This window comes from Narcine bancroftii, chromosome 5 (assembly GCF_036971445.1).
Source record: "Narcine bancroftii isolate sNarBan1 chromosome 5, sNarBan1.hap1, whole genome shotgun sequence".
Lineage (NCBI taxonomy): Eukaryota > Metazoa > Chordata > Chondrichthyes > Torpediniformes > Narcinidae > Narcine > Narcine bancroftii.
The window spans coordinates 222570217-222801386 of record NC_091473.1 but is presented as its reverse complement, the minus strand read 5'-3'; the positions used below and the strand labels follow the sequence as shown (position 1 = coordinate 222801386).

The window sequence follows — 231170 nt, the reverse complement described above, 5'->3', positions numbered from 1 at the left end:
TGTGGATTTATGTATTGTTCCGTGAGTTTGAATGTGCAAGTGTGAGATGATAGTTGTATGTCGGGTTGAGTATGCGTAAATGGCTATGACTCAGTGGATATGCAAGGATGGACATGAGCAGGTGGGATACATATATATAGAGTTAACCATTCAGGTTCATATCTCCAGCATGGAGACACAAGACTTGCAAATACTGGAATCTGAAGCAAAATAAATGTTGGATGACCTCAGCAGGCTGAGCAGCATCTGTTGGTTGGGGGTGGGAGTGGAAGGGAATTGTTAAGATTTGGGTCAAAACACTTCATCAAGGCATCGTGGAGAGTGGAGATAGCCAAAATGAGGAGAGGGGTGGGAGGGGTGAGACAAACCCAGCAGGGGAGTGATGAACTAAAGCAAACATTTGAAGGCACCCTTCTCCACTCCCTGGTAGACCAATCCCTTTCCACCCTCACTCCCCTTCTTACTGGCCATTTCTCCAATCCACAATCAGGCTTGATAAAAGGTTTCAACCCAAAGCATTGCTCATTCCTTTTCCCTCCACTGGTGCTGCTGACCCGACTGAGATCCTCCAGCAAACTGTTTTTTTGCCTTAACATCTACACCGAGTCATCACACCATAGGGATTTACAATTCAAACTATTTGTCATGCATTAAATCATATTAGAAATAGGATTATGTTGGATTAAAGAAAACATCATGCATAATTATTGGGAACCAGCAAGATAAATGCGTTCCATTTTATTTTTAGCAGACATTCCCACCAAGGTCTGAAGCAGACATTCCCACCAAGACTGCCACATCTTCTCATAGGTCTGCACATGACAAGGGCTTCCAAGTGGCTCAATGGAGTTGTTGGTAGATGTATTTGTCGGTTCAGTGTAAATGATCCCCTCAACAAACTCTTTTCCAGGCTTAAATTAATGTAGACGGCAGCACTGTTCATGTTGTGGTTAGCGCAACGCTGTTACAGCGCCAGCGATCGGGACCGGGGTTTGAATCCCGCACTGCCTGTAAGGAGTTTGTACGTTCTCCCCGTGTCTGCGTGGGTTTTCCCTGGGGGCTCTGGTTTCCTCCCACCCTACACAAATGTACTGGGAGTTGTAGATTAATTGGGTGTATTTGGGCAGTACAGCCTTGTCGGCCAAAAGGGCCTGTACTGTGCTGTATGTCTAAATTTAAATTTAAGTTTTTAAAAATTTAAATTTGTCTCCAGTGCTTTACTAAATCGTTTATGTTTATCTACCATTACTGTGAGGAGTCAAACCATAAATAGGGTTTTGTTTCCCCTCCCTACAGTTTCATTTCACCTCCTATTCTGTGGGTTGCATTTCTGCCCATTATCCTCTGTGAAATCAAGCTCCATGAGAAAATAAGGATGTGAGACCCAGAAATTGTTGTTTGAACTTGGTTTTATGCTTTCATTTAAATACAGGAAACATTGCATCGCTGCTCTGGCTGCAAAAATGAATGGTGCCTCAGCACACATTGGGTTTAAAAAACCCTGGGGAATTAGAGGGTGAAAATACTACTGCAGAGCCAAAATGGTATTTTTGTGCAGATTGTTCAATACAGTTATTCCTGGTGTTCAGTATTTTAATGAATGTACATGCACTTAAATTCAGTGATTCAATTTCCCCTGAATAAAAAATGTGCTACCTCATCGTTGAGAAAGCAGTTAAAATCACCTCACAGACCCTGATAACAAGAAGGCTGCATCAAAATAGTAGGAAATAGGTAAAAGGAGAGCAGACTTCTTAATCTGGCAATATATAGCAAATATATTAGTTTGAAAAGACAACCAATACAATCAAACATAATCAGTTCATTCACAATAGGGTTCAATATATTTCTGATTACTTAGAGGATCAAAATATATGTGAATAGGGCTGGAAATACAGTAGCATTTATCTTCTGTGATGAACATACAGCAGGTTCTGCGGACCTACAAGTACTAATATTTATGTTAGATATTTTCCACCTTATCACCTGAGCCTATGCTTTTATTAATACTAATTAATGCTGAAGATATTGAAGAGCTTGCATTTACCTTCACATGGATGCTTTCAAATAAGCCATAATCACTTGCTCATAGTGGGACAGAGGAAAGTTATCTGGTTCATGCAGGTCCATGCCAGTTCCCAACACAGCAGTTCCATCAGTTCAATTCCCCTTTCCTCTTCTCCTGTATCTTTGCAATTTGATTTCTTTGACAAATGGGTGGACCCAGAAAATGGCTACAAGGTGCACACTAAAGACCTGCTGCACTGTCAATGCTGAAGCATAGGAACTGAGGAGAGAAATGGGTAAAAAGAGAAATGGGAAATGAGGAAAGGAAGATGGGGGCAATGGGAAGAGATAGGAGGAGGGGAGCAAGGATTGAGTTAAAATGGAAGTGGAGGAGCTATGGAGGGAATGATAGAAGGGAGGAGGTGCAATAGAGAGGTATGGAGAGTGAAGTGAGGATGAAGTGAATGAGAAAGGTCAGATGATAGAGGAAGGGAAAATATGGGGGATGGGGTATGAATGAGAATGAAGGAATAAATGGGTTGGGGAAGATTGAATGGGATGATGGGGAAGAGAGGCTAGGTTTGAATAATTGGGAGAGTGAGGATGGGGAGTAAAAATATGATGATATGAAGAAGGAAATGACGGTGGTGTGGTCTCAGCTGAATCAAGGCAGTTGGAGATGTGGATTGTAGGAGCAGGCGAAGCAGGGATATATGGTAGAATGTGCACATAGAGGGTACAGCATAAGGAAGGGTGATAATTGGGGAAAGATCAGGAAGGTGATTGGAGGAAAGAAAGGATGGAAAACTGGTGAAAATGGGGGGTGGGGACACAAGAAGGGGTTTCAAAAAGGACGATTGGGATGTAACTGGGGGGGGGGGGGGTGGGCAGTGAGAGTGAGAGGAGGGGTTGATGCGTCCAGGCCTGAGCCCATTGCAATAAAGCACAAAAGAGAATGGAGGCTCTCCGTGCGGATGGATATTGAGAGGGTGAGTATGGTCAGGCCTGAGAACCAGGCAGGTCAATGTTCACCATGAAAACTGGTGAAAGAAGAGGGACTCAGGCCAGGGTCCGGACCTGAACTCTAAACATATCCAGATGCCAGGCCAAGATGGCATTGGGGCTTGGACCTAGTCCTGGAATAAGCCAAGACCCAGTGTTGGAAGAGGGTGAGGTGACCAGGTTGGAGCCCTTTCAAGCTGCCATGCAAAATGTGATTAACCAGGCGATTTAATGAGTTGACCCCCCCCTGCAGTTTAAAAGGTTTTTCCAGCACCTTTGCCCCATTAATCGCACCCTGATCCAGGAGCTGGAGTTTAAAAGGTCCTGCTGGTGAGGCTCCAGATTTAGCACTGGTAGGCTGGGGATGGGCCGGGCGTCAACTCAATGCAGGGGCATGGTCAGGCCTGCCAGTCGGCTCAGGCCCGCCATTCACCGCAGGAGGTGAGGTCATGCCTGCCACTCAGCGCAGGGGGCGAGGTCTCTCCCGTCGCTCGGCGTGGGGTCTGGCCGCCAGTCAGCACAGGAGGGCATGATCAAGCTCGCCATTCACCGCAGGTGATGTGGTGAGGGGGCGGGGTCTCTCCCGTCGCTCGGCGTGGGGTCTGGCCACCAGTCAGCACAGGAGGGCATGATCAAGCTCACCATTCACCGCAGGTGATGTGGTGAGGGGGCGTGGTCAGGCCTGCCATTCAGCGCACCAGGCACGGTCCTGCCGGTCACAGTGCAAGGGGGCGGGGCTAGACCCGCCAGTCAAGCGCAGGAGGGCGTGGTCGGACGCCACTTAACGCAAGGGGCGGGGTCACACATGCGGTTCAATGAAAGCGCGCGTGGTCCTGCCAGTCACAGTCAGAGGGGCGTGGTCGGACCCGCCACTAATCGCAGGGGTTGTGGGCGTGAGCTGGTGTCCTGGCCGAGCGTCGACTTCCGGAATCGCGGCTGGCTGCTGGCGGTGAGCGCGAGGGCACACGATGCATGAGCTGAGCGTGCAAACGGAGATCATCGTGGATCACCTGTTCGAGCAGGACCCCGAGAGCCTGCTGGAGACGGACAGCGGCGGCTCCTCTCCTCCGGCCTGCCGGCAAGGTGAGTGGCTTCCGCGTCCCAAACCATTGGGAGAGAGGGCCTTTGTGCGTCTGGGAGCAGGTGAAAGGGAGGGGGCTGTTGTGAGGTAGGACCTGGGTTTGTGAAGGGAAACAGGAGAGTAGCAGGCATTACAGATTGAGTCTCTCCCCGGTGGGTAATGGGGGATGGAGCATGAGCCTGGATGGCCTCCGTCTAGAAGTTGGTTTAATCCTCCTTCGGGACAGAGGGGCAACTGGAGAGAATGGATCTCACTGTCCCAAAGTTTATAGAAGGACTGCTCGGCCACTTGCAGCCACGCAGGGTCTGGCCTACCAGTCATTACCATCACGTTTAAACTGGCCGCCAGTGTTGATTTAGGTGGACGCCCTGGCATTTCTGAATATCAAAACCTTTTGAATCTCATCCTTTCAAATATCTACTGCAACTTTTTCCTATGTGTATTTCACCCGCAGTGTTCAAGTCTCGTGTACAACTAGATGAAACAGCATTTATCCAGGCACATAACGATACACAGCATGTATACACAGCAAGACCTACAGCTAAATATTATTTAACTGGCTATGGGATCCAGTTCATCTCACAGTCTGTGGGAAGAAGCTATCTCACAGCCTGGCAGCCCTGATGTTGATGATCCTGTAGTAGTAAGACAAAGATACTGTTTGATGGAAACTGTCCTCAATAATTATTTGAACCCCATGTGAGCAATGCTACTGCTGAATGTCAACAGTACAGGAAAGTGATCTTCTTGGCTGTTTTAATGATACTCTGTATTGACTTCTGGTCTGATGCTTTGCCACCTATCGTTACCACAAAATAATGCAGCCAGATGGAATACTCTCCATTGAGCTCCTGTATAATGTTGTCCAGATGGGGACCAGTAACCTTGCCATCTTCAACCATCTTGGGAGATGAAGATGCTGCTGCTGTGCCTTTCTGACTAATTTTTAAATTTAGATGTGCAGCACGGAAATGGGCCCTTCTAGCCCATGAACCCATGCCATTCAATTACACCCAATTGACCTCCAATCTTGGTAAGTTTTGAAGGGTGGGAGGAAACCATGCAGGCACAGGGAGAATACAAACACCTGAAAGACAGTGCTGTATTCGAACCTCAGTTGCTGGCACTGTAACAGCATTGTGCTAACTGCTAAGCTAATGGTGAGGAAGTGTTTTGGATTCGGGATAGGTCATCCTTTGCACACCAAGGTCCTTTACACTCTGTGATGGAGCCATTGATATGTAGTGGAGAGTGGTTGACTTTTATCCTCCTGAAGTCCACAATCATCTCCCTTGTCCAATTAAGACTTGCGTGTTGTTCTCACGCCATTGATAAGCCTGGTAACCTCCTCTCTATATTTACTGGGTTGCAGGATACAGGTCATCAATCTCACACCGTGTGGGAAGAAGCCATTTCACAGCCTAGCTTACTAGCTAACTCCTCTATGTTTCCCATAATGCTAACTACTGTTGTATCATCTGCAAACTTGATGGTTCTATTTGAAGTGAATCTGGCACCTCACTTGGGAGTTACCAGCATGAACAGTAGTGGACTGAGCACACACCCCTGAAGTGCACCAGTGCTCAGTGTGATAGGACTTGAGATCTTGCTGCGCTAGATCCTCTTGATCCTCCTCCGCTAAAGCCATGAAGGATGCATGTTTTTCAGGGGAATTGAAGTTTTCTTTGATGTCAGGTTGCAGACAAACACAGAATATGGGGGGGAAGAACATTCTCCTTGCAATTCACACCAGAACCTAACTTTGTATCAAAAGAAAAGCTAGATACAAGGTCCCTAATGGAAATTATGAATATAAATTGTGAATAGTTGAAGCCCCAGCACTGATCTCTGGCAAGAAATTAGTCATAGCCTTCCAACCTAAAATGATTAATTTCCCACGCCTGTCTTCTGTTAACTAATCTCAATCCATGCTACACTTTACCCTTTTTATGATGTTTTGGCATTTCCCAATTCCTCAGAATCTCCACACCCTCAGATTCAGAGTACATAGATGACATCACATACAATCCTGAGAATCTTTTTTCCTATGGGTACGGCAGAATTACCAATAATTGGTAGTGCAAAAAATAAACTGTGCACAGTGTAAGACATGTAAACAAACTACAATACAGAGAGAACAAAAAGAAAGTTGATAAAGTGCACAAGTAAGAGTTCTTAAATGAATTTCTGATAGTTTGTCATTGAGGAGCCTGATGGAAGAGGGGTAGCAGCTATTTCTGAACCTGGTGGTGCCTAAAACTGCACATCCACTGATTCCTTCTAACCTTTTCTGCTTATTACAACTCCAGAGGAGGTAATGGATTTGTCGCCCATATGTAACTCCTAACCATTACTGTGATTCATACGAGTACTATGTGATTAAAAACACAATCAAGAAGCATGAGGAAATGGACTCTGAAGTAGAAAGTAGAACCAACAGACTAATAAATAACCTCTGGATTACCATCTTGGACAAATGTAAATTGGTATGGGATTAACAGATAATAGATCTGAAAATGTTTATTAAAGACCTATCTGTGGGGGGAAAAAAGTTACAATTCATGGCACCAAACTTGGGAAGGAGGAAACTGTTCCACTGATCGCTTAAAGCTTGCTGCAACCAGTTGCCTAACAAATTGAATAACCAAGGTTGTGTGGAGTGTTTGGAAATGGTGGGGTGGGAAGGCTATTTTTAAAATTTAGACATGCAGCATGGTAACAGGTCATTTCTCTCCACGTTATACCCAATTAACCACCCCCGGTATGCTTCGAACAGTGGGAAAACCCATGCAGACATGGTGAGAACGTACAAACTTCATCCTGATCACTGGTGCTGTAAATGTGTTGCGGTAACTGCTATGCCAGTCATGCTGTCCTACACGGCTTGGATGAAACCAATTAATGTTCAGGCCAGTTGAAATCCCCAGTTATATTACCTTAATATTTTGTATTTCTCAGAAAACGGTCTACAGTATTTGTTCTTTTCTCTTCCTCTTAAAGCTATATATTTTTTTAAAATTTACAACATGATAGAAGCCAATTCCAGCTATTAAAACCCCTGCTGTCCAATTACATCCAATTAACCTACAATTCCATACATTTCTCCCCATACAGTTTATGGGGAGAAAGTACAACCTTCTTATAGGCAGTGATGGATTTGAACCCAGGTTGCTGGTGTTTTAATAGCATTGCACTAACCATTATACTACTTCCTGTTTCACCCTCATTGGTCTTGTTTCAAAACACTGCAACCAACCATATTAATTGGTTGATCCTGCTCATCTGAAGCCATGTTTCACTATAACTACTCTGTGCTGCTCATTGATATTTTTGGTTCTCTTTGTTCATTGTCTTTATCCCTAGACTCTTTGCAATGAGATATGAACAATAAAGCTCTACTTTTTTTTAAAAAAAAAGCTTTCCCAGTCTTCAATTTTTCCAAATTTGAACTCCGTTATCAACATTATTAGTGTCAATGTTAACAGTATAACCATTGACTACAATTTACAATTCTCCATTTTGTACAGTTCTCTGCACAGTTCATCTCCCTCCCTCCCCACATTTAATACTTAACTAGCCACGTTAAACACAACATTCAAGACACTCACAACAAAGGTATAAGACGTATATCACGATTTTGTGGGTTTTCACGACACGGTGGCCATTGCTCAGACTACCTGTTCTCAACAGGTCCCATGCTCTGCAGAATTTGTCCTGCTGTTTTTAATATTTTTTTATTTTTCACACTGAACCATATCAACCAAAATACATACAAACATTTCCCTCTTAACACAGTGGCATTTTTCCCCCTACTTTCCTTCCCCCCCTTCTCACCCCTTTCCAAAACCATTCAACATGTACAATAAAACCATTAAACAATGTCATCACGCAATGAAAAATAATCAAGAAAAATGTGTCATCTACTTTTACACACTGGATCAAGTCATTTTATCATCTTTTAGGGGGTGGAGGTCCGAGGCAAGCCCTCTGTTATGTTCCATGTACGGTTCCCAAATTTGTTCAAATATTGAATACATTTATTAATTTCCATGTACCATTGCTGTATTCTCAGGCTCTCTTCTGATTTCCAAGTTGACATTATACATTTTTTTGCTACAGCTAAGGCTATCATAATAAATCTTTTTTGTGCTTCATCCAGTTTGAGGCCTAATTCCTACTACTTGTATTACTTAGAAGAAAGATCTCTGGATTTTTTGGTATGTTGCTCTTTGTGATTTTATTTAATACCTAATTTAGATCTTCCCAAAACTTTTTCACTTTCTCACATGCCCAAATTGCATGTACTGTTGTTCCCATTTGCTTTTTACAGCAAAAACATCTATCTGATAATGTTGGATCCCATTTTGTTAACTTATGGGGCATGATATATAACCTGTGTAACCAATTATCATGCGTAACTTTGTGTTTATTATATTCTTCATAGTTCCAGAACATAACTTTTCCCATGTTTCATTTTTTTTATCTTTGTTCACATCTTTTTCCCACTTTTGTTTGGGTTTATGGCTTATTTCATCATTTTCCTTCTCTTGCAGCTTGATGTACATGTTTGTTATAAATCTTTTAATTATCATTGTGTCTGTAATCACATATTCAAAGCTGCTTCCTTCTGGTAATCTGAAGCTGTTTCCCAATTTATCCTTTAAGTAGGCTTTCAGTTGATGATTTGCAAACATTGTACCATGAGTTATTCCATATTTGTACTTCATTTGTTCAAATGTTAATAAATTATTTCCCAAAAAACAATTTTCTATTCTTTTAATTCCTTTTCTCTCCCATTCTCTAAAGGAAAGGTTATCTATTATAAAAGGGTTTAACAGATTTTGCATCAATAATAATTTTGGTATTTTATAATTTGGTTTTTTTTCCTTTCTAAGTGAATTTTCCTCCGTATATTGAGTAAATGATGCAATACTGGTGAGCTTTTATACCGTACTAGCTTTTCATCCCACTTATAAAGGTATATGTTATGGTACCTTCTCCCTTATTTTATTTAGCTCTATCTTAGTCCAATCTGGTTTTTTTTTCTTTGTCTGATAAAAATCTGATAAGTACCTTAATTGTGCTGCTCTATAATAATTTTTAAAGTTTGGTAACTGCAAACCACCTTGGTTGTACCTCTCTGTCAATTTATCTAACGCTATCCTCGGTTTACACCTTTCCATAAAAATTTCCTTATTATTCTCTTTAGTTCATTAAAGAATTTCTCTGTTAAGGGAATTTGCAATGATTGAATTAAGTATTGTATCCTTGAAGACATTCATTTTAATGCAATTTACCTTCCCTATCAACATTAGTGGTAATTCTTTCCAATGTTCTAATTCTTCCTGCAATTTCTTTATTAGTGGCTGATAATTTAATTTGTACAAGTGGCTTAAATTATTATCTAACCTAATACCTAGGTATCAGGTTGCTTGTGTTTGCCATTTAAATGGTGATTCTTTTTTAAATTCTGTATAATTTGCATTACTCATTGGATTCACTTCACTTTTATTTGCGTTTATCTTGTACCCTAATATTTCTCTAGTGTAGTTCTTTTATTGATATTTCTGGTTCTATTAAGTATACACTAATGTCATCTGCAAATAAACTGATTTTATACTCCTCCTTTATTTTTATCCCTTTTATTTTATTTTCTGTTCTTATCAGTTCTGCCAATGGTTCTATTGCTAAAGCGAACAGTGAGGGAGATAGTGGACATCCCTGCCTAGTTGACCTACTTAATTTAAATTGGTTCAATACATATCCATTTACTGTTACCTTCGCCAATGGTCCATTATATAATGCTTTAATCCAATTAATATATTTTTCTGGTAGATTGAACCTCTGTCATATTTTGAATAAATAATTCCATTCTACCCTGTCAAAGGCTTTTTCTGCGTCTAAAGCTACAGCTACTGTTGCCTTCTTATTTCCTTGAACTGCATGAATTAGATTAATAAATTTACAGACATTATCCGCTGTTCGTCTTTTCTTAATAAATCCAGTTTGATCTTGTTTTACTATTTTTTTGGTACACAGTCAGCCAATCTGTTTGCTAATAATTTTGCTATTATAATCTGAATTAAGTAGAGATATTGGTCTATATGATGCTGGTGTTAGTGGATCCTTCCCCGTCTTTGGTACTGCCATCTTGAGTACTTCAATGTTAGGGATGAAGTCGCTCCAATGAATGTTGAGGATGGAGCAGAGACAACGCTGGTGGAAGCGTTCTAGGAGTCGTAGGTGATGCCGGTAGAGGACCCATGATTCGGAGCCGAACGGGTGTGTGGGTATGACAACGGCTCTGTATACGCTAATCTTTGAGGTTTTTCAGTTGGTTGTTTTTCCAGACTCTTTTGTGTAGTCTTCCAAAGGCGCTATTTGCCTTGGCGAGTCTGTTGTCTATCTCGTTGTCGATCCTTGCATCCGATGAAATGGTGCAGCCGAGATAGGTAAACTGATTGACCGTTTTGAGTTTTGTGTGCCTGATGGAGATGTGGGGGATCTGGTAGTCATGGTGGGGAGCTGGCTGATGGAGGACCTCAGTTTTCTTCAGGCTGACTTCCAGGCCAAACATTTTGGCAGTTTCCGCAAAACAGGACGTCAAGCGCTGAAGAGCTGGCTCTGAATGGGCAACTAAAGTGGCATCATCTGCAAAGAGTAGTTCACGGACAAGCTGCTCTTGTGTCTTGGTGTGAGCTTGCAGGTGCCTCAGATTGAAGAGACTGCCATCCGTGCGGTACCGGATGTAAATAGCGTCTTCATTGTTGAGGTCTTTCATGGCTTGGTTCAGCATCATGCTGAAGCAGATTGAAAAGAGGGTTGGTGCGAGAATGCAGCCTTGCTTCACGCCATTGTTAATGGAGAAGGATTCAGAGAGCTCATTGCTGAATCTGACCCAACCTTGTTGGTTTTCGTGCAGTTGGATAACCATGTTGAGGAACTTTGGGGGGCATCCGAGGCGCTCTATATAAACTTTTGATCCTCTTCATTAGGTGCATATATATTGAGCAAATTCCAAAATTATGAATATATCTGACACTTTATCATTACATACCTCCCTGCTGGAGCTAGACCTCTAGCTTTTGAATTATATGATGCTGTCGCTACGTGCCTTACCCAGTCTCTCTTTAATTTATTATGTTCCACTTCAGTTAGATGCGTTTCCTGCACCAATGCTTTGTCTATTCTTTTTTCAGTAAATTTAATAGCCTCTTCCATTTAATTTGGTTATGTATTCCATTGATATTTACAGTCATATAAATCAACATGGCCATCTCATATCCTGTTTACACCTCATTTCCACTTCCTCACCACCACCATCCCCCATTTCCCCATTTTCATCTCTGTTTTCCCTTTTTAAACTCAATGTATGACAACACATTTAAAACATAAAATACTTCAACAATTCCCACATCCAATATCCCCATAGCTGCAAATGTTTCCCCCCCCCACCTGAGCTGCCCCTTATCCCTTGCTGGGCAACCACAACTCCCTTCTCCATTTGGATTGCGAACCCGCTCGCAGGCGTCAATTGATTTCGCAGTGACGGTTATTTTCTCCCATCCAACCCCCCCCCCCCCGAAAAGACTTTTTTAACACCACTCACCTCTTTTTTTTCCCCACTTACTTCCTTTCTTCCCTTTTCTTTCCCTTCTTTAGTTCTTACATATACATTATTTTTACATCTTTATATGTATTTTATCATCGTTCTTCGTTCTTGTTACATCTCTTCATCTCTCTTTCTGTCCTGCAGGTGTTCTGCAAATTCTTGTGCTTCCTCCGGATCCGAGAACAGTCTGTTTTGCTCCCCAGGGATAAATATTTTAAGCACAGCTGGATGTCTTAACATAAATTTATAACCTTTTTTCCATAGGATCAATTTTGCTATATTAAACTCCTTTCTCTTTTAAGAGTTCAAAACTTGTGTCTGGGTAAAAAAATATTTTTTGATGCTTGTATTCCAATGGTTTATTGTCTTCTCTAATTTTATTCCTTGCCCACTCCAGTATATTTCTCTTGTCGTATATTTCAAAAATTTTACTAAATCGGGTCTTGGTTTTTGATGTGTCTGTGGTTTTGGAGATCGTGTTCTCTGTGCCCTTTCTATTTCCATTCCTTCCTGTATTTCTGTCATTCCCAGGACCTTTGGGATCCATTCTTTTATAAATTCCTTCATGTCTGTGCCTTCTTCATCTTCCTTTAGGCCCACTATTTTTGTTGTTTCGCCTACTATAATTTTCCAACATATCAATTTTCTGAGATAACAACTCTTGTGACTTTAACTTTTTTATCACTTTCTTCCAATTTTCTTCTGTCATTTACTTCCATTTCTACAGCCATTTCTTGTTCTTCCACATTTTCTAATCTTGTCCCTATTTCTGTCATGACCAGCTCCATTCTACTCACTCTTCTGTACTTTTCATTTCACTAAATTCTAATGTCAAGCATTCTTTTAATGCTCATTTGTTCTTGTAAAAAAAAAAAAACTTTATCTATATTCTGTCCATCTGTTTTACCTTCTATTTATCTGTGCAGATCTTGGTCTTCTTCCTCTTCTGTGTCTGCACCTGTGTTTGTGTCTTCTTCTCTTCCTTGTTTCTGTGTCTCTTCTGACTTTCCTGATGAGTTGCTTGTCTCACTTTGCTGGGCTTCATCTTGCTTGGCTTCTTGCTGTTGGACCTCTTCTTCTGGGATACTCATCTGTTGGGCCTCCTCCTGCTGCTGCTCTTCTTTCCTATCACTCCCTTTCCTGTCGCTTCCAGCTGGGAGTCCTTGTGTCGGGCATCCCTCAGCTGGTCATGTTGTGTTTGCCTGCTCCTCAGCTGAGCCCCCCTCCTGTCGGTGTTTTCCTTCTCCTTAGTAAGCTCACTGTGCATGCACAACTCCTCGCACATGCACAGTTGCGCACATTTGTTTGGCTCAAAGAGCCATTTTTGCAGTCCAGCGATCGGGGGAGGTTCACGGCTCTGCAGGGTCGTTACCAACCTCGGAGAACGGGCTCTCTTCTCCACGACGGCTTCTTGTTTCTTCATGCAGGTAAGGGCTTCTTTTCTTTTACAGCGTCTTCTTTTTTTTCCCCGTTTTTACTTTTTTCTTCTTGAGTGCCATTTTCTTTCTTTTCTCTACAACTTTATCTTTTATTTGTTATGTTTTGTATTTCTTGAACTTTGTATTTTATTCACATTATTTCTTCTTTTCTGGACCGGCCATTACTCCATCACGTGACTCCTCCTGTCCTGCTATTCCAGAAAGAAGAAATGCCTTTTGCATGGTCCACGTGAAACAGTACAGCCTAAGAACAGACCCCTTGGTCCATGTCTCCATGAACCTGAAGTCCAAATTAAACTATTACTTTGCTGCTTGTACTACATAGATATGCCTCCATCCCCTTCATATTCACGTATCTATCTAGAAACTTCTTAAATTCTACAATTGTATCTGCTAGCATTACGACTCCTGACAGCCCATTTCAGGTACCTATTGTGCAGGAAGGAAAAATTCATTGGGTTCAAAGAACAATGAGTGGATACAGGAAGGAACTTTAATAAAACATATAAGGTGATCACACGCTAGTACTCTCAATCACAAAACATTATAATCAGACACATCGGACTTGACACTACTGATACTAAGCAACTACTTACACTTGTGCAAACAGTACAACCTAGTCACATCGGACAACACTATCAGTACTGGCAAGGATTACAATATGCTACCCGCTGTTCCTTGTCTAACGTGGGTGCAGCTCCAATGCTATCTAACAGCCCTGATCCCTGTGTAGTGCACATCTTACCAACGTTAAATTAGAAAATCTCAGCGGTCATGCTGTTAGATTTAATGCTGGCCAAGATAAATATGATGTGATCCTCAAGTTTGTATTTAGCCTTGCCCTGACAATGGATGAGACCAAGGACAGGTATGTCATTGTAGGAATTGTTGGGGGGGGGGGGGGGGTGTGTGAGAGAGTTGAAATGTTTGGCTACAGGAAGCTCAAATTTAGACCCACGCACAGTGAGGTGTTCAGAAGAGCGGCACCCGATCTGTGTTTGGCCTCACTGATTATAGAGGATGCCACACCAAGTACACAGTTCAGTAGATTAGATTGGACGGTATACACATACAGATCTGCCTCACCTTGGAGGTATGTTTGTGGCCCTGGATGGAAGGGAGGGGGGAGATGTCGAGACTGGTTTGGCACTTTCTTTGGGGTGGAAAGGTGGGAGAGAGGGGAGCAGACTAAGAAGTCTTGGAGAGACATCCCTGCGAAAGGTGGATGGCAGTGGAAAGAGGACATGTGGCTTGGTAGTGGGATCATGCTGGTAAATAATGTGGTAAATTGGATCAGCAAGTTTACAGATGAGACAGAGACTGAAGGTGCAGCAGACAGCGAGGAAGGCCTGTAAAGGGTCGTAAAGAGAGCTTTTGCTACATTGGCCTTCATAACTCAAAGTATTGAAAATAGGAGTTGGAATGTTATGGTAAAATTTTATAAAACATTGGTGAGGCCAAATTTGGAATATTATGTGCAGTTTTGGTCACCGAACTACAGGAAAGATGTCAATAAAATTGAAAGAGTGCAGAGAAGATTTACCGATAAGGATGTTGCCAGGACTTGAGGTGAATTCCAGAGAAATGTTAAACTAGTTAGGATATAATTCCCTTTAGTGTAGAAGAATCAGGGGAGATTTAACAGAGGTGTACAAAATTATGTGGGATAAAGAGTCAATGCAAGTAGACTTTTTCCACTGAGGTTGGGTGAGATACAATCCAGAGGACATGGGCTAAGGATGAAAGGGGAGACGTTTGGGGGAAATTACTTCAGAGTGGTGACACTCTGTTAGCTGAAGTGGTGAAGGTGGGCTCAATTTTAATATTTCGGGATAATTACATGGATGGAATGGGTATGGATGGATATAGACTAGATGCAGGTGAGTGAGACCAAACAGAAGACAGTGAAAGAGGAAGTCAATAGTTGACTTTGGTCAGTATGGAGATAGAGAGTTGAATGGCTGAAGTTGGAGGAAGTAGTGGAGGATAATGTGGCAAATGCAGAGGCTGGTAGGGTGGAAAATGAGAATGAAAGGGATTCAGTCCTGACTTTCTCTCCACTAATTTAACTCTTTCCCCCCCCCCATTCATATAGCGACATGTCTGTTTTTGATGTTGTTTTTTATTGCAGCGTGGGCGCCAGAACGAATGTTAGTGGGGGCACGGATTCACGTTCATAAACTTGCTCAGCGGGGGTGGTGCTGTTACAATCATCTGCTCCTCTGATGTAGATGCCGAAAACGCTGCTTTTATGGCGTCAAACGTCATTAGCCGGTAGTGACACGACGCATGCTAGTGACACTGGAGGTGGTGGGGGAGGGTCTGATGGTGGGCAATGACTGCGACCACTGTGCCTGTGGATGCCACCACCCCCTCCTCCCCTTTTGGCACCAACCTTGCTCTATTATCAGACCGAAGCAAGTCGTATTCATTCTGAACTGCTTTAAGCCTAATGGCATGAACACTGATTTTTCTAATTTTGGGTAACTTCCATTTCCATCTCATTCCACTGCTACCATCTCTTCTTTACTTATTTATTTTCTATCTGTCTCTCTTTCCCCACCTCTTCCTGATTTCTTACTTTACCTGTCTTTCCACCTCTCACACCTACCCTCTCGACCCTCATTTTTCTACCCCAAATTCTTTCTCCCTTTGTATATCTAATTTTACGCATTTACATTTGTCTTGCTAAAAGGGTCAGACCCAAAATGTTGACTGACCATTCTACCCTGCAGAATTCTGACCTACAGAATTCTAGCAATTATTCATCTATGTCTTTTGTTTTTCTTACATCCAGGTAATAAACCTGAACTGTTCCATTTATACTGTAGTCTGCTTTCTCTACTTGTAGTATCAGTAGGAATACTGAAAGTAATATCATGTTTTCCTGTTCTCTTTCCATTCCCCCATTCATCTACCTCAAGGACATATTGTTCTTTTCTCCCTATTTATACTTCATAATCTTTGACTTTATTTTTCCAACATCCTCCTCCATTGTGCAACTTTTCCAAGTCATCCATCACTTTGGCAACTGCGGTAGGGGTAGGAACATAGCATTCTGGAATTATATGTATGGCTGCAGAAATACCTATCTGTCTGCCCATCCAGGGTCAAAGAATCCTACAGTGTAGGAACAGGCCATTCAACTCTCTATCTCCACACTGACCAAAGTCAACTATTGACTTTCTCTTTCACTGTCTTCTGTTTCCAGAAGCCTAAGTAAACCACAAATGGCTATCAATAGGGATGATCTAATTGCCATTACAATTAATGGCTTCAAGGGTGGGAACTGAATATTTGAGGACATTTGAGGTTTTGAAAGGATTAGGGTAATTAATAAAAATAATCTTGGTTCAGGAGATAATGAAGTAGCAAAGAGGGAAAAAATAATTGTCTTTGATCTCTAATCTGTACAGAGCTCAGTGGTTGGTAGAATATTTAACTAAGTAATAATTGTGGCTTGCAATAATGTAATGTGATAATTGTACACAGCATGCATCTTGCCATATTGTCTCATCAAATTGTAACAATGCTCTTGATGGTATAATCATATTATGCATTTCAAACAGTGGACTCAACCAGGGAACAGGCTTCTTTAGATCTGGTCATGTGTAACAAGGCAGGATTAATTTCTCAAGGGATCCAAATGAGACACAAACCGGATAAACTAGTGCAAGATAATTAGTGCTGACTGGAAAGATATTTACTTACATTTGAAGGAAAAGTTGACTAAAATGGTTTGGAATTTTGGGTTCAAGGGTGTGACAGGAGATGAGCCATGGAAAATGTAAACAAATATTTCATAATTATGTACAAAGAAGAAATAAGAAACCTTTGGAGGGGGTGGGGGAATGATCTCTGCCCAAATAAAGAGGTTAGGCAAAAGAATGAAGGAAAGTCTATAAAGATTAAGTGCTGAAGGTCAGAGCTTTAGTGAATGAACCAACATGAATGATAAACCTATTTGACTTGTCCTGGACAATCTACCTGTGGCAGTAGCGTCTGTTCCAGATGACATTGCTAGAGGTAAGTGTAATGCAGTCACCATGGGACTTGTGCCATCATTGTGGCACTGCAATACTGAACAAAATGGTTTCAGAACTGACCTGACAACTTCAGACTTTTGCTGTGAATCGTCAGCAGGAGTTGGTGTACATCACGGCAATGTATAACTTCAGGTTACCATCAAGGCAAAGGGGATCGACTATAATGTGCAGAAGGGCATTATGAGAACAGTTCCAGGCAAACAGTAGTGCCAGCATGTAACATTGGGCCTCAATGTGCTCAACTGAAAAAAAATCAGCAGGCAAGAACTCAGCAATTGGATAACCAATGGATCAAAGCTCTGCAATCCAGTCAGAGGTAAACATGAAAAGTAATGGGGGGTTTAATTAGAAAAAAAAGGATGAGATTCCAAAAACACCCCATCCTCAGCAATGGCAGAGTTCAGGATGTAACTGATAAAGGAAGAAGGGTGTGCATTTTATTTAGCCCACTGAACAATAACTTAGTCTAGTATGGGTTTCCTCAAGACCACTCAGACCCAGATCTCCTCATGGCCTTGATCAAAACATGCATCAAGGAACTGAATTCAAAAGGTGCAATAAAAGTGACTGCTCTCCACATCAAGACAGCATTGACTAAATGTGGCATCCAGGAACCTAAGTTTTTTAAATCAGTCAAGGAGAAGGCATTCCACTCCAGCACTTGGAACCTCACCTGGCCAGTCACCTCAACCCTAGGATGTAATGGAAGGAGTTCCCCAAGTCAGTGACCTGGACCCAACCTTTTTTAATTGTTTCATAAATGGCCTCCTTCATCTGAAGGTGAGAACTGAGCAGTGTTCATTTCAATTCATAAGTTCTTAGCAAGAGAAAAGGACTATGCCTTTATGCAGCACAACTTGGACTCCATTCAAGCATGGATTGTTTGTGGCAAGTACTGTTCATGTTAGAAAACTTCCAGGCCATCTCCAGTAAGTTTAACAATATATGCTTGACAGTCAGCAGTTATCATCAACAAGATACAGTTACCTTTGAACAGAAACTTCGAACATGCACTTGTAGCGACACATATACCAAGTCTCCAGATATACCAGAACCTTGAGCAAGGCAAGATTCATTATTCCCTGAAAGGCAATAGGCTGAAAGGTGACCTTAGAAAAACCATGAGGGGCATGGATAAAATGAATGCTCATGAGATTTTTTTCCCCAGTGGAGATGATTCCAGAGCTAGAGGGTATGCATTTAAGATGAGAGATTTAAGTGGGACTTGAGGAGCAACTTTTTCATTAGGGATCCTTATCTGGAACAAGCTGTTGGAGGAAAACTGAGAACTGTACAGTATAGGTTCTTCAGCCCACAATGTTGAGCTGTCTTATATAAACTTGCTCAATAAACTAAACCTTCCCAGCTTCACATCTATAACCCTCTATTTTCTTGCATCTATGTGTTCTGTTGAGTCTTTATTTATTATTTTTATTAAGAGTTTTAAATGTCCCTATTTACCAGCTTCCATTGGCTTCCAAGCACCCACTACTCTCTGTTACCCCTAACATCTCTCCTAAACTCGCCACCCCTCACCTTGTACAGATTTCCTCTGGTGTTTGCTATTTGCCCCAAGAAAAAGGTGGGGCAGGTCGGACACATCATCCTATCTATAACTCTGATAATCTTGTAGACCTCCATCAAGTCACTTTTCATCCTCTGCTCCAATGAGAAAAGCTCTAGCTCTGTCAACCATGTCTCATTAGACATGTTCTTCAATCCAGGAAGCATACTGGTAAATATCCTCTTTACCTTCTCCATAGCTTCCACATCCTTCCTGTAATGAGGTGAGCAGAAATGAGCACAATATTGTGGTCTAATCAGAGTTTTATAGAGATAAGCCTTCTTAACTACCTTATCAACCTGTGAGATCTATGGGATTGGACCTTAAGGTGCCTCTGTTCTTCACACTGTTAATTCTGCCATGTACTCTGCATTCAAGTTTGACCTTCTAAAATGCATCACTCCATGCTTATCTGGATTGAACGCCATCTGCTACTTTTCTGCCCAACTCTGCATCCTGACTACATCCTGTTGTACCTATGTCAACCTTCTAAACTATCCACACACCTCCAACCTATGTGTCATTTGCAAACTTAATTGCCCATCCTATACTGCTTCATCTATCATTTATAAAAACTCCAAAGAACAAGGGTCCCAGAACAGATCCCTGCAGAACTCTACTAGCCACTGACCTCCAGGCAGAAGACATTCCATCTTCTACTACCCTCTATTTCCTGCAGGCAAGCCAATTCTGAATCCACATGGTTAAGGTTCTGTGGATCCCATGCCTCATGACTTTCTGAATGAGTCTGCCATGGGGGACTTGGTCAGATGCTTTATTTAAAATCTATATTTATTATCTACTGTCCATCAATTTATTTTATCACTTCCTCAAAAAACTCAACCCCTGAAGACTGTACTTCTCCAAAAGCTCATAATTCATGTTCTTAAGGATCCTCTCCAATAATTTTCTCACCACTGATTCAAGACTCACTGGTCTATAATTCTCAGTATTCTCCCTATTACCTTTTGAAACAAGGGGACATTTGCCATTCTCCGATCCTCTGATACCTCCCCTGTGGTCACAGCAATCTCTTCCCTCACTTCCTGTAGTAATCTTGGGTATATCTCGTCCAGTCCTGAACTTAGCAATCTGAATGTTTTTAAGAGGATCCAAGCACTTCCTCTTCCTTACCTCATCATTGTCCAGCACACCAGCTTGTTTTATACTATCCTTGCAGTGACCAAGGTGAACACTGAAGCTAAATCATTTTGGACCTCTGTGACCTCCTCTGGATCCAGGCATGTTGCCTCCATTTTTCTCATCATCCTTCTATTCTTCACATATGCATAGAACATCTTGGGGTTATCCTTGATCCTACTTTCTGTGCTCCCTTTGAGCCCTCCTAAATCCTTTCGTAAGTTCCTTCCTGACTACCATATAATTCTCATGAGCCCTTCCCATCTTTGGCTTCCTAGCCTTGTGCATGCTTCCTTCTTCCTCTTAACTAGCTGTCTCACCTTTTTTGTCAACCATGCTTCCTTTATTCTACCCTCTTTTCCCTGTCTCTGTGGGACAAACCTATCCAGAACCTCACGCAAGTAGTTCCTAAATATCACCCGCGTTGCTTTTGTGCTTTTCTCAATTTACTCTTTCTAGTTCTTGCCTAATCTCATCATAATTAACCCTTCCCCAATTAATTCTGATCTATTCTGATCCTTATCCATAGAGCTGCAAAAATTCAGAGTTGTGGACACTCTCACCAAAAAGCTTCCCTGCTAGGAGCTCTGTCAGGTTCATTACCCAGTACTGGCTCCAGTATGATCTCTGCTTTAGTTTGGCTTATCCACAAACTGTTATGAATTACTGACACACCTGACAAATTCTGTCCCATCTATCCCTCTTGCAGAAAGGAGATGCAGTCAATATTTAGAAAGTTGAAGTCTCCCATAACAACAACCCGGTTATACTGCACCGTTCCAAAATCTTCCAACTTATCTGCTCCTCAGTATCCCAAGGATGTTTGGGGGCATTTAGACAATTCCCAATACAGTAAATACTCTCTTCCTGTTTCTAACTTACACTCACACTTACTCAGTATACAATCCATCTACAGTCTTTCTGCAATGGTGATACTATCCTCCCAACCCACTTTTACCTCCCATCGTAACCCTTTTAAAACTTCTAAACCTCGATACTTGCATTAGCCAATCTTGTCCTTGCATCAGCCATATCTCTAATAGCAATAACATAGTAATTCCATGCACTAATCCCTGCAATAAAATCATCTCCCTTATTCCTAAAACTTCTTGCACTGAAATAAACACATTTCAAGCCTCCAACTGACTACATTTATGCTTTCCCCACTGCCTGTTCTTCCTCACAAACTAACTCCACATTACATCAACCTTTCCATCCTCTGCCCTCTCATTCTGCTTCCCATGCCCCTGCCAAACTAGTTTAAACCCTTCCAACAGCAAACCTACCCGGCAGGATACTGCTTCCCCCTCCAGTTTGGCTGCAACCTGTCTTTTTTTTTTCTCCAGGTCATGTCTTCCCCAGAAAAGATCCCAATGATCCACAAATATGAAGCCCTGCACCAACTCTTCAGTCACACATTAATTTGCCACAACTTCCTATTCCTGCCTACACTGGAGCACGGCACTGAACCTAGGACCTGGGAGGCAACATACCATCCAGGAGTCTCGATCTTGAGAACAGAGCCTCCTAATTGTTTCCCTGACTATTGAATCCCAAATTACTATAGCTCTCCTCTTTCCCTACCTTCCTTTCTGAGCCAAATGGCCAGAATCTGTGCCAGAGACCTGACCACTATGACGTCCCTGGTAGATTGTCCACCCCAACAGTATCCAAAACCACATACTTATTGTTGAGGAGAAAGGCCACAGAGGTACTCTGCATTAATTGCCTATTCTCCTTCCCTCTCAACAGTCAACAAGCTACCTTCCCCATGCCTCTTGGTGTGACTGTCTCAACAATAAGTATATGGTTTTGGATACTGTTGGGGTGGTCATTGTTGGTACAGGATGGTTGGTGAGAACTTGAGGTATTGTCCTGAATAGAGTTGAATTTCATGTGCAGCTGTAACAGTCGACTAGTTCTCACCAACCATCCACAACATTTCTTACCCCACCATTAGAGCACAGTGGCTGCAATATCTTAAATGTATTCTGCAATTATTTGTCTAGGTTTCTCCAGCACCCACCACCCAAGGTTCCCTTCCCAAGTCAACATCCTCACCTCGGAAATAGTTCACACCCTAGCTTTCCTCCCTTTCTCCTCCAACAGAATTTATCAGAGGGACTTTAGCAGGTGCAGTAGGTTGGCCAAGTGCCATTTTCTAGGGGGAAACCAGATTGGGCAATAAATCTAGCTTGGCAAGTAACAAAACCTTTGAAAGTGTATATATTTTTAAATCACTACTGTCAGACTGTATGCTCTCAAAACAGTACTGAAGGACTGCAGATCTAATCTAAAATTTTTTGATCCTTTGTGTCATTCTCATAAACCAATAAAATAAAACTAGTAAATTTTAAAACCACATGGTCCGTGAGAGAGAAAAAAATTAAGTTCATAAGTGGATGGCACATTGAATGAGGGCTGGAAACTGCCAACAAAGATGTGTTTACTTGTTGCTTTTATCCTCCAGATTGTTTCTAAACTCAGTAGATGCTTTATATCCTCCTGTGCCAGAGTGAGGCCAAACGCAAACCAGAGGAACAGCATCTTACATTCTCCCTGGGTAGTCTACAACCCAACAGCAACATTAAATTTATGAATTCCAGGTAACCTAAATGCCTTTTTCTTTCCTTTTGATCCACTTGGATCCTCTCACATGCACCTTGTTTCCACTCCACCCCCCAGTCACTGTTATCCAGTTTCATCACCCTTAACCCATGATCCCCAATCTCCTTATCTGATTCCACTCATCACCTTCCTTTCTTATCAGATCCCATTGTCCCTATTATCCCCCATACAAAAAGTCTGAAAGCATTTCGCTTCTTCTTGAACCAAAGACCTGACCAGTCTCCCTCTACCACCACACTTCTCTGTCTGGCAGAACTTGTCCTATCTCTAAATAACTTCTTCAACTCATCCCACTTCCTCCAATTTAAAAGAGTAGCCAAGGGTACCTGTATGAGTACCAGTTACGTGGAGCAATCCATGCTGCAAGCCACATAGGCAAGACCCCCATCCCCCCCAAACTCTTCCTCTGGTATATAGAGAACTACATCAGGGCTGCCTCGTACACCTGCGACGAGCATGTCAACTTCATCCATTTTGTGTCCAACTTCCACCCCCATCTCAAACTCATTTGGTCCATCTCCTATAACGCTGTACCCGTCCTGGATCTCTCTGTCTCCATCTATGCAGTCAGGCTTTCCACTGACATATGCTACAAACCCTCCAACTCGCACAATTACCTTGTCTAAATTCCTCGCACCCTGCCCCTGCAAGGATTCCTTCCCCTTCTCTCAATTTCTCTGCCTCTGCTACATCTGTTCCCAAGATGAGGTCTTCAATGCCAGATCATCAGAGATGTTCTCCTTCAAAGAACGTGGCTTCCCCTCTACCTCCATCAACTCAGCCCTCACCTGCATCTCCTCCATTTCCCACTCATCTGCCCTGGCCCCCTTTGCCCCCGGACACAACAAATGTAGAATTCCCCTCATCCTCACCTATCACCCCACCAGCCTCTGCATCCAACACATCATCCGCCAGAATTTCCGGCACTTACTACAGGATCCCACCAGCAGACACCTTTTTCCCTCTCGACCTTCCACCGGGAAGGTCCCCCATGCACTCATCCCTCCCCACCCATCGTACCCCTGGCACCTTCCCCTGTGCCCACAGGAGATGCAACTCTTGACCTCACCAGCTCCCTCACCACAGTCTGGGCCCCAAACTGGCCTTTCACATGAAGCAACACTTCACTTGTACATCCAGAGGACTTATTTACTGCATCCAGTGCACCCTTTGTGGCATTCTCTACATTGGAGAGACTGGTTGCAGACTGGGAGATTGCTTCGCTCAGCACCTCTGCTCTGTTTGCAACCACAGCGACCTCCCAGTGGCCAACCATTTCAATTCCGGGATGACACACCCATGCTCACTTGTCTGTCCATGGCCTTGTGCACTATCCCACCCTGGCCATCTGCATACTGGATGAACAACACCTTATTTTCTGTCTAGGCACCCTCCAGCCAGATGACAAGATCCATGATTTTACTGCTATTAAATCTGCTTGTCTTTTCTTTCCCCCTCCCCTCTTTTCCTGTCTTTCCAGTTCTTTCACCCACATAACCCTGCCATTCCCCCTCCCCTCATTGCTGCTATCCCCTCCCTCCTTTCTCCACCTATCATCTCCTGCCTTGCCACACCCACACCCCCCCCCCCCACCTTCAACTCTTTTGTTTGGATGCTTGCTAGTACTTTCTCATTCTTTGGTGAAGGGCTTAAGCCCGAAACGTCAGTTATGTATCTTTGCCCTTACTACATAAAGGACGCTGTTTGACCTGCTGAGTTTCTCCAGCATTGTATTTTTATATTATCAGATTCCATAATTTGCAACCCTCCTCCTCCCAGCCTTCCCTCTCCAAGACAAACTGCCCATCAACCCTTCCTCACCTAGATCCTCTTCCTCTCATCTTTCCCCTTACTGTCTCTGTTTCACGCACTCAGCCCTGATGAGGGGTCACCCCCCCCCCAAATCATCCACCATCCCTTTACCTCCATGCTGTTGCCTATCTTGCTTCAGCAGATTCCAGCATCTGCAGTCTCTTGTCTGAATGCTTTACAAGTTTGGCTGATAACTCGGTGTCTGATGCAAGGGCCCTTCTTTCAGAATTGTAGGTATTAGAAACATGAGGGTATGTTGCAGATCTTTGAATCCCAATGCTTTGAAGGTCCCCTTTTGAAAGGATGTATTCCCTCTGACCACCTTGTGATTTTCCTTTCACTCTGCTTCTGACATCGAGTGAGCCTAGTTATGGTTGTGTTATCTTCAGAATCCATTTTAATGAGTCAGTATATTGAATGAAATTGCCAATCAAGGGGCTGCTCCATCTCCCTTCCAAATGGGTCGTTTGATTGCTTTGCAAACTTTGGTGATTTTTATCTAGAACCTGGTTCTCTCCTGTGCTGACAGATCCATTCATTTCTATAACCCATTCCTTGTTATTTGCCCTCTCATTTTGGTGTCAGCAATTATAGTTTGATGCATCAGAAAGGATTTGGGGGTGAAAAATGAGCAGTAATGAACAGGATTCGATTAGCAGACTAAAGGTGACTTTACACAACATTTATGAGATGGGTACAAAATTTTCTAAAGTGTCCTTTTAGAAAACGAGAATGGGTTTGGACAACAAACCTTTTATGAAAAGATGGTTAGAATCAGAAACTGATTTGAATATTGTGTGTATATATACTGTTAATATTGGAATAATAATTTAATCTTGTAAGAAGAAAAACAAATCGTGGGATTGACACTCAGGCAATTTGCATACAGGAACCTTGTCTGTCAGGGAATAATGCTCCCTGTAAACAGTAAATCTTTTTTCCAAAAAATGTATTTTATTCACAACAAATTGTTAATAAAGGAAAATCATTCAAACTCTCTTCCCACCCTCAGTTTCATATCCACACATTTTCATCACTGTACATTGTTACATTCATTTCTATTTACACCATTGCCACCTTGTGGCGTCCTGACTGTTAATCCAGCACCGTTAGGACTTTGGTGAAGTCCATCAAATTTTCCAGACTATTTGATTTTGGCCCCCATTAGTAATCCAACACACTTAATTCTGAGAGACTGTCGATTCTGGAATCTGGAGCAAAATACTATCTGATGGAGTAACTCTGTAGCTTGAGCAGCATTTAGGGTTGTAACCTTTCGTGATGATGTCATTTTTTTTGGATAGCATGCAACACAGAGGCATAATTTTTCCAGTGAACTAGGCCATGTTTCCAAGGGAGCATGGGAAGCAGCCAGGATAGCTGGATTAGGGTTGAAAACCCACCATTAGGGTTTCTGAAGAATTGCCCATTGAGTTATTGGAGTACTTGCAAGTATAAGACCAGGTACAGTGATGAGATCAGTAAGGACTGCTTCATTGAAGTAGTCATCCTTTCCTTGGGTGAACGGAGTTTTGAAATCTTGCAGAACAATTGCTTTATCGTTTCCCCTCTATCCAAATCGTCTGCCACCCTGAATAATATTGCCCACTTGTATTTAAATTTGTCTTGGTTCCCAGAATACACAAGTACCCTTCTCAATATGTCTTTAATTGACAAGAATCAGTCTAGGAAGAGAAAAATTATCCCTTGTGTAAAAACCAGTAAAACACTACTCCAGAGTTTCCAGGATCCTATGGAAAATGTTTCGAAACATTTTTTCAATCAGTTAATGTATTCACATAGTTTTAACAGTGGTTCTCAACCACCCACCCCCTTTCCACTCACCTATCACTTTGCCATCGGTGCTCTGTGATTAGTAAGGGGTTGCTTAAGGTGGCATGTGGGTGGAAAGAAAAAGGTTTGAAAACCACTGTTTTAAATGTACATAATTGACTCATTATGTGCACTGTTTCATAAACTTCAAAGGAAATGGGCCAATGACAATTTTTCTTTTTTTTTTTATTTTTCACACCATAAATCACAATAGCCATGATATACACTTTTTCTTTTCCACACATTTACAGTGACTTTTTCTCCCTCCCCCCTCCCTCCTCCCAAGCCACCCCCCCCACCCCCCCCCTCTCATCCATTTTAGGTATACAATCTAGGTTGCATTAATTCAGTTAGACAATGTTGTCATTCAACAAAAATACACCAGAAATTCTACTGAGTCCATTCTTTTCTTTTCTTCTCCTTCCATCAACTTAGGTAATGTTTGTTCCCGGTAGGTTTTCGCTATTGTATTTAATGTAAGGCTCCCATACTTGTTCGAATATTTCAATATTATTTCTTAAACTATATGTTATTTTTTCTAATGGAATACATTTATTCATTTCTATATACCATTGTTGTATTTTCAAATTATCTTCCAATTTCCAGGTTGACATAATACATTTTTTTGCTACGGCTAGGGCTATCTTGACAAATCTTTTTTGTGCATCTTCCAAGTCAATTCCAAATTCTTTATTTTTTGTTACTAAGGAGAAAGATCTCTGGATTCTTTGGTATATTGTTTTCTGTTATTTTATTTAATATCTGATTGAGATCATCCCAAAATTTTTCTACTCTCTCACATGTCCAGATTGCATGAATTGTTGTTCCCCTTTCTTTTTTACATCGAAAACATCTATCAGATACTGTTGGGTCCCATTTATTTAACTTTTGCGGTGTAATGTATAGTCTGTGTAACCAATTATATTGTATCATACGCAGCCTCGTATTTATTGTATTTCTCATCGTTCCAGAGCATAACTTCTCCCATGTTTCCTTTTTTATCTTTATATTTAAATCTTGTTCCCATTTTTGTTTAGTTTTACCATTTGTTTCCTCATTCTCCTTTTCTTGCAGTTTAATATACATATTTTTTATAAATCTTTTGATTAACATTGTATCTGTAATCACATATTCAAGGTTACTTCCCTCTGGTAAACTCAAGTTGCTTCCTAATTTATCTTTCAAGTAGGATCTCAGTTGGTAATATGCCAGCGCTGTATCTCCAGTTATATTGTACTTATCTCTCATTTGTTCAAAGGATAAGAATCTACTTCCTGAAAAACAATTTTCTATTCTTTTAATCCCTTTTTTTTCCCATTTTCTAAAGGCAAGGTTGTCTATTGTAAAAGGGAGTAGCTTATTTTGCGTCAATATTAGTTTTGGTATTTGGTAATTTATTTTATTTCTTTCTACATGAATCTTCTTCCATATATTGAGGAGATGGTGTAATACTGGAGAAGTTCTATGTTGTACCAATTTTTCGTCCCATTTATATAATATGTGTTCAGGTATCTTTTCCCCTATTTTATCTAATTCTAGTCTCGTCCAGTCTGGTTTTTCCCTTGTTTGATAAAAATCTGATAGGTACCTTAATTGTGCGGCTCTATAATAATTTTTGAAGTTTGGCAATTGTAAGCCTCCTTGTTTATACCATTCTGTTAATTTATCTAGTGCTATCCTCGGTTTCCCCCCTCTCCATAAAAATCTCCTTATTATTTTCTTTAACTCTTTGAAGAATTTTTCTGTCAGTTGTATTGGCAATGCCTGAAATAAGTATAGTATCCTTGGAAAAATGTTAATTTTAATACAGTTTATCCTTCCTATTAGTGTTAGTGGTAGCTCTTTCCAATGCTCTAAATCGTCCTGTAATTTTTTCATTAGTGGATTGTAATTGAGTTTATATAATTGGTCTAGATTTTTGTTTATTTGCACACCTAGGTATCTTATTGCCTGCGTTTGCCATCTGAATGGGGATTCCTCCTTAAATTTTGAGAAATCCGCGTTATTCATAGGCATTGCTTCACTTTTATTTACGTTTATCTTGTATCCCGACACTTCTCCATATTCCTTCAATTTCTTATATAGTTCTTTTATTGATAGTTCTGGTTCTGTTAAGTACACTATCACATCATCCGCAAACAGACTGATTTTATATTCCCTGTCTTTTATTTTTATTCCTTTTATATTATTATCTCTTCTTATCGATTCTGCTAGTGGTTCTATAGCTAGCGCAAACAATAATGGTGATAGTGGGCATCCCTGCCGCGTTGACCTGCTTAAGTTAAATTGCTTTGATACATGTCCATTTACTGTCACTTTCGCTAACGGTCCCTTATATAATGCTTTAATCCAATTAATAAACTTCTCTGGTAAACTGAATTTTTGCAATACTTTGAACAAGTAATTCCATTCTACTCTGTCGAAGGCCTTCTCTGCGTCTAAAGCAACTGCTACTGCCGGTGCTTTATTTGCTTCTACTGCATGAATTAAGTTAATAAATTTACAAATATTGTCTGTTGTGCGTCTTTTTTTGATAAATCCAGTTTGGTCTAAATTTACCATTTTCGGTACCTGTTCTGCTAATCTGTTCGCTAATAGTTTAGCTATTATCTTATAATCTGTGTTAAGTAAAGATATTGGTCTATATGACGCTGGTGAGAGTGGATCTTTCCCTTGTTTTAGTATCACTGTAATTATTGCTGTTTTACATGAATCTGGTAAGTTTTGTGTCTCGTCAATCTGGTTGATTACATCCAGGAGGGGCGGTATTATTAGGTCTTTAAATGTTTTGTAGAATTCTATTGGGAGTCCATCCTCTCCTGGTGTCTTATTATTTGGTAAATTTTTTATTATCTCTTGTATTTCTACTGTTCCAAATGGTTCTGTTAATTTATTTTGTTCCTCTATTTGTAGTTTTGGTAGTTCAATTTTAGTCAAAAATTCATCTATTTTCCCTTCTTTCCCTTCGTTTTCGGTTCGGTATAATTGTTCATAGAATTCTCTGAAGTTTTCCTTAATTTCTTTTGGATTATATGTAATTTGTTTGTCTTTTTTCCTTGTTGCCAATACCATTTTCTTAGTTTGCTCTGTCTTAAGCTGCCATGCTAAGATTTTGTGTGTTTTTTCACCTAGTTCATAATATTTCTGTTTTGTCTTCATTATATTCTTCTCCACCTTATATGTTTGTAATGTTTCATATTTTATTTTTTTATCCGCCAATTCTCTTCTTTTGGTTGTATCTTCCTTTATTGCTAATTTTTTTTCTATGTTTATTATTTCCCTTTCCAACTGCTCTGTTTCCTGATTATAGTCCTTCTTCATCTTGGTTGCATAACTTATTATTTGCCCTCTAATGAATGCTTTCATTGCGTCCCATAGTATAAACTTATCTTCCACTGATTCCGTATTTACTTCAAAGTACATTTTTAATTGTTTTTCAATAAATTCTCTAAAATCCTGTCTTTTAAGTAGCATGGGGTTTAATCTCCATCTATACATTCTTGGAGGGATGTCCTCTAGCTCTATTGCCAATAACAGGGGTGAGTGGTCCGATAATAGTCTAGCTTTATATTCCGTTTTCCTAACTCTCCCTTGAATGTGGGCTGATAACAGGAATAGGTCTATCCTTGAGTATGTTTTATGTCTAGTCGAGTAGTATGAGTATTCCTTTTCTTTTGGGTTTTGTTTCCTCCATATGTCCACAAGTTTCATTTCTTGCATTGATTTAATTATAAATTTGGTTACTTTGTTCTTCCTGTTAATTTTTTTCCCCGTTTTATCCATATTTGGATCCAAATTCAGATTGAAATCCCCTCCTATTAGTATGTTCCCTTGCGTATTAGCTACCTTCAAAAAGATATCTTGCATAAACTTTTGATCTTCTTCGTTAGGTGAATATATATTAAGTAGATTCCAAAGCTCTGAATATATCTGACATTTTATCATATCATATCTCCCTGCTGGATCTATTATTTCCTCTTCTATTTTAAATGGCACATTTTTGCTAATTAATATAGCCACTCCTCTTGCTTTTGAATTATACGATGCTGCTGTTACATGTCCTACCCAATCTCTCTTTAATTTCTTGTGCTCCAATTCAGTTAAGTGTGTTTCTTGGACAAATGCTATATCTATTTTTTCCTTTTTCAGTAAATTTAGTAGTTTCTTCCTTTTAATTTGGTTATGTATTCCATTAATATTTAGAGTCATATAGTTCAGCGTAGCCATTTTATATTTTGTTTATCTTCTCTTTCCGTTTTTCCATCATTACCTTTCCTCCTTTTCCATTTCTGTTTTCTTATTTTCAACTCTTTACCAGACAACATTCCTACAACATCCAACATTTTCCTTATTCTCCTATTTCTATCTTCTTTATCCCCAATCTCCCCTTCCCCTCCTGAGTTGCCCTTTATCCCTTGTCGGACAACCACATCTCCCCTCTCCATTTGGATTTGCGAATCCACTCGCAAGCGTCAACTGATTTTGCAGTGACCGCTCTTTTCCCCCACCCAGCCCCCCCCAGAAAAGATTTCGCTTTTTATATGTCACAAAGGTCACTCTTTTAATTCCCTCCTTATTCTCTCTATTCCATTACCTTCCCTTATTAATTCTTGTATATACTCTCTATGTTTTCCTCTAATTACAGATACTTTCACATATGCCCATTGTCTCTATTCACTCTTATACCTCTTTACCCGCATACATATCAATCGTGGTCATTTTTACCCTCCTTACCCGTCTTCATCCCTCAGTCTATTTTTGTCTTTACCCACATACATATCAATCGTGATAATTTTTGCTCTCATTACCCGTCTTCATCCCTCAGTCTATTGTTGTAATTGTTCTGCAAATTTTCGTGCTTCTTCTGGATCCGAGAATAGTCTGTTTTGTTGTCCTGGAATAAATATTTTCAATACCGCAGGATGCTTCAGTGTAAATTTATATCCTTTCTTCCATAAAATCGCTTTTGCTGTATTGAACTCTTTTCTCTTCTTTAGGAGTTCAAAGCTTATATCTGGATAAATGAAGATTTTTTTGCCCTTTATACTCCAATGGTTTGTTGCCCTCTCTTACTTTTTCCATTGTCTTCTCCAGTACCTTTTCTCTTGTAGTATATCTTAGGAATTTTACTACAATAGATCTTGGTTTTTGTTGTGGTTGTGGTTTAGGGGCCAATGCTCTATGTGCCCTTTCTATTTCCATTTCTTGCTGTAGTTCTGGACATCCTAGGGCCTTAGGGATCCATTCTTTTATAAACTCCCTCATATTCTTGCCTTCTTCATCTTCCTTAAGGCCCACTATCTTTATGTTATTTCTTCTGTTATAATTTTCCATTATATCTATTTTTTGGGCTAGTAATTCTTGTGTCTTTAGTTTTTTTATTAGATTCCTCCAATTTCTTTTTTAAGTCTTCTACCTCCATTTCTGCTGCTATTGCCCGTTCTTCCATCTTGTCCATTTTTTTCCCCATTTCTGTTAAGGTCATATCCATTTTATTTATTTTCTTTTCTGTGTTGTTTATTCTTTTTCTTCAATCATTGAATTCCTGTGTTTGCCATTCTTTAAATGACTCCATGTATCCTCTAACAAGAGCAAGTATATCCTTTACCTTGCCTTTCCCTTTATCTATTTCACTGTATTCTTCCTCTTCTTCTTCCTCTCGGTTGGCCATCTGTTGTTTCTTTGCTGCCCTTTCCTCCTCTTCTTTCTTGTTTCCATTGTCTTCTGTGGTCTCTTCTTGCTGCAGGTGTTCTGCAGCTGTCGTTGCCGGCTGTGGAGATCGACTCCCCAGCTGGTCCCCCCTCCCGTCGGTGTGTTTTTTTTTCATGCGCGGTTGCGCACTTTTACTCGGCTCTGTGAGCCATTGTTGTAGTTCTTTTTCTACCGACCTGAGGTAGTGGGGTCTTCTCTCCACAGCGGGCCTCTTCGGACAGGTAAGGCCTTCACCTTTTTCCTCCGTTGTCTTCTCTTCCTCTCTTCTTTCCGTTGATTTTGATTTTTCTCCTTTTGTCTCCATCTTCTTTCCACCTTTATACTCACTTTTCTTTAACTTGTATTTCTGTGCCTTTGTATTTTCTCTTGTTTTTCCCGACTTTTCTGGAGAGGGCTGGAGTTCACCGTCCGGCCACTACTCCATCACGTGACTCTCCTCAATGACAATTTTTCTCAAGCAAAATATTTCAGTAACCATTGGGTCTAGAGCAGTGGTTCTCAACCTTCCCACTCACATCTCACCTTAGACAATCCCTTACTAATCACAGAGCACTGATGGCATAGGGATTACTTAAAGTGGTATGTGAGTGGAAAGAAAAGGGTTGAGAACCACTGGTTTAAATGTCACCAGTAATAAAGCAAATAAAATGCTCGGAAGAGGTAATATCCTGCCAAAAATGACAAAATTAATTAATTTCCTAATGACCACAAGAAATCTGTGCAAAAATGCTCTAATCTGGGTTAATACACTTTTATCACAAAGTTATGGAGTTGAATAAGCACACTTTTAACCCATTATTCTTCAAATACAGGTTAACATCCTGTTGAAGCTTTCTAGCTTGCATACAACACTACAGCTCAGTACAGGCCTTTCGGCCCTTGATGTTGTGCTGACCCCTAATGTTTCAGCCTCCACCACCATCCTTCATAAAACTTATTTTCCAATCCAGGTAACATCCTGGTATATCTCTTCTGCGCCCTCTCCATAGTTTCCATATCCTTCCTACAATGACCAGAACTGAACACAATATTCTAAGGGTGGTCTCACCAGAGATTTGTAGAGTTGCTAAGTGACCTCTACTTTTGAACTCAATCCCCCTATTAATGAATCCCAGCATTCCATAGGCCTTCTTAACTATCCTATCAACCTGTGCGGCGACATTAAGGTATGTGTAGATTTGGACCCCAAGGTCCCTCTGTTCATGCAGCCTCTTAAGTAACTGACCATTAACCCTATACTCACCCTTTTGGTTTGTCCTTCCAAAATTCATCACCTCACACTTATCGGGATTGAACTCCATCTGCCACTTTTCCACTCAACTCTGCATCCTGTCTATATGCTTTTGTAACCTTTGACAACCTTCAGCTCCATCCACAACTCCTCCAACTTTTGATTCATCTGAAAACTTACTGATCCATCCTTCCACCTCTTCACCTGGTCATTTATAAAAATTTTAAGAACCGATCCATGTGGAACTCCACTAGTTACTGACCTCCAGACAGATTACTTTCTTCCCACTACCACTGTCTGCTTTCTACCTGCAAGCCAATTTTTTTATCCACGCATCCAAGGTTCCATGGATCCCATGTCTCAAGACTTTCTGAATGAGTTTGTCTTGTCAAATGCCTTACTAAAAATCCATGTAGACCACATCTACTGCCTTGCCCTCATCAATTTCTTTTGTTAGCTTCTCAAAAAAACACAATTAGGCTCATGAGGCATGGCCTTCCCTTCAAAAAACCATGCTGTCTATCTTTGAGAAGACTGTTCTTGGATCCTATCCTTAAGAATCTTCTCCAGTAGTTTGCACACCACTGACGTAAGAATTCCTAGGATTTTCCTGATTACTTTTTTAAACAAGAGGACTACATTTGCAGTTCTCCAGCACTCTCCTGTGGCCAAAGAGTCCTCTAAGATCATAGCTCTGCTTCGGCTATCTCTTCCCACAGCAACCTGGGGTGTATCACATCTAGCTTTGGGGATTTATTAATCTTAAATGTTTTTTAAGAAGATTCAACACTTCCTTAACCTCAACACTGTCCAGCACACAAGCCTATTCTGACTTCATCCTGATCAAGGTCCTTTTCTCTTGTGAATACTGAAGCAAAGTATTCATTTTGGACCTCCCCAACCTCTTCTGCCTCCAGGCAAATGTTGCCTCCTTTATTGGCTCCATTCTTGTTATTATTCTGTTCACATATGTGTGGAATGCCTTTGGATTCTCCTTAATTCAGATGCCAAGGCCTTCTCATGCTCCCCTTCAAGCTCTCCAAAGTCCTTTCTTTATCTCCCTCCTGGCTACCATATGCTTCTCATGAGCTTTTCCTGCTTCCTATATCTAATGTATGCTTCTTTCTTCCTCTTGACTAGCTTCCTCACCTGTTTCGTCAACCATGGTTCCCTTTTCCTACCATCTTTTCTTTGTCCAAATGGGACAAACCTATCCTGAACCCAGCACGTGGACCCTAAATTTCCTCCACATTAGTTCACTGGTTTCTCCCTTAAACATCTGTTTCCAGTTTACTCTTACTAATTCCTACCTCATCCCATCGTAACTGAGCACTTTACCATTTTGTCTGCTTTTATCCTTTACCATAGTTATATTAAAGCTCGGGGAATTGTGGTCACTCTCACCAAAATGTTTCCCCACCAAGATGTCCGCCACCTGACCAGGTTCATTACCCAGAATTAGATCCAGTATGGCCTCTCCTCTCATCGGCTGGCACGCATACTGTGTCAGGAATCCTTCTTGGACACACCTGACAAATTCAGCCCCATCTATCCCTTGCAATAAGGAGGTGCCAGTCAATATTAAGGAAATTGAAATCACCTATAACCACAACCCTGCATTTCCTGCACCATTCAAAATCTACCTGCTCCTCAGTCTCCCAAGGGTTATTTGGGGATCTATAAGACTACTCCCTTCCTATTTCTGACTTTCACCCGGACTGACTAGGTGGATAATTCCTCCACAGCCTCCTCCCTTTCTATAGCCGTAATACTAGCCCTGACCAGTAATGCCCCCCCCCCTTCCACCTGTCCTCTCTTACCTTCCACCCTATTCCTTTTAAAACACAAACCCCAGTACCTGTATCAGCCAATCCTGCTCTTCCTCCAGCCAAGTCTCCGGAACAGTCACAACATCATAGTTCCAGATACTAATCCATGCTCTAATTTTATCCCCTTGATTCCTAATACTCCTAGCATTGAAATACATATTTCAAACCCTCTAACTAGCTACATTTTTTTTTGTTCCCTGCCTGTCCTTCCTCATGAACTCAAAACACATAGCTCCACCCCCATTCCCTTCCTGGCCAAACTAGTTTAAACCTTCCCCAGCAGTTCTAGCAAATTGGTCACCAGGGTATTGGTCCCTTTTCAGTTCAGGTGGAGCCTGTCCTTTTTGTACAGAAGAGATCCCAATGATCCACAAATCTGAACTCCTAAACCAACTCTTCAGCCATGCATACATCTGCCACAACTTTCTAGTATCCTCTCTGGTGCATGGCACAGGCGGCAAACGCGAGATTATCACCCTTGAGGTCCTGCTATTTAAACTTCTTGCCTAACTCTCTATATTCCCTCTTTTTTAATATTTTTTTTTATTTTTCACACTGTGAACCATATCAACCAAAATATATACAAACGTTTCTCATTAAATATACACAGTGGCATTTTCCCCCTTCCCACCCACCTCCAAAACCAATAAATACTCAACATATACAATGCAATAAAACCATTAATGTCAGCACACAATGAAAAATAAACCAGAAAAATGAGTCCTCTACTTTTACACAAAGGATCAAGTCGTTTTGTCTTATCATTTTAGGGGGTGGAGGTCTGAGGCAAGCCCTCTCTGTTCCATGTATAGTTCCCAAATTTGTTCAAATAATGTCACTTTATTTTTTAAATTGTTATTTTTTCCAATGGAATACATTTATTCATTTCCATGTACCATTGCTGTATTCTCAGGCTCTCTTCCATTTTCCAAGTTGACATTATACATTTTTTTGCTACTGCTAAGGCTATCATAATAAATCTTTTTTGTGCTTTATCCAATTTGAGGCCTAATTCCTTACTACTTGTATTACTTAAAAGAAAGATCTCTGGATTTTTTGGTATGTTATTTTTTGTTATATTCACTCTTCTTGACCTCATCACTACTTCTATCATTCACGACATCTGGCTGCTCACCCTCCCCCCTCCCCCCTCCAGAATGCTGTGAACTCAATCAAAGACATCCTTGACCCTAGCACCTGCGAGGCAATATACCACTCGGAAGCCTCAATCTCATTCACGGAACTTTCTATCCATTTGTCTAACCAACGAGTCCCCGATCACCATAGCTTCCCTTCTGAGCTGAGGGGCCAGCCTCTGTGCCAGAGGCATGTCCACCACAACTTGTCTATAGTAGATCATTTCTTTCCCCCCCCTCCCCATACACTAAACAGTATACTTATTGTTGAGGGGAAAGGCCACGGGGGTGCTCTGAGCTGCTGCCTTATTCCCCTTCCATCTCCTAACGGTCACCCAGTTGCCTGCTTCCTGACTTTTGAGAGTGACCCTGAAGCTCCTCTATCGAAGTTGGATCCAAGGAGGTTGTGGAATTGATGTCACCAGTAATGCAGGCATTTATAATGATCCTTTCCCCTATCATTGCAGGTAGCACATGAAACTAGGTTGCAGTCTGACTAGAGATGCTATGAAAATAAACTCCATGGGGTAGATAACGTAAAGCCATTTCATTACTCCTCTTGGAAAATTGACTGTCATTGGGTCACACACAAGTTGGGTACTGATCCAAAATACAATGTAAAACTCTCTTCCTTTACCATGCTTAAACATGCTTAAAATCAATCCTACTGAGGTGAAAATTTGAGAATTTGTTAGTTTCCGGATTCTTTTCCAATTCATATCGATTTTTTTTTTTTGCCTTTTAGATGATGAGATCATCAAGGTAGCTCAATGTCTTCGCAAGGTCGGAGATGAATACAATGAAATTATTCAGCAACAAATGAAGAAACTTCAGCCCAAGTTTAATGACCTAGTGAAGGATCAGGTATATAGAGTTTTATTAAAACTACATATGGAACCTTAATAGAGGCAGAACATTTCATGTGTTTTGCTTGATCTAAAGTAAGCAGGCCAGTAACTCGGGCCTCAAATTAATGGTGGAATTATTTCACAAGAACTCCTCAACATTAACAAGATGATGGTTATCACTTTTCCTATGATGAAATAATATAGACCAACTTTTTTTTTTAAAAAATGACCATGACAGACCTCTCAGTGGGGGAAGCATTTCAGTAATCGGGAGAACTCCAAGAGCTTTGGCGTAGCTATGGACAAGGATAAAAGCAGACAAAATAGTAAAGTGTTTAATTGAGCAAGGGATAATATTGATGGATGAGACAGGAGCTATGGAGAGTAAATTGGAAACACATGTTCATAGGCGAAAGCACAGTAGTAATGTGGACAATATTTTGGGACCACTTGAGTGGGGTTCAGGATAGGTTTGTCCCACTGAGACAGGAAAAAGATGGTAGGAAAGGGGAACTGTGATTGGCAAAACCATTGATTCAGCTAGTTAAGAGGAAGAAGAAAGCAAACATTAGATTTAGAGAGCAAAACCAGGAGGGGCTCATGATAATTATATGATCACCAGGAAGGAACTTGGGAAAGGACGAGAAAACTTGAAGGGCCATAGAAGGCCTTGGCAAGTAGGATTAAGGAGAACCCCAAGGTGCTCTGTGCATATGTGAAGTATAGAAGGATGAGAGTGAAGGTAGGGCTACTTAAAGATAAAGGAGGAAAATTATCTTGATTCCAGGTGAGGTCAGAATAGAAGTTTGTGTGTTGTACCATGTTAAGATTAGGAAAGAGGAAGTGTTGAATCGTCTTAAAAACATCATGATTGATAAGTTCCCTGGGCCGGATGTTGCTGTGGGAAGGAAGGGAAGAGATGGTTGAGATGTTGGAATCTTTGCATCCTCTTTGGCCACAGGGGAGGTGCCGGAGGATTGGAGGGTGGCAAACAGGGTTGCCTTGTTTTTAAAAAGGTAATTAGGAGAATCCTGGGAATTGTAGACCAGTGAGATTTGCATGTTTGTGGTGTGAAATCTATTGGAGAGGATTCTAAAGCACAGGATTTGGAGAAGTACATTCTTCTCAGGGTTAGTCAACATGGCTTAGTAAGGGGGAAGATGGTGCCTCACGAGCCTAATTGGTTTTTTTTCAGGAGGTAACAAATGAAATTGATAGGCCAGTAGATTGATAAATATGGAGACATTTGACAAGATCCCCCATGAGAGACTCATTCAGAAAGTCATGGGATCCTTGGAACATTTGCTGTGCAGATTCAGAATTGGCTTTCCTGTAGAAACCAGAGTGTAGGAGTGGATGGAAAGTGTTCTGCCTGGATGGAGGTCAGTGACTAGTGGAGTTCTGCAGGGATCTGTTCTGGGATCCATGCTCTTTGTGAATGAAAATAAATGACCTAAATGAAGAAGCAAAAGGATGGGTCAATAAGTTTTCAGACGATACAAAGGTTGGAGGAGTTGTAGATAGTGTTGAAGGTTGTCATAGGTTATAAAAGGAAATAGACAGGATGCAGAGTTGGGGAGAAAAGTGGCAGATTGGGTTCAATCTGGAGGTGATATATTTTTGAAGGTTGATAACCGGGTTAATGATCAAATGCTTAGCAGTGTGGTAGAACAGAGGGACCTTGCATCTCTCAAGATTGTTATGCAGGTTGATAGGATGGTGAAGAAAGCCTGTGGGATGCTGGGCTTAAAGCATGGTATTGAGTTCAGGAGCCAAGAGGTCAAGTTGCAACTCTACAAATCTTTGAGACCACACTCTGAATATTGTGTTTTGTTCTGGTCACCTCATTACAAGAAGAATGTGGAAGCTATGGAGAGGGAGCCAAGGAGATTTACCAGGATGTTGTCTAGATTGGAAAATAAGGTTTATGAGGCAAGATTTAGCAGATTTGGGGCTAATGAGAGGTGACAATAGAAATCTACAGGATTCTGAGAGAAACATCATCTTTTTCCCAGGTCAGGAGTAGCAAACACCAGAGTATATCCGTACAAAGTGAAGGGAAGAAATTTTAGGGGACACATCAGAGGCAAGTTTTTTTTTAAAATGAGAGTTGTGTGTAGATGGGTACCATGCCAAGGTACCATGCCTTGCCAGGGGTGGTGGTGGAGGCTGAAACATTAGTAGCATTTAAGATACTCTTAGGCACATGGGTGAAAGAAAAATAGAAGCTTATGAGGTAAGAAGGATTCTGTATTTTTTTTGGTAGGGATAGGTCGACACAGCATTGAGGGCTGAAGGGCCTGTACTGTGCTAAAATGTTCTATGTTTTTATTTGTCAGTTGCAAAATTTCTATTATTACTTGTGTAAATAATCTGAAAGGAGTAACTTGATGTTGAAATATACAATCCAAGAATGTGATAGTTAATGCAGGGCATAGAGAAAAGTATGGTTAAAGTAGAATAGCTGGTGAAAGATAGAGGAATTGATCTCAATAAAGAGCGTGCAATTAACTGGGCAGAGATGCCATTTTTGCTGGTAATTTTAAAAAAGTTGTCATGTTCTTCCAAGGTTGACCATGTGTTTTCGGGGATGGTGGCTGAGCTGACTAATAACCCTGAACTGCAGATACATTTGCAACAGTTGGGTCATGAGATGCACCTTCTGAGAGCTGCAGTTGCTCTGGGAATTAATATTTCTAAGGAAATGCCTGACCTGCTACCAACAATCAAAACTGCGTTGACAAGCTTTATCAATAAGAATTTGTTGACCTGGATTCAAAGTTCAGGAGGATGGGTAAGTACTGTATATAACACTACCAATAGTAATAAGGAAGAAGTTTCACTAGAATATAGTACTTTTTTCATTTAGACTTTTACCTGAATACAACTTTGATATCATCTTTGGCTTAAATGTTTAAATCTATTCCAGAAATTAGCACATAATCTGAGTTTGCACCTTAGTCTTTTAAATGAGGTGTTAAACCCAGATCTCCTCACCGGGCAATAAAAGTCCCATAGAACTATTCTAGTGAAAACAAGAGCATTCTCTTGGTGTCCTAAGTGTTTATCCATTGGGCAATCAATATCTGTGCTGTATATTATCTTTTCATTGTCTTCAGTTGGTTCTCGTGCACAGACTGCTGTATTACGATAAGACCTGTCTGTAATTCAGGCTATACTAAATGGAACTTGTTCAATTGCAAACTGATCATTCTGATTGTTTTATAGGCCACGTGCACTGGGACAGATTGTCTGATTTAAATTTTCATTGGACAAAATTGAAAGCTCACCTACATTACTGAACTATATACTCTGTACCTTCTTGATTAGGCACGAGTTCTATTATTGTTGATTAGTATTGGCAGGGTGTTCTATCTGTTTAAATCACCTGGTCTCTGTTTATGGTACATTAGGTAATCCAAAATAAAATTAACTTGAATTGTCTCCAATGAAACAGGAGAAAACCTGACCGCTATTGTAGTCATTTCAAATGGTTTTCCATTTGCCACCTCCTGGAAAGAGTGGGGGGAATCAACTCAACAATCCTACTCCTTTAGCTGAATAGGTTATCAATGTTTGCTTCACCTTAAGAGTGGTTGCATGGGTTAGATATTTGGAGACAATGCATCTGTCTTTGAAGATGTTTATTCCTAAAAATGAAGATATCTACACTTTTCACTTCAGTGCTGTTCTTGTGGACAGGGATGTGGTCTCTGCCCCCTCCTGAAATCAGTGATCATCTTCATATTAACAACAATGAGAGGTTATCTTGGTACCATGACACTGGACTTGCAATCTCCTTCCAGTATTTTGTCTTGTCATTGGATGCCTGGCTTTCTGCTATGATGTAGCCAGATAATTTGAAGATGGGAGTTGGAATGGAATTTATTTGTAGGTTGTGGGTATATACTCAGAGGAAGAAGAGGGCTGAGTGTGCATCCTTGAAGAGTGCAACCGTGGAGATGTTAACCGTCTTGAAGTCAATGTTCCATTTTCAACCAAAAAAGCTACACCTAAATGGGGGAGAAAAAAAACTAAAAAGTAATGGATTTCTTTCACCATCACCCCTAGAATACAATTTCCAACTCCTTGCCAAGACGAGAAAGTTGCCTGAAAAGATTCGAGTAGGAATTCTGGAGGGGATAAGAATCCACTTGAGAGAGGTGTTTCCTGACTTTGTTCCTGAGACTTGCCTTTTAATTGTTAGATTGTGTCTCGTTCAGTCAATTCTCCTTGGTGGAATCACCCATCAATATAATTGCAATGAAGATCTCTGGAACTGAGTGATGGGATTGTCCAAATAAAATCACACAACTTGATGGGTGGCCAGTGGTAGTAAACTATCATTTTTTTTTTTCTTTTAGGATAAGCTCTTATGATGTGTGGCCAGAGAACGGAAGAAAGTGCAAGATTGGCTTAAAAATAAGAAAACCCATTCCAAACACAACTTGATATGGAGCTGGAGCCACACTCTACATCCTACGAGCCTTCTAATACATGTGTTTCTCAGAGTAACATGATTGCCAATTGTTTAACCAATTTTCTTAAAGTCCTTCATACACTGGTAAGGAGTAGATAGACCAAATACGATTTCCAGTTAAGAGTGGTGCTTCCTTTCCCTTTCTAAAGCCATAATTATCTGATGTACGAAGGAGTATGAATAAAGCAAATCAAGACATCTGCCAAACTAATTACTGACAATAGGAAGATACCTTGTTTTTAGTTTCTATTAACATGGAGCTGTGGGGCAGATCATTTTTGCACATTGATATATGAACCAGTTTTCAACAGGTTTTCAAATTTCTAATAGCTGCTTTTAAGGACATTTGGAGTTGGTTAATTATAAAAAATTGTTTACAGACTCTGGTTACTTCCAGATAGCAGATGATTGGAAAAGCCCACAAATCCTTTGTTTATTTTCATCAAAATCAGTATCTATCCAAACATTTTTTGACCGCACTTCAAAGGACCAGGCCACTAAAACTGGCAGCAGTGATTGGATTAAATCTGTTTTCAGAAACAGTTTAATCACTAATTCAAAAAAAAACTATAGATCCTGGGAATAATCAGCATTATTTAAGTGACATCTATGGAATGAGGACCCAGCAAATTTTTTAAATTCTAATCAACTGCTGGGTACCCAGTACAGACTTTAGCCTTGTGGAGAGCAGCAGCTGTAGCTTTCTTACATCATTCAACAGCCTGGTTTTCTGATCCATAAATGGACTTGAGGAATTAATTATCAACTTGTCTAAAATGGGAACAAAATCTGCATAATTATTAATTGCCTTCAAATTTTTGCACTCCCAAATTAACATTCTCTTCATGTTACTTTAAATCGCAATGTGCACTTGCAGGTCAGCAAGAAGCCCTTTGTGGTGTGGATTTAAAAGGACAGTATTGACCAGCCTTGTAATTGTAAATTGGGTCTTGAGTGTTAATGTCATATCTCACTAAATCTTGATATCACAGGCTCCTGTATTGACAGATATTTTGTTTTGGATGGATTAAGAATCTGCAATCTGGTGCACTTTTTATTTTTTACAGTGTTCTTGTCACAATTCAGAAATGTTCTGTTTTCTGTACAAATGAAAAGAGGATTGTTGAAAAAGTATAGTTGTACTGTGTTTCAAGAATTTTACATACATTTCCGGACAACTATTTACTGAGCATCAACCCAATACAATCATGTTTTAAACAAGTTGAACAGATCTATGATTATTGTAAACAATATTTAGATGATCATTGTTTAAACTGAAAACTTGGCTTTAATAAAATGTAGCTGGATTGCACTTGTGAAAATTGATGCTTTAAAATTAACTGGTTTTCAATTGTGGTGGCACAGTTAACGTAGTGGTCAGTGCCATGCTGTTACAGATTGAGACTGGGGTTCGAATCCCACACTGTCTATTTGTTTATTATCCCCAGGTTTCCTCCTGCTATTTAAAATGTACCAGGAGTATAGGTCATTTGGGTGTAATTGGGTGGTGCAGGCTCGTGGACCGAAATTGCCTGTTACCATGTCTACTGTTATTTTATTTCAGTCAGGGTTCACAATGTAGGCATTCAGTTTGTATGATTTATTCATGTTTGGGATGCAAATGCCCTTTCAGGTGGTGGTGAGTAGGTGGTCTAGAGTCACTGTTGCCTGCAGATTGGGAAACAAAATGCTGTTTGGGTGGGATGATGGGAGGGGATGATGGCAACGCTGGTGTGAACCCAGAAGTGGGGGGGGGGGGGGGGGGCGGAGACACAGTGCTGCTCCACAGGGTCCTACTGCCAGCTCTAATACTGACTGCTCTGTACAGGCTTTAAATGGCATGTTAAAGGAGCCCATTGTGGTTTTGTTTTAAATCCTGCAACCATAGGGGCTGTGCTGGGCAGTGGTTCATTAAGGGTTGCAGACTGAAAAAGGGCACCAGAAATAAGGAGAATTCCCCCCCTCCCCCCATGCTAAAGGAGATTAGGAGATTCTCCCGTAAGATGGTGACCATGGCAGTGGACAGGGAGGAACTCGGCAGCTGAAGGACCCACACAGGCTGGTTGGATTGACTCATGGGATCCAGGTTTCAAAAGTGGGATGCAAATTGGTGCTAAGGTCCTCTGGCACTGAAGGTTTGGATCTGGAGCTGAGGCTTTCAAAGATTGGAACTGGAGTCTTCCTCTCTTTCTATCCCACTCTCCTCTTGATAGGAGTGCCAGGCAATGTTCATGGCAACTCTTTGCCTGACCTCAGACAAAATTTGAAGTGTCTCATGTATATTACATTGAAATGTATTTTGATTCCACAATGGTGAAGAAACAGAAGAAATTCCTGAAATGAGGTGTGGATTTGAGGGAAATTGCAAGTGTACCCATTCTCCCTCTGTCTTTGTAGAGAATTCCTGAAGTGCCATTGAAGTCTTGGTGAGTTATTGCAGCTTATTTTGAAACTGTTATATACATACTAGATTGTCAGTGGTGGATCGGGTAAAGAACTAGTTAGGTTGCACTCAAACAGTATTTTTTTTAATATATAGTATTTGTCATTTACATGACAGATGCCCTATGACCAGTAAATTCATCACAGAATACCTAACCTGCCCTGTCTGCTCAACCAGTGTTTTTGTTTGTGATTTAGTGCATTAATTGATTCCCCACAGTTCCTCCTCTATTCAAACTTGTGGATAGATTATATATTCTCTCATGGATTAGTTGGTCTTAATAATATAGCTGCATTTACAGGATGGCAATATGAAAAGATTTCAATAAGGGTAGAAAGACAATGCGCTTGAAAGGGTTAGTATTTACATTAAAATTGCATGATGAATGCTGGGAAAATATTGAGATGTAATATAAAAATATCACCAGTGTCAAGGCAGAGAATGTAAGATAGTTGTCCCCATCTTTTCAGATTTCAATACATTTCCATGGGGGCAGAAGGTATTGAACAATGATAGCTAAAACCAGGTAGGTCCCACAGTTTTCTTGGGCACAAATACAAGCGAGTTTGTAAAGACATACTGCAGCAAATAAACCTGAAGTTGTTCCAAAAGATCAGCTGCCTAGTGTGAAAGGAACAATAACCAGGTGAGGAAATAAGATGGAGCCTTGGCTGCAGTGAAGATTCTTCACAGGTAATAAATGAAAATCTACAATGTTTTCTACGTCTTTACAAAGCTCAAAAGTCAGGCACTGTTTTATTTCTTAGCAGCTATTTTTCCCTCACAGGTACAAATTACTTTTAAAACAATAAGAAGAGAGACTTCCCTAAGGGTGTGTAATTGGCTTCATTAATGCGCAGGACTGAAGTCTGATTATATAAATGCGGTTGCAGTGTAGGATGAATAAACACTGTAAATCCAATGAGGACTATCTTCACACGGTCATGCTGTCGTTAAGATTGTAAGATTTGAACCTATCGTTTATTCTCTTTTCAGATCCTAGTACATGGCATCAGCCCAATTACACTTTAAAAGATTGAGCACTGGCAGTGACAGAATGACACATGGACATTAAACAGTCACACTTTCACAGTTTAAAGCAGTAAGCACAGGCCTTTCCTGCCCTTTTGACTGAATTGACAAACAAGAAATTCTCATTGGTTCCAACTCTTTCATTTAATCTTCATTCTGGGCTGCAGAACTACTTTTCTGTGCAAACAACTGCTTACTTGTTGAAGGATTTACATTTAAGTCCAACTATTGCACTTGGTGACAAATGGCACAACTCAGGGCAAAGATGAAGTGCTGCTGAGATACTGGTCTCCTTGGATGCTCCACTTGTTCTGGGTTAGTTCTTCACTTCTCCCGCAACACACACACACCAGCATCACAGCGTTGAGTTCCCATTGAAGTGACTATATCCCAATTGTCAATAACAGGGTCATAGTACTCGATACTACTCAGCAAAGAGTTCCCATCGTACCTGTCAATAATAAACCAGACGACTGAAAAATCCATTTGGAATGAGTATTTTCTTCACATGAAAGCAATTATCCAACTGGAACCATGAGTGGACACTGCATGGGGAGCACAGCCCAAACCATAGAGGCAAGCAGCAGAGAAATGGCCCTTTGGCCCACCACATCTATGCCTGCCTCCTTACCCACGTACACTAATCTCATTTTAATACAATACACAAATGTGCTGGAGAAACTCAAAAGGTCATGCAGCATCTAGAGGAAGTAAAAGGTAACCAAACATTTTGTTGAGGTTGAGCAAAAAGCAGAAAGGTGCCTGAAAACAAAAGTGGGAGAAGATGGGAGTTATATAACGGTTTACAGTGCGGAAACAGGCCATGTCGGCCCTTCGAGTCCATACCGGTTCACTCTCAATGTGGGGAAACGGAGAAGAGACATGGGGGAAGAGAAACAAATCTTTAATTGTGTTCGCAGCGCAGCACCGAGAACCCTAGATAAGTCGGGTTATTTGTCCCTTGATGGGAGTGGGCTTTATCCTAGGTAAAGCCAATCTTATTCTTTCTCTTTTCTTACTTACTCTTGTTTCTCAGGGTGTGGGAGGGTTCCTCTTATCTTGCTCTTCCTTTCTATTTATCTTTTTCTCCCTTTGATTCAACATGGACACGTGTAGTAGTATTGTAATTTTTCTTTTTTTATAATAATTGAATCAAGACTTTTTTCTCACTTTCTTTAATGTCGACCTGCTGATCGATATTTGTATTGTTTTAATATTATTGATACTTTCCTTTTTGATTATTCGTTCTGAATGGATGTTGATTGAAAATTCTCAAAATTAAATCACAAAAAAAAGAAGATAGAGAAGTCACCCTCCATCTGTTTGGAGGATGCTGAGACGGAATATTAGGTGGTATTCCTTCAATTTGTGGCAGTGCTTGAGGCCATGGACAGACAGGTCAGTGTGGAATTAAAATAGTTGGCCACTGGGAGGTTCCTGTTATTGCAGTAGACAGAATGAAGGTGCTCAACCAAACGATTCCAGTCTCTGATGCAGAAGATTTTATTCCATTTTAATAGATTTGAATTGTATACTTCTATGCCTTGTGTATCTAAATGCCTGTCTCTGTATTTGACTCCACCACCTCTTCAGGCTGCAAGTTCCAGATATCAACCCATATAATTACTGTCCCCTGAAATCCTTTTAAAATTCCTTTCTTTCATATGTACTTTAATAACACATTTAACAAGGTTCATAATGTTAGGCTGACTGCATGGAATCGCTGGTGAGTTATTGGTTTGGATATGAAATTTGCTGGTTGCTCACAGAAGAGAGGGTAATTGTGGAAGGTTATTATTCAAATTGGAGGCCTGTGACCAGATGCATAAATGGATGAAAAAAGTAGGTGGATGGGTCAGTAGGTATGCAGATGATACAAAGATTGGTGGAGTTGTAGAAGGCTATCACATAATACAACAGGATTAGGATCATAAGAAGCAGGAATAGGCCATCTGGCTTGTAAAACCAGTTCCACCATGAAATGACATCAATGATCTGATTATAGCCTCCTCTCCACCTAACTACCTTTTCCCCATATCCCTTAATTCTTCCCCTATGTAAAAATCTATCCAATCTTGTCTTAAATATATTTACTGAGTTACCTTCCACTGCTTCAATGGACAGTGAATTCCATTTCCCCTCTGGAAAAGCAGTTCCTCATCTTCATCCTAAATCTACTACCCTGAATCTTGAGGTTCTGTCCCCTAGTTCTAGTCTCCCCCACCAATGGAAACAACTTACCTACCTCTATCTTAGCTTTGCCTTTCATAATTTTATACATTTCTATAAGATCCCCTCTCATCTAAATCCCAGCAAGTTCAGTCGCAGACAACTTAATCTCTCCTCACAGGCTAACCCCCTCATCTCTGGAATCAACCTGGTGAACCTCCTCTGCACCACCTCCAAAGCCACCTACTGCACACAGTAGTCCAGATGTGGCCTCACTAGTACCTTGAGCAGATGCAGCATAACCTCCCTGCTCCTAAATTTGATCCCTCTTGCAATGCTGGCCAACATTCCAAATGCCTTCTTGATAGCCTGCTGCACCTGCAAACCAACATTTTCCAATTCATGCACAAACTTTCCCACATTCTTCTGCACAGCAGTGTGCTGCAATCACTTGCCATTTAAATAATTAATAATCAGATCTACCATTTTTCTTTCCAAAGTAGATAACTGCACATTTACCAACATTGTACTCTGTCTGCCAGACCTTTACCCATTCACTTATCTATATTTCTGCAGACTCCATATCCTCTGCACAATTTGCTTTTCCACCCAATTTAGTGTCCTCAGCAAACTTAGATACAATATACCCTGTACATTGTGAACATTTGTGGGCTCAGCACTGACCCCAGCAGTACCCCTTTCACTGCTGAATACCAACCAAAAAACACCTCTGTATCCCAACTCCATTATGCATCAGTTACAGATATGAGCAGAAAAATGCCAGATGAAGTTTAATCCTGATTGTGTGAGATGTTGTAATTTGGGGATAAAATGGAAGGGAATTTATACAGTTAATGGTAGGTCTCTTAAAAGTATTGATGTGCAGAGGGATATGGGGCTCAAGGTCCAGAGTACATTGAAAGTAGTCATGTAGTAAAGGCATCTGGTATGTTTGGCTTCAGTGGGCATGGCATTGAATACAAAAATAAGTACCAGAAGGTAATCTTGCAGCTATACAAAACTTTGGTTAGGCCTCACTTGCAATACTGTGGGCAGTTCTGGTTGCCCTGTTACAGGATGAATATGGAGGGTATGAAAAAGGCACAGTAAATGTTTACCAGAATGTTGCCTGGCTTAGAGGATATGAGATGTGGGAACAGGACCAGACAAACTGGGTTTTTTTTCTGGAGTGTAAGAGACTGAGGGCTGAACTGATAGAGGTTTATAAAATAATGAGTACGAGCTGGTGCCTGGTTTAAATGAGTGCTATGTGAAAGTTGCACCATCTTGTTTAGACTTTGACATACCCAGCAATGGCATATAACCTCCCTCGAAGGACTGCTGCTCCCACGTAGCATCGAGGTGTTGTCATGTTAGTTATCATTACCCACGAGTCTGTACGAATGTTATAAGCTTCCACTGATGCAAGATGGGCTGTTCCATCAAAGCCACCAACCACATAAATATGATCATTCAGTAGAGCCACTCCAGCTCCTAAGTGAGAGTGGACAGAAGAGGCAAAATGCATTTAAAACTTCTGTTTAACAATAAACGTCTTTGCACAGGTGCATTTGATAAAAGGAACACAACTCAGAAGAGGCTTGGAAGGCTAAAAGTGCAATCTATTGAATCTCTTGCTTAAAAGTGCAGCAAAATTGATCATCGATCCTTCCTATAGTCAATTTACAAAAGCTTGATCATCTGCCATCGGCTATTGTGGAATTCATTACATCCCCTTCAATCCAATCAATCTGATGGATCCTGGTTAACTCATTCCCTTACAAGATATCCAACCACTGTGACTGGCAGTGACAGCTGACATCAAAAACCTTGGCAAACTTTAACAGATGTGTACTGGAAAGTGCACTAAGCAGCTGCATCACAGCCTCGCACAGGGGCACCAATATCTCTGAGCAGAAGCCTTGCAAAAGGTAGTGGACTCAGTCCAGTACACCACAGGCAAAATTCTCCCCACCATCAAGAAAATCTAAATGGAACACTGCTGTCAGAGAAGCAGCGATCATCAAAGATCCACACCACCCAGGACAATCTCTGTTCTCGGTGCTGGTATCAGGAAAGAGGTTGACTCCTAAACAACAAACTCAATCAAGGACTCTTATTTTGCACATTATTATTGAAGATTTATTTCCGGTTTTACTCAGTTTGTTTCCACTTTTATCTTGTTTGCGTTTCTCTCTTTTGGATACGTCTCTTTTCTTGGGTTCAGTTTTTTTGCACTAGCATTAAGTAGAAATTCTGCCTGGCCCCCAAGAAAAAAGAATTTCAGGGTTGTATGTGATGTCATGCATATACTCTGACAATAAATCTGAACTTTGATCATCTTGTATTCCAACAAGTTATACTTCTACATATTTCCAGTTCCAATAAAAAGTTAAAAAAAATTAACTCTCTCTCGACTGGTGATTCCTGATCTACTGAGCATTTCCTTCAACCTCACCTGACTTCACGACTAACCCGGCCAAGCTTTGGTACTCCTCCAAGTCCATAAATATTAAGGCTCTCCACAATTCCCAAACCAATAACCTCTACTTCCATGAAGGAGAAGAGCAACAGGTACAAAGGAACACCCGCATCACCACTCTGATTCCATTCCGCTACCCCTCCTCTGCTTGCTGAAATCTAAATCCTGGACATCCCTACCCAAAGACGTTGTCTGAGTTTCAGAGTACCTTCTCCAGAACGACTGCAACATTTTGTGGTGGTGTCTTACCTCCTGCTCAAGACGAGTTCGATATATTAGCAATACCCACAAGCAGCTGTATGCAGAGCCAATAATTTGCTGTCTCAATCTGACCCCCAACATTTAACCTGGTTAAATGACGCAGGCTATTTAGTGGAAGGTGAAATAATCACCCCGATACTTATCACACCAGCAACAGAAGGAAACTCTGATTCAGAGATACAAGTAGGACGATGATAATTCATTAATAAAAATAGAAGATGCTGGAAACACTCATTTGGCTCTTTCACCTGAAATGTTAACTCTTTCTTTTTCCACAGGTGCTGCCCTGATGTGCTAAGTATTTTGATTTTGGATTTGCAGATTTCTGATTTTTCATTTGCAGTATTTTTTTTTTGGAAACCAGGACATAGGTTATGGGTTATAAGCAAATATTTATGTAACAAGTTTCATCTGAGTCAAAACGAGGTCTTCACCTAACAATCCAACAGACATCTGGAAAGGTAATCAGAAAGAATTACCACTTCCTTCTTGCAAATCAAAAATGGAAAGCAGTGACATCTTCCCTCCCCAAGCACCAAAAGCTAGCTGCTTCTTGCAAACTTACCTCGCACATGAACAGTGCCACGCCACTGCTACTGGCTGTTAAGGTAATGTTAAAGGGCATGGGTGCAACTTTTCTGAAGACTGAAATGTATGTCAGCATTTGTGTGCACTGGGTGTGGGATTCTAAAAATTTGTTTAAAAGGGCTCTTGCACAGTGCCAGGCTTCTGTACACAATTCTAAGAAAAATGTTCCTGACAGATTTAAAACTTACCAGGTGGTTAGCAAAATGAATGATTCACATTCTGGACCCTCTGTGTATCTGAAGCATTAAAGCACAGTTGGCGCACTCCAATAAAGTGCAGGAGGATACCACTTCTGCAAACTCTCATGAATGGACTCGTGAAGCCACTTCAGTATAACTTGAGAAGGTCTTGTAAGTTGGCTGCCACAGGGAACCTGACTTGCTGAGACTCCTTTGAATTTATTTACTCAACTCTTGTGAATCCACTCTATGGCAGTAACCCTCGTCAATGATCTCCTTGAAACATGTCCCATTCCTGCTGCCCCACTCAACCCTGTTCAACTACTAACCTCCTGTTAGGCCTGGATCAGACCAACCGTCAGCTCCAGTGCTGTACAAATTCAAAATTCTGCATTGACTTCCAACATCCCATCTACCCACCTTCGTCCCTTGAACCAACTTTCCTCACCTCTGGCTTCCAAACCTCATCTCATGCCATCTAAAAAAAAATCCTTCCCTGACGTCTTTACTTACATTGTCCCTTCTCTCAATCCTCAACACTTTCTGTTTCACAACTACCCACTCCCCTTCCCTCCTTCTAAGTTCGTGCTAGCTCTGAACAACTCTCCTGAGTCATGCAAAGGAAAGCTTTTGTACCATAGAGGTGCTGATTCAGTCGTGCATGACCTCGTGCATTAATGAGTTTCCAGCATACTCACTGCTTTGTTACAGATCTTTGCAAATCAATCATTTAATCATTACTTCATATCTGCACGTTGAGGATAATAAGATGAAAATTCATTCAAAGACCCTCAGGAGAGAACAATTTTTTTTTAAAAGATCAACTAACCTGAGCGTTTGGTAGCCATTGGTGTGACATGTGTCCAGTGTCCAGTGTGTGGGTCATATCTCTCCACAGAACTCAAGATGTTAATTCCATCATAGCCTCCTGGAACAAAATCATGCACTTTTAAAAAAAATTCTAATTTAATTTAGAGATACAGCTTGGCAGCAGACTCTTCTGGTCCACAAGCCAGTGCCACCCAAATACACTCCGACCAATTAACCTACTAATCCTGTACATCTTTGGGTAGAAGCTAGAACGTACAAACTCCTTACCAATGACAGGAGATTCAAACCAGGTTGCTGGCCCTGTAATAGCATTGCGCTAAGCTAACTGCCATCCCTGTATTGTAACAGTGTTGGAACAACTCATCTCTCACTTTATATATTGACCACATTTCCAATAAAATACATAATCAATCAGAACAAAGGCAGTTAATAGAAAAAAAGCAACTGGAAATGTAGCATTTCAAGGAAAATGGAACCTAATGATTTTTCAGGTGTGCACAAGTCTAATCATGAGTGAACCTAAAAACAAGACAATGCAACTAGAATCAGGGAGTTAAAAGAGAGAAAGTCCTGCATGACAAACCTCAGGGCTTGTGAAGCTAAAATTCCTGTTTAATGTAGCATGTATTCCAGTCCACTTTGTATAGAATGAAGGCATCGCTGGCAAAGTCAGCATTTTAAGTCTATTCACAGCTACTCTTGAGAAGGTGCAAGCAAGCCCCCCCCCCCCCCCCCACCTTTGAAGTGCTAGTTCTGTAGGGAGATCATATCTCTTGGGAACACCAACAGGGTCTCAAATCAGGAAGGTGATCGGAAGCAGAAAGGAAGCAGAAGGTGTTCCCATGGATCTGCTGCCCTTACCCTCATTGGTAGAGGTGGTTTGGTAGGTGCTGTTAAAAGAGATTTGGCAAGAAAAAGGAGTATATTTTAAATAATGCTCATTGCAGCCAGAGTTCCCTGGTTACTGTTTAGAGTAATGGATGGAATACAACTTCTCATGTTGTTGGACAATCCATATAAGAGGGGATGAAAATTCTGACGTATGTGGAGATGATGAAAAAGGTGGTTTGATATGCAATGAGGCAGTTCCCTGGTTTCTGCCCTGCTCAGTATTTAAGTGGTTTGCCCATCTGACCTTCTGAACTAAATGGTAATGGCACTAAAATTTAGCATCAGTGAGCAGCTCATTGGTGAAGTAGAATTGTCAAATACACTTTCCACCTGTTTGCTCTTCTGGGCTCCTTTTGCTTAAGATTTGTCTGAACTATAAACTGCAAGGATTCAGGGTTAACAAGAGATGGCTAAGAGATAGGATTTTATGCTGGGATATTACTGGTATTAATAATTTAATTTTGTATTTGTTTTGAGGACTGAGGGGTCAAATCCCACTCCAAAGGCCTGAGCATTAAATCTTGACTGATGTTTCATTACAGAACACAGATGCTACATGGGACATCGAACCAAGGTCCCACTTGCCTAGCCAGGTATACAAGAAAGATCCAATGATATGATTTCAAAGGGCAGGGAAGTTCCCCAATGACTTGATCAATACTTATTCTTCAGTCAGTAGCAAAAACCAATATCTGTATATAAATTGAGGTCCCACGCGCACACAATGCTGCTGTATTCCTGTGTTACTATGGGTGACTACACTTCAACATTTCATTATACGTTAAAAACACCCACCTTTGAGATATTCTGATTGCTGTGAAAGGTTCGGATTCAGTATTTAAAATAGAGGAAGGATGATGAAGTTGAAGTTGGAAGCAGAGACGTTTAGACTAGATTCAGATTTAAGACAGGACTGGGAGATAATGTTAATGCAGAGTGCTTCATATAATTCACAATTGTTCAGTAAATAAAAATGCCGTAACATTTGGGATAATTTAAACAATGGTTGGATGCAACAATTAAGAGGTATCAAGATCTCCACAAGGATAAACTAAGATAACCTGAACATCTATCTACTGAAGTGGAACTTACTACAAGCAGAATTGTACAAGTAGGGTTCCCATCAATAGCTTTATGGTGATGGTGTTCGGCCAGGTGCTAAGTTGAATCCTTAATCGATTGGTTCAATAACAATTAGACACCAATGCCTTGCCTGATCTCTTTCCACTGACCATATATCTCCATTTCCAATTTCTGTCCTACAAATAAACTCAAGCCTCAACTTCATTCAATCAACTGCTGCCAGTATCCACCCTTCCCTCACCTTAACATGGCATGGACTTGCTCCATCTCTTCCTGTTACTATGTCTGGAGACAGACCTGCAATCACTGGCCACTATATTTATTTTAACACTTTCATACATTCGACATGCTGTTAGATTATCATTCCATTTTCTGTCTATCTATCTCATCTGGACATATCTACATTTCCTTTCTCTTCTTACAACTGAGTATCTTGCTCCACCTCTGTCAACTAGATCAACGGGGGCCATACAGTGCCCTGGGAACTCCCTGGGAACCACAGCACATTTAAGAGTGGGGAGGCGGGGGAAAAATATTTTTTTTTTATGTAGTCGGTGGGAGAGAAGTACAGAAGAAACCAACTAAGTGTATCTGCTGAAGAAGCCCCATAAACTTTGAGCAAAGTCCTAAGGGAGCCATTGCCAAAAACAAGGTTAAGAATGGCTGAACTAGACTATCAATTATGTTCATTCCTGTACTCCTGCTTTCACTCTTTTTCCTCTCTGAAATGGCTCTTCTAGTTCTCAACTTCCATGTCTTCTCACCCTTGGTAGAAAGTCAACACTGAACACATTTGCCCCTCCTGGGTTGGACTCAGCCTGGGCAGGGGACCAGACTTGGCCTTAGTAATCTGCTCCAGCTAAAACAAATAGGGAAAATAATTCCCACAATCCACACCCTGCACAACACACTGTAATGAGGACATTATTTAATGAATTGCATGGCAACACTCAGGTTTTACAATCACACGTGGCTAATCAGAACATTTTAATTCTCTTTAATAAACAATCCAAATTATTGACACTGTAATGTAGCTAAATATTGGGATAATTTGGTAAAGTTAGAGTAGGTTACATATATACACACATTTTAAAATGGATCTTATTTGAAATGCTGAAGAATTTATATTCAGTAACATTACAGAAACTATGGAGAATGCTATGCACATTTCAAACGTAGCTGCTAATTGAAATGATGCCATCAATGTTGAACATTTTTACAAGGCTTCTGACTTTCTGCAAAGGGTAGAGTTAAGACGACAAATGGGAGCAAAAGATTAACTCCTATAGTTTGCTGGAGAAGGTGGGGGTTTTGGTTTTGCAAGTGAGAGAGTCACATGGGCTTCCAAGCAGTTGGAAGATGAGAGAGAGAGAGAGATTGAACAGGCAGAGCTGAAGCAAGCCTGAAAAGCTTGTTGGAACTGAAACAGAAAGCTCCAGAGCGGCGGATGGCTGGAAGTGCTATCTGTCTGATGTTTCTCTTGGAATAAGGGGACAGAAAGGAACTCTGTGGTATCCTCAAAGAAAGAGGTTATCACCTGGAGAACCCTGATGGGGCAAGTTTCATCAGCAAGACATTGAGGTGACTAATGGTGGTACCTCAGTTGTGGAAATCCTGGAACAACAAATCTCTCTCTGCAAACCTCAAAAGAACCTTCCTGAACGGTAAACATTTACCTTTCGAGCACCAAAGCCTGGTGAACTTTATACATATTAAATTCTGTGCACAGTATAAGAATTGCCTGCAACCAGTGAACTTGGAAGAATGAGACGTGAGACTGAATTGTGAACCAACTTAAATTTACACACACATCATACACGTGCACTTAGAATTAGAAGGGGATTAATTTGGGTTAGTTAAGTTAATAGAGATAAGTTAAAGTTTGAATCTGTTTTCATGTTTAAAGATAATTAAAAACAACTTTTGTTTAAGTAATCATTTGTCATGCTGAATATCTATTGCTGCTGTGTTTTGGGGTCCTTTGGGCTCATAACAACACTCAATAAAAATACAGCCCAGTACAGCAACTTACCAAGACAGTAGATTACTCCATTGGCTACCACAAGACCAGCCCCTTCTCTTGCCGTCTGCATGTCCCCTAGCATGCTCCACTGATCAATGTTTGGGTCATACCGCTCCATGCTAGTGTGTCGCCTACTCCCATCAAAGCCTCCAGCCACGTAGATCATGTCTGACAACAGAAGCATCACAGACAACGGTCAGCAAAGCAGGAGGGAAACATTCCACTGTCTGTGTTGAATGAGGTACTGTTGGACTTCCACACACCAAGGAGGTTGCCAAATAGTTTGCGCACCAGTGCACCTCATTCACTGGATCTGATTGAAGAAGAGTGACAAAGAAGATGATTCATGAGAACCTAAGATCAGTTAACAAAATGACCAGTTTGTAAATGTTGGTGTGCTCCTTCATCAGGTGCAGGATATAGGTTTTACCAGGACAGGAACGGGTCAATCACCCAGTTCAGCATCTAGTTTACAGAATTTTGTTTTAAACAAGGAAAGAAACTGAACCAAAAATATTGAACAGATTCAGTTCTTTATCTTAGCTAAGCTTGAATAGTTTGGAGAATAAGATTAATTACATATTCTAATTCTCATGGAAACCTAATATAATGCAAATCACATTCCTCTGCTCAGTGTGTTTAATCAAATGCAAAGCCACTGAAACTGGGAAGTGGAATTCAACTGCAATAAATATTCCTCCGCATACACATCCCATCTCAGAATCTTCTCTCTCAATAACTTTGCACATGTTCTGTGAGTCTCTTTAAGAGACTGTGTCATTGAACATTTATCAGAGCTTCCGGGGCAACAGTGAACCTCACCTCCAAGTGTTGTGGCTCCAGCTAGACCTCGGCGCACATTCATTGGGGCAACCGAGTACCAGACGCCATCCTCGTCAGATGTGTAGTCCAGGCATTCTACTGAGCTAAGTCGAGATCGGCCATCATATCCTCCAATCACATAGATCCGATCATTCAATGACACTGTGGCCACATACCTGCGTTTCCGGGTGATGCTCTGTGGAGAAACAAGCGGATAAGGTGAAGCAGGAGCAAAACAATGAAATAGGCAATAGGTTGGCAAGCCCAGTTGATAGAACAGTCAGAGATTTTCACCTTGTACCTTTCTTCACAAGTCAAATGTTTGAATGGCTATTCACCCACCCCCCCCCCCCCCCCACCTCCACAAATATGGGCTGAGCCTGCTGCTTTTTCATCTTGCTTCAGATTTTCAGCATTACTACTTTTTAAATATTAAGAGTTTGCATGGTCACATAAGATGACCAATATAAATTTCTGCTCAAAATACAAGCAAAGGCAGCAAAAGGATTGTGAACAATACAGTTCAGCATGTTGGCTGAGAACTGGACATCAATAAAGAATGAAGGCCAAAACACTGGAATTATTTAAACCAGCTATTCTCAACCTTTTTTTTGGCTCTGGCCCCCTTAGGACTCTGCTCAGAGTTTAGGGTCCCCATCCTTATGAAGCCATACAGACTACATAAAAAAAGTTATGTGAGGCGAAAAGAAAACAAAGCTTTTACTTAAATGTGCTGCCCCACCCCCTCTCCCCACTGAAAATGGCTAATTTCAACAATAACTAAATTTGACCAAGGATGGCCTCAATATCCATCTAATGTACTAGAACATACTGCGCCAGGAAACACATTAGTGGGGTTCCCACCAATGGCTCCAAAACTTTATTCAGTGAGGAGATTAGCAGCCAGGAACATAGAAGGTAGGCACAGGAGTAGGCTAAAAATGGCCCATCGAGCCTGCTCCGCCATTCAATACGATCATGGCTGATCTAATTGTCCCCTAGCATGTTAGATTGTCCCCTAGGTGTTAGACTGGACTTGCACACAATCTAGACTGGGCAAAGACAGCAAGTTTTCTTCCTTAGAGGATATTAATTCATCAATGGGGGGGGGTTTCTTAACTTTTTAAAAAATTCTTTATGTATCAATTAATAACAAATGGACTTTTACCAGAAAATCTGGGATTTATTATCAATGCCAAATTTCTCCTGAGCTACAGAAACATTTGAATCAAGCACATTGGTGGGTCTAAAAAGAGGCAAAAACCTGAAAGGGTGAGGATTATACATTTCATTCCCAGAAGGACTTAATAACCATTTAAAAGTTTCCCAGTAATTATTCCTTTTTCATTTTTAATTTTTTATTTTATTTTTCATACTGTGAACCATATCAATCAAAATACATACAAACATTTCCCTCTTAAATATACACAGTGGCATTTTCTCCCCTTTTTCCCCCCTACCTTCCCTCCCCCCTTCCCACCACCCTCCAAACCCATTCAACATATACAATACAATAAAACCATTAAACAATGTCATCACACAATGAAAATAAACAAGAAAAATGTGTCATCTACTTTTACACACTGGATCAAGTCATTTTGTCTTCTTATCATTTTAGGGGATGGAGGTCCGAGGCAAGCCTTCTCTGTTATGTTCCATGTACGGTTCCCAAATTTGTTCAAATATTGTGACTTTATTTTTTAAATTGTTATTTTTTTTTCCAATAGAATACATTTATTCATTTCCATGTACCATTGCTGTACTCTCAGGCTCTCTTCTGATTTCCAAGTTGACATTATACATTTTTTTGCTACAGCTAAGGCTATCATAATAAATCTTTTTTGTGCTTCATCCAGTTTGAGGCCTAATTCTTTACTTCTTATATTACTTAGAAGAAAGATCTCTGGATTTTTTGGTATGCTGTTTTTTATGATTTTATTTAATACCTGATTTAGATCTTCCCAAAACTTTTTCACGTTCTCACATGCTCAAATTGCATGTAATGTTGTTCCCATTTCCTTCTGACAGCGAAAACATCTATCTGATACTGTAGGATCCCATTCTTTTAATTTTTGAGGAGTGATATATACCCTGTGTAACCAATTATACTGTATCAATAGACAATAGACAATAGGAGCTGGAGTAGGCCCTTCGGCCCGTCGAGCCAGCACCGCCATTTTACAGATCATGGCTGATCACTACCATCAGTACCCCTTTCCAGCCTTATCCCCATAACCCTTAACTCCTTTGCCCACTAGAGTCTTATCTAACTCTCTTTTGAACATAATCAGCGAATCTGCCTCTACCACCCTCTGTGGCAGAGCATTCCACAGATTCACACTTCTCTGGGTAAAAAAATGTTTTCTCATCTCTGTCCTAAAGGGCCTACCCTGTATTCTTAAACTATGCCCTCTAGTCCTCGTCTCCCCCATCATTGGGAACAAGTAATCCGACTTCACCCTGTATATCCCCCTGATAATTTTGTATACCTCAATCATGTCCCCCTTCATCCTTCTAAACTCCATCGGATACAAGTCCAGTTTTTCTAGCCTTTCAGCATATGTCAACCCCGCCATCCCTGGAACTAACCTTGTAAATCTGCGCTGCACACCCTCTATAGATAGTATGTCCTTCCTCAAAATTGGAGACCAGAACTGGACACAATACTCCAGGTGGGGTCTCACCAAGGCCCTGTACAACTGCAGAAGGGCGTCTCTGTGTAATGTGTAACCTTGTGTTTATTATATTCTTCATAGTTCCAGAGCATAACTTTTCCCATGTTTCATTTTTTATCTTTATGTTTAAATCTTTTTCCCACTTTTGTTTGGGTTTATGGCTTATTTCATCATTTTCCTTCTCTTGCAGCTTGATGTACATGTTTGTTATAAATCTTTTTATTATAATTGTGGCTGTAATCACATATTCAAAGCTGCTTCCTTCTGGTAATCTGAAGCTGTTTCCCAATTTATCCTTTAAGTAGGCTTTCAGTTGATGGTATGCAAACATTGTACCATGAGTTATTCCATATTTGTACTTCATTTGTTCAAATGTTAATAAATTATTTCCCAAAAAACAATTTTCTATTCTTTTAATTCCTTTTCTCTCCCATTCTCTAAAGGAAAGGTTATCTATTGTAAAAGGGATTAGCTGATTTTGCATCAATAATAATTTTGGTATTTGGTCATTTGTTTTTTTCCTTTCTAAGTGAATCTTCTTCCATATATTGAGTAAATGATGCAATACTGGTGAGCTTTTATAACGCACCAGATTTTCATCTCTCTTATAAAGTATATATTCCGGTACCTTCTCCCTTATTTTATTTAGCTCTATCTTAGTCCAATCTGGTTTTTCCCTTGTCTGATAAAAATCTGATAAGTACCTTAATTGTGCTGCTCTATAATAATTTTTAAAGTTGGGTAACTGCAAACCACCTTGGTTGTACCTCTCTGTTAATTTATCTAACATTATCCTCGGTTTCCCCCCTTTCCATAAAAATTTCCTTATTATTCTCATTAGTTAATTAAAGAATTTCTCTGTTAAGGGAATTGGTAAAGATTGAAATAAGTATTGTATCCTTGGGAAGACATTCATTTTAATGGAATTTATCCTCCCTATCAACATTGGTGGTAATTCTTTCCAATGTTCTAAGTCTTCCTGCAATTTCTTTATTAGTGGCTCATACTCCTTTATACTCCTTTTATGCTCCTCCTTTATTTTTATCCCATTTATTTTATTTTCTGTTCTTATCAGTTCTGCCAATGGTTCTATTGCTAAAGTGAACAGTGAGGGAGATAGTGGACATCCCTGCCTAGTTGACCTACTTAATTTAAATTGGTTTGATACATATCCATTTACTGTTACCTTCGCCAATGGTCCATTATATAATGCTTTAATCCAATTAATATATTTTTCTGGTAGATTGAACCTCTGTAGTACTTTGAATAATTAATTCCATTCTACCCTGTCAAAGGCTTTTTCTGGATCTAAAGCTACAGCTACTGTTGGCTTCTTATTTCCTTGAAATGCATGAATTAGATTAATACATTTACAGGTATTATCCGCTGTTCGTCTTTTCTTAATAAATCCAGTTTGATCTTGTTTTACTATTTTTGGTGCACAGTCAGCCAATCTGTTTGCTAATAATTTTGCTATTATCTTATAATCTGAATTAAGTAGAGATAATGGTCTATATGACGCTGGTGTTAGTGGATCCTTCCCCGTCTTTGGTATTACTGTAATTATTGCTGACTTACATGAATCTGGCAAGTTTTGTGTTTCTTCTATCTGGTTCATTACTTCCAGGAGAGGAGGAATTAATAACTCTTTAAATGTTTTATAGAATTCTATTGGGAATCCATCCTCTCCAGGCGTTTTATTATTCGGCATCTTTTTTTAATATATCCTGTACTTCCTCTATTTCAAATGGTTTTATCAGTTTATTTTGTTCCTCTTCTTGCAATTTCGGCAGTTGAATTTTAGCTAAAAACTCTTCATTTTATCATCTTTTCCCTCGTTCTCAGTTTGGTATAATTGTTCATAAAATTCCTTAAAGTTCTCATTAATCTCCATTGAATTATATGTAATTTGTTTCTCGTTTTTCCTTGATGCCAATACAGTTCTTTTAGTTTGTTCTGTTTTAAGTTGCCAGGCCAATATTTTGTGTGTTTTTTCTCCTAGTTCGTAATACTTTTGCTTTATTTTCATTATGTTCTTCTCCACCTTATACGTTTGTAATGTTTCATATTTTATTTTTTTGTCCGCCAATTCTCTTTTTTGTTATATCGTCCCTTGTTGCTAGTTATTTTTCTGTATTTACTATCTCCCTTTCCAACTGTTCTTTTTCCCAATTGTAGTCCTTTTTCATCTTAGTTACATAACTTATTATCTGCCTTCATTGCATCCCATAATATAAATTTGTCTTTCACTGATTCTGTATTTATTTCAAAGTACATTTTAATTTGGCGTTCAATAAATTATCTAAATTCCTGCCTTTTAAGTAGCAGGAGGTTAACCTCCATCTATATGTTCTTGGTGGGATGTCCTCCAGTTCTATTGCTAAATAATAGGGGTGAATGATCAGATAGCAATCTAGCTTTATATTCAGTTTTCCTAACTCTCCCTTGAATATGGGCCGACAACAAAAACATATCAATCCTTGAGAATGTTTTATGCCTACTGAAATAATGAGTATTCCTTCTCCCTTGGGTGCTGCCTCCTCCATATATTCATAAGTTTCATTTCCTGCATTGACTTAACCATAAATTTGACCACTTTATTACTTTTGCTAGTCTTTTGTCCAGTTTTATCCAACATTGGATCCAAATTAAGGTTAAAATCCCCTATCAATATATTCCCCTGCGTATCTACAATCTTCAAAAGCTTTTGATCCTCTTCATTAGGTGCATATATATTGATGAAATTCCAAAATTCTGAATATATCTGAATTAGATGCGTTTCCTGCACAAATGCTATGTCTATTTTTTCTTTTTTCAGCAAATTTAATAGCCTTTTTCGTTTAATTTGGTTATGTATTCCATTAATATTTATAGTCATATAGTTCAACATATCCTGTTTACACCTCATTTCCGCTTCCTCACCACCATCATCCCCCTTTTCCCCATTTTCATCTTTCAGTTTTCCCTTTTTGAACTCAATGTATGACAACACATTTAAAACATAAAATACTTCAACAACTCCCACATCTAATATTCCCTTAACACCAAATGTTCCCCCCGCCTCTCTCTCTGAGTTGCCCCTTATCCCTTGCCGGGCAACCAAAACTCCCCTCTCCATTTGGATTGCAAACCTGCTCATAAGCGTCAACTGATTTTGCAGTGACTGTTATTCTCTCCCACCCAACCCCCCCAGAAAAGACTATTTTCTTCACATATAACAAAGCTCACCCTCTTTTTTTTCCCCCTTACTTCCTTTCTTTCCCTTCTTTAGTTCTTACATATACATTATTTTTACATCTTTATATGTATTTTATCATCGTTCGTTCTTGTCACATCTCTTCATCTCTCCTTCTGTCCTGCAGGCGTTCTGCAAATTCTTGTGGTTCCTCCAGATCTGAGAACAGTCTATTTTGCTCCCCAGGGACACCGTGAGCAGGAAAGGGCTTTGGCAAATACTAGAGCGCATCGGATGTCCCCCAAAGTTCCTCAACATGATTATCCAACTGCACGAAAACCAACAAGGTCGGGTCAGATACAGCAATGAGCTCTCTGAACCCTTCTCCATTAACAATGGCGTGAAGCAAGGCTGTGTTCTCGCACCAACCCTCTTTTCAATCTTCTTCAGCATGATGCTGAACCAAGCCATGAAAGACCCCAACAATGAAGACGCTGTTTACATCCGGTACCGCACGGATGGCAGTCTCTTCAATCTGAGGCGCCTGCAAGCTCACACCAAGACACAAGAGAAACTTGTCCGTGAACTACTCTTTGCAGATGATGCCGCTTTAGTTGCCCATTCAGAGCCAGCTCTTCAGCGCTTGACGTCCTGCTTTGCGGAAACTGCCAAAATGTTTGGCCTGGAAGTCAGCCTGAAGAAAACTGAGGTCCTCCATCAGCCAGCTCCCCACCATGACTACCAGCCCCCCCACATCTCCATCGGGCACACAAAACTCAAAACGGTCAACCAGTTTACCTATCTCGGCTGCACCATTTCATCAGATGCAAGGATCGACAATGAGATAGACAACAGACTCGCCAAGGCAAATAGCGCCTTTGGAAGACTACACAAAAGAGTCTGGAAAAACAACCAACTGAAAAACCTCACAAAGATAAGCGTATACAGAGCCGTTGTCATACCCACACTCCTGTTCGGCTCCGAATCATGGGTCCTCTACCGGCACCACCTACGGCTCCTAGAACGCTTCCACCAGCGTTGTCTCCGCTCCATCCTCAACATCCATTGGAGCGCTCACACCCCTAACGTCGAGGTACTCGAGATGGCAGAGGTCGACAGCATCGAGTCCACGCTGCTGAAGATCCAGCTGCGCTGGATGGGTCACGTCTCCAGAATGGAGGACCATCGCCTTCCCAAGATCGTATTATATGGCGAGCTCTCCACTGGCCACCGTGACAGAGGTGCACCAAAGAAAAGGTACAAGGACTGCCTAAAGAAATCTCTTGGTGCCTGCCACATTGACCACCGCCAGTGGGCTGATAACGCCTCAAACCGTGCATCTTGGCGCCTCACAGTTTGGCGGGCAGCAGCCTCCTTTGAAGAAGACCGCAGAGCCCACCTCACTGACAAAAGGCAAAGGAGGAAAAACCCAACACCCAACCCCAACCAACCAATTTTCCCTTGCAACCGCTGCAATCGTGTCTGCCTGTCCCGCATCGGACTGGTCAGCCACAAACGAGCCTGCAGCTGACGTGGACTTTTTACCCCCTCCATAAATCTTCGTCCGCGAAGCCAAGCCAAAGAAAGAAAAGATAAATATTTTAAGCACAGCTGGATATCTTAACATAAATTTATAACCTTTTTTCCATAGGATCGATTTTGCTGTATTAAACTCCTTCCTCTTCTTTAAGAGTTCAAAACTTATGTCTGGGTAAAAAAATATTTTTTGACCCTTGTATTCCAATGGTTTTTTATCTTCTCTAATTTTTAATCTTTGCCCTCTCCAGTATATTTTCTCATCATATATCTCAAAAATTTTACTAAAATGGATCTTGGTTTTTGCTGTGTCTGTGGTTTCGGAGCTAGTATTCTGTGTGCCCTTTCTACTTCCATTCCTTCCTGTATTTCTGTCATTCCCAGGTCCTTTGGGATCCATTCTTTTATAAATTCTTTAATATTTGTGCCTTCTTCATCTTCCTTCAGGCCCATTATCTTTATGTTGTTTCGCCTACTATAATTTTCCAATATATCAATTTTCTGAGCTAACTCTTGTGTCTCTAACTTTTTGTCACTTTCTTCCAATTTTCTTCTTGTCATTCACTTCCATTTCTACAGCCGTTTCTCATTCTTCCACATTTTCTAATCTTTTCTCTATTTCTGTCATGACCAGCTCTATTCTACTCACTTTTTCTTCTGTAGTTTTAATTTTTCTTTTCATTTCACTAAATTCTAATGTCAACCATTTTTTTAATGATCTTATTTGTGTTTGAAAAATTTTTTAATCTATATTCTGTCCATCTATTTTACATTGTATTTCTCTGTGCAGATCTTGGTCTTCTTCTTCTGTGTTTGTATCATCTTCTTCTCTTCCTTGTATCTGTGTCTCTTCTGACTTTCCTGATGAGCTCCTTGCCTCACTTTGCTGGGCTTCTTCTTGCTTGGCTTCTTGCTGTTGGTCCTCTTCTTCTGGGCTAGTAATCTGTTGGGCCTCCTGTTGCTGCTCTTCTTTCCTATCACTCCCTTTCCCGTCACTTTCCTCTGAGCCCTGGTGTCGGGCATCCCTCAGCTGGTTGCGCTGTGTTTGCTCGCACCTCAGCTGGGCCCCCTTCCCATCAGTGTTCTCTTTTTCCTTAATGAGCGCACTGCGCTCTTTTGTTTGGTTCAGAGAGCCATTTTTGCAGTCCAGCGGTCAGGGGGTCGCGACTCTGCGGGGTCGTCACCAACTTTGAAGAACGGGCTCTCTTCTCCACGATGGCTCCCTGTTTCTTCATGCAGGTAAGGCCTTCTCCTTTCTCTTCCAGTGTCTTTTTTTTTCCCCCCGTTGTTTTTTTTTACTTTTTCCTTCTTGGGTGCCATTTTCTTTCTTTTCTCTACAACTTTATCTTTTATTTGCTATGTTTTGTGTTTCTTGAACTTTGTATTTTCTTCACTTTATTTCTTCTTTTCTGGAGAAGGCTGGTATTCTCCTACCGGCCACTACTCCATCACATGACTCCTCCCCCCAGTAATTATTACTGATATCACCTTTTTAATTTATTGAATTTAAATTCCTGATATATACCAGGCAGAATTCCAGTTTGTATCCTTGGATCAATGGTCCATATTTCTGAATAGTAATCCAATAACTTAACCAATCCAATAACATAACCACTATGTAACTGTTCTTACATTCTATTATAGGTCCCATGAACACACGTCTGCACTGGAATACTGCCAGGGAGAGATGGTTTCTTCTAATAGCCCACTCAGCAAACTCCGAGAGATGCACTGTGGCGGCCCTTCACAGCTCTCCCACAGGGCCTCACAAAATGAAGGGCAAATGCGACGATCCAGCAGGCTGCTCGCTGCGCTGCCCTCCAATTGGCCACAACCAAAAGAGCTTAACTGGCCTATCAGAGAAAGCGGATCACAAACACACCAATCAGCGCTGAGAGGGCTTTGACCACACCCCTCGGCTTGAGAATAAAAGCAGGGCTGTGAGCCCAATAAACCTCAGTGTTAACTACACTCAACTGGGTTTGTGTCGTTTTTTCTGAGCTAACCTGCATGCATCTATAACCTCTCCTGTGCTATAGGCTCCGCAGAGCCATAGCTTGTAGCAGTTTGCTACAATACCACATTTAATATAAAACCACTTAGCAAACATATCAAAATATTTCAAAAAATCCAAATACATGTAGCATTTTATTAAAAAAAGTAAAAAAAATACAAAAGACCCCCCACCCCCCCACAAACTAAAAAGGACAAGAAAACCACAGCAGGAGTACTTCACTTTCTGATACTTTTAAACATATAAATATTTATAGAGAAAGGGTATGTTCGAGGTTCATTTAAATTTTAATACCAACAGCTTGTAAATATGGGCTCCATATTTCACAAAATGTATGACATACAATTCTTAAACTTAAACGTACCGCACGGTAACAGACCCTTCCGGCCCATGAGCCCTTGTCGCCCAAATACCCCAATTAATCTACTGTACACTTTTGAGAGGTGGTGGGAAAATGGAGGAAACCCATGCTATGCAGACACACGGGGAAAATGTACAAACTCCTTACAGACAGCACCGGATTCGAACTCGGGTCACTGGCACTGTAATAGCGTTGCGCTAACCGCTATGTTAACCATGGCACCCACAGCAGATGCACAATTAAGCAGGATACAGTTTGAAATAACTACTCACAGACAGGAAACTCCACTCTTGAGACTTAGGATTGTATTTCTCCACGACATCAATCGGAGACTGCTGGCTTCCAAACCCACCAATCACTAATAAAACTTCATTGGCTCCTACAGAAATATATGAACAGTCAGAATATTTTTAAAAATGAACTTTTCACTCACTTTAAAAAAAACTATGTATTTTTTTACCCTTTTGTTACATCAAGCTTGAATGATAGTAGACTGGTGATGAGTTGTTGAAAAATTCCTAGGTTCTGCAGGAGAGAGCATGCAACTAAAATCAGAAATCCCAGCAAAAGGAAATGACTGGCTTTTTTTTTTATTCCATACTTCCAAACATACTACTTTTGGAATGATAAGAATACTACTTTTGAGAAACACAATTACGCACGAGTTGATACTGTTCACAGATAACTTGGAAGGGAATATTTAAGTGGTAGCCAAAAACAAAATTCAACCTGGACAAATAAAAAACTCCCATACACAGCCTCCAAGATTTTGTCTTCTATGTTTGAAACAGATTGCACACAAGTGAAAAAGTACAGAAATAACAGGAAAATATATCTACATATTACATTTATACAGGCTTACACTAAACCCTTGGGTTGAGAAATTGGATCACTTTGCAAGATGGATCCAGTTGGAAAAATCCAATACTTGTGAAACTAACTGGGCCAGCTCTTTCACCTGTTCGTAGACCTACGGTTTGCCCAGTGCTGGACGGAAAGTTAATGACCAATCATGCATGTTTCGTGCATACCAGCGTAATTTGGAGAACAAAGTTCCAGATAATGACCAGCATGGAACAGTTGGAGCTGCTACTTCACAGTTCCTGCAATCCGGGTTTGTTCCTGAATTGGGTTTATATTCTCCCTGTAACCAGGTGTGTTTTCCTTGACGACATTGACAAGAATACGACAGAGAGAATAAAGCAACAAGGAAATAAGAGGAAGAATCGGGCTGATTCAATGGCTCTTGAAAAATTAGCATAGACTCATATGCCATTTGTGTATCGTCATTGGTAGGCTTCATTCTCAGAGTTAGGTGCTCGACAAACCTCCAGGCAAAATGCACTGATTCGGAGGAGCTCCACTCTGCATACGGTTCAAAATGGTGGATATTTGCATTGTAGGCTGTAAGAAATGCACATCACAATATATTGATCAGACTGGTGCGTAATGGTTGGAGAATGTTTCGTGCCCAAGAAGTCCACTCATTCAGCGAAGAGATATTCTTCATCGATCTCCAAGATGTCAATTTAAGCCAATGAATAATCCGACTGATCATTTCAAGATACACAAAGGGGAAGAGCTTTAGTATCCAGCAGAACTACAGCTTCTCACTTTGTGCACTGTTGCAAGACATGATCACAGTAGCATCATACAACCTTGCTCAAGCAATCACTTCTAAACCATTTCAATCTATTCCTGCAGTTTTCAATCTCACAGATGAAGGCAGATGTTTTATCTCACATTCAAGGGTTTCTATTCTTCAGCCCCTCTTCTTGAGACTACTGTTATACATATGTCAACTGTTAATCCAAAGATAGGAATTAATGACAGGTTAGGGGTCATTCTCAAAATAGCATGACAGCTATAACATTGGTATTATATTTTTGCAATTATTGCCATGAGAATCTTTTTTTTGATAAAGCATCCTTCACTGTCTGTTGACAATCAATGCTTCCCTCAAACATACTGCCTAGAGCTTTAGAAGAAGAGGCTTTGCAGGGTATGCAACAATGACAGAAGCTCCCACACAAGCGTGACTTAGAGAAAAATGTTGTCCGACAAGAGAATGCATTCAAATGCAGTTATAAATAATTTTCAAAGGGCAAGCAAAGTGAAATGAAATTATAATAATTGGAACATTACATTTGCCTATCATGTTCAACAATTCAGTGTTGTTGTCCACATTCCTTGGGGCCACATTGCAGTGCCCCCTTTAAGATTGCAGTCTGGCCCCTGGATGGCTGTTTCCTTTCCAGATGCTTTTGATAGTCTATGAGAAGCTTTCTGTGAATGGGCAGGCTTTGGATTGCTCCCATCCAGCTGAAGGAGAAGTCTAGGATGGAGAGGTACATTGTACAAATGAGTGCATTGTTTGAAAGGATGCGCTGGGAGGCAGATTGCAACCCTCATGTCCTGTACCCAGATAACTTTCAGAATATAGATTAGAGTCCAGTGATTCTCAACCCTTTTCATATACCACTCATATACCACTTTAAGTAATCCCTATGTCATAGGTGCTCTATGATTAGAAGGGAAAGAAAAAGTTTGAAAACCACTGTTTTAATCGTACCTAATTGACTCGTTATGTGCACGGTTTCACAACTCCATAGGAAATGGGCCAATGACAATTTTTTTCAAGCAAAATATTTCAGTAACAATTGGGCCTAGAGCAATGATTCTCAACCTTCCCTTCCCACCCACATATCACCTTAAGCAATTCCTTATTAATTACAAAGCACTGATGGCATAAGGATTACTTAAAGTGGTATGTGAGTGGAAAGGAAAAGATTGAGAGCCAATGGGTTACACAATGGTTCATCCAGGCCATGCTCCCATCATTTCCTCTTCCAGAGTCCCGAAATGTCAAGACCCTGCTATCTACATTCCTCTCCTCAGAACCAGGTCTCTGGACCTTCCAAGCAGGACTCTGGATGAATCAGAGTTTTGGAGGTGGATAAGTGTTTGCATGCATCTGTTCCAGCAGGAGAAAGATGGGTTCACTGTGCCCTTCACTGCTTGAGAAGGGCCCCAATCTGCTGAGGCATGGTAACTCTGCTCATGCAATCTGCTCACCTGCAGCATTTCTATCCACAAAGTTCATCAGCTGCTAAAGGTGGAGGACCTCTTTCCCCATCGAGGACTGGAAACCTGTGCCTACTGCTCGTGTTTATCTGCTGACTCATGGCAGCTTGCTGAGTGTCAGCCATCTGGTCATGAGAAGCTTCTCTCTGTGTGAGGGCAATCAAGCTGCCCCCTGGTGGCCTATCACTGATATGCAGGTTCAATGCTTCAAAAATCCTTTTATTGTCAAGTAATAATACATTAAAAATCTAATAAACATGATATGCTTTAACTTTTATCTGCCATAAGGCAAACAAAGAGTGGCCAGGAGCATTGCCCATAGCCCCTAATAAAAAGAGAAAGAGAAGCAAAAGAGAGTCCCCTCAGAGTCAGTTACTGACCGCGGATTCACCTCTGGCAGCCGGATAGCCTCCAGTTCAATCCATTCACAACCTGAGCTACAGACCCAAACCAAAAAAAAATGGGCAGGAATCAGATCACACCCCGGTTGTCAGCCTTCACAGGAGTTACGAGCCAAGTGGATTGTTATCAAGTCCTTGCATGGCCTCAAGTGGGGAGGACGTGGTGTCACGGCTACAAAACAATCTCCTGAGAGAAGCAGGAGATGAACTCCTCCATGTTCCTTGCCAGCTCCATTAGGTCTGCATCCACATTGGCCTTTTGCTCTTCCTGGCAGGCAAACCAATTGTGGTCCTCAACATTGCGGATGCATGGATACTCTCTCAGATGAGAATGCAGATCAGATCCTAATGCCTAGTGTCAGACTGCAGCCCACTAGTGCCCAACGAATCTCTACATCACATCTCTTGAACCATTTTGTTCATGCCCCCCACCGCCCCCCCCCCCCCCCACCCCCACTGCCGCAGTCAGACTCTGCGGTGGTACGATGGAGTGTCAATTCCAATGCACTGTGGTCATCGTTAGATTCTTTTCCTCCCTTCTGCTCCTCCATCTGTTGCACTTCCTCCTGCCATATCCTACTCTATGGTCTCTTCAAACAGTTCACCTCTTTTCAATGCCTGCTAAGACAAAATAGAAGGAAGCAAAAAGAATCTGATGGAGGAATTCAGCAGTCAGGCAGCACCTGAAAGGGCAAAGGAATCGATGTTTCAAGTTGAGGCCCTGTATCAGGACTGAGTGTCGAAACAGAAGATAGCCTGTATAAAGAGGATATGGGAAGAGGTGAGGTAAGAACCAGTACATGAGAGGTGAAGCAAGGTGGGGTGAAGATTGATGGGCAAATGGGACCAAGTGGGGGAGAACTCATACATGCGGCTGTTCTTCACTGACTACAGCTCACCCTTCAAAACCAACATTCCCATCAGTGCTGGTCAACAAGCTCCAAACCCTGGGCCTCTGCACCACACTCTGCAACTGGATCTTTGACTTCCTCATCGGAAGACCACAGCCAATAGGATTTGGAAGCAACATCTTCTCCTCACTGACGATCAACACAGGTGCACCTCAAGGATGCGTGCTTAGCCACTGCTCGACTTGCAATCCATCCATGACTGTGTTCCTAATGTTTTTACCCATGACCGTGTGGCCAGGCACAATTTAAATGCCGTCTACAAATTTTCCTGATGACACCAGGATCATTAGGAGAATCATAGATGGCAATGAGATAGCACACAGGAAGGAGACAGATCAGCTAGTTGAGGGATGCCACGACAACAACCTTGCACTCAACGATAGCAAAATTAAGGAACTTATTGTGGACTTCAGGAAAAAGAAGATGAACCAATCCTCATCAAGGAGTCAGCAGTGGAAAGGGTTAAGTGCTTCGAGTTCCTGGGTGTCAATATCACTGAGGATCTATCCTAGACCCCAATGTCAATCCAATCATGAAGAAGGCTCATCAGCCACAATATTTCGTGAGGAGATTTAGTATGTTACCAAAGACTCACAAAAATTTCTACAGATGTACTGTGTAGAGAAATTCTGTCTGGTTCCATCACTGACTGATATGGAAGTGCCAATGCACAGGTCTGGAAAAAATTCCAGAGAGTTACATAACAGGCACCAGATTTCACTCCATTGAGGACAGCTACAAGAGGCAGTTTCTTAAGAAAGCAGACTCTATCCTCAAGGACCCCACCTCCCAGGCCATGCCCTCTTCACACTACAATAATCAGGAAAGAGGTTCAGGAGCCGAAAGACAAGCACCCAGAGGCACAAGAACAGCTTCCTCTCTGCCGTCAGAATTCTGAATGGACAACGAACCACAGACTATCTCACTTTATCCTATTTTCTTGCATTATTTATTTACTTTTGAAATGTGATTTTCAGCAATATTTGCACTGTAATGATGCCATAAAACTAATTTTGAGACATGTTCATGACAATAAATTCTGATTCCGAAGAGGCCTTGGAAGACAAGGGTAGAGACAGGAAGAAACAGATGGAATGAGGAGTGGTGGGGAGAGGAACTGGTAATGGTGGAGAGAGTGATAAGCAGGGACACAAAGGCTGCCAAAGCTGGAACCTAATATGCAAATACGATGCTGGGAATCATTAGGGGAAAGGGGAAATGGAACTTGATGGGGGGAGGAAATTTAGATTTAGACATTCAGCACAGTAACAGGCCCTTTTGGCTCACTAGCCCATGCCGCCCAATTACATCCAATTGATCTACAACTTTCAGGACATTTTGAACGGTGGGAGGAAACCGGAGCACCCAGAGGAAACCCACACAGACATGGGGAGAAAAGTTCAAACTCCTTACAGACAGCGTGGGTTGCACTGTAACACCAATGCACTAATTGCTATACTATCCGTGCTGCCCCTAAAGGCAGGTGATCTCTGCCTTTTGCAAAGACCCTTGTCCATGCAGTCATTTTCCCATTGAGCTAAAGACCCCAAGCACATTCTCCCGCCAGTAAAAATGTTTTTGAACCAAATGCCTACACACACTTCGCTGACCAGAATTCGAACCTGGGCCACAGAGGTGAGAGGGCCGAACCCTAACCGCTAGACCTCAAGACATTTAGAGCCTGCTCCTGCCACCTTTCTCTTAGACCAGTTCTGAGAGAACCCTGCCATCAACCTCCTCTCCATCCACCCTCCTTCCTGGCAAGTATCAATAATGAGCACTTGTAAATTGCCGTGCTCCCTCTGTTTGCCCTGCAGCCTGCATCTCCTCCCAGGTCGCAGCAGAATGCTGCTGCTGCCTGGCTGCCAAGCAGAAAATGTGAAGAACATTTTTGACTGCTGAGGAACGTTGTGCATTGCATTGAGTCAAGCCTTGTTGAATTAAACTTTGTCCCATTGGGAGCTGCGTGTGATATTTTTGGCAGCTTCTTCATGATCTACATTATGATGTATTCATTCTTCACCAATTTCATGAAATTTTGAGAACAAAACTTACTATTAACAGTAAACATAACAATGTTTCAGCAAATAAATAAAAAGGAGCCATCCCATTACTAAGCATTGAACGCTTGCAGAGCCTATTTATGGCACTACAGTGCAAGAATTGCATTATGCAAATATTGAAAATTATCAAGCTGGGCACTATTGCCTGAAAGTTTATTGAATACTGCTGTACTGATATAACAGGCTCTTCAGCAGATGAATAAAGCCGAGAAGGCTGAGAACAGATGGATTGGTGAAGTAATGAGATGTTGCAAAGCCATGCAACCGGGAGCTCAGGCTGGCCATTGCAAATGGAGCACACGGTGTCTGTAATGTGGTTGCCTCATCTGCGCTTGGTCTTGCCAGGTTGAGGATGCCACAAGGTGTGCTAAAAACACCATTGTGAATTTACATTCATTTTAACAGATAGCATAATATTGTGCATATGGAAAAGGCATAATACTATGCTATCCATAAAAGCAATGCAAATTCACATTACTTTTAGGCATGACCAAGTATCATAATCTTCAACTGAAATGTTAACTCCATTTCATTTTCCATAGAAACTGTCCTTTCTGCTGTGTTTCCAACATTTTCTGTTCTTAATGGGGCTGCCATTCATAGCACTCAGAAAGGAAAGCACATTCTCCATATAACTGTAAATTAGCATATGTAACAGGGGATGGAGAGGAATCAGCATCAGCTGAATGATGTACAGCATCCTTCAACATGTCAAGAATTCCACTTGTGGAGGCCTGCAGATAGCTAGGGTTTGGAGGAGAGAGATAGTCAGTTGAGTGATGTCACGCCAACAACCTTCAAGTCTACATAAGCCTAACTAAGGAGATGATTGTGCATTTCAGCAGGAAGGTCAGAAGAAATGAACCAATCCTTATTGAGGACTCAGCAGTGGAGAGGGTCAAAATCTTCAAATTCCTGGGAGTCAACATCTCTGAGGATCGGCCCTGGACCCTCCATGTCGATACAATCACGAAGACATGTCACAGCTTACATTGTGAGGAGTTTGAGGAGATTCGGTATGTCACCAGACTCTTGAAAACTTCTACAGGTGTACCATAGAGAGCATTCTGGCTGGTTGTAACAATGTCAGGTACAGAGGTGCCAATGTTCAGGACAAGAAAAGACTTCAAAGGGTTGTTAACTCAGTGTGTGACATCAAGGCCACCAGTCTTCACTCCATCAAAGACATCTACAAGAGGCGATGTCTTAAGAAAGCAGCCTCTATCCTCAAGGACCCCCACCACCCAGGCCATGCCCTCTTCACTCTGTTACTAATGGAAAAACGGTATAGGTCGCTGTGGCACAACCACAGACACTGCCTTACTTTGACTTTTTCCTTGCACTATTTTTATCTATTTTGTAAGGTGATTTTTACAGTGTGACGCTGCTGCAAAACAACGAATTTTGTGACATGTTCATGACAATAAATTCTGAGAGCTTGAGTTCTTGTTGTCAGGGATGCACCTGCAGATGCAAGTATAAACCTTTCCTCTGAGCGCATGGAAATTTACAAGACTTTTCTTGATCATGCCTCAGAAGTGGGGCAGTGGACTGATAACTACAGTAAAACCTCGTTAGAACACAGTAGTTGGGGTCCAAGATTTCATACCGCATTACAGCCGAGTCATGGAACAGATGCATATATGTCACGATTCAGGAAGCAGGAAAACGGAATACTGAGACTCAAACCCTATAATAAGACCTTTAAACTCCACATATTAACATACACATCTTGTAAATGAGTCAAAGGAATCCATTTTTTAGTTTGTGGCTGTTCTCCTGGCATCCTAAAATCAATGTTTGGGGTCCACAGACACCCACGCTATAAGCGATTCAGCTGATTAACGAATCCCGTTCTAACGAGGTTTCACTGTATTAATGCCTTCACTACTGGATTGGCTGTCTTCAAAGATACATCAGCATCATGCTTTCCAGATCGCCAAGATCTTTGGCTAGTGGAGAATGGGATTTGGTAATGCTACACGAAATTTGTTTTTATACAGCCTAGTATTAATCTTCATCCACAAAACTCTACACTGTGAATCACATGCTTAGCATATTTGGAGGGTAGTGAAGCAGTGCAAGTATTAGCAGTATTTCATTGTGACCGAGAGAACTTCACCAGTCAATCCAATAATATTACATTTCATGAAGCAGAATATTGCTCTTATTGAAAGACTTGGCACTTAAAAATGTCACCTGTTCTTTCCTTTCCAAACTTCTGAAAATTGTAAAACCAATTTGATGTAATTATCAATTCATTTTCATTTTTAACATAAAATATATTTTTGTTCAAACTCATTTTTTATCCAATGCCTTTTAAGACCATAGAGTATAATTTGTTTCCTCCTCCCTAAACAGAGGAAGCTGGAACACTTGCTGCAATTGTGATTGTTCTTTAACACTAAGGTTTAACGCAGTTGTATGGTACATCTTCACTGACTCAAACCTTGAACAGCCTCCTAAAGGATTCAGAATGAAAAAGCATGTCCAAAAATCACACATGCATAAATTCTAGTTGTTTCTTTATTTTATCCCAACCCTTACTGCACTTTTCAATCCTTCAGATCTGAGAGGTTTGGAAGTATAGCTTAAACCCTAGTTGACCCTCCCTAGTGGCTTGGCAAACAGACAGCCTATAACAACTCCAAATCTGTACAGAACTCATTGATCCAACTGCAGCAGCAGTAACACAAATTAAAGAAGTGACTGTCAAACTAAAGTTGGAGATAGAAAAAAAGGTGGCCTAACTAAAAAAGTTTTTCTAATAGGAATTTCTCCAATCATTAAATAAGTACATTTTAAATTTTACTTACAGCACAGTAGAAGCCAATTCCGGCCATTTCAGCCTGTGCTTCCATTTACACTCAAATTAACCCAGGGTACAAACCCATCTGTTTTGGATGGTGGAGGAAAACTGGAGCACCACAGACACAGACACTGGGAGAACATACAAACTCCTTAGGGAATGCCAGATTTGAACCTGGTCACTGGCACTGTAATAGCGTTGTGCTAACTGGTAGGCTAACTGATTTTATTTATGAATGGTACATTAATTTTAAGCTATACAATGAAAAGAAGTGTGAGAAACAGAAGTACCTTCACAGAATTTGCTCGAGACAAAAATTGAGAACAAAGAACTTTATTATACTATTACAACAATGCAAAGTTGGGTGCTTCCCCTTACCCTGGGAATACACACAGATACTGAGGCTGACCCAACTTTTATACATTTCATTTCAGTACAGAGATACCTTCCCCCTAACATTCTTCTGCCTCCTGGATTGGTTTAGCATTAGGTAATTCCGCCCACGTGGATTCTAACTTCTTATCAGTTTATCATACTTGGAAGTATGATGTGGTATGATGTGGTAGCGATTAGTGAGACATGGTTGCAGGAGGGATGTGATTGGCAACTGAATATCCCTGGGTTTCTTTGTTTTAGGTGTGATAGAGTCGGAGGGGCAAGAGGAGGTGGGGTTGCATTGCTTGTCAGGGAAAATATTACAGCGGTGCCTAGGAAGGATAGATTAGAGGGCACATCCACGGAGGCTATTTGGGTGGAACTGAGGAGTAGGAAAGGAGAGGTTACACTTGTAGGGGTGTATTATAGACCACCCGGAGGGGACCGAGACCTAGAGGAGCAAATCTGTAGGGAGATAGTAGATATTTGTGATAAGCACAGGGTTGTAATTATGGGAAATTTTAATTTTCCACATATAGATTGGGAAACACATTCTGTGAAAGGACTGGATGGGTTAGAGTTTGTGAAATGTGTGCAAGATAGTTTTTTTACAACAATATGTAGAGGTGCCGACCAGAGAAGGAGCAGTGTTAGATCTACTGTTGGCAAATGGGATGGGTCAAGTGACGGAGGTTAGTGTTGGCGAGCACTTCGGGTCCAGTGATCATAATGCCATCAGCTTCAATGTCATTATGGAAAGAGAGAAATCAGGGCCAAGGATTGAGGTTTTTGATTGGGGAAAAGCTAGATTTGAGGAGATGCGAAAGGACTTGCAGGGTGTGCATTGGGACAATTTGTTTTATGGGCAGGATGTAGTAGAGAGATGGAAGTCTTTTAAAGATCAGATTTTGAGAGTGCAAAAGCTTTATGTTCCTGTTAGGTTAAAAGGAGGGGCAAAAGGTTTGAGAGAGCCGTGGTTTTCAAGGAATATTGGAAACTTGGTTCGAAGAAAAAGGGAGGCGTACATTAGATATAAGAAGCATGGAGTTAAGGAGATGTTTGAAAGATACATTGAATGTAAGAGGAATCTTAAGAGAGGAATTAGGAAAGCTAAAAGAAGGTACGAGAAAACTATGGCAAGCAGGGTGAAAACTAATCCAAAAGAGTTCTACAAATATGTTAATGGTAAGAGGAAAGCTAGAGACAAAATTGGTCCCTTAGAAAATCAGAGCGGAAAACTGTGTGTGGAGCCTAGAGAAATGGGGGAGATATTGAACAGATTCTTTTCTTCGGTATTCAGTAAGGAGAAGGATATTGGGAGATGTGAGATAAAAAAAGCAAACTGGGTAAATATGGGGAATATAGAGATTACAAAAGGTGTAGTTTTAAGGCTTTTGAAGAATATAAAGGTGGATAAGTCTCCGGGACCAGACGGGATCTTCCCCAGGACATTGAGAGAAGTGAAGGAGGAAATAGCAGAGGCTCTGGCGGTAATTTTCCAAATGTCATTAGATATGGGGATAGTGCCGGAGGATTGGCGCATGGCACATGTGGTTCCGTTATTTAAAAAGGGTTCAAGGAGGAAGCCTGGCAACTATCGGCCTGAAAGTTTGACGTCTGTGGGAGGTAAATTAATGGAGAAAATTCTTAGAGATAGTACTTATAAACATCTGGATAGACAGGGTCTGATCAGGAGCACTCAACATGGATTTGTGGGAGGAAGGTCATGTTTGACCAATCTGATTGAATTTTTTGAAGAGGTGACTAGGAATGTGGATGAGGGTAGCGCAGTGGATGTTGTCTATATGGACTTCAGTAAGGCCTTCGATAAGGTACCACATGGAAGGTTAGTTAGGAAGGTGCAGTCTTTAGGTATAAATTTTAAGATAGTCAAATGGATTGAACATTGGCTGAAAGGGAGAGGCCAGAGAGTGGTAGTGGATAATTGTCTGTCAGGTTGGAGGCCGGTGACCAGTGGTGTGCCTCAAGGATCTGTATTGGGCCCATTGTTGTTCGTTATATACATTAATGATCTAGATGATGGGGTGGTGAATTGGATTAGTAAATATGCAGACGATACTAAGATAGGTGGAATAGTGGATAATGAAGAAGGTTTTCAAGGATTGCAGAGGGATTTGGGCTGCTTAAAAAAGTGGGCTGAAAAATGGCAGATGGAATTTAATGCTGATAAGTGTGAGGTGCTTCATTTTGGTAAGAAGAATCAGAATAGGACATACGTGGTAAATGGGAGAGCATTGAGGAATACAGAAGAGCAGAAAGATTTAGGAGTGACGGTACATCGTTCCCTGAAGGTAGAAACTCACGTGAATAGGGTGGTGAAGAAGGCTTTTAGTATGCTGGCCTTTATCAATCATTGCATGGAATATAGGAGTTGGGAGGTGATGTTGAGATTGTATAAGACGTTGGTGCGGCCTAATTTGGAGTTCTGTGTGCAGTTCTGGTCGCCTAATTATAGGAAGGATATAAACAGAGTGGAGAGAGTGCAGAGAAGGTTTACCAGAATGTTACCTGGGTTTAAGCATCTAGAGTATAGGGAGAGATTCGACAGATTAGGTCTTTATTCTTTGGAGCGTAGAAGGTTGAGAGGGGATTTGATAGAAGTATTTAAGATTATGAAAGGGATAGACAGAGTGGATGTGGATAGACTATTTCCGTTAAGAGGAGGAAAGATTAAAACAAGAGGACATGAGTTAAGAATTAAGGGGCAGAGGTTTAGAGGTAACATGAGGGGGAACTTCTTTACTCAGAGAGTGGTAGCCGTGTGGAATGATCTTCCGGGAGAAATAGTGGCGGCGGAGTCAATTGTATTATTTAAGAAAAGGTTGGACAGGTATATGGATGAAAAGAAGATGGAGGGTTATGGGCATTGTGCAGGGAGGTGGGGCTAGAAAGGGGTGTTTGGTTCGGTGCGGACTAGAAGGGCCTAATGGCCTGTTTCCGTGCTGTAATTGTTATGTTATGTTTATGTTATGTGCCTTCCTGCAAACTTGTTAGCCAGGAAATGTCATGTCTTTGTTCTTTACTCATTAATCAATCCCCAAGACTTGCTAAAGCTATCTACTTGCTATCCTGTTTTGAAGATCCTTATTTTATTATACTTTTATAACCCTTCCTCCCATTCCAGCATCCCTTCACCCTGATTTAACCCATAATACTTCATTTCTAATGAGCACTTGCTTGACTCCTCACATTCCAGCATCCCTTCACCTTAAGTTAACCCATAATACTTCATTTCTAATGAGCACTTGCTTGACTCCTCACATTCCAGTATCTCTTACAGAAGGAACATACATAACACCAGCAGTCTGATTAAAACTCAACAACTGATTTGTAATAGAAGCACACTTATAGCTGGATAGCTTTTAAAATACAAAATGTTGGTGATTGCCTCAAATTTTCCACTGACCAGATGTGAGCAATTCCTCATAGTAGTTGCTTCAAACAACATATGCCTTTGAAAAGCAAAGGAGCATGCACACTGAAGGGTTTTAATTATTTCCATAAATTAATAAGTAAACCGAGCAGGAACCTCGGCCTACCAGGCAGGTGCAGCGACCTCAAGGTCCCAGGTAGAACCGGTTATAGCGGCACCCAGCGGTGGGAGGCGCCAGGGAGAGGAGGCACCAGCGGTGGGGAGGTGCTTCCAGCATCGACGTCAATCTGATTTTTTCGATGAATTTAAAAGTATATCTGGCATACAAGTCGACCTCACCCCTTTTTGAGAGATTTTTAGGGTTTAACAACTCAACACAAGCCAAAATATAAGATAATAATTCACTTGTTTTTATTAGGAACTATTTGGTACAGCTTGAATTAGATAGAGGAAAAAAATGATTGTAAAGTTCCTGCCGATAAAGCAACTTGTTAATGGAGCACAAATTCATGTTCCTCATTTCTGAATTCCACCATGAACCTTAATACAGAAAATGCTCAACCTTTTACACTCACCCAATCTTGGTCTGGTTCGGGGGCTTTGCATTTGTGTTCGAATCTCTGGCCTCAAGTGAAATTTCTTGGCTTCGTCCACCAGATCTCTACATTGAAGGCTGCATCGAATCAGGGGCTAGGGAATATAGCATTAAGATGAGCTGATCAAATGACATTAATATTTCAATGTCCTTATCACTTACATGGGCTTCCATTTTATCATGCTGGAACACAAACCAGACACAAAGGGAGTGCAAATTAACAGAAAAATGCAAAATCCTGATCTCATTGTAATGCCTGTTAGAAAAAAAAGAGGCTCAACAATTTCTAGGTACAACACAGGTTCTTCAATGGGGGGGGGGGGAAAGGGAAATAATCACAGATTGCAGTCCATTTAGCTGAACTTTAACTTGATGAACCAGGAAAAGCAGCTCATTGAACTGACAAGAGAAACACAATTCAAACTGATCACACTCATCTAGAATCTAATTTTTAAAGTTCATCTCACAACAGATATCATCCATCATTACTGCAAGGATACTGAAACCAGACGTAAAGGCATGGGATATCCTGAGCTTTGTGTCACTGCAACATACCCCATAGGGGAACACAAAAGATAAATGGCAATGGAAAATCTACAAAACTGAAGATGCTGGAAATCCAAACTACAAAAAAAAATCAAGTGTTGGAAATAGATCAATTCAGATCTGTGGAAAATGAAATCGTGTTAATGTTTCAGGTCAAAGGAGGGAGTCACGTGATGGAGTAGTGGCTGGTCGAGTGGAACCAGCCCTCTCCAGAGAAAAGAAAAAAGTGTGAAAAAGCAGAGCTCAATAAACATAAAATACAGGAAGAGAAAGATAAAGTTACAGAGAAGAGACAGAAAATGGCACCCAAGAGAGAAAAAGTAAGAATAACAGAGACAAAGGAAGAAGGAAAATCACTAGAGAAGAAAGAAGGCCTTACCTGCACGACAGAGCAGAGAGTCACCGTGGAAGGCGAAGAATTTCAAAGGAAAGCAGAAGATAAAATAGAAGGACAAAATTTAGATAAAGCCTTTTTTGAAGAACAAATGAGGTCATTAAAAGAATGGCTATCATTAGAATTTAGTTCAATCAAAAGAAAAATGAAAAGAGCTGAAAACAGAATGCAAAGGTTAGAGTTGGTCATGACTGAAATAGGGAAAAGAGTAGAAAATGTGGAGGAACGAGAAGCTGCTGTAGAAATGGAGATAAATGATTTAAGAGGGAAGTTGGAAGAGAGCGAAAAAAAAATTAAAGAGACAAGATTTATTGTCACAAAAAATTGACGTATTGAAAAACAACAGTAGACAAAACAACATAAAAATAGTGGGCCTGAAAGAAGGCAAAGAAGGGTCAGATATGAAGGAATTTATAAAAGGATGGATCCTGAAAATGCTGGGAACAACAGATTCACATGAAGAAAATGAAATTGAGGGGAGGAGTCACGGGATGGAGTAGTGGCCGGACGGTGAACTCCAGCCCTCTCCAGAAAAGTCGGGAAAAACAAGAGAAAATACAAAGGCACAGAAATAAAAGTTAAAGAAAAGTGAGTACAAAGGTGGAAAGAAGATATTTATTCCAGGACAACAAAACAGACTATTCTCGGATCCAGAAGAAGCACGAAAATTTGCAGAACAATTACAAAAATAGACTGAAGGATGAAGACGGGTAATGAGAGTAAAAATGATCACGATTGATATGTATGTGGGTAAAGACAAAAATAGACTGAGGGATGAAGACGGGTAATGAGAGTAAAAATGATCACGATTGATATGTATGCGGGTAAAGAGGTATAAGAGTGAATAGAGACAATGTGCATACGTGAATGCATCTGTACTTAGAGGAAAATATAGATAGTATAGATAAGAATTAATAAGGGAAGGTAATGGAATAGAGAGAATAAGGAGGGAATTAAAAGAGTGACCTTTGTTACATATGAAAAGTGAAATCTTTTCTGGGGGGGGCTGGGTGAGGGGAAATAGCGGTCACTGCAAAATCAGTTGACGCTTGCGAGTGGATTCGCAAACCCAAATGGAGAGGGGAGATGTGGTTGTCCGACAAGGGATAAAGGACAACTCAGGAGGGGAAGGGGAGATTGGGGATAAAGAAGATATAAATAGGAGAATAAGGAAAATGTTGGATGTTGTAGGAATGTTGTCTTATAAAGAGTTGAAAATAAGAAAACAGAAATGGAAAAGGAGGAAAGGTAATGATGGAAAAACGGAAAGAGAAGATAAACAAAATATAAAATGGTTACGCTGAACTATATGACTTTAAATATTAATGGAATACATAACCAAATTAAAAGGAAGAAACTACTAAATTTACTGAAAAAGGAAAAAATTGATATAGCATTCGTCCAAGAAACACACTTAACTGAATTGGAGCACAAGAAATTGAAGAGAGATTGGGTAGGACATGTAACAGCAGCATCGTATAATTCAAAAGCAAGAGGAGTGGCTATATTAATTAGTAAAAATGTGCCATTTAAAATAGAAGAGGAAATAATAGATCCAGCAGGGAGATATGTTATGATAAAATGTCAGATATATTCGGAGTTTTGGAATCTACTTAATGTATATTCACCTAACGAAGAAGATCAAAAGTTTATGCAAGATATCTTTTTGAAGGTAGCTAATACACAAGGGAACATACTAATAGGAGGGGATTTTAACCTGAATTTGGATCCAAATATGGATAAAACGGGGAAAAAAATTAACAGGAAGAACAAAGTAACCAAATTTATAATTAAATCAATGCAAGAAATGAAACTTTTGGATATATGGAGGAAACAAAACCCAAAAGAAAAGGAATACTCATACTACTCGGCTAGACATAAAACATACTCAAGAATAGACCTATTTTTGTTATCAGCTAGTATGCAGGATACAGTAAGAAAAACAGAATATAAAGCGAAAATGCTATCGGACCATTCACCCTTAATATTGACAGTAAAGCTAGAGGACATCCCTCCAAGAATGTATAGATGGAGATTAAACCCCATGCTACTTAAAAGACAGGATTTTAGAGAATTTATTGAAAAACAATTAAAAATGTATTTTGAAGTAAATACGGAATCAGTGGAAGATAAGTTTATACTATGGGATGCAATGAAAGCATTCATTAGAGGGCAAATAATAAGTTATGTAACAAAGATGAAGAAGGACTATAATCAGGAAACAGAGCAGTTGGAAAGGGAAATAGTAAACATAGAAAAAAAATTAGCAATGAAGGAAGATACAACTAAAAGAAGAGAATTGGCAGATAAAAAAAATAAAATATGAAACATTACAAACATATAAAGTAGAGAAGAATATAATGAAGACAAAACAGAAATATTATGAACTAGGGGAAAAAACGCACAAAATCCTAGCATGGCAGCTTAAAACAGAACAAGCTAAGAAAATGGTATTGGCATCAAGGAAAAAAGACAAACAAATTACATATAATCCAAAAGAAATTAAGGAAAACTTTAGAGAATTCTATGAACAATTATACCGAACTGAAATCGAAGGGAAAGAAGGGAAAATAGATGAATTTTTGACTAAAATTGAACTACCAAAACTACAAATAGAGGAACAAAATAAATTAACAGAACCATTTGGAACAGTAGAAATACAAGAGATAATAAAAAAATTACCAAATAATAAGACACCAGGAGAGGATGGATTTCCAATAGAATTCTACAAAACATTTAAAGACTTATTAATACTGCCCCTCCTGGATTTAATCAACCAGATTGATGAAACACAAAGCTTACCAGATTCATGTAAAACAGCAATAATTACAGTAATACTAAAACAAGGGAAAGATCCACTCTCACCAGCGTCATATAGACCAATATCTTTGCTAAACACAGATTATAAGATAATAGCTAAACTATTAGCAAACAGATTAGCAGAACAGGTACCGAAAATGGTAAATTTAGACCAAACTGGATTTATCAAAAAAAGACGCACAACAGACAATATTTGTAAATTTATTAACTTAATTCATGCAGTAGAAGGAAATAAAGCACCTAGAGTAGCAGTTGCTTTAGACGCAGAGAAGGCCTTCGACAGAGTAGAATGGAATTATTTGTTCAAAGTATTGCAAAAATTCAGTCTACCGGAGAAGTATATGGACATGTATCAAAGCAATTTAACTTAAGCAGGTCAACGCGGCAGGGATGCCCACTATCACCTTTATTGTTTGCGCTAGCTATAGAACCACTAGCAGAATTGATAAGAATAGATAATAATATAAAAGGAATAAAAATAAAAGACAGGGAATATAAAATCAGTCTATTTGCGGATGATGTTATAGTGTACTTAACAGAACCAGAACTATCAATAAAAGAATTATATAAGAAATTGAAGGAATATGGAGAAGTGTCAGGTTACAAGATAAACGTAAATAAAAGTGAAGCAATGCCTATGAATAATGCGGATTTCTCAAAATTTAAGAAGGAATCTCCATTCAGATGGCAAATGCAGGCAATAAGATACCTAGGTGTACAAATAAACAAAAATCTAGGCCAATTATATAAACTCAATTACAATCCACTAATGAAAAAATTACAGGACGACTTAGAGCATTGGAAAGATCTACCACTAACACTGATAGGAAGGATAAACTGTATTAAAATGAACATTTTTCCAAGGATATTATACTTATTTCAGGCATTGCCAATACAACTGACAGAAAAATTCTTCAAAGAGTTAAAGAAAATAATAAGGAAATTTTTATGAAAAGGGGGGAAACCGAGGATAGCACTAGATAAATTAACAGAATGGTATAAACAAGGAGGCTTACAATTGCCAAACTTCAAAAATTATTATAGAGCCGCACAATTAAGATACCTATCAGATTTTTATCAAACAAGGGAAAAACCAGACTGGACGAGATTAGAATTAGATAAAATAGGGGAAAAGATACCTGAACACATATTATATAAATGGGACGAAAAATTGGTACAACATAGAACTTCTCCAGTACTACATCATCTCCTCAAATTTGGAAGAAGATTCATGTAGAAAGAAATAAAACAAATTATCAATTACCAAAACTAATATTGACGCAAAATAAGCTACTCCCTTTTACAATAGATAACCTTTCCTTTAGAGAATGGGAAAAAAAAGGAATTAAAAGAATAGAAAATTGTCTTTCAGGAAGTAGATTCTTATCCTTTGAACAAATGAGAGATAAGTACAATATAACTGGAGATACAGCACTGGCATACTACCAACTGAGATCCTACTTGAAGGATAAATTAGGAAGCAATTTGAGTTTACCAGAGGGAAGTAACCTTGAATATGTGATTACAGATACAATGTTAATCAAAAGATTTATAACAAATATGTATATTAAACTGCAAGAAAAGGAGAATGAGGAAACAAATGGTAAAACTAAACAAAAATGGGAACAAGATTTAAATATAAAGATAAAAAAGGAAACATGGGAGAAATTATGTTCTGGAATGATGAGAAATACAATAAATACGAGGCTATGTATGATACAATATAATTGGTAACACAGACTATACATTACACCGCAAAAGTTAAATAAATGGGACCCAACAGTATCTGATAGATGTTTTCGATGTAAGAAAGAAATGGGAACAACAATTCATGCAATCTGGACATGAGAGAGTAGAAAAATTTAGGGATGATCTCAATCAGATATTAAATAAAATAACAGAAAACAATACACCAAAGAATCCAGAAATCTTTCTCCTAAGTAACATAAAAAACAAAGAATTTGGAATTGATTTGGAGGATGCACAAAAAAGATTTGTTAAGATAGCCCTAGCCGTAGCAAAAAAATGTATTATGTCAACCTGGAAATTGGAAGATAATTTGAAAATACAACAATGGTATATAGAAATGAATAAATGTATTCCATTAGAAAAAATAACATATAGTTTAAGAAATAATATTGAAATATTCGAACAAATATGGGAGCCTTACATCAAATACATTAGCGAAAACCTACCGGGGACAAACATTACCTAAGTTGATGGAAGGAGGAGGAAAGAAAAGAATGGACTCAGTAGAATTTCTGGTGTATTTTTGTTGAATGACAACATTGTCTGACTGGTTTAATGCAACCTAGATTGTATACCTAAAATGGATGAGAGAGGGGGGGTGGGGGGGTGGCCTGGGAGGAGGGAGGGGGGGGAGAAAAAGTCACTGTATATGTGTGAAAAAGAAAAAGTGTATATCATGGCTAATGTGATTTATGGTGTGAAAAATAAAAAATTTGAAAAAAAAAAGAAAATGAAATTGAAAGGGCTCATAGAGCACTAGTACCAAAACTTACACCACATCAAAAAACAAGATCCATATTGGGAAAACTTCTAAGATATATAACAAGAGAAAACATACTGGAGCAGGCAAGAAAGAAGGTTAGAAAAGACAATAAGCCGTTGGACATAAGCTTCAAACTTTTAAAGAAGAGGAAGAAATTCAACATGGCGAAAACAATCTTATGGAAGAAAGGGTATAACTTTATATTAAGACATCCAGCAGTACTCAAAGTATTTATTCCTGGGGAACGGAATAGACTGTTCTCAGACCCAAAGAAAGCCCAAGAATTTCCTGAACATTTGTATGACAGGAGAAATGAGGAGGAGGAGGAGTGACAAGAAAGAAGACCGGCGAGAAAATATACAAAAATATGTAAAAATATAAAGTAAAGATAATGTAGATATAAAGATTTAAAGATGGATAAGAGAAGGGGAAGAAGGGGAAAAAAAAGAGCTTTGTTATATGTATAGGAAAATAGTGTTCTCTGAGGGGGGCAGGGGGGGGGAAGAATAATGGTCACTGCGAAATCGGTTGACGCTTGCGAGTAAGTTCGCAAACCGAATGGAAAGGGGAGTTGTGGTTGCCATCAAGGGACAAGGGGCAATCCAAGGAGAAGTTCATTTGGGGTTAAAGGGTTATTGCTTGTTGGGGTATTTCATGTCTTAAGTGCGTTGTCATATATTGAGATTAAAAGGAAAACTTAAAAAAACAGTAATGGAGAAAAAGGGGATGGAGGTGGTGAAGTGGTGGAAAAGAAGTGAAAATAAAGATATAAGATGGCCACAATGGACTATCTGACTATAAACATAAATGGAATATATAATCAAGTTTTCCCATTGGGAAAAAAAAATCACATATAATTTAAAAGACAAAATTACAATGTTTGAAAAAACCTGGGAACCATATATGGAACATAACAGAAAGAGCAGGCCCCAGACCACCACCACCTAAAATGATAAGAAGATAAACACGATCAGATTTAATATGAATAAGTTGATGATACGTCTTTTTTGTTTGTATTCCTTTTGTATAAAGATATTGTTTTATTGTATTTTATATGTTCAATATTTACTGTTTTTGGAGGGGGTGGGAAGGGGAAATGTCACTGTGAATATTTAAAGAGATGCGTCTGTACAGATATTGGTTGATATGGTTCATAGTACGGTAAATAAAGAATTACCAAGAAAAAATGTTTCAGGTGAAAGACCCTCTGTCAGATTTGGGAAAGGCAGAAAAGATGCCACAGCAATATTAATCAAACTACACTGAACCCCCCTCCACCCAGGGAAGGCTCCAAACCCCCCCCCTCCCCCCAGGGAAGGCTCCAAATGGACCATTTTACCACTTTACACAAAAACATGGTCATATCAGTACACTTTGGTGTACATTCTGAGAGCCACCCCCTCAACACATGGGTGAGAAGGCTGCTGCTTTGGGAGGTTTGACTATTCAGTTAGTCTTGCCAATTGAAGTGCGTTCCCACTGTAAATATATAATACTGCTGAACCACTTGTAAATACTCCCAAATGTTTCAGTGAACTATGCTATTGTAACAATTGAAACCAGATTTAATCACCTGTTACTATCCTTGCGCTAAAAAAAAAACTTGATGTACTTTGAGTTGAAAGAGGTTTTTCCACCAGGTCTCCTTCTTTGCGTCTGTTTGAACTGAATAAAGACCTATGCGTCTCAGCTGGGTTTCCTATCTGGATGGATCACCAACGAATACACAGTGTTCAAAACCAACTTCGTACGTTCTGCTCATTAATGCTCCGTTCTGTGGCAGCAATTATTCGAGCACCAAAAGAGGCCAAGCCTTTCAATTCAGACACAAAGATGTGTGAGATAATCCAAACATATGGTCAATTGGTGTTTATTGTCCAAGCCCTCACTAAATATTTGATTGGAAGGGTTTCTGTGATACTTTCAAAATCTGAACTCAGCTGGGGCTTTTCAAAGACGGCAGAATCGGAATTTATTGTCACGAACAAGTCACAGAATTCATTGTTTTGTGGCAGCATCACAGAGCAAACATTTTTATATAAACCAAATAAATAAATAAAAAATACATGAAAAGTCCAAGTAAGGCCACGTCTTTGATTCATTGACCACTCAGGAATCAGATGGCGGTGGGAAAGAAGCTGTCCTTGTGCTGCTGAGTGCCTGGTGTTGGGCTCTCGTACCTTTTTTTCCCCGCTGGTAACAGAGTAAAGAGGGCATGGTGAGGGTCCTTGAGGATAGAAGCTGCTTTCTTAATATACTGCTTCTTGTAAATATCCTTATTGGAATGACATTTGGTGCCTGTAATGTTGCAGGCTGAGTTAACAAAACTCTGGAGTCTTTTTTTCTAGGTGAGCGTTGGCACCTCCATACCTGACAGTGACGCAACCAGCCAGAATGCTTTCCACAGTACACCTGTAGAAGTTTGAGTCTTCAGTGACATACCAAATCTCCTCAAATACCTCACAAAGTATAGTCGCTGGCACCCACAGAGACCCCAGGACAGATCTTTGGAGATGTTGACACCCAGGAACTTGACGTTCTTGAACCTCTCCACTACTGAGCCCTCGATGAGGACTAGGTCACGTTCTCCTGACTTCCTCCTGAAGTTCACAATCACCTCCTTGGTTTTGCTAATTTTGAGTGTAAGGTTGTTGGTGTGACATCACTCAACAAGCTGATCTATCTCTCTCATGTATGCTTCCTCATTGCCATTTGCGATACTGCCAATATGTGATACGTCCATCTGGAGCCATAACAGATTATGGAATAGCTCTCAGCTCTTCAAATACCACAGAAATGCACAGATGTGAATCTCAAGTGTATAGAAACCATTGAAAAGATTGAAGCAGTTGTGCTTTAATTAACCATCATAACTTAATGGAATTGATTAAATAAAAGAGGGAAAATAAAAGTTTGAAGGATTAATTGTAGCCCTGTGGCAGCTCATAAGGCAGGCGAACCGGCCCCGCTTGTAAGCCATGCAGCAGGGTAGCCGACCAAAATGGCGCAGTCGGGGGTTTCCCTTCCTTCCAGCTCAGAGCTCAGAAACCCGCACTTGGGGACCACGTGATGCCCGGATAACATCAATGCTCTCCAGCGCAGTTCTCAGCCAGGTCCAGGCTGGGAGTATAAATGCAGCCCAGCAGCCTGCAATAAACTAGTCTGCTCTCTGAGCTCAACCCGTCTGGTTGTGTGTGTTATTGCAGGAGCAGTGTAGCTGCCGTAACAATTGGTGACCCCGACTGGTTCAAACATCTTTGAACCCATCATGAGTGAGCCTGGGATCAGTGCTATAACCGTGAAACTGCCTGAATTCTGGGTTCAGGAGCCGGAGACCTGGTTCGTCCACACGGAGGCCCAGTTTCACTTCCGCCAGATTTCGTCCGACATGACCAAATTCTACCATGTGGTTGCTGCCCTGGACCAGGCCACCACCAGAAACATGCTGCACTTTGTTCAGCACCCACCCACCCACCGAGGACAAGTAAGAGACCATCAAGCGAGTGCTTACCGAGTCCCTCAGATTATCCAGACACCAGCATGCTGCTCGGGTGCTGCACCTCGACGCCCTGGGGGACAGGTCCCGGATGGAACTGATGGACGAGATGCTCACGCTCATGGGTGAGCACAGCAACTGCCCACTTTTCGAGCGTATCTTCCTCGAACATATGCCTGGGGTCTCCAGCCGCTGCTGGTTCAGGAGAGCTTCACTGACCTGAGGAAGGTCGCCCAGAAGTCCCAAGAGCTATGGCTCGCACGATTCTCGGAGGGCTCAGTGGTCCAGAAGGTCACAAGGCACGACCATGCCAAGCCCACCCCTAACGCTGTGGTAGAGCACCCAACCCCTGCCAGAGCCCCCAAGAGCTTAACCAAGGCCACAGCATCAGCTTCAGGCCTCTGCTTCTACCACCAGCACTGGGGAGCCAAGGCTCAGAAGTGTTGTCAGCCCTGCTCGTTCCAGGGAAATGACCAGGCTGGCCACTATTAATGGCTGCGGCGGCTGGCTAAGGACACAGCCTTCTCTACCTGCGGGGCTCAGTCAGCGGCCAGTGGTTCCTCATTGACACTGGAGCCCAGATCAGCGTCAAACCAGCCATGGCCATCGAATCCAGGAACCGACCTCGTGGACCTCCCCTCCGTGCGGCCAACGCAACGGCAATCCGGACGTATGGAGACAAGACAGTCCACTTCCAGATCAGCCAACAGAATTTTGCGTGGAGGTTCACCGCCTCATCCCTCCCAACTGCCATTCTGGGTGCAGACTTCCTCCTTGCACACAGGCTTCTGGTGGACATTCGAGGTAGGCACCTGGTGGACACCAGCATCTTCCAGGCCGTTCGCCTCGACGCCTCCCACTCGGAGCAACTGCAGATAGCCACAATCAGCACGCCCAGAGTCGAGTTCCAGCAGATCCTGGATGAGTTCCCGACACTCCTCAAGCCACAGTTCTCCGATGCCTCGCCGAGCCATGGGGTGTTCCACCACATCCCCACCCAGGGCCCGCCAGTTCACACCAAGGCACGCCGGCTCCTGTCTGACAAGCTCCAGGTAGCGAAGGAGGAGTTTTCACACCCGTTGGAGCTGGGGATCATTCGGCAGTCCGACAGCCCGTGGGCTTCACCGCTCCACCCAGTCCCGAAAGCCTCTGGCGGCCGGCGTCCCTCCGGAGACTATCGACAGCTCAACGAGACAACCGTTTCTGACCGTTACCCCATCCCTCACATCCAGGACTTTTGGCCAATCTGCACGGCACAAGGGTCTTCTCCAAGGTTGATCTGGTGCGTGGATATCACCAGATCCTGGTGCACCCTGAGGAAATACCCAAGACGGCAATCATCTCCCCCTTTGGCCTGTTCAAATTCCTGCGCATGCCATTTGGGCTCAAGAATGCCGCTCAAACTGTCCAGCATCTCATGGACTCGGTGGGCAGGGACTTGGATTTCGTCTTAATTTATTTGGATGACATCCTTGTTGCCAGCAAGGACCGGACGCAACACAAGGCCCACCTACATGCCCTTTTCTCCCAGCTGGCCGACTTCGGCCTTACCATCAACCCGGCCAAGTGCCAGTTTGGGAAAGAGTCCATGCAGTTCCTGAGGCATAACATCACAGCCGAAGGAGCCACGCCCGACCACAAACCCCTCACCCAGGCGCTCGCGATGGCAAAGGATCCCTGGTCGGCCTGCCAGCAGCGTCACCTCTCCTTCGTGTTGGAGTTTACCACTGACATTTGGCATGAGTCAGGGAAGGACAATGTGGTTGCCGATGCACTCTCGCAACTGGCCATCTGTGCGCTGACGCCTGGCCTCAACTTCGACCAGCTCGTCCGGGACCAGGAAGTTGATGAGGAGACGAGGGCAACACCGGCCTACTATTCCAAGACCTCCTGACTCTGAGCAGCGAAGGGACCATCCTGTGCTATATCTCTTGGGCACCCCGCGGCCAGTGGTTCCACAGCAGTGGCGCATGCATCCATCCATCAGGTCCGCGGTCCAGATGGTGGCAGAATGGTTCGTATGGCATGGGCTGTGGAAGCAGATCGCGGCTGGGCCAGAACATGCACCTATTGCCAGACGTCCAAGGTGCACAGGAGGGCGCTCATACAGGAGTTCGAGCACATCCGGGAACAGTTCAGCCACATTCACGTGGACATCATCGGGCCCTTACCCGTTTCCCAGGGCAACCGTTACCTGTTTACGGTGGTGGACTGCACCACTCGCTGGCCTGAGGTGATCCCGATGCCAGACGCCTCCACCAATTCCTGCTCCCGAGTCCTGTTGCGTGGTTGGGTCGCCCATTTCGGTGTCCCATCTCACCTCACCAGCGATCAAGGCACCCAGTTCACATATGCACTCTGGGCACAGCTGGCCAACAAATTGGGGATTCAGCTACACCATACCACGGCCTACCACCCGCAGGACAATGGACCGGTCGAACGTTTGCACCACCACCAAGACAAATGAACTGCCTTGGGTGCTCCTGGGCACCCGCTCCACTCCCAAGGAAGATTTGCAGACGTCATCAGCTGAGCTGGTCTAGGGTGCGCCGCTGGCACTACCTGGTGAGTTCGTCAACGCACCTCACAATCTCCAGCGGTTGCCACATCAACTACTTCCTCACCTCAGGAGGACTCCTACAAACCCCCACTGCCACCCAGGCACCTGCCGTTCCTGACGAGCTACTTTCTGCGGAGTTCATTTTCGTTCGGCAGGGCCGAACCGCGGCACCTCTGCAGCGACCGTATGAGGGCCATACAGGGTTATACAGCGTTCTGGCTCGACGTTCACACTGGACTTGGGCGGCAGGCATGAGCTGTTTACCATGGACAGGCTGAAGCCAGCTCACCTTGACCCCACCGAGCCAGTGGTCGTTGCCCAGCCCAAGAAGCGAGGCCACCCGACAAAAAAGGACATTAGCGCCACTTCTGGGGGGGGGGGGGGGAACACGACTGTGTGGCGGCTCACCACAAGGCAGGCGAACCAGCCCCGCTTGTAAGCCATGCGGTGGGGCAGCTGGCCAAAATGGCGCCATCGGGGGTTTCCCTTCTTTCCAGTTCGGGGCTCAGGAACCTGCGCTTGGGGACCACATGACGCCCGGATGACGTCAGCGCCCTCCAGCGCGATTCTCAGCCAGGTCTGGGCTAGAAGTACAAGTTCAGCCCAGCAGCTTGCGATAAACTAGTCTGCTCACGGAGCTCAACCCGTCTGGTTGCGTGTGTTATTGCAGGAGCAGTGTAGCCGCCGTGACAGCCCCGTGGAATCGCTTGCATCACTGCTCACAGGAAATTAAAAGGCAAAAATGGTGGCAAAAGGAAGATTTTTTTTTAAATTGTTTTAGCAGGTAATTTAGTGTAAGTGGGGGTAGATAAAAGGGGAAAAAATGCACTTTCAACATAAGGTCACTAATGTTGCATGCATATTTTTAATTATTCATCATAACTTTGCATGTAGTGTGTTTTTTCCATTGTGTATTCACGCATCTTTTTTTTAAAAAAGATGATCAGTTTTCCTGTCCTTTATACGGCTTTTATTCTTTCACTAAGTTCTAAGACGTTGTCTTTTGTTTAATCCTTTCCGCCAATTCTGACTGAGACTAGACGCAATCTGTGCTAACTTAAAGCAAATATAAAGAAGTGCATGACAACTAATGTGAGTACAACACAATTTTATTGGTTTTGCAAGGACGGTGCTCTGTTACACTAGATGACCTGTTGTGACCTACAGCAGGGTCTTTCTGCAAGAAAGCCCATACACAGACGGACACGAGCCTTTTCGTAGCCTTTTCAGCTTCCCATTCTACAGCCTGTTTGCAACTATCCACATGACCTGTAATCTGCAGACTTCAGCAAAACATCTAGCATGAGTTTCAAGAACAGCGTAGGCTTGGTTCTCTCATCTTGCAGCTGGCACAACTAAAAGAAAACAATGTCTTTAACAGACCCTAGTAGGTAGTTACTCAGAAAATATTCTTTTTAAGCCTTTTCTTGCTGATGAAATTTATAGAAAGGAAAGAAGCAAATAAAGAATATCTGTACAATCTATGTCTGTATATCTGGATTCTCCCTCACCATCACTCACTTATCTTCCATCGCGTAGTGTTGAGGAAGCAAGAAGTCTGCAAAGGGACTTGTCGGACAAGTTGGGAAAATGGCAGAGGTGGCAGATGGATTACAGCAAAGTGCGTGGTCATGCACTTTAGTAGAAGAAATAAAGATATGCAGTGCACTATTATCTAAATGGAGAGAAAATTCAGAACGTGGAGGTCTAACTTTGTGCAGGATTCCCTAAAGGTTAACTTGATTGAGCCAGTAGTAAGGAAAGAAAATGCAATGATAGGACTAGAACATAGAAGCAAATATGCAATACAGAGATTTTATAAGGCATTGGTCAAACCACCTTTGAAGTATTATGAGCAGTTTTAGGCCCCATACCCAAAGAAGGATATGCTGCCGAAGGAGAAATTCCAGAGGGGGTTTATAGGAATGCATCCCAGGGATAAAAGGCAAGTTAGATGGCTTTGGGCCTATACTCGCAGGAGTTTAGTAGATTGTGGGGGATTCTCAGTGAAACATGCTGAATATTGAAAGGACTGGATGGAGTGGATGTTGAGATGTCTCCAGTCGTGAGAGAATCTAGGACCAGAGAACATAGCCTCAGAATAAAAAGATGTCCCTTTAGAACAGAGACAAGGACAAATTTCTTCAGCCAGAGGATGGTGAATCCGAGGAATTTGTTGCTACAAATATCTGTAGAGGCCAAGTTATCTGGTAGATTTAAAGTGGAGGTTGGTAGATTTTTGATTAGTAAGGACATCAACGGTTATGGGGAGTAAGCAGGAAAATGGGGTTGAAAGGAAGAATACATTAGAATGCCACTGCAGACTCAATGGGCAGAATTACCTAATTCTGCTCCACTCTCTTTTGGTCTTATCCTTCCCTACCAAGGGAGTAAGGACAGCAGGACAAATTTCAAAACTGGCCAAAGTGGTAATGACAGCAAAGTTGAAGAGGCAGGCAGGTTCACAGGTTTGCAATATGGATGAGGAAGAAAATTGAAAGAATCATAGTCAGTGGATAGTTATTCCACCTTGCAGGTTAGATGTACAACCCAAGCATTGTACCTTCTACCAAGGAAAAATGCAACAGAATTAGTAGGATTCAAAGTGCATGTCATGTGTCAGATTTGTGACATATTACCCAGCGCCCATGGCAGTGGGCATATGGTTCATACAGATTTTATTAATTTCATTAAGGACATTCACTAAACCTCAATAGGCCTACATTAATTCCCTGCAACTTTATAAAACTGAGGGGAAAGTTTATTCCACACAGAGAGTGGTGGATATATGGAACAAGCTGCCAAAGGAAGTCGTAGAGGCAGCTATAATTACAGCATTTTAAAATTATTTGAACAGGTACTGAGAAAGGAGTAGAATGATAAGGGCTCAACGTGGGCACATTTTTAAATTTTTTAAAAATTATTTACAACACTGTAGAAGGCAATTCTGCCCAATTAAACCCAATTAATCTATAACCGCATATGTTTTTTTGGGATTAGGGTCAACGGGGATTAGTCAGCATTGAAGAGTTGGGCTGCAGGATTGCTTCTGTGCTGTACACCTCCTTAACTTCAGATAATGAAAATCTCTATACTGACAAAGATCTGCATTATATGAAAAACTAACAAAATATTAAAGGAAATATTTTAAAGCCATCCCATTGAAGGATAAAAATGTAATTCATGAAAACCAAAAGAAGTCTCGTGCATCAAAGCTCACTGGTGCTAAAAATACCATTAAGCACTACAACATAACTAACAGTGGCACCCAGTGAAGAATAAATCTATAATGCAAAAGATGGCGACATACGGGCAACAACTAATCACCCGCAGAAAAAGGGGTGGCATGGTTGACATAGCCATGAGCACAGCACCTTTACAGCGCCAGTGATCGGGACTGGGGTTCAAATCCTGCGCTGTCTGCAAGGAGTTGGTACGTTCTCCCTGCGTATGCATGGGTTTTCCCCCACCGAGGGTATACATTAAATTGGGTGTAACTTGGATGGCACAGGCTCGAGGGGCAAAATGGCCTGTTACCATGCTGTATGTCAACATACATAAAGCATAGACAGCTCGTGAAATATGGGAAAAGCTATGCTCCAGAACTATAAGAAATACAACACGAGGTTACGCATGATACAATATAATTGGTTACACAGGCTATATATCAAGTTAAATAAATGGGACCCAACAGTATCAGATAGATGTTTTCGCTGTAAGAAGGAAATGGGAACAACAGAACATGCAATTTGGGCATGTGAGAAACTGGAAAAGTTTTGGGAAGATCCAAATCAAGTATTAAATAAAATCACAAAAAGCAACATACCAAAAAATCCAGAGATCTTTCTTCTAAGTAATATAAGTAAAGAATTAGGCCTCAAACTGGATGAAGCGCAAAAAAGATTTATTATGATAGCCTTAGCTGTCGCAAAAAAATGTATAATGTCAACCTGGAAATCAGAAGAGAGCCTGAGAGTACAGCAATGGTACATGGAAATGAATAAATGTATTCCATTGGAAAAAAAAACCATATAATTTAAAAAAAATAAAGTCACATTATTCGAACAAATTAGGGAACCGTACATGGAACACAACATGGAACACAACAGAGAGGGCTTTCCGCGGAAGGAGAAGACGAAATGAACTGACGCAGTGTGTAAAAGTAGACGACACAATTTTCTTGTTTATTTTCATTGTGTGATGACAATGGGTTTATTGTATTGTATACGTTGAGCGTTTAATGGGTTGGGGGGGTGGGAAGGGATGGGGGAAAAAGGGGAGGAAATGACACTGTGTATATTCAAGAGGGAAATGTTTGTGTGTATTTTGGTTAATATGGTTCATGGTGTGAATAATAAAAAATTATTTAAAAAAAGCATAGACAGCTCCAGTGAATTAAATGAAATAAGCAGGTGAAAATAATTAAATTTGCAGGGCTGCAAGCAGACAGGCATATCAATAAACCAGTAATGAAAGAAGTTATTAATGAGTGGAATTGTATTTAATGACCATGGTAAAGCACACAATTATCCCGCAATCCATTTAAACTCCAAGTAGCACAGTCTATTTGGAAGAAGTACCCACCTCAGCATCAATAACATCTGTGATATATCTTGGCGTGAGCAGTGGCATCCGCACATATTGTAGCAGATCAGGTAGGAATTCTTCTCGTTCCTTCTTGGAGTGTTTTACCCAGTTTAGTACTGCTTCAAATACTGGCTCTTCTGAATCCACCTACAACAGCAGTAGCTTGTCAGCAACCAACCAGCCACTACTTGCACAGCCTTCACTTAAATAACTAGAAGCTTGTCCTTTGGGCCATATTTCCCCCAAAACTACATACAGTGGAGGAGGTGGCAAGGTTAATGGTCGCGAAGCTCAAAGTTAGTTTTTCTTTATGTTAAAGAATACATCACAAAACTGCACCAGTGTGAAATTGAAATTAGCGGTAAATGTGATTTTCAATGCATTGCAGTAAATGTGGTTGTTTAGTTTTAATGGTGGATCTTCAATAGTAGCCTGTAGCAAGTCAGAAAAAAAAGTTAACAAAACTAATTCCCTTGATACATCGATGGTGGTGTGGTTACTTATAGAGACTGTAGCTCCAACCAGTGGTAACAGTGTCCAACTCCAAAAGTGATACATTTTTACAGTACAATGTTAAAAATACAGAGAATATCCAGCACAGAATGACACATGAAAGTCTGCAGACTCTGTAATTATAGTTAAAAACAAGAAAATGGTGGAGGAACTCAGCACGTCTCGCAGTGTCCATGGGCGGTAAAGACAATATAAACAACATTTTGAGCCCGAACCCTTCAAGGTACGAGCATATCACTCAGGCAAGTGCCTGAGTTAAAAGGCTGGGGTGAAGGAAAGAAAAGGGGAAGAATCACAGACCAACAGACAAAAGGTGATAATTAGATATGGATGCCGAGGACAGGAGAAGAAAGGGGAGAAAATTGATTGAGGGAAGTAGGGGGTTGGCTCTGTGAGTGCAGAGTTGGGGGAAAGGTTAGAACCCCCCCACAGCATGAACCATAGAAAATTACAGCACAGCAACATGCCCCTTCACCCCTTCTAGTCTGTGCCAAACCATTTTTTTTTGCCTAGTCCCACTGACCTGCACACAATCCATAGCCCTCTATGCCTCCCATCCATGTACCTGTCCAAATTCCTCTTAATTGTTAAAATTGAGCCTCTATTCACTACTTCAACTGGCAGCTTGTTCCACACACTCACTATTCTGTGTGAAGACGTTCCTCTTATGTTCCCCATAAACTTTTCACCCTTACATTTTTTCTCTCTATCCACCGCCTCATAATGATAAATACCTCCATCAAATCTCCTCATTCTTCTACAATCCAGAGAATAAACTCCTAACCAGTTCAACCTTTCCCTGTAACTCAGTTTCTGAAGACCTGGCAACATCCTGGTAAATCTCTGCACTCTCTCTCTCTTATTGATATATTTCCTGTAGTTTGCTGAGCAAAATTGCAGACAATGTTCCAAATTTGGCCTCATCAATGTCTTAGACAACTTTACCATTACATCCTGACTCTTATATTGAATACTTTTAGTTATGAAAGCCAATATGCCAAAAGCTCTCTTTACCACCCTACCTACGTCACTTTCAGGGAACTATGTATCTGTATTCCCAAATCCCTCTGTTCTACCACACTCCTCAGTGCCCTAACCATTTACCATGCATGTCCTTTCTTGGTTTGTCCTTCCAAAGTGCAACACTTCACACTTGCCTGCATAAATTTCCATCTGCCATTTTCAGCCCATTTTTCCAGCTGGTCCAGCTTTGAAAACCTTCTTTGCCGTCCACAACCCCTCCAATCTTAGTGTCATCTGCCAACTTGCTTATCCAATTTACATTATCATCCAGATCATTGATTATAGATGACAAACAACAATGGTGGGATTAAAACTGGTGCCTGTCATTCCAAGTGTCACTTAACCATTCTTATCCCATCAAACATCCTGGAATCTCTCAAGGATGTGTTTGCTTTAAATACAAAGTACTCACCTGAATCTCATCACACCTAATGAGTTTTTCCACTTCCTCCTTATTTAGCAGCATGAATTCCTCATGTTGGACGACTTCTGGAAAGTTCTTCTGGCTGAAAACCTCTGCAGCTTGCATCAGATCTACACAGCTATGAGTTTCAGCAAACTCTTGGATTCCCAAGCAGTTGGATGGGTCTAACTGACTCTCCAAGAATTCACAGCAAGCTTGCTTCACACCTGGAGAAAAGCACACAAAATACAATAAATGCACAAAGGAAATGGTCGTATTTGTTTGTGCTGGTAGTTGGCATCACTGTAAATGCATACAGCAGGTGAATAATTCTCTTTAGATATATTCAGAGTCCCAAGTGTCAGCCTTGCCTTATGCTAATACCCTCATCTCAGAGAATGAGAATTGCAGGTAATGGCTCAGAGGTAGCCACTCCAGTGTTGTTCTGTCTGAGGTGCTGTCATTTACACGAGATATCAAACTGAAGTCCTGTCCATATTCTCAACTGGATGTACAAGGTGTCCTGATTTTATCACCATTCTAAAGCATCTTACTTGGTTATTTCTTTCACTGCTATATACAGGACTGATCTGTGTGTTTTCCCCACAGTGCAAGAGTACCTATACTTTAGAAGTATTTCTTCGGTGTCGTGACATATTAAGTAAATCCAGAATTAGGAGAACCGCTATAGGCTCTTACTCTTGAATAACTATTGTGTTGCAGTGAAATGTTTTCCCTAACTGGCAACACAAATGTTTGCTGCTTCCAGTATTTCACAGGCCATGAGTAATCTCTGGAGAGCAGTTATACAAGTGGTTTCACACTGTTCAAGCTTTGAACTTCACCAAGAGTGGCAAAACTGAGAAGGAAGTTCACCTTTCAGCTGGAGGAGACAGGCTGCAGGAAGCAGTTCTTGAACATTCTCCACAGTGACATGAACCGTTTCTGTATATACAAAATCCAATAGAATTTCCATGGTGGAGGCTGTCAGACCCTGGATATCAACGTCAGGTTTACTCTTCTCTGAAAGCTGCAAGGAGATGAGTGATGGCTCAATCAATCATCAACGATTGTAATCATTTTCTCAGTCTCAGCAGCATAAAATTCCTACAGATATAAACCACTATGCACACCTGATACTGATGAGACAGACTGGGTTCACACTGCAGGCTGGGTTCCACAGACATTCACCCAACCCTGAAAGGTCACACACACTGTCTGCCAAAACCCAAAATGTTAACTGCATTTCTTGGTCTATAGACACTGGTGAATATTTCTAACATTTTACGTTGCAATGCAGGTTTACACCATCTGCCATATCTTGCAGTCAGCTGGCAAATCTGCACTTGTTGTCTGAGCGATATAGGCTTTTTTTCTGGGCCTCTGGCGATGGTTTGGATATAATTAGAAGCTTATTAGTCCACTTCAGTGTGTAATTAGGAGTTATCCATATTGCTGTGGGACGAATCAGACCAAGGACAGAAAAAGGTTTCCTTCCCAAATATTGTTATTTAGTTAGAGACACGAGAGAAATGCAGGTGCTGTGATCTTGAGCTAAAGGAACTCAATGGTTCAGGCAATTAATTATTTGGTGGGTTTACAGCCATCCAACATATTCAAGTCACTTTTACTATTGTCAGATGTTTCAAACAAATTTAAAATATACAAATTAGTGAAATTTAAATAAGCATTCTCTGGATTATTACCTGGAGAACTGTTTAATTAGACTTTATAAGAAGACTTTGCAGGAGCTCTGAAACATGTGTCATACTCCATTAACTGATCACTTGTGCCCCCCCTCCCCCTTCACTGGATTATTAATCCATGCATTTGGATTCCTAATTCAGCAATTTAAACATTCCGCTATTGTATGCTATAAAATGATCACGCAATACCAATTTAGGACACAAATAAGAGACAAAACCTTGCCTCTGGGAGCCAAATTGATAAGAGTCACTTAACATCTTCCATCGAGTCCTCACGTAGTCACCCTCCTCTTTCAGTTAAGTATGAGACAGCAGTTTGCAATCAAAGGCAGATTAACACGTTACCTAATTCTCACCAGAAAAATAATAATGTTTAGGTGAAGAATAAAGGCTAAGGGATAGATTTGTGTTGGAGGATGAAAAAAATCTCATCAGCATTGGAAGAAACCTGATGTGTTCTGATTTCTAGAAGAAAAATAAATGATTCTGCACTGCCTTAACTCTTGTGCAGGCATGTATTGTAATCCCAGAAAAGATTCAGCAATACATGATGGAACAGGGTTAAACACTTCTACAATTGATGTTTTAAATTGGTTGATAATAGTGGCTACAAAATAAGATGCACAATTTAAAGAAAATCATTAATCAAAATAACCTGAGGGACAGCCTTAAATTTAGAATGTTTTTCAACCAATTCTCACTGCAAATACACATCCCAGCATTATTTCTATAAGATACTTCAATTATATTTTCACATTCTATAATCAGCAACTTTTAAGCGCAAGCATCATATAAACTGCTATTTCAATTCACTCTAGTTTTCAATAAAACTATCCTGTCTTGCAAGTTGGGTGGTCATTCCAAAGGAGGACACGGTCACAGGTTACCATATAAAACAACAAATGCAAACACACTGTGTGTTATATATAGTAACCTATGACCATGTCCTCCTTTGGTATGGCCACCCAACTTGCAACGGCCAGGTGGTTTGAATTAAAAGGGTAAATTGTTCCCTTTTTTATTTAGACTATCTATCTACATACAAATTAAGAAACAGGTAATAATGGATGTGATACTGACCCAAATGTTAATTCCTCCAGAAGGAGAATTCAATAGAAAGAGATATAATTTAAAAATTAGAAACACAAAATCATTTCATCCCAAGCCTTGAGTCAGTTTCTGTGTGATCGGTATTTTAACTCCATTTATCTGCCTTGGTTTCTCATTCTGCTAAACTCTTATCTAATACAATCAATCAAAAAAATTAAGTGACTTAGCATTCACAATTTTATTTTGAGGAAGTGAAATCCCAAGGTCCATTTCAGTAAAGAGGCAGGCGATCTGGATATGAAGTCAAGCACCATGTTACTTAAAGGGTACCGAAAACCATCAAGAAGAGTAGAAAGATGGAAAACATTACTAAAATGTTGCAGAAACAGGAAACTTAAGAAACAGGTCTTAAGAAGCTGCTGAATCACAGACTATTGCACTATTTTTGGGATAACTATTTGAAGTTAAAGAAGATTGGTTTTGAATCTGTAATAAACCAATAGACTAATTTGGCTTCTTGTGGTCAGTCACCAGGATTACAAGTTCATTGTCTATCCCAGCTGTCTTGCTGAAGGAAACAAAAAGTTACAGTCTAAGGCAGGCAATAGAGAGTCTCATTTCCATCAAGTGGTTAATGCTGAATAAACGATCCCAAGTTAAAATGCCATATTGATGAATTTATGGACACCGATGATGGCCACAAGAAGAGTGTGAACCTGCTTCCTGGCCAATAGAACAAAATCCATCAACAGCAAACAACAAACTTACCTCGCTAGTGAACATAGCGCAGAAGTAATCACTGCATGCTGCTAGCACAATACGATGCGCAGGAAAGTCTTTGCTGTCAACTCGTAGTGTAACATCACACAGGGTGTTACTCTTCCTCAAGGAGTTCATTGTGTTAAGAATGGACTTGGCATGAGTGTTGGTCATGATGTCCCGAGGAGCCATGTTGAGCCTGTCCACTTGTAATTCCAGAAAAATTAACTTTAATAACCTATAGCTGGATTTGAATCAAATCAACAATACATTATTACTTGAAGAATACACCTTTGATATTTAATACTTCCTATGCCAAGCTTCTATAGTAAGCATTTTAACTGCAAGTGGTGCTAGTATTACACAAAAATAGAACATGCATCTAATTCTGTCCTCCCATAACAAAGCAAGAACATCTTTATATCTTATCCATTACCTGTATTAAAGTAACTCAACCACCATGCCACACTTGCTACTTTTCTAGCCAAGACAATTAATCAGTCAGTCTGAACTAAACTGGAACACACTCATCTCAGAGTCAGAAGATTGTGGATTTGAACTTTAAAATTTAGAATTGTATTAAGGAAATGCTACATTATTTTTGTCTTTGCTGTACTAATATTTATCAGTCATCTAGTGCAAACGAAAAGGGTAAATTATATTGTCATTGGTCTTTATGTGCTAGCTAAATTTCTGAATGTGAGGCACTTGGGACATGCCAAGTTTGTAAAAAGTGCTAGGCATATAAAAGCTCTCCTTCTTCATTATTGGATTTTCGAGACATCCAATTGCCTCTGCTACACATATACAACGTAATGGAACCAGCTTTGTTTTCGCATCCTCAAATCATTTATTTATAAAATGCCTTAAAACATTGAAATGTCACAAAAAATCCTCATCCATGAAGTTATTTTTGAAGTCTAGAGATTTTTAAATATTTTTTAAAATTTATAAATACAGCATGGTAACAGGCCCTTTCGGCGCATGAGCCTGCACGGCCCAAATGCGACAAATTAGCCTGCTAGCCCATACATCTTTGGAACTTGGGTGCAAACCAGAGAGCCCAGAGAAAACCCACACAAACTCTTTAAAGACAGCCCCAGATTCCAAACGGGGATCACAGGTGGTGTAATAGCGTTCCACTAACCGCTCCGCTAACTGTGCTTAGATATTGATGGGTCTGCATAAAAGTCTGTTAGATTTGATAATGTTTTGCTTCAGTTATAGGAAAGCATTGTTTTGGCAATAAACTGAGCCAAAGGAAAGGATCTGTGCCCAAGTTAAAGTGGTAATATGGAAGTACTTGGAAATGACAAAATTAATGATTATTTTTCATTTTACTAAAAGCTTCTTTTGAATAACATTCCAAATGGAAATGAGGTGGATGTAAAATAACTTCAGTCTGCAATACATCCTGAACAGCATAGATACCAATTTGTTTCAAAGATCACCCACTAAAGTCAAGTGACAGCCAGCCTACTGTACACCAACTAATTGCAGCCTTCCACCCAAAGGAGCCTGCAGATGAGTTGAGTTGAGCTTTTGTTTCCAGTACAAGTTATTGTTGGATAATGGGCAGTATAATAATTACAGATCTGCATTCCATCTCAAGTATTTACTCACAAAACATTCAGCCTCAGTAAAGATCAAGCTAGCATTTAAAAGTGTATGTTTTTTTAAAAGCAGAGCAACTCAAAGTTCACATTTCCAACAAAAACATTAATATTCATGGTTAATTTTTCGTAAGAGTTAAATAATTTACATTAACAAAGTGAAGACACTATCGGGAAGAATGATTTTGAATCTTGCTTGTAAAAGGAGCAAATCAGAAATCTAGGTACGCAGTGCTTAGAACATTCTCCTGTTCAAAATGGATCATTGGAAAATCACAGTACACACCAAGGCTCCCTGGCTAAAACTGATGATAATCATTTTATCACAAGAAGATGGGACTATTCCTCAAAAATGTTTCTTATTTTCCGAAGTGAGCAGGAAAGTAGTATTTTTATGGCATTAACTTCTTCCACACATTTTAAACATTCTTACTGCAGATCATTGTGTTACGTAACTGATAAAACTCCCAGCTCCACTCCTGGTTTACGCACAGTCAGTCTTGCTCCTGAAGCCTGACTCCGTCTTTAACCTCCTTATTTCATTTTACAATCTGGCACTTCCACTGATATCTAATACTAATACTGATTTGAAATAGGCCTCAAACAGGATCATGGGCTCACATTTCTACCTGTTCACCATAACCCTCAACTGCCATATTCATCAAAAGTGTGACTATCCAGCCTTAAATATATTTAAGGATTCAGCCTTCATAGCTTCAATAGTTGACAATTTCATAGGTTCACGCCACAAAAAATATATTCTATTCACTCTCCATCTTTTGCAGCAAACCCCATATTCTCAAACAAAAGGGGAAGAAATTTTTTTAATTTAAATTTATACATACAGCATGGTTACAGGCCCTTCTGGTCCACGAGCCCGTACCACCCAATTGACCTACAACACACCACCCCCCCCCGCTATGTTTTGAATGGTGGGAGGAACCCAGAGCACCCGGAGGAAACCCATACAGACATAGGGAGAACATATATCCACCTTACATACAGCACGGGATTCGAACCCTCGTCTCAGTTGCTGGTGCTAACCGGTCTGCTAACCATGCTGCTCCTTGCAGCATCTCCCCTTATCAAGTTCCATTATTATTTTAAATATTTAGTAAGTTTTCTTCACATTAACCCAAACTTCCACATGTAAAGATCCTACCAGCTCAATCTTTTTAGTCAGAAGCAGGAATGGCCAATTTCACATCAGAATAGCAAAAATTTGTGTTAAAATTGCTGCCTGTGATTCCATTAATCTTAGGAACTGTGTAAACATTTTCAGATTAGCATTCAATGCAAGTTGATTTCCTTTTACACAAGGAGTCCAAAACTGCACAGTGCTCAGGGCATAATCTCACAATTCCCTGTACAATTATTGTAAAACCTCCCTATATTTTTATTCCTTCCCATTGCATTAAAGCCTATATTCAATTAACTATCACAACAACTTCCCCACAGTAAATGCAAAAAATGCATAGCATGCCCCTACATCTCCCCACTCTCCTCCATCTAGGGCCACATACAGACCTTCCAGGTGAGGCTGAGTTTAACACGCACATAGTCCAACCTAATTATCGCTTTTGGAGTACTCGGGACTGTCCTCCACAATAGTGAAACCAAACACCAATTGGGTGATGGCTTTGCCTGAACACCTACATTTTTTGCAGATCTAAACTTGAACCATTTCAATTCACCCAACCATTCCAACACAGATACCATATGTCAGGATGAGGCCAAATGTAAACTTGAGAAACACATCATATTCCTCCCATTTTCCTCCTTTTTAATCTTAGTCTTGATAATGGGCCCCAACTCAAAACATCGATTGACCATTTCTACCCATGGTCTGACCTACTGAATTTCTCCAGCAACCCATTGCTTATTTGTTGTACCTCTGCAATTCACATACAAAGACACCCAGATCGCTCTGCAATGAAGCATTGTGGTAGCTCATTTAACACGCAGGATGTCGTCCCAGAAACAAGCACTAATTCAGCACAAAATGTGATGGCTGTATGATTCCATAAAGAGAGATCCAACACTGAGTGTGCTCTGCTGAGTGAGGAATCCAGAATGAACCCTTTCATCCTCACAGTTTCAGTCTTCTGTAAATCCTACAAAGAATTGCTCCAGAGCTTGGTGTGGACAACTTGCTTATGTAACGAGATTTCAGGTATGATACAATATTTGGAAAGCCACTGATTAATCATGGATAACCAGCATGATCTGTTTAAGGAAAGTTGTGATTGGCTTAATTTTTATTTTTAAAAGATGCTAACAAGGTCAACAACTGTCCTCGATATCCAGCAGTTTAAATGGATTCTGCCAAAACTTTTTAAGGTACCATGTGGCAGACTGAAGACAAGGTTTAAACATATGGTATCCAAGAGAAAGAGGCAAATATAATTCAAAATCAGCTGGAAGGAATGAAAAAAAAGTGGCTTAACCTGATTAATTGTGATAGAGCATGTGTCTCAATTAGATGCCATAGTTTACAAATATAATCAGGAATGCACAATGTAATAAGATTGAGGTTTCCTTTCACAAATAGATAATCCTTACATTCATTTGCAGAGTTAGGATTACGAGAGCATCTGATGCGCCATGGCAGAGGTCGAGTCTACCATCTGCCACCTCCCCTTCTGTTATCCCAGAACCAAGCAAGACTAACTCCTTGGGATGACAGCCATTTCAGACAACTTCACCCATAATCCATTCATACCACCTGGAATATTAATAAAAAGATTAATAACACAAAACAAATTAATTTAGAAAAACAGAATTCTCCCCCATGAGCATTTTCTGAGTTCCAGAAAGGTAACTCCCTCCCTTCTAAACCCAGGCAATAGAACACATTTTAATTCTACATTATAGCAGCAAGCTGCATATCTCAGAACACAACAGAAATTATTGAAGTACTGTGCAACTTTCATTTTAGATTGAGACAGCAAAGCAGTTGCACATTTTTCTTTATCGATTTGGACAATGCAGTAAATAAGTTGTATTCCACTTTTATATCATATCTCATTCAATTCCAGATCTTCATTCAATTTCTTCAGTGCCTTTCCCCAGTTTATTCCTCGGTTTTTCTGGTTCAACTCCACTCCGTTGTTTATACCCTCAGTTTTTCTCTCTCTTTCCCTGCCCATTTTATATCCGATTTTCCTTTCATGCCATTACATGGCAAACTCCTACTTCTTCCTCCCTGGGTTTCTCCCCCACCATCCTTCTAAGCACCTTCCTCTTTTTGACTCCATTCTTTTACTGGGACATTTCTCACCTCTTTACCACAATGATTAATTTAATCCCCCATATAATTACATTTTCTCTATTTCCTGCCTATATTCTGTTTTCACACATTATCACCTCCTAATTTAATCTTTAATTATTGCATCCCCAAGTAACATCCATCTCTTTTCAGTGGAAAATCCCCTCTCCAGGTTACTCTACCTCATTTTGCTTCTTAAAATATTCACATTTCTCTTATTATTCTCCATATTTCTGTCTCTGGATGAATCGCATCTCCAACCAGTTTCCCATAACATTCCTGGATTGGCCCTATCCCCATTTCACTGCCACCTCCCCCACCCCACCCCCCGCCCCCCGGGCAATCTTTCCCCCCCCTACCTAACCCCTGCCCCCAAATCACCTGCTCCTTTCTTCCCCAGGTTAAATTGCATATTTGTCCCAACTCAGGCTCCACGTATTCCCTTCCCAAAATCCCTCCACTGACATTTTCCCCAAACCTTCCTCAGGTTCTACACCCACTCACCTCCATCCTGGAGATTTTTTCCCTCTTCCTTCCTCAGGTTTCTCCCCCACCTATTTCCCCTTGACTCCCCGATTTAATCCTTTCTTTTATCCATTCTCCATCCCTAGTTGTTCCCCCCACCGTCTTCCTCGCTAGGTTTCTCCCTCACCCATCACTTCCAGACCCGTTTCCCCCATTCTCCTTTCCACTCCCCACCCATTCTCCCTCACCCATCCCTACCCATCTCCCCATTCTCCATTCCACTCCCCACCCATTCCCCCTCAACCAACCCTTGCACTCCCCCAATTCTCCCTCTCCCATCACACACTCCCCGATGCTCCCAATTCTCCCTCACCCATCCCACACTCCCTCATCCATTCCTTCTACCCCCAATACTCCCCATTCTCCCTCACCCATCCCTCATCCATCCCTTAAACCCCCAATGCTCCCCCATTCCCCCTCACCCATCCCACCCTCCCCGATGCTCCCCATTCCCCCTCACCCATCCCACCCTCCACGATGCTCCCCATTCTCCCTCACCCATCCCACCCTCCCCGATGCTTCCCATTCTCCCTCACCCATCCTACCCTCCCCGATGCTTCCCATTCCCCCTCACCCATCCCACGCTCCCCATTCTCCCTCACCCATCCCACCCTCCCCAATGCTCCCCATTCTCCCTCACCCATCCCACCCTCCCCGATGCTTCCCATTCTCCCTCACTCATCCCACCCTCCCCCATCCCACACTCCCCATTCCCCCTCACCCATCCCACGCTCCCCATTCTCCCTCACCCATCCCACCCTCCCCGATGCTTCCCATTCTCCCTCACCCATCCCACCCTCCCCGATGCTCCCCATTCTCCCTCTCCCATCCCACCCTCCCCGATGCTTCCCATTCCCCCTCACCCATCCCACACTCCCCATTCTCCCTCACCCATCCCACCCACCCCGATGCTTCCCATTCCCCCTCACCCATCCCACGCTCCCAATTCTCCCTCACCCATCCCACCCTCCCCGATGCTTCCCATTCCCCCTCACCCATCCCACGCTCCCAATTCTCCCTCACCCATCCCACCCACCCCGATGCTTCCCATTCCCCCTCACCCATCCCACCCTCCCCGATGCTCCCCATTCCCCCTCACCCATCCCACCCTCCCCGATGCTCCCCATTCCCCCTCACCCATCCCACCCTCCACGATGCTCCCCATTCTCCCTCACCCATCCCACCCTCCCCGATGCTTCCCATTCTCCCTCACCCATCCTACCCTCCCCGATGCTTCCCATTCCCCCTCACCCATCCCACGCTCCCCATTCTCCCTCACCCATCCCACCCTCCCCAATGCTCCCCATTCTCCCTCACCCATCCCACCCTCCCCGATGCTTCCCATTCTCCCTCACTCATCCCACCCTCCCCCATCCCACACTCCCCATTCCCCCTCACCCATCCCACGCTCCCCATTCTCCCTCACCCATCCCACCCTCCCCGATGCTTCCCATTCTCCCTCACCCATCCCACCCTCCCCGATGCTCCCCATTCTCCCTCTCCCATCCCACCCTCCCCGATGCTTCCCATTCCCCCTCACCCATCCCACACTCCCCATTCTCCCTCACCCATCCCACCCACCCCGATGCTTCCCATTCCCCCTCACCCATCCCACGCTCCCAATTCTCCCTCACCCATCCCACCCTCCCCGATGCTTCCCATTCCCCCTCACCCATCCCACGCTCCCAATTCTCCCTCACCCATCCCACCCACCCCGATGCTTCCCATTCCCCCTCACCCATCCCACGCTCACCATTCTCCCTCACCCATCCCACCCTCCTCGATGCCTCCCGCCCCCTTCCCCATTCTCCTTCCCCTGGGTTTCTCCCTGTACCCACCACTCTCCTGCTCTCACCCCTACCCATCCAATGCAACCGTGATTTTAAGCCGCCCATCCTCCCTCCCCGGTTTCTCTCCCACCCACCTCCACTGCCCTTCCTCCTTGGGGCCTCCCCACCCTCCCTGCCCCCCCTGGCTCCCAGGTACCGCGGTTCACCTGCCGCCGTTGTACAGTGTTTACCCCCAGACTAGGCCCAGACGAGCCACCGAGTCTGTACAATTTACTCTCAGCAAACTATGCCCTTGACCGTCACTGCTTTCCCTCCGCTTTCTCGAGGCCATGGCTTCAGCTGCGATTATTCGCCGCTCCCACCGTTCCAAGCTGACCGACTTACAGTTTACGGCGGCCTCCGCTGAACATTAAAACTACATCTCCCACAATGCATCGCAACGTGGCTTCAGGCCAGGCGCATGTGCACTGAAGCCGGCTGGATTGTGTCGCCTGATGGCGTCACCGTAATTGAGCCTGAGCATCATCCAGATTTAAAGGTCTGGAATTTTTCGTTCATTGTTCCTAATTTATCATCTTCCAGCGTTTGCACTCCCAGCCGAACGCAATTCTCTTGCTCCATCCCCATCTTCATCCTGTACCAATGCCAGCCCCTTTCCTCCTGGAAAGAAGTCAGTCACAATAGAATGGCCGAGCAGACTGGATGGGCCAAATGGCCCAATTCTGCTTCTATCTGTCATGGTCTCCAGCACCTGCATTAACCCTAGCGAGTTTCCACAGAGGTGTGGTGGAAAGTGTGCTGACCAGCTGAATCACGGTCTGGTATGTGGAGTGTTGCTAGTGATGGACTGTGAATTTGAGGTCAGGATAGAAGTTGGCAGCAAAGTGTATGAAGTCAATGAGTTCATCATGGGTGCATGAGGCAGCACCAAAGTAGTTATTGATGTAGCAGAGGAAGGCTTGAGGGACCTTGCCTGTGTAGGCTTGTAGCATGGATTGCGCCATGTAGCCAATAAAAAGGCAAGCAGAGCTGGGGCCCATGAGGGTATCCCTTTGTCTATCCCTTTGACCTGGAGTAAGTGGGATGATCAAAGGAGAGGTTATTGAGCATGAGGACACGTTCTACAGCCAGAAGAGGGTGGTGTGGAGAGGGACTGGTTGGGTCTATTGTCCAGAAAGAAACTAAGGGCTTTGAGTCCTTCAGTTTAGAGGATGGAGGTGTATAGTGATTAGATGTCAATGGTAAACATAAGGCGATAAAGTTCAGAAAACAGGAAATTGTTGGTGATGGAGGTCATGTGAAGTGTACCAGATGTAGGTGGGGAGGGTTTGGACCAGGGGAGACAAAATGGAGTTGAAGTAAGCGGATGCCATTTCGGTTGGGCAGGAGCATACAGTCAGGATGGGTCTGCCAGGCAATTGGATTAGTGAATGGGATTTAACACCATCATCCCGTTAAAACTGATCAGTGAATTCCAAGACATGGGAGTTAACATCCCATTGTGTAATTGGATCATGGATTTCCTCAACTCCAGACCACAATCAATGAAGATTGGTAAGAACAGTTCCTCCACAATCTCAATACCAGAGCATCACAGGACTGTGTTCTTATCCCCTTTCTCTACTCACTTTACACCTACGACTGTGTGGCTCGGTACGAAAGTAACACCATCGACAAAATGGCTGATGATACCATGGTAGTGGGTTGTATAAAGGAAGAGGATGAGTCAACACAAAGGATGGAGATTGAAAACTTGGCTGAATGGTGCACCAACAACAACCTTCCACTCAATGTCACCAAAACTAAGGAGCTGATTGTTGACTTCAGGAAGGGAAAGCCAGAGGCATACGATCCAGTGATTATTGGGGGAATCAGAGGTGGAGAGGGTGAGCAAATTTAAGTTCTTGGGTGTCACTATTTCGGAGGACCTTTCCTGGACCCAACACACCAATGGCATCGTGAAGAAAGCACATCAGTGCCTCTACTTTCTCAGGAGTTTGTGGAGGTTTGGTATGACACAGAGGTGTGGTGAAAAGCATGCTGACCAGCCATATCACGGTCTGGTATGGGGACACCAATACCTGAGTGTAATGGACACAGCCCAGGACATCACAAGCAAAACCCTCCCCACTATTGAGTACATCTACAGAGAATGCTGCTGTCAGAGGGCAGTAGCAATTAACAGAGACCCACACCACTCAGCACATGCTCTGTTCTCACTGCTGTCATCAGGAAAGAGGTATAGGTGCCATATACTCGAACCACCAGGTTAAGGAACAGCTGCTACACTTCTGACGGTGGACTCCTCAACGACAAACTCATCAGAGATTCATTTAAGGACTCTAACTTGGGCACTTTATTGATTTTTTTTCCATTCTCTCTGCATTGCAGTCAGTTTGTTTACATTTGTTCTCTTTACAGTTCTTTATTTGTAGTTATTTTTTGCTCTACCAATTAGTGGTAATTCTGCCGCACCTGTAGGAAGAAGAATGTCAGGGTTTTATGTGATGTCATGTGCATACTCTGACAATAAATCTGAGGTAGAAACAGGCAATGCGGGGCTAGAAAACAATAAAGTAGGAGGCCATGTGAGGGAGATGACCGGAAGTGATGGGTTCCAAGATAGTGAGTGAGACAGTGGTTTGATTAATCTTAGAGGGGTCCTGTTGGAGAGGTAAATAAGAAGAGATATCTGAGAGTTGTTGCCTGGCTTTGGCCAGATAGAGGTCAGTGCGCCAGACCACAACAGTGCCACCCTTGTCTGTGGGTTTGATGGTGAGGTTGGAATTAATGCAGAGCCAGGCATTCCGAGAGGGTGAGATTGGAATGAGTGAGGGGAGTAGAGGTTGATGGCTCAAGGGCAGTTGGAAATAAGGGGGCGGCCCAATTACTGAAGCGATTAGCGTAACGCCGTCACAGAGCCAACAACCGGGACTGGGGTTTGAATCCCCCACTGTCTGTAAGGAGATGGTATGTTCTCCCCATGTCTGCATGGGGGCTCCAGTTTTCTCCCACCATTCCAAATGTACCAGGGGTGTAGGTTAATTGGGTGTAAATTGGGCACTGTTACTATGCTGTATGTCTAAATTTTATAAATAAATTAATATATAAAGGTCCAGAGCAGGCAGAAAACTGGAATGAGCTGTGAGGGAGGAGGGGTCTGTAATTGGGGGGGTGGTGGTGGAGAATCCTGGTTGTGATGGAGGGTGTGGAGTCCATTGGAAGATTTCACCATCATGGTGTGCATGCAACTCGTTGAAGTGTGGGTGGAGAGGGATGAAGTTGAGGCCACTACTAAGGGCAGAGTGTTCTGTCTCCAAGAGGGGATGGTAAAGACCAGGCTTGGGTTAGGGGGAGGGTGAACGGGGTGGAGGATGTTGGAGAGGAGAGGAGGGTGGGAAGGGTTCAAAGGAGGGAGGGGAGAGCTGGAGAAGTCAGAGGGGAGAGGGCCCCATGGGCCACCAGAGCCAGGGTGAGAATTTGGGATGGAGGCTCAATCCTGTAGGTTGCTGGGGCCAAGGTGGAGATCCAGGTCTGAAGTCCGGTCCTGTGGGCTGTTGAGTTCAGGGTGAAAGTTCATGTTGGAAGCTCAGTCCTGTAGATCACTGAGGCTAAGGTGGAGGCCAGCAATTATGTAGTAAAATGAAATAATAATGTATAATAATCCTTAGAATATTGTAATTCTTATGTGTTCTTAGCAGCTTTTTAGAAATTTGTTTTAACTCAGTGTATAGGGAAGATGTGAAAGGCTGGGTGTTGATGTTCTCACTGCTCTGTACAGCCTCGGATGGAGCAACCAACAGAGATGTTGAAAAAAAAACAGAAATGAGTTGAAATGCGAGGAGATAAGAATAGTGGCTTTTTTTTTTCTGACTTTGATGAAGTAGAATTTGTTCTAACAACATCTTAACTTTGTATCCTAATCTAGAAGGCTACAGATGCAGAGCAGGAAAAAAGGGGGTCACTTGCTACATGCCGAAGATCACGTGAATTTGTGACTAATATAATCTTTTTCTTACTTGCTTAAATGTATAAATATTTCATATATCCCTTTGTTGAGTAGAGACCCTAGGAGACTGCTTCAAGTGTGATAGCAGGAGAAAGGGCTCTCTCCAGTAGCTGCTACCTAATAGTTAATCAAAGGAATTCTGTGTGCTGTGCCTGATTGCATCGGGAGTGACAAAAACCCTCTTCAAGTGTCAGGAACTTCGGGCCAGGGTGGAGACTGCACAGGAGATCACCAAGGCAGCAGACTCCAGGGAGGCGAGCTTCTGATCCTTGATGGATATCAAGTGAGCATAGAACCGGCAGTTGAACAGATGGATCCAGTGGAGGATGAAGTGTAGGAGAGGTTGTGGCAAGTGAGGTGCTGTGGTTGCGAGAGAGTGATGTTGGAGTCAGTCGTCAAGGATGAGGTTATGGGGATCTTTGAGGGACATGACAAGATAGACCAAAGCCTGGTTTCCTTCAGGGAAAATCTTACTTGACCAACCTATTGGAATTCTTTAAAGAAATGACAAGCAGGCAAGATAGGGTGCATGCAGTTACTATTGTGTATTCGGATTTTTAGGAAGCTTTTGAAAGGTGCGTGAGGCTATTTAAAAGATAGGAGTCTATGTTCTAACAGCAAACATACCAGCATGAGTAAAGCATTGGCTGATTGGCAGGAGAGAGTCAGAATACTGCATTCATATTCTGGTTGGCTGTCCGTTGGTAGTAGTCGACAGGGGTTAGTGTTGGGGCCACCCCTTTTTACATTGCAAATCAATGATTTGTATTATGGAATTAATGGCTTTGTGACCATTTACAGCTGATACAAGGAAGGTGAAGTTGGTGTTGAGGAAACAGAGAGGCTGCAGAAGGACTCAGATTTAGAGAATGGGAAGAGAAGCGGCAATTGAAATACATCAGGAAGTGTACTGTCATGCACTTTGGTAGAAGAATGAAAACGGGCAGACTCTTCTAAATGAGGAAAAAAAAAGGCAAATTTCCATATGCAAAAGGACCTGAGAGTCCTCATGCAGGATACCCTGAAGGTAAACTTGTAGGATGAGTCAGTGGTGAAGGCAAATGCAAAGCCGGCATTCACTTCAAACAGAATAGAATGTTACAAGAAGGATGTGAAGTGGGTTTACAAGGCACTGGTGAGCAGTTTTGGGCTCCTTATTTAAGAAAATATTTCCTGATGTTAGAGGGTTCAGAGGAGGTTCACAAGAGTGATTCCAGGAATGAAAGGGCTATCATCTGATGAACACTTGACAGCTCTTGGCCAGTACTCATCATTGAAATTTAGGAAAGCAAGGAAGTAAATCTCATTGAAACATTTTGAATGTTGAAAGGCATGGACAGAGTAAATGTATTCTATGGTGGGTGAGTCTACGACAAGGCAGCATAACTTCAGGACTGATGGGCATTCACTTTGAACAGAGATGTAGATGAATTTCTTTAGATAGCAGTGAATCTGTGGAATTTGCTGCCACAGGTGTAATAAGATAGAAATTGATAGGATCTTAATTAGCCAGGGCATCAAAGGAGGCCAATAAGGAAAATGGATGAGCCCATGATTGAATGAATAGTGGAACACTTGATAGACTGAATAGTATATTTATCCTCCTGTTTTATAGTATTACAGCAGGGGACTAAGTACGTAGCCCTGCCATATTCTGGTGCTGATGGAGATTGTGATGTTATTGCCAATCTACACTGATTGGGGTCTTGATGTGAGGAAATCCAGGATCCAATTACAGAGTGGGGTATTGAGGCCCAGGCCTTGGAGGCTGCTGACTAGTTCTGAGAGCATGTTGTTGAGGTCATACCATCCTGATGTATGCATTTTTGCTGTCCAGTTCCAGGATTTTGTGCAGAGCCAGTGAGATGGCATCTGTTGTAGACCTGTTCCTGCAGTACGCAAATTGGAACAGATCACATCACTGCTCAGAAAGGAGCCGGTCAACACCAGCCTCTCAAAACACTTCCATCGCTGCATCATGCCCTGTTGGAGTGAGATGTTCAACATATCTGTGAATACATTGGCCAGCTGGTCAGCTGCACGACCTCACCCATGGATGCTACATGTTTGGATGGTCCTCGTCAAGGCAACCTTGGTGAGTTGTTAAATAATCTTGCAAAGTGATCTATTTACACAGCTATACAAGAATAAACCCCAGAGGGTTATTAATTTGATCTGCAACATCATAGGTACCAGACTTCACTCCATCGAGGACATCTACGTCAGGATGTGTCTTAAAAAAGCACCCTCTATCCTCAAAGACCCCCATCACCCAGCCATGCCCTCTTCACTGTTATCATCGAGGTAAAAGTGCAGGAGCCTCAAGACAAGCACTCAGCAGCACAAGGACAGCTTCTTCCCAGCTGCCATCAGATTCCTGATTAATCGATGAACCAGACACTGCCTTACTTTTTCTGGATCATTATTCTTTTTCTATCGTGATGTCATAAGATGGTTATAATATGTATGTTTGCTCTATGATGCTGTTGCAAAGCACCCAATTTCATGACTTGTTCATGACAATAAATCTCAATTCTATACAGTGCTAGAGTGAGTGCAAGTACAAAAACACCTCAACTTTGTTGTTGACAGACATGTCCAGACTTGGGACTGGGATGGTTCTCTAACATTTCTGGATCAAACACATCCCAAACATGTATAGCATTAAGGCAGAGTAAAGTGCTTTGGATGAAAGGTGCCACATGAGGCTACTTAAAAGATAGGTAGCCTGAACCCTAACCCATAAAGCAAGGATCTTAAAATGATATTGTCCTAAAACAAAGAAATACTCAGTCAAGCCTAGACCAATCTTTTTTTATTGCAGGGTACAGATTATTGTCAGATCCAGCACTAACTACAAATATTATTACTCTTCCCTCTGAAAATTAATTTAAAATACCCGTGAAGAAATATACATATCTATATAAGCAATCTTAAAGCCCCTTTAAATAAATACTGTGCGCTACCTATTTCACTTACTACAAAGTGCCCAGACGTCAGCGCTACCATTCTGCTAGTTTTAGTTTCACCCCACACTCAGTCACAGACCTTGCCAACAGATTTCAGCTAACCGAAGAGCAGCTCAGTACATCAAGAGAGAGGAAAGGATCTGAAATTCTAGGGTTCTGTAGAAATAAGCCATTTCCAGAATAAATCCTATGTGACCATAACAAATTTCATCTCTCTTTGCCTCTCAATCCAGCTGATAAAGTTGATATTATTCTCCTCCAAAACTTTTCCTCCTCGCATCGTCACCTTGTTCCATTCATATCCATCTAGGCCGATCTAAAGCACTGTTCACAGTGACTTTTCTTCCCACCTTTGCAATGGAATTTCCTTACCCCTTCACAAAGATCTATCTTAAGCCCACTTATATCACTTAGCCATGGTGACATACTTAAAGAACAGTCCACATGACAACTTCCAACTCCACCACCTTTCTTTCAATGTATTCAAATGATCAGGAAACTTTACTGACCTTCAAATATTGGACGAACAGAAATTCTCTTCAACCATACGTGGGATTAATGAACCCAGTGAGTTCAGTCACTTGCACAAATTGTTCGCTAGCCACCAGTTCCATTCCCCTTCCTTGCAACTGTCAGACTGAACCACTCTTGCAGTTTTAGTGTCATTTTGACTCCAGATACGAATATCTACACATTTGTTCCATAACTTCTTTCACAATATTACCCGGCTCCAGCCCCTGCTGAGGGTCTTCTCCCTCCTCCCCCTATCTAGGCTTTAAATCAACTAAAATTGATTATTACAGCCCTGGCATCCTCATTCCATTCTCCATAATCAAGGTCATTTAAATTCTGCAGCTTGTGCTGTTACTTACATCAGCCTAAATTCATTCATCACCCGTGCTGCTGGTCCAAATAGGCTTCTGCAAAAGCACAATAAGATTTTAAAACTCTATTGTAAACTTCCTGTGGCTTCTTCCCTCCCCAACTGTGTAACCTTCTCTAGCCCTTAACGCTACCGAGATCCATACTCCTCTATTTCTGAGCTGTCAAGCACCCTTGACCTTCAGATGACAAAGCCACTTCATCGTTTAGGTGCTCCTTAAAACACCAGTCATCTGCCACCTTGCGTGGTTCGGTGTCAAATTTCCTTTGTGTTCTGCAAAGCCTCTTGGTATCTTACTTTTGTGTTAAAGATGATGCATGAGCTCGAGGTGTTGCTGTTGTATTATTGAGGTTCACCAGCTCCAGCTGTAAGGGCTTCCGATAGACTGATGGATTGGCCAAGTTTATCCCCCATTTGAAAGACCCAGTTGACAGAAATTCCCATTGTCCCTGGTAAAACACGAAAACCTGTAGACACTGTGGTTGAAGTAAAAGTCCCTAGTGCCGCCTCTAAATGGGGACTCTCTGAACGAAGTTCCTGTGACTGGGGTTCAGGCAGGTTCTAACATTCTCACCAACATTCGCTCAGTCTCTCTCATCGACTCTGACCTGCCCTTGCTTATTTCACTGATAAAGAAGCTTTACTTTTTTTTTAAAAAAATTGTTTTTTGGGGGGTGGGGAGGATAGGTGAGAGACTTCTTTTGTAAAAGAAAATGAAGAAAGAAGGTTCAATGCACTTTAGGTCTGGTTGATAAGAATTCTCTGCAGCAGTCCAGGGTTTCAGAGCAGCGAATCGTCTGTGCACCCTCCTTCGAGCCCATATCGGAATTCCTGTAGATTGGAAACGCCATGGAAGTGAACAAAGGCTGCAACTACCACCAGGACGTGGAACAACTGGTGTGACTGGAACTAAGCAAAGAAAAAGAAAGAGTCCATTAGTGATGCACAATCTCAATAGTGGCAGGGAAAACCTAGCAGATGTACTTACTCTGCATTGGTGAATATTTTAAAAAGCATTCGAAAAATGTTTCATTTACATACTGCTTTTCAGGATGTTCATGTGCCATTCACAGACAATGAATTTTTTTTTTAAAGACATCCCATAATATAGGGAAAGTGGTGGACAATTTGGACTATAAGGGGTTATTAAAATGTTTCATTTTGAGAATAGTACCTGCAGTGCAACTATGCAACACCTGAAAACCATTATGCTCGTGGATCTTGCAGCCATTATGTTCTGACTCTAAGGCAACTGATCCACAGCCAAACTAAATCTTATCTCAATTCAGCACCTTATAGCCCTCAAGTTAAAAAAAAACTTGTTTATTTGAAATTGTTCAAAGTTTTTTTGAGGGGGGGGGGCAGAACAGTCCAATCGAGATGAAAGTTTGTCAGCATGTGATGTTAATTGTCTTTTGTCTCCACAGGTTTTGTCAAATCTGCTCAGTATTCCACCCCCACCACCCCCCCCCCCCCCCCCACCATTACTCCATTTACTCCAGATATCGAGTAATTGGAGTTGTTTGTATCTTGTAGTTCCAGCTTCAGACCCCATTACAGAACCATAAAAGCTCCAGAATACCAGGCAGAGAACTCTTGCTTGTGTTATGCAATATGAAATCAGGCCATTTGCCCGCTGAATCCATACCAACTATCGAATATCCATTTACACTGATTTTTTTTTTCTTTAGATTCTTCTCACGTTCGCATCAATTTCAACCAGATTCTACATACTAGGGACCACTTACAGTACACAATTAATCTACCAACTTCCATGTCTGAGATGGGGAGGAAACCAGAGCATCCTACGAAAACATGCTCAGAGGTCAGGATTGAACCCAGATCACTAACTCCAGCACTGTACAGAAAATAGCGTGACAATCTGGAAAGAACGTAACCATCCTCAGGCTGTCACTGTAAAAGCTTAGCCCCTCTGGGATAATGTAATGTGTGTCTGATGCAAGTTGGGTCCAGTTACAGAGAGTGATATCTTGCTAAGAGTTAAGCTGTACGTTACCCAGATATCACATTTTCCAGGGAAGAAACGTTCTGGAATGCGAGCTGCATATAATCCAGCACCAGTGATGTACATTGCAGCCATCAAGTAAAACCAGCCCATCTGTCCAACAGTTGTTGCTTTTACAAAACCTTCAGCAATGGTAAAATGTAGAGTCGGTACTATACCACTCAGGCCAAGACCCAGAAATACACCTGTGGAAATGAATGGAAGAATTAATACAAAAAATGCACATATACTGATGAAAACTTAACCAAATACACTGCAGTTCACACTACAAAAAAGTGCATGCCTCAGACACAATTTACACTTATTTCACAAGATCCTACACACTGTGAACCAAATGATTAGGCTACAGATTATGCATATTAAGATTTATATAAATGACATATCCAAACATGCACCCTCCGTATTAATTATATGGATCATACACAGTATGAACTAAGCACATTACCACCAGTTTAAAAATAAGGTAAGAAGACAGCTAGTCTAAAGTAAAACATGAAAGTCTGCAGACATCATGGTTGAAGTAAAAACTCAATGCTGGAGAAACTCAGCAGGTCAAACAGTGTACTTTATATAGTAAAGATTAAAAAAAAACATTTCAGACTTGAGCCCTTCATCAGGCAAATGACCAATATCATAGGCAGGTAGGGGAGTAGCTCTGTCCTAAAGACAGGAAGTAATAGATGGATAAGGGAGGGAGGCCATAGAAGCAAGCAGGGGAGGAGGGATGAATAGAGGGAAGGGTGTAGAGAGCTAAGGGAATGAAGGCGAGGAAGGGAAGGAGAAAAGAGAGTAACATCGACCTCTATAGTTTCTGCTAATGTCATTGGGTTAGAGAGTGCCCAGATGGAAAATCAAGTGCTCATTCTTCATTTTACAGGTGGTCTTGGTGGGATAGTACATGAGGTCATGGACAGACATGCGAGTATGGAATTGAAATGGTTGGCCACTGGGAGATCCCTGACACTGATGCGGGCAGAGCGAAGGTGCTCAGTGAAGCGATCTCCCTCTCTGCGTCCAGTCTCTTCCACGTAGAGAAGGCCATAAAGGGACCACCTGATGTAGTAGATCACTGCCACAGACGCACGTGAAGGGTTGCTTCACTTGAAAGGCCGGTTTGGGGCCCTGGATTGTGGTGAGAGAGGAGGTGTGGACTAAGCTAGTCTAACATCAGTAATTTAGAAACAATGATTCACAGGAAAAAAAATGCCAGTTGGTCAAATTTAAACTAATAAAGGACCACCTGCTTGCATTTGTTAAAAGTAAATTGCATTTAATTAATAATCATTTTCTGATGGGGTATCTGAGATGGGATAACAAATTCCCTCCATTTCAAGATCGAACATGAGGATGTGTGCTGATGTGGACGACTTTCAATTCCATTCACAACCCTCAGACGATATAGCATGTGCTATATAGACGATGACCATGTGCAGCAAAGCATTCAGATGTGGGTTGATCCGGCAGCAATCATCATTTGTGCACGGTACACACTGGAGCCATGCTGTGTGGCTGGTGCAGGAACCAAATGTTTAAGATCAATGCAATCCCAATTAAAAGGCCTGCTTTATTAGGGACAGGTTAACCCCAAGTACGGTAGGAACCAAGCAAGTGGAGAGTAGTTCAATATACTCTTGCCTTATACCTTGAAGATCCTGGAAAGGCTTGATGGAGTCCGAAGGAAAGCTATAATAGAAAGTCTGTGCAGCTCCTCCTGATAACCGACCCTGCTCCATTAACGTCCAAAAGAGTGAATGCCACCACTTACAAGAACTTTATCAGTTATGTATAAACATTGTGGCTACAAGATTAGGTTTAGATCTTGAATGATCCAAGGTTTATGACTCATCCTAATAACTCCAAAGTCTTTCTAGTATCAAGGACTAAGACAGCTCTGTTTTTTTTAAATTTTTTATTTTTAACACCATAAACCACATTGACCAAGATACATACATTTTCCTTTTCAAATATATACAGTGTCATTTTCTCCCCACACTCCCTCCTCCCATCCCACCCTCCCTACCTCCCCCCCCATTCATTTAAAGTACAAAATCTAAGATACATTAAACCATTCAAACAATGTTGTCACTCAATAAAAATAAACAAGAAATTCCACTGAGTCAATTCTTTTCATTTCCTTCTCCTTTCATTATTTTAGGTGGTAGATGTCCCCGGTAGGTTTTTTCTTTTGTGTTCCATGTATGGCTCCCATATTTGTTCAAATATTTCAATATTATTTCTTAAATTATATGTTATTTTTTCTAATGGAATACATTTATTCATTTCTATATACCATTGTTGTATTCTCAAATTATCTTCTAATTTCCAGGTTGACATAATACATTTTTTTACTACGGCTAGGGCTATCATAACAAATCTTTTTTGAGCACCATCCAAATCAAGTCCAAATTCTTTGTTTTTTATGTTAACTAGGAGGAAAATATCTGGGTTTTTTGGTATATTGTTTTCTGTAATTTTATTTAATATCTGGTTTAGATCTTCCCAAAATTTTTCTACTTTCTCACATGACCAGATTACATGAATTGTTGTCCGATTTCTTTTTTACAACGAAAACATCTGTCAGATACTGTTGGGTCCCATTTATTTAACTTTTGAGGTATAATGTATAGCCTGTGTATCCAGTTATATTGTATCATACGTAACCTCGTGTTTATTGTATTTTTCATAGTTCCAGAGCATAACTTCTCCCATGTTTCCTTCTTTATCTTTATATTTAAATCTTGTTCCCATTTTTGTTTAGTTTTACCATTTGTTTCCTCATTCTCCTTTTCTTGCAGTTTAATATACATATTTGTTATAAATTTTTTGATTATCATTGTATCTGTAATCACATATTCAAAATTACTTCCCTCTGGTAACCTCAGACTGCTTCCCAATTTGTCCTTCAAGTAGGATCTCAGTTGGTACTATGCCAACACTGTATCTTGAGTTATATTATATTTATCCTTTATTTGTTCAAAGGATAATAATTTATTTCCTGAACAACAATTTTCTATTCTTTTGATCCCTTTTTTCTCCCATTCTCTAAAGGAAAGGGTATCTATTGTAAAAGGGATTAACTGATTTTGCGTCAGTATTAGTTTTGGTAGTTGGTAATTTGTTTTATTCCTTTCTACATGAATCTTTTTCCAAATATTGAGCAGATGATGTAATACTGGAGAACTCCTACGTTGTACCAATTTTTCATCCCATTTATATAATATATGTTCAGGTATCTTCTCCCCTATTTTATCTAGTTCTAATCTAGTCCAATCTGGCTTTTCCCTTGTTTGATAAAAATCTGATAGGTATCTTAATTGTGCGGCTCGATAATAATTTTTAAAGTTTGGCAGTTGTAAGCCTCCTTGTTTATACCATTCTGTTAATTTATCTAGTGCTATCCTCGGTTTCCCCCCTTTCCACAAAAATTTCCTTATTATTTTCTTTAACTCCTTGAAGAATTTCTCCGTCAAGTGTATTGGCAATGCCTGAAATAGGTATTGTATCCTTGGGAAAATGTTCATTTTAATACAGTTTATCCTTCCTATTAGTGTTAGTGGTAAATCTTTCCAATGCTCTAAATCGTCCTGTAAATTTTTCATTAGTGGATAATAATTGAGTTTATATAGATGGCCGAGGTTTTTATTTATTTGTATACCTAGGTATCTTATTGCTTGCATTTGCTATCTGAATGGTGATTCCTTCTTAAATTTTGAGAAATCCGCATTATTCATTGGCATTGCTTCACTTTTATTTGCGTTAATCTTGTAACCCGACACTTCTCCATATTCTTTCAATTTCTTATATAATTCTTTTATTGATAATTCTGGTTCTGTTAAGTATACTATAACATCATCTGCAAATAAACTGATTTTATATTCCTTGTCTTTTATTTTTATCCCTTTTATTTTATTTTCTGTTCTTATCAATTCTGCTAGTGGTTCTATAGCTAACGCGAACAATAAGGGTGATAGTGGGCATCCCTGCCTTGTTGATCTGCTTAAATTAAATTGCTTTGATATATATCCATTTACTGTCACTTTCGCCAGTGGCCCCTTATATAATGCTTTAATCCAATTAATATACTTCTCTGGTAAACTGAATTTTTTTTCAATACTTTGAATAAATAATTCCATTCTACTCTGTCAAAGGCCTTCTCTGCGTCTAAAGCAACTGCTACTGTTGGCACTTTACTCCCTTTTACTGCATGAATTAAGTTAATAAATTTACAAATATTGTCTGTTGTCTGTCTTTTTTTAATAAATCCAGTTTGGTCTAGATTTACCATTTTAGGTACATAATCTGCTAATCTGTTTGCTCATAGTTTAGCTATTATCTTATAATCTGTGTTAAGTAATGATATTGGTCTATATGACGCTGGTGTGAGTGGATCTTTCCCTTGCTTTGTTATTGCTGTTTTGCATGAATCTGGTAAGCTTTGTGTTTTGTCAGTCTGGTTGATTACTTCCAGGAGGGGAGGAATTATTAAATCTTTAAATGTTTTATAGAATTCTATTGGGAATCCATCCTCTCCTGGTGTTTTATTATTTGATAGTTTTTTTATTATCTCTTGTATTTCTACTATTTCAAATGGTTCTGTTAATTTATTTTGCTCCTCTATTTGTAATTTTGGTAGTTCAATTTTAGTTAAAAATTCATCTATTTTGTCTTCTTTCCCTTCGTTTTCAGTTTGGTATAATTGTTCATAGAATTCTCTAAAGTTTTCATTAATCTCCGTTGGATTATATGTGATTTGTTTGTCTTTTTTCCTTGATGCCAATACCATTCTCTTAGTTTGTTCTGTCTTAAGCTGCCATGCTAGAATTTTGTGCATTTTTTCCCCGAGCTCATAATATTTCTGTTTTGTCTTCATTATGTTCTTCTCCACCTTATATGTTTGTAGTGTTTCATATTTTATTTTTTTATCTGCCAATTCTCTTCTTTTAGTTGTGTCTTCCTTCATTGTTAATTCTTTTTCTATATTTACTATTTCCTTTTCCAACTGCTCTGTTTCCTGATTGTAATCCTTCTTCATCTTGGTTACATAACTTATTATTTGCCCTCTGATGAACGCTTTCATTGCGTCCCATAGTATAAACTTATCTTTCACTGATTCCGTATTTATTTCAAAGTACATTTTAATTTGTCTTTCAATGAATTCTCTAAAATCCTGCCTTTTAAGTAGCATGGAGTTTAATCTCCATCTATACATTCTTGAAGGGATGTCCTCTAACTCTATTGTCAATATCAAGGGTGAATGGTCCGATAATATTCTAGCTTTATATTCTGTTTTTCTTACTCTGTCCTGCATACGAGCTGATAACAGGAATAGGTCTATTTTTGAGTATGTTTTATGTCTACCCGAATAATAAGAATATTCCTTTTCCTTTGGGTGTTGTTTCCTCCATATATCCAAAAGTTGCATTTCTTGCATCGATTTAATTATAAATTTGGTTACTTTGTTCTTTCTGTTAATTTTTTCCCCAGTTTTATCCATATTTGAATCCAAATTAAGGTTGAAATCACCTCCTATTAATATGTTCCCTTGCGTGTCTGCTATCTTCAAAAAAATATCTTGCATAAATTTTTGATCTTCTTCGTTGGGTGAATATACATTGAGTAAATTCCAAAACTCCGAATATATCTGACATTTTATCATTACTTATCTCCCTGCTGGATCTATTATTTCCTCTTCTATTTTAATTGGTATTAATCAGTAAAATAGCTACTCCTCTAGCTTTTGAATTATATGACGCTGCTGTTACATGTCCTACCCAATCTCTCTTTAATTTCTTATGCTCCATTTCAGTTAAATGTGTTTCCTGCACGAATGCTATATCAATTTTTTCTTTTTTCAGTAAATTTAGCAGTTTCTTCCTTTTGATTTGGTTATGTATTCCGTTAATATTTAAAGTCATATAGTTCAACGTAGCCATTTAATACTTTGTTTATCTTCCCTTTCCGTTTCCTCATCATCACCTTTCCTTCTTATCCATTTCTGCTTTCTTGTTTTGAACACTTTATAAGACAACATTTCTAAAACATCAAACATTTCCCTTTTTCTCCTATCTAAAACTTCTTTAACCCCATTCTCCCCTTCCCCCTTCTGAGTTGCCCTTTATCCCTTGTCGGGCAACCACATCTCCCCTCTCCATTTGGATTTGCGAATTCACTCGCAAGCGTCAACTGATTTTGCAGTTACCATAACTCCTCCCCACCCAGCCCCCCCCCCCCCCCGGGAAAGATTTCAATTTTCATATATAACAAAGGTCACTCTTTTAATTCCCTCCTTATTTATTCTGTTCCCTTTCATTCCCTTATCTATACTCTATATATTTTCCTCTAAATACGGATACACTCATGTACACACATATATACATACACATCTATATATATACCCCTTTACACACATACATAGAGTTCGTGGTCATTTTTACACTCATTACATGTCTTCATCTCTCTGCTTGTTTTGTAGTTGTTCTGCAAATTTTTGTGCTTCCTCCGGATCCAAGAATAGTCTGTTTTGTTGCCCTGGAATAACTATTTTAAGTACCGCTGGGTACTTTAACATAAATTTACATCCTTTTTTCCATAGGATCGTTTTTGCTGTATTGAACTCCTTCCTCTTCTTCAGAAGTTCAAAACTTATGTCTGGATAGAAAAAATTTTTTGACCTTTGTATTCCAGTGGCTTTTTGTCTTCTCTTATTTTCTTCATTGCTTTCTCCAATATATTTTCTCTTGTTGTATATCTTAAGAATTTTACTAAAATGGATCTTGGTTTTTGCTGCGGTTGTGGTTTCGGGGCTAGTGTTCTATGTGCCCTCTCTATTTCCATTTCTTCCTGTAATTCTGGTCTTCCCAGGACCCTGGGGATCCAATCTTTTATAAATTCTCTCATATTCTTGCCTTCTTCATCTTCCTTAAGGTCCACTATCTTTATATTATTTCTTCTATTATAGTTTTCCATTGTATCTATCTTCTGAGCTAACAGCTCTTGTGCCTCTTTAACTTTTTTATTAGATTCTTCTAATTTCTCTTTTAAGTCTTCTACTTCCATTTCTACGATTATTTCTCGTTCTTCCACATTGTCCACTCTTTTTCCTATCTCTGATATGACCATCTCTATTTTATTCATTTTTTCTTCTGCACTCTTAATTCTTCTTTTTATTTCATTAAATTCTTGTAATTGCCATTCTTTTACTGATTCCATATATTCTTTAAAAAAATATATATCCATTGTCCTGCCTTTCCCTTCTTCTTCCATTTCTCTATGTTCTTCTTCTTCTTCTTCTTCCTCTGGGTTGGCCATCTGTTGTTTTCTTGTTTTCTTTTTGCTCTCTTCTTTCTTGTTCTCGTTGTTTTCTGTGTTCTCTTCCTGTTGCTGTGTTGCAGCTGTCACTCTCAGCTGTGGAGATCGACTCCTCAGTGTTTCCCCCTCCCGTCAGTGTGTTTTTTTGCATGCGCGGTTGCGCACTTTTACTCGGCTCCGCGAGCCATTTTTGTAGTCCTGAGCTCGGGACTTCCACCGACCTTAGGGAGCGGGCTTCTCTCTCCGTGCGGGCCTCCTCGGACAGGTAAGGCCTTCACCTTCTTCTTCCGACGTTCTTTCCTCTTCTCTTCTTCCCGTTGCTTTCGACTTTTCTCTCTTCGCTGCCATTTTCTTCTCACCTTTACTTTTACTTTATTTTAATTTTTATTCTTGTACCTTTGTGTTTTGTGTGTTTTTTTTCAACTTTTCCGGAGAGGGCTAGAATTCCCTGACCGGCCACTACTCCATCATGTGACTCCTCCACTAAGACAGCTCTGTGATGGGATACTCTCCCTTTGCCTGGTTGGTTGCAACTCCAACAACAACTGGACTTGACTATACCTAGGACAAAGCAGCTCTTGATTCCATTCACCTCCATGAAAATTTGCTTCCTCCAGCAGCAACAGTGTGTACCATCTACGTCGAAGTGCTGCAGCCAAGGCAATGTCCCCAACAACTATCAGATGCATGACTTACATCACGATGAGGATTTTGGCCACAAGGACCACCATCCTGCAAACTGCCTTCCACACCACACACCATCCAAACCTGGAAATACACTCACATCACTCGGTCAAAACCCTGGAACCACACCCACAATATCATGGGAGTACTTTCGCAATCAGGAGACATCACCTGCTCAAGAGAAATAAGGGATGGGCTTAAAATGCACAATTGAAATGTCTTTTTTTTTCTTGTACATACTGCGACTGTGAATATTATCTATCCTTTTACATTTATTGCGTTTTTTTCTGTCTTGGTGTATTGTGGCTATTTAATTTACATCATTGTAGTTGGTGAATCTGACATGGCTGTGTGGCTGCAGGTAAGAGTTTTGGTTCATTTGTACAATATATTTATGAAGATGACATTAAGGAGTAACAGAAAAAGTATTTGTTAAATGGTGAGATTTTGGTTGTGCAAGGACATGCATGTCTTTGCACTGGTCACAAAAGGCCAGCGTTCAATGTAACAGATGATTAGCAGAGATGGTAAGGAAGTCTTATTGCAATCGTAAAAGGGTATGGAGAAGTTGGCCTTGCAGAAATGTGTCAAGTTTTGTCTCTTTACCCAAGGAAAGATTTGCTGGCACAGTGATAAGGTTCATAGGACTATTCCTCGGGGGGGGGGGGGTTTGAAAGTGGAAAGAATGAGGAAACTGGTACTGTATTCTCAGGGAGTATGTAAGAATAAAAGGAAATCTAACCCAAAGTTACAAATGGCAAATGCAAGGAGGACTGTGTGCACAAGCTGGGCAAAGGAGCAGGGGGGGGGGGGGGGGTTGAGAGAGAATGAGATGTGGGGAAGTGTCTTCACACACAATCATTGATTATGGACATTAAGAGCCAAGGGATACAGAGATAGCGTTGGAAATGTCATCGGGGTAGAAGAATCTTGATGAATGGCAGAGCAAGGTTGAAGGGGAAGATGCTTCTATTTCTTTTGTCTGCAAACATCTATAGAGTTAGATCACTGAAATAGGCCCTTCCGCCCAACTTGTCCATGCCAACAAAGTTGTCAACCCGAGTTCGATGCATTTCCCTGCACTTGGGCCATATCTCTCAAAGTAATTCCTGTCCAAATGGTTTTAACCATTGCAATTGCACGTATCTACCATTTCCTCTGGTAGCTCATTCCACATACCCACCAAATGGGTGATAATAGTGCCCTCAAGTTCCCTTTAAATCTTTACCCTCTCACCATAAATCTATACTTTCTAGTTTTACACTCATTGTTGGAAAAAAAGACTATTTACCTTACTTCTGCACATGAAACATATAAAATGATGGTGTTCAATGCCAAGCAAACATTTTTTGATTTCACTGATGTATATGGAAACTTGGCAACTGGTGAAATAATACCAACTGTAACTAATACAATCTTCAGTTTTACAATCAGAATTACTTCTTTTCTAATCAATTATAATTTGTGTCACCCAATGAATAATCCAGACAGGTCAAACAGAATGAGAAGTTCAGCTCTAATTTCTGCCATCAATCTTGCCGTCAGGACACAAATCCTGATCTAGTAAAGAGGATTGGTAGATGAAATAACCAGAGCTTTGTTTCTTTCCTCCTCTACCACCATTATGCTGATGGATTAATGGCCTCACCTGCTCTTGTTAACCGGTGTTTCGGTGTTGCAAATCGATCCCATTGGGCAACAATAATGGCCGATATCCCTAGAGCACAAACAATCCCGAGGTAGATGAGCCGGGGCTGGGGGGAGCAGTAAAAAGAGTAATATAGCCAGGGGACGAAGCTGCCCATAATGAGCAAAGCAATTCCTGAATAGTCCAACCTGGGAACAAAGAGCAACACATGAGGAAGAGCCATGTGAGTGATAAAAGAGTACGATAGTAATTTCCATTAACATAGCTCCTTTAATGTACAACATCCCAAGACTCATCGAGTTATACAAGGAGGCTTGGTGAACAAGGTGGGTTTTAGGTAGATTCAAAGGGATACAAGATCATGATAATTTAGGAAAGAATTCCAGGATTTAGGCAGAAAAATTCCAGAATTTAGGACTTACAATACAGGTACTAATGCTGGTATGATTAAAATTGGGTACGGTGGAGAAGCAGTGAGATCTCAGAGTTGTGTGAATGGAGGTCAACAAGCACTTAACAGCAAAATGATAGAACATTATCAGCCTTCACACTGACATCCCACAAGGGACAGAGCACACCAGAACTGTATCAGGGCTAGTAGCATTGCTGAGACAGGGTACAATCCAAACCCAACTTTCACACCACTGATCTCATACTGCCAAAGCCGGTATAGCTGCCATCTTGCAGCTCCAGTGACTTTGGTTCAATCCTGACATCTAGTGATGTGGATTTGCAGTGGAGCTGTAACCATCTGAGTTTCCCCTGGGTGTTCTGGTTTCTTCCCAAATGCGTGTAAATTGGTTGCCTTAATTGGTACCTGCTGTCTAGGTAAGGGTACAACCTTGGGGAGTTTAAGGGAATGCAGAGAGGGCAAGATGAGGTTTGTGTAAATGAGTGTTAAATGCTCAGTGTGGGCACGGTGGGAAGAAGAGCCTCCTTCTATACTCCAAGATTCGTGAGGACGATCAGCTCATTTTATTTACTTGTCTTTGTTCTGGCAAATGTGCACCTCATCAAAACTACACATTCCATCCCAAACACACCCATATCCCCTCCCTTTGATCGAGAGAATTAGAGTGTACATTAATACAGTAAAATCCTCGTTATCCGGAATTCAAGCAACCGGCAACCCCAAGTTTATCAGCAAAAAAAAAGGAAATAAATAAATTTAAAATAAACGGTATGGATTATTACACACGTATATATGGTACGCATTGTTACAGTGAATCTCAAGCAACTGTAAAATTTGCATATCCGGCATCTACCAATCCCCATAGGTGCCAGATACCAGGGGTTTTACTGTACCTATTCACCAGCTCTCGCATGCAGGGCATGGATCCTTATTACTCACTTGGAGAATGTCCGGGAGACTTTCTCAGAATGGCAGTATACCGTGTGGAACAGCCAGGAGAAGCTGAGGCACAGGACAGCTCCCAGGAAGAACATCCCGAAGACTACCTTCTCCTGCAGAGGGGCCATGAAGTACATATTGGGCCGCAGGAGAGTCAGGATTCCCAGACCCAGGAAAAAGACAAAACCTGTGAAAGAGCTTCAGTTAGTGAAACATTTGCTAGCATGCACACCAGACAAGAGAACTCTATCAGATTAAAACTAAATTTTAAAAAAAGTGTTACATTGTTCTCAGCAAAAAAATCTTCTGAACGTAAAACAGCAAGACTGACGAATGCACACTTGTCCCAGAGCTAATGTTTTCTATTTGTCTGGTTGAAAGCTTCTCCTACCTCTCACCATTCTTTCCCCTACCAAGGCCATCATCCATTCCTCCCACCCTTCCCCATCTCGCCTCGCTCCCTTCCACATCCTCCAACTCTCGGGCTTTCTTCTTTCTCAGTTGATTATCAGTGTGGCTGGCCTTATGTTACATCTGATGAGTGTTTATCGTCATAGATAACATGTGCAGATGCACTGACATTCTTACTTGCTGCAGCCACACAGTATGCAAAACATTATGTACAAATTAAAACACCCGAAAAAGGAAAAAAATCTAAGAAGGATAAATATTCACATTAGCAATTAGTTGCAAAAAAAGTGATGTAACAATAGGCAAATCTTTGGTGGTCTAGGAGCCACTACCTGACCCTACAACAGTGAAGTAACCCATTTAAAAACTGGATTCGTCACTAAATAATCTCACGACGCTGTGGAATCTAATGCCGAAGACCAACCTACAGCTGGGGGAGACAGAATTTAGATCATTACAGGCCCCATTACAGAAGAGAAGTTTTGGTATGTAACAACAAAGACCATTTGTGTTTGTAGATGCATTAAAAACAGCTGAGAGTTAGACTCATGAATTACCCAATAGGTGTGTCCAGATGTTACCGGTCTCTGTGTGGATTCTGAAGATACTCTTGAAGCAAGCTCGAAAAGAGGGCATAGGTGGCCTGTGCCCGTAAAGGAGATAGTCATTATCTTTCAGCCAGTCAGGGAGCACATCATAGGGGATCACTCGCCAGCGGCCCTCCCAAACCTGAAACATGTAATTTTGTTTCTTAGTGGAACAAACTACTTCTACAGGTGTATTTCTGACCCTTTCATTATTACAGGCAAATGTCACCATCTAATCACATGAGAAATGTGTGCTGCCAGCATCTCTCTGCTCCTGGCACCTGCACCGCCCACCCCCCCAGCCTTCAGACATGGAGCATATTCACAGGCCATTGTAACATCAGAGTTCCTGTTCAATATGGCTATGACACTTCCCACTTCAAAGAGGAGGCCGAGGAGGGATTTCTGGACAAGGATGCTGAATTCAAAGCAGTGGGATTTCGGATGGGGCTGGAGGTGGCAAAACATAGACGGCAGAGTTCTGAGCATCCCAGATTATTAGAGAGTAGAGGCTGAAATGACAAAGATTCTCAGTGACTGAGGACATAAGGTAGACATGCTATTAAGGACATGGTGATAGAGAAGTCCTGGTGTTTATAAATTTTATGTTAGGGACCACAATAAAATTGGAAAATGTTACATTCAGTCATAGAAAATGTTATAATATCTGATTATTAAGCTTTGAATGGCATCAGAAGGCTAACATTTATTACTTGCCCCTCGGGCAAATCATGTACCACTCTTTCTACCACTGCCTTTTTTTGGGGGAAAGGTACTTCCAGGTTTCTGGAACTCGAGTACAATGATTTATAAGTATATAATGCAGGCAAATAGAATTAGCTCTGGTTAAAAAAAGACTTGGGTGACATGGATGAGTTCGACCAAAAGGCCTACAAATATAATGAAGAACCAATGACTTGTTCTCGGATGAAATCATGTTTCCATGCACCACATGTCCAGAGGTCAGGGTTTTGGGAGTTGTTGCCAAAATAGCCCAGGTAACTAATAGTAGTACATTTTGTAGACAGCCAGGTTGTGCCAGTGGTTGTGGGAGTGAATGTCTCGGGTGAAGGATGGGGTGGATTGTTGTTGGGGTTGCCCTCATCTGGGAGGCCATTCCATTCATGTCTTATACATGGTGGAATGTCAGGTGAGGAGCTACATGACACTCAGCCACTGGGTGGGCTCTTGCATTCGTGTGGCTGTCCAGCAGTTTGTAAATGGTGAACTGCCCAGCCCAGGCTGATAATGGTGATCGTTTTGTTTGTCAAGAGGAGGTAGTTAAGACGCTTCTTTTTTGAAAATCATCATCGGCCAGAACTTTTGTGGCAAGGATGCTGCTTATTAGCACATGCCTGAAAGTCACCTCAATCCTGTTGCTTCATTTTCTCTGAGGCACTGCCAATAGAATTGAAGGGTGTAATCTTCAGTGAACATTCCTACTTCTGATCTCATGATGGAAGGAAGGTCATTGAGGAAACAGCTAAAGATGATTGGCATCAGGACTGCCTGATGACAGCCTCCAGCAACCACATCCAACTTCCCTGATGGGCAATGACTCCAGTCAAGAGTAAAGAAATCCAGTAATAATTCTGAACCACTTCGGGCACACACTATTGTATTCAGTAGGAGAAGTATGGAAGAAACCAAAACTTGACTGCTTTCTCAGGAAAGGGGACCCATAAACTTTGAGCAGAATCATTCATAAGGGGGCCATAGCCAAAAAAAAGGTTGAGAATGGCTGCTGTAGAGTGTCAACAGCAGACTGAGTTCAAAGGTTATATGGGCCTGTTCTCATTTCTCACATGCCAGGACACAGTACCGCGTCGTACCTTGTAGACAAATTCCTCCATCTTCTCCATAGCATGATGAGCCTGCAGAGGGAGGGTCAGCACTCGCACATCCTCTTCCTCTTCCTCTTCATTTTGTGCTCCAGGGTCGGTCTTAAGTTCCATTCCCTACAAAGTAACAGCAGAATCATTCAAGTTCAAGTCAAATTGAGTATCATCTGGTTGCACAAGTACAACCTGATGAAACAGTCTTATCCCGTCCTTAGTGGAAAACATGAATGCACACAACCAGACAGAACACCCAAATAGACAAACAATACATATGATGCAGGAGAAGGGTTCACATATAGAAATGAATTAATAAATATGGTTTTGGAAATACAAGAGTCTCAGATGGGTAGTGTGAGCAGTTCCTTTGGTTGCTCAGCATTCTCACCGCCCATGAGAACAAGCTGTTTCTCAGCCTGGCTCTGATACTCCTGCATCTCTTCCCCAATGGGAGCAGCTTAAAGATGTTGTGTGCAAGATGGAAGGGATCCCCAATGATTTTGCATGCCCTCTTCAGACAACGACCCCGTCAGGTCACGTTGATGGGGGTGGAGGGGAATCCCAGTGATTCTCTCTTCCACTCTTACGGTCCTGTAGCTTGATCTCCAATCCATTTCTCTGCAGCAACCGAGCACATTGTGATGCAGCTGGCCAGAATGCTCTTGATAGAACTCTTATAGAAAGTTGACATGATGGTGGCCTGTACCCTTGCTTGCTTCAGTCTTCTCCAGAATCGCAGTCACTGTTGTTTCTTCCGGGCAAGTGAGGAGTTGTGTGTCCACAATAGGTCACTTGCTAAGTGGAGTCCAAGGAACATGGTGCTCTCTACTCTCTCCACTACAGTTATTGATGTGTAGTGGAGGGTGGTCATTCCTGGTCCTCCCAAAGTCCACAATCATTTCCTTCGTCTTGGCCATGTTGAGACTCCTACTCTTGTACCATATAATGAGATTTTCCACCTCTTCTTGGAGGTCAGAGCCACATTCACACATAGTATTGTCTATGAATCCAACCAAATCTTTGCAATCTCAGCTCTCCCGTTGGCTTATTTTCTCCTGGCCCTTCCTGGATTCGTACATACTTGAGGCCAATGATGTCACTTCCCCTGAGTGACCACTCTTAGCACAATCAGCCTGACCTACAAGAACGACACACAGGGTTAAAGGCTGAACTGGATTTCAACTTCATCTAACATGAATCACTGGAAAGTGACCAGGAACCTAAACTAATGATTTCTCCTCCTAACCTAATGATTTCTCCTCCTAACCTGCTCACAGACCTAGACTGATGATCATATGGATGTAGAAAGTTAATTATTGCTCCGGTCTGCATCAGCTAACACGGAAACCACCCCCCCCCTCCCCACCCTCAAAGCTTTGTATTCCCAGAGCCCATTGCTGAGAAGGCCGCAGGTTCAAGAATTGAGCCATGCTTGTGGTACATTCATAAAAAAAACAACTTCCACTTTTAATGTACATTCGGTCAGTTCACCTCAGTTGTTGGTAACTTTCATCCCAAAACCATGCAATTGAACCAGTATGGGAATTACTCCACCCAAGGCTGCGATGATCTGCAGAGTTGTGAATGCACCTCACACCATCACACAAAAAACCCTCCCCTCCACTAACTCCTATTATTCATTGCTTTGGAAAAGCAGGCAATACTTTAAGACTCATCCCACATTCTCTCACCCTCCTTCCATCAGGGAGAAGATGCTCAACTGTGAGTTCATGCACCACCAGATTCAAGGACAGTTTCTTTCGTGCTGTTATCAGACTCTTGAATGAACCTCACACTATGAAAATTATAATGCTGGAGAAATTCAGCAGATCAAACCGTGTACTTTACATAGCAAAGATTAAGATACATCACCAACGTTTCAGGCTTGTTTAATCCAGCATTATGTTTTTATTTCAATCATGGTCTCTGCAGACATTAGTGTTTTATACTAGTAAAATCATGTTCCTTTTGCTCTGTATTGATCTCTCTCTATAATTTTACACTTCTGCACTGTGTATTATGTATGGGAAATCTAGTTGGATTGCTCATAAAACAAACTTTCTCACTGCTTCTTGGCACGTGACAGTAAATGAACTGGAAAGTTAAAATTTCACACCTATTCGCTGTGGTCACAGTGCTAAGTGCTGAGCAACGCTAGTGCATTCTTTGGACTGAAGCATTAAATTGGCAGTGGGAGATATAGAGAGTTGGGTGCATGGAATGTGCTGCCGGCAATGGTGGGAGAGGCAGATACAATAGAATAGTTTAAGAGACCATTAGAAAGGCACATGGAACTGACAAAAATGAAGGGGATATGTAGTAGAGAAATTCTAGGCAGCTGTTAGAATAGGTTATTGGGTTAGCACAATACAGTGGACCAAAGGGCCTGTACTGTGTAGTAGATTTCTATGCTACATGCTCTAAATTTCTTATTCAGGTGAATAGAAATGTCACTGGGTTCATTTGTAAGACTACTAGATAAATTTCAACAACATATCATCAACATGTTAGGTCATCTGACATATTTTCTGTTCATAGGATCTTACTGTGTACGAATTGTTTGCATTTTCATCCTAAAATGCTTTAAAGCAATGAAGTGTAACCATTGTTGCAATACAAGAGACAGATAACGTGCTCAGCAACATCCATCTCTCAATAGCAGGATTTTTTAAAACAATTAAATATTCTTTTAGCAGCTATTTTAAGTTAAATAATAGTGGGATAACAGTGGTAATTCACAGGATCTTCAAAGAATGTTAGGAGATTTTTTTTGTTCCCCCCCCCCCCCACCCCCACCCCCCACCCGAGCAGACTGGGTCTTTGTTCAACATCTCATCGATGCAGAATTTTTGATGATCCAGCAATCCCTCAGAATTGCTCTGGAGGTTTCACCCTATATTTTGTGCTAAGGTCTCAAGAACATGCTAAAACATAGAGCTGTGGACAATAGCAAAAGTCTGGTAAATGCTGGAGAACTAAGGTGCGAGGTCTAATTTGTCTCTTCTGACTCCACACCAACGAGGCGCTTGTGTTACGATGTTTCAGGGTGTCTTGGCTGAATAACAATTCCAGATTCCAAAGCTAGCCTCTGTCTCTCAACAACTTCTGCAAGGGCACCATCACAGCACGGTGCGGGTGCTGCTCTGCTCAAGTTCGGATGCTGCAGAAGGTAGTAAATACAGCTCAGAATATCATGCAAACTTCCCTCAATGGACTCTATCTGCATCTCCCAATGCGAAGGAAAAAAAACACAACCAACATAATGAAAGGCACCAACACATCCCAGGCACACTTTCTTCTTCCTCCTCTCATTGGGGAGATAGCTCAAGGATATAAAATTGTGCACTAACAGACAGTTTTTCCCTGCAGCCATCAGACTCCTGAATGAGCCCCACAGCGATGTTGCCTTTGCTTTGTACTGATCTTTCATATTCATTGTAACTCTAATTAAATTCTTTGTGCTCTTTTCACAGCTTTATTAATGTTAGATACAACCTATTCGACTGCTCACAGAAGAATCCTTCTCACTATATTCTGCGTCACGTAACAAATCAGATCGAACTTAATCTGTCTATTCAAGAGATTCAGGTCTGGTGACTTAATAACTGGGAGAAAAATATCTGTCCTGTAATGTTGAAATAATTATTGTTGGAGGTTCATCTGTCACTTTATTAAAATATCACAGCCCCCAACCAGTATCCAGCCTAACCCCAAAGACAATCCATGGGTTTGCAGCCTCTGATTATAACAGCAAGGAGTACCAAGATGGAGCCTAAAATTAACTTATTTTCAAGAAGAGTGCGGTGACCTGCCTAAATGACTACAGACCACCAGTGGCACTCACATCCACAGTGAGTGTTGTTGTAGAGGCTGTTGTTGAAGCTCATCAGCTCCTGTGTGAGTGACAACATGGATCCATTTCAATTTGCCCACCGCAGCAACAGATCTACAGCAGATGCCATCTCACTGGCTCTACACAAAGCCCTGAAACACTTGGACAACAAAGACGCATACAACAGGATGCTCTTTATCGACCACAGTTCAACACCATCATCCCCTCAAAGCCGATGAGAAAACTGAGCATCAATACCCCACTGGGTAATTGGCTCATGGATTTTCCACACCTCAAGACAACAATCAGTGAGTCCTGGTAAGAACATCTCCTCCACAATCTCCATCAGTACCAGTGCACCTCAGGGCTGCATTCTTAATTTTCCCCCCCCCCCCTCCCCCTTCACTTTATACTTATAACTTGGTGGCTTGGTAGGACACCACCACCATTTGCAAATTTGCTGACAATACAACAGCAGAGGGCTGTATGAAAAGGGAGGGAGACTAAAAACCTTGGTGTACTCACAACCTTGAACTCAATGTCATCAAAACCAAAAAATCTCAGGGTTGTATGCATGTACTCTGACAGTAAATCTGAACTTTGATAATATCAAACCCATATATCTAAACATGAAGATTTAAACTGGAAATCTCTCTCTTCCCTTCCACCCTCTGCCCCAACGTTTCCACTCTTTGGCCACAAGCACTTACCGTTACAGACTTTCCACTGGCCTGATACTCTGGTTTGTCATCCAGCAGTTCAGTTAATTCGACATTGCTTCTCTCACCACTGTTGTTGGACACCCCACACACTTCCCTCGGTGATCTCTGGGCAGACATGGATGCTGCAATCCAAGCCTGCTGCCTGGCAAAGTCTAGTGCAAAACATCAGACCAAGAGAAATGAGGGCAAGGACCCAGTATCTTTGTTATCCCTGTTTATTCTTATAACCCACATTTCAGAATTACCCATTTAAAAACTATCCACAGCCTTAATCAAACCCTGCCCTCCTACTCTCTATCCAGAGCAGCACATGTTAATTCCAGGGGTCTGTCCATCTTTGCAGCAAAGGGTCGGTAATATTGTGATTAGTTGCAAAGCAAGTACCCCTTCACTGTATCCCTCAGTACACCTCAGCCACCACCAGATCCCTATTTCTAAGACTCTCATTTTTGAGTCTCTCCACAGTTTTATCCATTCTCATCTTTCCATTAACCTCAATGCTGCAATACATCACAAATATTCCACCAGCTCTGGCTTCCTTCATCCTCAACATCCAGCACCCTGTAGTAACACCTTCAGCCAAATGTTCTTATCCCCTTCCATCAACGTCTAACTCTCTATCCTCATCCTTAACCTCACCCCTAGTTTACTTCCTTGGATGCATCCCATCACACTCATCCCTTCCTCATTCCTCTCCTTCTGAATTTTTCCCCTTTCTTGCTGATCTAGACCATTTTCTACCTCGAACATTAAAAAAAGGAAATGGAGTGAGCCACGAGGTCCTTCGCGCTTTTCTGTCAATTGTCAAGATCACCTTCAATGCAGTTCCAAACCTTTCACTATATTACACCTTATTCCTTATGTTTGAAACTTGTTCACTCACATCCCGCATGGGATCTTATTGAATGCCTTCTGAAAATCTATATGCATCACACCTGCTGGTTGTCACTTAATTATTTGCTGGGCATATCCTCAACTACCTGAATCCCCTCAATGATTTGAGTGCCTTTCTCCCTTTTTATCCTACAAGTACTTCAGGCTAGTTCTTCACATGGTCATGTTTAATCTGTGCAACCTTTCCACATTGCTCAGCCCATCTCTTCTTGGTAAACCTCAGAACATCTTCTACTGCATTAATGTACTCCCTTAAATGGACTTCGGATGGTAGACTCACAAATACTTGATATGACTGAAATGTAACCTACCTTTTATATTCAGCTCCCCAGCCATGAACAATAATTCGCTAGATTTCTTCATTACTTGCTCTATCTACCTAACATTTTTTAAAATCAAATTATACACCAGGACATCAGATCTGTATCCTAGATCTCTATAATCCCACTATTTAAATAATCTACTAAGTGTACTAACAAATCTATAAATTGAAAACAAAACATTTACTAGATTTTTTTGCCCACTCCATCAATTTCTAATCTTTGTTTCCTATTGACAAGCCACTCTATCCATGTTAATATATTCCCTTCCACACTAAGCAAGCTTTTATTTTTCTGAAAAATCACCTTTGATGAGGCATCTTTGGAAAACTGAGCATAGTATACCCACCAGTTCCCCTTTCTTCGGGGATATCTCACTCTAATCCGTACATAAATTGCCGGACACTCGGCGGCTCAGCCGGGAATCTGTGGAAGGAGAAATGAGAGTTAACGCTGTGGATCGAAGTCCACTGACCCAGTCAGAGAGCTCTCCAGCACGGAAACAGGCCTTTCGGCCCCACTTATCCATGCCGACCCAGCTGGTCCCATTTCGCTCTCCCTACTTGCTGCCCTGATCTGCTGAGTACTCCCTGCATTGGCGGCACTTATTTCGGATTCCCAGTATCTGCTGTCTCTCCTTATCCGGATCGAGCCACCGAGCTCTTGACTTACCCCCGTCACTGCAGATAGCCTTCTTACCCGATTGTCGCCAGAATGCTTGCAGCCAGGCGCCGCTCGCCGCCCAGTGTCCTTCCCGTCCCCCGCCACCCTCGCCCGTTGCTCAGAGCCGGCCAGAAGCTTCACCACAACCCTCCAAAGCCCCGACCGGTCACTTCCGGGTCCCCGGCAAACTTTTCCGGATTTGACGCATCTGCCCTAATGCGTCACGTGAGCGGCCGTCCTTTGACGGTGTTGAGCGGATTTCAAAGACAGAGCCCCCTGCTGGCAGCAGACATTCTCACAGGCTCAGCGTGGTTGAGGAGCGTTGCACCTCCTGCAGAAGCTGTTACAAAATGTATTAGATTTAACTCACCGGCCCTCCTTCCGAATTGGTTTTAACATGTGCAAAATACATATGATAATAATGATAAAGTAGATTCATATCAAATAATGAACCCATGCTATTAAATGGAAAGACATCCGCTCCCAAGCTAAAAATCAAACTTCCCCTAAGCATTCAATTTTCCTTTTCTTCATCGTATTTGGTGAACGCTTGACTTTTTCCCCATCCTGTCAATGTTAAAGCCTTTTTCCTTTAACCCAAATACCCTCATAAACCTCCATTGAAATCCGTGGCAGATTATGCCTCAAGGAGATGCATGTTACTTGCAAATTGTGTGAATTCTTTTAGTACTTTCCCAATTTTCCAGAGCAAACTCACACCACAGATCATTGCCTTAAAATTTCACAATGAACTGAATCACTCTCAAGTTTAAATAAAGTCAACAATATGATTACCATTCCAGAAAGGAATGGACTCTTCAAAGTTCTTGCAAAAGCTCTGAGGCCCCGATATGTCTAGTGTGGGAGCAGAGTTCCAGTATTTTAAAGTGTTTGTATGTAACCTACTGTAACAAACCTTTCCCAATTTATCTCCCAAAAACATATCTATATACTCTGTCACAGTATGGACACTGAATTTTCTTCTGAGTCCCTTTTGTTCTAGCCATCTCCCAGCCCATTCTCATCCACCACCACCCATGTTTTACCTACATGTTTGAGGAGGATCGGTTTTGATCCAGGTTCTGGGGTGAGGTCCCAATCAGCAGCTTATGCTCTGAAGGAATGAAGGACTTGGACTTTTCTTCAGCCATTTCCCTTTATTTGATACACAGGCCTGTGGGAGATGTCATCCCCTCCAAGGAGGATGATGGAGTTCCCCACAAATGCATGGATTTAAATTCTCCAATCTCAAAACAGTTACCTCTGAGGCAGAAAGCATCACCCTATTAGCATTAAGCTATGCAATGCCCATCGTGAAGCACCATTCTGTGGACCAATCACACAGACGTGTCCCCCTCCTCTCAGGTATTTTTTTACAGTTTCAATTCTCCCAATTCCTCTAAATCATGATTCTAGAAGCAAGATTGTTAGAAATTTATCAGCCAGGCAATTGCTATCAGGCAACAAACATACCAGAGCTTCTAGCTGTCTGAGGTCAGGGCTAGTACAATATCAGCTTGGCTGACAATAAAGGCAACACATATCCTGGGTCCCCATCACTGTACTTGGGTATTTGCAACTGTTCCAGCATAGGCATTAGCCAAGTTGTGTTTATATATTAATATTTTGGTTACCATAATTCATTAATGTGTAAATGTATTTCATATGTTATCATATCACCACCACCATATCACCATATACAGCACAGAACAGGCCAGTTTGGCCCTACGAATCCATGCCGGAACAAATCCCCACCCTCCCTGTCCCACTGACCAGCACCCGGTGCATACCCCTCCAATCCTCTCCCCTCCATGTAATTATCCAGTCTTTCCTAAAATGTAAATAACCTCCTTGCTTCAACCACCTCTGCTGGAAGCTATTCCACATCCCAACCACCTTTGCGTGAAGAAATTTCCCCTCATAATTTTCCCCCTGCAATCTCAAACCATGGCCTCTGGTTTGAATATCCCCCACTCTTAATTAAAAAAGCCTATCCACGTTGACTCTCTGTCCCTTTTAAAATCTTGAACACCCCCCTCAATCTTCTACGCTCCAGAAAAAAAGCCCCAGGCTGCTCAACCTTTCTGTCACTCAAACCCTGACATCCTGTCAACATTCTCGTGAACCTTCTCTGCACTCTCTCGAGTTTGTTTATCACCTTCCTCTAATTTGGTGACCCAAACTGCCAATCAGCATCAATCAATAATTTTTTTTAAAATTAAACATATAGCACGGTAACAGGCCCATGAGCCCTTGCCGTCCAATTAGACCCAATTAACCTACAATCCCTGGTACATTTTGAATGGTGGGAGGAAACTGGAGCCCCCCCAGAGAAAATCCATGCAGACACTGGGAGAACATACAAATTCCTTACATACAGCACAGGATTTGAAACCTGGTCCTGGGTGCTGCAACATCTGCAACACTTACTGGGCTGCCCCCCTCTGCATATTTGGACAATTTTTTTCCAAGTTTGTTTCCTGAAATAAAAAATTGGGATCTATGGTACACTTCAACCTGAAGATAAAGGTAATTTCAGATATACTGTACCATGTAGGAAGTTGGAAGATTTATTGAATTAAGCATGTTTATTTGCATAATCATGCTGACACATTGGATTAGCTTAACTGACCTAAAAATGTTTTGTCTCTGATTTTCGTTTGTACTTCGCATCGGATGCCTCTTGTCCAACAAGTCAGCCATCATTGATGGATTCAGTTGCCCACCTTTTCATGGTTGCAATGTCCCAGTGAAATCTTTCATCATGTTCGTCACTAACTGCATCACCAGGGAAGAAGACCAAGTACGAATGCAGAAAATGAATTTTCAATTATATGATGCACTTCATGGTTTTGTAGGCTTGAAGTTGACTTAAAATATGGCAGGAAATCACAAAAATGGGTTATATCAAAAATTGGTACACGATAGGATAATTTTAGGTAATTTTTGTGATCAGCAACCCAAAATCCATAAAATACACCCAAAAATGTTCAGGATACAAAATCCTCTTTGTCCAGTGTCACCTGCCTCTTCCTTCACATTTGTGCATCATTTTTTGCCCTCCATGGTTCACTTCTCCCACTGCCTCCTGTCCAAACAGCTCCCACCCTTTCCTCATAATACTCGCCATCTCCTCTCTGCACTCAGTCTTGAAGGATTCTGACCCAAAAATGTTAACTTTATCTCCCATTGATGCTGCTCGACCCAAAGTTCTGCCAGCAGATTGTTTTTTTTTCCCCCCACTCCAGATTCCAGCATCTACACTCTTATGTGCTTCCAGCTTTGTCACATGCTCAAATGGCTTTCCACTCTGAACTTACAATCATTGTATGTTCCAATTTTAACAGATGAGATTAACCAAAAAAGAATCAGATTAAACCAAAGAACATTTTGCCTGATTTTTTAACTTTTACACACGATCAGGAACACGAAACTTCCCACTAAATTTGCCATGGTACTTTAAATCAAATGGACTCAATACTTTGCGAATTCCCATCATGTTCATAGAAGCAATCCTTTGAAAAGTCCAGGGATTCTGGTTGTTCTCAGCTTTCTGCTCCTCTTCCTTCACCATCTCCTCCAGCAATTCCTTGCTGAAGACCTTAGCAGGGAATGGCAGTTTCTTGGCAACTTCCAACAGGAAGGGCTCCACCTCCTTAAAAGAACATTTCCCTCCAAGCTCCACGATAACCCGGCCATACTTGACAGGAGTGACATAATGGTCAATGGCTCCTTTCCCACCACCCATCCTCTGGCCAAGTCCTTTACGCGTGATGGGTTTAAAGGGAGCATTTACACGCCAGCGTGCAAACATGGTCTTGGCATCCATATGCCGGTTAACGGTCAGCCGCATCATCTCAAAGTGACCCCAATGAAGATAGCCTCCACCAAGTGCCTGGAGAGGAACAGCAAATGAAAGGGTGGGTGGGGTGAGAAGAGGGAAGAAAGAGATTAGTGAGGAGACAAGACACAAGCATACGTGATGAGATTGAAAAGAACATTGGCAACATTGCTTTAGTTTGTGGAACCCGATATTGCACAGGATTAGGGATACTTCCGTCCATTTGCTCAAAATGATCACCATTCCATGCAATAGCGAAATTATGTTTAAAAGGAGAATGCTTGTGTGCCCAAGATATTTCAACGTCCTTGATACAGCAGAATCTCTAATGCTGCCTTCAGTTGTACACATCTTGTGCCATTAGATTCCAGTTTCTTAACCCAGAAACATCTACAATAAACTTCAATTGTGCTTTTTAATTGCAACATTTATTGGATATTTAGACATGCAGCATGGTAACAGGCCATTTCAGCCCACAAGTCCAAACCACCCAATTTACCTCAATTAACCTACACCCCCACTATGTTTTTGAACTTTAAACTTTTCTCTAAATTCCAAACAAATGTTGCAGATATTTAGTATTCAGCACTATCTCAGAAATCGCAGCATAATGCACCTTGTTCGACTGTTTTCTGAAATATGATTTTCATATTATTGGTGTTAAAGGTGTCCGCTGATAGTCACATTACATTTGCACCACATCTCATATCTGAAACTTTGTTTGGAACAGCAGAATTTACTTTTTTCTTTCTTTGCACTCTGGGTTTCCACTTGTCAATGTCAGGTCCTTCATGCATAAGGTAGCACTTCCCGCTCTCCTAGGTGACAGCCTTGCTCTCTGTCTCACACCTCTCCAGTAACACATCTGGGTGTCCATTCAGATTGTAGGCGGCAAAAGGAAGGAAAGATAACCATCCATGGAATGTTCTGGGGATAACTTACCAAGTGTAAATATGTTTTGGAAAATGACTCTAGCATGAAGTTGTGAGCTCTCCTACACACCCACCACAGAGCAAGAAAATTTTGCAGCAAAAAGAGAATTTCTTGAAAATTGACATCTTGAAAAAACTATGAGGGAAGTCTCCATGAGATTAATCAAATCAAAATGTATCTGTATGTTACAGTGCCAGCTTGTCTGTAAGGAGTTTGTTTGTTCCCCCCGTAGGTTTCCTCCGGCAGCTCCGGTTTCCTCCTACTGTTCAAAACATACCAGGGGTTGCAGGTTAATTGGGTGTAAATTTGCAGCATGGACTCATGGGCCAAAATGACCTGTTATGACCATGTCATATGTCTAAATTTAAAAAAAATCATTGCAACACCCAGTTGTCTGCACTTCTGAAAGATAACTTTTTTTAACCTCTTGCAATGACTGCAATTGTAAATATTTATCTTTTGATATTTATAATCTTTTTTGTCTTGCTATTTATCGTCATTTAAATTTTTACCACTCTGGTTGGTGTATCTTACATACCATATATACTCTGTAATAGTCAAGTTTTGGGGATCAATTTTTCAGGACAAATTTGGGGGGGTCGACTTTTACATGAATACTACTTTTAACCGCATTAAGTACCTGCATTGTTCAAAGCATTGGGAGCTTGGATGGCTGGGACTGGGCGTCGGGAGCTCGTATGAGCAGGTGGCTGAGGTAATAGTTTATGGTTGGGGGATCGGGAGCTCAGATGGATGGGCGGGCCAAAAATGGGGTGGGGGGGGGGGAGGAAGAAGGGGGTCAACGTTTACACAGATTATATGGAAAATATGCAATTTTGGGGCCAAAGTGTGGGGGTCGACTTTTACACAGTAACAACTTTTACACGAGTACATACAGTAATTGATTGGCTACACCATATAAGATTTTCAGTTCATTTGTGCCTTGTACTTACGAAAATGATAATAAACTCACAGTGATATCAAGTTTAACTGCTCACTGAAGTCATACAGTCAGGGAAATTGGGACACCTACCACAATGCCATACTGTCCCCGGGTGATTCTATTGGCCCGTGTTGCTGGCCCACGGATATCACCCAGCCTCTTCATCCATCGCCTAGGCTTCTTGTAGTTTGGTACCTTATTAATGAATTTCAGCTTTGGCTTCTCTGGAATAATTACATCTGAGGAAACAAACAGACTGTTCAAATAACTTTCTCATCTCACCAAGGATCTATCAGTAGTCTATGCCTTTGTAATTTCATGCTTTATAAAGAAATACAATATACTCCAAATTCTTAATTGCAACATCCAAACAGGTACTTCATTAAGAAATATAACAATAGTATAATTAAATTAGTTTAAAACAATAATAAATACAAATTGTAAAATTCTTCCACACTGTTAATGCTAAATGTACACATGCACTCGTGAAACATCACAGGTGGACCCCAAAGAATCCTGCTGTTATCGAATAATGACGTCAATTTTATTGTTCCCTTCTGAGAATTGGTGCAGTTTCCCTTAGCATCAAACTAAAATCACAACACAGGTTAGTACTCTAGTATCTGGAGTAGGGCATTTACCGGCAACCTTCCATCTCACATTGCACTGCTGGTTACAGGATTCCCATGACCTCCTCATCCTACTTAAGTAGCAGCATAAAAAGAGTACAGAAACAGGCCTTTAGTCAAGTTTATTGTCATCTGATTGCACAAGTACAGCGTGACAAAACAGTTTTCTCCGGTGGCACACAGCTAGACATAACCACATACAGACAAACAATTCAGTAGAGGTCCGAAATCCTTGTTGTTCAATGATTGGGTCAGTTTGGATTTTCGGGCAAATTTAAGGAGGAATAAAGAGATGAACAGATAAACGTTGATAGATAATCCATTAGCAGATACAGTATTCTTCGTTTATCAAAATGAGCCATTTTAAAGTCAGCATTTGATAAAAATGTAAACAATTTTTTTCACTACAAGATCATGTAATGCTTGAAATTATATTTAAAAATATACATTGCAAAAATATAGTATACAGATGAATATCTTCATGATAAGATTACCCGCATTAAGAGTGGCCGCTTGTTGCCACTGTGCATCAGAGGCGTTTATCCATGCACACACACAAAAGCTGCTTGAGAGTTTTCAAAAAGTCCAGATTCTCGGGTGCTTTGGATTTCTGCCACCTGGATTTTTGGACTTTTACTGTACATACGCAGGACAAGTATTTATATATACACAAATAAATATTGTTTTGGAAATACAACATTAGTATGAGCAGTTTCTTTGGTCAGGCAGTGAGGCTAATTGTTTGGCTGTATGTTTTGCACCAAGGACCGGAGAAAGCTGTTTCGTCAGGTTGTATTTGTGCAATCAGAGGACGATAAACTTGACCTAACTAAAGGCCTGTTTCTGTGCAGTATGTTTCCATGATTCAACTTAAGTAGGATGAGGAAGTCAGGGCATCATGTAATGGCCCACCTTCTCTATGCTAACCATGGTACCGACCTATATGAATCTCCTTTTCTGCATTGGGCCTGGATCCTTCATCCTTCCGATACAAACACCTGCTCTAACACCATTTAAACAATATAACTGTACCCTCCCCTATTACCTCCTCTGGCATCTCATACCACATAACCACCACCCTGTGTAGTTTAAAAAAAACCCACAGATCTCCTTTATATACAACTCCACTCTCAACTTAAACCCATACTTTATAGTTCTAGACTCTCCTGCCCCAAGGCCCTGATGTTGATTGCTCTGGTACCATCTCTGTGATTGTGGATGTCTTATAACATCATTTGAGGTCTGCTTCATCATAACCACAAAATTGGCCTACGGATAGGACTTAGGGTGCAGAGAGCATGTGGTCTAACTGCCACAGTCCTTCATCTCCTGCCATGTCACCAACTGCCCTTTCAGGACTACATTTCCATCCCATCTGACCCCCATTTATGTCATCCAAGCAAACAAAAGGTACCTGATTAAACAGAAGTATAAAGTTTACTCCAACTCACCATCATAACTGGGAGGAAGTTCATAGGTCTTTATCCCAACTACAGAAACCTTTATAAAATTCTGATACGTGCCTGTAGAGAAGATAGACACCATTGCACATAGGGAAAATAAACAATCAAACAGGCAACTGTTGGATTAAGAGGTTTGTATTGTGAAGATACAAGGCAGCAGCCTGATAGATATCATCAGCCCAATCAACTGATACAAACAATGTTGAAGAATCTCAGCAGGTCACACAGCATACTTTATATAGAGCAAAAGTAAATAAACAAAACCAACACTTCGTCTGGAGCCCTTCATCAAAATGAAGCAACACCTCATTCATGAATCTGCAGGAGTTATCTGCTGAATCTGGTGCTCCCGTTGTGGTCTTCTCTACATCGTAGAGATTGGATGCAGACTGAAAGATTGCTTTGCTGAGCAACTTCACTCTGTCCGCATCAATGACAGGGATCTCGCAGTGGCCAAACATTTCAATTCTGCGTCCCACTCCCGTGCCGACATGTCTATCCGAGGACCCATGCACTGCTAAACGAAGGCCACCAGTAAACACCTAACTATCCTTCTTGGCATTCTCCAATCAGGTAACATTAACATTGACTTCTCTGGTTGTTGCCAGACCACTCCCTCTGTCTCCTTTCCTCCAGCTATTCACCCCTTCTGTCTCTATTCACAGAGCCATTCCCCCACCCCTCTGTTTACTGATTAACTCTTGCCTGTGGTCCTGTGCTCCTCCCCAGCATTTTATTCAGGCATCTGCTCATACCTTGATGAAGGGCTGAAGCCCGAAATATTGGTTATGTTTCTTTATCTTTGCTGTATAACGAATGCTGTTTGATCTGCTGAGTTTCTCCAGTATGGTGTTTTTACTTCAATTACAGCATATACAGACTTTTGTGGTTTATTCTCAACTGATACAGAGTCAGATTGGGAATATTCAGTGTTAATTCAAAGTTGGAACATGCATCCAACTCTGGACATATGTTGACTGGGCCTGTGATTTGCAAAGTTCAGTTTGCCCAGTTGTTTCACCTTGACCATAGCACACTACCATGTACTGACTCTAACTGAGAACACGAGTCGCAAGACAACATCCTGTTCAATACACAGGCAAAGGACGGGTCAAGAGTTACACTTTGCACATTCCAATACCAGGTGTTACTAGGAATGGCCTGGGCATTGTCTTGTGGCCAAAGGGACGGCACCAGCAATAGGATAAACCCTGGGGACGCACATCACTCAGGGCCGAGAGAGGCTGTTGCCCCGGTCCGCCCCGCCCCACCTCCCGGCCCAGGGGCTATTGCCCCGGCCCGCCCAGGCGCAGGGGCGAGACCCCACCGTGACTGGATGCCCCGAGGGCAAGGTCCAACCGGCCACCCGCCCTCTGCACCTGTACTCACCCGACGTCCCGCCTGCCCATAGGTACCGACCAAGACGGTGTAAGAGAAGCGCCATGGAGCCGGTCCGTGGCTGCAACACCCAAACCCTTCCCCGCTGCACCAGCACAAAGGTTCCGCCCTTGATGCTTCGTCCACCCTTCTCTCTTTGATCTGCCTCCACGCCTGCTTTTACCGCTCTCTGGTGAGGAATTCCAACCCCAGGAGTTCATCCACCCTACTCCCAGCACCAGCTGCCTGCTCAGCAAGGGCATCTCGAAAGGTTTCCTGCGCCAACTCCACAAAGAAAACCTCTCTGCGGCCTTTTTCGGGTGACGACCAATCAATCAGTGCAACTGTCTGTGCGCAGCAACACAGGCGAGAGGGACAACCCCAAAATGATTCTCTTTGAAACAGCAAAGTCCACAGACTTGATGCATGACATAAAAATGCAAAGGCTGGAAATCTGAAACAAACAGAAAATGCTGGAAACACTCAGCGGGTCAGGCAGCGTGCATGGAGAGAGAACCCATTAACATTTCAAGTTTTCAGCCCTTCGTTGGAAACGAAAAAGATTTGATTTCAGAAGGTAGCGTGAACAAAAGCTCTCACAACTGGAGGGAGAACATACGCTATCATTCGCTTATACCAGGGTTATGTTAGAAACAGAATTACCTTTAAAGAAATTGCTCGAGACAAAAATTGAGAACAAAGAACATTAATTATACAACAATGCAAAGTTGGGTGCTTCCCCTTACCCTGGGAATACACACATACACTAGGGCTCACCCAACTTTTATACAGTTTATCTCAGTATAGGAATAACCCCCCCCCCCCCCCCCTTACATTCTTCTGCCTCCTGCTGGAGAGGTTTGGCATTAGGCAATCCTGCCTGCCTACGTGCTGTTTCTGTGCACTTGGAGGACGAGGGGGTATCCTGTCGGTGTCTTCTCATGTCATTATCCTCATTGTCCTTATTCACAACCTTGCCCTTGTCCCCATTCACACCTGTCTAGGGTTTACTAGTTTAATATACATAACTTGATAAATCTGTGTAAGGCTTAGGCTTACTAATTATATATGTAGAACTGGCTAATACTGGCTAATACTGTCTAAGGTTTTCTAATTATTTATGCAAGCCTTGCTAATTCTATCTGGGGCTTGGAGACCCTTATCTCGTTCAGACTAACTCTACTTCTATCATCAATTGTCTGTCCTTATCTCCTTCATTTAGTGAACTTGCTTGTCTGAAGGCTAGGAGATTCTTATCTTACTCAGACAATGTCAGCTTCCTGCCTTCTAATATCCATGTCTCATGTTTGTACTGGCTTCATTCATTTACTTATGTATCAATTTTATTTTCTTCATTTCTTCATGTTCATATTGCAATATCAGTTTTTCTCATCTCTCACAGTTATATATGGGTTGATCGAGGCCAAGCCAGCCATCAGTATAACACACCAGCAGTGAATCTCAGTTCACTGCATAGATTTAATGTCAAAGTACACTCATGACATCACATACAACCCTGAGATTCTTTTTCCTGCGGGTGAGGCAGAATTACTACTTATTGGTCCATATGTAAACAAATAAATGTAACCAAACTTATTCCAATACAGAGAGGGGGGAAAAAAATCAATAAAGTGCAAGAGAAAGAGCCCTTAAATGAGTCCCTGAATTAAATTGTTGTTGAGGAGTCTGATGGTGGAGGGGTAGCAGCTGTTCCTGAACCTCGTGATGCAAATCTTGTGGCATCAAGACCTCTTTCCTCATGGCAGGAGCGTTCCCTGTGGACGTTCTTGATGGTGGGGAGGGTTTTGCCTGTGATGTCTTGGGCTGCACCAACTACTTGCTGCAGGATTTTATGCTCAGGGGTATTGGTGTCCCCGTACCAGACCGTGATGCAGCTGGTCAGCACACTTTCCACCAGACATTTGAAGAAATTTGCCAGGGTTTCCGATGTCATATCAAAGCTCTGCAAACTCCTGAGGATGTAGAGGCGCTGACGTGCTTTCTTCACGATGCCATTGGTGTGTTGGGTCCAGGAAAGATCCTCTGAGATAGAGATCTCCCAAGAACTTACATTTGCTCAACCGCTCCAATGATCACTGGATTGTATACATCTGGTTTTCCCTTCCTGAAGTCAACACTTAGCTCTTTGGTTTTGGTGACAGTGAGTTGTTATGGGTGCACCATTCAGCCAAGTTTTCAATCTCCCTCCTATAAGCTGATTCATTGTACCTTTTTATTCAACCCAGAGGGCTGCAAATTAGTTTTCAGTAAGAGAGATTGACATTTGAATGCACTTTTGCAAATCACACACCAAGCATAAAAGTCCTAGACTTCCTGAGAGGTTTACCTTGTACTCATTTGGAATGCACTCCAGCATTGATGGCAATCAAATACAGTTTCAAGGACAGATGCACAGGGTAATGAATTAATCCAGCTGCAGGTTTAGTGACTACTGCAGCAGCTCCAGAACTATACAGCTTTGAGTGATATGCTAAATGTCTGGTTGATATAGATTTTGTCATTAATTGAGTTAACATATACTTTTAATTATAATTATTTTCTATTCAAAATTAATTTTGGCTATATGAGGAATGGATTAGCTGGTAACTTGTAGCGGCCCATAGCCCACTCAACGGGCCAACACAGTAAACAGTCATTGAGCATGACAATCGGGCAGACAGCACGCGGGATGAGACGCCTGCTCCCATCGGCCGCAGGAATAGCAGTCAAATTGACCAATCGCAGCCAATAGATTGCAGGGGATCCAATCCGGCCTGCACATCCGGGACCACCAATCAGCAGCCAGGCTTGCTCAAACCATGCCCCGTTGTTCACATGGCGGCTGCCTATAAAAGGCAGAGCTGCAGTCCAATAAAGTCAGAGTCTATTACACTCCCTCAGTGTGCGAGTCTTCTTTCTATCTTGAGCTATACCCCGAGCTATAACTGTAGCAATCCCACTACAAACTCAATATAATCCTAGAATTTGATGTTTTGAAAGGGATACGTTAAGTAAATAATTATGGTTATACCTTCTGATTTACAATTTTGTGTTATATGTAAATAATATGATTTATATTATTAATTAGAAAGGTTTTTTCTATTAAACTAAAAATATTAAAAAAAAGAACTTCATATAGTCAACCAGTTCAACTTCCCCCAACCATTCCTGTACAGATAAAGCTGTCCTTGGCTTCATCCATTGTCAGGGTGAGACAAATGTAAATTTGAGGAACAACACATTATAATGCTTCTGGTCAGCCTTAAACTAAACACATGAAGAATAATTTTTCCAATTTTAGGTATACCTACCTCAATTTGATTCCACTGTAACCATTTTTTTTTAAACCTGCTCTTGCATTCTCATTCTAATTCCTTCCCCCACCCCTTTCCCAATGGTCTCTCCCTCTAACCCAGGGGTGTCATACTCAAATTCACGGAGGGCCAAAATTAAAAACTTGGACTAAGTCGAGGGCCGAACTAAATATTTATTGAAAATTTTCAACAACATCCGCATGTTTTCTCTTCTTTCAACATATGTAATGTTAAACTTTAGGATATAACTTTAGGAGGATAATGTTACAGATCAGGAGTAGGTAGCTCAAGTTCACCCTTTGCTTGACCTGAGGGAAACATATTTGGTCCCTGTGGAGATGTAGTCAGCATTCACAGGCTGTGTCCATTTTGGCCTGCATCAGGACTCAGCATTTCCTGCTCACTCCTCAGGCTCTAGGCCTCTATTCACCCTCGACCCACCATCCCTCTACCTGACCACTCCTTTACCCAACCTCTACTCACCCCTCACTCCACTCGCTCTGCCTCTACCCACCCCACCCTATACACGCCCCTCTACTGCCTCTCCCCTCAACCTGTTCCTCCCTCTACCCGTCTCTCACCCTCTAATCACCCCTCCCCTACTCGCCCTGCCCCTCCCCTTTTACCTTTTCCCTATCCACCCCTCCTTCTACTCACCCCTCCCTCTAACTGCCCCTCGCACCACCATAACTTCCCCTGCTCATTACTCCTCACCTACACCCTCTGCCCACCCCTGCTTACCCACCCACTCAGGCCCAGCTCGCTGCCGATCAGCCTTTGCGGACAGCCACCATCTCTCTCTTCACGTGCAAGGCCGAACCAGCCGTCCCTGGGGTCCGCGCGGGTGCAAGCGCTGAAGGCCGTGGCGACTGGGAGAAGTGCGCTTGCGCTGTGGAAGGGCCGTCCGGAGCCAGTCACGCGGGGCTCACGCTGCCCGGGGGCCGTGCGCAGCCTGCCATGTCCGTCACGCCAACAGGCAATCACAGGCGCTCGCCCATCCGCCGCACCACCCGACAGATGGGAGAAGTGATTGGTTGTGCGGGGAGCCTTCCAACTGGCTTGCCGGCTGATGACATCGACAAACTTCTCGTGTAACAATTTCTCGTGTTACAATGGGGAAGGATGTGCAATGAAGGGGGAGGATGGTGGGGGTGACATTACCTAAAAACAGCATCGGCTCTCGCTGCAGGGCGGGCCACCTCTAATACATTTTTGAAATGATCTTGCGGGCCAAATATAATTGGTCCGCGGGCCAGAGTTTGACATGTGTGCTCTAACCTGTCACTCCATCTCTCCCTCCTTATATCCAATACCTTATCAACTCTTGAACCCTCCCCAGCTTATTTACCCCTCCACGCATGTAATATTATTCCCTTTGTCTTGAAAAAGGATCACAACCCAAAACGATGACTGACCACTTCTACCCTGGCCTACCAAGTTCCTCTAGCATAATATTTTGCTCAAAACTCCAGTATTTGCAGTTTTTGTGTTTCTCTAAAATCTTACTTCTCTTGGAATAAATCTTTCCTTGCTCTATTTAGCTTCTGGGTAACTGTGGACCTGACAAATTGTTGACCTAATTGTCCTCAGACATGGCAATGGGCATAAAAGGATGGCGTGTCAAGCAACATCCAATTTCTGTGAACACAGTTAGGAAGGGTAGAGAAAAGGATCAATGGGATAAGGCTTATGCTACAATAAAAATCCTGAAATCCTAACTGCCAATGGATTGCAGGGGATCCAATCTTGGGCAGTATTGTTAAAATTCAAAGAGAATAAACAGGTGTCGGTGCTGTACAATTGCTCAGAAAATGGAGGTGTAAGGCGCTCCTTCCTTCTGATGGCCTACAGGTTCCTGGTGAGCAGTGGAACAGGTGGGAAATTAGAAAGATGGCACTTCATGGGCAAGAACTCACAAAACACATGAAAAAAAATTGGACAGATGCATAAGCAGTTCTTACCTGGCTGTGGCGCACCAGTAGAGGTTCTGGGGACAGTTGAGGTCCTGGAAGCAGATGAGGGATAGGGGAGCAGTTGAGGTACTGGGGAAGATGAGGCACTGGGAGCAGTTGATCTCCTCCTCCAGTCCCAAATTGGACAAAGGCACTGGTGAATCTACAGGAGTCCTCTCATTGGGCTGAATATTTGAGATCAGGGACATAGGGTTTGCTGACTGGCTGGTACCCCAGATCTGATAGGAGAGGTCATAATAGCATGGCCAGTCCAGCCAGTCCCTCCCACTCCTACCTTGCCTCTCCATGCGGTGGCATGCATGCATGCAAGGACGTCATCAATGCATCACTAATTGGACCTGGCATACCCAGTTCACATTGATAGACCTGGCATGCTGATTCAAAATGGATCAGCAATGATACTACCTCCCTGGGTGGTTGATTCGCGGGTCGATTTCCACCCCCCCCCCCCCACCTCCCACCAAATGAGGAGCATTCGCACTGGTAGTTAATTACTGGGTTCAAGTGCCAGTGTGAAAGGGGCTATTGATTCTCTAAGTGCAAGTTGTAACTTGTCAGGTTTTGGCTTTCAATTCCCACAAGTGAAGCACTTTCATAACTGACACTAAATAGCTTTTCATCAATAAATGGAGGAGAAACTATGTCAGAAATGGAAACTGCCAATGGTGAGCATTCACTGTGATTGGAATAAGTTTTGTAACAATTTAATTACAATCAATTAAGTAACACAGGACACTCTTGTCTCATTCTCTGGGCATGTTCCAACATGTCAAAACATTGCTTGAAATTTGGGGGTTTTGTTTATTTTCTGAAGTCTGGATAAATCAAACTGAAGGAAAATTGCCCAACTCTATAGACAAGTGTGCCCAACACTATAGACAATTCCTGTCTTAGAATCCTGTGAAAAACAAGATTTGCCAAGTATCTGAGCCCCGGGTAACTGGACAAGACCATGGCCGCAGGTGAGCTACAAAAATTGCTACTTGTCTCATTCAATTTTAATAGTGAATTCATTAAACGTAAGAGTCAAAAATCTAATTATAAATATTAAAAACATCTTCAAATATTTTGATTTACATCCATGAAAAAAACAGTCATCAAGATGAAATAGACAGAATTGTATTTAGCACTGAAGATAAACAACTAATCAATTATAATTATAATTACTTATAATATAATTATATATTCAAGAGCAGCTTCATAGAGTAATATAGTACAGGAATAGGTCCTTTGGCCCACATGTCTGTGCCAGACATGATGCCCAATTTAAACTAAAACTTTGCTATTTGCACCTGATAATTTAACAAGGTCAAATTTTGAATTACTAAAACTCCAAGATTGCTTAAAAATGTTTGCTGTATCAACACACAAAAAAAATTTGTTAGATCAATGCCAACAGATTCAGAAAGATGCACTTGTCATTTCTTGCAAATATATAACTTCTTCATAAACTGTGCTTGACAAATAATAAAATTATCAAAGAAAGCCTCCAGCACGGTCCAACACTTTGGAGAGTTTATTTTCACGTGTCACTAAACAAATATTGTCTGATAATTTCATAGCTCTATTAATTCAAAATATCACATGGAGTTTCTGTCTCATTTTGCATCTTAATGATAAAAAGGTTCGGCACTCTCGACAGACAATGCAGATTATCATCCTAAATCTGAATGAGGTAATTTTTAAACCTGACATGAGGGATTTGCTGGTTTTTTTAAAAAAATCAATGATTTAGTACTATCCAACTATTCCAACAGTTCAGTGGATGTGAAAGACCTAAATCGTTATTTCAGGAACAGGAGGGAATTCCGATGTGGCAATACATGAAATGGCCTTTCAATACTGATGATGTTTAAGGTTGTTAGAAACAGAAGTACCTTCACAGAAATTACTCGAGACAAAAATTGAGAACAAAGAACATTTATTATACAACAATGCAAAGTTGGGTGCTTCCCCTTACCCTGGGAATACACACATACACTGGGGCTCACCCAACTTTTATACAGTTTATTTCAGTATAGAAATAAACATTCTTCTGCCTCCTGGATAGGTTTGGCATTAGGCAATCCTGCCTGCCTACGTGCTGTTTCTCTGAACTTGGAGGACCAGGGGGTATCCTGTCGGTGTCTCATCATGTCATTATCCTCATTGTCCTTATTCACAAACCTGTCTTTGTTCTAATTTACATCTTCCCAACTCTCAAGGCTACAACCTCTTCATATGTAGAACTTGCTATGTCTAGGGCTTACTAATTACATATGCAAAACCTGCTAATTCTATCTAGTGTAATTTGTACTTGTGCATGTGACCATAAACCCTCATTACTTATAATCCTACGACTAGACAGATGACCTGTAACAGATGGAATACTTTCTCATGTTGAATGGATAGTGTCGGACTCTGGCTTTACCTTACTCTTAATTTAGTCTATGTGTGGTCTGAGTCCAGCGTGTTCTTTGAATGAAGTGATAGGAGAAGGTATTCGGTTCAACAGTCAATTTATTACACAGCACAAGAATAAAACTTAACAGAGCTCTGGGTCAGTCGTTAGTTCATAGGTCACCTGCACAGTGAGCTATTCCCCAAGACTGACCCCTATTGTCCAGTTGGCTCAGTTTATATAGATCAAGCTTATCATACAGAACAAAAGTTGGCTTCCTTTGCTAGATTTCATTATCATCCAGAACAAAAGTTGTCTTCCTTTTCTAGATCTTTTTGCATAAGGGTTATCACAAGTCATCTCCTGTTTTGCAGATATCTGGGGTGTAGCACTCCCATCTTACTCCTCCAAGCCAGACTATCCTGTTGATTTGATCAGAAATTAATTCATCCCCAGATATTTCTAATCACCATTCTGTCCCTGTCTGGCCAATTTCTGCTGTTCTCTTTAACACCTCCTCCTGCCTTAATCTTCCTCCTAGACTGGTTTTCCATTCCCTTTGTTTCTTGCAGGCCATTCTTTGTTCTGGTCTGGCCTGTGTCTCCTGTGCTACTCATCACCTCCTTCAGTTTGAGCATTCCTCCTAAATCGTTTTATGCATTTCCTCTCCCTGTATTTTGGGAGCGGACAATTTTGCTCAGCCAACTTTGCTCCATGCTATGATTGCCACTTAATCACATTCCTCTTTTCCCCTGAACCATGCAGTAGATATAAACTTATTAATTAATCATTTCTTTCATAATGTTTTAACCTCTAGATTCCAACACTAGGGCTAGAAGACCCTTATCTTCAGACTAACTCTACTTCCATTCTAATATCCATTTCTTATCCTGTTCATACTGGCTTTATTCATTTACCCATATATCTATATTAGTTTCCTCATCTTCATATTTTTATATCAGTTTTACTCATCTCTCACAAGGTGATCCCTGTCTTTCACTATTGAATTGGTTTGTGAACATACTAACTTGCTAGAAAATAGGAGTGTTTTGAAACTTACTTTCGTGAAACTGGTAAGCTCTACTATTGGAATTTTGTTTTTCTGAACTATTAGTAATTTCTTCACTATTATAAATAGTGTTTTTCTGAACACAACTTCGTATCAGTTTTATATGCTACAAAGACAAAGTAGAATACTCTGACTGCAACTGTCCAAGGCACGACAGCACATCTAGTGTAGTGCGAAGAGTTGCGGTCTCCCTAATTCAAGGAATATTATTTCATTGGAGGTGTGAGAAACAGAAGTACCTTCACAGAATTTGCTCGAGACAAAACTTGAGAACAAAGAACATTAATTATACAATAATGCAAAGTTGGGTGCTTCCCCTTACCCTGGGAATACACACACATACTGGGGCTCAGCCAACTTTTATACAGTTCATTTCAGTGTAGAGGTACCCTCCCCACCCCACCCCCCCCCCCCCCCCCACCCCCCTTCCATTCTTCTGCCTCCTGGATAAGTTTGGTTGGCATTAGGCAATCCTGTCTGCCTATGTGCTGTTTCTGTGAACTTGGAGGACCAGGGGGTATCCTGACTGTGGTCCCATCATTTGTCCTTATTCACCTACCTTTGTCCTTATTCACACCTTCCCAACCCTCAGGGCTTACTAACTCTTATATGCAGAACTTGCCTAATTCTGTCTAAGGTTTACTAATTACACATGCGGAACTTGCTGACTCTCTCTAAGGCTAGAAGACCCTTATCTTCCTACATTCTATTATCTACCCTTATCCTCTTCATACTGGCTTTATTCATTACACATATTTTCATATATTAGTTTTACTCATCTCTCACAGAGGGAAGACTGAATTCTCTTGAATGATCCAGGGTGTGGAGGGTACACCTGACAAGGAAAGCATAAGCAGGTTAGATAAATGAGAAGCAATTTCATTGAAATAGTGACCAAACAACGCTGAGAGCATGTGGCTTCAGTAGCACAGAAATAAAAGGTGCTCATTTGCAGATGAACAGGGAGAGATTTTTTTTCTCAGAGGGGTGTGAGTCTTTCGAACTCCTTATCACAGTAAGCTGTGAGGGCACAGTTCTCATATATATTTAAGGGTGAGCCACACTCCTGTTCGGCTCCGAATCATGGGTCCTCTACCGGCATCACCTACGGCTCCTAGAACGCTTCCACCAGCGTTGTCTCCGCTCCATCCTCAACATCCATTGGAGCGCTTTCATCCCTAATGTCGAAGTACTCGAGATGGCAGAGGTCGACAGCATCGAGTCCACACTGCTGAAGATCCAGCTGCGCTGGGTGGGTCACGTCTCCAGAATGGAGGACCATCGCCTTCCCAAGATCGTGTTATATGGCGAGCTCTCCACTGGCCACCGTGACAGAGGTGCACCAAAGAAAAGGTACAAGGACTGCCTAAAGAAATCTCTTGGTGCCTGCCACATTGACCACCGCCAATGGGCTGATATCGCCTCAAACCGTACATCTTGGCGCCTCACAGTTTGGCAGGCAGCAACCTCCTTTGAAGAAGACCGCAGAGCCCACCTCACTGACAAAAGGCAAAGGAGGAAAAACCCAACACCCAACCCCAACCAACCATTTTTCCCCTGCAGCCGCTGCAACCGTGTCTGCCTGTCCCGCATCGGACTTGTCAGCCACAAACGAGCCTGCAGCTGACGTGGACTTTTACCCCCTCCATAAATCTTCGTCCGCGAAGCCAAGCAAGAAGAACTTTGACCTGACGTGAAAGCGAATCAAGGTTTATGGGGAAAGGATAGAAGTGGATTTGAGGAATGTCTGATTATCCATGTACCGACTGAATGATGTAATAGGCTTAGAATAGCCTTCTTATTGCTTCTACTTCTTATGGTTTTACAATATTTGCCCACCAAAGATCAGCAATGAATAAAATAATTTGGATAACATTCATTGTGGCTACAATATCAGTGATAAACTCAGTGCTGGTGCAATGTTCTGTACACTTGCTTGTCCCACAGAAAACAATCAGCAGGTCAGGCAGCATCTGTAAATATCAAAACAAGCAAACAACTGTTTTTCTTTCCTCTGATGCTACAGTTACGGAGTCCAGAAGACCCCAAAACCAGCAGCAATAGAAATGCCCCATGACACAGGGTTACTTAAACAAAATTAGTTTTCAATTATATTTGAACAAGAAAACAGAATTAGGCTTTAACTTATTATTTAACCTACCTGACTACTTAATCCCTCCCTCTAATACTAAGTGCAGGTGTGTGTGTAATGTAAATTTAAGATCAGAAAAGTTCTTTGAATCACAGTCTAATCTCACTGATTACAGGCAATTTTTGTTCTGTGCACAGAAGTTAGCATTAACAAAGTTCACCAGTCTTTGGTGCTTAACAGGCAAATGGTTACCACTCAGGAGGGTTCTTGCTGGTTTTCAGAAGGCACTTTCAGGTGGCCAATTGACCCGCTTGTAGAGCCGCATATTTTGGCAAAATGTGGCTGTGGGAAGGCCACGTGAATGTGCAGGAGGTGCCTGCAAGGCAAGTTTGGTAACCCTCCTCCGAGAGGGATAATCCCCGCAGCACAGTGGCCTCCCCAGTCATCTGAATGTAGCCACCTAAAAGCGGCTGCATTCAGATGACAGTCAGCTGGCCAGTGCCTGACGGCTCCTCTCCCAGTCCCCACGATGTCGGGCGGCCAGCATTGGCTGTAAGCACGGGGATGTCCCCACACTGATCCCGCTGCCCCACTCATGAAATCAATCCCCACACTGTCGGGCAGCCAGCGCGGGGGAGAAGGGGGATGGCTGAAACAATGCCGGTACCCGATACGAGCGCCTCCTTCTTCCCCGCCGGCTGCTCCAGCCCCCATACTCACCCGCCAGCCGCTTTAGCCCCTGTACTCACCCACCGGTGCTCCAGCCTCCTCCCCCGCTGGCCACTCCAGCCTCCTACCCGTCGGCCGCTCCAACCCCGTGAGTGAGGAGAGAGTGGGGAGCTGCCCCAGCTGACAGCCACCCATCCTGACTTGACAGCCTAAGGGACAGGAGCTGGAATGTGCTCAGATGCACATCCCGCACAGCTGTCCTTTGAGGTGGCCAGCGCTGTGCTTTCAACTGCCACTTCTGCTTCTTCAGGCGCTTTCTTAGCAGAGAATGCATCTGAAAAAGCCAAGAGAGAGATTCCTTTTCCAGGATATCCACAATTGATTCCTTCTCAATCAGTCTTGCTGATGAAACTTGCCCCCTTCAGGTCACCTTTCAGACCGCCAGTCTTCTCCGTTGACCAGGCAGCCTTCCAAAGGTTGCCATCTTTGTCCTTCTGGAAATGATTTCTGTGTCTCTCCTCTGTGTTTTCACACCCTCCCTCTCTGAGAGCAAAACAGTTCTCCCCTGCCTGCAAAGATCACATGTTCCCAGGCAAGCTGCTGTCCATACTTTGTTGCCTTCTGCAAAAAGCATTCTGCAAAAGTCCTGCAAATATTCTGGTTTTAACATGTGTGTGTGCAAACTGTTCTAACAATTCCTCCCAAACCACCTCGAAATACTCTGTCACACTACCTGCAGCATATGTTGGTTATATTTCAGGTTTCCTACATGGGCAGTTTCTATTTTGTTTCTCAATACCACAAGACACTCTCCTTTCCTGCCCAACATGTTCCTACATTGGCTAATTATTGGGCATTATTCGATATTTGGACCATTGTACCACTCTAAATTTGTTCCACAAGTTGTATTCCATTGGCATAAGCAGCTGCTTTCGTTCCTGAACCAAGCTGTCCACTCTGCTCTGAATGGTGCCCAGAGATGCGCGTGCATGTGAGCCGCCTGGCCACGCATGCGTGCAGGATGGCATATCAAGGCTCATTTTGCAAAGTGCGCGCACCCCAGGCCGGTTGTAAGAGAGAGAGAAAGAGAACCAGTGTGGTGTTCATTTTGTTCTCTGTCATCCGATTCACATATCCGTGTCCATCCCTCCAACAAGATTTGATTTGGACCTTGCTGTGGGTCTGCTAATATTATTGCCTGGATTTTTATTTGCAGTACACAAAAGAGCTGGATGTGATAGTACAGATTCTATCACCAATGTGTATATGTACATATGTATAGATGGTAGTGTAGGATGGTTGTGATTGGCTGAGAGTGTAGCCACACCTACTGGCAGGTCTTAAAGGATTGCTCCTAGCCAGACCAGGTCATTCTGGACTGGTTGACCTACTTGTGATATGCTCCAGTCTTTTAGTTAATAAAAGCCTTGGTTTGGATCAACAAGCCTTTGGTTCTTTCGACGCACTCTACACTGCAGAAACTTAGCAGGTCGTGCAGTGTCTATGGGTGGCAAAGGGGATACCTTGACTAAGGGCTCTGGCCTGAAACATTGGTTATATCACATTGCCTCCCACAGACACTGTGTAACCTGGTGAGTTTCTCCAACACTTTAGTGTATTGCACCATAATCATTGCAATTGCACGGTTTCCTGTTTAACTGGATTTTTATTTGTCTGCTTTGGTTTTATTCATTTATAATAGTGAAGAAATTACTAATAGTTCAAATAGTTAGTTCATTTCTTTCTCAACAACAGACCCAACCAGTCCCCCTCCATCATCACCCTTCTCCAGCTGACAGAATTTGTTCTCTCCTTCAATAACTTCTCTTTTGACACACTTCACTTTTTCCATCAAAGGGGTAGCCATAGGTACATGTGCTCCATATGTTATATGGAGCAATTCATGCTATAAAGCTACACAGCCAAGGCTCCTCAACTCTTCCTTTGCTACACTGTCAACTATATTGGTGCTGCCTCGTGCCATCCATGATGAGATCGTCAGATTTATCCACTTTGCTGTCCATCCTGACCTCAAATTCTCTTGGTCCATCTCTAGCATCATTTTGCCCTTTCTCAATCTCCATCTTGGGAGACAAACTCTTGACAGGCATTTTCTACAAACCCACCAATTCTCTCAGTTGCCTCTTCACACCCTGAACCATGCAAGGATTCTAATCCTTTCTCTCTATTTCTCTGTAGCATCTTCTCCCAGGTCAAGGTCTTCCATATCAGATCATCCAAGATGTCTAACTTCATCAAAAATGTGGCTTCCCCTTCATTCCCATGAACTTGGCCCTCAACCATATATCCTCCATTTCCTTCACATCCACCCTGGCCCCATCCACCCCCAGATGCAACAAGGACAGGATTCCCTTCTTACCTACCACCCAACCAACTTATGCAATTTCCACCATCTGCAATGTGATCCCATTGCCAAATACATCTTCTCCTTTCCATCTTCTGCAGGGACCGCTCCATCTGTGACACCCCTACCCACTCGTCCCTTACCACCAATTGCCCCCTTGGTACCTATCCTGTAGGAAATACTACACTTGCACTTACACCTCATCCTTCACCACCATTTGGAGCCCCAAAAGAACCCTTCTAAGTGAACCACCAACCTCACGTGTGAATCTGCAGGGGTTATCTACTGCATCCAGTACTCCAGTTGTAGCCTCCTGTACATTGGAGAGACTGGAGGCAGACTGGGAGATCACTTTGTTGAGCACCTTTACTTTGTCCGTTGTAATAACGAGGATCTCCCAGTGGCCCCCCATTTCAATTCCCCACCCCGTTCCCATGCCGACATGTCTGTCCATGGTCTCGTGCATTGCCAAAGTGAGTCCACCTTCACATTGGAGGAACAATGCCATATATTTCATCTGGGTACCTTCCAATCAGATGGCATTAACATCTCCAGTTTCTACTAGGCCACCTCTACATTTCTTTTCCGCCTGCTCTCCATTACTCTCTTCTCCTGCCCCCGGCTCCTTTCCACCTCTCTGCATTCACAGAGCTATCCCCCTCTCCCCAATTAATTCAGCTTTTGTCTCCTGCCCACCTATTCTTGTCCACTGATGGCCTCTTGCCTGTTGGCCTGTGGTCCTCCCCTTGCCTTTCTTCCCTCATCCCCATCTTTTTATTCAGGCACCTGCCTACATCTTGCTCATACCTTGATGAAGGGCTCAGGCCCAAAATGTGAGTTATATGTCTTTATCTCTTATGGGTGGTGAACGACCTGCTGAGTTTCTCCAGCACTTCTCCAATTTTCAAATTCTTTTATTGCCATGTAATAAAACAAATGCCAAATCACATTTTGTGTGCTGTAAGGCAGAGTCAATTGCCATCAGCAGAACTTTCCCAGCACCCCTTACTGTCAGAGAAAAAGAAGCAAGAGAGAGTCCCTTCACTGAGTAAAGCCTCTTGCAGTCACAGACACTTCAGTCCAAACCATCAGTAACCTGATTCAAACCTCTGACAGGATCAGGAAGCCTTCAACGTCCAAGGCTGTGTATTTAGCGAAGAAATTCCCCATTTTTGCTGCAATCTTGTAGCAATGTTTCAAATCTATACCTTAATCATCCCACTTTATCCATGAGGTTACCTATTTCCTCAATTAAGTATCTTGATCTTTACTGATAATAAATTGTCATTCATCCTTGCTTTTAATTTTTTCCATTTCATATCCCGGAATTAAATCCAGTGTGGCCTCACGCTACAGAGATTCCAGTTGTTGCAAAAACTGCTGCAGCAACTCAATAGGTCAGGCAGCATCTGTGGAGGTAGAGGAATGATGGATGTTGGATACCTAGAACCTACCTCAGTCCATCCACAAGTCATGCCTGACCCACTGGGCTCCTCCCGCAGTTTTTTTTTACAGGATCTTACTCTTGAACTCAAAATGTAGAGAAGCATGAGATATGTACGCCTAAAATTTCCAGTTCACGTTAAATTGTGTGCTATATCGATGAGGCAGCAGGGTGACAATGACTTAATGTTGTTGGGCCTTCATCATAAACAAAATTGCTGGAGGAACTCAGTAGGTCACGCAGTGTCCATTATGCTCTGCATGACCTGCTGAGTTCCTCCAACGTTTTTGTGCTTTAACTACAATCACAGCATCTACAGACTATCACTTGATAGAATCTGGACTATTTTTCCATCCAAAGTGTACAGCCGACACCTTTCCCAGAATTAGGATTATAAGGTTGGATAGGACCATTGACCTGCTTGTAATTTAGATGTTACTACATTAAAAGTTGTGCCATCCTCTGTTTATAAAGTTCAAAGTTCAGATTTGTTGTCAGAGCACATACATGATATCACATACAACCCTGAGATTCTTTTTCCTGCAGGCCAGGCAGAATTTCTACTTATCAGAAGTGCAAAAAAAAACTGTTCTCAAGAAAAAGATACGTATACATAAGAGAGAAATGTAAACAAGAGGGAAGTCCAAACAAACTGTGCGATACAGAAAATAAATACACAACAATAAATAATGTGCAAAGTAGGAATCTTTAAATGAGTCTCTGAATGAGTTTGTTGTTTAGGAGTCTGGTGGTGGAGGGGTAGCAACTACTCCTGAATCCAGTGGCACGTGTCTTGTGGCATGCTTTTATTGGCAATAGATAGAGCAAAGAAGGGTATGTTCTTTGGGTGAAAATTGAAAAGGGCAGATGCTTAAATGCTAATTTTGAATAATGAGAAAGAATGTTTCTAGATACAAGGCAGTAAATGCAATCTCACATTTTAAGAAAGAAGAAAGACAGAAAATGGGGAACTACAGAACAGTTAGCCAGAAAATATTTAAAAATTACTGTAATCTATTATGAAGGAAGTGATAATGAGATATAGTAAAACCCCTGGTATTTGGAATTCAAAAAAACAGTAGTCTCAAGTAACCATCAAAAAAAATCGAAGAAAATACATTAAAAAACAAATAAGAATAAAATATAGGTATCAATAGTTTAAAAAAAAATACACTTAAAATGTGAAAGTAAATGTTCTCTGAAGTAACACAAACCTCTGGTGAAGATGGGAGCAAATATTCTGCCAGTGGCGTGCCTTGGTCGTGCTTTGCTCCTCACTGCTGTTTGAATAATTTGAATAAAATGGCTTCGCCCAGGATGAATGTGACTGAGAATAAAGTAAAATACTTTAAAGTATATATATTCATCCAAGTGAAGTTTGTTCAGTGCAAGTACAGATTGGTATTTTTGCCTTTTAAACTGTTTATGCTTAATGCAGGTGTATTAGTTAGGCATTGTAAGTATAAGTCTCAAGCAACTGGAAAATACATTTATCCGGCATCTACCAATCCCCTTTGGTGAGGATACCAAGGGTTTTACTGTACTTGGAAAATAAGTATAGAACTAGGTAGAGACAACATGAATTTGGCAGACATTAAAGTTTTTTTTAGGTTCCTAGAAACAGAATAGATAAGGTAACCAACTGATGGAATGTATTTTGACTTTCTGAAAGTTTTTGATGTGAATAAACAAAACATCAGCGTACGTGAAGTTAGAGGTAATAAGTGTGTGTAGATTGGTTAATGACCAAGGAACAGGAATAAATGTGCCATTTTGAGAGGCTGCTGAGTTTGGTGCTGATACCCTACATGTTCACAATCTATGTCAGTAATTCTAATAAGGGAACCCAGTATGACATACCCACATTTTCTGCTGACACAAACTGAGGGGGAGGGCGGCTTGAGAGAAAGATGCAGATACATTTCAAGGAGATACAGACAGGCTACATGAATGGCGGGGATACAGTGGAGAGGATGTGATGTGGAAAAATTATCATCTACCTTGGCAGAAAAATGAGAAAAGTAGATTATGTTTTCAATGTTTAAAGGTGTTTGTGATCAGAACGGTCTGACTTCCCTTGTAAATGCATCACTAAAAGTTAACAGATACAGCAAGCAATTAGCAAGGTAAGAAGCAAGGGAATTTGACTTGAAGTCTTGCTTCAATTATAGTTTAGTTGAATGAGAGCTTTCACTATTTTATAGGGTAAATGTAGGGATGGAGTTTCCCTGGATGCAGTATCAAAAACCTGATCTCAGTGTGCTAAATAAGAGGTTGTCTATTTAAGATGGAGTGAGATAAGATTAAATTTCTTCACCCAGAGAATTGAGAATCTTTGGAATTCTCTGCAGAGCAGACTATGAAGGTTCAATAGCTGTGCATTTTCAAGACCAAAATTGATAAATGTTTGGTTGTTGAGGGAATTAAGGGATGTGAGATTAATGCAGGAAAGTGGTGCTCAGTGCCAGATTAAGATATTTTAAAAGGGGCCTGCAGCATTTATTTTAAAGGGGCCCTAAATTGTGCTGGCCGGTGCACGCATGGTGAGGGGGAAGTGTGATGGTAGCGCAGGAAGTGACAGCTGGCGCATGCACAATGAGGGGGAAGTGCGCCTCCCCCGAGAGAGTTTCTGATGCTGACCCTGCATGTTCGTTTTGCTAAGTTTGAAATAGTCTTAATTATTCTTAACAAAATGATGCTAGCTTTCTCAGATCACTATATATTCAGTGATTACCAGTGATGTATCTTGGGAGCATAGTGCCAATGGCAAGCACTGAAATTGTGCCTCCCCCCCCACCTGTTAACACTTACTTACTCATTTTGCACTTACACTGAAACTGCCCCCCACCCGTTAAAACTTATTCATACATTTTATTAAAACAAAACTTACAGCAGTGGCTGGCTCAATGCGGGATCAATGGCCATCTTCATTTCCCATAATCCCCCACACAGCTGGAACCACTCTGCATTTCCCTGGCACTGGCAGAGCGGTTCCAGCTGTGTGGGGGATTATGGGTAGCAAAGATGGCCTTTGCTTCCGCATTGAGCCGTCACCATGATTTGCCGGGGTGGCCCCAAAGCGGCCTGATCAGATGCCGGAGTTGCAGTCCGGTGAACTCCAGCAGCACTGCACCCCTGCTGCCTTGTTGGGAGTTAGATGGGGGGAGGGGCCAACAAACAGCCGGGGCTAGGAGTGAGGCAGTTGGGTGAGGTGAGGACAGTGACCCCTTTAAGGTTAGTGATTTTAACCAATGATCACTTTTAATCTGGATTATTAACCGACTATCAGTGTGGTATCTAACACTGCACAAAGACGAAAATGAAATGTTTCTCTTAATTCCTAGTACATGAACGTGAGGGCCCTTGAAAATCTGGGCCCGTAGCTTATGCTACCTTCACTACTTCGTTAATCTAGCCCTAGTGGTACTGAGGTAAAAGAACCACCAAAAGCTTAAAGAAGACAGCGAGCCCTAACACCAAACTGGTCTACTACAGAAACTCAGGAAAAAATGTCATCGGAAACGGTGTGGAAGGAAGCAGAAGCACAGGAAATGGGCTGGCACTTGTGTAAGACTCAAACTGAATCCATTCTGGCCTGCGCTCCTGACGATTGTTCTTGCAAATTCTGGAAAATGAACTGGATTACAGCTTGGGAAGAGATCCAGGAGTGTCAGAGCCAGCACCACCAGGCTGAGGAACAGCTTCTGCCCACGGGCAATGAGAAAAGAACTGCTCAAACTAACTATCAGAGACTCTACTAAGCACAAAACAATATTTATTTATTTGTATTGATGAAATCCTTGTCCTGAATGTGTATTGTTTGTCTGTATGTGTGTTATGTCTGGTTGTATGTCTGCATGTTTTGCACCGAGGACCGGAGAACGCTGTTTCATCAGGTTGTACTTGTACAATCAGATGACAATAAACTTGACTTGACTTGAGCTGCATCTGAACCAGAGAGAAATGAAGGACTGCTGCACTCTGGTAATTACAGAAACATGGCTCCAGGATTCCACTTCAGATTCGGCTGTCTAGTTACAAGGCCTTATCTCCTTTCGACAGACAGAAATGCTGTTGCTTCTGGTAAAAACCATGGAGGGGTGGTTATGCATCTTTATCATCAAGGACTGGTGTATGAATGTCTTTGTAGTAAAGGTCCACTGCTCACCAGAGATAGAAGTGCAGGCCATTCTACTTACCCATGAAATTCACAGCCACTCTCATCACGGCAGTTTATGTTCCCCCTTCTGCAAATGATGGGGATCCATCTGTGGAGCCCAAGCAACTCCCTCTGATGGCTGTATGATTGTTGACAGTGACTTTAATCACATCAACTTAAAAAAGTTCTATTGAAGTTCCAACATGTTAACTATGCAACCAGAGAAGAGAAAATATCTTAGATTTGGTCTACACAAATGTCCCTGGAGCATACAAGGCTGTCCTCACTGAGACTCAATACTCCTCTTTCCAACTGGATGTTGGACGTCTTGACAGAAAGACCATGGTCAGTCTGAGTTGGCAGCAAAACCTCAAGCCCCATCACATTGAGCACTGCCGTACCTCAGGGCTATGTGCTCAGCCTGCCACTGTTCACACCATTGATCCATGAGTCTGCTGCCAGATTCAGTTCTAACAGAATCATCAAATTTGCAGATGATATAAAAGTAGTTGGCCCCATCACAACAAGGATGAGCCACATTACAGAGAGGAGGTTGAAAGACTCATAATATGGAGCAAGAACAACAATCTGATTCTCAACATGGATTAGGGAGATGATTGTGGACTTCAAGATGAAGGTCGACCATTCTCAACTACCCATTAATGGTCCTGTCGTGGAGAGAGTAGAGAGCACAAAAGTCCTTAGCATGCAAATAAAGGACCACCCGTCCTGGACTCACAACGCCTCCTTATTAGAAAGGGGGCTGAGGAGGGCAAAGCCAATGGCTCCCATCTTGACAACCTTGTATGGGAGCTTAATTGAGAGTGTCCTGTCTGGTTGCATCACTGGATGATATGGTAGCTGCAAAGCACTGGACCAGAAGTCCATACAGAGGATCGTTAAAACAGTCGAGAGGATCACTAGGGTCTCCCTTTCCTCTACAGATGACATTTACTGGGAGCATTGATAAAGAGGGCTTAAGGAATTATAGAAGACCCTTTCCATCAAGTGCTCAGTATGTGTAACCCACTACCATCAAGAAGGAGATATAGGGGCATCAAAATTAGGATTGCCAGGCTGGGGAATAGCTTTTTCCCAAGGGCTGTGAGATTGATGAATAGTATCTTATGACCATGTATATATGTATTTATTTTGATTATTTATGTGATCGTTATGTAGTGTGCATTGTGTGCATGCCATGGTCTAATTAGATGCTATTTCGGTGAGTTGTATAGTATAATAAACTTGAACTTGATCTAAGCATGAATTGAGTGGTCTACTCTTTCCATTTCTTCTGTTCTTAAAATTGTTCAGTGTTTATGGAACTGTGTGTTTATATAATGAGAGGAAAACTTGTCAACACCTCTGTTGCACATGCGCTTCTATTATTTTTATCAGTCAAATACCTTCTTGGCCAGATCTGTGAGGGGCCAGAAATGTGTGTGGGAAATAGCCATTCCATTTTTTTTTTAAAGTCTAAGGGATTTGTATTTCTCCAGGTGACGATAATAATGCAATAGTAGCCAGGAGACTCCAACTGATCGGCGACCAGCTAAACAACAATTATGACCATTTTATCCAGCGTGCTGCTCTCGTCATCAATGAGTTTGTAAGTTTGAAACTCCAAAGCTATGCCAAAGCTCTGTTGGTTCTTCTACAGGTTTTTCTATGCTATTTCAAACACTGTAATCCATTCCATCTGTTGGTGTATTAATGGAAGGGCCACATCACAGAGACAGAGAAATAAGCAAAAGAAAACTTCATTTGTTGACCTTTTCAAGGAAATTTAATGACAGAATTTAATTGAAATTATCTTTTAATAACCTGTAGGTCTATTCAATGTGTTTTACTAAGGAATGAAATGAATCAAAGGGAATAAATGTGGTAAATTAAGGAATATTTATTAATAATTTTAATATTTTAAAAAATAATAAGTATCATATGGCCTACACGATTCATGTAGAATGCAGCAATGTCATCCACAGGACCTATTGTTTGTGACATTTCAAGTGGCTAATTCTTCCTCTCCCATTGCTGCTACTTGTCATTAAATGGTAAAATATTGGAAACAAATAGAAAAGGTAGCATTAAAGGGAACGTGGCTTTACTGAGACATGAGAGAGGTCTTGACTGAAACATGAGAAAGGTGATCCACTGCTGTTCAATTTCCATCTTTACCTAGGGCCTATATTTTAGGGAGAAGAAAGTCCTTCTCATCTCAGTCCCAATGAGATTTTGAGACTTGGACCACTAGTTCTTGTCATGCGAGCCAATTGGAGCATCAACTCGCCTTGCCTTTAGACAAGTCCCTTAACTATATGAATTCAAAGAGATTACCCCTCATTCTAAACTTAAGCAAGTACTGTTATAAATGTTAAAAGATGGACAACTCAATCTCTCCTCATACAACAAACCAGGAATCAATCTAGTGAAATTTTAATACCTTTTAATTAGTATATCCTTTCTTACATGATTCCAGATGTGGTCAGACAATTGTTCTATAAAATTGAAGCGGATGACTTCACTTTTGCACACAAATCCTCTTGCAATAAAGGCCAACATGGCAGTTTCCTCCCACTGTTCAAAACATACCAAGGGTGTATGTCAATTGGTTGTAATTGGGCGGCATGGGCTCATGGGCTGAAAGGGCCTGCTACCATGCTAGATGTCTAAATCTAAATGTAAAAATAATTCACCATAATTCCTTGCTCCACCCACATATTAACTTTCAGTGATTTGTGTACAAGGACATATAGATCCCTCCAAATATATTTCAACTATTCACCATTTTAAAAACTCTCCATTTTCCTATTTATTTCAAATAAAGTGGATCATCTCACATTTATCAGCATTATCTTTATGAGCCATGTTGCTGGCCAAGCCAGTCTATGTCATCCTCAGCTTGTAATCAGCAGACTTAAATGTATTACACTCAATCCTCTCTCATCCAAATCATTCACGTGGACTGACAGCCATGGTCCTGTCACCAATCTCTATGACATCCTGCTGTTGATGACCACCCAAGCTAAAAATGACTTGTGAATCCTGACTCTTTATTTTCTGTCTATGAACAATTGTAAATGAACCCCAAAATGTTGCACTTCTGATAGCCAAATCCTAAATTTCTGACCTGAATTATTAACTACTCATTTTTCCAGGGTTACTGACTGACCTGAAGATCCACCCCTTAGCATTTAAGTTTTTATTGTAAATAAACTGCTTTGAAGATGTGGGTCTTTCTTCATACATTCTGATTCCTCAAGTTCAAGTTTATTGCCGCATCCAGTCAGGAAGTGTGTTTGTGAGCAGTCCATCCTGTCAACCTCCATATTACACAGCATTAAAAACTCAGTAGATTAGTTTGGACAGAGCAAAGGCAACATTATTTTGCTCGTGTGAATTTCCTTGATGATCCTGATCTGCTTCACACAAGGCCACACAGAACTGCAGAGGGTTGTGAATGTGGCTCAGGCCATCGCACATACTCTCCTTTCCACCATCGACTCCATCTATATTCCCCACTGCCTTGAAAAGGCAGCCAACATATTAAAAGCCCCATTCCACCCTAGCCACACTCTATTCACCTTCCCTCCTGAAAGAAATATGTGTACCACCAGATTCAAGCAGTATCTTTCCCACCATTATCAGACCCCTGAAGGAGTCCCAAAATTGTGTAAAACTACATTGCCTTTTCCCTGTACCAACTGATCTCCCTCTGTAACTCTGCACTTTAGTACAGGTCCTTATGTCTGAGATGTTTACTGGTCTGCTTGTAAAACAACCTTTATCACTGCATCTTGGCACCTGCGACAATAAACTTGAACTTGATTATAGCGGAGGGAAAACCGCCCTTGACCCTGGGTGGTGCAGGATCACTGAATCTTTTTCCTGACAGGAGAAGGGTGAAGAGAGTGTGGCCAGGTTGGGATGAGTCTTTTCCAAGGCAGCAGGATGTGTAGTTGGAGGGGGTGTCTGTGTGATGGTCTGACCTGCAATGTTGGTTTCTGTTTTTATTTAAATGAACATTCATATCCTATGAAAGGAACTCATTAGTATTTGGCCTATTTCACCTGTTGGGTTTGCACTGCCAATAGGTGAAGGTGGGTTACTGAAATTTATACATTTTATACTGAACTGTTTATTTCCTTCAGCTTGAGGCTAAAATGTTTGTGCCTACCAATCAGGTTGCGTGATGCTATCTATTGTAGAACTAGGCATTAAAAATGGGTTAAGCTGGACTGCACTTCAACCACTTCTGTTTTTGAACCACTCTGGAACTTTGATCTGGCACTTTGGTGTTTTCAGTATCAGATATCCAACTGGTCCTATCAGTTCCCGTACAATGTTGTTTCTGTGGTTATAGCAAATACCTTATGATATTGATCCATGCAAGAATTTTTGTTTGACACTCTCAAGCTGGTCAGGTCTCCACAATATTCCATGATCGCAGGTTCCAGTATTGAAAGCAACTCTCGAACTCGCGGAAGACCTAACATGTTCCCAAATGCCGACGTTTCAGATAGAGGCCCTGCATCAGGACCGAGAGCGAGGCGGGAAGATAGACACTATAAAGAGGAAAGGAGGAAGACTGAGGCAAGACCTGAAAGTGATTGGTGGACTAAGGAGGAGTGAAGGATGTTGGGTAAATAGAGCCAGGTAAGGGAGTATTGAAGTTTTGAGACCAGGGCAGGTGGTTGATGAATGTAAGCAGACAAGTGGGGGGAGGGAAGGATAGTTGGACAGGTAATGGGGGTGGAGAGTAAAGTGCAAGACAAAGTTCAGTGGGTGATGCTGCCAGCAGCCATCTACAGCTTTACCCTCTCCTTCCCCACCTGGTTCTATAGGTCCTTGAAAAGATGGAAGGCATTGTACATGATCATGTTTCTGCAGTGTCCAAGATTACAGAAGCTTGTATTTATTTGTATTGTATTTACTTAGTGTGAGTGAAGTCAATTTAACATACTAACTTTCGATGTATCTTGTGACAGATTCAGCTAGAAAATGTCATGTTTATTGGCAATGCAATGAGGAATCTACTTGCAATGATGGGAGTCCCAGCTGTTCAAATCCAACCACAGAGGTCCCTGTCACTCTGGAGGATAATGATCAGAGTGGGGATTGTACTCCTGGAAGAGTTGCTTTACACGTAGGACAGTTTTAATTCTCCATGGAGAATTAAATTCACAAGCCTTTACCTGAAAGATGAACATTTGGGAGGAAAGGATTTCAGGGTAATTGCTAATTTGTAATTAACATGCAGTTCATTACTCAAACTGGAAAAAATTGGTGAAATCCTGGAAAAATTACACAAAGGAGATGGGGTGCAAATGTAATAATGTTTGCATACCCTGTTATGATTTCTGCATTTTTTGTTTGAAGTTGGATGTGCCATTACTGGCCTTTTTATACTGATATATAAAGTGACACTTTAGACGTGCAATAGATGACACCCAACTGGCATGTTGATGTGGATTTTTTGGAGTTTCCACTGGGCGCAATTCAGTTAGGGCCAGATAGGAGTATCCTTTTGCTATATTATTCAGCTGCTGCTGCAGGGGCAGAGATCCAGCGATACAGTTTAACAAAAGGCAATAATGGATTGGCGACATCAGACTCCGTTTTTCACTCCAGCGCTTCAGAAGAATTGTGCCTTGCGGTTAACAAGTTAGAATTCATATGTATTAACCTGAGATCCCTGTGCAGTTGTGTTCTGGCTATTGCTTTTATCACTGTTGCCTTCATGCCTGATTATATACTGTGACCGAATTCAATCCAAAGTTTGCAGAGGTTCTTCACATTTAAAGACTAATTTCTTGGAGTTTTACAGTTGTGAATATTCTACCTTTTGTCCAACTACATTAACTTTTGTAAAAGGGTTGTGTTAGATCTTCTTGCAGTTTTCATATATTTATAAATGTATTCTCAAATTACAAAAGCGCATATGGGTATCCAGTTGAAGATTAATTGTATGTCCACTGCTCAGTCCCTGGGACTGCAACAGAATAGAACTATAATAAGAGGGAATAAAGTGGGTCAAAATTATTTGAAAAGTTCATTTCAATGAACATTTCGCCAGATAATTTTTTGTGGATTGCATTCTTACCACATCTAAAGTAGATATTTAATACTTTAATACTTAAGTTTTGCTCTCACCAAAGATCCCCGGAGAAGGGAATCTTACTTCATTCTAAAATGGTTCAAACTTCACGTCCAATTTGCTGTCTGCTTTATATCGATGTTTTTATTTAATTTGAGGGATGAGAACCCACAAAGTAAAGGGACCAAGTTCCCATCAAGCTTGACAATGCCACAAACTACAAACCATTCGTTCTGTCTACCATTCCTGAATTAGATCCTGGAAGCTGAGCTATCGTGAACATTTAAAAAAATATTTGTTTAATTATACTATTGTTTTTCTGGAATATTTTCTAAGTATTCTAATAAAATGCTGAAATCTTTAAATTGTTATCATTTTCTGGTTCATTATTTCTGCTGGAACAGCACAGAGAAGCAAATCAAGTTGTCAAATATGTTCCATGGTAATTTAGGTTATATCAATACATGAAGTAATACTGATCATTAGGTGGAGAACAACGGACATGTTTAACACTGCATTTGTACCCATGTTAATAATGAGGCACCGGTAACAGTACCCAATAAAGGAAATATTCTATCAATTGAGAATGTTGTGAAACCATGATTGTATCTATTTCAGCCCAAGAAAATGAAGTGCAAGAGTGAGGCAGCTGAAAAAGACAGAAGAAAAAATAATATCAGGTTAAGTTTTCTTTCCTCAGCAAATGTTTAACTCCAACATACAGCATAGTAACAGGCCCTTCTAGACCACGAGCTCGTGCCATCAAAATACCTCAATTGACCTACTACCACCCCCCCCCCCATACATTTTGAGGAAGGGAGGAAACCGGAACAACCGGATGAAACCTACACAGACATGAACATACAAACTCCTAACAGACAGCGCCAGATTCGAACCCGTGTCGCTGGCGCTGTAATAGCGTTGGGCTAACTGCTACGTTAAGCGTGCTGCCCTAGAGGTCATTTACAAAGAGCCCCAGTACAGATTTGTAATATTGCTCTGGCATATGACAAACCAAACTGACGAACTAAAAGTGCAATAGAGCCCAAGGACTGTTAACAGTTTGCTTGATGTGATGTTGATTGGCTGGAGAATTTAGCAACCAGGGATTGAAAACTACAGGCTAATAAATGCTGATTTGTTTTTAAACCAAGTCAACTATTTTCTCTTGACATAGTAATAAAACATTTTAAATCAAAGGTTAGCAAAAATCCGTTCCCAACAAGCATTTTCTTGAGGGAGAAACTCAGTACAGTTAATGGTTCAATGTGAACCATAGTGGTGAAAAATTTCACTCTTCACAACACATGCTCTTACCTGCCTTCTCTGATGCTTCCTGGACCGTTGCTCTATCCTGATAATTAAAAATAAGCTTCAAATTACATTCTTGGTGATATTAAGCACCTTTGTCATTCCCTTTGTAATTTCAAATTACATTTCTATTTCCTGCTTTTTCTGTTTAAAATTACCCAGTCGCAGTGCTGACCTGATCCTGCTGCCACTACGATTGATCACGTGGACATCCCAGCAGTGTGTGGAACAGAATTCTTCTTCTTTGGCTTGGCTTCGCAGACGAAGATTTATGGAGGGGGTAAAAAGTCCACGTCAGCTGCAGGCTCGTTTGTGGCTGACAAGTCCGATGCGGGACAGGCAGACACGATTGCAGCGGTTGCAGGGGAAAATTGGTGGGTTGGGGTTGGGTGTTGGGTTTTTCCTCCTTTGCCTTTTGTCAGTGAGGTGGGCTCTGCGGTCTTCTTCAAAGGAGGTTGCTGCCCGCCAAACTGTGAGGCGCCAAGATGCACGGTTTGAGGCGATATCAGCCCACTGGCGGTGGTCAATGTGGCAGGCACCAAGAGATTTCTTTAGGCAGTCCTTGTACCTTTTCTTTGGTGCACCTCTGTCACGGTGGCCAGTGGAGAGCTCGCCATATAACACGATCTTGGGACCAAGGAACAGAATTATCAGCCATCTAAACACCGTCCTTGCCATTAAAAGATCTTGGGATCACACAGCAGTCGTGCTGAACCACCAAAAGATAATAAAACTGGAAAGGGTGGAGCCCTTCATGAGGCCAGATAACATTTGTGGAGAGAGAAAGCGAATTAGGCCATTCAGCCCATTGAGTCTGCTCTGCCGTTCAAAATATGGCTGATGTATTTTTCCTTTCAACTCCATTTTCCTGCTTTCTCCCATAACCTTACGAATCAGAAAAATCAGAATCAGAATTTATTGTCATGTCACGAAATTTGTTGTGCAGCAGCGTCACAGGTGAAAAATTGCTATAAATTACATTTAAAATAAAAATAGTGCGAAAGAGGAGGAAAAAGTGAGGTTGTGTCCCTAGTTCATTGTTGTGGTGATACGACCACCAGCCGACTCCAGGGGGCGATCTCTGTACCTGCAGGAAGACCATCTAAGGGGCTGACTCCACCTGGCCGGCTGTCAATCAGCCGACCTGAATATAGACCTGAGCCGGCCCCTCCTGAGCCAGTCACATAGGGAGACACCAAGGCATGAACTGGTGTTCAGACTTCTATTGGAATAAAGCCTGTTGTACAGTCTTTCGAGTTTTGTGCTTGCTGTTACCTCAGTGCACCACAGTTGTCCATTCAGAAATCTGATGGCAGAGGGGAAGAAGCTGTTTTTGAGTGTTTGTCTTCAGGCTCCTCAGTGAGAAGGGGGCCATGGCCTGGGTAGTGAGGGTCCTTGATGATAGAGGCTGCGTTCTTGAGACACCATCTCTTGCCGACGACCTTAATTGAGTGGAGATGAACACCTGTGATGGTGCAGGCTGAGTTCACAATTCTCTGCAGCCTTTTCCAGCTTTGTGCATTGGCCCCTCCAGTCATGCAACCAGTCAGAATGCTCTCCACAGTACACCTTTAAAAATTTGCAAGAGTCTTTGGTGGCATCAAATCTCCTCAAACACCTAATAAATTAACAGCCATGGCGATCCTCCTTTGTGATTTCATCAATATGAAGGCCCCAGGATAGATCTTCAGATGTGGAAACCCAGGAATTTGAAGTTCTTTACTCTTTCCACTGTTGACCCCTCAGTGAGGACTGGTTTGTGTGGTCCAGCTTTCCTTTCCTGAAGTCCACCATCAGTTCCAGCTGATCTACCTCACTAGATCTATCCTGTCTGGAACCTATCAACCTCTATGACTTGGTCTCCAAACCCATCTGTGACAACAAATTCAACAGATTCAGCAGCTTTGGGCTGAAGAAATTGTTCTAAAGGAAGGTCATTTTATACTGAACCTGTGCCCTCTGTCTGGTTCTTGACTCTCTACATCCACTCTATCCAGCCCTTTCAATATTCGGTACGTTTCAATGAGATTTCCCCCCTTCTCCCCATCTTTCTCAACTCCAGCCCAAAACCATCAAACACTCCTCCTACATTACCCCTCATCCTCAGATTCTAATGCCATCAAGCCACCGCAACCAGTCCCCTGAAGTCCCTCAAACTCTGGTTTGACCAGGTGTAATTACAGCATATTTCGGCGTATGTTGAGTCGCAAAACCCTAAAAAAAATTTCTAAGGGGGGGGGGGTGGTAAGCTGGATATAATTTAAATTCACCCAAAAAAAAAGATTGATGTCAATTCAGTGTACAAGTCGAAGGTGGAAGCACCTCCCCACCACTAGGCGCTGCCAGAACCGCTCCTACCTGGAACCCTGAGATTGCCGCACCTGCCTGGTAGGCCGAGGTTCCTGCTCCCGCTGGGAGCACGATGTCAGCACTCCAGCTCTGTGGGCTGTCGCTGCTGTTGCCTGGTAGGCCTAGGTTTCTGCTACCGCCAGCAGCATGATGTAACCGTTCCAGCTCCACGGGCCGTTGCTGCTCCTGCCCGGTAGGCTGAGGGTTTTTTTATGTACTTAATTTTCAGCTTTATTACTTGCGATTAGGGTGTTTCAAAAAAATTTGTGATGCTCCTGCGAGGCCCGGACCATCTGAAAAATGGGGGTCAACTTATACACCAAACTTGAAGTATTATGTACAATTTTGGTCACCAAAGTATAAGAAAGATATCAACAAATTGGAGAGATTGCAGAGAAGATATACTAGAATGTTGCCAGGGTTACAGGATCTAAGTTATAGGGAAAGGTTAAATAAGTTAGGTCCTTATTCTTTGGAGCATAAAAGGTTGAGAGGGATTTGATTGAGGTATTTAAAATTATTAGGGATATAGATAGAGTTGACATGGAGAGGCCTTTTCCTTTAAGAAAGGGGGAAATACAAACGAGAGGACACAAGTTGAGAGTTAAGGGGCAAATGTACAGAGGAAACATGAGAGGGGGGACTTCTTTACTTAGAGGGTGGTGGGTGTGTGGAACAAGCTTCCAAAGTGGCGGAGATAGGCTCGATATTAGCATTTAAGGAGAGATTGGATATGTATATGGATGGGAAAGAAATGGAGGGTTATGTGTTGAGTGTAGATCAGTAAGGTTAGATGGGAAAAAGTGTTTGGCATGGTCAAGAAGGGCCAAGTTGACCCGTTTCTATGCTCTAATTGTTATATGGTTACACATATAAAATACAGAATGACCACTGCAGCAAGTTTAACTGGTGTATGATTAAATTGAGCAGGTGGTCTGTACACCTGCGATCTCTTTAGGCACATGGGATTAATGTGTTAAATGATTTATTTCTAGTCCTACCTCATTATATATTGAAAATTTCCTACTAGATTATGTGATGAAACAGTAGTTTCAATAAATTTTACATATTTAATCAGACCAAGTACACAACTCCTGTAGAAAACAAGATACAGTGGATACGATCGTCCTAAAACAAGTCTAACACACAAGTGTGAGAAATAATCAGTAGTTTTGGTATCAGTTCACATTCCATGATTTCACTTTGACAGAAAATTCAAAAGTTCTGTAATTGGAGAGAGGGGTTGTGTTAGAGTTCAAAAGAGCTTCACTGGCAAAAAATTTACAAAGACAAGTGCAGAGGTACATTTTGGTTAAGAAAAACTGAGAGAAGCATTATGAATAAAAGTACAGTTCAAAAGGGGCTCAAGAAGAGAAGACAAACGTATGTCTTTATCGATAGCAGGCCAAGTTAAGAAAGCAGATTAACAAAAAGCAGAAGGCAGTCAGGACTTTATAGAGGCTGCACAAAAGAATTTCAAATCAAGATTCAAAATTCCTCTATTGTCGTGTAACAAAAACAGTGAACTGTTACAAGGAATTTGCTTTGTCTGACGTAAGGCAGACTGATTCGCCATCGGCAGAAAAGAGAAGCAGAAGAGTCTGTGGATTCGCCTCCAGCACAGCTGAAGCCCCCACAGCCACAGAGTGGAGCATCACAAATTTTTTTGAAACACCCTAATCGCAAGTCATAAAGCTGAAAATTAAAAATCAGCTGCCCAAGTTCCAGATCCGAACCTCCAACGCAATCAGGGAACCTTTCGTACTGACTCATATCCTGGTTCCAATACCTGGTACCCCTTCAGCCAGTCTCCAGTAAGTTTCTAGCTGTCCACTGCCTGGAGTGAATCCCTTGATCACAGCCTGCGTAGGTTCCTCGCCTTGAGTTGCCACCTGTGTGTTCTTCTGCCACACAGAACACACAGGAAGCAGAATCAGCCCATGCTCTTGCTGGTGACCTGCTGGACTATCCATTCAGAGGGTGCAATGTTCCCTCTAATTTTTAGTAGTCAGTGTGCGCAAAAAACTTGGGCCTTGCAAATGTTTTTCCTGTGACAAAAGCATGTGTGCACTGAATAACTGTGCAAATGTAAACTTGAAATTGTGTTTCAAGATCATTTTGGCACAGCCTGTTTATGCATTCTACAAAGTATTTAGTTAAGATTTTATTCTATACTTTGAACTACTTTGTTCAGTTTGTTGATCCATTAAATAATGAGTATTTCTTATCTTTAATGTGATCCAATGTCTAAATAAATTAACAACAATTACTCTCATCAATTCACAGATTATTATTATTAAAAGTTGCTGGAAACGGTCAAATCTAAACTCATTAAATTGCAAAGCTAGTTGACAAACTATCCAGATGCTTAATGTGAAAATCTTCACACATGGCACAGTTTACGTAGCAGTTTCTACTATTTTGTCAAGCCATTCAACTTTAAACAAACTTGCAGTTCTTTTGTACCTTCACGCCCTTCGTTTCTTTTGAATTCGAACATTGTGAAGCAATATTTTTTCAATAAAAACTCAATAAGCTATCTACAGAACTTGCAACAGATCTTTGTAAACTTTACGATAGGCACACTGTCCGCCACACAAGCCACGCTGCCCCTGTGCAAACTGGAACAGGAAAGCTGGTGACGTTAATTACTGATAACCAAATATTGTATTTGAAAAACCGACTAACTAGTTGACAGAAACGGTTTGCTAAGAAATTATTTTCAATAAGTGTAATTATTAATTACTGCATTATTTGAGGGAACTCACCTTTTGTACACTGCTTGCAAAACACGTGTGCACACGCACAGTGACGAGGGAATGGGCAGGGTGGGCTCCTGTGCTTCAAGCAGTTGATAGCCCAGCAACTTGCTAGGTGGAATCATGGCTTCGCAAGGAACATGGGTAGTGGGTTGGAAAGTTTGAGAAAATTATCAACAGTTTGGCATTGTTTTGCAAGGTCAGGGAACAGTCACAAAGCAGACTTGACAGGGAAACATTTCAGCCACAAACTGAATTTAACAGAATGTGCCAACTTCATATTTGCAAACTCAAATGGCAAATGCAGGAAAATCAGTGAGTTTTCAAAGGGTAAAAGAGGGTGGGATGGAGGAGGCATCTATCACCAGGCTGGGATGTTCAGATACTGAAGAGTATTTCCATGTTATGCAATTCGCAATGTGTCTGTTCATCTCTCCGATCCCCTGTGCTCATGGCCCAGAACTCTACACAATCACTGGGGTACCCTTCCTGCATCTTTGACATAACTAAGAAAGATGGCTTTACTTTCACAGGTGTTTCTTCCAACTTGATTTTTTTGTTATGGTGTCTGGTATCAATCTGTTATTGCCATTGATATCTAGGGGTTCAAAGTCACTCTCCACTCTAATCCCTGGCCAATATTTTTCCCTCTAATAATAATCAATCAAAGTTTATCTGATGGTTATCTCATCTATTTGTTGGATCTTATTCTGTATAAATTGGCTTCCAGATTTCTGGTAGTGTTTGCATCTTCAATGGCAGCATTCCCTATAGTTGTACTCAATAGTGGTGAGGGTTTTGCCTGTAATATCCTGGGCTGTGTCCACTACCTTTTGGGGTATTGGTGTTCCCATACCAGACCATGATGCACACTTTCCACCACACCTCTGTAGAAATTTGCCAGGGTTTCTGGTGTCATACCAAACCTCTGCAAACTCCTGAGGAAGTTCACTTAATTAGTGTCCTATCATGGACACTCAACAACTCCTCACTTGTCTGGAAGATGCAAAAGCAACTGCACTTTCTGAAAAGACTGAAGCGGGAAAGACTACCAGCCACCACTATGTCAACCTTATGCACGGAGTTGATTGAGAGTGTCCTGGCCGGCTGCATCACAGTGTGGTGCAATTGCTGCAGAGAATCAGAGGTCATTCCACAAGACCATAAGAGTGGTCCCCATTGATGTGATCTATCGCGATCGTTGTCTCAAGAGGGCATGCAAAATTATTGAGGACCCCTTCCACCCCGCACATAGCACCTTTCAGCTGCTCCCTGCGAGGGAAGAGATATTGGAGTATCATAGACGGCACCACCAGGCTGAGGATCAGCTTCTTCCCACAGAATGCTGAATGACCAAAAGAACTGCTCACACTAACCATCTGAGACTCTCATATTTATGAAACAATTTTTATTTATATACATGACTACCAGTCCTGCATATGCAGTTTGTCTGTATGTTTTATGTCTGATTGTGTGTCTGCTTGTTTTGCACCAAGGACCAGAGAACGCTGCTTCATCGGGTTTTACTTGTGCAATTAGATGACAATTATCTTGTCTTGATCATCAGTGGTTCTCAACCTTTCCTCCCACTCACATACCACTTTAAGTAATCCCTATGCCAACGGTGTTCTGTGATTAAGGGATTTTTACTTAAGGTGGGAGAGGAGTGGGAAGGGAAGGTTGAGAACTACTGTTCTAGACCCAATTATTACTGAAATATTTTGCTTGAGAAAAATTTGTCATTGGCCCATTTCCTTTGGAGTTATGAAACCGTGCACATAACGAGTCAATTGGGTTCATTAAAACAGTGGTTTTCAACCTTTTTCTTTCCACTCACATACCACCTTAAGCAATCCCTTACTAATCACAGAGCACCTATGACATAAGGATTACTTAAGGTGGTGTGTGAGTGGAAAGATAAAAGTTGAAAACCACTGGTTTACATTGTAATCCTACACTGGAAATTGTGGGATTTTTTACACAGCTGTATGAATGTTAGAGGTAACCTGTTAGTCTGTTTGTAGAAGAATTCTTCTCGCTGTACTCAGTATTTAATGACAAGTACTTTTAACCTTAAAAAACTTCTGGCAAGATATCCATCACTTGCTGCTATCCCATTCCATCACACCCTCCATTTTCATGCAAACTTCAATGCTGCTCAGCTCGACTGCAGGGAGATTTGATTTGTTTTATAATAGTTTAAGATTTGGAATTGTACATATATTTCAAATGACATGTTACTTCAATTTAATAATTTAGGTTATTTTTAATGATCTGAAAGCAGCAAGTTGTTGTCACTTTTGGTTACTAATGAAAATCGGAGAACTGATGGCAAAGTGGACTTGAAACACAGTACTAGCAGTGATCTTGAATGGCAGGACAGGTACGAAGAACATTTTATCTCTCAAGTTGGAAGCCTTTAAAATATTGAATGTGCATGAACTTACAGACTACTCTGTCAAAGCTTACTCATTAATACTGATACACTGATTTATTTCATTCATGCATATATCTGCACTGACATGGACAAGTTGCCTTGTATTCTATGTATGCTTTGTTCAAGAACATACACGATCATGGAATACACAAACGTGCTGGACAAACTCAGCAGGTTATGCAACATCTATGGGAAGTAAAGGAGAACCATTGCTTTGGGCCTGTTGTCTTTGTCAAAGTATGAGCTAAAAGCAGGCAGGTGCCCGGATAAAATGTTTGAGGAGAGGAGGGAGGAAGGGACAGGGGGAGGAACAACACTAACAGGTAATAGAGGGAATTGAAGAATATAATCAATATTGTACACATTCATCTTTATAAGTTTTCACTGAAGTGCCACAGAAAAGGCTGGTTCTAAGTCCTGATGGTTCCACGAAGTCTGTGTCTCATCATCTGGATCCCAGGTTACTGCACACTCTTCACCTCACTGGGACTCCAGTTCCTGCTACCTCTTCCAATCCAGCGGGGCCCAGGTTCCACGTTCCCTTCCACTTACTGAGGTTGCGTCCAACCCACCCTGCCGTTGAAGTCACGGGGCACCAATTCCTGTGCAACCTTTATAACACTATACACTAACTGCTGGTAGGTGAGTGAAATCAGTGTGTGTGAAGCCTCTACAGTCTCCTCACATCCCAGACTACAAGTGCCAGGCTTATGCCCCTCAGATCAGGAAGTCCACAAAGATAGAGCAGGCACCCAGCAAGGCATAGAGTGCCAGAACATCTCACTGCTCAACTTTGGACATCAACTCAGATAGTTTCAACACAACTAAATGAAATCAACTTGGAAGTAGAACATGGTGCGCAGCTTTACAAAGCATCAGGAAACAATATTGAAATAATGCAACATGATTGTTTTCTCAAACCATCTAGGATAAACGTGGGTGATGGTCTTCCTCAATACTTCTGCATTTTAAAAAATATTTTATTTAAGAATTTTAAAACCACATCTACAATTATTAAATGAATAAATTGAAAAAATATAATACATATATAATATATATATAAAGTTCCCTTATCCCACCTTCCCTCCCCTCCCACCCAACCTAACATAAAAAGAAAGAAAACAAGAAAGATAAGGAGAATGCCAAAAAAAAATCTCATTTCACGTAATACTGGAGCTGAGGGTTACCACTGCAACGAGTTTTCAGAGTCCTTCAAATTTTCAAACCCACACGTTGTAAGTATGGGCTCCAGATTTTCAAAAAGAAATGATATTAATGGAGGGTGTGGCAAGATGGCGTAGGAAGTGGACGTGTAATTCCACCTCTCCCCGGCTGAACAATTAATACCAGAAATTTAAAGACAATTCAGTTTTTAAAATTAGTTCTGAAAAAAATTTAGAGTTTTTACGGTCATAATGAGAGGTAACGAGGCTCAAGCTAAAATAAAAAGTTTAAAAGAGCTGAAAGACGAAGACATACTTGGCTGCATCTAGCTCTTTGAGCAGTCAGGATGGTCGGCTACTGTGGTATGTAGGAGGAGGGGCAGCCAGCGAGGCGAGTTTGCTGCGGAGGTCTGCCAACAGGGTTGGGTTATCAGTCAAGAGTCTGTGTCCGGGCCGAAAAACTCACCGGGCAGTGACAGTGGCGCACCGTAAACCAACCCCGCAGATGATACCTGCAGATCCTCCTTCAGTGCCGACCTGATGCCGAGCAGGACCCAGGGCAACACGTCTACCCAGCCGGCACTGGTGAGGCGATCCACGAGGGCCGATTTCAGGTGACGGTTAAATTGTTCCACCAGGCCGTTTGCTTGTGGGTGATATCCCATGGTGTGGTGGAGCTTGACCCCCAGCAGGCTCGCCAACTGTGTCCAGAGGGCGGACGTGAATTGGGCACCTCTGTCGCTGGTGGTGTGCACCAGGACTCCGAACCTGGCGATTCAGTGAGCAAGCAAGTTCCAGGTGCACATTTTGGCGGAAGTGTTCTTGATGGGGATGACTTTCAGCCATCTCATGGTTCGGTCAACCACAGTGAATAAGTAGCGTGCCTCCCTGAACACCGGCAGGGGGGCCACGATATCAATGTGTATGAGCTGGAACCTTTTGGCCACCGGGTCGAACTGTTGAATCGGGGCCTTAGTATGCCGGTGGATCTTGGAGGTCTGGCACTGCACTCAGCTCCTTGCCATTTACGCTACTTCCTTCTTGGGCCCGTGCCACACAAACTGCTCTGCCACCATCTGCACCAAAGTCTTGTCCGAGGGGTGTGCTACATCGTGGACCATGCCTCCACTGCAGTGTGACCACCGGATGCAGCGATCCGGTGGAAACATCGCAGAGCAGCGTCTCCGGGTTGCCTGACAAACGGATGTCTTGGAGGTGGAGCCCTGTAATGGCAGTGCGGAGGGCCTGTGTCTCTGTGTCCTCCCTCTGGGTCTGCGCCAGCTGGGTGTAGTTTAGGCTGGGGGAGAAGCGGTGGATTGCGGATCGTGAAAGCACGTCTGCCGCAACATTGTTTCTACGTGCCCTGTGCCAGATGTTGGTGGTGAACTCCGACACGTAGGATAGGTGCCACTGCTGGCGAGCCAACCAAGGATTTTAGGCCATCGTGCGGGCCTGTGTAAGCAGTTTGTGAATGGTGAATGGCCTGCCCTCCAGGAAGTACCAGAAGTGTCTGATGGCCAGGTACAGGGCCAGGAGCTCCCTGATGAGTTCTGAGTTCTGAGGGTCAGAGGTGCCTGTTGAAGAAGGCCAGCGGGCACCACTGAACATTGACTCATTCTTCAGCATGCCCCAACGGCTGTGGCCAATGCATCTACCAAGAGCATGGTGTGGGCCTCGGGGCACGGGTGGGCCGATAGCGTGGCAGTCGCCAGCACGTCCTTTGTTGCTGCGAGGACACCCTCCGCCTCTTCCAACCCAACCAGGACCTTTTCCTTCGCGGTGATCTTCGAGAATAACGGCCGCATGATGCAGGCCGCCCCAGGGATGAATCGATGGTAAAAGTTCACCATGCCAAAAAACTCTTGCAGGCCCTTGAGGGTGGTAGGTTTCAGGAACTGAGCACGGCGGCGACCTTCTCTGGTGCCAGAGAGGCTCCGGCCGTCGAGATGGTGTGTCTCAGGAATTGCAGCAATTGCTTGCCGAATTGACATTTGGCCACGTTGACCATGAGGAGAAACTCTGCCAAACAGGCAATCAGGTTGCGGAGATGGACCTCGTGCTCATCGTAGTCCCGGCTGGCAATGAGAATGTCATTGAGGTATATTAACACAAAGTCCAGGTCCCTGCCCACTGTGTCCATTAGGCGCTGGAACGTCTGGGGCACATTTTTTTGTCCGAAAGGCATCCGCAAGAATTGAAACAGCCTGAACAGGGTGACAATCATGGTCTTACCGATATCGTCAGGGTGGACTGGGATCTGATGGTAGCCACGTACCAGGTAGACTTTCGAGAAGACCTGGGCGCCATGCAAGTTTGCCGTGAAGTCTTGAATATACGGGATGGGATACCTATCTGGCATAGTCACATCATTCAAACACCGATAATCCCCGCAGGGTCACCAACCCCCAGAAGTATTGGGGACCATGTGGAAAGGGGAGGCCCAGGGACTATTGGACCTGTGGATGATTCCCAACTTCTGCAGGCAGAACTCTTCCTTGGCCAGCTATAGCTTCTCGAGAGGTAGTCGCCTGGTCTTGCCGTGAAGCGGAAGGCCCTGAGAGGAGATGTGGTGATAGACCACATGCTGGGGCATGGAAGCGGTGAACTGCAGGATGGTGGGGAACTCACCAGCATACTCATCCCTAGGAGCGGTGATGGCAGCTTACAGGCTTCTGTGGCATCAAGGCAAATGGACTGAAACGTGCGAGCGTTGACTAGTTGTTTGCCCTTAACATCCACCAGCAGGCCATGCGCTGAGGAAATCAGCCCCCAACAACACGAACCTCCAGTGGAACTTGTCCTTCCCGATCTGGATCTGCGCCCTGCGAGTGCCGAAGGTCTTGATGGCAGATCTGTTGGCTGCCCGCAGGGTAGAGTCCCATGCTCGGGTGCAGGTCTCAAGGGCAGTTAGGGGTAAGACGCTCAGCTCCGCTCTGGTGTCCACTAGGAAACGTCAGCCGGTGGATTTGTCGGTCACGTGTCAAAGGCTATTCGCATGGCCAGTCGCAGCAGCCATCAACGGTGGCTAGCTGAGTTGTTTCCCTGAAAGTTACAGGGCTTGAGCCCCCCAGCGTTGGTGGTAGAAGTACCAGGTGGGATGGTGTTTTTCCGGCTTGTGCCGGGGGCGGGGGTGCTGCGGCCGACTCAGTCCTGGGCAGGTGATGAGGCTGAGGGTGGCTTCATTCTCCCGCTTGGTTCGCCAGAGGGTGTCTGCGAGGGCTGCAACTCACCATGGGTCAGAGAAGTCCTCGTCCGCCAGCAGGAGCTGTATGTCTTTGGGCATCTGCTCAAGGAAGATCTGGTGGAACAAGAAGCAGGGCTTATGATCCTCTGCCAGCGCCAGCATCTCATCCATCAGGGCCGACGGGGTTCTGTCTCCTAGACCGTCCAGATGCAGGAGTCTGGGGGCTCACTATTGTGGGGAGAGACCGAAAGTGCCGAGGAGGAGGTTCTTGAGAGGGCAGTGTATTTACCATCGATCAGCGGGTTGTGGATGACGTCGTCCACCCTGGACGAATACACTCATGACATGGTAAAACATCGTGGCGTCTGAAGAAACATTTCTGAGGTGAAACTGTGCTTCCGCCTGCACAAACTACGTACATGGGCGATGTGTCTAGGAGGGGGGCAGTTTCACCATGACAGCATTGATCTCTGCAGGATCCATGCTGGGAGGCCAAAAAAATCATCTGGACTCATCGGGGTCACCAATGTAGCAGCAGCTACGATAAAGAAAGCTCACAACCACCACGTTGGAGGTTCTCAACTACCTTTTTTTTTCAAAAAGGGCATGAGCTCCAACTCCGCGCGGACGGTGAGTCATCACGCCTGCCTGAGGTGCTCGCTGGGCTAAAGCCACGAGGAAAGAGGTCCCCCGACAGTGCCATCTTCTTGTGGCTGCCCTGCCATCCAACGGTACAAGCAGGGCTGATTCGCCACGAGTATGTGCACCGCCACAAAGATATGGTTTTAGTGAGTCAGATTTGTATTTTCAGTGTGGGAATCGGGTAGATACTTTTTTACATTCAGTATGGGAATGTACAAAGGTTAAGCCTTTTTGGGCGAAAGTAATTAAATTTTTGCGAGATTTGTTCCATATAGAATTATATGTGGATCCACGGGTGTGTTTATTGGGATATGTTTACAATTGGAAAAACCTCAAATTGCATTTATCCAATTGGGCTTGGCAGTGGCTAGAAAATGTATAGCTGTAACCCAAAAAAACGATGTTAAATTAAGTATACAAAGATGGCATAAAGAAATTCAATCAGGTTTGCATTTAGAGAAGATAACATATAATTTATGAAATAATTATCCTTTTTTTGTTAAAATGTGGACTTTGTATTTGGAATGTACAGATTTAGATGTCAAGTAAAAATTTTATTTGTGTTTAAAGATGTAAATGGATGACATACTGGTCATCAAACTATTATGACTTTATGTAAAATTTTTTTATGTTCCAAGGGGGGAGGGTTGTAAACGGTGGGATAGTTGGGAGGGGGAAAGAGGGGGGGTTATAGGGGGTAGATTGTTTTATTTTGTGTTCTGTAAAACTTTAAATAAATTTTTCAAAACAAAAAATGATATTAATTATGAAAATTATGTTATTTTCTCAAGTGGAATACAAGAACGCAATTCAGCAAGCTATCTCTCCATCCCTAAATCAGTATTGGATTTCCAAGTGAGGGCAATGCACTTTCTAGAAACAGCTGAATTGTTAAAATTCCATTTTGATACATAGTTAATTTGAATTTGAGACTAATCAATTTAATATTACCCAACAAAAGTAATATTGGATCTAATGGGAGTTTTACCTTTAATGTTTTTTCCAAATATGTTTTTAATACTAACCAAAAAGGTTTTTCACTTGAGGACACTTCCAATAATACTGGCTGCATTGTTAGTGTAAAACTGTTAATAATATAATAACAGCACATTCAGGCTTTGTTTGCTGTAGCAAAGATCGCATGAACAGGTTTTCCATTCATCTGCTGCTCTTCCATATACACGTTAACAAACCCAATCTCCCTGAGTGTCTCCATGTACAACTCTGGTTGCCATTTTGTATCCTTCAATGGCCCAGCAGCAACCGCCCGCTGGAGACCCTCCAGATGTAAGGTGGTGACCATCAAAGCTCCTGTCAAGAGATAGAAACAGAACATCACAGTAACTTACAGATGCTTCGCCCCACAATGTTGTGCTGTCTATGTAAACCTAATATAATCCTTCCCTACCTCTCACACATAACCTTCCATATTTTTTATTTGAAGCGTTTAATTTCGATCTCTTTCAATAAGGCGGTAATAACACCAGAGTCATCACAAGATTGAGGAATCGCAAACTCGACCAAGCCTACTCTGAAATCCTATAGCTACCATGTTGATGTGCAGCCCATCATGTCAGTCCACGTCAGGCTGAGAAGAGGTGGGGATGGGGATGGCGCCTGAATTTTCAATCCAGAGCCCTGCCCCTTCATTAAAATAGGTTCACTGGACATGAAAGAGATTGAAAACTCAAGCTAGACATTGACAGGGAGAGTAGGGCAGTGGTTTTTGGAGACTGGGGCCAGGGAGGACAGCTGGAGAGGAGGCTGCCTTCAGACTTTGCAGCATTAGGCACTGCTGTGACAAAGCTCTTTACTCCAGAGCTTTCAACCACAATATCAGATTTATTATCAAGAGTACATACATGACATCGCATACAACCAAGATTCTTTTTCCTGCGGGCAAGGCAGAATTAACCTGTATATGTGTGGAATAGTCGATACCGTGTAAAAGTCAACCCTTTTTTTAAGCCCCAAATTTTTTTCCATGTGTCAGGTTAAAAGTTAATCCTCTTATTTTTGGCCCCGGCCACCCGAGTTCGCAACGCCACAATCGCGGGATTTTGCCGAGTCCCCGGCCGCCCATCCACCAGAACTCTCAACATCCCAACCACAAGCTCTCGCTTAAGCCTCAGCCGCCTGCCCATCCGAGATCCCGACACCCCGACCATGGACTCTCACCTAGGGACCGGCCGCCCATCCATCCAAGCTCTCAATGCATCAAAAGATGCATCTATTTATTGTGGTCAAAAGTAGTACATGACCCTCTAAATTTTTCCCTAAAAATTGGTCCACAAATTTTGACTATTACATGCCTATATACAGGACCAACATCAGTAGTGCAGAAAAAAACTATTCACCATACACATAAAGAAATGTAAATAAACTGACTGTCCAATGCAGAGAGGGGAAAAAATAAATAAGGTGCAAAAGAATCCTTAAATGAGTTCCTGATTGAGTTTGTTGTTGAGGAGTCTGATGGTGGAGGGGTAGCAGCTGTTCCTGAAGCTGGTGGTGCGAGTCTTGTGGCACCAACACCTCTTTCCTGATGGCAGCAGCGAGAATAGTGTGTGTGCTGGATAATGTGGATCTTTGAGGATTGTGGCTGCTCTCCCAATGGCAGCATTCCCTGTAGACGCTCTCAATATTGGGGATGGTGTTGCCTGGGTAGTCCTGGGCTGTGTCCACTACCTTTTGCAAGGCTTTATGCTCAAGGGTATTGATGTCCCCAAGATGCAGCAACCCCTCAACACACTTTCCACCACACATCTGTAGGCATTTGCTAGATGTCATACCAAACCTCTGCAAACATTTGATAAAGATGCTGACGAGCTTTCTTCACGGAGCCATTAGTGTGTTAGGTCCAGGAAAGATCCTCCAAGATATTGACTCTCAAGAATTTAAATTTGCTCACCCTCTCCTCCCCAATGATCACTGGATCATACAGCTCTGGCTTTCCCTTCCTGAAATCAACAATCAGCTCTTTCGTTTTGGTGTCATTGAGGGCCAGGTTGTTGTCGGTGCACCATTCAACCAAGTTTTCAATCTCCCTCCTGTATGGTATCTCATCACCCCTTTTCATATAACCCACTACCGTGGTATCGTCAGCAAATTTGTATATGGTGTTGCCGTACGGTGCCACACAGTTGTAGGTGTAAAGTGAGTAGAGCAGGGGCTAAGGACACAACCCTGTGGTGCTCTGGTACTGATGGAGATTCAAATGAAGCAAAGCACCTGGCAAGTGATACATGGCCTACTGTGTCCATAAAATTACAACAAATGTTACATCAACAGCCCTGTCATAGAAGTTGTCATTAGCAACATCAAACCGTCAGCATCAAGTTAGTTCGAGACCCTTGTTTTGTTGGTGTTTATTGTAAGATGCAATTTTCCTTCCAAAAGATGACAGTGATGTGGAGTTTGGCCTCTGAACATGCTCAGGTGTAATTTAAATTCTGCAGCACAATGCCCAAGGTTAAAGTGATGTTGGTTCTAGTGGAGAAGACACTGGTTGAGCCGTTATTCTGCAGATTTTCTCCTCCTAGCAGGAAGTTAGTTGTGAGTGAGGTGCCTTGCAATGAGGTAGGGATGCAATCTTGCTTGGCACCCATCTACATGAGATTGTCAGCTGTAACCCCATTCATTAAGATTATGACATGCACGGTATCATTCATCAGATGTAGGAGGGTGACAAATTTGAGGGCAGCAGGTGACCAAGTCAAAGGCTCCTGTAAAGTGATTGATCATGTCCCTTAGTGGAACACACATTATGGTTCAGGAAACAGCTCTTCAGCCACAGGGAGAAGGCAATTGAGGTGAATTGTAGCAACAACCTTCCTTATGGAGAGACCCCTCTCAGGTTACCATGATACGCTGGGTGCCCTTGCTTAAAGACAAGAATACTTGTGACAAAGCTGCATATTGACCCCTTCCCAGCTATGGGAAATGAGGATATAATTTTGTGCCTGAAGTTCTTCTCTGTTACAACTTCAGCAGGATTGTTGCCCATGGTGCACTTGGGAAGGGAGTGGTGTGTCCTCTATGGAGATCAAACAGACTGGATGTGTGCTCTTGGGCATATAGACAGAGATGCAATATACATGATGCCCATGAAGCCTGGCAATGTAGGTGCAGAAATGATGTTTCCCCGGGCTGGGATGCCTACAACCAGGGGTCATCGTCACCCAATATGGGGCCTGCTTTTCAGGACAAGGATGCAAAGAAATTTCTTCACTCAAAGGGTATCAAATCTTTTGAATTCTCGACTCGGGAACTGTGGGGCTCTCTCATTAAGTATTTTCACGACAGACGTTGGCAGATTTTAGGAATTCAGGCACTTGAGAGATATGGAACTAGTGTAGGAAGAAAAAAGAACAAGTTCAACTTTATTATCACATGTCAATGATCACCCTTGATTCTACTGAATGGCAATACAGATGCAAGGGACTGAATGGCCACTTTTGTCTCAACTGTTGGATGTTCCCAAGATCTCATCCTTTTCAGACCTTCTTGTTTTCCAGTTGACATGTGACCCTGCCTGCAGAAGGGGCAGCTGTATTTATGGATCTGTATGAGCTTTTGAATTGTTAGGGCAGACATAGCAATGGGTCAAATCCTAGAGCAGATAGCTACTTTGAGTCAAAGAACACAATATGGATGAGAGTAGGATGCCAGGTCTTTCAATCCTGCTTCAATAGGATTATGGCTGATCGTCACTGGCCTCTTCTGTGCCAGTTCTTTCTTGATTTTTCAAATCTTCACCTTTCTTAACCATTGTATTTTGAAGATCTAGCTTCCACCAGCCTTAACGGAGTGAGTTCTAAAGATTTGCTCCCCTCTTTGCATCTCATTTTAAAACAACCACCCCATTATATTGTAACTATATTCCCCACAAACCCCAGTGACTCACCCATTAGTGGAAACATCTACCTTCTTAAGCTTTATTAGGATTTTATATGTTTGAATAAGTTCACTCCTCATTCTTCTAAATTCCAAGGAATAGAGATCCAAAGTTATCTAGCCTTTCACCTAAGGAATTAGCCTGTCTCATCTCCTTTGGACTGCCTCCAATACTCGTGTGCTTCTTTAAATATGGAAACTAAAATTGTGCAGAGTATTCATGTGGCCTCAACAACTGCAACCAAAAATTACTATTTTTAAACCTCATATGCATTGTAATAAAGGCTTATGTCACTTGCTTTCTTGCCAACTTGTTTTTGTCATCCACCTCTGAACTTCACTCATGGTGAGGCTGTATCTGGAGTACTGCATGCAGTCGCAGTCTACTAACTTGAGGAAGGATGTACTGGCTTTGAAGGCTGTGCTGGGGGAAGTTTACCAGGTTGATTCCAGAGATGAGGGGGTTAGCCTCCAAGGAGAAATTGAGTCGTCTAGGACTGTACTTACTGGAATTTAGAAGAGGGGATCTGATAGAAGTGTACAAAATCATGAAGGCAAAGATAGAGATAGGTCAGTTGTTTCCATTGGTGGGGGGGGGGGGGGGGGAAGACTAGAACTAGGAGACATAGCCTCAAGATCAGGGTCATAGATTTAGGACAGAGATGAGGAAGAACTCCGTTTCCCAGGTGGATCTGTGGAATTCACTGCCACTTAAGCAGTGGAGGCGATCTCAGTAAATATATTTAAGACGAGACTGGATCAATCTTACATAGAAGGAGAATTAAGGGATCTGGGAAAAAGGCAGATAGGTGGAGATGAGCCTATCATGAGATCAGCCATGATCATCACATTGAATGGCGGAGCAGGCTCCACTGGCCGGATGGTCTATTCTTGCTCTTATTTCTTATGTTCTTATTTGTAGTCTCCCTCCATTTGGACCACAATCCGCTTTTTGATTCCTCTAGTAACAGTGCACGGCCTCAAACTTCCTTCACACGAAACGCAAGACTTTGCCAGGCTTTTCGCCCAGAACTATCTGTGAAGATTCACGATGCACTAATCACACTAAGACACTGCAGATCCTGGGAAAGGGCACACAGAGAAAACAATTGCTGGGAAGAGCTCAAACAAGGAAGACTACGGATAGTGGAAAACTAGAACAACTCAAAACACTGGAGGAACTCAACGGGTGAAGCTTTCTGAAGGACAGGCACAACCTGCACCTTTGATTGTCCATTGCCTTACATTCAGACCAGCTGAGTTCTTCCTGTATTTTGTGTGTTGTTGGAGGAAGTCATCGGAGCCAGCACCAAGGGTCGACCACCTAACTCTTAGCCTCCTCAAACGTTGCTCGCCCCAGTGAGATACAACAGCAATCTCCCCTGCCTCTGTGACTCCATTTACGAGAAAGCTCCAGTCTTGTACCTGGTTTCATTACTCTGTGTATCTCCCTGCTCCCGGCCCGCAGGTCCGGCCAGAAGTAGTAACAGTTGCAGTGATAAACCCGGTCCAACGTGCTGTCCCCCAGAGGAATGTGCTCCACGCTGCCCAGAAACAGAGTCACCTTCCCCGCCTGAATCTCCGCCTTCAGCCTCTCGCTGGCCGTGTTATACATGTATTCCGAGATATCGAGGCCATACAGTTTCCCCGCGGGGTGAGTGAGGCGTCGGGCGGCTTCTTGCAGCCCCAAGCCCGGTCCAAAGCCGAGTTCCAGGACCACATTGTCGGGCTGGATATCGCACAGTTTCACCGCACCCTCTTCCAGGACTCGGTTATACCGCTCAAAAAACTTCTTGGCCAGCCACCCCAACAGGCCGGCGGTGGGTTTCTCCAGCTGCTGAGCGATGCACGAAGTCATCATCCCCGCAACTCCACGCCGCCCACCCGACCATGAAAGAACACGACACAGGATGATTGACAGCTTTGTCGGCAAACCGGAGGGAAGGAACGTCCGAACGCTATTTCCTGGGGATGGGTGGCGGCGGCGTGCGTGGAGTGGGCGGCCCGTCGGGGTGTAGCGTCACGACAGCGAGGGCGCAGCGCTGAGAGGGCGGCGCCTTTTCGTGACGTCAGGCGTTGCCGCGCGACCCGTTCCTCGCTCTCATTGGATGAGGGTTCCGAGGTCGGCCAGTTTGAACGTGAGGAAGGCGGTTGGGACTCGCTCGAGGCACTGTGCTGGGCGGCGGCCATTGTGGACCGGCAGCCTCTCGCCAAGTGGCCGTTCTTTTTGCACTTCTGACACCGGGCCTTCCTCACAGGGCACAGGGATCGACTGTGTTTCTCCATCCCGCAGAAGTAACACGTCGGGGCCGCGTCAGGTCGCCTTCTCCTCGCATCGTAACGGTGGGCCCAGCCCTGCGTGTAGGCATCCATGCTTGGGGCTGCAGCCTCCATGATTTCTGCGGTCTGGACAGTCTCCACGAGGCTGTCTCCCCCGTGCTCCAACAGTCATTGCCTCACTTCGTTGGACCGAATCCCAGCCACGCATATGGTCATCAGTGATCCCGGCCGCAGTGTTATGCGTGCGTGCACATGCTCTGCCCAGTCACCTTCGTGCCAGTCGGTGGGCTCTGCGGCACTCACCCGGTTGCTGTCTCCTGGTCGCCAGCCTGTGTCTGAATTTTTCACACACCGTATTCACAGGTCGTTCATCGGGTCCTTTTAGCACATTCATGGCTGCTGTGTCGCAGGTCGAGTCCTGGATGGTTTCAGAGACCCACGTGGACACCAGCGATCTCGGAACCAACAGTTTATCGGCATCTTCCTCCACGACGGCGCCTGAGCGCTGCAGGTATGTCTCAAAGCACCTCACCCAGTGCTTGAAATCACTCTGAGCAGTCGCTGACGGCGGGTCAATGCTGAGGCGTTCGGGTCGCAGCATTCGCTCCATCCGTTGAAAGTTTTTGGTAATCAAATTGTAGCGCCTCAAAGACTTGTAGATGCAAACCAAAGGCTTTTATTACCAAAAGACTGGAGCAGAGTACATCAAGGTTGACCAGTCCAGACTGACCTGGGTCTGGTTAGGTGCAGCACCTTATGACCTGCCTACAGCTCTCAGCAAATCATTACCACTCTATGCAAATATATGCAGAGGTGATATCACAGTTACACATGGCCAATCAGCGGGTTGGGGTCTTGTTACTTTTTTATAAAACAAAAATAAACTTTTTTGACAATAAATTGTTTACAAAAAAGAAAACTGTTCAAAGTATTTTCATATCCTTAGTGTTATGCGCACAACCCAGCACCCTGTGCCATCAGGAAAGAGATATAGATGCCACAAGACTCACTCCACTATTAGACTGAACAACAAACTCAGAGCCTCATTTAGGGACTCTTGTGCACTTAATGGATGTTTTTGTTCTCTAGGTATTGCACAGTCAGTTGTTTACATTTGTTATTTATTTACAGTTCTTTGTTTTACACTGTGTACAGTTTTTTTTTGCACTACCAAATTGTGGTAATTCTGCCTCGCCCACAGGGAAAAAAAAGGAATCTCAACGTTGTATGTGATGTCATGTATGCACTCTAATAATAAATCTGAAATATACTCCTATTACTATACATTCTCAATTCCCACGATTTCCACCACTTTGTCATTACTTGCCCCTCTGTTGTTTGAGAGGCTTCCCCTCAGTCTCAGCCCCTCAGTTTCTGGTAAGAAAAGGGCTCTAGATTGTAGTCTTACCCCACAGCTCCCTCACGTTGACTGCGCCAAGCCTCAGTGGGACCCTCAGCATGTACTCCTGCAGCCTGGAATGCACCAGTTTGCAGCATCCCCTGACTGAAATTTCCGTGTGCTGAAAGACCAACAAGTTTTGAGCAGACCAAAGGGTGTTTTTCATCGAGTTGATGATCTTCCAGCAGCTCTGGATGTCTGTCTCTGCATGAGTTATGAGGAACAGCCTGCTAATTGGAGTCTTTGCCTAGCTGCTGTTGGGGATGAACAGTGACAAGGACCCTTGCAGTCTTCTCCACACAATCTCAGTAATCCACATTCTGCAAAGAGGTGGGTGACTGTCTCCACTCCACCACAGTCACCTCAGGGACAAAGTGCATTGTGAGAGCTATTTCTGTCATGTGGGAAGAATGTGACCCAGGAGGGCTCCTCTCACTACCAGTCAGGCCAAGTCCTGGGGCTTGTTAGCGAGCACTGGTGATGAGGCATTCCACCTAGACAGTCTGCTCAGGGTTAGGCATGCCTCAGCCCCTCAAAACCAGATACTAAACTCCTTCAGGTAGTCAAACCTGACTGTGAACTGGTCAGGCCAGGTGCTGAAAAACATTGCCTCGCTCTTCTTCCGGTTTACCCTGGCGCCAAGTACAGGCTCAAAATGGCCATGGATACTGATCAGACTGTGGATTAATTGTATCTCTGAACAGAAGATGGTGTCATTGTCCATGTACAGGGAGGCTTTGACCTGAGTGTCTTCACTGTCAGATAACTTCACCCTTCATATTCTTCCTAATGGATTCAGCAAAGGGCTCTGTGCAGCACACAAATAAGACTGGAGAGAGAGGACAACCCTGACCGACTTCAGACTTGATGGGGAAGCTCTCCGTTTGTACTCTACTATGGATGCATGTGTGTCTCTACCCAAAACCTATTTTGGAGAATACATCCATCATGTTCATGTACAATATCCAGTAGAAAGCCTTCACCTGATCTAAGATGACCAGGCAGGTGTCCACCCTCCTGTCTTGCATATAAGCAATGGTGTCTCTGAGCAGCACGAGGCTGTCAAAGATCCGTCTGCCAGAACAGCACGTTTGGTCTGGGTGGATCACCTATTCAAGAGCAGAAGTGCCCTGATTGATGATTGCTTTGGACAGGATCTCATGGTCAACGTTTAACAATATGGGTCTCCAATTTTGGATTCCTCATTCGCTCCTTTCGGTTTGAAGATCCCAAGATGAGCAGAAGTAGTCCCATTGGTCCAACAGATTATATTGTATTGATATTATATTTTATTTATTAAAAAAAAAATGTAATCCCACTACCAAGAAAGAAGCTGTTTGGCCAAATAAAGGCAAAATTTTATCAATGATTAAATTACCTCATTAGTCAATATTTCTGCCTCAACAAACCAAAGATTATAAAAGTAACTCAAAAAGGGTCCCAACAGTGTTTTAAAATTTAAATTCAAATCGGAAAGTGAGCATCTAATCTTCTCTTAAGTTTAAACATGACATGATGTCACGTAGCCATTGAGCATGATTAGGTGGGGTAACATCCCTCCATCTGAACAATACCACCCGCCTAGCCATAAGAGAAATAAAGGCTAATACATGCAGCTCAGATGTTGTTAATGTTATGTTACTCTCTCCAACAATACCAAACAAAGCAGTTAAGGACTTTGGTTTAAAATTAACTTTAAAAAGTACAGAGAAACTTTCAAATACTTCGATCCAATATTTCTCAAGACACTGGCGTGTCCAGACCATATGAATTAATGCAGCATCTCTATTGCTGCATTGACATGTGAGCCCTATAGACTACTTTAAATTGTAGGAGAGAGTGGCAGGCACGTAAAGAAGAAGGATAAACAATTTGAAAATTATATTCCAAGTTCCTTCAGGAATTAAAAGCTGTAGGTCCTGTTCCCAGATTTTTTTAAAATTTGATCTGAGGGAGCCTCTCTTATTCCCAACAACATGTTAGATATTGAATCATTATAGAAAGGTTGTATTACATCAATTAAATTCTTATCAGTCCTCTTAAAAAATGTATGTAATTGAGATCGTTAAAAATCTCTACCGTATTTAACTGAAAATTCTTCAAAGGAAGTGAGACTCTCCTCGACAATTAAATCTTTAAAACATTTAATACCAAATCAATACCATTCTTAAAACATTATGTCAATCATGGAAGGTTTAAAGAAATAATAAGAAAAAATGGGACTAGAAAGAGAAAATCTCATTAAACCAAAATGTTTTCAAAATTGTATCCAGGTCCTCAAAGTATGTTCAACCACCCAATTATTAGTTAATTTATTTAGAGATATCGGGAGTGAGGATCCAAGAAGAGAGATGAGAGAAAATCTTTGCAACAGAATTCGATTCCAGAGAGATCCTGTATCATTCTAGTAAATCTTCTCTGAACCCACCCCAACGCCAGCACATATTTTCACAAATATGGTGGCCAAAACTGAACGCGGTACTGCAAGTTAGGGCTTTATAGAGTAATCAACATTACATCCCTGCTTTTATATGCCATCCTTTTAGAAATGAAAGCCAACATTCCACTCTCCCTCACCACCAAGCTGGAGGTCAACCTTTAGGCTATCCTGCATGAGGATTTGTTGATGCTCTTCCTCTTGAAGACTGACATACTGCCTGCCAGGAGTATAGATTTGTATAGTTCCAGCAGTTCCAAGGCTACGTAGAACTCCACCAGCTAGCATCACTTATGGGTGTTTTACTCGACACAAACAAATGAATAGAGTCCGTCAGCTCACCCAGGGTAATTGACTGGTCGAGACTCTCCCGTTTGCTGTCATCCAAGACCTCTGTGTTAGAGAATGGGTGTTCCTGAGAGGCCATTCTGCGTGAGACATTAGTGTCAAACAAATTGATATAAAAGGATCCACTGATCCTCAATAGATCTGTCTGCAAGGATGTGACTGATCCATCCTCTTCCTTCAGGTATGGATCACAAACATTGGAGGAGTTCTGAATAATTAAGAAGGTTGTGAAAGGATTCAACAGGATACAGAAAAGTTAGAGGTAGGGGTGAAAAACTGACAGATGGAGCTTCATTCAGACAAGTGTGAGGTCTTGCACATTGGAATGCCATATGTAGGAGGAAAGTGTACAATAAATGACAGGACCCTTAGAAGCTTTGATGTACAGAGGGTTCTTGGGTTGCAAATCCATAGCTCCCTGAAAGTGGCAAGACAAATGGATAGGGTGATGAGGAAGATTTGTGGTATATGTGCCTTCACCAGTCAGGGAATTGAGTATAAAAATCAATGGCTTGGGGTAGTGTGCTGAAACACAAAAAAATCGACAGATGCTGGGGTCGGGTGCAATACACAAACTTGCTGGAAAAACTCAGCAGGCCAAGCAGCAGGTTCAGATTCAGCCAGTCCCACAGGGGAATGTAGAACTCAGCCAGTAAGTAAAGGGTAACCCATGTTTCAGCCCTGGGCCCTTCAGTATTAAACACTCATTCCAGAGTGAGAGGAATAACAGGAAATTTTCCTAAGAAAATTAAGCTCAGTACCTCTGAAGTACCATCTTGAGTCTCTTTGAGCCCCAGATGGTGAAGCAGGTAATCAGAACTCTCAACAAGTAAACTTTCATATTTTTTAACTATGATCCTTCAGTTGGTTCAATCCAGCTGCAGGAGATATAAAACAATACATATCAAGCATAAATTCTCAAACCCCATTGACAACAATTGTTATATTTTCTATGGTTAAAAAGTGGAAGGGTATGGGGGTGGGTCCATTTGGCCATTCAAATTTGTGTAGGTAATTCTGTCTGTGTGAGCCTTCCAATCTAGTTCTATTTCTCCTCTTCCCTGAAGTTTTAAATCCTTTTATTTTCCAATTCCTCTTGTGTTCTACAATGAAAGCAAACACCTTCGATAACCAGCAAATAAATACTTTTTTAAAAATTCCGCTCTCATGATGATATATTACTGTATACCCAATGATTTCATTCATTGCTGACAGATAAAGGATGGTACCACCTCCCTTTTGTGATGTTGCACTCTGAACTATAGGTGGGTTATGTGTGGCCACTCAAGTTCCTCTTGTCCCCAAAGGAGAGCATCCAATCATTGTCTGACTTCTGCACTAGCAGTAGAAAGTCCAGACAGGACAAAGATAGAGGTTTTGCCAGACAGCTCATGGGCTAACAAAAGTTAGAGCTGCAATTTAAAATCTTGATTTGTTGTTTTTAATGAAAAAAGTAGATACTAGCAAGTTCAGCCCAACTTTATCATGGGCTAATAATTTTAAAGATTTTAATGCCTCCGAGGTGTTAAATGCAACTGATGGTTTTAAAAAAAGAATCCATGGTTAAACCAGTCTGACCAAGATTCACGAAATGGACAACAATATTTTTGCCAGGACTGGGTTAAATGCAGAAAAATACCATCTCATGTACTGAAGAACCCAATGGTCCAAACTCCAAAGTCAAGTGTTGTAAATAAATTACAGCAAATTCATAACTGGCAATCCATTACCATCGGATTTACACTATTGAAGATATTGGCGGAGGACACCACCTTCAAATCTAGGCAAAGAATGCATTCCAGCCACCCCCGCCGCAATTAGCGTTTTAAATGATTTACTGACAGGCCAAGAGGAATCACAAAAACTTGGCAATGGTTTTGTTTTCACTGATTTAGCAATGACTCCATTAACTGCAGTTTATTTTTGAGCCTCTGGGCAGGATGGGGTAGGAGTGGAGATGGTGCCCATGTTGTGAATCTTTGGACAAACCAGACAAACGTTTATGGAAAACAACAAAGCAAAGACGGTCCCTGTCACGAGGGTCAATCAGCATAGCGACCTCCATTTTATTTAAGATCATTCTGAACATTTTATAAGGTTCACTGAATTGGGATGGAGTTTTATTTTGGAGTAACATGGCGTTGGCGAATGATTCCACCCCCCCCGAGGGCATGACAAAGCATCCTTGCAACATTTTATGAGACAAGTCTCAAGATTCTGGTTAATAACATTGTGGGTGTTTATATGATTTTGAGCAACAAACTTTTATTTTTACCATCACAGATAATTGGCCCATATTAGAAATAAGATAAATTGTATTAATCCTGATGAATATGTCAAATACTTAGGTCCTGGAGTGACCCGTAAATCAGGTGCTCGCAAGTTCAAGGGCAGGAGTAGGAACGTTTAAGCAGCTCCAGCAGGATGAACTTTTTAAAATCAACGTCATCCCTCATTTTTACTACTTGCTGATTTTAAAATCAAGTTCCACAAACTATTTTTAATCATTACAAATTTTAATTAAGAGGGCCTTACATTTGCCTTGATAAATTAACAATGGCACAGGGAAGGTGACCACAACAGCGAACCAGCGAAGAGCTCAGCGGCTGAAGGACCCCCACAAGCTGCAAGAGAGTGGCTCACGGTAGCCAGGTATCGGAACCAGGATTTGAGACAATTCTGAGAGCAAGAAGGGCTCGCAAAAGGACTTGGGTGCTGAAGGCTTCCTGATCGTGTCAGAAGTATGGACCTGGAGCCTAGGCTGCCAACAATTTCAACTAGACTGTGTGCTTGCAGAGGCTGCCGGAGCGCTGGAGGTGAATCCACAGACACCGAGGCGACTCTCTTTTGCTTCTCTTACTCTTATTGTTACAGGAACTGGGCCATCCTCATGGCGATTTTTTTGTTTCCCTTGCGTCAGACAAGTTGAAATATCACATAATGTTACATTTTAATGTATTATTACATGACAATAAAATAAACCTTTGTAGCAGCAGCCAGGGGTGAGGGGAGTCTTCACATTTGAATTGTCCCTGTAATGCCAGCCGATTACAAGTCCCGGGGGCCTGTGCTGAGATGGCATTGGACCTCCTCCACCTCGGGAGCTTAGCCTGTGGGCTGAGAAACGCGTCGAGAGTGTTATGATATCACCTCCAGTTTTGGAATGGCCGAACCAGAAGGGACGTAAAAAATTATCTAAAGAGAGATTAAAACAGTTCTTTGCTGGTTACAAACCAAGTCAGTTTTTCTTTGCAGCTCTGCCTTAAAAGGCACCACAACCTTGAACATTATGGTCCAGAATTAGGAACAGTGAATTGGCAATTCCTAAACTGCAATCTCAGATTCCACTGTGAGAAGTACACCAGTGATGCGCAGTAAATAACTCGAGAGGCTGAGACTGAGTCACTGATCTACAGGCTTTTATTCACAATGGACAAGGACCCGGGATTTCTGGGGAAGGGTCAGGGTGTTAGAGGCTTTATACAAGATCAAAAGGGGAAGGGGCCACAGGTACAATCACAGGACGAGGCGGAACCAGGTAATCAGGAATACAGCAGTTCACCACAACCAGGTTCTGAAAACAAATGGCAAAAACTTTTGCAGGGATTGGTCTTGAAACTGATTTTTAAAAAAGTCATCTTAATTGGTTATAGCCACAGCTTTTTGTGATATTAGGGACAGCCTCGAAAGCTTGGATAGGTTCAGACAAAGATATTAAATTTTTAATGATTTTTAAAAAATTTAGATATACAGCACGGCAACAGCCCTTTTAGCCCACGAGAACGAGCTGCCCAATTACACCCAATTGACCTATAACCCCTGGAATATTTCAAATGGTGGCTGGAAACCGGAGCCTCAGAGGAAACCTGCACAGACACAGGGAGAACGCACAAACTCCTTACAGTCAGCACAGGATTCAAATCCCTGTCCCGATCGCCGGCGCTGTAACAGCATTGTGCTAAACACTATGCTAACCGGGCCGCCCAGCTGTGGTGTGATGGTGGATCACTTATTTATTCACTGCTATTTGTTTGGGATAGAGAATGGTAGTCAATGGCTGAATGGCTTCTCAAAAGAAGCTTCTCGGTCTATCATAATTTGCTCTGCACATATTACATTTTTTTAAAAACAAACTGTGTTGCAAATATAACTGGTGTAAGTGATTGTCTTCCACAAGGCGATCACATTGTACCTCTGTAATCTGCTGCTGACAATGCCTCGAGAAATAGCAGACTCAGGTCTTCGTTGCCGTAGCAAAGATAGCTGGAAATGATTTTCCATTCATTTTCTGCTCTTCCATACGCACGTCAATAAATCCGGTCTCACTGAGAGCCTCCATGTACAACTCAGGCTGCCACTTGGTTCCCTTCAACAGTCCAGCAGCAAGCAACTTCTGCAGGAACTCCAGATGCAAGGCAGTGACCATCAGAGCTCCTGTTGAATGAAAGAAATAAATGGTTTTATTCAAAGGGTTTGAAGTGATTTCAATCTCAAGAGCTTTTGATGCAGGAAGTAACAGTACAGAGGAGAAAATATTACCACGTCATTCCATGCTCAAAACAAGATGGTCGTGAATATTGTTCAATCATCTCAACCCCAGGCTATCTACAGAAATTCAAGTTTATTGTCACGCAAAACGAAGTAGGGTGAAAAGTTTTGTTTTGTGTGCTATCCAGCCAATCGACCCATACATAAATACGACAAATAAAACATAGTATAGAGGGCAGGGGTACAGAGAGAAACATCAATTAGAATGAGCATGAATAATATTATTTTACTAGTGTGAGGTTCATTCAGGAGTCTGATAGCAGTGGGTAAGAAATTGTCCATAAATGTGGTGATGGTTAATCTCACACTCATGAATCTCAGGGAAGTTCCTTAGCCCAACCATCTTTTGCAGCCTCATCACTGACCTTCCTTCCATCATAACATTACTTGACATTCAAGTTCTCAAATACTGCAATAGACCATGCCCACACACAGTGAGACCTCCCTAACCGTTATGCAAGGGCTAACATCTAAGTCACACAATTGACAGGCAATGAACAGCCCAACAAAAGAGGTTCTAGTCACCAGCATTCAATAGTATTTTTGACAAAGTGTTTCTATATCAACATCATTGACCAGAAACCTAACTGGACCAGCCGCACAAATACTAGGACCCTGTGATTGCAGTAACAATCAAGGAGCATGAATATGACCTTCTCAATCCAATTCCCGGCAGAGCAAGTACTTTCATTCGCTTTTAAAAAGCCCAGTGTCATCCAGAATAAAGCACTCCATCCATAAACTCAAACATTCACTCCTTCCAGTAGTGGTGCATCTCGGGCCATCTACATGAAGTGCAGCAACCCACCAAAGCCTCATCAACGGTGCATTTCAAAGCCAAGAGCTCTTCCACCGGCAGCGACCTTCACTATTTCTCATGAAGGGACCCTCTTTGCAAAAGAAACTTTTGAACGAGAGGAACATACCAACTACTAAATGAACACAGTGTAACCACTCATCCTTTTAACTTTAACAGAGGCGCCTCTCTAACTAAAATAAAGGCTGTTTGCATAATAAATGATTATATAAAAAGGTCACAATATTATCACAAAGCAACTCCACAATACCTGTAGCACATACTTCTCCTCATTCACTTAGCTCTTTAATTACAGTCCTTTCCTATTCTCCGATGCACCCGTGAGACCTTTCAGTCACTGTGGTGTATAAACCAAGAAAACAATAAGCCAGTTCTAACGCGAAGCCAGCACATCTTGCTTCTTTCCTAGATGGAAAGATTAAATTCAAGACCTGGAAGAAGAACAGGCAAATTTAAAGGAAACGCATGAGACGTTGGAATCCAGAGGGTGAAAAAAAACTGCTGGAGGGGATCAGCAGGTCAATCAGTATCCATGGAGGGAAATGGACAGTCAACATTTTGGATTAATACACAACTAGACTTCTTACCGAGTCCTTTGGCAGCAGAATTTAAACCCGTGTGGAGGACCAATGTGAGCAACGGGAAACAAAAACAAATGTTGCTCTCACAAAGCAGCGAGTGGGGTGGAGGGTGGTACGTCTGAAACAAGAACGGCAAAGGCTGAGCAAACAATGGAGGGACCCAGTTGGCTGGACAGATCCATGCCGAGAAATCCAGATAGCTCTCCCCTCACCTTCTTCCCCCGGCTTCCTTCCTTCTCTCTTTCTTCTGTCCCCCTCCTTTCACAAAGCCAAAATCAATCCTCACCTGTCCTCTTACCATATCCAATAAACCCTTTTAGCCTGTTGGTCTATACACCTTCCCCTCATATTCTTTACCCAGCCTTTAACTCAGAAATCTGTCTCAAATTCCTGTTGCATTTTGACGTTGGTTACCCTTTAGTTTCTAAAGATGCTGCGTGGCCTGCTGAGTTTCTCCTGCACTTTTGCTCCACCTTCAAACTCGCCGTCACGGGCATCAGGGAGCACCCATGGGTGGAAGTGGTAGGTCTACATGTTTGTTCGGGGCCCTTTATCAAGGCGAAATCAAGAAGGGGTAATATTACAGACATGAAGGAGACAACACCAGGTGAAATGCTGACTGGCCACTTCTCCCAACAAAGGCTCCCTGATCCTTTGAGTCCCTCATTATTTGCTCAAGATTCCAGCATCTGCAGCGTCTTTTTGTGCACCTCTAATATCTGGCCTTATCTACACATATTAAATATTTAGTCCAGCATCCTTTGAAGGGACTGGGCCCCACAAATTGAAATAGAAACATCCTGCCCATGAAAAGTCTACAGAGTTGAGAGCAGATAATGCACCGCTCTTGCAAACACACTGAGGGTAGATGAGAGATCAACCAGAGGACGTGGGCTAAGAGTGAAAGGGGAGAAGTTTAGGGGGATCATGAGGGGGAGCTTCTTCACACACAGAGTGGTGGGAGGGTGGAACAGCTGCCAGCTCAGGTGGTGAATGGGCTCAATTTTAATAGTTAAGTAGAATTTGGATGGGTGTGAAATGGAGGGCTAGCGACTGGGTACAGGTCAGTGGGACTAGGCAAAAAAAATGGTTCAACATAGACCAGAAAGGCCTGTTTTTGTGCTGTCATGCTCTATGGTTCACACACTACCCAGACATGGACAGTGCGGAGCAGGGAAGGAGGTTCACTGGATGCCGCCAAGAGGAAGCGAGACTGGAGCGTAACGTTTGCAAATCAAGTTGAGAAGCTACTTTTTGGTTTTAGTGCAACTAAAGGCAAATGTTATCAACATTCAGCCCGAGCTAGATGCACGTGTTTGGGTACAACATTGCACCCCGAACCTCTCTCTCCAGCTTTGCTGCTTCCTGCCTTGGGTTTCGGGACTCAGCGCCCGAGTTGTACCTGGTTTCATTACTCTGTGTATCTCCCTGCTCCCGGCCCGCAGGTCCGGCCAGAAGTAGTAACAGTTGCAGTGATAAACCCGGTCCAACGTGCTGTCCCCCAGAGGAATGTGCTCCACGCTGCCCAGAAACAGAGTCACCTTCCCCGCCTGAATCTCCGCCTTCAGCCTCTCGCTGGCCGTGTTATACATGTATTCCGAGATATCGAGGCCATACAGTTTCCCCGCGGGGTGAGTGAGGCGTCGGGCGGCTTCTTGCAGCCCCAAGCCCGGTCCAAAGCCGAGTTCCAGGACCACATTGTCGGGCTGGATATCGCACACATTCACTGCAGTTGCCTCCAAGATTCGGTTACTCTCCAAGAACTTTTTGACGAACCACCCCAACAGGCTGGCGGTGGGTTTCCGCAGCTGCTGTGTGACTCGTTCAACAAACATCTTCGCAAAACAACAGCAAATGGCTCCTGTCGCTAATGAACAACAAACCCTCGCTGGATGATCGACAGGGTTGTCAGCAAACTGCAGGGTGGAGGGAGAAGAGGGGAGAGAGGGAAAAAGGGAAGAGGAGGGGAGGAGAGGAAAAAGGGGGAAGGGGAGTGGGGGGAAGGGAAAGGAGAGGGGGATAGGGGAGGGAGGGAGAGGATGGAAGGAGGGGTGGGGAAGAAGTGTGGAAGGAGGGTGTGGGGGAAGGAGGGAGGGGGAAAGGGGTGGGGGAGGGAGGGGGAAGGGGGTGGGAGAAGGAGGGAGGGGGAAGGGGGTGGGGGAAGGAGGGAGGGGGAAGGAGGGAGGGGGAAGGGGGTGGGGGAGGGAGGGGGAAGGGGGTGGGGGAGGGAGGGGGAAGGGGGTGGGGGAAGGAGGGAGGGGAAGGGGGTGGGGGAAGGAGGGAGGGGGAAGGGGGTGGGGGAAGGGGTTGGGAGGAAGGAGGTGGGGGAAGGAGGGGGAGCGGTGGAAGGGGGAAGGGAGGGGAGGGAATGGGTGGGAGGGAGGGGGTGTGGGTGGGGGATGGAGTGGGGGAAGGGGGGTGAGGTGGAGTGGGGGAAGGGGGTGAGGGGGGTGGGGGAAGGGGGAGTGAGGGGAGGGGGAATGGGAGGAAGAGGGCAGGAGGAAAGGGGTGGGGGAAGGGGGAGTGAGGGGAGGGGGAATGGGAGGAAGAGGGCAGGAGGAAAGGGGAGGGGGAATAGGGGAGGGACCAAGAGGGAGGGGGTGGGGGAAGGAGAGGGAAGGAAGGAGGGGAGGGGAAGGAAGGAGGGGAGGGGAAGGAGGGGAGGGGACGGAGGGGAGGGGACGGAGGGGAGGGGACGGAGGGGAGGGGAAGGACGGGGTCGGAGAGGGCAAGTGCGGTGTGGGGGGAAGGGGGGGTGGGGGGAAGGGGGGAGTGGGGGGAAGGGGGGAGTGGGGGGAAGGGGGGAGTGGGGGGAAGGGGGGAGTGGGGGGAAGGGGGTGGAGTGTGTGGGAGTGGGCAGAAGGGGGAAGTGGTGGGAGTGGGCAGAAGGGGGGTGGGGGTGAAAGGGGAGTGGGGGGAAGAGGGTGTGGGGGAATGGGAATGGTGGGAAAGGGGGTAAGTGGATGGGGAAAGGGGAGGGGAATGGGAGGAAGAGGGCAGGAAGAAAGGAGAGAGGGATAGGGGAGGAGGCGAGATGGAAGGGGTGGGGGAAGGGGGTGTGGGGGAAGGGGGAGTGGGGAGGGGAGTGGGGAGAGGAGGGTGAAGGGAGAGGGGAGGGGAAATGGGAGGAAGAGGGCAGGAGGAAAGGGGAAGGGAAAGGAGAGGGGGGTTAGGGGTTGGGTGAGGACAAGTGGGGAAGGAAAAGGAAAGGGGATGAGGGGAGGGGGTGAGGAGGGGGTGAGGAGGGGAAAGGTGAAGGAGGGGGAAGGTAGGAAGGGGAGAGGATAGGGGAGGGGAGAGAGGGGAAAGGGACAGGCGAAGGGTGGGATGGGAGGGGAGAGTTGGGGAGTGCATGCTGAGAGGGTAAGGGTGGGTAGTGCATGTCAGGGTAGAGGGGGCGGGGAGGGGAGTACAACACGGGGGCAGGTGGGGTAGGTGCAAGGAGCATGCTCTGTGGGGGGGTTAAGGGAGAGACAGGGAAGGGAGCTTGCGCAGGGGGGGGGAGTTGATGTTTTTGGTGAGAATTAAACATTATTTCATGCTTAAAAAGCCTTCCCTTGTTTGTTGTTGTTTCTATACTGTTACAAGTGATTTGCTGTTGTTATTGGGCTGTTTTTTTTAAACATGACCAGTTAATCCAAAAAAATCGTTTATCCAAAATAGGCCCAGTCCTGACCATTTTGGATAATCGGAGTTTTACTGTATGTATATTTGTCCTCCATATGTGTTGCTTGTCTGGTTGTGTGTTTGCATGTTTTTCATTGAGGACACTGTTATGTTGGGTTGCACTTGTACAATAGGATGCTAAATAAACGTGGATTTGAACATGGACTCATGAACATGTTTCTCAGCTATTAGTCTCCATGACACTGTCAGGCACCTATTTTCATTAGTTCTATTCTAAAGGTGTTATGTTATTCTCTTACTGATCTTACCAGTTTTTGCAGATATGCCATCCTGTCTGGATTCATCACAGTTTGGGATGGGAACTGTTCTGCTCAAAACGATAAGAAGCTGCAGAGAGTTGTAAATGTGGCTTAGGCCATCTCACAAACTATTCTCCCCTCTATCAACTCTGTCTCTACCTGCCGTTGTCTCAGGACAAGTATTAACTTATTAAAAGGCCAGTCTCACCTCAGTCACACACTCTTCTCCCCCCTTCCGTCAGGCAGAAGATAAATTCACTTGAAAAAAGAGGGCGCACAAATTCACTGAGGACCCCTTCCATCCGTCATACAGCTTATTTCAGCTGCTCCCATCGGAGAAGAGATGCAAAAGTAATAGAGCCGGGACCACCAGGCTGAGGAACAGAGTCTTCAAACAGGCAGTGAGAATGCTGAATGAACAAAGGAAGGGCTCACACAAACCTTTGCACAAAACAAACTTTATTTATTTATTTTGATAGCTCTAAAACTTGTCCTGTATATGTATTATTTGTATGTGTGTTATGTGTCTGCATGTTTTTGCACTACGGACCGGAGAACGCTTGTACAATCATATGACAATAAACATGAAAGAGATGAGGAGAAATTTCTTCAGCTAAAGGGTAGTGAATCTATGGAATTCATTGCATTAAGGATGTGGAGATCATCACTGGATAGATTTAAAGTGGACGTTGATCACTTCTTCATTAGAAAGAATGTCAAAGGTTGTGGGGAGAAGGCCGGAGAATGGGGTTGAAAGGAAGAACACATTAGCCATGATTTGAATGCAGAGCAGATGCAATGGAACAAATGGCCTAATTCTGTTCCTATCTCATAAGATCTTGCATTTATTTGTTATTATTGCACTACATGCTGTATAAATTAACTTGCCTCAAAGGCATGCAAAACAGAACATTTTATTATATACAGTAAAAATTATTTGGTTCATTTTTTTAAATTCTTGCTCCACAGACTCCCTGGTGTGAGAGATGAGTAACACTGATCTAAAAGAAAAGTGAGGATTGTGAGAATGAAGATGAGGAAAATAGTATAGATATATGTGTAATGAATAAAGCCAGTATGAATAGGATAAGAATAGATAATAGAATGTAGGAAGTAAAGTTAGTCTGAATAAGATAAGGGTCTTCTAGCCTTAGACAGAATTAGCAAGTTCTGCATGTAAGAAGTTAGTCAGCCCTGAGAGTCAGGAAGGTGTGAATAAGGACAATGACATGATGGGACACCGACAGGATACCCCCTGGTCCCCCAAGTTCACAGAGACAGCACGTAGGTAGGCAGGATTGCTTAATGCCCAACCTATCCAGGAGGCAGAAGAATGTAAGGGGGAGGGTACTTCTATACTGAAATAAACTGTATAAAAGTTGGGTGAGCCCCAGTGTATGTGTGTATTCCCAGGGTAAGGGGAAGCACCCAACTTTGCATTGTTGTATAATAAATGTTCTTTGTTCTCAATTTTTGTCTCGAGCAATTTCTGCGAAGGTACTTCTGTTTCTAACAAATGGGGGCTCGTCTCGGATCCCACTCCCTCCACTGACAGAGTGCCCGACGACAGGGGTAGGTGCACCCCAGCTGATTCAGCTGGACTCACTGACGAAGGGTGACTGGTCAGTGGATGAAGCGAGTGATATCCAAGAAGAGGCATTGAGAACAAACAACGAGAGGACGTTAAGGAAGCGCGCTAGAGCTAGCTACTGGATCTCGGTAAGAGAAATTTTACTTACCTGTTAGTATGGGAGGTGTGAGTAGTAAGGAAGAGAGTCCTAAGGAAGGATGGGAAGATCAGATAACCAAGCAAAGTCCGTTAGGATTAATGTTATCTGATTGGGGTGCGGGGAGAACCCGTGGGAAAGACAAACTGACCATGGTCAAGTATTGCTGTTTGGAATGGGTTAAAAGCCCGATAAAAGGGAGTTCAGTACATTGGCCAAAGCTCGGATCCGAGGATGACTGGATGTGTCAGGCATTGAACATCTGGCTCTATCAAAACCAAAGAGATAATCTTGAGAGCAGGGAATATGCAGCCTGCTGGCTCAGGCGATCGTTTGATCAACTGGTTTTGAATGAAAAGGAATGCAAGGACAAGAAAGATAAGGAACCTTTTGTCCCTGAAACACAAGGATGGGATGTGTTACATTCCCTTCCTCCACCTTGTGCTCCTCCGATGCCGGCTCCTATCTTTCCCCTCTCTCCTATGCTCTACCCTTCTGCACCTTCCCCTCCTCCCCCACAGCTAAAGAAAGGAGAGAAAGTAGGGGTGGTATGATGACCTGTTCACAAAGTACTAGATTACCACCTCTATTGACTAGAAAGAGAGGCGACTTTAATTCAGAACAGTGTGAGACCCTCCAGGAAGAAAGGGCAGAACCCTTTGATTCATTTCCCAGAGAGCAGGAACCTAGACCAAATAAGCCAGAAATTAACTGGATTAGACCTCTGCGGGAAGTTCCCGTGGGAGAGGGTCTCGGTTTCGTAAATGTGCCCCTGACCAGTACAGAGGTGCGTAACTTTAAGAGAGAAATGATCTCCCTGATAGAACATCCTCAAGGATGTGCTGAACAATTAGATCAATTTTTGGGACCAAATACATATACCTGGGATGAGTTAACATCTATCTTTAAAACACTGTTTACTTTGGATGAGCGTGGAATGATTTGCCAGGCAGGGATTAGAGTCTGGGATAGGGAACACCAAGGGGGACCAGAGGCGATACCTGGAGAAGCTAAATTTCCCCTGGTGAAACCAAATTGGGATAAGAATACTAATGATGGTCGCACATTAATGGAAGAATATAGGGTTAATTTGATAAAAGGAATCAAGGAATCTGTCCCAAAGGGACAGAATTTTAAGAAAGCATTTGAGGTTCCCCAAGGTCCTGAGGAGACCCCCTCTGCATTCCTGAATAGATTGCGTACGGCCATACAGCAATATGGGGGTCTGGACATAGAATCCCCAGCAGGTGAACAACTAGTATTAACAGGTTTTGTTACGAATTCAGCCCCAGACATTAGAAGGAAATTACAGAAGACTGAGAATTGGCATGAACAAGGAATAACCCAGCTTCTACAGATCGCACAAAGAGCATTTGTCCAGAGGTCTAAGGATAAGCAGAAAGGAAAGGCTAAGATTTTGATGCAGGCAGTTAAGGGAGTAGTGGAGGAACAACAAGGAAAGGGTAGGGACTGTGTGCCAGCTCCTGGACGTTGGGAGGGGAGCCAGGGGTGGGGAAGTTGGGACCCGAGTCGATGGAGGAGTAGAGGAGGATTCCGGGGACGACGACCATTCCCGGGTCCCTGTAGAGACCCAGGTAGAAATTGGGAAACAGGAGCATTAGTTTGTTATCATTGTAAAAAGGAGGGACACTTTAAGAAAGAATGCCCAATGCGAGCTAGGGAGACACGATCCTACGCCCTGATGGAAGCAGATTATGAATAGGGGAGTCACGGTTCTCAGTCAATACACACCGTGGGGCTGCACAGAGAACCATTGGTAAATTTAAGCATAGAACCCCACAGTGACAAGATGACCTTTTTAGTAGATTCTGGGGCAGCCCGGTCTAGTATTTTACAACCACCTGAGGGTGTTAGGATAGAGGGGATAGTGATAGTTTCGGGAATAGGAGGAAGAGACTTTACAGTCCCTGTATTAAGAGATGTAAGAATACAAATGGGAGAAAAGGTAATAACAGAGGATATTTTACTAGTTCCCCAAGCTGGTGTTTGTTTGTTAGGATGAGATTTACAGGACCAATTGGCCATCGGCACCAGACCACAGGAATCAGGTATCGATGTTCAATTGTATGTATTAAGCGAGGAAGATCGAGAACTAATAAATCCTGGAGTATGGGCAGAAAAAGGCAATAGAGGAGTGTTAGATATTCCTTCCCTGCAAATTACTTTAAAAGATTCTGAACAAGTAATTAGGCGAAAACAGTATCCAATTCCTATAGCTGGCCGAAAGGTCTACAGCCAGTAATTGACCAGTTGGTGAAAGATGGTATACTCAAACCTTGTATGTCACCCTTTAATACCCCAATTTTACCTGTCCAAAAACCAGACGGTACCTATCGATTAGTGCAGGACTTGAGGGAGCTGAACAAAATTATTCTCACCTGTCACCCGGTTGTACCTAATCCCTATACAATAATGGGTAAAATCGATCCCCATAGTAAATGGTTTAGTGTGATTGACCTCAAAGATGCTTTCTAGACCTGTCCGTTAGCAACAGAGAGCAGACACATGTTTGCCTTTGAATGGGAAAATCCTTTTACTGGACGTAAGAATCAATACCGTTGGCTGTCCTTCCCCAGGGCTTTACAGAATCACCAAATTTATTCGGTCAGGTCTTAGAACAAATACTAGATGAGGCTCCTTGGAGAGAGAATTGTCAGTTGATACTATATGTTGATGATTTGTTAATTATGGGAAAAACGTATGAATTAGCTAAACGGTATACTGTTGAACTTTTGAATTTTCTGGAGAATAAGGGTCGTAGGGAGAGCGAATCCAAATTACAATTTGTTCAATCAGAAGTTAAATACTTAGGTAATCTGGTAAGTCAGGGAACTAGGAAAATAAGTCCAGAAAGGATACATGGTATTCTACAGATTCCCCCTCCCAAGAATGCCCAAGAACTTAGGAAATTCCTTGGTTTAGTGGGATACTGTAGAATCTAAATTGAAAATTATTCTAGCCTGGTCAGATTTCTCTATGATAAACTCGCGATTGTAGGGGGCAAAGCTGTTGTCTGGACAGAGGAAGAGATTAAAGATTTTAACTTGGTGAAACAGAGCCTTATTAGTGCCCCAATGTTGGCATTACCCGACTTAAATAAGCCATTTGACCTATATACCAATGCGAAAGGAGGTGTCGCCACCGGAGTACTAACACAAGAAAGGGCAGGCTATAGACAGCCAGTTGCTTTTCTGTCAAAAGTTTTAGACCCCGTTTGTCGTGGTTGGTCAGAATGTGTGCAAGCCATCGCAGCCACTGCTATTTTAGTTGAGGAAGGACGAAAGATTACGTTTGGTGCCCCGATGATGGTTCACACCCCTCACACAGTCCGTAATATTCTCTTACAATGTGCTGGAAGGTGGATCACAGACTCTAGAATTTTAAAGTATGAAGCGATCCTAATGGATAGGGATGATTTGACCCTGATTACGAATAAAGAACACAATCCAGCAGCCTTCTTGGTTTCTCCAAATTCTGACAATACCATAAAAGAATTAGAGCATGTATGTTTAGAGGTAATAGATTTACAGACCAAAATTAGAGAGGATTTAAGTGATGAGCCTTTACAGGAGGGTGAACGGTGGTTTATTGATGGATCTTCCCGTTGCATTGATGACACTTGCTATAGCGGGTATAATGTAGTGGATGGGAAAGAAGGAGTGGTGATTGAAGCCGGTCGCCTCCCTGGTCATTGGTCAGCACAATCTTGTGAATTGTATGCCCTCTGTAGAGCACTCCAGGGTCTAGAGAACAGGGTGGGCACTATCTACACGGACTCAAAGTACGCTTTTGGTGTAGTGCACACCTTTGGGAAGATCTGGAAAGAATGGGGAATGATAATTGGAAAAGGACAGAAGCTGATCCATGAAAACTTAATTGTCCAATCCCTGGATGCTCTTACACTACCTGAGGAAACAGCTGTAGTACATGTACGAAGCCATCAAAGTGGTGACAGTCTCGAAGCCCAGGGGAACAGACAGGCAGATGCAACTGCCAAACAGGCTGCACTAGCAGAGAAAATAGACATGCAGCTGTTACTGCCCACCCCACTACAGGTTAAAAAGACTCCCATCTTTTCACGGGAAGAGGAGGTTTCTATGAAAGACCAGGGAATGCGTCAAACTGCCGATGGGTTGTGGTGGATGGCAGAAGGACGTCAAGTGCTGAACAAAGCCTTGGCTCGGCAAATTTTTGATCAGATACACCAACAGACACACTGGGGAACACAGGCTCTTGTAGATACATTTGTACGATCCTTTTATTGCTCAGGCATATTTCTTTCTTTGGCTTGGCTTCGCGGACGAAGATTTATGGAGGGGGTAAATGTCCACGTCAGCTGCAGGCTCGTTTGTGGCTGACAAGTCTGATGCGGGACAGGCAGACACGGTTGCAGCGGTTGCAGGGGAAAATTGGTGGGTTGGGGTTGGGTGTTGGGTTTTTCCTCCTTTGCCTTTTGTCAGTGAGGTGGGCTCTGCGGTCTTCTTCAAAGGAGGTTGCTGCCCGCCAAACTGTGAGGCGCCAAGATGCACGGTTTGAGGCGATATCAGCCCACTGGCGGTGGTCAATGTGGCAGGCACCAAAAGATTTCTTTAGGCAGTCCTTGTACCTTTTCTTTGGTGCACCTCTGTCACGATGGCCAGTGGAGAGCTCGCCATATAACACGATCTTGGGAAGGCGATGGTCCTCCATTCTGGAGACATGACCCACCCAGCGCAGCTGGATCTTCAGCAGCGTGGACTCGATGCTGTCGACCTCTGCCATCTCGAGTACTTCGACGTTAGGGATGAAAGCGCTCCAATGAATGTTGAGGATGGAGCGGAGACAACGCTGGTGGAATGCTCAGGCATATATACAATAGGCAAACAAAGCACTTGGGATTGTCCAATCTGTCAGAAAGTAAATAAGAAATCTATGCGCCAGGTAATGCCTGGCGGTCGCGATATAGCCGTACGCCCATTTCAACGGATACAAATTGACTTTACAGAATTACCTAAGATAGGAATTTACAAATACCTCCTGGTGATGGTAGATCATTTCACACGATGGGTTGAGGCTTTCCCGACCCCTAATGATTGTGCCAGCACCGTTATCAGGATACTAATGGAATCTGTGATTCCACGATATGGTATGATTCAAACCATTGACTGAGATCAAGGTACACATTTTACCTCTCAGGTACTCCAGGGTGTGTGCTAAAGACTGGGAACAGACTGCCAGCTACATACCCCGTGGCACCCCCAGAGCTCAGGCCGTGTTGAACGAATGAATCAAACCTTGAAAAATCAGCTCACTCGACTTCATGAGGAAACTGGCCTCTCCAGTTAAATGATTAAATGTTTACCCTTAGCTCTAATTAGAACTCGCACAGCCCCTCATAAGGACCTTGCTGTCTCACCATATGAAATTATGTTTGGTCTTCCTTACATGGGATTCCACACTGATACCCCTATCCCTGAGGCTAATGACCAATATATCTCTAAATATTTACAGGGACTTTCTACTTCTCTCCATGACTTAAGACAGAAGGGTTTATTAGCTCAAACTCTGCCCCTGGAGTATCCTATTCATTCTATTAAACCGGGTGATTGGGTATATGTAAAAGCATGGCAAGATCACCAACTGAAACCTGTCTGGGATGGCCCCTATTGTGTACTTTTGATTACAGACACTGCCATGCGAATGAAAGAAAAAGGCTGGAGCCACATCCAACGAATTAAACCAGCTACTGAACCAGAGAATAACGACATTGATAATCTACCCTCCACCTGGCGTGCAGTCCTTCATCTTTCTGATCTGAAAGTTACACTACGCCGGGAAAAAGTGCTGAAATGTTGTTTTTACCATTTACTGTATTATTTACTAGTTGGTTCCCAATTTCTGGGACATCACTAAATTACTCACAATGTATTAAGTCCTCCTGGAATAGGGGCAGCAGAGGTGACAATTATTTACCTTTGGAATGTAGACAGGGCATAGATATAATGTATAGTCATAGTGGGATATGGGTTAACAAGGGATTCCAACATGGACCAGGGGAACTGAATGGCTTTAGAGGAGTAGATTTAATTTGTATTTTAGCCTTCACAGGTATTAAAAAGAGGAGTTTTAAAGGGATAGCACAAAGCAGATGGTGGGACAAAGACAGACAGAATGTTAGTCAGGATTGTGCATGTAGCAGAGATAGAGTTCTTTGGCTTGGCTTCACGGATGAAGATTTATGGAGGGAGTTAATACATATGCTAATATACATAGACAGCTTGGACTCACAAGTTCAATGATACTTATGCTAATGTTAGCAGACAAGCTGCAACACACATGATAAGAAACAACCCTCCCCAACTTGGTCTCTTGTCAAACATCCTTTGGGTCCCTCAGACATTCGGAATGTTAAGCACCACCTTGTTAAGGGGAGTTCCAGTTGTAAACGATGTAAGCTGCTACAGAACACTAAAGCTGCTTGGCATTTAAATCGTTTAATCAGTCTCCAGGCAGCCTTGGACATCATCATCGAACAGATAGCAATGGCCCTGAATTTAGGGGCTGAAGAAAAACGACAGATATGAGCCACAGTTCAACAAAAACGCCTGGCTCTCGATTACTCGTTGGCTGCTGAAGGCAGCGTTTGTGAAAGACTGGTTAAGGACAATGCTCACAACGGCCAGGCGGTTAAAGACACTTCTTCAGGAGTTTGAAAATCTTCCCATGCCCAGGTTCAGACGTGGCAACCTTGGTCCGGTGTGGGATGGACTAGACTTTTTATTGGTAACTGGAGTCTGATACCCACAGCCCTTATAGCAGTTGGACTCGCTATTCTGGCCATTATGGTGCTCCCCTGCCTAAAGACGTGTGCAGTATTTAATTCAACGGACCCCTCGCCAGATCACTATAACCCAAAGGATGTATGTTTCCCAAATTCTGTCTGATGATGCTGAGACTGCAGTTCGTTTACTGACTCGCTGGGAAAAAGACCAAGTTTGCAAGTAATACATTTCAGTTGAGAGATCTAAAAGAAAAGTGAGGATTGTGAGAGATGAGTAAAACTGATATAAAAATATGAAGATGAGGAAACTAATATAGATATATGGGTAAATGAATAAAGCCAGTATGAACAGGATAAGAAATGGAGATTAGAATGTAGGAAGCAGAGTCAGTCTGAGTAAGATAAGAATCTTCTAGCCTTTAGACAGAATCAGCAAGTTCACCGTATGAATGAGATAAGGATAGACAATAGATAATAGAATGTAGGAAGTAGAGTTAGTCTGTCTGAATAAGATAAGGGTCTTCTAGCCCTAGATAGAATTAGCAGGTTTTGCATATGTAATTAAGTAAGCCCTAGACAGTATTAGCAAGTTCTACATATGAAGAGGTGTGCCTGAGAGTTGGGAAGGTGTAAATTAGAACAAAGACAGGTTTGTGAATAAGGACAATGAGGATAATGACATGATGAGACACCGACAGGATACCCCCTGGTCCTCCAAGTTCACAGAAACAGCACGTAGGCAGGCAGGATTGCCTAATGCCAAACCTATCCAGGAGGCAGAAGAATGTAAGGGGGAGGGTATTCCTATACTGAAATATACTGTATAAAAGTTGGGTGAGCCCCAGTGTATGTGTGTATTCCCAGGGTAAGGGGAAGCACCCAACTTTGCATTATAGAATAATAAATGTTCTTTGTTCTCAATTTTTGTCTCGAGCAATTTCTGTGAAGGTACTTCTGTTTCTAACAAAATTATTCTAGCCTGGTCAAATTTCTCTATGATAAAATCACAATTCTAGGGTCGAAGCTGTTGTCTGGACAGAGGAAGAGATTAAAGATTTTAACTTGGTGAAACAGCACCTTACTAGTGCTCCAGTGTTGGCTTTACCCGACCTAAATAAGCCATTTGACCTATATACCAATGCAAAAGAAGGTGTAGCCACCGGAGTACTAACACAAGAGAGGGCAGGCTGTAGACAGCCAGTTGCTTTTCTGTCAAGTTTTAGACCCTGTTTGTCGTGGTTGGTGTCGGACTCTGGCTTTACCTTACTCTTAATTTAGTGTATGTGTAGTCTGAGTCCAGCGTGTTCTTTGAATGAAGTGATAGGAGAAGGTATTCGGTTCAACAGTCAATTTATTACACAGCACAAGAATAAAACTTAACAGAGCTCTGGGTCAATCGTTAGTTCATAGGTCACCTGCACAGTGAGCTATTCCTCAAGACTGACCCCTATTGTCCAGTTGGTTCAGTTTATATAGATCAACCTTATCATACAGAAGAAAAGTTGGCTTCCCTTGCTAGATTTCATTATCATACATGTTAGAAAGTAAAGTACCTTTAAAGAAATTGCTCGAGACAAAAATTGAGAACAAAGAACATTTATTACAACAACAATGCAAAGTTGGGTGCTTCCCCTTACCCTGGGAATACACACACATACTGGGGCTCACCCAACTTTTATACAGTCAATTTCAGTATCAGAGTGCCCTCCCCCTTACATTCTTCTGCCCCCTGGATGGGTTTGGCATAGGTAATCCTTCCAGCCTACGTGCAGTTTCAGTACACTTGGAGGACCAGGGGGTATCCTGTGGGTGTCCCATCATGTCATTGTCCTTATTCACACCTTCCTGATTCTCGGGGCTACAATCTCTTGGTATGCGGAGTTGACTCATTCTATCTAGGGTTGGCTAGTTTCATATGTATAAATCTGTGTATGGTTAGCTAATTAGATATGTAGGACTTGGTACTTCTGTCCAGGTTTAGGAGACCTTTATCTGATCCAGACTACCTCAACTTCCTACATTCTATTGTACCTTACCATTCCTTTTCTTAGTCTTATGGTGGCTCTTGTCACACAGAAGATTCTTATGTTAATCGTGCTGACTCTGCTTTCCTGCATCCTAATCCCCAAGCTCATCCTGTTTGTACTGGTTACAGCCATTAACTGATGAATTTTAGTTTCTTCCATGTTCATAATTTTAGATCAATTTTCCCATCTCTCACAATCCTCACTTTTCTTTTAGATCAGTAATACTGATCTTTCAAGTGTAAGGTGTTGTTTTACCCAGCTGGTCAATAACCGAATTGTAATACCTGTGTAAAGTCTTTAGGTAGGGGAGCACCAAGAAGGTCAGAGTAGCGAGTCCAGCTGCTTATTAGGGTTGCGAGTATCAGGCTCCAGTTCTCAGTAAAGAGTCTAGTCCATCCCACATCAGTCCGAAGTTGGCACGTCTGAACATAGGCATGGGCAGATTCACGTTGAAATCTTGAAGCAGTGTCTTTAACCGCCCGACTTTTGTAAGCTTTGTCCAGACGAAGTCTGTGAGAGACGCTGCCTTCAGCAGCGAACAAGTAGCAGTCTGTGAGAAACGCTGCCTTCAGCAGCGAACGAGTAGCAGTAGTCAGGCGGTTCTGTTGAATTGTGGCTAGTATCTGATGTCCTCTTCAGCCCCGAACCCTAGGGCCACCGATCTACGAAGGCTGTCTGGAGTCTGATATTGAGGTGCCAAGCAGCTCACGTTGTTGGTAACTGGTGCTCCCCTTCACGGGGTGATGAAAGGAGACCAAGCTGGGGGGGGATTGTTTCTTGTGATTTAACTGTGTGTTGCAGCTTGTCTGCTAACATTAGCATGGGTATCATTGAACTTGTGAGTTGCAGCCTGTCTGTGTACATTAGCATATGTATTAACTCTCTCTCTCTGCGACATGTACAATCCTGACTACCATTCTGTCTGTCTTTGTCCCACCATGTCCTTTGTGCTATCGCTTTAAAACTCCTGTCTTTAATACCTGTGTAGGCTAAGATACAAATTAGATGTACTCCACTAAAGCTGTTCAGTTCCCCTGGTCCGTACTGGAATCCCTTGTTAACCCATACCCCACTATGACTAGACATTAAATCTATGCCCTGTCTACATTCTAAAGGAAAATAATTGTCACCTCTGCTGTCCCTATCCCAGGAGGACTTAAAACATAGCGAGTAATGAAGTGACATAAACAGTTAACAAACAATACCCCAATAAATTAATAAACAGTTAAAAAAAATAAACAGTTAAAAATACAACAATAAATGTATAAACAGTTAAAAAAATACCACAATAAATGTAACATTACGGCACTTTGTCACGGCGCAGTGTAAGTTTCAGGTCTGAAGGATGAGGAACTGCACGCCAGGTTGAGGGTTGTGTCTGTGTGTCGTGATGTTGTGGTTCAGAAGCTGGTTTAATTCTTTGAATGTGGGTCCAGCCTTTCTCTCTTGTTCTTACTGCGGTGTCTGTAATTAAAAGTACACAGAAGGGACCATCCCAGGCAGGTTTTAGTTGATCCTCTTGCCATGCTTTTACATATAACCAATCACTAGATTTTAATAAAATGAATAACAATCTGACTTTCCTTTGTGTTAGTGTAAAAATTGTAAAATGAAACACAAACCATATTTGCATGGGTTTTGAATATGTTAGACCTTATTAAAATGCAGTTGGAGCTGCTTGTCTGTATGGGGCACAACCCTCCAATTTGTTAGAGTGAGTACATAACAGACATTGCAGCACAAGAGCCCCTGCAAGAGAACTTGAAACATATTCAACCTTTAGTTCTGCCTTAAGAACACAATTAGCCATAATGATTCGGCAAGTGATATTAACTGTATTGTAACTGAATTTATTTTAAAATAGCCGAGTGGGAATAAGACATGTCTTTTTTACTGCCGCCGGCAATGAATTTGACGATTATTTAACATCGCTATTGTAATTGTAAAATTAAATGCCTTGTGCCACAGCTCACAACCATATTCCATATAATAACCATATAACAATAACAGTACGGAAACAGGCCATATTGGCACTTCTAGTCCGCACCGATTTACATGATACTCCAACTAGTTCAACCTACCTACTCCCTGCCCATAACCCTCCAACCCCCTCACATCCATGTACTCATCAGTGCCACTGTAATATAGTTGAACTAACCGCTACACTACCCAAAGTGAGACAAGAGCCCATGCATTTTCTGACTAAAGGTCACAAGTGCAGCCAACAGATTACTTCAAGGCACTTTCAGCCTTGTTCCTCTGTGCAGCCATGTAATCTTTGAGAAGAGGCAAACATAACCAAGGGCATTAAAAGGGTAAAAATCTGGCAATTTTCTCTCCACAGAGAGCATTGGGGAGCCTGGAATCGATTGTTGATTTTGTAAAATGAAGTTGAACAGGCTTGTATACATTTTCAGACTGCTTGTGCAGTGAGTGCCATACACCATGGTCTTCTGATTCATTGGTGAGGAGGTGATCAGTAAGATGCAGCAGTGGAAGTGCTTGCTCAAAGGCTGGAGGAAAATTAGACTTAGACCTAGATTTGTCAGAATGATAAGAGTTTATCTAAAGCTGGCTGTAGATAGAAGAACATCACAGGTGCTCCTCAATTTACGATAGGGTTGCGTTCCAGCAGACCCAGCATAAGTTGGAAAAAAAAATCTTAATTGGAGACGTACCTTGTCTAACATTGACAGCACTGTATCAGTCCTCATACTGATCCCGCTGCCCCACTCTCTAACGACAGCGCTGTATCAGTCCCCATACGGATCCCACTACCTTGCTCTCTCCCAACAGTCCCTGTAAGCTTTCCGAAAATGTGATTAACCAACGAGGCTACAAAAAATTCACCTTAGAGGAATTATCAAAGTTTATTGGAAAAATCAACGATGCTTGTGATGACCTTTAACACATTATATGAAAGTAAATGGCAGTCATGCTATTGTGTCATCGTAAAATCATAAGTAGGGGAGCACCTGTATTACCTTTCATATTTTTCCAATGTTGATTGCACACACAATCATTTAAGTACCGGCTAGTTTCTATAATATTGTACTTAAAGTTTTGCTGCATGAATCCTGGAGCTTGTGGAGTCATTAGTGAATCAAGAAATATTGGTGCCATGCCAATTTCTCTGTACCATGCCAATTTCCCAGTCCTGAAGCCGGGACGTAGTGAATAGTATCAGGTACAAGATCTGTGAGTAATTAATGCTATTATTATTCCTATGCGCCCAATTGTTCTGAACGATGCCACCAATGTAAATCATATTCCACCTATTGCAGTACTCACACACCATCATAGACCAGTTCGCAGGTTTATTTCTCCATTAAGCTGAATCCAGTCGCGCAAGGTTTACCTCCATGATTATTTACAATGTAACTTCCGCACTACCGGATTTAAATATAAACCTGATGAATGGGGGAAAGTTATCATGAATTAAATAACAGCGGCAATACAGAGAAATTGTGCTGAGGCATTAATTTCACTCCGGAGGAAAATGCACCAGAGAAATGAATGATTAAACTTATAGGAATCCCCAGAGGTATCTTTATTCTCCAGAGGTGGGTGATCTTTAAACTCACGGACCTTGACTGCTGAATGTGTAGAAGAAATGTATTAAATGTGTTGATAGGGCTCCATACCTCTAACTGCAAGACAAGAGCCTGAAGCCTCAATTTCAAGTGCCACAGTGCACTTAAAGGGACATGCACACTCCCCCTTCAACTGGCTGATCCAGCCACTTTACACATCAGATCCTTTCTTTATCTTACATACACTTAAAATAAGATGTGTAGAACTCACCCTATTTGCGCAAACATTTCTCCCTGCAAATGTTATAACATCACTCAACTCTCAGGTACTCCCTGTGCAAAATCACATTTGAATACAATTTATTTCATAAATTGGAATTAACTGGTAGTTAAATTCACTAATTCTACAGTATTGAAAAACGATCATTTATGACATTTAATTTTTAGCATGAATTTTAATCAATATTGGTCAGTGACTGAAGTGGGAAGTCGTGATTTATGAAATTATCTCTGGTCTCTACTCTCCCACTCCCGACGCTTCTCCCAACATTCAGGAGCTGGCACACAAGTCCCTGCCTTTTTCATGTTACTCATCTACTATTCCTTTAACTGCTTGCATCAAAATGTTAGCCTTTGCTTTCTGCTTATCCTCAGATGTCTGGACAAATGCTTTTTGTGTGATCTGTAGAAGCTGGGTTATTCCCTGCTCATGCCAATTTTCTGTCTTTTGTAATTTTCTCCTAATGTCTGGGGCTGAGTTGGTAACAAAACCTGTTAGTACCAATTGTTCCCCTGCTGGGGATTCTATGTCGATACCCCCATATTGTATATATATTTAGTCCCAAAAATTGGTCTAACTGTTCGGCACATCCCTGGGGATCTTCTATCAGGGAGGTCAGTTCTTTCTTAAAGTTACGCACTTCAGTACTGGTCAGGGGCACATTTACGAAACCGAGACCCTCTCCCATGGGAACTTCCCGCAGTGGTCTCATCCAGTTGGTTTCTGGCTTATTAGGTCTGGGTTCCTGCTCCCTGGGAAATGAATCAAAGGGTTCTGCCCTTTCTTCCTGAAGAGTCTCACGCTGTTCTGAATTAAAGTTACCTCTCTCTCCTGTCAACAGAGGTGGTAATCGAGTGCTTTGTGAGCAAGTCATCATACCACTCCTGCTCTCTTCTCTCTTCTCTAGTGGTGGGGGAGGTGGGGAAGGTGCAGAAGGGTAGGTCATAGGAGGGGAAGGAAAGATAGGAGCCGGCATAGGAGGAACATAAGGTGGAGGGAGGGAATGTAGCACATCCCACCCCTGTGATTCAGGGACAAAAGGTTCCTCCTCTCTCTTATCCCTGAGTTCTTTCTCACTCAAAACCAGTTGTTCAATGGGTCCCTTGAGCCAGCAGGGTGCATATTCCCTGCTCTCAACATTGTCTCTCTCTGGTTTTGATTGAGCCAGATGTTCAAAGCTTGACACATCCATTCATCCTCGGATCCGAACTTTGGCCAGTACACGGAGCTCCCTTTAACCGGGCTTTTAACCGATTCAATACAACAATACCTGACCATTGTCAGTTTGTCTTTCCCACGGGTCCTTCCCGTGCCCCACTCAGATAACATCAACCCAAGCGGGCTGTACGTAGCTATCTGGTGTTCACATCCTGAACCAGGACTCTCTTCCTTGCTACTCATAATTCCCATACTTATAGGCAAGTAAAATTCCTCTTACCGAGTTCCAGTAGCAATGCTCTAGCGCGCTTCCTCCCGTCGTTTGTTCTCAATGCCTCTTCTCGGATATCACTCGCTTCTTCCACTGACCAGCCACCCGTCGCCCGTGAGTCCAGCTGAATCAGCCGGGGTGCACCTACTCTCGTCGTCGGGGTACTCTGTCAGTGGAGGGAGTGTGATCCTGGACGAGCCCCCATTTGTTAGAAATTAAAGTACCTTTAAAGAAATTGCTCAAGACAAAAATTGAGAACAAAGAACATTTATTACAACAACAATGCAAAGTTGGGTGCTTCCCCTTACCCTGGGAATACACACACATACTGGGGCTCACCCAACTTTTATACAGTCAATTTCAGTATCAGAGTGCCCTCCCCCTTACATTCTTCTGCCCCCTTACATTCTTCTGCCCCCTGGATGGGTTTGGCATAGGTAATCCTTCCTGCCTACGTGCAGTTTCAGTACACTTGGAGGACCAGGGGGTATCCTGTGGGTGTCCCATCATGTCATTGTCCTTATTCATACCTTCCTGATTCTCGGGGCTACAATCTCTTGGTATGCGGAGTTGACTCATTCTATCTAGGGTTGGCTAGTTTCATATGTATAAATCTGTGTATGGTTAGCTAATTAGATATGTAGGACTTGGTACTTCTGTCCAGGTTTAGGAGACCTTTATCTGATCCAGACTACCTCAACTTCCTACATTCTATTGTACCTTACCATTCCTTTTCTTAGTCTTATGGTGGCTCTTGTCACACAGAAGATTCTTATGTTAATCGTGCTGACTCTGCTTTCCTGCATCCTAATCCCCAAGCTCATCCTGTTTGTACTGGTTACAGCCATTAACTGATGAATTTTAGTTTCTTCCATGTTCATAATTTTAGATCAATTTTCCCATCTCTCACATACAAAACAAAACTTGTCTTCCTTTGCTAGATCTTTTTGCATAAGGGTTATCACAAGTCATCTCCTGTTTTGCAGATATCTGGGGTGTAGCGCTCCCATCTTAATCCTCCAGGCTAGACTGTCCTGTTGTTTTGATCAGAAATTAATTCATCCCCAGATATTTCTAATCACCATTCTGTTCCTGTCTGGCCAATTTCTGCTGTTCTCTTTAACACCTCCTCATGCCTTAATCTTCCTCCTAGACTGGTTTTCCATTCCCTTTGTTTCTTGCAGGCCATTCTTTGTTCTGGTCTGGCCTGTGTCTCCTGTGCTACTCACCACCTCCTTCAGTTTGAGCATTCCTCCTAAATCGTTTTATGCATTTCCTCTCCCTGTATTTGGGAGCGGGCAATTTAGCTCAGCCAACTTTGCTCCATGCTGTGATTGCCACTTAATCACATTCCTCTTTTCCCCTGAACCATGCAGTAAATATAAACTTTTTAATTAATCATTTCTTTCATAATGTTTTAACCCCTAGATTCCAACAATCCCCCTTTTGGTCTCAGGAAACTGAGACCAACCACCTGTTACCTTATGGGACCAAGACCTCAGGAGTTTTTGCAAGGACCGGCATCTCCGACCCCTTGTTAAACTTAACCTCACAAACTTGGCCATTATGAACACACTTCAGTCCAGTGGGGGCCCCAACACAGTGTTCAGGAACGTCAGTCCAATCCGCAAAGTACTGTTTCGGTTCGTTATGGGCCTCCCAGGCTGACCACAAACACTTTGTACAGTTGTTTCCTTCTCCAGATGCTTCAAGGGCTAGGAACAACATCACCCATTGTCCCCACATAGTGTCCATCACAGCCCCCTAAATTCTGTTGACTTCAAGATAGAAATATCACTTCAAATCCTGAAATACAGTCACCGTAATCCAATAGTCTCTTTAAAGGGACGTTAAGTGTTCTTAGTCCGTGGTTTCTTCACAGAGTCCCAGTCATCTCCGTTCGAATCTGTTCCAGTGTCCATGTTGGTGGGTCCGTTGCTGTTCACTGACTCCAATGATACCTCGTCTTGCCTTTTCCCTGCAGTCGAACCGCGTGGGACGTCCTCTCCACCACTTTGTAGGGTCCTGTCCACCTGGGCTCCGACCACTTTCTTTTGATGACCTTTAGCAGAACCCACTCCGCGACTGAAGGTATCGGTGTTTCCCCTTTTCTGTTGGGACTTGTGACCTGTTGTGAAAAATCTGACACCAGAGCCGTTAGTTTATCATAATAAAGCTTGCATCCCATTGAACTTACCTCATTCTTCGTAGTCTGAATTTCGGCTCCTGGTCCTGGAAACTGGTGCCCTGTTTGTAGTTCATATGGAGTAAATCCTGTCACAGAACTTACCGAACTCCTTATTGACATTAATGCCAGGGGCAACGCATCCACCCAATTTAGTTTGGTCCGTGCCTGTACTTTCCCGATCTTACCTTTTATTGTTTGGTTCATCCTCTCCACTTTCCCTTGGGATTGTGGATTGTACACCGTTCCAAAGGCATGTTTCAATCCCAACATTGCTTCTACCTCCTGTAGATCGTTATTCTTAAAATGACTTCCATTATCGGACCTAATTTTTCTAGGAAATCCGTGTCTCGGAATATACTGGTTGATCAGGAATTTACATACTGTCCTTGCATCTTCTCTTTTGGCAGGGATTGCCTCCGGCCACCCTGTGAACACATCTACTGCTACTAAGAGGTATCGATAGCCACTTACCCTCTCAATCATGTCCATATAATCAAGTACGATTTCCTGCCCTGGTAACTTAGGTAACGGGAACTGTCCTTGATGTGGCTTTACAGTCGCCTTGACATTGAAAGTTATACATGCCTCACACTCTCTAATATGGTTCTCCCCCATCGCCGGCAGGAAGGGGTGCCACCAATATATCAAATACTTATCATCTGCTTCTTTCCACAGTGTGTTAGCCCATGCGCCTTCTCGAGGAGGGGTTTCATGAGTCCAGATGGTAAAACTGGCCTCCCGTCTATCGATCTCCATAGTCCTTGATCCTCGGTTGCCCCCCTTTCCTCCCATACCATCCTTTCCTGAAGTGATGCCTTTGCTTGTTCCTGTATTATTACTTCTACCCTACACAGTGGTAATAAGTCATGTGCTGTTCTGTCTGCCTGTATCATAATAAACTGAGGGCCGTATCCTGCTGCCCTTTTAGCGGCCATGTCCGCTTCCTGATTTCCCCGAGCCACCATCGTATCTGTTCTATCATGTCCTTTACATTTAAGAACTGCTAATGCCCTTGATTTCAGGAGGGCCTCAGCCAGTTTCCTAACGTCCTTCTCGTGTTTAATTGGGATCATTGCTGCTGTTAAAAACCCACTTCTAATCCATTGACTAAGCTCAACCTGTATTGTCCCTACCACATATGCCGAGTCTGTATATATATTGACCTCCTTCCCTTCTGCCCATTCTAATGCTGCTATCATTCCCTGTAGTTCTGCGAGTTGTGCTGACTCCTTTCCTCTCACTGTCCCTGTAATGATTTCTTCAAATCCTCCTGTAGTTTTTCGTACCACCGCATAGGCAGCTTTCAATCCATCTGTGGGGTGTCTGTAACAGCAACCATCTGTAAATAAGGTTTAATCTGGTTCTCTTAAGGGTGTAGCCTGTAAGTCAGGTCTTATTTTAATATCCTTCACTACCCTCTTCTCACAACAGTGTGGTTCTCCCTCTCCCATATTGTCTGCCATGTTAATGCCTTCATGGGTAAACGTAACATTTGGAGCATTCAGGATCTTTTCTAGTCTCGTCTGCCTTAGCGAAGTCATTGTAAATGCTGTCGAGCTCACAAATGCTACAATACTATGTGTTGTTAATACCGTCAGGCCACGTCCCATTACTATGTGTGCCACCTTTTGTAAAATCTTTGCTACTCCCGCTGCATGTCTCGTACATGGTGGGTGTCTGTCTTCCGTCGGGTCTAGTGTGATACTCACATACATGAGCACACATCTTCCACCCCCTTTTTTCTGAAAAAGAACACCATCAATTGTGTGTGCTTTTTCAGAAACATCCAAAAAGAAAGGTAGTTTATAATTTGGAATCGCCAAATCTATAGCTGTTGTAAGAGCTTGCTTCAATAGAATAAAACTCATCTCAGCCTGCGCAGTCCAATCAAGTGTAGCTCCCAGATTCCTCATCCCCTGCTCATTCACCAAAGTTCGCAGTGGATGTGTCAACTCACCATACGATGGGATAAACTGCCTACTATAACCTGACAAACCCAAAAACGAAAGCATCTCCTTTACTGTCTTTGGTTTTGGATGATGTAGTATCGCTGCTCGATGTGCAGGGGAAATCCCTGTGCCTTTCGCTGAGACCATTCTCCCTAAAAAGGTGACCACCTGCCTGCAGCATTGCAGCTTTGAGCGAGAGACTTTAAAGCCTGCCTTGAACAGCTGCACTAGCAGGAGACAGGTCGCCTCTAAACAGGAAGTATGATCAGGTGCTGCTAATAGGATGTCATCTACATACTGGATCAGAACTACCCCACCTGGCAGTGCTAGCCCCCCCAGCTGTTCTTTCAACACCTGATTGAAAATCCCTGGAGATAAGATAAAGCCCTGCGGAAGCCTAGTATACCGCAACTTTCTACCTTTATATGTGAACAAAAACACATCTCTTAATGGTTCTGCCAGCGGCAAGCAAAAGAAAGCATTCGCTAAATCTATGCAAGAGAACCACTTGTGGTTAGGGGTTAAAGCAGTCATGGCAGTATATGGGTTTGGTACTGGAACTGTGGGTGTTCTCACAATACCATTGATGCGCCTTAAGTCATGGGCCATCCGATATTTGCCCGTGTCTTGTTTAGGAATAGGTAAGATGGGTGTATTCCAACTAGAACACAAATGTTCCAACACCCCTGAATACATAAGGCCATCAATGGTATTTGCCAAACCTTCCTCAGCTTCAGGTTTGTGGGGATACTGCATCTGCCAAATAGGGGTGTAATCTGACAGTTCGAAGGTTATGGGATCAACCTGCTGACAAAAACCCACATCTGCTGATCCCACTGACCACAGGTTCTCAGGGAGAGAATCTAGCATAGGGGCCGAGTCGGGGTGATCCATCTTCTCTCTACCATGAAAGCGTTCAATCTGTCTATGCTCAAGGAGGACTTGATCATATGTCGGAGACAAAATTTTGTATGCCTGACCAGATGAGGAGAACTGCACTGTCGGTATTTGGGTGTCAGACCAGTCACTAAGGGACCTCAAGTTCCGACACATCGGTCCCAAATCTTTTGCCTGATGAGTAGTGCCAATTGCAAGGGTGACATGAGGAATGGCCTCACCTGCCATCTCATACCATTTCAGATGTCAGTGCCACCGTAGCGGCCACTCCCTCCTTTCCTACCACTATGTAGTCCAAATTAATCTCCCATAGCATGCCCTCTACCTCTTCATAAAAGGCATGCTGATACATTTCATCCCCATCCCTATCGTAAAAGAGGGTCATATGGGGGGGGTCCGAGGGAGGGGTATACGGGTGTAACATCTGGATCCACGGCTTCCATTGATTATAAAGCTTTAGCAGCCCTCCCTTCTGTGGGTCCTCTGGTTGCAACAGCCCCCAGTAAATGTCAGCCCATTGTCCCTCAGACGTGGATTCTCCAGCTGCCGCCAACAACATCTGAGAACTGGAATGCAGTGTAGTTACTGAACAGTTCATAGAATATCCATTTGGAAAGGTGACCTCTATTCCGCTGGGTCCACAAAGGATCGATGCTCCGCACTTGACCAACAGGTCTCTGCCCAAGAGATTGGTAGGGCACCTGGCTGACAAAATGTATTGATGTGTAAAAGTCTGTCCCGCCACAGAAGTGACTAGTGGTGTAGAAAACGGCAGATTTTCTGGTGTACCCGAGAACCCTATCAGCTGGATAAAACTCAGCGCCAGTGAGTGTTGAAAATCTGGCTCCTGTATCCACTAAAAAGGATACTTCCATGTCCATTACTTTAATCTGCAGGAAAGGGTCTGCCAACCTAGCCTGCTCGTGAGTGCTCGGGCTCCGTCACTGTGGGCAATATTGCTCCTCCTCTGTCAGCAAAGGGAATTGTCTCTTCGGAGCTAGAGCCGCATAGGGTGCCTGATGTACCGGGGGTGGCACTGACGATCTCTGGGGCTGGACCCAATGCTCAGTTTGTGGTGGTCCATATCCCCTTCCCCCAGTGTCCCGAGGATCCCAAGCTAGGGGGCAGTCTCTCTTCCAGTGTCCTGGCTGACCGCATACAAAACATACGGCTGGTTGCATTCGTGGAGCACCCCGACCTCTCCCTCTTGCTCGGAATCCCCCCATT

General features: G+C 42.4%; 6 protein-coding genes and 1 long non-coding RNA gene across 18 annotated transcripts; 2 read left to right on the top strand and 5 right to left on the bottom strand.

The window, feature by feature from the left end:
• The first annotated feature begins 3783 nt into the window (after window positions 1–3783).
• On the top strand, window positions 3784–42712 carry LOC138764940 (apoptosis regulator BAX-like). The gene is made up of 4 exons (XM_069941416.1): window positions 3784–4092; window positions 36818–36936; window positions 39490–39714; window positions 41285–42712. The coding sequence occupies exons 1-4, from the start codon at window positions 3978–3980 to the stop codon at window positions 41297–41299; spliced, it is 474 nt and encodes a 157-aa protein (XP_069797517.1). The 5' UTR covers window positions 3784–3977; the 3' UTR covers window positions 41300–42712.
• klhl12 (kelch-like family member 12) lies at window positions 40601–109644 on the bottom strand. 7 transcript variants are annotated; one of them, XM_069941412.1, is made up of 13 exons: window positions 109547–109644; window positions 106142–106304; window positions 101976–102210; window positions 99328–99481; window positions 98461–98678; window positions 96510–96659; window positions 79578–79692; window positions 66238–66344; window positions 56205–56400; window positions 55392–55550; window positions 51384–51482; window positions 48352–48538; window positions 40601–40933 (listed from the first exon to the last, which is right to left on the bottom strand). In XM_069941412.1, exons 3-13 carry the CDS (start codon window positions 102156–102158, stop codon window positions 40915–40917), a joined length of 1587 nt encoding a protein of 528 aa, XP_069797513.1. In that variant the 5' UTR covers window positions 102159–102210; window positions 106142–106304; window positions 109547–109644; the 3' UTR covers window positions 40601–40914. The 7 variants fall into 7 exon arrangements, with proteins under 7 accessions (XP_069797513.1, XP_069797514.1, XP_069797508.1 ...); XM_069941407.1 differs by lacking the exon at window positions 40601–40933 and adding an exon at window positions 44797–45326; XM_069941411.1 differs by lacking the exon at window positions 40601–40933 and adding an exon at window positions 44797–45326 and having other exon boundaries at window positions 101976–102172.
• On the top strand, window positions 109612–119150 carry LOC138764941 (uncharacterized). 4 transcript variants are annotated; one of them, XR_011358375.1, is made up of 4 exons: window positions 109708–109983; window positions 113226–113454; window positions 115009–115266; window positions 118715–119150. It is a non-coding gene; the product is annotated as an uncharacterized lncRNA (long non-coding RNA). The 4 variants fall into 4 exon arrangements; XR_011358373.1 differs by lacking the exons at window positions 109708–109983; window positions 113226–113454 and adding an exon at window positions 109612–109700; XR_011358372.1 differs by lacking the exon at window positions 113226–113454.
• On the bottom strand, window positions 115970–139507 carry LOC138764939 (adiponectin receptor protein 1-like). Of its 2 annotated transcripts, none has more exons than XM_069941415.1 (9): window positions 139344–139507; window positions 138951–139070; window positions 137419–137582; window positions 132871–132996; window positions 131009–131180; window positions 130041–130227; window positions 128690–128877; window positions 119041–119234; window positions 115970–117932 (listed from the first exon to the last, which is right to left on the bottom strand). In XM_069941415.1, the coding sequence occupies exons 3-9, from the start codon at window positions 137545–137547 to the stop codon at window positions 117804–117806; spliced, it is 1125 nt and encodes a 374-aa protein (XP_069797516.1). In that variant the 5' UTR covers window positions 137548–137582; window positions 138951–139070; window positions 139344–139507; the 3' UTR covers window positions 115970–117803. The 2 variants fall into 2 exon arrangements, with proteins under 2 accessions (XP_069797516.1, XP_069797515.1); XM_069941414.1 differs by having other exon boundaries at window positions 138994–139070.
• Window positions 139508–142691: 3184 nt separating this feature from the next.
• mrpl16 (mitochondrial ribosomal protein L16) lies at window positions 142692–148771 on the bottom strand. 2 transcript variants are annotated; one of them, XM_069941405.1, is made up of 4 exons: window positions 148678–148771; window positions 147105–147176; window positions 145115–145263; window positions 142692–143202 (listed from the first exon to the last, which is right to left on the bottom strand). In XM_069941405.1, the coding sequence occupies exons 1-4, from the start codon at window positions 148754–148756 to the stop codon at window positions 142717–142719; spliced, it is 786 nt and encodes a 261-aa protein (XP_069797506.1). In that variant the 5' UTR covers window positions 148757–148771; the 3' UTR covers window positions 142692–142716. The 2 variants fall into 2 exon arrangements, with proteins under 2 accessions (XP_069797506.1, XP_069797507.1); XM_069941406.1 differs by lacking the exon at window positions 148678–148771 and adding an exon at window positions 148506–148614.
• A 40095-nt stretch (window positions 148772–188866) lies between these two features.
• Window positions 188867–194745, bottom strand: LOC138764934 (uncharacterized methyltransferase YdaC-like). The gene is made up of 2 exons (XM_069941403.1): window positions 194222–194745; window positions 188867–189211 (listed from the first exon to the last, which is right to left on the bottom strand). The coding sequence occupies exons 1-2, from the start codon at window positions 194655–194657 to the stop codon at window positions 189012–189014; spliced, it is 636 nt and encodes a 211-aa protein (XP_069797504.1). The 5' UTR covers window positions 194658–194745; the 3' UTR covers window positions 188867–189011.
• Window positions 194746–202662: 7917 nt separating this feature from the next.
• LOC138764935 (uncharacterized methyltransferase YdaC-like) lies at window positions 202663–207136 on the bottom strand. Its single transcript, XM_069941404.1, has 2 exons — window positions 206609–207136; window positions 202663–203694 (listed from the first exon to the last, which is right to left on the bottom strand). The coding sequence occupies exons 1-2, from the start codon at window positions 207039–207041 to the stop codon at window positions 203495–203497; spliced, it is 633 nt and encodes a 210-aa protein (XP_069797505.1). The 5' UTR covers window positions 207042–207136; the 3' UTR covers window positions 202663–203494.
• Between the last annotated feature and the right edge of the window lie 24034 nt (window positions 207137–231170).

What these genes read in the sequence shown, in the direction of transcription:
- LOC138764940 (XM_069941416.1), top strand. Translation starts at nt 3,978, where the DNA reads ATGCATGAGCTGAGCGTGCAAACGGAGATCATCGTGGATCACCTGTTC. An exon ending in TCCTCCGGCCTGCCGGCAAG is followed by an intron (nt 4,093 to 36,817) that starts GTGAGTGGCTTC and finishes TTTGCCTTTTAG; the next exon opens with ATGATGAGATCATCAAGGTA. An exon ending in ATGACCTAGTGAAGGATCAG is followed by an intron (nt 36,937 to 39,489) that starts GTATATAGAGTT and finishes TGTTCTTCCAAG; the next exon opens with GTTGACCATGTGTTTTCGGG.
- klhl12 (XM_069941407.1), bottom strand. Translation starts at nt 102,158, where the DNA reads ATGGCTCCTCGGGACATCATGACCAACACTCATGCCAAGTCCATTCTT. An exon ending in GCGCTATGTTCACTAGCGAG is followed by an intron (nt 99,482 to 101,975) that starts GTAAGTTTGTTG and finishes ATCTCCTTGCAG; the next exon opens with CTTTCAGAGAAGAGTAAACC. An exon ending in AGGTTATATGCCATTGCTGG is followed by an intron (nt 45,327 to 48,351) that starts GTATGTCAAAGT and finishes TATTATTGACAG; the next exon opens with GTACGATGGGAACTCTTTGC.
- LOC138764939 (XM_069941415.1), bottom strand. Translation starts at nt 137,547, where the DNA reads ATGTCTGCCCAGAGATCACCGAGGGAAGTGTGTGGGGTGTCCAACAAC. An exon ending in TGGAGGAATTTGTCTACAAG is followed by an intron (nt 131,181 to 132,870) that starts GTACGACGCGGT and finishes TACATGTTTCAG; the next exon opens with GTTTGGGAGGGCCGCTGGCG. An exon ending in CTGGAAAATGTGATATCTGG is followed by an intron (nt 117,933 to 119,040) that starts GTAACGTACAGC and finishes TTCTTTGCTTAG; the next exon opens with TTCCAGTCACACCAGTTGTT.
- mrpl16 (XM_069941405.1), bottom strand. Translation starts at nt 148,756, where the DNA reads ATGCCCTTGCTGAGCAGGCAGCTGGTGCTGGGAGTAGGGTGGATGAAC. An exon ending in GAATTCCTCACCAGAGAGCG is followed by an intron (nt 147,177 to 148,677) that starts GTAAAAGCAGGC and finishes TCTTCTCTACAG; the next exon opens with GCACGTATCAGAATTTTATA. An exon ending in ACTTCCTCCCAGTTATGATG is followed by an intron (nt 145,264 to 147,104) that starts GTGAGTTGGAGT and finishes TTGTTTCCTCAG; the next exon opens with ATGTAATTATTCCAGAGAAG.
- LOC138764934 (XM_069941403.1), bottom strand. Translation starts at nt 194,657, where the DNA reads ATGATGACTTCGTGCATCGCTCAGCAGCTGGAGAAACCCACCGCCGGC. An exon ending in ACACAGAGTAATGAAACCAG is followed by an intron (nt 189,212 to 194,221) that starts GTACAAGACTGG and finishes ATCTCTTGACAG; the next exon opens with GAGCTTTGATGGTCACCACC.
- LOC138764935 (XM_069941404.1), bottom strand. Translation starts at nt 207,041, where the DNA reads ATGTTTGTTGAACGAGTCACACAGCAGCTGCGGAAACCCACCGCCAGC. An exon ending in ACACAGAGTAATGAAACCAG is followed by an intron (nt 203,695 to 206,608) that starts GTACAACTCGGG and finishes TTCATTCAACAG; the next exon opens with GAGCTCTGATGGTCACTGCC.